At 38.7% G+C, this 288358-nt stretch overlaps 2 protein-coding genes and 3 pseudogenes across 6 annotated transcripts; 1 reads left to right on the top strand and 4 right to left on the bottom strand.

Moving 5' to 3' along the window:
• Positions 1-8332: 8332 nt before the first annotated feature.
• On the bottom strand, positions 8333-10193 carry LOC129488730 (transmembrane protein 183A-like; annotated as a pseudogene).
• Positions 10194-60361: 50168 nt separating this feature from the next.
• PCNX1 (pecanex 1) lies at positions 60362-267618 on the top strand. 5 transcript variants are annotated; one of them, XM_055288932.1, is made up of 36 exons: positions 60362-60906; positions 101438-101646; positions 113458-113563; positions 119251-119296; positions 120075-120164; positions 128727-130433; positions 140669-140801; positions 147997-148181; positions 161885-161975; positions 164044-164101; positions 165534-165751; positions 171680-171833; positions 175880-175912; positions 178892-179063; positions 179547-179657; positions 181482-181573; positions 186183-186292; positions 186693-186798; positions 188695-188787; positions 195326-195476; positions 197176-197317; positions 198017-198194; positions 200734-200842; positions 202266-202395; positions 206180-206238; positions 208239-208454; positions 224270-224523; positions 226893-227123; positions 239157-239257; positions 240025-240175; positions 254234-254464; positions 255641-255915; positions 257473-257678; positions 260860-261302; positions 261709-261849; positions 262052-267618. In XM_055288932.1, exons 1-36 carry the CDS (start codon positions 60754-60756, stop codon positions 262190-262192), a joined length of 7026 nt encoding a protein of 2341 aa, XP_055144907.1. In that variant the 5' UTR covers positions 60362-60753; the 3' UTR covers positions 262193-267618. The 5 variants fall into 5 exon arrangements, with proteins under 5 accessions (XP_055144907.1, XP_055144911.1, XP_055144908.1 ...); XM_055288933.2 differs by having other exon boundaries at positions 60609-60906; positions 140672-140801; XM_055288934.2 differs by having other exon boundaries at positions 60609-60906; positions 165549-165751.
• On the bottom strand, positions 228959-237554 carry LOC129487311 (securin-like; annotated as a pseudogene).
• On the bottom strand, positions 240733-241666 carry LOC129487701 (large ribosomal subunit protein eL6-like; annotated as a pseudogene).
• On the bottom strand, positions 250552-253951 carry LOC129487703 (large ribosomal subunit protein eL33-like). Its single transcript, XM_063644350.1, has one exon. The coding sequence runs from the start codon at positions 250926-250928 to the stop codon at positions 250596-250598; it is 333 nt and encodes a 110-aa protein (XP_063500420.1). The 5' UTR covers positions 250929-253951; the 3' UTR covers positions 250552-250595.
• Positions 267619-288358: the final 20740 nt, after the last annotated feature.

Raw genomic sequence — 288358 nt, 5'->3', positions numbered from 1 at the left:
CTCCCTTCTCAATATGGCAGTTGCTTGGATATGATTTCTGGCAGTGCGTGCCCATTTGGCCCCACAAGTAAGACATTGTCTCCTATGCTCATGCAGGGGTTCCTGGGGCTGAGAAGAGGAGAAAATGGAAAGTTGTTTAATGGGTACAGAGTTTCAGTTCTGCAAGATGGAAAAGTTCTGGAAATCTATTGCAAACAATGTGCAGACACAACACTAATGAACTGTACACTTAAAAATTATAGATATGGTACATTTTATGTGCGCTTTTTTCAACACAGTTGAAAATTTTTTTTAAAGAGGCTGAAGCTTTCTGATTTTCTTTGAGACTTACTGCATCACTCAGTATCAGAAAATCCAAAAACAGGGGGACTGTGCAACTCATGAAACCAAAACCCTCATTATGGTGTGTTTCTGTATTAGACACCATAATCCCAAATTAAGGTCTGCCTTTCCTTAAAGGACATAACTGACTTGACTAAGATGTATAGGAATCCAATTAGAAAAATAAACCAGTACTATTAACTATCTGAAACTCAGGAAAAGAATGTGGCGTATGTATTACAGGGTTTGGATTACTAAAGCACCCAGTAGATAAATGGAAGGGAGGTAAACTCCAAAGGAGAACCCAGAAGGATGAGCTTTGCTTTTTTTTTTTTAATCTGTTTTACATATTAAGCTAACATGATTTCTTTTTTAAAAAAAGTGTTCCTGGTCAGAAAACCACTGCTCTGGAGGTCATCTATAAGGAGTGAGATTCCTGGAGACTTTCCTTCTAGTTTATAAATGTATTAAAAATGTTTCACTTTTACAAGTTGCTATTACTCTTGTAGTCAGATATAATAATAAATTGAAATGATTTTTTTTTTTTTGAGATGGAATTTCACTCTTGTTGCCCAGGCTGGGGTGCAATGGTGTGATCTTGGCTCACTGCAAACTCTGCACCCCAGGTTCAAGTGATTCTCCTTCCTAAGCCTCCCAAGTAGCTGGGATTACAGGCGTCTGCCACCATGCCCAGTGAATTTTTTTGTATTTTTACTAGAGACAGAGTTTCACCACATTGGCCAGGCTGGTCTCGAACTCCTGACCTCAAGTGATTCGCCTGCCTCAGCCTCCCAAAGTGCTGGGATTACAGGCATGAGCCACCACGTCCCACCTGAAATGATTTTTTTTTTTTAATTTCCACTTTTATTTTACATGCAGGGGCTACATGTGCAGATCTGTGAGAGTGGAGCTAATTTCAGAGATCACCGCTGGGGAATAAATAGAGAGGTAAATGGAACATGGGAATATTCCATGATGCTGACTTTTGTAGAATGGATCTTGTTACCCTGGTAGTGGGTATACCCAATAGGTAGTTGTTTAACCCAACCCCACCATCTCCCCACTCTAGTAGTCCACAGTGTCTATTATTCCCATATTTATGATTATGTGTGCTTAATGCTTAGCTCCCACTTATAAGTGAGAACAGATCTATTTGGTTTTCTGTTTTTGCATTAATTTGCTTAGGATTATGGCTTCCAGCTCCATCCATGTTGCTGCAAAGGACATAATTTTATTCTTTTTTATGGCTGTGTAGGATTCCATGGCATATATGTACCACATTTTCTTTATCTAATCTACCATTGATGGGCACCTGGGTTGATTCCATGTCTTTGCAGTGATGAACATGTGTCTTTTTGTTAGGATGATTTATTTTCTTTAGGGTATGTAGCCAGTAATGGGACGGCTGGGTCAAATGGTCAAACGGTAACTCTGTTTTAAGTTACTTGAGAAATCTCCAGTCTGCTTTCCACAGTGACTGGACTAATTTATACTTCACCAACAGTGTATAAGCGTTCCCTTTTCTCCACAGCCTTACCAGCATGCTGTTTTTTGGCTTTTTAATAATAGCTATTCTGACTGGTGTGAGCTAATACCTAACTGTGGTTTTGATTTGCATTTCTTTAATGACTAATGATGCTGAGCATTTTTCATATGCTTGTTGGCCACTTGTACGTCTTCTTTTGAGACACATCCTTTGCCCATTTTTAATGGGGTTATTTGTTTTTTACTTGTTGATTTGTTAGGAGTTTGTCAGACACATGGTTTGTGAATATCTTCTCCCATTCTATAGGTTGTCTGATTTGAAATCATTTTTAAGACAAGAAATCTACTTTCTAGGCAGTGTAATGCTGAGGACATATTGCTTCCTATATTTTTGTGTTTACAGTACTTGGCCTGCATTTTTGCACATTGTAGACCACAATTCCTAAAAAGCCTTGCATTCAGCATGAATACATTTATTTTCAAAGAGGATGAAAAATTAGAAAAACAGTTTTAAATAACCATTATTAGAAGTCAGGTATAAAACACATGTGATTATGAATTTTGAATTAGAAATTGAAGATCTCTCTTCTATATCCAGGATTATTTTCAAGGGGTGCCTTGCTGATATAAGTATGATGGGCTGAATATGTCCCCAGGTCCCCAATTCACATGTTGAAGTCCTAATCCCCAGTACCTCAGAATGTGACTGTACTTGGAGATAGAGTCTTTAAAAAAGTAATGAGGCTAAAATGAGGTCATTAGGGTGAGACCTAATCTGATATGACTGGGGTCATAAGAAAAGGTTAGGATACAGAGGAAAGTCCATGTGAAGACATAGGAAGAAGACAGCCATCTGCAAGCCAAGGAGAGAGACCTTGGAAAAAAAACAATCCTGCTAGCATCTTGATCTAGGACTTCTAGCCTCCACAATTGTAAGAAATACATTTTTGCTGTTTAGGTCATCTAGTCTATGGCAGTTTGTTATGATAGCCCTAGCAAACTAATATGCCAAGTATTTTCAAGTTTTGTTTTGTTTTGTTTTTTGAGATGGAGTCTCACTCTGTCACCCAGGCTGGAGTGCAGTGGCATGATCTCAGCTCACGGCAACCTCCACCTCCCAGGTTCAAGCGATTCTCCTGCCTCAGCCTCCCAAGTACCTGGGATTACAGGTGCCCTCCACCACGCCTGGCTAATTTTTAGTAGAGACAGGGTTTCACCATGTTGGCCGAGCTGGTCTCGAACTCCTGATCTCAAGTGATCCACCCACCTTGGCCTCCCAAAATGCTGGTATTACAGGGGTGAGCCACCACAACTAGCACCAAGTATTTTTTTAAACTGCATAGAATGGGCCTATTTTCATGTCATTTGTGTACAAAGAATTGCAAAATTAGTATTCAAAAGAAAGACTTGTAATATATTGTTGGGTGGCTCTAAAGCCTTAGGTCAAAGTGTGGCTTAAAACAATACACCCCAAAGAGGCTCATCCATAATGTCAGAGAAAACACCTGAACTGCCTTAGGCTTTGTCTCAGTGTCCACCCAAATTCTACCTCCACTGGTGGATGTTTAAAACCCATCCTATATTTTACAAGGCAGCAGAGAATAGTGTGCTAATGACTGGAATGAGATAGACTTGGATTTGAATGCCAGCTCCATGCCTTTACTGGCTACGTGATCTGAGGCAAGTTAATGTAATTGTATAAGCCTCCACTCCCTTATCTATAAAATCAGACTTGGTCAAAGTGTCAGAGGCATTTGAACCAGAGCAACTCCATCTTGAATAGGAGCTGGGTAAAATAAGGCTGAAACCTACTGGTCTGCATTCCCAGATGGCTAGGCATTCTAAGTCACAGGATGAGACAGCAGGTCGGCACAAGATACGGGTCTTTCCCTTGCTGATAAAACAGGTTGCAGTACAGAAGCTGGCTTAAACCCACCAAAACCAAGATGGTCATGAGAGTGACCTCTGGTCGTCCTCACTGCTACACTCCCACGAGCACCATGACGGTTTACAAATGCCGTGGCAACATCAGGAAGTTACCCTATATGGTCTAAAAAGGGGAGGCATGAATAATCCACTGCTTGTTTAGCATATCATCAAGAAATAACCATAAAAACGGGCAGCCAGCAGCCCTTGGGGCTGCTCTGCCTATGGAGTAGTCATTCTTTTCTTCGTTTACTTTCTTAATAAACTTACTTTCACTTTATTGACTCACCCTGAATTATTTCTTGAGTGAGATCCAAGAACCCTGTCTTGGAGTCGGAATCGGGATAACAAAAGGACACAAAATTTCATTTAGACAGAAGGAATAAGTTCACAAGATTTATCGTACAACATGGTGACTACAGTTAATAACAATGTACCGTATTCTCGAAAATCACTAAGAGAGTAGATTTTAAGTGTTCTCACCACAAAAAAGTAGGAAGTATGTGAAGTAATGCATATGCTAATTAGTTCCATTCAGCCAGTCTACATTGTGAAAATATTTCAAAACATCACGTTGAAAATAAATAAATAAATAAAACAGAATGGGAATCATGATAGGACCTAACTTTAGGGCCTTTATGAGGATTGAGAAGGATGACGGTGTAAAGCTTTTAGTACAGTATTTTGTTTAATTTTTTTATTTTTCTAGAATCTGGCTTATTGTTGATAGAACAGTATTTATCATTTAAGTTTTTTTGGATCTCTCACCTCTAGAGATGGAGGAGAAATTGGTAAGGAGTACAAAAATTTAAACATTATTAAATTTAAATAATCCTTTTTAACTTAATGAGACTAGAGGGAAAAGACAGACATAAGCCAATTATAGGGCCAAGTCATTTTAGTGGCCTGATTTATGGGGCACAGAGCTTCATGTGCCTACATTACCCTCAATTTTCTTAAATTGAACTAATCTTTCAGATAGCACCTTTTGTCGAAACTTGGAGTTATGAATGGCCCTCACCATATTGATGCTTTCTTACTGAGCCCCTCTCTACCTTGAAAAAAGAGACCCTAATAATTAGGCAAGAATATTACTGCCCCTATTCAGCCTGAAGAAGTTACGAAAGACGGATCTTCATCCCTTTGCAACCTTCAGGATTAAGGGTTCTCTTATAAAAGGGAGGGAGGAAATGTCAGAAGTGTTTGAACCAGAGCAACTCTATCTTGAATAGGGGCTGGGTAAAATAAGGCTGAGACCTGCTGGGTTGCATCCCCAGACAGCTAAGACATTCCAAGTCATGGGATGAGATAAGAGGTCGGCACAAGATACAGATCATAAAGACCTTGCTGATCAAACAGGTTGCAGTAAAGAAGCCGGCCAAAACCCACCAAAACCGAGATGGAGATGAGAGTGACCTCTGGTGGTCCTCACTGCTACACTCCCTCCAGCGCCATGACAGGTTACAAATGCCATAGAAACATCAGGAAGTTACCCAATATGGTCTAAAAAAGAGAGGCACGAATAACTACGCTAAGGAGAGGCATAGTAACTATGCTAAATACCCCTTGTTTAGCATAGAATCAAGAAATAACTATCAAAACGGGCAACCAGCAGCCCTCAGGGCTGCTCTGCCTATGGAGTAGCCATTTTTTTATTTCTTTATTTTCCTAATAAACTTGCTTTCACTTTACTCTATGGACTTGACCCAAACTCTTTCTTGCACGAGATCCAAGAGCCCTCTCTTGTGGTCTGGATCAGGATACCTTTCCAGTAACAAAAGGAAGCCTAACATGACTAGTTCCATTCTCCCCACACCCATAGTGATATCTTTTGGGTTAACTACTTTTATTTATCTTTGTACAAAGGCTGAGTTAACTGTGGGAGGAATTTAATTTATAGCCTAACATTTTAAAGGGAAGGATGATGATAGTCCCTTCTCAAAACTAATCTTCAAGAAGATAAAGAGGTGTACACACAAGTAACAATGTTATGTTAAAGATGTATAGGAGCATTTTGACCTGACCAAGGGCAAAGAAGCTTCACAACCCCCCAACTCGGACCCTCACTGCGAACCACGTGTCTATGATCATGTCACCTCTTGATCTCAACTGAAGGCCCTCTAATTCTCCTTTCCTCTAAAATGAAAAAGCCTAAAATTCTATTAACTTAAGATGGTTATTTTGGACACTAGTCTGCCATCTTGGCTTGTTGGCTCTCTGAAATAAAGTTACTTTCCTTGCCCCAACACCATGTCTCTTGACTGATGGGCTTCGTGTGGCAAGTGGTATGAGCTTTGGATTCAACTGCAAGAATCCATGCACCTCTTTGGATCTTATATGTTTGGAAACTTTATGGTTAATTATCTTTAACTCCTGGTCTATACCATATATTAATAGCATAGGCTGATTAAGAGCAGACCTGACAGCATGTCCTTGTCGACCCAGGAAGTTTTGTCGTTCTTAAAACTACTGATTTTAGACCAAACTATACAGAAATTCATTCCAGATATATTTAACAGATAATATTAACAAAGTGAGAACAAATTAAGAGAAGTTTACTATCATGGAAAATCACAGTCAATTAAAAGTAAATACCTGAACTTATTTCCATATTTGAAGAGTTAAATTCCAAGATTCCAGTCCTCTTCTTCCTGCTGTGCTGGAGCCACTACACCAGCCCTAAACTTATCAGTGAGAAAGGGAATGTGGTGAAGAATGAGTTTGGGTAAGGATATGGGCGCATGATCCACTTGTCTATGGTTTGTTCCTACAGGCAGTAGAGATGGGTACATAGTGAGTCAGTGACTATTCATTCATTCAACAGGCATATGCAAAAGGCACTGATGATATTAGACCAATAAGACACAACCCTTATTCTCAAATTCATAGTCTATTCCAAGACTCTGCTGTTCAAATGTAGTCCTTAGATGAGCAGCATGGACATTGATTGGAAGCTTTTTAGAAGTGCACAATCTCAGGCCCCACCCCAGACCTACTGAATCAAAATCTACATTTTAGAAATAACTCCAGGTGATTCATATGTGTAGTGAAGTCTCAGACGTACTGTTCCAGGACAGACACATAAACAAGTACAGGTATTTCAGGTGTAACATCTTATATGCATTCCTACAAAACTCACATATTGCAAGATTATGCACTAAAATAACAATGTCTATGGTGGAAATTGGTTAGGGGCAGACTTCTGAAAACTTACAAAATTTTGAATCCAGAGCACTAACAAAAACAACCACAATTCTAATAAAAACAATAGTTAAATCTACTGGTATTTGTATCTAGTATCAGTCAATTCTTTGCTGTCTTCAACCTGGGGGATCCAGACTTCCTCCTTTGAGACATAACGTCAGAGGCATTTGAACCAGAGAAACTCCATCTTGAGTAGGGACTGGGTAAAATGAAGCTAAAACCCTATGGGGCTGCATTCCCAGACTGTTAGGCATTCTAAGTCACAGGAAGAGATAGGAGGTCAGCACAAGATACAGGTCATAAAGACCTTGCTGATAAAACAGGTTGCAGTAAAGAATCAGGCCAAAACCCAACAAAACTAAGATGGCAATGACAGTGGCCTCTGGTTGTCCTTGCTGGTACATTCCCATCAATGCCATGACAGTGTACAAATGCCATCGCACTGTCAGGAAGTTACCTTATATGGTCTAAAAGGGGAGGCATGAATAATCCATCCCTTGTTTAGCATATAATCAAGAAATAACCATAAAAATGGGCAACCAGCAGCCCTCGGGGCTGCTCTAAGGAGTAGCCATTCTTTTATTCCTTTACTTTTTTTATTTGAGATGGAGTTTTGCTCTTTTTGCCCAGGCTGGAGTGCAATGGCATGATCTCGGCTCACCACAACCTCCGCCTCCTAGGTTCAAGTGATTCTCCTGCCTCAGCCTTCTGAGTAGCTGGGATTACAGGCATGTTCCACCATGCCTGGCTAATTTTGTATTTTTAGTAGAGATGGGGTCTCTCCATGTTGGTCAGGCTGGTCTCAAACTCCCGATCTCAGGTGATCTGCCTGCCTGGGCCTCCCAAATTGCTGGGATTACAGGCATGAGCCACCACGCCCAGCCTTATTCCTTTACTTTCTTAATAAACTTGCTTTCATTTTATGCTATGGGCTTGCGCTGAATTATTTCTTATGCAAGATCCAAGAACCCTCTCTTAGGGTCTAAGTGAGGACCCCTTTCCTGTAACAATAAGACCTAGATATTAGTATTTTATTTGTTAAAAGAAAATTTTTAGGGGGAGAACTTAAAGAGTTTAATTTTTTCCTAGAACAAGATCAACAGTTTTCACTGAGATAAAAGAGTAAAGAACAATAAACTCAGTAACACCCAATGGGTTTTTGATACAGAAAACAAAGCCGCTCCATTCAAATGCAAATTTTTACATTAAAATATGTTTATAAACCATAGTTGTTCCTCCTGATTCAACACTTCTCCGTCCTCTAATGGGAGCCCCAGGAACCTGAAGAGCATGTGCACTACCAACCAGATATACAATCCAGCCGCCCCTTCCAAGCTGGAATCTGATTACTACTGGACAAGACTCAGGGCTGCCCCCAAGGGATGGAAAGTAGTAACTATGGTCTCAGGGAGAATGGCTACTGAGGATCCCACCAAAGAGTTTAACGCTGTGCACTGGGTCCAGGATGACTGGCACACCCTGTGCAGTTTCCCACCACCATGAACAGGAGAACCTTGGAATACCAGTCTTGATGATGCTGCCTGTCCTTGCTCACACTGATAGTAAACAGGGTAAATATTATTCTCGTGGCAATCGGAATAAAAATGAAATTGAGGATGGTGACCTGCAGTGGGCAGCAGTCCTGGTCTGGGTTGGTATGAACATGTTCATGCTGAAAAGGAGGCTGCAATCCCCCCATACACTTGCTCTGTAACCTAGGGGACTGTTTTTTGAACTTGAAGTTGAATTCTTACATTGGTTCCTGTCTGTTCCCAACTGGAAGTGTTTTCTGGAATGATTGGATTCTCAGAGACTTGAGCAGCAAATGGCTCATACATTTGCTACAGAGATCAGATCATACAAGCTTGGAAACTGCGTAGTCTCTCCATTGACTCTGGTGGCAGGTGCAAAGGCAGGAAGCATCCAGAGTGGAATGCCTTCGGTACAACCTGGTCCAAAAACCAGCTGTGCAAGTGACAGGAGCTCAGTGCAAAACCATACATTTATTTAACAACTCCCTTCTTTTGCTGGGGTTCTCTCCTAGGTCAGAGTGTGACCAAAATCTAAGGCTTTAGAGCACCATTTTCAATTACTATCATTTGGGTTTCTCGTCTCAGCATGTCATTCATAGGTTATGGTATCCTCATGATCGTGCATTTCTTTGAGCTTTGTCATTCTAGCCAAAGAGTAACAATTTGACATTCTACGAATGGCTGCATGTTAGCAAACATTTAAAACTTTTGAGAGAATACAGCGCACCAAGGAGACCACTGTCATTGGGAGGATAATACCAACAGTTTGCAGTATGCTCCTTAGCTAGGGTCCCCATGAACTAAACAAACAAAAATCAAATGAATCAGAGAATAAGCCAGATGAAGAGTGTACCTATTTTAACCAAGCAGCCTGTTCATTAATCCTCTGCAAATGAGTCTCTATAATACCCAGTATATTCATCCATGTGCAAAACGTGTCAGCAACTGCACGATTTCTCCCTATTCAGCCAGTAGGGTATCTAGAGCAATTCCATTATCTAGTACAACTTTAGCAAGAGAATTTAAAGTCTGTTATGCAACCATAGCCTTTGAAATAGAATCTGCTATAGAGATGATTATAAGGAATTTCTTTCTCTTTCTTTCTTTCTTCTTTCTTTCTTTCTTTCTTTCTTTCTTTCTTTCTTTCTTTCTTTCCTTCCTTCCTTCTTTCTTTCTTCTTTCTTTCTTTCTTTCTTTCTTTCTTTCTTTCTTTCTTTCCTTCCTTCCTTCCTTCCTTCCTTCCTTCCTTCCTTCCTTCTTTCTTTCTTTCTTTCCTTCTTTCTTTCTTTCTTTCTTTCTTTCTTTCTTTCTTTCTTTCTTTCTTTCTTTTTCTTTCTTTCTTTCTAACAGGGTCTTGCTCAACCTCCCAGGCTCAAGCAATCCTCCCTACCTCAGTCTCCCAAGTGGCTGGGAGTACAGACATGCACCACCATGCCCAGCTAAGATTTTAAAATATTTTTGTAGAGACAGGGTCTTGCTAGGCTGGTCTTAAACTCCTAGGCTCAAATGATCCTCCCACCTCGGCCTCCCAAAGTGTTGGGATTACAGACGTGAGCCAACATGCCCAGTCAGAAATACATTTCAAATTATTGCCTCATTTATATTTACTCCAAGCCATGGAAAATAAATCTAACATTGGCCTTTCATGCTCAATCCATCAAAGGCATAAGGTTGCCCATGTGTAAAGTTGGCTGCAAAATCCTCCACAAATAAAAGTATACCCATGGATAGACATAAGGCCCCTTTTCCAGTTCTATTGTTCATGGATACATGACCTGGAATGGTGAAATTAGCAATTTCAAACCAAGGGCCTGAGGCAGAATTATGGGTTGAAAGAGTGCTATAATATCCTGACGCATAAGTCAGTTTGCAAGAAGCTCCATTTGAGCATTGGTGCAAACCTGTCTTGTGATATACTCATTGGTCATTGTTCTTGTATCCCGTTATTGGATTAAATTAAAACAGGGAGTGAGAGCAAGTCGGTTTAGAAGTCTTACTAATAGTACAATTTGAACAACAGTTATGTTAGGAATGTTGCTAACATAATCCACCAGGTTAACTAAAGGATCCCTTCGGTCATGTAAAGATCTGGGTTTGGCATGACAGATTCAACACTTCATGAAGTTACCCATGAAAGCAACTCATTGTGAAATTCTAATTACAGCATTATCCTGCCAAGTTCAAGAGGTAGGCATACGTAAGGAAAGATTAAGAAAAATAAGAGTTTCATGATGGCAGCGAAATTTTGATTTGTGATCTTGGGGAAGCTGCTTATGTCTAGGATACCATCTGCTTCTGGGGAGAAACTTCCCTGGTTAGCTTTACCTTAAAGTTTCTTTTTTTTTTTTTTTTTTTCACATGCACACATATGTTCACTGCGGCACTATTCACAATAGCAGACTTGGAACCAAGCCAAATGTCCAACAACGATAGACTGGACCAAGAAAATGTGGCACATATACACCACGGAACACTATGCAGCCATAAAAAATGATGAGTTCATGTCCTTTGTAGGGACATGGATGAAGCTGGAAACCATCATTTTGAGCAAACTATCGCAAAGACAGAAAACCAGACACCGCATGTTCTCACTCATAGGTGGGAACTGAACAATGACAACACATGGACACAGCAAGGGGAACATCACACACTGGGGCCTGCTGTGGGGTGGGGGGAGGGGGGAGGGACAGCAGTATATGGGTATACAGTTCCAAGAGTCTGGAGGGGCCCTTTTTAAGTTGTGAGATATGGATTCAAATATCAAAGTCCCAAAGTCTGGCTGCAAATTGAGTGGCAAAGGCAGTCTTTTCCGGATACCATTTCCAGAAAACCAAATCTCTGGGTTCTAGATCATGAAGGATTTGAGTGCTCTTGGTCAGTGCATTCTGCAAAGCTTCCTTTACCTAGTGAAAATACACTTTGACATAATGCATCAAAGCCTTGCATCATTTAGTCATATCTGAGTTTAGGATCCTTTTATAAGGGGTTCAAGTTACATTCTCCACTGTAAGTGCATCTGGCTTTTATTAATCTGCAATACCTTTTATCAATCTGCAATCCAGTCAATTCAGTTAGCTTCACCTAAGGCTATTAAATCTGTAATAGTTAAACTGTTTTACAACTTGTCCAGTGAAACAAGTACCTTTATCCCTAGCTCTTCAAGAATCCCCCATGAGGAAAACACATTTTCTAATAACTTTTAGCTACTGTTATAGAATTGGCTTCCTGCATGGGAAAACTTCTAAACAACCAGAAAACATGCACTGAAAATGGCAACTGAGGGCAGGCGCAGTGGCTCACGCCTGTAATCCCAGCACTTTGGGAGGCCGCGGTGGGCAGATCACTTGAGAACAGGAGTTCAAGACCAGCCTGGCCAACATCACAAAACCCCGTCTCTACTAAAAATATCAAAATTATCCAGGTGTGGTGGTACACGCCTATGGTTCCAGCTACCCAGAGGGCTGAGGCATGAAAATAATTTGAACCCAGAAGGCAGAGGTTGCAGTGAGCTGAGACCACTGCACTTCAACCTGGACGACAGAGAGAGACAGATGAAAGAAAGAAAGAAAGAGAGAAAGAAAGAGAGAAAGAGAGAGAGAAAGACAGGGAGGAAGGGAGGAAGGAAGGAGAATAAAGAGAAAGAAGACCACTATAAATGTCCAAATGGCCCATACCTAAAGTTTTGATTGTCTTCCCAGGATTCTAAATTTGATAAACCAAACATTGGTCATAAACCATATTAGCAATTTTAGAAAAGTCACCACACCAATGTATATATTTTTTCATTATTTGGATTATTTTATCTCTTCCATGATGAGCCATGGAATGCAGAGCTTTTAATAATGAAAGCATTAAGGACTCAGAAAGGACCAGGCAGCCACCCAGGCTCTTCATGAGTCCATGCTTAAAATTGAATTTATAGTCTTTTATTTTTATTTTATTTTTTGAGGCAGGGTCTCACTCTGTTGCCCAGGCTGAAGTGCAGTGGCACGATCTCGGCTCACTGCAACCTCTTCCTCCTGGGTTCAAGCGATTCTCCTGCCTCAGCCTCCCAAGTAACTGGGATTACAGGTGTGTGCCACCACACCCAACTAATTTTTGTATTTTTTGGTAGAGACAGGGTTTCACCAAGTTGGCCGGGCTGGTCTCGAACTCCTGACCTCTGGTGATCTGCTGCCTTGGCCTCCCAAAGTGGCTGGGATTACAGGCATGAGCCACTACACCCAGCCATTTATAGCCTTTTAAATACCAATTTTATTTCTTTAATTCAGGTACATAACACTGTTTACTACAGTATGATAGCAATGCACTATCATATGTAATTTGACTTGGATCATGGAGTTCCTTTAAATTGCATACCTTAACAATTTCAGTACTGGCTGACTTGTACTTTCTTGGTATTTAATTAATTCTTGTCCTGCTTAGCAGTTTTATAAGCCAGTAAGTCTCTTCATTAGAGGTCTGGGGGATTCTTACACAGTCCAGTGATATGAATTTAAGGCTATCAGAAGCCTGTACTTACCAGAGTCTTTCCATCCTTCTCAGTCCATTTCGCATTGCTATGAAAGAATACCTGAGGCTGGGTAACATAGGAAGAGGTTTACTTGGCTCAGGGTTCTGGAGGCTGTACAAGAAGCATGGCACTGGCATTTGCCCCAGTAAGAACCCCAAGAAGCTTCCAATCATAGCAGAAGGAGAAGGGTAGCTGGCATGTCACATGGCAAGAGAGGAAGAAAGAGAGAGACATGGGAAGGATGCCATGCTCTTTTAAACAATCAGCTATCATGTGAGCTAATAGATCAATAACTCATTTGTTACCACAGAAATGGCACCAAGCCATTCACGAGGGGTCTGCCCCCTTTACCCAAACACCTCTCATTAGGCCCCATCTCCAAAATTGGTGATCAAATTTCAACATGAGATTTGGAGGGGACAAATATCCAAACTGTAAACACCATCTTTTCCATAAAACTCTTTGAAGATATAACACTTTAGGATTACAATTGCTTTTAAAGAACATTCAGGAAAAAGTATCAGAATTAAACAATTAACTGTGGACAACAAGACTTAAAAGGGTCGTGGTTAAAGACACAATTGACAAGGAAATCTTGTTATTTCTGTCACCTACAATAATTTAACATAATCATAATTATGACTCATAACATACCAGGACATATCAGAATTTTAGGAAGCTCATGCAATTTTGGAAAACATATTAATAACATATCTATACAAATATAACTCAAAAAAAGATTAAACACCACGTCTTATATGACAATACTTCTTATATAATTTAACATATCAAATAAGCCTGTTTATTATTTTCCTTTGGTATGCTTCAAGGGCCCTCTGGAACATCTCAAAGTTAGTTTGAGGTTAAAAAGACTTAATTTTGATTTCGAAATTTGATTTTGAGAAGCCTGTCAAATACACAAAGGTTTAGAAGGCTTGATCAAAAAAGATTATAAGTCACTGTAAAATGACAGTCACTAATTTAGCCAAAGTAATAATAAAAAGATTTTGGCCGGGTGCAGTGGCTCAAACGTGTAATCCCAGCACTTTGGGAGGCTGAGGCAGGTGGGATTGCCTGAGGTCAAGAGTTTGAGACCAGCCTGGCCAATATGGCCAGTACAAAAATTAGCTGGGCGTGGTGGTAGGTGCCTGTAACCTCAGCTACTCAGGAGGCTGAGGCAGGAGAATCGCTTGAACCTGGGAGGCAGAGGTTGCAGTGGGCTGAGATTGTGCCATTGCGTTCCAGCCTGGGAGATGGGAGCAAAACTCCGTCTCAAAAAAAAAAGAAAAAGATTTTCATAAGCAAAAATCTTTTGATTTTGATCTTTGATAGAGAGGAGACTCATATTCCAAAGACCTAACAAAGGCAGCATAAGGCACACAAAATTGGTTTCTCTCTCTCTCTTTTGAACTTTACTCAAAAAGAAGACAAAAATCTTTTACTATATCTCAGTACTACATGAAAATCTTGTTTAAAAGAGAAAACTAAATTATAGTTTTATATTAGATGTACTTTTAATACTAAGTACTAAATTTCGATCCTTATAATAAATTCATTTAATCTAGTTTAACCACAAAAAATTCTTTTACTGTTGTTCTTTCTTTTTTAAAACTTTTAACATTCATTCTACTTTTTGTATACTATTTCTTTCTTCCTTCATTTTGAAACAACCTTTAAATAACCTAACTAGACAAAATTACTTTTTTTAAACAAAAACCACATTTTCATGCCTTTCTTATAAACTTGCTCACCAAAAACATAACTTGCTTTTCTTATACACTTTGCATAGAGAATTATTTATCTTGTTTTTAGTTATGTATATGTAATATGTACAACATATTACACATATGTAGTGATGTAGGATTTTTGCTCCTTAGTTCAAGTAAATCCAGGTTCTTGTCTCACCACCAGGAAAAATTAGGCATGCGAGCACATTGAAGGGTTAGGAGGGAGGAATTTATTAAGTGAAAGGAAAGCTCTCAGCAAAGAGAGGGGTTCTCCAAGCAGGTTTCTCCCTCACAATTGAATACCAGGGTCACAACACATGAGCTTATGAGGCCAGGCTCCTCCCCGAATAAGGCATGAATTCCTGGTGGCCCCACCCTATCCCCCAATGTACATGCGGGCATGCCCGGGCATGCCCAGGCAAGCCATAGGTAGTATTGGAAAAGGCAGCATTTGATTGGTTAAAAGGCATTATTCAGAAAGAATCAATTGGGAAAGCATGGGCCAACAAGGGCAGAAGTTCTCCCTCTGGGTCACAGGTTTCATCTGGGACTAGCAGTCCAGTCTTTCAGCCTTCAGGCTGTTTTAGACTTGAAGGTGAGGTTTTAAGCCAGGGGCCCTTCCCTGTCTGCCTAGATATTTGTCTGCCTTCTGCTTCTATCAGTCATTCCACCCTCTACAGAGGTATAACTAACTGCCCTTAGAACAGGAACAAAGATCGATTTTTTTTTTTTTTGAGATGGAATCACACTCTGTCGCCCAGGCTGAAGTGCAGGCACGATCTTGGCTCACTGCAAGCTCTGCCTCCTGGGTTCACACCATTCTCCTGCCTCAGCCTCCCAAGTAGCTGGGACTACAGATGCTCGCCACCACACCTGGCTAATTTTTTGTATTTTTTTAGTGGAGACACGGTTTCACCGTGTTAGCCAGGATGGTCTTGATCTCTTGACCTTGTGATCCGCCCGCCTCAGCCTCCCAAAGTGCTGGGATTACAGGCATGAGTCACCACGCCCGGCTCGAAGATCGGTCTTAACTGCTTCCTGCTGACAAGGAGTGCTGTTTTGAGAAGATGGCAGTCAGATTTCCCTCAGAAGCTTGTCTAAGGATCTCCAGTAAAAAATGGGCCATCATCTGAGGCTCCAGTTGCATGAACTTTTGGAGTTCGATGGTCTGAAAACGAGAAGAGACAAACTGGGTTATTAGAAGACATGTATCAAAATGAGACAAAAGGTTGGGGGATAAAGGCAGCTGAAAAATCCCAAGGCTCCCAGCATGTCCAGATAACAAGTGGCTATAGTCACCTGCTAAGATTTGGGTGCATAGGGCTTGGCTTTTGTTAGCTCCCTTGGTCTTATTTTCCCAAAAAGGAAACCTCCAGGTTATGGGCACCCTATTTACTCATATCACCTGACAGGATTTACAGGATAATTGCCCAGAACTGGAATATTGATCCAGATTTTTACATTATCCATCTCTTTTCTTCTGAGCTGCAGGAGGAGATCACTAGTTGATGCATAGGAATAAGCAGGGTTAGTGTAAAATGTAGGCAAAAAAACTTTAAAACAACTAATTGGTTTAGAATTTAATGACAGATGTATGATAAGGTTTGGAACATAATTTTTCTCTCTCCAGTCCTCATTTTGTTAAAAACAAATCATGATAGGACTGAGTTGTTTGCAAAATAACCTTTCGTCTTATATTTGGCCTGCTTATTTGCATAAAGTGCAACAAGAATATTTTTACATAGGCTTTTCAAATTGGCTTTGAAGGAACTCTGTTCCACAAGGAATCTCAGATAAGACCTTTTAAAGTCAAGCCCAGCCATGGGTTTTTACCCCAAATACCTATGAGTTGGGTAAATTCCTTTCTTCTTGAGGTCCCAAGAATATGGAGTTCCTGGGCCTGTTAGAAAGTGACATTCTTTACTCTCCGTACAGGGTAGGATCCCTGTACAGTGACTGTGCAGACAAGGTATGAGGCTAGTTTTCCTAAGGGGCTTTTATCAGCTCTGCAAGTTGAGCTTGATTTCTTAAAGGAAAGCATACCCTTCCAGTCAAAGCCTTGGTAAAACAACCAGCTTCTCCAGTTGCATCCTGTGGCAAAAGAAAATGGATTCTTATTGCACTGATGCAAATAACCATATTGCTATAAGTTAAGAATACTCACAGTTTCCAAATTCTACAGGAACCAGGCAGAGAGAAACAAACATGCTCCAAACTTCGTTCACAGGAGTATAACTCAATTATTAAAGATTGTAAATAGCTCAAAATAAAAGTTTCTTTAACTCTGAAAAACAAAACAAGGATCAGCAATGTTTTAAGCAATAGTTAATAAAAGATTACTTCAGCTTTCTATTAGTTCAGTCCATTCCATTAACTCTTGTTCTGCTTGATATTCATGAACATTTTAACTCTTCATGAGTCCTATACGTTTTTCCACCATTTAAATGTCACAATCTCCAAAGTTATCAGTAACCTGCATTTGAGAGCACCTGTCAAAGTTTTACAGCTGATTATAAACCATCTTTTGAAGAGGATCAAAACAAGACAGCAATTGTCTGTGAGTAACTAAATGTCCAGGGTAGTTACAGTTAAAAACACAATTGATAAAGAAATTTAGTTATCTCCGTGGTTTACAATAACTTACTGTAATAATCTTAATTATGATTGATAGCATATAATCAGACATTAGAATTTTAGAAATCCCATACAATTTTGGAACATATATTAATATTATTCACTGAAATATAACCTGACGAAGATGAAGCATCATTTTGGCAATCCCACGTACTTAAATATGTCAAATAGTCCTATTTGCCTCTCTTTTGGATTCAATAGGGGCCCTCTGCAGCATGCAAAAGCTAGGGGTCAGGAAATATAATTTTGAAACTGAAATTTGATTTTGGGAAACCTGTTAAACATGTTAGAGGTTCAGAGCACTTGATATTATGAAACAACTCCAGATTACCATAAATTATTTATTTTGCCAAAATGATGATTCAAAAATTTCAAAACAAGGCAAAAACCTTTACTCATTAAGAGGAAAGACTTAGCTTTCCAGTTTGTCTCCTGCCTTCTCTTTCTTTTCCTTGGCAGTCTATTCATAAGCCAAACAAAAATCTTTCATTTCCTTTTGTTATTACATGAAAATCTTGTACAAGGGAGACAAAGCCAAATTTTACACTTATATTAGTTTACTCTTAATGTCAACCCAAATTTTCTAAGGAAATCTTACAGGCAATTCTATCTAATCTTTTTTTTTTTTTTTTTTTTTTTTGAGACGGAGTCTCGCTCTGTCGCCCAGGCTGAGTGCAGTGGCGTGATCTCAGCTCACTGCAAGCTCCGTCTCCCGGGTTCACGCCATTCTCCTGCCTCAGCCTCTCCGAGTAGCTGGGACTACAGGCGCCCGCCACCACGCCCAGCTAATTTTTTGTATTTTTAGTAGAGACGGGGTTACACCGTGGTCTCGATCTCCTGACCTTGTGATCCGCCCGCCTCGGCCTCCCAAAGTGCTGGGATTACAAGCGTGAGCCACTGCGCCCGGCCTAATTCTATCTAATCTTAACCAGTTTGACCATGAGCTGAGATTCTTATAAACCTTTAAAACCCTTTACAAATTTTGCTAAAGAGCAGATTAGCACCTTTAGGAAACCTTCTTGTTCTTTTATTTCAATGCTCAATTTACATACAAAACATATAATACCATTTTGAATTTATTCTATTCTATGTTCACACACAGCATTTCTTTTGCAAGATTAATTTTTAGAAAACTTCCACAACTTGTTTAAGCCTTTAGCTTTATCTTATCTAATTTAAAACAATTCTTTAACCTCAGGCAAAAATTTACATTCCATGCTTTCTTATAATCTTTTACTAAAAACACATTTTACTGTTCTTACACACCTTGCAGGTTAATCCATTTTCAGTGCTCTCAATTATATGTTATAATGATAACTCTTAGCAATTTTTAACTTTAATGTAAAATCTGGTAAGTTGTTTTAATTATGCACTAGCTGCCAATGAAGTGTGACTCCTTCTAGCATAGTTCATTTAGGGTGTGGTTAATTCCATACATCCCCAGGCCTTACCAACTGTGAAGCAGGTAAGTCACAGTATAGTTCTCAAAAGCCAAAGAAGCATTTTATAACCTTAAAACATTTAGCAAACTTACTATCTAACCTACATAACTTAGACCACCTATTTACATTTTAACTATATTTGCATTTTTGGTCAGGTGCAGTGGCTCATGCCTGTAATCCCAGCACTTTGGGAGGCTGAGGCGGGCAGATCACGAGGTCAGGAGATCGAGACCATCCTGGCCAACATAGTGAAACCTCGTCTCTACTAAAATACAAAAAATTAGCTGGGCATGGTGGCGTGTGCCTATAGTCCCAGCTACTTGGGAGGCTGAGGCAGGGAATCCTTTGAACCTGGGAGGCAGAGGTTTCAGTGAGCCAAGATTGTGCCACTGCATTCCAGCCTGGAGATAATGTGAGACTCCATGTTAAAAAAAACAAAAAACGAACAATATTTGCACTTTTTACCAATAATACTTACTGTTTTTATTTCTCAAAGACTAAAGTCACATGAACTAAAAAATATTATAGCTTTTAATTTTCCTTCAAAAAATATTTGATCTAAGTGCTTATTTTTTCTTTAGTCTAATTAATTAGAGCTTTTTTATATAAACATCACACACATAATGCATATATAACTACACAGACAGACAACAGAAGATCCAGTATTTGTAAGATTTTTCATTTGCCAGTTTCTTAATTGGATTATTGGTCTCAGGGTGGAGCCCTTTAAGAAGCAGGGCCCAATACACAGGTACAGCTGGAAGACAAAAAATAAATTTTGATACAGATTGATCCATTTCTAATTCCTGGGGTTCCAGGAAGGAAAGAGAGGTTTCTCCCAAAATGGAATCTGTGGCACTTTTTCTGTTTTTCTCAGGGAGTCCCAGGTCATCAGAAGTTATCTTAGGGCCTCTCATGCATGCATTAAGAATTGCAAGACACGGGGAGAACAGTAATTCAGTTGACTGAGAAAAAAATCTTTTTCCAGCAAAACAAGATCCAAGAAGAGAGAAACATAAAGGTCTTTTAAATATACCTGTAATTTGGATATCCACTTTTAACTAACTAGAGCGTTCCTTAAGAAAGTCCTTGGCTGGGTGTGGTGGCTCATGCCTGTAATCCCAGCACTTTGGGAGGCCAAGGTGGGTGGATCACGATGTCAGGAGATCGAGACCATCCTGGCTAACACGGTGAAACCCCATCTCTACTAAAAATACAAAAAAAATTAGCCGAAAAAAATTAGCCAGGCACGGTGGCAGGTGCCTGTAGTCCCAGCTACTTGGGAGGCTGAGGCAGAAGAATGATGTGAACCTGGGAGGCAGAGCTTACAGTGAGTGGAGATCACACCACTGCACTCCAGCCTAGGTGACACAGCAAGACTCTGTCTCAGAAACAAAAAAAAATGAAAGTCCTTTTAAATCCCTTGTAACCTGACTTTAGCCATGCCAAGCAGCCAATATTTTTGGCATTTGAACTTTACCAAAAGTAACTCACAGGTGAAACCAACAAGCTTCAATTAAGGTTATGACTTAACCACAAGTGTATGTAGTATTTTCAAAGGGGTAGTAAGCAGTTTTTACAAAATCTAGGAACTTTAAAGGTAACTGAGAAAGAATGATTTAAGAAGGGAAGCTGGAAGTTGTTCATGGAGAGGAAGAGAATCAGCAAATGGCAAAAGTCACACACAGATATCAACCCAAAAGTACTAATTTCTCAAGCCAGGATTGAACCCAGGTTGCTGTTATAAAATGGCGGAGACTAAAAGAAAGTACTGCCACGTAGTTACAGGTCACACTCCCAAGGATGTAAAACAAGATGGAGGCCTGCAGCAAAGTTTGTTACTGACCAGTTTGCCAGGCTGACTTGAACAGCAGGCTTATGGGGTCCTAGGCCTACATCCTATCATATGGTACCCCTCTTCCTGACAGAATCATGCAGAAAGACATGCAAATCACACCAGACTGGCTACAGCTTAAGACTAACCTCACAAATCCTTTTTCATTAATCAAAACTTTACAGAGAATATAAACTGTGATCCTTATCATTCATTTTACCAGTTTGTACAGGGAGAGAGAGGCCAAAATCTGAATGATGAAACTTTTGCCCTTTTTCCAGGATGTCATCCTTCTAGGTTCCCTTTCTCTGAGTTCAGTTCTAAGGAAACCAGTTTAAGGTTTGGGATATTAATTTTTCCCAGTTTGGAGGATGCATCCAAGGGGAGTGTGCTGTAGCACAGGGACACAATTACCCATGTGTGAAGACAGGACAGAGATGGAAAAAGGAAATAAAGAAGGCATTTTTTTTCCAAAGGAGTCCTTGGGCTTCAGGATGTGCTTTTGAAAGTGGTAAACACTGAAGATGAATGGCTACTCATCTAGAAAGAGGCGAGTAAGGCATGCCTAGTTCCCTTCTCTTCCCAGCAAATACCCAGGTTATGTGAGGGAGAGACAAGAGAGCATCCCTTTTCTTTCTTCTTTCCTTGTATCCCGGAGTCCTGAAGACAATGACAGGGTGCTGCCCATGGGTGTCAATGTGACTTTTCACCCATGTTAACAGGGGGGTTAGAGGGTGGGATTATCCACCCTTACCCATACACTGCCTTTCCCCCTGCTGTCAGTAGCTTTCAAGTTCCCTAGACCTCATGTGTGCCACAGATAGTAGCACCACCACTATCCATGAAATGGGAGGCTTGGCTTAATCGGCAGGAATTAGTCATACTCACCTGTGCCGTGTCTCTTAACTTCCATTGTCATCTGCCTTAGATCCAGTTTTCTTTCCTGGAGCTTCAACCCGAAGTTTGGAATTGAGTTTGGGACACGAATGTGTCTCAGTGGGGCCCATGGACTCATTAAGTCATAGGTGAAGCTGTGGAATTGGGTCCTCCTCCAACAAGGGATAGAAAAGAGTGTCTTGTGAATTGGGGTCCTGGCCTATTAAAACACCTTTCAAGAAAAAAAAAAAAAAAAACTCTGGAATGGAGAAGCCCCCTGTATTTGGCTGTGTTATTAGGTTGGTACAAAATCAATTGTGGTTACTGCCATGCTAAGTAATTGCAAAAACTGCGACTACCTTCGCACCAACCCATTAACTCCTGACCTGATGGAGAAAAGGAAAAAGAACAGCTAAAGTGTAGAGCTGCAGAAGATTGTTGAGGAAGAAACCTCTTATTCTGATGCAAATGAGTTTCTCCAACAGGGAAAGAAACTTTTAATTCCTGTTTCTTTCCTCAGGCTCAGACCAAGCTGGACCCCTCAGCTGGGGGAGGGGAAGACTCCATGGACACGTGGTGGGAAACACTGGCCAGCTAGTCATGAAGGGCCTTGGGCCCCCAAGACTGCCCTGGGGCCTGGGAAGTGGCTGTGGCTCAGTCCTGCACTGCATGGCCATTGAACACAGCATGTGTATGCAGCAGACCTGGCCATGTGCCCCAGCTAGTAGGGAAGGCGGTTGTGGGGAGCTGCTGCTCACCTGTCTGTCCCAAGCACATGCCTGTGGCCATTGGAGTGGGGGTGGAACACCTCCAATATTGTAAGAGAAGAGATAGGTGCCATTATAATTCTGAAAAACAAAAGGAAAATGCCATAGAAAAGACTGGATTAGACCAAGGCTGACATTCCCATCCCCTGAGAGCAACAGGGAGGGGGCAGTTTTCCCCGCCTTCAGAAGAAATCTGAGGATGAGAAGGCTCAGAAATGAAAGTGAAAGATATTTTTGGGGCAGCGTTTTACTTACCCTTCTGACAAATCCCCGTATAGGCCATAATGATGCAGGATTTTTGCTCCCTAGTTAAGCTAAATCAGAGTTCTTGTTTCATGACCAGGAAAAATTAGGCACGTGGACACATTGAAGGGTGAGGAGGGAAGAATTTATTAAGTGAAAGGAAAGCTCTTAGCAAAGAGAGGGGTTCTCCAAGCAGGTTTCTCCCTCACAGTTGAAAACCAGGGCCACCACACATGAGCTGATGAGGCCAGGCTCCTCCCCTGAATAAGGCATGAATTCCTGGTGGCCCCCCCATCCCCCAGTGCACATGTGGACATGCCCCAGCAAGCCATAGGTAGTATCGGAAAAGGCAGCATCCAATGGGTTAAAAGGCATTATTCAGAAATAATCAATTGGGAAAGGGTGGGCAAACAGGGGCACAAGTTCTCCTTCTGGGTCACAGGTTTCATCCCAGACCAGCACTCCAGTCTTTTAGCCTTCAGGCTGTTTTAGGGTTGAAGGTGAGATTTTAGCCTAGGGACTCTTCCCTATCTGCCTAGGAATTTGTCTCCTGCCTTTATCGGTAGTACATATTACATATATGTAAGTAAAAACAAAAGAAATAATTCTGTATAGTACATACATGTAATACATATATATGTACTGTACAGAATATATATGTATAGTACATATATTCTGTATAGTACATACTACACTACATACATGCTATATTATATGTATATGGATATATATGGACATTTGTGTCCATGTATGTACTATATATGGACATTTGTGTCCATGTATGTACTATATATGGACATTTGTGTCCATGTATGTACTATATATGGACATTTGTGTCATGTATGTACTATATATGGACATTTGTGTCATGTATGTACTATATATGGACATTTGTGTCCATATATGTACTATAAATGTACCATATATTCTGTATAGTACATACATATAGTACACATATGTACTATATGTATATATTATGTATGTTATATATAAAAATATTGTATATAGGCATATGATATGGGAAGGGGGGCAGGGAAGTGCTGAGCAGAGAAGGGGCGGGGGGGCTCCCTGATGAGGGCTCCATCCTCGAGCCTGTGCCCACGGACCTAAATGAGGACAGATGTTTCTGTTTTCACACCAAAAATGTTGCCTTTTGGTCCACCACACCCCCCCATCCTGTGCCCATAAAAACCTGAGACCCCAGCGGGCACACACACAAGCAGCTGGACATTGAGAGAAGCAGAAGACAGACACCAGCAGACACCAGCAGGCCACTGACAGCAGAACAGTGTGACACCAAGGGGAATTCAGCCAGGGGCGATTGGAGGAAAGTCTAGCTGCTGGATGGCCCAAGTCCAGGGGAAGACCACTTTCCCACTCCATCCTTTTTCTTGCTCCCCATCCATCTCACTGAGAGCTACTTCCACCACTCAATAAAACCTTGCACTCATTATCCAAGTTCACGTGTGATCCGATTTTTCCAGTACACTAGGGCAAGAACCCAGGATACAGAAAGCCCTCTGTCCTTGCGATAGGGCAAAGGGTCTAATTGAGCTGATTAACACAAGCCACCAGCAGATGGCAAAGCTGAAAGAACATACTGTAACACACGCCCGCTGGGGCTTCGGAAGCTGCAAACCCTCAACCCTAGACTCTGCTGTGGGTCGGAGCCCAAAAATGCTCTCCATGACCCACCCATCTGCATGCTCCCCTAGGGTTTGAGAAGTAGGGCCCTGAAGAGGAAAGCCACACCCCTGTCACACACCCTGTGAAGGTGATAAGGGAACTCCTCCCATTTCACATATAGTAAACATATATGTATCATATTTTAATTATATACATTAATCATAATTTTAACTCTTAGTAACATTAATTTCCAGTGAACAATCAAGGAAGTAATCCATTTTAAACTGTTTTATATCAGTATTTGTAGATGAAAGCCATTTCCTAATTTTTAGAAAGAAATGTTTCCTCAATTTTTTATGTTTCTTCTTATTTATTTATACATTTATTTATTTTGAGACAGAGTCTTGCTCTGTCATCCAGGCTGGAGTGCGGTGGCATGATCTCAGCTCACTGCAACATCTGCCTCCTGGGTTCAAGCGATTCTCCTGTCTCCGCCTCCCAAGTAGCTGGAATTACAGGTGCACACCACCATGCCCGGCTAATTTTTTTTTTTTTTTTTTTTTTTTTTTTTGAGACGGAGTCTCGGTCTGCCGCCCAGGCTGGAGTGCAGTGGCGCAATCTCGGCTCACTGCAAGCTTCGCCTCCCGGGTTCACGCCATTCTCCTGCCTCAGCCTCTGCAAGTAGCTGGGACTACAGGCGTCCGCCACCACGCCTGGCTAATTTTTTGTATTTTTTTGGTAGAGACGGGGTTTCACCGTGGTCTCGATCTCCTCACCTCGTGATCCGCCTGCCTCGGCCTCCCAAGTGCTGGGATTACAAGCGTGAGCCACCGCGCCCGGCCAACCCGGCTAATTTTTGTATTTTTAGTAGAGATGGGGTTTTGCCATGTTGGCCAGGTTGGTTTCAAACTCCTGACCTCAGGTGATCTGCCTGCCTTGGCCTCCCAAAGTGTTGGGATTACAGGCATGAGCCACCATGCCTGGCCAGATTCTTATGTTTCTTAATAGATCCAAATATATTTAACTTCTATATACTGTATAAAAATAAGATGTTGAAGTATATAAACTAAAGCTATGCTTAATAATTAATGTTTCAGTATTTTAACTTACTTAGAAGTGATTCAGACATTGAATGATTTTCAATTACTTAATTTAACATGATTTTAAGATTTGAAGTTGCTGAAAAAGATTTTTGAATTTATGATAAATTCATTTATAAATTTTTATGCCATTTACATTCACCTAATTTACCCATTCTTTACAATTATGCTTGAATTGCTTATTAAACAAAGCTAGCCATTGAAGAAGTGTAACTGCTCAACAGGTTCACTTTGCCAGCTGCCTAGACAGAGCCAATTTATCAAGACAGGGGAATTGCAATGGAGAAAGAGTAATTCATGTAGAGCCTGCTGTGCAGGAGATGGAGTTTTATTATTATTCAAATCAGTCTCCTCGAGCATTTGGGAATCAGAGTTTTTAAGAATAATTTGGCAGGTAGGGGCTTGGGAAGTAGGGAGTGCTGATTGGTCAGGTTGGAGATGGAATCATAGAGGGGTCAAGTGAGTTTTCTTGCGTGTTGTCTTCTGTTCCTGGATGGGATCGTAGAATGGGTGGAATCAGATTACCAATCTGGGTGGAGTCGGTTGATCCATGGAGTGCAGGGTCTGCAAAATATCTCAAGCACTGATCTTAGGTTTTCCAATAGTTACATTTTCCCCAGGAGCAATTTGGGGAGGTTAAGAATCTTGCAGCTGGAGGCTGCGTGGCCACTAAACCATAATTTCTAATCTTGTAGCTAATTTGTTAGTCCTATAAAGGCAGACCGGTCCCCAGGCAAGAAGGGTTTTTTTTTGGAAAAGGGCTATTATCAATTTTGTTTCAGAGTTAAACTATAAACTAGGCCGGGCGCAGTGGCTCACGCTTGCAATCCCAGCACTTTGGGAGGCCGAGGTGGGTGGATCACGAGGTCAGGAGATCGAGACCACGGTGAAACCCCGTCTCTACTAAAAATACAAAAAATTAGCCGGGCATGGTGGCGGGCGCCTGTAGTCCCAGCTACTCGGACAGGCTGAGGCAGGAGAATGGCGTGAACCCAGGAGGCGGAGCTTGCAGTGAGCCGAGATTGCGCCACTGCACTCCAACCTGGGCGACAAAGCGAGACTCCGTCTCAAAAAAAAAAAACAAAAAAAAACAAAAAAAAACTATAAACTAAATTCCTTCTGAAGGTTAGTTCGGCCTACGCCCAGGAATGAACAAGGACAGCTTAAAGGTCGGAAGCAAGATGGAGTCAGTTAGGTCTGATCTCTTTCACTGTCGTAATTTCCTCAGGTATAATTTTTGCAAAGGCAGTTTCAGAAGTTCGGAAGATACGACCCCAAAATATGTTGTTTTTGTATACTATTGCTACTAACAGGTACTCAGAGCAAGACTTTAAAAATTCTCCTTGTCTAAAGACAGATTTTCCAAAGGAATCCAAATGCCATCAATCCTGTTGTTACAGGAAAGAGGTCCCGATCCAGACCCCAAAAGACGGTTCTTGGATCTCGTGCAAGAAAGAATTCAGGGCAAGTCAATAAGGTGAAAGCAGTTTATTAGGGAAACAAAGGAACAAAAGAATGGCTACTCCATAGAAATACATGTTTTTATGGTTGTTTCTTGATTATATGCTAAACAAGGGGTGGATTATTCATGCCTCCCCTTTTTAGACCATATAGAGTAACTTCCTGATGTTGCCATGGCATTTTTAAACTGTCATGGCGCTGGAGGGAATGTAGCAGTGAGGACAACCAGAGGTCACTCTTATCACCATCTTGGTTTTGGTGGGTTTCGGCTGGCTTTTTTACTGCAACCTGTTTTATCAGCAAGATCTTTAGGACCTGTATCTTGTGCTGACCTCCTATCTCATCCTGTGACTTAGAATGCCTTAGCTGTCTGGGAATGCAGACCGGTAGGTTTCAGCCTCATTTTACCCAGCCCCTATTCAAGACCTTATTTTACCCAGCCCCTATTGAAGATGGAGTTGCTCTGGTTCAAATGTCTCTGACACTCTCCCCTAGGAAGTTCCAGAAACCAGGGAAGATTAACTATTATCACAGGAGAGGAGGTTTCATCACACCAAGACAGACCTTGTCACAAACCATTATTAATTTTTCTAAGGGCCCATTCATCTTTCCCCCAAACCATTTCCTACTTCAGGCCTAAATACCACCATTTGCCCAAACCAAGGAAGGAGGATATAGGTAAACGTCCAGTTAAGACAAGAGGACCAGGAAAAGCACCTTAAACAAAGTTAAGGCTTGTTATATATATTTAAATTAATGCCTTTTCAATTTAAAGAGTTTCCAGGGGCTTAGCCCTCTGTCTCTTTGTGTAGCACAGAGGTAGACACCCTTACAAATAGAGATTTCTTTCATAGATGTAATTTTCTTTAATAAAAGGGTTTCAAAATAGCCAGCTAAATGCCAGAAAGGTATATTGTAAGACTGACTTAGTTCAATAGGTAGTCTTTTTAACTTAGCTTCTGTTTCTTTTTTCTTTTTTGAGACAGAGTCTTGCTCTGTTGCCAGGCTGGAGTGCAGTGGTGCAATCTCAGCTCACTGCAACCTCTGCCTCCTGGGTTCAAGCAATTTCCCTACCTCAGCCTCCCATGTAGCTGGGACTGCAGGTGCGTGCCACCATGCCCGGCAAATTTTTTTGTATTTTAGTAGAGACGGGGTTTCACCAAGTTGGCCAGAATGGTCTCGATCTCCTGACGTCGTGATTTGCCTGCCTCGGCCTCCTAAAGTGCTGGGATTACAGGCATGAGCCACAGCATCTGGCCTAGCTTCTGTTTCTTAGCTAAATTACTGAGTTTAAAGTGGAGCTCACACCAGTTAGAATGGCAACCATTAAAAAGTCAGGAAACAGGCCGGGCGCGGTGGCTCACGCTTGTAATCCTAGCACTTTGGGAGGCCGAGGCGGGCGGATCACGAGGTCAGGAGATCGAGACCACGGTGAAACCCCGTCTCTACTAAAAACACAAAAAATTAGCCGGGCGTTGTGGCAGGCGCCTGTAGTCCCAGCTACTCGGAGAGGCTGAGGCAGGAGAATGGCGTGAACCAGGGAGGCGGAGCTTGCAGTGAGCCGAGATTGCGCCACTGCACTCCAGCCTGGGCGACAGAGCGAGACTCCGTCTCAAAAAAAAAAAAAAAAAAAAAAAAGTCAGGAAACAACAGGTGCTGGAGAGGATGTGGAGAAACAGGAACACTTTTACACTGTTGGTGGGACTGTAAACTAGTTCAACCATTGTGGAAGACAGTGTGAGGATTCCTCAAGGATCTAGAACTAGAAATACCATTTGACCCAGCCATCCCATTACTGGGTATATACCCAAAGGATTATAAATCGTGCTGCTATAAAGACACATAGACACATATGTTTATTGTGGCACTATTCACAATAGCAAAGACTTGGAACCAACCCAAATGTCCATCATTGATAGACTGGATTAAGAAAATGTGGCACATATACACCGTGGAATACTATGCAGCCATAAAAAAGGATGAGTTCATGTCCTTTGTAGGGATATGGATGAAGCTGGAAACCATCATTCTCAGCAAATTATTGCAAGGACAAAAAAACCAAACACTGCATGTTCTCACTCATAGGTGGGAATTGAATAATGAGAACACTTGGACACAGGAAGGGGAACATCACACACTGGGGCCTGTTGTGGGGTGGGGATAGTGGGGAGGGATAGCATTAGGAGACATACCTAATGTAAATGACGAGTTAATGGGTGCAGCACACCAACATGGCACATGTGTACATATGTAACAAACCTGCAAGTTGTGCACATGCACCCTAGAACTTAAAGTATAATAATAATAAATAAAAATAAAAAGTAAATAAATAATAAAAAAAAAAAGTGGAGCCCATTAATGAAGAGGACAGAGAAAGCATTCTCTATGCCTGGACTCAGCATGGATAGATTTGAAAAAGAGAAACAAGCCTACTTTACCTGAGGGCCTACCTTTTATAAGCACTTTATTCGGCTTACTTTCCACCTTGGGGCAGGATAGTAGCTAAACCAAAATGTTAGCAGATTCTATTTCCCTTATCAATTAGTCACTTAAGATCTTTATTTGTCGGCCGGGCGCCGTGGCTCACGCCTGTATACCCAGCACTTTGGGAGGCCGAGGTGGGCGGATCACGAGGTCAGGAGATCGAGACCACCCTGGCTAACACGGTGAAACCCTGTCTCTACTAAAAATACAAAAAATTAGCCGGGCGCGGTAGTGGGTGCCTGTAGTCCCAGCTACTTGGGGGGCTGAGGCAGGAGAATGGCGTGAACCTGGGAGGCGGAGCTTGCAGTGAGCCGAGATCACGCCACTGCACTCCGGCCTGGGCGAAAGAGCAAGACTCCTTCTCAAAAAAACAAACAAACAAACAAAAAGATCTTTATTTGTCTTTTGTAAAGAGCCTTTAAAAGAGGCAATAAGGCTGGGCGCGGTGGCTCATGCCTATAATCCCAGCACTTTGGGAGGCCGAGGCGGGCGGATCACAAGGTCAGCTGATCGAGACCATTCTGGCTAACACGGTGAAGAAACCCCGTCTCTACTAAAAATACAAAAAATTAGCCGGGCATGGTGGCGGGCGCCTGTAGTCCCAGCTACTCGGGAGGCTGAGGCAGGAGAATGGCGTGAATCCGGTAGGCAGAGCTTGCAGTGAGCCGAGATCGCACCACTGCACTCCAGCCTGGGCAACAGAGCGAGACTCTGTCTCAAAAAAAATAAAAATAAAAAATAAATTTAAAAAAGAGGCAATAAAAATTTTGAAAAAATTTTTAGAAGCTTCTGCACATCAATAGGCATCCCTGGTGAACCTAATTCAGGAGCCCCCATTTTTAAATGCACTTCTTAAAGTACAATGTTGTTCATTTGAATGTTCCACCATAATTTTAAATCATCTTTAGTAAGATTTCTCCATATTTGTAAGCATTTGCTGCTTCCGGTGCCTAATACTTATATACTATACATAAAGGCAGGCATACCGGGAAGGTGGAGGACTCAGTTCTTCAAAAATTAAGGATTTCATTTTTATGTCGATTCCTGGCTTTGGCTCTAAGATCCTCTTGGACAAGTTAGCCAATGATTTTTCCCTACTCAAGTGTGTAAGAAAAAGAATCAAAGGAGATAGAACACAAAATCTCTGCAAATTCCCAAAAGCTGGAGTTCACATCCCCTGCACTAATTGCCATTTACCACCCGTTTCCGGCTGACACAGTGAGACATCTTGAGGCCTCTAACTGGATCCAATCCACTTAATTATTGAATCTGATTCGATCCTGGACCGAGTCCAGTTTTTGTTGTGACTTCTGAACTGAATCCAGATAAAAAATTTGCTCAAACAAACTTAGATAACTCAATACACAAATTTGTGGCACTTCAGAATCTAAGAGAGAATTTGTCCAGGATCCCCAGTTGCTGCAAGAGAGCAGTGGACACAATGGGACCAGCAGGCACCTCACTCGGTCACTCCATCCTCCTGGGGGTCATTAGAAGCTCTACTTTGTGGGCATTTTTTGGGTTTGTTTATTTCTTGTTTTGAGACAGGGTCTCATTCTGTTGTCGAGGCTGGAGTGCAGTGGTGTAATCACAGCTCACTACAGCCTCAAACTCCTGGGCTCAGGTGATCCTCCCACCTCAGCCTCCCTAGTAGCTAGGACTACAGGCACGTGCTACCACACCCAGCTAATTTTCTACTTTGGATCCCACTTCTGATGCCATTGGTTAAAAGAAAAGCTTTAGGCAAATTAAATTTAACACAGTTTAATTGAGTAAAGAAAGATTCTTGAATCCAACAGTCCCCAAAACACAAACGGACTCAGAGTGACTCCAGGGCTGCCATATTTATGCCACATTTATTAGGTAACATTTATGGACAGAAAAAGAAAAGTGACCTGTAGAGAGCATAAGTGAGGTACAGAAACGGCTGGATTGGCTACAGCTGGGCCTTTGCCTTATTTGAACCTGGTTTGAACAGTTGGCTGCCTGTGGTTAACTGAAATTTGGCTGCTGTGATTGGCTGAGACTCAGTTACCAGTCTGTTTATGCATCAAATTAGGTTACAGTTCACTGTGTATGGAGAAACCTTTAGGCCAGACTTAAAATATATACAGAGGCAGTTTTAGGCCAAACTTCATATAACAGCGTCTAGATAATTTTCTTCAAAATTTTTGAATGATCCATGGTGTAGCCTCTTTCTTTTGTTCAATGTGTCTATAGAGGGAAATGTCTTCACAACTCCATCATTATACTCTTAGTTTCCCCGAATAGTTTAACTGGTGGAAAGGGCAGCAATACTCAAAGCCATTAAACCAAGCAGAACTTGCACTATCAATTTCAGTCTGTTCTGAAGGTATTCATATATGGCTAAGGCTTTTTCTGCAAATGTAGAAAAGCTTACCCGGATATTAAGTTGCCAGGAAAATCATGTATGAATCAGTGTGACTTCCATGTTAATGGATATCACTCATATCAAAGGAACATGCATTGCTGCAAAAAGAATTGTAACTGTTATGTACTGAATTGTGTCCCCCCAAATTCATACATTGAAACCCAAGCCCACAATGTGATAGTATTTGGCGATGGGGCCTCCGGGAAGGAATTAGGTTTAGATGAGGTTATGAGGTAGCTTCTTGTACGAGGCCATTCTTGTGTGGCCTTAAAGAAATACATGAAGTTGTGGATAATTTATAAAGAAAAGAGGGAGGCCGGGCGCGGTGGCTCACGCTTGTAATCCCAGCACTTTGGGAGGCCGAGGCGGGCGGATCACGAGGTCAGGAGATCGAGACCACGGTGAAACCTCGTCTCTACTAAAAATACAAAAAAACTAGCCAGGCGTGGTGGCGGGCGCCTGTAGTCCCAGCTACTCGGAGAGGCTGAGGCAGGAGAATGGCGTGAACCCAGGAGGCGGAGCTTGCAGTGAGCCGAGATTGCGCCACCGCACTCCAGCCTGGGCGACAGAGCGAGACTCCGTCTAAAAAAAAAAAAAAAAAAAAAAAAAAAGAAAAGAGGGGTATTTGGCTTATTTGGCTTACCATTCAGCAGGCTGTATAGGAAGCATGGAGCTGGCATTTGCTTCTGGTGAGGACCTCAGGAAGTTAAAATCATGGCAGAAAGGAAGAGGAGCTGGCACATCACATGGTGTGAGTGGGAGCAAGAGAGAGGAGGACAGTGCCATACACTTTCACTTATTATTATTATTATTATTATTATTATTATTATTTTGAGATGGAGTCTTGCTCTGTCACCCAGGCTGGAGTACAGTGGCGTGATCTCAGCTCACTGCAAGCTCTGCCTCCCGGGTTCAAGCGATTCTCCTGTCTCAGCCTACTGAGTAGCTGGGACTACAGGCACCCGCCACCATTCCTGGCTAATTTTTGTATTTTTAGTAGAGACATGGTTTCACCATATTGGCCAGGCTGGTCTTGAATTCCTGACCTTGTGATCTGCCTGCCTCGGCCTCCCAAAGTGCTGGGATTACAGGTGTGAGCCACCGCACCTAGCCTCCATCCACTTTTAAATGACCAGATATCACATGAACTCAGAGCAAGAACTTACTTATCATCAAGGGGATGGTGCTAAGCCATTCATGAGGGATCCACCCCCATGATCCAATCACCTCCCACCAGGCCCCACATCCAACACTGAGAATCACATTTCTTTTTTTTTTGAGACGGAGTCTCGCTCTGTCGCCCAGGCTGGAGTGCGGTGGTGCAATCTCGGCTCACTGCAAGCTCCGCCTCCTGGGTTCATGCCATTCTCCTGCCTCAGCCTCTCCGAGTAGCTGGGACTACAGGCGCCCACCACCACGCCCGGCTAATTTTTTGTATTTTTAGTAGAGATGGGGTTTCACCATGGTCTCGATCTCCTGACCTCATGATCCGCCCGCCTTGGCCTCCCAAAGTGCTGGGATTACAAGCATGAGCCACCGCGCCCGGCCGAGAATCACATTTCAACAAGAGATTGGGATGGGACAAACATCCAAACCATATTAGTCCTCACAATGGGATTAGTACCCTTATGAGAGGAGATAGCAGACAGCTTGCAGTCTGTCTCTCTCGCTCTCTCTCTCTCTCTCTCTCCACCATGTGAGGACGCAGAGGGAAGGCAGCCATCTACAAACCAAGGGGAGAGTCCTTACGGGAACCTGACCATGCTGGGACCTTGATCTCATACTTCCAGCCTCCAGACACATCAGAAAATAAATTTTTGTTGTTTAAGCCACCCAATCCATAACATAGACTGGGTATTATGGCACCCAGTGCCATAACATGTTATGTTATGGCAGCCTAAGCTGACTTAGATAGTAACCATCATAATATGACATAAAAAGAGCATGGTAAAGAGAGCACATAATTCTAGAAGGTGTGGAGGTTGGAGAGAAATTAAGTTGAGAAGAGGAGATGTCAGGAAAGTCTTCCTATATGAGATACTTCCAGCAATTGAGTCTAGTCTAGAGGAACAGGCAGTTATTCTCTAGATGGTCTCTAAGAGGAGCTGGGGGCCTTAAAAACAAGGGACGTAGCAGTAATCTTTTTTATAGGCTGTCAATTGCTGTGGAACCTATAGCTTCAAACCTATTTGTTTTCCATGAACTCTATAATGATGTCATGGTCTATGCCTTCTTCATGTACAAACATCACACAGCTAACCCACCACCATGATAGCATGTACTTTCTGTTGTCGTGTTGTTTCCTAGTAAGGTGATCGATTGGCATTGCTTCAACTGGGCTCCTCTGATTGATCATTTTCTGAACAATGGATGCATTTATAGATGGCTGCCAGGTTCAGCAGAGCAGGCTGTGTAGCCATCAAATAGATAAAGTAGGCTCACCACTTTCTGGAATTGAAACCGTGATCTTGGTTACATCAGAAGGTGCTCTAACCAATTGAACAAACCAGGCCTCGATGAAGCTGGAACTGAGAACTGGGGGATTCTTATGCAGAACAGAACATTCATACTTCTACTTCCATATGTACCACATATGTGTTCCTCTCAACTGGTTTTGTACATTTCCATCTTGGCCTTAAATGTATTCACATAGCACTCTTTAAATACTCGAAGTAAAATGAAGAAAAGAGAAGGAACTGAAATGGTTCCATTCCATTTCTCACTAGGAAGTTGATTCTGTGCACTCTATTTCTGACTGTTTTCTATCAGCCTATCACTCTAGGAGGGAGGAACAGGACACAAAATGTGGCACAATTAAAAAAGGATGAAGAAGAAAATTAAAATCATTAACCATTAGGAATCATTTTTAATGTGCATCATTTTTAAAATTCGAGAATAACCCAAGGAGGTAGGCATAATGTTTAGACATGATTTACCAATGAAAAGAAGCTTAGAGAAATGAAGTAATGGCTGGAACATTACAGCTAGAACTCAAAATGAGAATTCCCACCCAAGAAATCTGACTCCAGATTCTACACTCCTAATCTCTGTTATGTTGCTTTCCTGAAATGGGGAAATAATAAGAAAGGAGAAAATTAGTGACAAGAAAGAGAGAGCCGAATAAGAGGGGACAAAGAAAGGAGGAAGGAAATCAAGCAGTTTCTACACTCTGGAAAATAACTGAGCAGAATTAACAGAAGAGAACTACTTTCCTCAATGCTCATTCTACTGTTAAAAAAAAAATAAGCCAGGCAGTGCAGCACGTGCCTATAATCCCAGTGACTAAGGAGGCTGATGTAGGAGGATTGCTTGAGCCCAGGAGTTTGAAGCTCACCAGGCAACATAGCAAGACCTTGTCTCTAAAAAAATTTTTTTTAAAGTAGCTGCATTGTCTTGTTTTTCTAACTTTGTACAGTGCTTAGAATAACACTATTTAAACAGCATGTGTTCCACAAACCCTGTTGACTAACCACTGGATTTGCACAAGAAACACCAAAAGACTCTTAGGCAAGAGATATATGGTAAGATCCGTGACAATGAGATCTCTTGGATGACATGTTTTCCGTTGTTTACTGCGTGTCTAAAATGAGAAGGTCATAAGAGCCAACCTTTCATTGGAGGGGCCCCCATAAAACTGTCTGCTGTGTAAGGGGTGTTGGAGTGACTCTCCATCACAGGTTCTACTGCAGCTCTAGGGTGAGTCCTGAGTGATGTGAACCCCATCCCCATCCCCGTTGCTAGTGAATGGGTCTGGGGTAGGCAGGCCAAGGCCAATTGCGACCAATGAGTCATAAAGAGTTTTCTAAACACTTCTGGAAAATATGCTTTCTTACCCTTAAGAAAGAGTCACAGGAAGTTAGTAGGAGGTGAAAAGGGAAGCACTTAACCCAGCAACTACTGGAAGCCTTCCAAAACCCAGGGATCTTTCCCCAGAATGAAGTCAGCATTGGGGATAGCACAGCAGAGAGCTGGAAAGAGCCACTGGATCCACCAGTCCTGAATCCTACCCAGCCTTTGACATCCTGTATTGGAGCCAATACATTTCTTTATGATAAAAGATAGTTTGAGGTTGAGTCGGGATTTCTGTCCCATATTTTAAAGTATCCTACTGATGCAGCCTGGTAAACATAAAACATGGTAAACACATGTGGCCTGATTTTATTGGCAGCATGGTTAACTGGTTCAAGCTATGGTTCAAGCTATTCCTTCCCTTCTGTGATTATGACCATACGCTCACCTGAAAGGTGAAGGCTTTCTCCTGTCATGGCTACCTGGCTGAAAAAGCTCATCCAGAGTCTCAATTCCTATAACCTCCTTCCCATCCATCCATCCATCCATCCATCCATCCATCCATCCATCCAGTTGATGGATTAATAAATTTATATCAAGCACTTACTGTGAGCAAGGCATTTTGCTAGGCACTGTAAGGCCATCAAAAAGAAAAAAATAGGCTGGGCGTGGTGGCTCACGCCTATAATCCCACCACTTTGGGAGGCCGAGGTGGGTGGATCACCTGAGGTCAGGAGTTTGAGACAAGCCTGACCAATATGGTGAAACCCCGTCTCTACTAAAAATACAAAAATTAGCTGGGCTTGGTGCCATGCACCTGTAGTCCCAGCTATTCAGGAGGCTGGGGCAGGAGAATTGCTTGAACCCAGGAGGCAGAGGTTGCAGTGAGCTGAGACTGCACCACTGCACTCCAGCCTGGCGACAGAGTGACACTCTGCCTCAAAAAAGAAAAAAGAAAAAATATCAGATGCTCTTTGTTCTCAGAGACCTTATAGTGTAAAAGGGGAGAAAAAATATGTATACAATTAACTATGGCAAAATGTAGAAAATTGTTAGGTGTCACTAGATACAGTGCCACAGTATATCAATGAAAGGAACAGACCATTTCCAGCTGAGAAGGTTAGGGCCATTTTTTGTAAAGAAGATGGATTTTATGCTAGATCTTGGATGATCCTGAACTAGCACAGAGAAAATGAGCATTCCTGGCGGAGAAGAGCAGGAGAAAAGGCCCAGCAGAAAATCACAGAGAAAGGATGGGAAACAATTGGCTGGAAAAGAAGGTTGGAACTTGAAAGGGTCAGTGAGGCCAGATAGTAATAGGATATAATTCCAGGTCAAGATCTTAGTCTGTGGGCAGTAGGTTGGGTTTTGAGTCAGGTATGAGCTGGACAATAGAATGTGGTTTTGAAAGAAAGGAAGAGTATTCAAGACAGAGCACAGCAGGAGCAGACAGAAGAACCCGGGTGGCTGGTTTCTCTGACACAGGCAGGAAACATTCTTCTGCAATGGTGAGCCAGGCTGGATGATAGGGGAGATTCTACTCATGAGGCAGGAGGGTCTAGAATGAGGGACAGTTACCCAGAGTCTGGGAGCATCAAGCCCCTCCTTCATGAGTCAGGCCCAGCAAGCTTGCTTATGAGCAGTGAGATTAGAAAACCCATGGGCAGAACCATGTGGACCGACAAGAAATAGGTGAGCGCCATATGTTTCCAGGGGCCACACAGGTGAGCATCTGAGCAAAGACAGAAGCCAAAGCGGTGCAAAACTGGAAGGACAGGAGCAAGGCAGCTCAGGAGCTGGCTGGGCAGTAGTATCGAAGGCCCAGATATAGTGTCCAGGCAAAGGGCCAAGAGCTCAGTCAAGGATGACAGCTGTATTGCAGAGATAAAGTGAAGAAAGCACAGGTTTCAGAGTCAAACAGAGTCAGGTTTGAATCCAAGACTATCTTATCTGCTGTGTAAACTTGGGCAAGCCACTTAACCTCTCTGAGGCTTCTGTTTCCTTGGCTAGAAAGGAACATAATAATGTCTACCTCAAAGAGTTGTTATAAGGAATATAAATAATATATGAAGAGTGCCTGGTACTTGGAGCACTCAATAAATGAGAGCTATTGTTATTATCAATATCACCCTCATTGTTTATATTGAACTATAGAGATTGCTTTGGCTCAGGCTGAGAAATAAAGCAAGTGAGAGGAGTCTTTGCCAAGAACAGAGAAACCACCAGGAAGGGGAACGGGCCTCTGCAGAATTGATCACAAATGCTCTCTCGCTTATGTATTAGTCATTTGTCACTGTTGATTTATGCATTCATTCTTATACTCAGTAATGCCAACACCATTGTCACCATCGTCATCATTCCCTCCATCAAAAATAAGAAGAACCTTAGATTTCTGTTAAAACAGCTCAACAGGCTGTGTTTTGCCCCTGGCACATCTCTTCATCTTTTCTGTGGATTGAGCTGCCATTGGTATTCAGGGATACCACCTGCCCCGAGTTGCTGACAGCCATCTCCATGGTTTCTGGCCAGATCTCATTAGCTAAGTGAGGTCAAGCCCAGTGAGGTTAAATGCCGACAAGGGAGAGGGTGGGGGGATACACAGATGGTTACAGGCATTGGGATGGGATGGCACGGCTGACCCAGCCTGGTGTTAGGTAGAAAACCAAGGTCACAACCTTTTGCAGTCTCTGAGGAGCTGCTTGACAACATATTTAATCAGAGGATGCCAGCCGCAGTGATCCTGCACGTTTCCAACTGATACAGTTTACCTGCTCCCTCTACATTCAATTGATGCTATTACTGCCCAATCCAATAATAAGCAACAATTTATTAAGCCCTTACTGTTTGCCAGGCTAACGACAGGCCAAAATGCAGGGCTAAAGCACTTTACATTCTGTCCCATTTAATCCTCACCACAACTCTATAAACTCAGTACTATTATCTGCTCCACTTTACCGATTAACAGAAGTTCAGAGAGGTTAAGCAACTTGTCTAAGTCCGCATAGCTAGTAAAACTGTAGAGCCAGGTTGGGAACACGGGTTTTGCTGATTCCAGATCTCCAGCTCTGAATTAAAATGCTAACTGGTGCTTCTCACACTTTAATGTGTATACGAGTCACCAGGCGATTTGTTAAAATGAAGGTTTTGATTCAGTAGATCCAGATGGGACCTGAGATGCTGCATTTCTTAGGCCACATGTATGCTGTCAGGCCGTGGGTTATACTTTGAATCACAAGAGGCTTGTCTGATAGATTTGATTCACAGTGGTTGGCAGGTTTCTCTTTGAAAGAGGTTGGGTTTTGGTCTAGGGTTAGGCTAAGAGGCTTTAAAACCATTCAGGAAGTGTGGATTTTAGTTCTATGCTGCATACTAAATAATCATAAATTTATCCCCTTAAAAAAACTCCCCATTCATTACTTTACAGGTTTTCCCCCAAAACTGGGAAGGGCGTGACTCCACTCATCTCCTCACAGGGCTAAATCAAGATGTCAGCCAGGCAGTGTTCTTATCTGGAGCTCCAGGGCCTTGTCGAAGCTCATTCTGGTTGTCACAGATTCAGTCTCTTGCGGTTGGGGGACTGAGGCCCCTATTTCCTGGCTGGCTGTCAGCCGGGGGCCACTCTCAGTTCCTAGAAACTGCCGCATTTCTTACCATCTGGTCCTTTTATCTTCATAGCCAGCAACAGAGAATCTCCCTTTTGTTGAATTCTTCTCACGCTTCAAACCTCTTTGACTTTTTCTGTCTTTGACCTCCAGACTCAGAGTTAAAGGGCTCGTGGTATTAGATCAAGGCCACCCAGACAATCTCCCTATCTTGGGACCTTAATTACATCTGCAAAATCCCTTCACAGCAGAACCTAGGTTGGCGTTTGATTGAGTAAGTGGGAGAAGGCTCATGGATTCCAGGGGCAGGAAACCTTAGGGGCTTGGAATTCTGCCTACCACAAAGTGTTTTGGTTTTCCTGGATGAGCTGCATTGTTGATTGATCAATGTTTTTAGAGTCATGGAAATTGAGACTATATAAGCTTTCTCACTTCTGCTTTCATTTCTACTTTCTTGCTGTAAGCCTCTCCTTTGGTACGAAATTTACCAACAATGATTTCAAAATAAAAATGGACTGTCAACTTCCAGCAAATTGAGCTTAGCCCCTTTTCTCATTTATTGTATAAACTGAAAGTGTAAAACAGAAATTGATACATAGATCATTTGGGGTTTTTCACTGACTCATTAGCAATGTCCAGGAATAAGTCTCCAGATGCAGAGATGTTTATAGAAGGCAGTACTTCTTACTCAAGGAACTCTAAGTGCTCACGGATGACGTGAGCCAACAGACAGTGCCTGCACTTTGAAGAAGGAGGGTTTGTGATATCTTGACATCAAAGATCTGACTGAAATCATAGGAATCAAGCCCATCTTTTCTGATTTCTAGCCTATTTTCCTTCCAGTGGAACTGTCCTAAGGTTGTACAGCTTAGAAAATGTTAACCCAGTATTGTTTTCCTTACTTGCATGTGAGAGAAGAGAAGTCAAAGTCAAAAGCAAGCAGCTGGAAACCTCCAGGGGAGGGGATTCCCAGGGGTCCTCTATAGAGGGGAGAGTTCCTTTCTCCCCAAGCAAAGCAGAGAGAGAAGCAGCACACATACCCTGTGGATTCTGGGTTTGGAAAGCATGGCCGTGTTGTTCATTTGGGCTGCTATAACAAAATGCTATACAATGAATGGTTCATAAACCACAGAAATGTATTTCTCACAGTTCTGGTGGCTTGGAAGTCCAAAATCAAGGTGCCAGCAGATTTTGTGTCTGGTGAGAGCCTGTTACCTGGTTCATAGATGGCTGTCTTCACGTGGCAGAAGGGACAAAGGACCTCTCTGGGATCTCTTTTAAAAGGGTGCTAATCCCATACATGAAGGCTACATCTCATTGCTTCCCAAAAGTCCCACCTCCAAATACCATCATGTAGAGAATTAGGTTTCAACATATAAAGTTGGGAAGGACAGACATTCAGTCTATTGCAGGGGCCAACAACAGCCCCTCATCAAGAGGTGGAGCTAGGGAGGACAATATAGCTGGCCCTCCATATCCACAGGTTCTGCATCCACAGACTCAATCAACTGAGGATGAAAAACACTCAAAAAAATAACAATAATAATATACAATAAAAAATAAAAATAATATGGTATAACACATATTTACATAGCATTTACATTGTATTAGATATTATAAGTAATCTAAAGATGATTTAAAGTATGGGAGGATGTGCATAGGTTATATACAAGTACTACATCATTTTATATCAGGGACTTAAGCATCCCCCAGATTTTGGTATCCTGGAGTTCTGGAAGCAATCTCTCCCCACCCTCCACAACCAGGGATGAAGGATGACTGTACTAATGATTCTGTTTCTTTGCAATTCTCGTTAGTACCTCCAAAGCTCTAGCAAGATCATCACACAGGAAACATCATTTTCTTAGCCCACTCACAGCATAGAGAACAATGAAGTAATGGCTGTAGACAAATCCAAGTGTCTATTGCAACCTCAGGGTGAGGAGGGAAAATTGGTAGTGGTGTTGCTTCCTTTAGAGCTTAAAAGGCACAGCTGAGGTGACTACCCTTCACTCCATTTTTGCTAGCACATAATAAGCTCTGCTTTGCATTTTTGGTCCCATGGCATCATTTTTGAAATATGAATCATAAAAGCAGTGCATTTCTGCTATGCCTGCTGAGACTTGCTTTATCACCCTCCTATTTCAGCGTCAATAAAATGATGCTGTCATTCCAGCTGGGGGTATTTTGATTGTTCCAGACAGAGAGCTGGCTGATCACATTGTGAGTGTGTGTGTGTGTTCATACTTTTGTGCATGTGCCTCCCTTCTGGGGCTGAGAAGGAAATTGTCTTACCTTAATAATAGAGAAATGTATTTTGGTGGTAGCTGATTACTAAGTTGAGACTTTCTATAAAATCTTCTAGCATCTTGGTAATTACTAACAGACAAAGAAAATCCCTCGATAAAGGCATCATTAGCAAAAATCCTGTGCCACTAGCTTCTAAATAGATGCGTAAAGGTTGGGTAGTAGAGACCAGGAGTAAAATAAGAAGATTGGAGTAAATGATCTCTAAGGGCCACTTTTATTTAAAGAAAATTCCAAGCATAACATTGGAAGACCTAGAGATGATGCTAAATGCCTGAAAAGGGAGAATATAAATTTAGGAAGGTAGTAAAAATTTTCTCAATGATAAAGGAACTTATGAGTATGGGTATTTGCACGTGTATGTCTCTGCTGTGTCTTTAATATTGAGGGGAATTTTTTTCTTAAATCTGAGAATGATGGCTCAGTTGATGGCAAAATGGAAAGGATGCAGAGACCAGCCAGGAGCCCAGGAGCAAGGCAGGCGTTTCCAGAAGATCTTGGCAGAAAGAGTCAGACCAAAGAAGCAGACTGGCCAACCAGTGCCAGATAGGGTGTGAGATTAACTACAGGTGGGTGGAGCACAGCCCACACACTACAGAGGTCTGGGCAGGGATGAAATCCAAGTGGGCTGCTCAGGATAGTGGGTAGAAGGGACTGCACCTTCGAGGGTGAGGTTCAGGGGCAGAATTTGGGTTTTTTTTTTTTTTAAAGGATTAGCAAGAGAAAGCACACAATCTAGAAAAAATGAGATATCAACAAGCATCACTGAAAAGGGACCTACGGACAGGCTGTTAGGGACTTGATCTTCAGGAATAAGACTGGCTACTAGAATCAGAGAAAAGGTTTGTGTAGGTCCAGTAGCAAGGCTGATTTGATGCTATCATGTTGAGAAACTCATACTGTGCTTTGCATTTTTGTGTATTTAGTACCTCCAAAGCTTTTTACATTCTCCCCGACTATAGAGATACTCTAGGGCCTAAGTTGCTCCTAGCTGGGCTAATCACCAAATCACAGAATTTGGCAGGTGATTTCAAGAAGTTTAAAATGAGTCCCGTCCTCAAAGTGTTTATAATCTATTTGGGAAGAAAAGGTCAGCACACATGAGACAGAAATATGTCTTCTGTGTCCATTTACTGTGTTATGTACAAGTCATAGGTATTAAGAAAAATAAAAATTAGTATGTGCTGGAGAGGTCAAGGAAGGCTTCATAGAAGAGGGATGATTTGAGGGTTTTTTTAAGTTTTTTTTGAGACAGGGTTTCACTCCATCGCCCAAGCTGTAATGCAGTGGTGTGATCACAGCTCACTGCAGCCTTGACCTCTCAAGATCAGTTGATCCTCCCACCTCAGCCTCCTGAGTAGCTCCAGCTGGGATTGCAGATGCACACCACCATGCCCAGTTCATTTTTTGTATTTTTTGTAGAGACAGGGTTTGTCATGTTGCCCAGGCTGGTCTCGAACTCCTGGGCCCAAGGGATCTGCCCACCTGAACCTCTCAAATTGTTGGGATTACAGGCATTATCCACTGCACCTGGCCTGGCTTGAAGTTTTTTTAAGTGAAGAAAAGCAGAATTGGGGCCCTGGGGGTGGGAGATGTTCATGGGGGTGGAGAGAAGAGAGTCAGAAATATCCTGAGATATTTTTCTCATCATTTTTACCCCAACAGGAATAGTTGAGCCTCTCATTTCTGCAAGGGAAGCTGGTAGTGGAGCCACTAGTGAGCACTTCGAAAGTAGATGATAAAGAAAGGAAGTGGAGTTTGCTTGATAAGAGAAGAACATGATTAGAATGGTTGTGTTGGTAGCTCCCGGACTCTTTCTCTGCGGCTGTTTCAGTCCCCTAGCTAATCTGGCCCTGACTTATGATAGTGCCAACTTCAAGCCTTCAGGGCATTTTGTACAGCTTCCTGTCTATGCTTCCCACCCTTATCACTCCCTCCCCTTGTTTTCCTTCCGTTTCTTTAAATGACTATTATTGAATCAAATTTTCCTATTAATTAAAACCCTTGGGATCTTAGAACCTTAGTCAACTTTCCCCTTGTATATGACATAATGATGTACATTGTGTTTCAATGGCTCTGGACACCATTGCTGATAGAATAGGTCACCTGTTTAGCATAGTCAGGATGAATGTCACCATCAAGATGACTACTCTATATTGAAGAGTGTGAGTCAACTCAGCATATCCATCTATCTTTGTGACTTTTTTTTTTTAAAGAGTTTTAATGTATTCCTTTAGCACTGGCAGCTGCTTTTCCCAGTCTGCTGCTGCTGAAGAAATTCCTAATGGTTAACGTCAGATCCCAGGATACTGGCCTATAATGCTGAGAAAGGAAATAGTGTCAGATCTTGGTTTTTAGCTGCTGTTTTACTCTGCAGGAGCAGAGAGAAATAGGAGCAGGGGTACTTTCTTTCCTTTAGCAGCTGCTGAAGTAGACCTGATATTTGGGTTGGAAAAGTATATCAACTCACCTCAATTTACAGAAATTATTTTTTAACCTTAAGAAATTAACATATATATTGCATCACTGAGGAGGCTCTTCTGTGGGCTTGTAGCAGGAAAAATCCAGACACTCTATGGGGCTGGGCTACAGACATGGTGGCCCATGCAAGGAACTGGCAGTTGTGGGAGACAATGACAGTGATTGACAATTGCCTGCCAATTTACAGCATACTGTTTCAAACCTGATATAATTCTCTCACTAAACCTGAGATAAAGGGGTCATTTTATGCAAAGGAAATAGACTTGCTTTCTTTTTTTTTTTTTTTTTTTTTTTTTGAGACGGAGTCTCGCTCTCTCACCCAGGCTGGAGTGCAGTGGCGCGATCTCGGCTCACTGCAAGCTCCGCCTCCCGGGTTCACGCCATTCTCCTGCCTCAGCCTCTCCGTAGACTTGCTTTCTTAAGCAACAGGCAGTGAGTTACAATCCAGAAATGAACACAGTCTCTCTGAATCCCAATCCTACATCCTTCCCAGTAAACAGGTTCTATTCCACTGTATGGCATTCAGTTGTGAGATGTTTCACACAAGAATTCGTCATTAACAAAAGAATTATATTTGATGGTGATAATTTGGAATCATAAGTCAAGAGTCTCTCATTTTCTTGTATTGAAGTGCATTTTTTTTTTGAGATGGAGTCTTGCTCTGTTGCTCAGGCTGGAGTGCAGTGGTACGATCTCGGCTCACTGCAACCTCCACCTCCCAGGTTCAAGCGATCCTCCTGCCTCAGCTCCCCCTCAGAACTAGTAGCTGGGATTACAGGCATGCACCACCATGCCTGGCTGATTTTTGTATTTTTAGCAGAGACGGGGATTTGCCATGTTGGCCAGGCTGGTCTTGAACTCCTGATCTCAGGGGATCCACCTGTCTCGGCCTCCCAAAGTGCTTAGATTACAGGTGAGAGCCACTGTGCCCGGCCTGAAGTGCATTTTTTTTCTTTTTTTTTTTTTGAGACGCAGTCTCGCTCTGTCACCCAGGCTGGAGTGCAGTGGCGCAATCTCGGCTCACTGCAAGCTCCGCCTCCCGGGTTCACGCCATTCTCCTGCCTCAGCCTCTCCGAGTAGCTGGGACTACAGGCGCCCGCCATCACGCCCGGCTAGTTTTTTGTATTTTTAGTAGAGACGGGGTTTCACCGTGGTCTCGATCTCCTGACCTCGTGATCCGCCCGCCTCAGCCTCCCAAAGTGCTGGGATTACAAGCGTGAGCCACTGCGCCCGGCCTGAAGTGCATTTTTTGAGCAGAAAGAATGGGTCAAATTGCAGCAAGCTATCTGGGGAATCACACACATCAGTTATATCTGTGCAGTAGCACTAAAAGACCATGGCTGGTGGAGATAATAATAATAGTTGTTGTGATTATAAGTTATTGCCTTGCTTTCCTCCCTGGAAAATACTGGGTTTCACCAAAGTTTGAATCTGAGTTCTCCTATGACAGCGTGCCTGCTTGTGTGAATATCATCCATTTTGAATATCTCCAAAAGACATCAGTGGAGAATGTGGCTCATCGTGCAGCCTTCCCGATAGATCTGACTATGGTAGTGCACATACTACCTTTAAGCCCTGCTGTGTATCAAAGCTGGGTACTCATGCCTAACGCATACCCTTCACTTATAATGAAACTTCTAATGGACTCTTGCTTGTAGGGAAAGCTTGTATAACCAACTCTCAACTCTTATTTGTATGTACGGTCAAAACTACAGTGTTCTGTTAACGGTGATACCACTACAATGTCTGTAGATATAGGCAATAGAAAACTGAAGCACTCTTATGACACAAATACAGTGTAAACATTCTTGAAAAACTGGGAATTTGCTGCAGCATCACTCCTGGCCACTCCCCAGAAATTTAGAGGTTGGACAACCTAGTGTGATAGTAGAAACACTCAAAATGTTTGGGAGTCATTTTCACACAAACTTGTGCTGTTGCTTTTTTTAACATTAAAAAAGACATGTTTTGATGCAAGAACACAGGATATGAGTTCTCACTAAATAAAGATCTACATCTACACAACAGGTTTCAATGGCGGAGGAGAAGAGATTTTTTTCTTCCACGAGATACTCAGCAATATCCAGAGACCTTCTTGATTTTCCCAACTTAGGGCTAGAGTGTTAAAGCTATTGGCATCTAGTGGGTAGAGGCTAGAGATGCTGTTGCTGTTAAACATCCTACAATGCCCAGCTTTTATCCCTGCAGTAAAGAATTATTCACCCCAAAATGTTAACAGGTCTGAGGTTAACGAAGCCCTAATCTACACTGACACTAAAATGCTAAGCACGTTGGTAGAAATTGTTATCTGGTGCAGCTGAGCAAACTGCAACGGGGTTCATTTATAGAAGGGAAGAAAAGAGGGTTACTATAACCAGATATCCCCATGTCCTCAGATTTTGGGAGACAGTTTTGTTGTTGTTGTTGTGGTCGTGGTGGTGATTTTTGAGACGGAGTCTCGCTCTGTTGCTCAGGCTGGAGTGCAGTGGTGTGATCTCAGCTCACTGCAACCTCTGCCTCCCGCGTTCAAGCAATTCTCTTGTCTCTGCCTCCCGAGTAGCTGGAATTACAGGCATGTGCCACTATGCCCGGCTAATTTTTGTATTTTTAGTAGAGATGGGGTTTCACCATGTTGGCCAGCCTGGTCTCAAACTCCTGACCTCAGGTGATCCCACCCACCTTGGCCTCCCAAAGTGCTGAGATCACAGGCATGAGCCACCGCACCCGACCTGGGAGACAGTTTTGTTTAAGTCCCCCAGCCAATGGTAGAAAGTTACTTACAATATTTCCTGTAGGTTTATGGGTGACTTTGTTTTAGTTGTGGGCTGAAAGACTCTGCTTGATTCACTGCTACTGCCTGTTCCAAACTGTTGCTTTCAGCCCCTGCCTCTGCTGCCCTCCCCCCAACTCCCTGGACTATTCTGTTTCACTTTGGATATGATTTTTCTTTCTTTCTCCCTGAAAAATCCCTCTTACATATGCTTATTGTGGGTTGCAAACCATTGCTGATAGGTCAGGGTTGTTTTTGAATTTCTCAAGTCTTCCTCAGCAAAGGAAATTTCCTGCTGCCCTTGAACTTGTGTAGGATTTAGCTGGTCCATGGAGTGGCCAGAGTTCTCTACCCTCTCATATCTCAATCTTCTTTCTCAGATCCTTAGGCTATCTCTCTGAGCAGCCAGCTAAAACCCCACAAATTCCTATTTCTTTCTCATACAAACTAATTTAGCCTTCTTTGTTTCACTCTCTTCTTCCTCTGCCCTGGGTGGAGTGGGAGTGGGATTACTGAAATAGGAACATCAAAGCATTTTTCTAACAAACAACAGCAATCACAAAAACAACTCATATCCCAGGAGATAAATTATGCCACTCTTCTAGAAGTCAAAATGTAAGTACTTGTTTTACATAGAATTTATTTCCTTCCCAACACACTGGGGAGAAACAATGTAGTGTAGCTGTTGTGAGCAGTGGGCACTGGAATTAGACCACTTGGGGTTTGAGTCTTGGTTCCATCACCTGTTATCCCCATGACCATGGGCAAGTTACTTGACCTATCTGTTGTCCCTTAGGTCAAGTTACTTGACCTATCTGTTATCCCCATGACCATTGGCAAGTTACTTGACCTATCTGTAGTCCCTACCTCGGAGAACTATTGTGAGAATTTTTAAAAGGCAGTGATGTGGAGTGCCTTCATTCAGTGGCTGACACATGGTGGCTGCTCGGCAGTGAGTACTAAAGAGTGGGATGTGTAAGCAGACTGCCCACATAGAGAAAGAGCATGCAATAAGCACGTTCCAACACACAGGGGTGAGTATATTAAGCTATAGGGTTCAAAGAAGAAAAAGAGCTTCCGCTCTTAAAAAAATCCCAGGCTCCTGGGAAAGACAGAAAAGTAAACAAATAACTATAATGCAATGTGACAGTGCTACAGCAGAGGTCTGTTTATACTTGTCAAAAGATTTCTACTCAGCAGTGACCATGACATCCTGTTGTTGTGGTGTTAGTTTCTATCCCACTAGAGAATCACAATGCATATTGCATTCTCCTTGCAGTGAAAGGTAGTTAAGTAGAGTGTTTCTGAGTGTTTGGATTTGGCCAGTCCCACTGCCAAAATCCACAGCTTAAGGAACAGAGATGTGTCTCTGTTTGTCTTTGCTGGTGGGCTCCCCTATCCTGTATAGTCTTAAAGGGGGCTTCATTCCCCATGGTGGGCTTCTTCTTGATTAAGACTTTGGGGCTTGCCGGGTAAGGTGGCTCATGCCTGTAATCCCAGCACTTTGGGAGGCCGACATGGGCAGATCACTTGAGGCCAGGAGTTCAAGACCAGCCTGGCTAACATGGTGAAACCCTGCCTCTACTAAAAATACAAAAATTAGCCAGGCATGGTGATGCATGCCTGTAATTCCATCTACTCGGGAGGCTGAGCCAGGAGAATCTCTTGAACCTGGGAGGTGGAGGTTGCAGTGAGCTGAGACTGGGCCACTGCACTCCAGCCTGGGTGAAAGAGCAAGACTCTGCCTCCAACAACAACAAAAGACTTTGGGGCTCAGCAGAGTCTTAGAATGCAACCAAGAACAAACTACCTTCCCCAATCCTATAGGAGAGCAAAAAAGATTCATCATCCCACATCTAAAAAGGGCCTAAGTTGATAAGTAGAACTTTTAATGTGCCAATTTTAAGTAACTTAAATCACTGAACCACATGTTATTGTTTTTAATTATTTGCATAGTGAGTAAAGGACCTGGGTAAGCACATTTCCAAAAAATGCAACAAGCATTATTCTTTGTGTGATTTCAAGACCTTTTTACTCTATCCTCTCCCCAACCTCTAAAATATATCATGGCCTACGGTAACTTACAGAAACTCTGTGAGTTACTGTTTTGCTAATTAAAGTCGATGAATACTTAGATTTTTAAAACAACTGTAGAGAATATTGGCAAAACGTTGAGTGTCACAAAGCAAGAAGCAGCCTTCATCACGGAACAGTATAAAATGAAAGTTAATCAAATGAGAAAAATATCAAAGTTGAATTTATTCCTTACACCTGACGTGGATAAATTCCAAGTGGATATTAATATTTAAATTCATAAAATGATATCATCATGGTATTAGAAGAAACTAAAAGAGAGTTATTCCCTTAAAGTGGAGAAGTCATTTCTAATGATGACATTAAATCCAGAATTATAAAAGAAAAGATTGATATATTCAATTTTTCAACATCAAAATTTTCTGCCTAGAAAAAACCATAAACAGTCAAAAAATGACAAACTGCGAAAATATGCCTAGCTCTATTACAGACCAAAGACTTATTTCCCTAACATATAATGAGCTCCTACAAATAAGAAAGCAAAGACCTACAATGCAATAGAAAAATGGACAAAGACACCAACAGTGACTAGATAAAGAAAATGTGCTATGTATACACCATGGAATACTACACAGCCACAAAAAAGAATGAAATCGTGTTCTTTTAAGCAACATGGATACAGCTGCCAACGAATGCGGAAACAGAACACCAAATACCACCTGTTCTCACTTATAAGTGAGAGCTAAACATTGAGTACGCATGGACATAAAGACAAGAACGATAGACACTGGGGACTACAAGGGGGGAGGGAAGAAAGAGGGGCAAGGGTTGAAAAACTACTGGGTACTATGCTCACTACCTGGGTGACAGGCTTAATCATATACCAAACTGCAGTAACAGGAAATATATTCTTGTAACAAACCTGCACATGTACCCCCTGAATCTAAAATAAGAGTTAAAATTTAAAAAAAGAAAAGAAAAATGGGCAAAGAATATGAACAGGCAGGACCTGAGGAAAAAAAGTACACGTGACTCCTAGGCACACGCAAGTGGCTCAGCCTCACTCACAATAGAGAAATTCAAATTAAAGCTACACGGAGACACCATTTTTCAATTATCAAATTACCAAAGATCCAAAAATCTGACAACATGCCTTGTGGATGACGGTGTTCTGAAACAGGCATTCAACATCTATTCCTCCTCTCTGATTCCTAACGCAATCCAGTTTTATGTAGGCATTTATCCCTCCCAGCGTATCCCCTAGGCCTCAGTTCACATTTGGGACTGACTGGTCTAAGGGTAATTCCATTCCCCTGGGCAGTAATTGGTTCAGGAACCCAGGCCAGAATGAGTCAGTGTACGGCAGTGCCCTGAGGACACGGATTGACTCAAGGGATGTAACCAAAAGTATGTTGGAAGTTCCTGGGAGAGAAATTTCCTTGCTCTTAGGTGAACTTCTAATTGATGGCATCACTACGTGAAACCTGTAATGGCTATAGCCATTTTGCCTCCATGAGAGAAGCCACCCAAGGCCAAAGCCAACACACATATGTCATCACAGGGCATTGCAGAGAGACAGATCCAGAGCCACAAAATTAAACTGCTCCTGAAGCCTGCTTGCCTCCTGGACTTCCAGTTGTACGAAGCAATCATTTTCCTTATTGTCGATGTGAGTTTGTATAGAATTTTCTGTTACTTGAAGCTGCAGGCTAGTAGCCATGTAGCACAGAGAATGTTTCCAAGAATCTAAGTGAAACACATGGGTAAGAAGGAAAAAATGTCTCTGAAGTTTCTCAGACTTAGCAAACTGCCAAAGCACATGGCATGTGTTGATATAAAAACTTTCCAAATCAGGCTCTGAACTCCAATTAGAATATAGTACAGAAGCAGAGGCAGGAAGGGCTGGAGAGACCAGGACAAAAGTTATCACACATTTACACTGGTTGTGATTGGGTAGTGGGCCTATTAACTAAGCTTTCTCTCTCTTTCCTATATTTTCTCAGATAAAAATACCATGAATGTGTTACTTTTAGGATGAAAAACTAAATACAAAAGACCAATTGGATGTAAAATGGTAGAGAGGCTGGCTCGAGCAAACTCTCAATAAGTTGTCAGGTTTTCAAAATACAAGTCCGAAGGAAGAATGGACAGATAAATAAATAAATGCTCATAAAACCTCTGCATAAATTAGAGATAAGGAAATTTAAGAATTCCTAGTAAACTCGAGGCTATTAGGACTGATGGATTTAAAACAAAACCCAAAAAGCAAATTTAGAATACAGCTGTCATGTTTAAAGCAGAACACATTTTTCTGTTCTTCAGACAATGATTTTTCACAATATTTTTGAGGTGTCATATTTCTAATCACCCCTCATAAGGAATTTGTTTTCATTTCCTAGTCATTCCACAGGCTGAGGGTCACTACATAATTCAGGTTGGGAGGCTGTCTCATCATCTTCAGGATCAAAAAGAATCCTGAAGTGGATGATGGGATTTTTTCCCCTTATTTATTTTCTGACAACCCTGAGAAGTAGAGGGAAGATGAGGATTCCATAAAGGAGACTCAAGTCTAGGGTAATTAGAGAGGAGGAAACCAGGAAGAAGGAGCAGTGACCTGGAAGCAAAGAGATTAAATAAGCCGGGGACTGAAAAATGCCTGCTGGATTTGGCAACTAGGAAATCACTGATGACGTGGGCACAAGCAGGGATGACAGTGAAGGTCAAGGCAGGTGAAAGACACTGTTTCACTCTTAAGGAAGTTGGCTGGGAGGGAGAGGAGGAAGTAGCCCTGAGGATAAGAGTGCCTGTTTCTGGGCTGGAGGAAAGTGCCAGCAGAAAGGGAAAGCTGGTGGCACCTGAGGGACCAAGGTTAACAAACCCAGTAGGGTTTAGGTGGTGGGGTGGAGAACACAGGTGAAGCCATTTTCTTAGGCAGAACAACACCTCAAAAGGAAAAAAGAAAATGAAGGATGACTGTATATATGAATAAATTTATAAGTTGGGGGGCAGGAAACTGAGGAATTACAGTCTGATACCCTCTATGTTTTCTGTGGGAGCGAGGGTGGTGTGGGTTGTGTGAAAGACGTTGGTGAGATTTTAAAAGTCATTAATAAAGACACAATAAGTGCTGAGTGAGAACTGGAGAACTGCCAGGAGGACTCCAGGTAACAGGGTTACAACCTGGAAAGTGCTAGCCTGCATGCTGGTGGCAGAGAAAGCAAATCCATCCAGTGCCATGGTTTTGGCTGATGGCAAGATTGGGGAGAAAGGAGTGAAAAATCACTAGCCGTGGAATGATTGAATTGCAAAACTAGGAGATCCACCATGGATGAGGAAATGAGGGAGGAGAAGAGATGGTGGTGATGGTAGGAAGCTCAGAGGAAAAAAAAAGAGGAAAGAAGTGTTTAAAAAGGAAAGGCCAAGGACAGTGCTTCTCAATACCAGTTTGCAGAAGAATAAAGAAGCTTGTTAAAAATGCATGTCTCCAGGCTCCACGTGAGAGATTTCAATTTAGCAAGTCTTGGGTACAAGGTAGGAATCAGCTTTCTCCACCAGGTTATTACTTTTTAAAAATGGGTAACATGGGCCACGAGCAGTGGCTCAGGCCTGTAATCCCAGTACTTTGGGAGGCCAAGGTGGGCAGATCATTTGGGGTCAGGAGTTTGAGACCAGGCTGGCCAACATGGTGAAACCCTGATTCTACTAAAATTAGCTTGGTGTGGTGGTGCCTGCCTGTAACCCCAGCTACTCGAGAGGCTGAGGCACAAGAATGGCTTGAACCCAGGAGGCGGAGTTTGAGGGGGCTGACACTGCACTCCAGCCTGGGTGACAGGGTGAGACTGTGTCTCAAAAAAAAAAAAGAAAAGAAAAGAGAAAAAAGGATAACATGTGCATAATGTAAAATTCATTAAGAAAAAAGATATACAATCAAAAGTAAGGTCTCTCACCCTTGTGACAATTCCTGCTGCCATTTTCTCACATATTCTGCTAGGGACATTCAGTACACAGATAATCACATAAAATATATTCTTTTCTCTTATGACACATGCTGTTATATACTTTTTTTCCACATATATATATATATTTTTTTTGAGACAGGATCTCACTTTGTCACCCAGGCTTGGGTGCAGTGGCATGATCTCAGCTCACTGCAGCCTGGACCTCTTGGGCTCACATGATCCTTGCACCTCAGCCACCCAGGTAGCTGGGACTGCAGGCATGCACCACGACACCCAGCTAATTTTTTGTATTTTTTTTTTTGGTAGGGATGTGGTTTCACCATGTTGTCCAGGCTGGTCTTGAACTCCTGAGCTCAAGCGATCTGCCTACCTCAGCCTCCCAAAGTGCTAGGATTACAGGCGTGAGCCACAGCAGCCAGCCACTTCACCATATATTTTAAAGATCAATCCTTATTAGTTAATTAAAAGATACTTCAGTATTCTATTGGCTGCTTGGAATTCTATCTTTTAATATCAAAAGATAGAAAACAATAGGTGTTTATACTAATTCTTTATTTCAGAGATACCCAACACTGAGGGAGTTTTTCAATACCCTATGTATAAAGCACCATAACTTAGATTATATGTTTGTTTGTTTGTTTGTTTTTGGAGATATGGTCTCACTATGTTGCCTTGGCTGGTCTCAACTTCCTGGGTTCAAGTGATCATGCCGTCTCAACCTCCCAAGTAGCTGGGAACATCAGCGTGCACCATGGCACCTGGCTCTAGGATTCTGCTTTTTTTTTTTTTTTTTTTTTTTTTTGAGATGGAGTCTCACTCTGTCACCCAGGCTGGAGTGCAGTGGCGCAATCTCAGATCACTGCAAGCTCCGCCTCCTGGGTTCATGCCATTCTCCTGCCTCAGCCTCCCGAGTAGCTGGGACTACAGGTGCCCGCCACCACACCCGGCTAAGTTTTTGTATTTTTAGTAGAGATGGGGTTTCACTGTGTTAGCCAGGATGGTCTCCATCTCCTGACCTCGTGATCCGCCTGTCTTGGCCTCCCAAAGTGCTGGGATTACAGGCGTGAGCCACCACACCTGGCCAGGATTCTGTGTTTAATAGAAGATTTTGACTTGGGGTCATTCATGGACTATATACACATTGAGAAACACTTGTCATAGGACCTAAGAATATAATGAGTTTACAGGAACGAAATGTTGAGAGAAACGGAGCAAGAAAACTGGAAGAACAGGGAGGTTTTACTTTGCGTCCTGATCTTTACTGATTTGAGAGATTTTATACTGATATGTATCACCCTCCTATGATGTATATACAAAACATATTATTTGTACATAATTAGAAAATACTTATGTATATTAACAGCTACTGAATCCTGGTGACAGTAGGTGAGGCAAAACAAAACAAAAACCCAGCTAAAAATCAAAAACCCCAAACAAATGGACAAAAAAAAAAAAACTGATAAGAAGTATGTTCCCATGTACTGTCAAGGTTTCCATAAAGAAAGCAGTGAAAAATCTCCAAGAGAAAGATCTTTTTATGACGTCATTGGAATGTTATTTTTGTCATTAGATAAAAGCTCCAGCCATCAAAATGAAATGCAATGAGTCTGCAGCCTTGAATTCCCCAGGACTCTTCAATTCTGCTTGGATTCCTTGACTAGGGGCTAGGACTAAATTAGAAAGTAGCCGAAGGTGGATTAAAACACAGGTTCATCTGATTCCAGCCCCCAGGCCCTTTCCATTATGAACACCACCTTCTCACCAAGGGATGTTCCTGGTGTTCCTTGCCAGAGGAGCCAGACATCTGGCCTCCAAAGGTGACAACTCTCATTTCTACTTAACTACAGAGAGGCGCTCTGGATGACACTGGTAGCTACTAATACAGGGGGTGAACTCTTCAGAGAATCATCCAGCCACATCAGTTGGCCTAGTAGATCCTGTTGGAATTATGCTACCCCAGCTGAAGTAGATAAACAAGGCCGGGAGTGCTGGCTCACGCCTATAATCGCACCACCTTGAGAGGCTGAAGCAGGTAGATCACTTGAGGTCAGGAGTTTGAGGCCAGCCTGGCCAACATGGTGAAACCCCGTCTCCACCAAAAAATACAAAAATTAGCTGGGTGTAGTGGCGCTCTCCTGTAGTCCCAGCTACTCAGGAGGCTGAGACATGAGAATCATTTGAACCCAGGAGGCAGAGTTTGCAGAGTTGAGATCCCGCCACTGCACTCCAGCCTGGGTGATGGAGTGAGAACCTGTCTCAAAAAAAAAAAAAAAAGATAAACAAGCTCTTTCATATGATATAGTGAAGCACATTAGACATCAGACTGACATAGAAGAATCTTTTAATGTCAAAAGATGAAAAACAATTCATATGTATGTTATTTTTAATTTAGGGATTCACAGTATTTGGGGAGTTTTGCAATATCTTGTATGCTTTCCCTTTCCTTTCATTGCTCTGCTCCCAAAGTGTGGTAAGTTTAAGAAAAGTGAATTGGTTTTTTGTGACATGACAGAAGACACTCTCAGGATGACACAAAACCATAACAAGAATTACTAAAGTAGTTGGTGTCACTAAAAACATATTTTAAATTACCCATACGGAGTTGACATTTAAAAAAAGGAGATTGGGTTGAGATTTCCAAGAAGAATCATCTCGTAGTTAGTAAGAAAGTCTTTTATTTTCACTTGTTTAGCTTCATATCCAGATGATGGTATTTTATAATTATATTATGCGAGATTTGGGAAGTTTCCATTTGATATTTATTTTCCTGATGTGATCTAAAGCAGTACACAGCAAATGGCTAAAAGAGATCCACAGAAGAATTCTAGGGCACTTCTTTTTTTTCTTTTCTTTCCTTTTTTTTGTGACAGGGTCTAAGTCTGTCACTTAAGCTGGAGTGTGCAATCACAGCTCACTGCATCCTTGACCTCCCAGGCTCAGGTGATCCTCCTGCTTTAGCATCCTGCGTAGCTGAGACCACAGGCGCACGCCACCATGATCAGCTAATTTTTGTATTTTTTGTAGAGATGGGGTTTTGCCATGTTGCCCAGGCTGGTCTCGAACTCCTGGGCTCAAGTGATCCTCCCAGCTAGGCCCTCCAAAGTGTTGGGATTATAGGTGTGAGCCACCATGCCCAGCCTCTTCCAAATTCTCTTCACCTTCATTTCATATTATTTTTTCCTTCCTTGAACTGCTATTCTAAGCTGGTGAAATGCTTTGAAATGTTGAAGAGTTACCAGATGAATGATGAAACAGATTAGGCCAGGCGCGGTGGCTTATGCCTGTAATCCCAGCACTTTGGGAGGCCGAGGCGGGTGGATCACCTGAGGTCAGAAGTTCAAGATCAGCCTAGTCAACATGGTGAAACCCTGTCTCTACTAAAAATACAAAAATTAGCTGGGCGTGGTGGCGGTCGCCTGTAATCTCAGCTACTCAGGAGGCTGAGGCAGGAGAATCGCTTGAACCCGGGAGGTGGAGGTTACAGTGAGTCGAGATTGTGCCATTGCACTCCAGCCTGGGCAACAAGAGCAAGACTCCATCTCAAAAAAAAGGAAAAAAGAAAAAACAAAAAACAGATTAAAATCTCTAATTGGGGCCGGGCGCGGTGGCTCACGCTTGTAATCCCAGCACTTTGGGAGGCCAAGGCGGGCGGATCACGAGGTCAGGAGATCGAGACTGCGGTGAAACCTCGTCTCTACTAAAAAATACAAAAAAATTAGCCAGGTGTGGTGGCGGGCGCCTGTAGTCCCAGCTACTCGGAGAGGCTGAGGCAGGAGAATGGCGTGAACCCGGGAGGCGGAGCTTGCAGTGAGCCGGGATTGCGCCACTGCACTCCAGCCTGGGCGACAGAGTGAGACTCCGTCTCAAGAAAAAAAAAAATAAATAAAAATAAATACAATCTCTAATTGGAAAGCCATTGGTTTCTGTGCTTTGTTTAATCAATGTATACGAACTGAGTGTTAATTGATGCTAACAGCTTTCTCTGCTAGGCCTTGTGGAACATGCTGAGAAGTGCCTTGCCCTCAAGGAATGTACAGTTTAGATGGAGGGATTTGAAGTAGCACATAATTAAGTGCTAAATGAGTGGAACATGTGAGTGCTCTAGGCTGTTCAAAAAATAGAAGAATGGGTTTGGAGTAGTCGTAGTAGATTTTAGCAGGCAGGTGGAAGGGTAATGTTTTCTAAGTAAGGCAAATTGTATCAGTAAAAGCACAGAGGCAGAAATTAATAAATGAGTGGGCTGATAAACATAAATAGTTATACTGATATTCACCAATAAAAAAGGTTAATGCTGGGGAGTAGCGGCAGTTAAGCTGGAGAAAATAGTGATTCAGGTTGCTGGGGACTTTGCCCGGCTAAGGAGTATCCCTTTAGTCCTGAAGGGAATTAAAGGCTTTTAAGAAAAGTGGATTAGGGAGATTAATTTGTTAGTGGAAGGTAGAATGGTTTAGAAGAGGAGAAATTGGTGGTAATAGGAGACTGCTGGGTATGACTTGAGGGGATTCGCCAGAACGGTTGATCTGGCAACGTAAGGGAAGGGTTGAGCAGGAGAAAGACTGTGGAGACTAGACACTGGGGAAGGATATATGAGGTTCCAAGTCTGAGTGAGCTGGAAAATGTTGGTTTCACTAAGACAAAGAAAAGGGGCGGGCCTGGGGGAAGACATGGATACTTACTGCATCTGGATCATTGGCAGGACATGTGGGCCATAATGTCTCAAGTAGATAATTGCCACACAAAAATGGATCAGAGCTGCAGTTTGCATGACTCTGCTCCAAGGTGGGCTTGGGTGGGGTTATTCGATTTTGTACATTCAGCTTTGTCCTTTTCAGGCGGGAGAGAGCATCTGCTGTCGAGTACTCTCAGTCCCCAGGAGGCCTATGAGCTAGTCAGAAAATATAATTTTAATAGGATTAGCCGAGAGATGAGCAAATGTCAAATGGTGATTTGGTAGTATGTCATGGCTGCTAACTTTGACATGCTAAGTGTAACATTATTAATGGCTTCTATGCATGGCTAAGAGGGTTAACACTTAGCAGAATTAGTTCCCTGGATTTTCGTCCTGCTCTTATATTTTATGGGCATGATAGAATGTGCTACCTTGGGCAAACCATTTAACCTCTCTGTGCCTTAGCTTCTAGTTTATAAAATAGGAAGCTTGTTGTGGCAGCATTCATAAACATTTTGAGAGCCACAGAGAGCACTGTAGGATTGTCTTTCTTCCCCTCACCCCAATGACTGAGTCAGTCATTTGGAAAGATCAGCTTTTTCACTGGATACTTTCAATTGCTACTCCCTAAGTCAGTTAATTAGTATTTTTCTAAAATGCTTCTACCAGTCCAGAGCTGAAAGATGTAGTCTCTAACTGCCTTTTCTACTCTCTGAGCCTGCCAATCCTGCTAACCCCTTTTCACCCAATGGCTATTGCCGTGTGACTCCCACCTCTAGGTTCTGGGATCAATCCCAGTCATTTTGGAGGGCAACTAGAGCTTTATATTAACACTCTGGGACTTCAACGTAAGGAAACCATGCTCAGTGTGAAATTTGGTCCTAGTTCTAGGTATTAGGCTCCTGCTTTGTTTGTAAATCTCACTCTGTCCCCCCAGACCCAGCCTTTGAATATTTGTTACGTCCTGTTGGGTCCTCGAACTTGGGCCTCCAGTGAGTATCTCAGTAGCTCAAGGATCTGAATTCTATTTGTTTTCATCAATTCCCTTAAAAGGCAGACCTAGAAAACCCCAGCACTGAAGCTGGGGCCTTGCTATAAGCAACACACTTTCTCAAGGCTTGCCATGATTTCCCAATTTTTGCCCACTCCTGGATTTTCCAAGGCTATGTGTTCCAGCTGTCCGTTGGCTTACAACACCCACATTCTCTGTTTAACAGGACTGATGCCGGCTGCCTTCCTGGCCTGCTGCCGGTTCCATATCCTCCAGATACCGCATTCTGGCTGAACGTTTATCACGTCAGCTGGGTTGGCCTCCGATTCCATGGATGTATCTGGTTCTAGTTTCCATTTCTCCCCATCCACCTCACCCTCATTATGGTTAATCCTTTTATATTAAACCATAGCGGATCTTTGCTGCGTGGAAACTCATGTGGTATTGGAATTTTATCCTTGTTTACATCTTTCTTTGTGTTGGAAAGGTTGGGATTACTTCCAAAACCTTCCCAGAGAGCTTTCCTGTCTCCGTTAGGGGAAACAAATGAAAACTTGACAATAGCTGGTATCTATGACACTAGCTTCAAGGCCACTATTTTAATTGTAAAATTGCATCATTTAGTCATAATTTTGCTTTTAGATATACAAATATATTTTAAAGTATATTTTGTCCAGTGTTTACTCACAGCTCTCAATTTCAAGGTATCTTACTGGAACTCAGTGGCTTTGTGGTTATAAGGACATAAACAAATCAAGGCTAGGGATGGTGTGGTGTTCTACAGTGGTAAGGTACATTAGAATCCTCCGGACAACTTGTTAAAACAGATTGCTGGGTCCCACCCCACAGAGTTTCTATGGAGTGGTGCCCTGAGAATATGCACTTTGATGAAAACTGGTCATGTATTTAAGCTGGTCATAGATAACCAGAAGGTACTGAGCTGTTCTTAATGAGTTCAAACTTTTACCTGAAATGGATAAGGTGGAGAGCCTCGAGAAATGAACTTCCAAAGTTCAGTGCATGCAGTTAGCATGACTGCTGGTTTTAGAGTTCTCAACCACTTATTGCTTATGAGCAATAATAAGTGGCCATAAGCATTTGGCCAATCACTTAACTTGAGTTTACAGGTTTTCTCATCCATAAAATAACAATAGCTGCTGTGCTGTCCTCAAAGGGTTGTCCTGAGGTCTGAATGAAATGGGTATGATAGTGTTTGAGCAACTATAAAGTGGTATGGCACTGGGAGGTATTGTAACGGTTTTTCATTACTCTTCTTAAAATATCACCAGTTTCCTTTGGCTCGTTTCCCTCATTAATTACAGCAACTTTAATCTGGGAATACACAGTACTTTTATTGCCATAAAAGCCAAACTTCAATAAACTCAAATTTCAAACTCTTTTTTATAAAATTTTATTCAGTGAGATCAGACACGCCTTATAAACATTACACAGAGCCAAGAATGATTCCGTTTTTACAGCTATAAAAAGAGACCTACAAGACCCTATTGTAATTTGGAGTGGAGTCACGGTTAATCTTTTTCAACCCTGTTTAGATTGGCCCATTGATAAAAATGGCTGCTAGTTACAGCACCACAATCACCGCGTACAAATGGTAACCTGTCCACTCCATACTTCCATGTCCTGTGCCGCTTCTATTAACTTGTCTTTGGAAGTAGTAAATTCTCCCAATCTGCACGTGGCTATTTTTTCTCACACACGGGCCAACACAGTTCTTGCTCAACTTGTGTGCGTTTATGACTTTTCAACAGTGTCATCAGCCATACCTAATTCTTCCAGGCCTTCAATATCTCAGGTGTTAGCTTCAGTTGTTCCTAGGTCTCTCACAAATATCATAAATGACAGGCAGAAAGCTTTTCTGGAGTCAAGATCTGTTAGTTTCGGAGTCAGAGAGACCCCGCTTAGAGACTGGCAGGTGAACTTGCAAGGGGGTCTACCAGGGGCAGAATGGGGTCACTTGGACCCATCAGCCGCGTCTCAGCCACCTCCGCAGCCCCCGGGGCCCTGAACCCGGGCCGCGTTGGCGCGCGCTTCTCCCGGACGTCGGCAGGAGGCGCCCGCGGCGGCCCAGGCGCGGCGCGCACCCGCGGGTAGCCGGCCCAGGGGGCGGAGGGAGCGGAGAGGAGGAGCTGGAGGGGGCGCGGCTTCCTCTCTGTAGCTCCCGGGCGCCGGGCCTCTTTCTCTGCCGGGCCCAGGGCTGGTGGCCGGCGGGGGTCGCGGCGGCGGCAGCGGGGGCGCTGGCGGGCCGCGGGTGGCGGGGGCCGCGCCGCAGCTCCGGGTGTTAGGAGACAAAATGGCGGCGGCGCTCAGGAGGCCGGTCTCCTCCTCTCCGCCGTCCTCCGCCCCGCCGCTCGCCGCCTCCTCCTCCCGGGTCTCCTCCTCCTCGTTCGCTGCCTCCTCCTCCTCCTGCAGCAGCACCAGCGACCGCCGAGGCGCCGGCTCGCTCTCCCGGAGCTCCGGAGGGGGATAGACGAGGCAGCTGCAGGCTCCGGCGACCGAGGCCGAGCTGGGGCCGGGGCGGGGACGGCGGCGGCGGCGGCGGCGACGGCGGCGGCGCCGGGTGGGGATGGGGTCGCAGACGCTGCAGATCCTCCGACAGGGGGTGTGGGCCGCGCTCAGCGGGGGCTGGTACTACGACCCGCACCAGGCCACCTTCGTGAACGCGCTGCACCTCTACCTGTGGCTCTTTCTGCTGGGCCTGCCCTTCACCCTCTATATGGTGAGTGTGGGGGCGGGGAGCGGGTGGCTCCTTCCCCGCGAGCCGGTGGGGTGGTGCTGGGGTCGCGCCCTCTTCCTCTTCCACGGGGTCTCGTCCCCCGGGGGCCGCCACCCTCTCGGTGTGAGGCTCCCCGCCCCCACTGCGTGCTCCCACTCCTCTCTTCGGGGCTTTCCCGGTTTCGGCGGTGACACAAGCGATGAGCCCACGGCAGCCCGCGCCGGCCGCCCCCGTCCGCTCACTGGGAAGCGGCAGCGTCCTAGGCCCGTTCTCGGGGTTCCCTCCCGCGGCCACCCGGCTAGGCCATCCCCGCCGGGGCCCCCCGCCCGTGGGGCTGTGAGGCAGGCGCCAAACGCTCTGCGCCTTTAGGGGAAGCCGCATCCATCCTTGGCACGCTGGGTTTCTCGGGCACCCGGCACTGCCCGCCCCCGCCGCGGCCCTCGCCCGGGGCTCCCGGGAGAGGCCGCCTGCCGCCTCGCCGCTATTCCGCGTGCGGAGCCCCAGGAGCGCGGGGGACCGTGCGGCTCTGCTCTGAGTGTGTGTGTGGGTCGTCCGGGCTCGTCCTCCAGGGATCCTGGGTGGTGGCTGAAAACCCGGTTCGGAACCTTCCTGCCTCTAAAAAACCGTTGTTGTGCTTCGCAGCGGTTCTTCTCTGTTCTGCCCCGTGGCCGGTGGCCGTGGTGCTTCCTGGCCTCCCTGGGGGAGGGAGCGGGGAGATACGGGGAATCTGGCTGGCATTTCAGCGGATTTGTTTGGGTTGGTTCAAGGCCTTTGGCGGATAGGAGTAGGGAGAGTACTGCCTGTTGCTGAATTCGGTGCGATCAGCTTCTCTGAATCATCTGTGTTTTTAAAGCGACACTGAAAGTTGTTAAGCGCAGTTTTTAAAGCACTTTAGGTTAGGGTGGGGCATTAGGGAAACTCGTGTGGACAGAGATGATACTTAAAGCTTCATTTACAATTTCAAAGTAGTCAGAGGGGAGGAAAGGATCTGAACTTTTTGTTTTAGGAGAATTCCTTTGAATATATTTCTGCTAACTTTGAGGTTCTTCGTGGAGCTAGAGACATGGTGCTGAGTTAGAAAATCCCGGAGTACCACTATGAGAAGTGCAAAAGGTGAGGACACACAATTCTTCCCTAAGTGAAGTTCGGTTTCACTAATGGGCAGGAAAAGTGTCTGCTTGGGGGAAGATGTGCTAAATTTCACATTCTCAAGCAGATTCACATTTTTCGTTGAAATTGTTTTGAAGGGACTTATTGTTTGAAGTTAAAAAAAAAAAAAGCCATTAAGAAATGCTGATGGCTTGTGGCTTATTTTATTAGGGGGACTTGTTCAGTCTTGTTGCATTCTGAAAATTTATCGTGAAGTGTTATAATTTTCAATTAATTCTGGCCTAGGGAGTTCTATTTGCACTGCTATACCTTCCAGGAATATGACATCATTAATGAACAGGTTAATTACTTTGGGTTTAAGAATCCTCAGGTTGTCACAAAATTTTCAAAGCAGATTTCTTTTATGTCCAGAAGAATTGTAGATTTAAAACAAAATGATTTTTGAGAGGTAAGGATTAGTTGCTGGGTCCAGTGTAAGATTTCTTTTTTAACACTTGTAGTAAACTGTGTGGTCATGGTTAAGTCTCTTTGTGTAATTAGCAAATGTTACGGAAAGAATATTAGAGCAAATGGAAACCAATCCATTGAGTTTACTTCCTTCATTTTGGGAGTTAAGTTAAACTGAATTCTCACATATTTGAGTGTCTACCATGTACTAGACACTTTCTGAGATTGCTTCTGACTTCCATATGTCAATTAATGGCAGTCCCACTCTTCCCAAGCCAGAAGGTGCTGAGCTGTTCTTAATCAGTTCAAACTTTTACCTGAAATGGATAATAAGGTGGAGAGCCTTGAGAAATGAACTTCCAAAGTTCAGTACACGCAGTTAGCATGACTGCTGGTTTTAGAGTTCTCAGCCACTTATTGCTTATGAGCAATAAGGGCTGTATCTTCAAAACCTGACTAGACTGACGACGACGACTCCTCCCTCCTCCTGCTCCTCCTCTCACCACCACCATCATCATCACGGCCATCATCATTCCCTTGGTTCGTCACCATTCTCTCTCCTGGATTATTGCAGTGCTTTAATGAGGTTCAGTGCTTTTGTTCTTTATTCTCCACACAGACGCCTCTGTGATTCTTTCAGATCATGTCATTCTTCTGCTGTCAGAGCCTGCCCTCTCTTTCGTGTGTCTCTGTTCTCTCAACCACACACACATTTGCCGCCTTACTCTTCTTGCCAAGAAGTATGTTCCCGCTTCAGCGCCTTTGCGCTTGCTTTTCTCTCTGTCTGGATGACTCCTCTTTTCCAGATACCTGTGTGGCTGCTCCACTTTTTGCAGGTTCTCGTATACGTGAGGCTTTCTCTGATAGCCTGTGTAAAATAGCAACTTCCCCAGCTCTCACAACACTCCGTAGCCCACCTTTTAAAATAGTATGGTATTTATTCCTAACTGATATCTATTTATTTGTTTTTATGTCTTTATCTTATTAGAATATAAGCTCTGAGAGGGCAGGAACTTAGTTTCGTTCACTGCTGTGTTTTTAGGACCTAGATTAGTGTAAAGCACATGGTAGTACTCCGATGAATGATTGAGAAGTGCACAAGACACAGCTTCTGCTTTCAAAGAACTTAAAATCTAGCCTGGGGGTAATGAGTTGTTACTGTTAGAACCACTGTTAGAACTGCTAGGAAAGGATAAGTAAAGAGGGACCCTGATCTTATACTCAGGGGATGAATCCTAGACCAGGGGTGGTCAGGACAGAGGATTTGTAAACATTTTAGGAAACGTACTAGTAAAAGATAGATAGTTTGAAGTATACACCAAAAATAAAGCAAAATCCAACATTTTGTGTTAAAATCTCAGACAGCCATAGGTTATTTGCATGCTCTTACGATAATAACTGTAAGTGATAATGACTATTTTTAAAGTACATGTATAGGTTCTTTAACCCTGTGACCTCATGAGGTTTTGCTGTTAGTAGGCAAGTTGTGAGCTGGGATTTACACAGAGCTTTCTGAAGGCAAAGTCACTGTACAGGCTGCCTTTTATTTATTCCCCCCAAAAAGTGCCTAAATCTGTGGAGAGATCGTACATTAAGTTAGGAAACAGTCTTAGGACTTTATAGGATTCAAACACTTTTGGTGTCTATTTAGGAGCGTTTGTGGATACTTTGAAAGGTGAACTATATATATATCAACTAGTTAAAAATCTTTTAAGTAGTGAAAATGAAGAAACAATTTTTGCTTCTTAATTCTGGTTGTCCTGTCTGTTTCCCTTAAGGTACTCATTCTTTTTTATCTAGTTACAGTGATTTTTGTACATGTCACAGATGATGAGATTTTTGGGGGTGGGTGGCATTTTTGTATGGTGGAAAGCAGATTGGAATTAGTGTCTTGGTTTTTGAATCTTGGCTTTGTTATTGATTGTGTGTCCCGGGGGCAAGACTCCACTTTTCTGAACCTTGATTTACTCATTTGTGAGATATTTCATGGGTGTTTTTCAAGAAAATATTTATGAAATAGAAGAAATTATTTACCTTCAGAATGGCTTCAGTAAATGTCATTTGAAAAAATGGCTAATTGGAAGTGTTTCCTCTACAACGCTGTATGACTGGAGGAGACTAAATAGCTCTGGATTATTAAGTCAAATCATTTTCATAACATATTGCTCAATATATTGTTTTCCTCTATAAAGCAGTATATCCCTAGGTGATGAAATAGAACATTAAAATTTATGGCCAGGCGCAGTGGCTCACGCACTTTGGGAGGCCGAGGCGGGCAGATCATGAGGTCAGGAGATCGAGACCATCCTGGCTAACATGGTGAAACCCCGTCTGTACTAAAAAAATTAGCTGGGCATGGTGGCGGGCACCTGTAGTCCCAGCTACTTGGGAGGCTGAGGAATGAGAATGGCATGAACCTGGGAGGTGGAGCTTGCAGTGAGCCAAGATTGCGCCACTGCACTACAGCCTGGGCGACAGCGCGAGACTGTCTCAAAAAAAAAAGAAAAAAAAGAAAAAAAAATTAAAATTTATTACGTAAGTGGTTCCCAGACTCCAGTTGACATCAGAATCACTTGACAATGTTAATGTTGTGCAAGCCCTTTCTTATTCAGTAGATCTGGAGTGTGGCCTATTGATTTGTATTTTATAAACATTCTAGGTAAGTTTAAATAACTTGATCAATATTCCTAACTCCCAGCCCTTGACTGACATCCAGCTGCTACTCAGCATGCCTCTTGGCTGTGTCACAGGCATCCCAAAAGTATCATGCCCAAAAGCTTCTGAATTCCCCCCTAAACAACACTACCACAAAACGTTTTTCCTCACTCTGTCATGTTAGTTAATGGCACTGCCTTGTATCTAGTTGCTTAGCCCCCACCCCTTGCTTTTGAGCAAATCTTACCACTTTCTGCTCAGAGGAAAAGACATAAATCTGTGTCATTCTTTCAAATATTCTTTAAAGATTTTCTTTGGCACTTAGAAAAAAATCCAGAATCTTTATCAAGCCACCAGAGCTTATTCTGCCTTTGTTTACAGTTTGTGCAGTTTTCCTACTGTGCTGTAGTCACACTGGCCTTTCTGTTACTTTAGCCCACTGAGCCTTTTCCTCCTGTGAGACCTTTGCACGTGTTGTGCCTTCTGAAAGGATACTCTTCCCTCTTGCTCTTTGCAATGCTGGCTGCTACTTAATCTTTAGGGCTGGACTTCAGTATTATCCCCTCACAGAGGCCGAGCCTGATAACCATAAATAGGTTCCCTCTCTTTTTTTTCATCATTCCATCCCATAACTTTCTTCCATAGCACTTACCACAAACATGTGTTTTTTGTTCGTTTACTTGTTTGCCCTCTCTAACATCCTCCACTCCCATACCTTATAAGTTCCATGAGGGCAGGGGCCAGGTGTGATTTACTCATCAGTGTTTATCAAGTGTCTGCATGACTGCTTGGCTCATATTAGGATCTGAAGAAGTACTTGTTGAGTGAATTTTTTTATTATACATGTGAAGCTTTTTTAGACTTGTTAACTGATGTAGAATAGTTGGAGGTGGAGGGAGGATTGTGGTAGTCTGTATTATATGGTGGAGCTGCTTACTTAGGGGTTAGGTTCGGTGTCAGTCTCTAAGACAAAAATCAAATATAAAATTACTGAAAAATCAAATACAAAATGACCCTTGAAAAACACTTAAATCATTGAAAGTGCAGCACGTATGGCTTTTTGTGCATATAGCTGTGCAGTTATACATACATACATGATATGTTCAGTAATATATACCACGTAAATCTGTGGAGAGATTATATTCAGACTAAATCATTAACAAAATTTATAAAGGTTTCAACATTTTCTTCCTAGTTGTCTTCATTGTTTTCTGTAACTGATCTTTGTCGTCTTTAGAATGATACATCTTTTATTAGTGAGGATTACTCTAAAGCTGTCAGGTCATTTTCTTTCCCCCAATTTAAAAGTATTTAAAGATCATTTTAAACAAGATTTAGTTAAGATGAATAAAACAGGGATTTTCATATTTTAAAATTTATATTTGTCTAAAAGTTTAGATCAAGCTAGAAAAGTTACTGTGCTATAAATTAGCAATTTATATTGCTATTGCATATTGTACATATGATTTTTAAGTATTATTTTCTGCATCCTTCAGGGAAAGGTTAATGACTAGTGGATGGCCTATTTAGATCTATAGCCTGTGCCTTTTGCCAGTATTTTCAAGATTTAGGATCAAAGTGAATAATTATTTCCATAACTGGTCATGGCACAGATATAACTCTTATCTATTATATTACCTATAATAAATTAAGGGTACACTATCCAAAGATGGTTTACACAGAAAACCATCTACCACATGTTCTCACTTATAAGTGGGAGTTAAACATTTGGATACCCACAGATACAAAGAAGGGAACAATAAATACTGGGGATTCCAAAAGCGGGTAGGGGGCGAGGGTTGAAAAACTATCCATTGGCTACTGTGTTTACTACTTGGGTGACAGGATCATTAGAAGCCAAACCTCAGCATCACTTAATATGCCTATGTGACAAACCTGCACATGTACCTTGCTGAATCTAAAAGAAAAAAGAAAATTAGGTCTCCAAGAAAGCAGCCATATTTATCAATTTGTAGAAAAGTGTATTAATTTACCAAAAAAGCAGTTGATTTATAAAATGTTCTGTCTTTTGTTACATAAAGGTGGAGTGTTTTCTCCCACTTGAAAATTACTCCAAATCATAAAATCATTTGGTAATTGGAAAACTAGGAAAGATTCTATTTTTTTTCCAGCCTTTGCATACACAGTCAGGTAATTTGCTTTCTCTAGCTGACTTTACTGAGAGTTAAATTTTTCAACATTTTATTAAAGAATTTTCCTTTTTTTTTTTTTTGAGATGGAGTCTCGCTCTGTCGCCCAGGCTGGAGTGCAGTGGTGCAATCTCGGCTCACTGCAAGCTCCGCCTCCCAGGTTCACGCCATTCTCCTGCCTCAGCCTCTCCGAGTAGCTGGGACTACAGGCGCCTGCCACCATGCCCGGCTAATTTTTTGTATTTTTAGTAGAGACGGGGTTTCACCGTGGTCTCGATCTCCTGACCTCGTGATTCACCCGCCTCAGCCTCCCAAAGTGCTGGGATTACAAGCGTGAGCCACCGCGCCCAGCCAAGAATTTTCAAACGTGTGAAAGTTGAGAAAATTGTACCCACCACCTGGATTCTGTGTTTTTAAATATTGTGTCTCTGTTTTATTCCTCTATCCATCCTTTTTTAGGGAGATGCATGTAAAGTAAGTTACACTTCTATACAAATCACCCCTAAACTCTTCAGCAGGTGCATTGTCAGGTAGGGTTCTAAAGGCACAATCTTCAGGGAACCGTTCGATGAGTTTTGATAAATGCACACATTTGCGTAGTGTAGACTTGGCATGTTGTAGAATATCAGCATCACTCCAGATAGTTTCTGCTTGACCTTCTAAGTCAGTCCTCTCATCCTTGTTCTGACTTTTTTTCATTATAATTTAGTTTATCCTGTTCTAGAGTTTCATATAAATGGAATCATGTAGCACATGCTTTGTGTAAGCCACCTTCACTCACCGTAACGTGGTTGAGATTAATCCATGGTGTTGTATTAGTAGTTTTTTTCCTTTTTATTGCTGAGTAATATTCCTTTGTATGACTGTGCTACAGTTTGCTCACTTTTATCCATTCCCGTGTAGATAAGCAGCTAGGCTCTTCCCAGTTTTTGGCTACTATATGTAAAGATGTCAACATGAGGATAGGTTTTATCAGAACTCAAAGACATTGGAAAACTTTACGGAATCTCAAAACCCTTTTCTCTTTCCAAGTAAGACCATTTTTTAATTTAAAAATCTTTTTGTTCAATTGTTCTGATTTATTTGTCTACATCAGAAATTATAGAATAAGTAAAAAGAAGATACAGCCATTGGTAATTCCATCACCCCTCTCTGTAGAACATTTTAGTAACCAAACATATTTGGAGTTTTAAATACTTCTTTGCTTATAAAAATGGGCTCATAGAATTCATACCGTTTTCAAGTCTCCTATTTTCACTTTAAATTATGAGTGTTTCCATGGGTGGGGGTAAGTGGCTTTTTAATAGCTCTGTAGCAGATCATATGTGTTACAGTTTAATCATTTCCCTCTTACTGGTTATGTAAGTCATTTCCAGGTTTTAGCTATTTAGAAAACAGTAGAGTGAATACTCTTGTAGTTAAATATTTGTACTAGTATTTTGTATAAATTCCTAAAAATAGACTTGTTGGATTATATTCTTTGATAGATACTCAGTTTACAAATATTGAGTGAATCTTTATATTGAGAGAGAATATAAATATGAGAATGAGAAATGGGTAGATAATGCAGGGTTCCTGGAATACAAAATAGGATTGTGGTCCATAAAGCACATGTGTTAAAGGATTATCCTCAGAGCAGGAAGGAAGGAGGCAATGATGAATGCTCATGGAGGAAGGGATAAACAGTTCATGGGAAAAGTTGAGGTTCATCTTTTATCATTTATGTAATCTCCTTAAAGGACAAAGTGAGTGTGTTCTGTTGAGAGTGAAAGAGGAGGTGAGGAGGATATTTAAGGTTTGAGGAAGATCCCCCAAATGTGACCTGCTAGTCTTACTTTTGGTGAGTGGAAAAGTGAACTATCAAGGGATGGTAGGATTGTTGAACAATTTTGAAGGTATCTTTGAGATTGGAGAACATGAATTCAGAGTGTCGAAGAGGATTGTTCAGGAGAGAAATTTGTGGTAAAATTTACTTGCAAGTTATCAGCATGTAGATCTTCTGGGAAGAAAGTTTATCTCATTAAAAAGAAAATGGCCTTGGACAGAATTCCAAGGTCTAAACAGCATTCAGAAATCAGCAAAGGAAGACAGAGTCGTAAAATGAAGACGAAAAAAGAGCCAGGGAAAGAGAGTACAGGCGTACCTTGGAGCTATTGCAAGTTTGGTTCCAGATCACTGCGATAAAGCGAATATTGCAATAAAATGAGTCACAAATTTTGTGGTTTTCCAGTGCATATAAAAGTTATATTTACATTATGCTGTAGTCTATTAAGTGTGCGGTACCATTATGTCTAAAAATACAATATATATACCTTAATTAAAAAATACATTATTGCTTAAAAATATGCCAAAGATTATCTGAAGGTTCGGTGAGTTGTCATTTTTTTGCCGGTGAAGGGTCTTGCCTAAGTGTTGCTGACAGACCAGGGGGTGACTGTTGAAGGTTGAGGTGGCTGTGGCAATTTCTTAAAATAAGACAACAGTGAAGTTTGCAACATCAATGGACTCTTCTTTTCATGAAAGATTTATCTGTACATGTAATGCTGCTTGATAGCGTTTTACCCAGAGTAAAACTTCTTTCAAAATTGGAGTCAGCTGTCTCAAATCCTGTTACTGCTTTGTCAGCTAAGTTGATGTAATATTCTAGATCTTTTATTGTCATTTCAACAGTGTTCACAGCATCTTCACCAGGAGCAAATTGGATCTCAGGAAATCACTCTCTCTGCTCACCCGTAAGAAGCAACTCCTCATCTTTTCAAGTTGTATCATGAGATTACAGCAATACAGTCACATCTTCAGGCTCTACTTCCAATTCTAGTTCTCTTTCTATTTTCACCACATCTGTGGGACTTCCTCCACTGAAGTCTTAAACCCCTCAAAGTCATCCACGAGGGGTGGAATAAACTTCTTCCAAACACCTTGTCAATGTTAATATTTCGACCTCCCATGAATCATGAGTGTTCTTAATGGCATCTAGAATGGTGAGACCTTTCCAGAAGGTTCTCAGTTTACTTCATCCAGATGCATCAGAGGAATCACTGTCTGACAGCCTTATGAAATGTATTTCTTAAATACTAAGACTTGATAGTCAAAATTACTCCTTGATCCATGGGGCTGGAGAATAGATGTTGTGTTAGCAGGCATGAAAACAACATTAATTTCCTTTTATGTCTCCATCAGAGCTCTTGGATAACTAGGTACCTTGTCAAGGAGCAGTGTATTTTGAAAGGAATCTTTTTTTCAGACCAGTAGGTCTCAAAGTTGGGGTTAACATATTTAGTAAACCATGCTGTAAACAGATGTGATGTCTTCTGGGCTTTATTGTTCCGTTTATAGAACACAGGCAGAGTAAATTTGGAATAATTCTTAAGGGCGCTTGGATTTTTGGAATGGCCAATGAGCATTGACTTTAACTTACAGTCACCAGTTGCGTTAGACACTAACGAAAGAGTCAGCCTGTCTTTTGAAGCTTTAAAGCCAGATATTGACTTACCTTCTCTGGCTATGAAAGTCCTAGATGGCGTATCCTTCCAGAAGGTTGTTTTATCTACACCAAAAATCTGTTGTTTGGTGTAGCCACCATCAATTATCTTAGATCTTCTGGATAACTTGCTGCAGCTTCTACATCGGCACTTGCTGCCTCATGTAAACTTTTATGTTATGGCAACAGCTGTAACCTCATGAACCAACTTCTGCTAGAGTCAAACTTTTCTTCTTCAGCTTCCTCACCTCTTAGCCTTCATAGAATTGAAGAGAATTGGGGCCTTGCTGTGGATTAGGCTTTTGGCTTAATTAAGGGAATGTTGTGGCTGGTTTGATCTTCTATTCAGACCACTCAAACTTTCTCCATAGCAACAATAAGGCTGTTTTGCTTTATTTATTTGTGTGTTCACTGGAGTAGCACTTGTAATATTCTTCAAGAACTTTTCCTTTGCATTCAGAACTTGACTTTTGGTGCATGAGGCTTAGCTTTCTACCTGTCTTGGCTTTTGATGTGCCTTTCTCACTAAATTTAATCATTTCCAGCTTTTTGTTTAAAGTGAGAGACATGTGACTCTTCCTTTCACTTGAACACTCTTTACCATCGTCTGTGGGCAAGGTTGATGGTACTCCCATCAACAAATCTTTGATTTTACTATTTTATTTTAGAATTTACACTATTTTAATTCTAAAATAGTAAAATCAAAGATTACTGATTACAGATCACTATAGCAGATATAATAATGAAAAAGTATGAAATATTGAGAGAGTTACCAAAATGTGACACAGAGACAAAGTGAGCACATGCTGTTGGAAAAATGGTGCTGATAGAGACGTGCTCCACAGAGGTGTCACAGCTTTTCAGTTTATACAAAATGCAGTATCTGTGAAGCACCATAAAGCTAAGCACAACATAAGATCTGCCTGCATTTTGCAGAGGAGAATGGTTAAAAATGCCAAGTTGCCTTCTAGGACTAGGTAGTGCTAATTTAAATCTCTGTCAACAGTATTGAGAGTACTTCTTTTCCCACTCTCACACAACACTTTTCCAAAACAGGGTGTTATTGTTATCAATTTCTTATTCAATGGAGTGTTTGTTGGTGGTTTTTTTTTTTTTTAAGACAAAATCTTGTTCATCGCCCAGGCTGGAGTACAGTGGTGTGATAATAACTCCCTTCAGCTTCAAACTCACAGGCTCAATGGATCCTCCTGTCTCAGCTTTCTGAGTAGCTGGGACTGCAGGCCTGTGCCACCACACCTGGCTACTTTTTTTTATTTTTTATTTTTGAGGCGGGGGTCTTGGTATGTTGCCCAGGCTGGTCTCAAACTCCTGGCCTCAAATAATCATTCTGCCTCAGCCTCCAGAGTCACTGGGATTACAGGCATGAGCCACTGCACCCAACTCAATGGACTATTTGATAAAACATTCAGTAATAAGTATCAGTAATATTTTGTCCTTGACAGTAGAATTTTTCTTAAAGCATTTTTTAAATTTCAACTTTTTTAGTCCAAATTAAGGATGTGTACTGCACTAACATATATTGCATAAGAAATTTGATCTGATTTTTCCTATTCTTTGTAATTAATTTTCAAAGCAAGCAACTGACAAGCAGAAATGTTTCTTTGAGAGAGACTGAGTGCCTTCTTCTGTTACTTATCTGAGTTAAATCAAGTGATTTTCCTGTGTCTCTTAGGAAAGATGGAGGGGGTAAGAATTTTTTGGCAGGTGAATTGAGACACCTGAGAGTAATAACGCTAGACTAGCACAGACTAATAATTATGGAGAAGAGAAGATTACAACAAACATTCTATAGAGTTGATTGCTGTTGACTTCTTTAGCATATAGATGAACTTTACTAAATCCATACAGATGAACTTTATTAAATACTATAGACGAAATAAGTAGCTACTGATTCTGGTTCCTCTGGTTTCTCTGCTTGTCCCCCCCAAATAGGAAATGCTTTATTTGGTAGAATTGTAAAACAGTTCAGAGTTCTTCTTTTATCCCTGGAACCTGAGCAGTTGCATCTTTTATAACTTGCACTGTCAGTGCTAGTTGCTTTGTGTTACAAGAAAGAAAAGAAAACCTAGGGAAAAGAAAGTCATTTCCTTTGAGGTTTTAAGGGGAAAAAAAGTTGTATTCTGTAGAGCTTTGAACAAGCCAAATAGAACCCTGAGCACCAGCTGCACTGAGAACAGGCAGGAAGATTAGTCACAACTCTGAGAAGCTTGAATCACGTGTCTGGCTGTTTTCCTTTTCCTACCCCTCCTCACTCGTTGTTTGAGTGTTGTCTGGACATATACTCAACAGATCCAATTATCGCAGTTGTCATCTTTAAAACTTTACATTTTGTTATAATTTTAGATTTACAGACAAGTTGCAAAGATAGAGTTCCTATATACCCTTCACCCAGTGTCCTCTAATATTAAAATGTTACATAACCATGGTTTCAAAAAATAAGAAATTAACATTAGTGCAATACTATTAATGGACTATAGACTTTATTTGGATTTCATCACTTGTCTTTTTCTGTTTCAAGATCCTTCAGTCCAGGACACTGTGTTGCACTTCGTATCATCTTTAGTATGGTTTTCTTCTTTTCCCCTAACAGGCTAGAATTCTGTTCTTTGAGGATGTATACAATGTATAACAATTTGTCAAATGTATCTTATGAGAAAAATTAGCAAAAGGTTTTACATCTATGATAGATACATTTTAGATGGACAAAAGAGAGGGAGAGTATTCTGAATATTTTTGAATAACCTAATACAGGCTAACCATTAACCTGTATTAGGCTATTTTAAAACTGAGGTATTTTACATATGACAAATTTCATAAAATGAAATAATTGTAAGATGAAAAAGACTAGACCTCATTTATGACAGTTTGGACACCTGTCTCTTGGCTCCCTGTATAATGCTGTTTTTCCTAATTTATAAATTGAGGCTGTGAGACAAGTACACAGCCATATTATAAGGTAGAATATGACTAATGCCTTATGTGTCATAAAGTGCTCAGGAATTGGAAGGAGGATGTAATTATTTCCTAGAATGCTTTATTCAGAGGATATTCGTGCATTCAGAACCTTTACTGTGTGCTGGGCACTGTGGTAGGCCTTATGGTGGGACCTTTATGAGGTTATTTGTGCTGGAATAGCGTTTCCATGATCTTCCCACTGGGCAAATGAATCTTTGTTCTGGGGAAAAGATTGTTAGTTAAAAGAATGTATGTTCTTGGATGTAGTGTTTTGCTCTGCTTAAGTATTCTAATTTATCTAACACATTAAGGGTTTCTCAGTGAGTTCTTTTTTAACTTCTGAGAATATTATTTATAACATTCCTGGTATGTATCTGGAATGGTTAAAAGAAATGATGTAAAAACAAACAATTCGGAAAACCTAAATAAACCAATTTCATTTTCACTCAGCAGTATTTATGCCACAAATATACATTACACATAATTTCCACAAGCCTCACAGACCCTCATGACCCTCATGACAAAACTGAAATGAACTTGGATGGGGAATAAAGAGGAATTTTGGGTTGTTTTTGGCATTTTACTGATGAAATCCTCAATTTCATATATATTTGATTTATATATCAAGCAGTCCTCCTATCTGAGCCTCCTGAGTAGCTAGGACTACAGGTGTGAACCAACATGTGTGGCTAATTTTTGAATTTTTGTAGAGATAAGATCTCCCTATGTTGCCCAGGCTGGTAAAGATATTTTCAAAGTGAGAATAAAGATAGCTAATATTAACAAAAATATGCTTTGTTATCAAAAATCTTACTTTACTCCCTTAATGTCACAGGAATATTGAAGAATACCAGGATGTGTTATTGAAAAATACACTTAAAATACTTTAAATACACTTGAAGTGATATTTTTTCAATTTCTGAATATGAAGATTTTCAAATGTACAAGAAAATTGAAAGAATGCTTCATCTAGATTCCACTATTATGAACCTTTTTGAAAAATCACATTTGTTTCAACTATATAAAGACCCACGGTATTTATCTGTACATACTCTCTCTCTCTCACACACATATCTGACTCAATTGACAGTATGTTGCAAACATTATGACACATCACCCCCTAAATGCTTCAGCAATATTTTAAGTTTGTCTGTTGGCACATTTGGAGGGGGAGTTGTTTTTCAAAATATACGTCAGGATAGGTGATTCTGATGGTACATCAGGATAGGTGATTCTGATGGCCATTCCAAGTTAACAGTCACTGTGCTGGGACGTCTGTTATTTGTGAATGCCTGAAAACACCTTATTATTTCCTACTTAGGTTCTAGTTTAACTCGTCTCCCTTTTTCAGCACTGAAGAAATTGCTGAGTAACTGATTCTGGCAATAATGTATACTTTTATGGTATGGATAATAGTACAACTTATATAGTGCTTTTTACCCAGTATAGTGTATTTCTGGAGCATTTCACCCTTAAGTTTAAAATCCTTTGTTAAGTTTTTGTCATGAAAATAATACTAGTTGTAGAAATTATTCCAGACAGTAGTTAAGTATATATAGAAAACATGAATTTTTAAAAAAAATCTTTAATAGGTATTAGACAAAAACCTGAATTTTTTTCTTATAAGCCTTTAATAGGTATTAGATGAAAACATGAATTTTTTTTACAAACTTTTAATAGGGGAGAATTTTATAGCATGGAGAAAACTGGTAAATGTGAATACTATATATTTTAAGGTTATATAATAAAAATAGGGGAAATCTTATAAATAAAATAAGAAGTCTTCTGTTCTCTATCATCCACCCTACCAGTTCACATGCCTCAGAGATAACGGTTGTTACCTCTTGGTAGTGTATATATACAAACATATATTCATATATGTATGTACTTGAAATAGCCAGTGGAATTATATTGTGTTGCAGGATTCACTGAAATACATATAACTCTTCTTCATTTTTTGAACCATTTGTAGAGTAACCCATTGTATAAATTATTAGTTCCTTAGTGGGGGACATTTGGGTCGTTACCTTTTTTGTTTTTTTTTTTGCTAGTGCAAACAATGCTGGGCAATACATTAGTGAAGACTTACATATATAAGACTTGTGGGATTTGTAGCATTAGTTTATAAAAATTACTGGGTCAAATGGTATGCACATTTTTTTTTTTTTTTTTGAGACGGAGTCTCGCTCTGTCGCCCAGGCTGGAGTGCAATGGCGCAATCTCGGCTCACTGCAAGCTCCGCCTCCTGGGTTCACACCATTCTCCTGCCTCAGCCTCTCCGAGTAGCTGGGACTACAGGCGCCCGCCACCACGCCCGGCTAATTTTTTGTATTTTTAGTAGAGACGGGGTTTCACTGTGGTCTCGATCTCCTGACCTCGTGATCCGCCCACCTCGGCCTCCCAAAGTGCTGGGATTACAAACGTGAGCCACCGCGCCCGGCCTGGTATGCACATTTAAAATCAAACTAGATGTTGCCAAATAATACCTCAAACAAATCCATCAATTTATATTCTCTCCAGGATGTGAAAGGATCTGTTTCCTTTTGTTTGTACCAACATTGGTTATTATGAATCTTTCTCAATGTGATAGTGTAAAATGGCATCTTGTTTTAATCTGTTTCCTTAATCATGAATTCTTTGAGTATCTTTTCATATGCTTAGTAGACAAACACACATATATATCTTATTTCTTTTAACTGCCCTTTGTATATTTTGTCCTTTTTTGAAACGTTGTTTTTCTAAGTTATTTGTGAGAGTTCTTTGTATATATAAAAATTAGTTATTGTGGTTTATTAAAGATTTCCCCTATTTTCATTATATAACCTTAAAATATATAGTATTCACATTTACCAGTTTTCTCCATGCTGTAAAATTCTCCTCTATCAAAGGTTTGTAAAAAAATTCATGTTTTCATCTAATACCTATTAAAGATTTGGAAGAAAAAAATTCATGTTTTTGTCTAATATCTATTAAAGATTTTTTTAAAAAATTTATGTTTTCTTCCAATACTTTTAAAATATGGCAATAAATTTGCATGATTAAAAACCAACAAAACTCCAAAAGATGATGAAAGGTTGCCGTTCTCTACCTGCACATGATCCTCCTGTTGTCCACTCGTGTACCACCTCCCACGAGAAACCACTATGAACAGTTTCTTGTGAATCCCACTGTAGCATAAAGATGAAAATTCAAATATTTGTCTGCCTCTCCCCTACCATACTAGTGTATATACGGGCTCCCCAACCCCCTACTTAATATATCTTAAACATCTATCCATCGGTAGCTAAGGGCTTCTTGAGTTGTTTTAATAGTGAATAGTATTCCATTGCCTAGATGTATTATTTAACCTGTTGCCAGCTGACAGATTTTTTTTTTAACAGCCTTTGCTAACACAAAACATGCTGCAGTAAATAATTTGCACAGTCATTTCACATGTGTCCAGGTACATTATTAAGATAAATTCCTATAAATAGGATTGCTTTGTCAAAGGGCTAATACTTCTGCAGTTTTGAAAGATACTGCCTAGGCTGGGCACTGTGGCTCACACCTGTAATCCCAGCACTTGGGAGGCCGAGGCAGGCAGATTGCTTGAGTCTAGGAGTTCGAGACTAGCCTGGGCACTATGGGGAAACCCTGTCTCTACAAAAAGTACAAAAAATTACCTGGGCATGTTAGTATGTGCCTGTAGTCCCAGCTACTTGGGAGGCTGAGGTGGGAGGACTGACTGAGCCTGGGAGGTCAAGACTACAGTGAGCCGAGATTGTGCCACTGCACTCCAGCCTGGGTGACACAGAGTGAGACTGTCTCAAAAAAAAAAAAAAAAAAACAACAACAAAAAAAACAAAAGAAAAAAGCTATCTAATTGCCCTCTAGATATTTTAAAAGAAACCTGGTTTTAGAATGCATAGAAAAGTCTCGAAGATAGTGCAGAGAGATCCCATATACACTGCATCCGGTTTCTCTTCTTGTTAACTTCTTAGATTACTGTGGTGCATTTGTCACAACCAGTGAGCCAGTACTGATACATCATTATTAACTTAAAGTTAATACTTTATTCAGATTTCTTTAGTTTTCACTTAATGTCCTTTTTCTGTCAGATTCCATTCAAAACTTTTGATTTTAGTTTATTAATTTTGAACTAGTCACCTTACATAACTAGCTTATTCCTTTATTTTATTTTATTTTATTTTATTTTTGACACTGGGTCTAATTCTCTCACCCAGGCTGGAGTACCTGGCGTGATCATAGTTCACCACACCCTCTACTTCTCTGGGCTCAGGTGACCCTCCCACCTCAGCATCCTGAGTAGCTGGGCTACTCACCCCACCACGCCTGGGTAATTTTTGTATTTTTTGTAAAGACAGGGTTTTGCTATGTTGCCCAGGCTGGTCTTGAGCTCCTGGGCTCAAGCAATCCACCCACATCAGCCTCCCAAACTGCTTGTTGGGATTACAGGCATGAGCCACTGCACCTGGCCTGAACTAGTTTATTCTTACATTGTTCTGTTGATTTTAAAGACATTTTCAGATATGCAGTTATATTTGTAAATAACAGTTTTCACTTTTGTTTTTTTATTTTTTATTTTTTTATTGAGACAGAATCTCACTCTGTTGCCCAGACAGGAGTGCAGTGGTGCAATCTCAGCTCACTGCAACCTCTGCCTCCTGGCTTCAAGTGATTCTCCTGCCTCAGACTCCCGAGTAGCTGGGATTACAGGCGTGCGCCATAACGTCTGGCTAATTTTTGTATTTTTAGTAGAGATGAGGTTTTGCCATGTTGGCCAGGCTGGTCTTGGACTCCTGACCTCAAGTGATTTGCCTGCTTCAGCCTCCCAAAGTGCTGGGATTACAAGCATGAGCCACGAAGCCCAGCTTGCGTTTTTATCTTATGTGATTGTTTTGCATGGTACTTTTACATCTTTATGTCTGTGTTAAATAATGTTGAAAATGAAGACAGCCTTGTCTAGTTCCTTACTTTAATGGGAATTCTAGTGTTTTACTGTCAAGCGTACTGTTTTTGTTTGAAAAATAGATTCTTTTTTCCCCCATTTTACAGAAATACTTCTCTATTCATTTTCCAGTGACTTCTGATCATTCACTATCAGACGAATATTTACCTCTGTATTCTGAGGGCTCATAAATCTCACTTACCTCATCTTTTTCTTTTTTTCTTTTTTTAATGTAGCTCATCTTTGCTTGCCCTGAACTGTATCTACTCAGGTCTTTTTATTTGCTTGTCTTAATTTTGTCACTACACTGCTTAAACATTATTAAAAATATCAAATATTTATTGTGCTGTTATATACTCATGCACCATATGCTTTCAGATGTTCTCATTTAATCCTCATCATAGCTTTGTGAGATGAAGATACTGTAAATCCCCCTTTACAGATGAGGAAACAGAGGCTCCTAGGGATTAAATCACTGGCTCATGTTTACATTGATTGCCCCTGCCGTTTTTTCCTTTTGACCTCAGGACCACTGCCATAGCCACCTTCCATCACCCTTCACCATCATACAAGATGCTTCTTTCTGATTAGTCTGTGTTTGAAAGCCTACTTGTGATTGATTTGACATGAACTGAGCATCTCCTGATCATTTTCAGTGTGTTCCGGATCCAGAACTCAGAGCTGTCCTTCCCATCTCCATCTAGTTATATCCTTAATCTTGGCTCTCCTTCTTGACCAACGTATTATGTGACTACGGTGGAAGCCCATTTAGTACAGTGTTCTCCCAGGGATTTAGTTATGGTTCTTGCATATACTTAAAGTGAGATAATTTGTCTCACTGGTCATTTGGGGCCAGGGTTAGCCTTGTTCTGTGGCACACATTATAAATGGATTTCATTAAACTTTTATGTGCTTTCACTTACTGGTCTAATGTGGGGTTCTTTCCTTCCTGTGCTTATATCAGATACTCTCTTGCCATTGCCCCTGCCATCACACCTGCTCCTTCACTCTCGCTGCAGAGATGCAGCATTTACAGTCTGTGTATATCTTGCCCATTCCAGTTCATTATGAACAAAATTTGTACTATAGTCCTTATGAATATGTAAATAGCAGCAAGAGAAGCACTTGCCGCCACTTAGCTGCATGTTTCAAGGAATCTAAACCTCTTTTGGGAGATTTTAACCTAACCTTGAAATAGCAGTGCTGTAGGCCTCTAGTGGGTAGAAACCAAGGGGATTTTAAACCTCCTATAATGCACACGACAGCTCCCCACACCAAAGGATTGTCTGGCTTAAAGTGTCAAGCGTGCCCACAGCGAGGAACATTGCCCCAGAGTTTATGTTCTCAGTGGGAGTGGTGTTACCCTCAAGGGGGCAGAAATTAGCTCTTGAGGGATGCATATGTGAAAAAAAATCTTATTCTTTTTACATATAAAGTACAGATGTACATGCAGCACAAACAAGTGTGCAGTGTATCTGGTATTAAAATTTCACAGGGAACATGATGAGGAAAAGAATGAAAAGGCTACTTAGGAGGACAATAATGAAAATGGGTGAGAAACACTGCATTGGAGGGAGACAGTATAGTTTAGTGCTTAAAAACACAGGCTGTGGAGTCAGACTGGGTATCGCTTCACTTCCTGCCGCTTACCAGCTGTGAGCATATGATTTCATAGCCTCAGTTTTCTCCTTTAAAATGAAGATGATAACGGTACTTTCTTCAAAGGATTGTGGCAATATAATGCAGTGTGTGTAGTACTTGGTAAAACACTAAATTTGTCATTCTCCTTAAGCTCAAAGAGAGAAAGGATCATGTTTATTTCTGTATTATCATTGCTTAGTAAAATATCTGAGACTTAATAGGTGTTCAGTAAATTGTTGCGTGAATGGATCAAGCTCCTGTTCTTTAAGTGTGTCTTAGTTGCCTTTATGGTGGTAGTAGGATATGCTCGTCTACATTTTTTATTTTTTTTCTGTTAGGCATCTTTCACATTTACTTCACCTTAAATATAGTATGTTAAACGTGCGTAATTGTAGTACTTTTGTTTAAAGGTAGAAATGGATTATACAGCATGCAATACCATCATTCAAGCAAACTGAGCTAAGGGCAAGTGTGATGGAAATGATATTTGGGTTCTGGTAATACTCTTATGAGAGCTAATATGCATTTTACAGTTTATATATCTTATTGATTTTCGTTCTCTCTTTTTTTTTTTTCTTTTCATGGGGGACAGTGTCTCACTCTGTTGCCCAGACTGGAGTGCAGTGGTGTGATCATGGCTCACTGCAACCTTTGCCTCCCCGGTTCAAGCAATTCTCCTGCCTCAGCCTCCCGAGTAGTTGAGATTAGAGGCGTGCACCACCAAGTCTCACTAATTTTTGTATTTTTAGTAGAGACGATTTCACCATGTTGGCCAGACTGGTCTCAAACTCATGATCTCAAGTGATCCTCCCACCTTGGCCTCCCAAAGTGCTGGCATTACAGGCACGAGCCACTGCACCCGGCCTGATTTTCATTCTTGTGTTAGGAATTCAACTTGTGATTTCTTCTACTAAATGTTAGTGAAACAGAAAAGAATATAAGCAAAATAATTTTTGATCTAATTTCTGTATGTATTAATATTTCATTTTAAAATATTTATTTTTACTTAATTCTCATAGTTTGACTCTTCCTTTGGCCTAATACTTTCGTTATTGATTTATTTTGATTCTTAAAAGCTTTAAATTTGAGCTATTGTGTTATTACTTATTTTGTGCTTGCTTATTATACTACGTCTATAAGAGTATAGTTATACTTTTATATAGGAGCAAGGAAAATCTCATTGTTTTTAATGTATTTGCTCATGAGGTAATCCCATTAAATGTATCCTGAACTGGCATTTTGTGAGGTATGTTAAAACAATAACCTAGCTGCTATTCTTCAGAATTGCAGTGTCATGTTGACAGAATTTGTTAATGAATGCTTACTTTTACTTAATTGTGAATCCTGAAAAAATGTTGCAATAGAATATATCAGAAACAAATGGGAGAAACAGGATAGGTAAAGCTATTTAAGTTGGACTTGCTATGAGACAGCTTTGGTCCTCATATTTACCATTTAGAAATTCAATGTTTATCAATTTACTTAAGGATTTACTTAGACTGATAGAGTGATTTATACAGTAAAATATTGTTACTAATTTACAAAAGGAAATATTAATTAAGATAGTTCCTTGTGTAGGGCACGTTTTCCTCTTTCCAGAATGGTTAGGTTTACTAAGAAAATCACATATAAATCAAAACATTGTTAGTGCCTCTCAAGTTATATTCTTATATAGCCATTCTTTCAGTTTTTACTTTGGGAATTTTGGGGTAAAGAATGGCATGCAGTCTCCAGATGATACCATCTGGATAATGCTGGGAGACAAATCTGTACCAGACCATTTCTTTAATATGCATACATACCTCTACCTTTCTGCTTTATTTTAATAACCAGTTATAATTCTCAGACATAGCAGTTTTTTAAAAAATTACACTTTTGGCTTGCTGCTACTTGATGGTTTGGGAATAGGTACCTTAATCTCATCAGAAAACCATTTCATCACGTAGGATAGGATGAGTTAGTTTTATAAAAGGTTTTTGTGAATCACCATTTCTGTCTATAAAGTTTAGATTGTTGGGTATGTTGTATTCTGCGGCCTATCTCTTTGTTACCTTCATTTTTGAAAAATTTCAAAGTGTGCTATCTTTAACAAATTATTCTAGATAGGAATTGTTTGGATACCCTTTTGGGATTACATGAGAATTATTACTACTTTTCTCTACAGTAAAGATGCTTTTGGAAACTGGGGGAAAGCTCTGCTGTACATTCAGTGTTTTTTTTCCCCCCTCTTACCATCTTGCTCTTGTTTTGAAGCATTCTATCTCTAGTCTACCACATGACTATATATATTTGATTATTAGGCTAGGTGCCCCCTGACCCAAAAGTATCCCTCAGCCAAGAAAGAATTATATTATCTGACTTATTACAAAACCTTTCATATTACTTGCCACTTGCCCAGTTACTGTTTTTCATCCAGTTGTTTTTTTTGTGTGTGTTTGTAGCAACATGACTTGATTTTTAAACAGTTTTTTAAAATTTAGCATAGCTAATCGTAACTGTTACTAGGGTTATAACTTAGTAATTTGCAAGTGTTGGATGTCATAATAAATTGTTAAAGTTTAAGTTAAAAAGTAGCTTATGGAGATAAGAATATGAACTTATGTGATGAGTGAAAAAAAGAAAAGTTGTCCTAATTAAGTACAAATGGACATTTGGATACACAGAATTCCTAGGAACAGCATCATACATACATTCAGAAAGTGTGAGAACTCAAACTTATACTGAAATGATGATGTAGATGTGCTATGTAAACCTCTGTTAGATAACTCATAATGACTTCTGTGATGAAGAAACTTCTGTTGCTAAAAATATGTGAATAAATTGGACAAAATCATTTCATGAAATAGAGTAGAAAAGATATATGTAACATTTTAATTATGAGGACATTGACTTTCACCAGAATTTATAGATTCAAATTGTATAAATGATTTTCTTTCTTTAAGTAAAAGTACAGGAAAAATTCTATAATGTACATAAGATTATTTTAGTCCATCAGTATACATCCTCACATTTATTTGTTGGGTTTTTTTCTTCATCCCTTATTTTTCATGTCTGTGCTCTTTCTTCTCATGCGTGTGTGCGTGCCTGTGCATATGTTGTGTGTGTATGTGTGTATGTGTTTGTGTGTTTTTAAGGGACAGGGTCTCCCTATGTTGCCTGGGCTGGAGTGCAGTGGCTGCTCACAGGTACAGTCATAGGACACTGCAGCCTTGAACTTTTGGGCTCAAGCAATCCTCCCACATCAGCCTTCCAAAGAGCTGGGGCTACAGGCGAATGTCACTGTACCTGGCTTCATATGGATCAAGCTGCTCATCTCTAGCTCCTGGCATAGTGACTTCTGCCCGGAGTAATAGATTCAATACCTGTTGCCGATGAGTTGCATGTGCTACATTATTTTAGTCTCTTTTCAGCTGGGTGATGCGGCATAAATTTAGACTGTTACCTCCCAAGAAGAGCATTCTATTGTAGCTAAAAATTATAAATATTAATACAAATGTAGGTTATGGAGTGACATAAACAGATTTTTTAAAGATATATACAGATTTTTAAAAAAGATATATATTATTTTTAATTATTCTATTTATATGAAAATATTTATGTAGCAGACATTTGCAGAAATACAGGTAGGCTCAAGTTCCAATAGCTCACTTGTAAACCAGTTGCCTTTGGGGAAAATGCACTGTGAGTTTGTTACACAGGTTCCCAGCTGGCCCTCTGAAATTAGTTTGGCCCTGTGTAGTTAGCTCAATAGAATATTATTATTATTTTTTTTTCCTGTGGGAAAGTATGCCTGAATCTCAACATTAAGATTACTTTTCTCCTTTTCCTCTGCAGCTCTGTCCTCTGAAAGGAGACTTTTAACTGGAATGCTTTACCTCAATCCGCAAGGGGAGACTGTGGCAAGAGGGCTAAATCCCTGGAGCCATGGCCGTTGATATGAGGGCCTTTTCTGAGTCCTTTGGGGGCAGCTTGTATATGGAAAACTGTAAGCCTTATTAAAAACATTCATATTCTTTCTGATCCCTCTTAATTAACATTTTCTTTTTTTTTTGAGACAGAGTCTCGCTCTGTCGCCCAGGCTGGAGTTCAGTGGCGCAATCTCGGCTCACTGTAAGCTCCGCCTCCCGGGTTCACGCCATTCTCCTGCCTCAGCCTCTCCGAGTAGCTGGGACTACAGGCGCCCGCCACCACGCCCGGCTAATTTTTTATATTTTTAGTAGAGACGGGATTTCACCGTCGTCTCGATCTCCTGACCTCGTGATCCGCCCGCCTCGGCCTCCGAAAGTGCTGGGATTACAAGCGTAAGCCACCGCGCCCGGCCTAATTAACATTTTCTAAATTTATAGGCAATATTTGAATACTAAGCCCCCTTCTTTCTCCCTTCTCACCAACATTCTCTCCATCCACCAAAAATGAAAGGTGGGAGAGCTGTGGAACTGAATTGCAAACACTGCAGGAATTAACTTGCCCATTTTCTCTGGGAAAAAGCCAAAGGGGGTTTTTCTATCATTGTGAGTAAGTAGAGGTGTTCCCAACTCCCCACCCCTTCGGGCGTACCAGTAGAAAAGCTAAAACTTGAGGCCAATTGGCCATCTTAGAGCTTTACAAAAAAATGGTTAATTCTTTTTCCCATTAGTAAATTGCCCGCAATGTAAACAGCCATAGGACGGACTGATTTTTAGGCAGACAGTAGAAAGAAGGCAGCACTCCTATTGTTATAAATGTTTAGTTTTCATCTCCTGAAAGAGTGTTAAGAAAAGTTAGTCCAGATATATTGATGGATGGAACTTACAATTTACGATAGGATTAGTGTGCGTGTGTGTGTTTTCCCCATGTCTAGGGCATAAGGCATACTGCTTTCAAATTCTGCTAATTTTTGTTTTCATCTGCCAGATTTTTTTGGTATTATTTAATTTTTAGTTATTTTTCTACAAGATGCTATTAGCAGAACAGACAAAACTTTAAAGCCAAAAAATTAAGTTCAGTTTTTCTTAATAAATATGCTAGTGATTGTTTCTGCCATAGCTCACTAGGAGCACCGTTTTCTTAACTTGGTAGTTGGGAACATTCAGAGATCTTAAACCACACAAAGAGAAACATGGATTTAAGAATTATCTAGGGCCAGGCACGGTGGCTCATGCCTGTAATCCCAGCACTTTCGGAGGCCAAGGCGGGCGGATCACCTGAGGTCGGGAGTTCCAGACCAGCCTGACCAACGTGGATAAACCCTGTATCTACTCAAAATACAAAATTAGCTGGGCGTGGTGGCACATGCCTGTTATCTATCGCAGCTACTCGGGAGGCTGAGGCAGGAGAATCGCTTGAACCTGGGAGGCAGAGGTTGCAGTGAGCCAAGATTGCACCATTGCACTCCAGCCTGGGCAACAAGAGCGAAACTCCATCTCAAAAACAAAAAAACAAAAAGAATAATCGAATAATCTAAATAAATTTAGTGTTTTAAATTTGGAAACGAAACTTTTTCAACTTTTTCTAATAGCTGGATATGAAACTATAGCATATTATAAGGCAGCAAAGTAACAGCTTCCGGGGAGAGACAATTGTATTTATTTGTTATACATTTATAGCTAAACATTTTGAGGAAAAACATCTAGTACAAGGAGATGTGAAGAAATGTAAACTTTGGAGTATCTTTGTGTTTTGAAAGGGTAATCTAGATTGTTTTATTTTTACTTTCTATAATTTTTCTTACAATTAATCTACCTTTTTAGAGAGACAGTAAGACACAGCCTTCATGTTTGTATCTGTTTTTAAATTTTTCCTTTATTGTGCTAACAGACTCTGTTCCTAGTCCCTAGTCAGTTATCTTTTATGTCAAATAGTGACATGTCTATTGAAGTTTTTATTTTTATTTACTTAATTTTATTTATTTAATTTTATTTATTTATTTATTTTTTGAGATGGAATTTCGCTCTTGTTGCCCAGGCTGGAGTGCAGTGGTGCAGTCTCAGCTCACTGCAACCTCTGTCTCCTGGGTTCAAGCGATTCTCCTGCCTCAGCCTCCCGAGTAGCTGGGATTACAGGCATGCGCCACCATGCCCGGCTAATTTTGTATTTTTAGTAGAGACGGGGTTTCACCATGTTGGTCAGGCTGGTCTCGAACTCCCGACCTCAGGTGATCCGCCTGCCTTGGCCTCCCAAAGTGCTGGGATTACAGGCTTGAGCCACCGCACCCGGCCAAGAAGTTTTTATTATTTTTCTAGGGATTTTTATGGAACCAATTGCATTTTTTACAATAATCCTAAACCATTGTTTTCTAGTGTAAACTGATACATTTTCTCACTGAGGGGAAGACACCAAAAAACATAAAGGTATAATCCAAAATTGTAAAACTACTTTAAAAAATTAATTATAATTATTTTGCTTGGAGAACAAGCTAGAGGAGCTGTTTTCAGAATTTTGTTACTAAATGCCACTGTTGAATGTGCCTTAATTTCATACATTATGAAAGAGCAATTACTGGCCTATGTTTACTAGCAGCTACTTGCTTTATTGTTGGAAGAAACTGGTGGTGTTGGCGGTGATAGATTTGTAATTGGCATGCATGAAGGAGAAGAGCTTGATGACCTTTTGTTTGGGTTATTGGTTAGAGAAGAAAACAATTTTTCGTTTAGAGTCGAGATCAGCAAACTACGGCCCATGGAGGTTTTTGTATGCCCCATGAGCTAAGAATTGTTTTTACATTTTTAATGCTTGAAAAAAAATTCAAAAGAAGTAATATTTTGTGATGTGTGAGAATTATATGAAATTTGGATTTGTGTTTATAAATAAGGTTTTATTGGAACAGCATGTTTGTTTATATATCTATGGCTTCTTTTATGCTGTAACTGTAGAGTTGAGTAGTTACAACAGATCATCTACAAACTGAAGTATATGTTGTTTTGGCCCTAAGAAAAAAGTTTGCTGATCCTGACTGTGTAGCCAAACTGCTGTCTAATATCTAGTTTTGTGCCTTAGTTTCCCTATCTTGAAAATGAGAAGAATAATAGAGCCATGAGGTGATTGTGAGGGCTAAATTAGTTAGTATACTTAAAGCACTTAAAAATGTACCTTGCACATCATAATCACTAAGTATTAGAAGTTAGTTGACATTAAGTGTTAGATTTAATTGATAATCACTTTGTAACTTAGACTGGAAAAGATGCATTGAAATCCATTCTGATGGAGAACAGCTACAAGCATATTAAGGAAGAAATCTTTCACTACAGTGTACTTTCAGATCTTGAGCCAGTGGTGAAGGAGATAGTGAAAGTTATCAATCCAAAACAAAACCTTTACATTGCTGCACAAGGAAAGGAGTATTGTGTAAAAGATTGCATTTTTACCTTGCAAACTGCTAGCCAAATTATTCACTTGAGTTTTTAAATGAAATAATAAGGTTACCTCATGATGTGTTAATTCTGGTATGACCATTTCTGTGATGCCAAGTGGTGTTTTCGAGTCCTATTAGAAATGTATTTGGTGTCTTGAATAGCTTGAACCTATCACTCATGGATGAAATTGTGCAATATTTATTTATTTATTTATTTATTTATTTGTTTATTTGAGACAGAGTCTTGCTCTGTCGCCCGGGCTGGAGTGCAGTGGCACGATCTCGGCTCACTGCAAGCTCTGCCTCCTGGGTTCACGCCATTCTCCTGGCTCAGCCTCTCCGAGTAGCTGGGACTACAGGCGCCCGCCACCACGCCCGGCTAATTTTTTGTATTTTTAGTAGAGACGGGTTTCACCGTGGTCTCGATCTCCTGACCTCATGATCCGCCCACCTCGGCCTCCCAAAGTGCTGGGATTACAAGCGTGAGCCACCGCGCCCGGCCGAAATTGCGCAATTTTTAGTGTTAAGGATAAGCTGTCAGAATTTAAGAAGACTAAACTGTGGGGTAAATGGCTCGGTTTCCCAGCTTGTTTCTCAACATTTGGTTTTCTTCCCTTACTGGAGAGAAAACAAAGTGACATATTTATCCATCTAGCTTAAAAAAATTGTAAAAAACACATAATATAAAATATATTATCTTAACCATTAAAAAAAATTTTTTTTTTTTCAGAGACAGGGTCTCACTATGTTGCCTAGGCTGGACTTGAACTCCTGGGCTCACTTGATCCTCCCCCCTCAGCCTCCTGTGAGTAGCTGGGATTACAGTCATAACCACTGAGTACAGACATTTTAACCATTTTTAAGTGTACTCTTCAGTAGTGTCAGTGTTAAAATATTCACATTGAAATTACACAAGTCTCTAGGAAGTTCCAAACTTTCCCAGATCTTCTTGCTCACCTTGGACTTGAAAAAATAAAACATTAAAGTAGTCAAATTTATAGAAACACGAAGTAGGTGGTGGTTGCCGGGGGATAGGGGAAAGGAAGTTGTTGTTTAATAGATAGAGGGTTTCAATTTTGTAAAATGAAAAAGTTCTGCAGATAAGTTGCATGACAATGTGAATCACAATTACAGGAAGGGTTTATGATCTATTATGATCTGCTGGTAATATTGTCAGCTGCTCTGGAATCAGCTGAGAGTCCAGTGACGTAATCCAAGTAGAGTAGAGAATAAGTTTAAACTAAGTCACCAGACAGACCGGTGTGTGTCTATGCACTTTTACCCCCTTTGGGAAAAGTTAAACTGTTAGAGCACAGCTGTCCTTTGTCACCCAGAAACCTCAAGAGTAATCACTGGCAGGGCTTATGCATTTAAATCAGATAGTGGAAAATAAATGGGTAACTTTTGTAATTTGAATAGAAAATACAAGTATTGTTCATCAGGTACTGGTTTCCAGTATTTAATGGTCACCTAAATTTTTATTTTGTTCTAAGTCTTTTCACTGTTCAGTGCTCTTAAAAAAGAAATCCTGAGCTGGGCACAGTGTCTCATGCCTCTAATCTCAGCACTTTGCAAGGCTGAGGTGGGAGAATCACGTGAGGCCAAGAGTTTGAGAACAGCTAGGGCAACATAGCAAGACACTGTCCCTATTTTTAAAAGGAAGTTCTACACTTAATATGTACATCTTGCACATTTCAGTGTGGTTTTGGCACCCAGTTGGCCACTGCTCTTAGCAATATAATAGTAGGGGGAGAGAGTTTATTTAGGTGTGTTTTAAGCATTCATAATCTTTGACTCTTTTTGTAGAGGCAGATCCTGTAGACCATTCAGTGTTAAGTACTCTGTTTTATCTTTTCCCATTTGGCAGGGCCATTAATATTTTCAATGAATTTGTCTAACACTGAGTAATAATGTTGGGGTTGTTGCCTTTCTGTCCACTTAATTAATATCAGTCATTTTTATCTTAATATGGACTACAGTGAATTACAATGGAACTCTTACTTTTCTACATTTTACATTTGAAAATGGAATTGGCAATGTGGTATATAGCAAAATGGGCACTGAAATAGGCATAAGAAGCCTCCCTTAATATTGGTATTAAGATGGGTGATATTGGCTAAGTCATTAAAATTCCTGTCTGGAAATCAAGGTATTGAACTAAATAATTTCCAGGAATTCTGGTTTTTATGACAAATATTTCAGATGGAAACCAGTGTCACACAATTTTTGTAAATTCTCTGAGATGTATATGTTTTTATATGTATCAAAGCAGTTTGTGTTGTGTGTTTGAGAGTGGCCATTTTGCTCAGAAAAGGCTATTCAGAGTACTTTTGTTTTTCATAATGAATATTAGATTTATTAAAGCTATAAATTAAACAACTAGGAATTTTATTTTTATTTTTTATTTTTTATTATACTTTAAGTTCTAGGTTACATGTGCACAACGTACAGGTTAGTCACATATGTATACATGTGCCATGTTGGTGTGCTGCACCCATTAACTCCTCATTTACATTAGGTATATCTCCTATTGCTATCGCTCCTCCCTCCCCCCACCCCACGACAGGCCCTGGTGTGTGATGTTCCCCACCCTGTGTCCACATGTTCTCATTGTTCTGTTCCCAACTATGAGTGAGAACATGTGGTGTTTGGTTTTCTGTCCTTGCAAGTTTGCTCAGAATAATGGTTTCCGGCTTCATCCATGTCCCTACAAAGGACATTAACTCCTCCCTTTTTTATGGCTGCATAGTATTCCATGGTGTATATGTGCCATATTTTCTTAATCCAGTCTATCATTGGTGGACATTTGGGTTGGTTCCAAGTCTTTGCTATTGTGAATAGTGCCGCATTAAACATACGTGTGCGTGTATCTTTATAGCAGCATGATTTATGATCATTTGGGTATGTACCCAGTAATGGGGTGGCTGGGTCAAATGGTATCTCTAGTTCTAGATCCTTGAGGAATTGCCACACTGTCTTCCACAATGGTTGAACTAGTTTACACTCCCACCAACAGTGTAAAAGTGTTCCTATTTCTCCACATCCTCTCCAGCACCTGTTGTTTCCTGACTTTTTAATGATCGCCATTCTAACTGGCGTGAGATGGTATTTCATTGTGGTTTTGATTTGCATTTCTCTGATGGCCAGTGATAATGAGCATTTTTTCATGTGTCTGTTGGCTGCATAAATGTCTTCTTTTGAGAAATGTCTGTTTATATCCTTTGTCCACTTTTGGATGGGGTTGTTTGCTTTTTTTCTTGTATAAATTTGTTTAAGTTCTTTGTAGATTCTAGATATTAGCCCTTTGTCAGATGGATAGACTGTAAAAATTTTCTCCCATTCTGTAGGTTGCCTGTTCTCTCTGATGGTAGTTTCTTTTGCTGTGCAGAAGCTCTTTAGTTTAATTAGATCCCATTTGTCAATTTTGGCTTTTGTTGCCATTGCTTTTGGTGTTTTAGTCATGAAGTGCTTACCCAAGCCTATGTTCTGAATGGTATTGCCTAGGTTTTCTTCTAGGGTTTTTATGGTTTTAGGTCTAACATTTAAATCTTTAATCCATCTTGAATTAATTTTTGTATAAGGTGTAAGAAAGGGATCCAGTTTCAGCTTCCTACATATGGCTAGCCAGTTTTCCCAGCACCATTTATTAAATAGGGAATCCTTTCCCCATTTCTTGTTTTTGTCAGGTTTGTCAAAGATCAGATAGCTGTAGATGTGTGGTATTACTTCTGAGGGCTCTCTTCTGTTCCATTGGTCTATATCTCTGTTTTGGTACCAGTACCATGCTGTTTTGGTTACTGTAGCCTTGTAGTATAGTTTGAAGTCAGGTAGTGTGATGCCTCCGGCTTTGTTCTTTTTGCTTAGGATTGTCTTGGCAGTGCGGGCTCTTTTTTGGTTCCATATGAACTTTAAAGTAGTTTTTTTCCAATTCTGTGAAGAAAGTCATTGGGAGCTTAATGGGAATGGCATTGAATCTATAAATTACCTTGGGCAGTATGGCCATTTTCACGATATTGATTCTTCCTATTCATGAGCATGGAATGTTCTTCCATTTGTTTGTGTCCGTTTTTATTTCGCTGAGCAGTGGTTTGTAGTTCTCCTTGAAGAGGTCCTTCACATCCCTTGTAAGTTGGATTCCAAGGTATTTTATTCTCTTTGAAGCAATTGTGAATGGGAGTTCATTCATGATTTGGCCCTCTGTCTGTTATTGGTATATAGGAAATCTTGTGATTTTTGCACATTGATTTTGTATCCTGAGACTTTGCTGAAGTTGCTTCAGCTTAAGGAGATTTTGGGCTGAGATGATGGGGTTTTCTAAATATACAATCATGTCATCTGCAAACAGGGACAATTTGACTTCCTCTCTTCCTAATTGAATACCCTTTGTTTCCTTCTCCTGCCTGATTGCCCTGGCTAGAACTTCCAACACTATATTGAATAGGAGTGGTGAGAGAGGGCATCCCTGTTTTGTGCCAGTTTTCAAAGGGAGTGCTTCCAGTTTTTGCCCATTTAGTATGATATTGGCTGTGGGTTTGTCATAAATAGCTCTTATTGTTTTGAGATACATCCCATCAATACCTAGTTTATTGAGAGTGTTTAGCATGAAGTGCTGTTGAATTTTGTCGGAGGTCTTTTCTGCATCTATTGAGATAATCATGTGGTTTTTGTCTTTGGTTCTGTTTATATGCTGGATTAGGTTTATTGATTTGTGTATGTTGAACCAGCCTTGCATCCCAGGGATGAAGCCAACTTGATCATGGTGAATAATCTTTTTGATGTGCTGCTAGATTTGGTTTGCCCATATTTTATTGAGGATTTTTGCATCAATGTTCATCAGGGATATTGGTCTGAAATTCTCTTTTTTTGTTGTGTCTGCCAGGCTTTGGTATTAGGATGATGCTGGCCCATAAAATGAGTTAGGGAGGATTCCCTCTTTTTCTGTTGATTGGAATAGTTTCAGAAGGAGTGGTACCAGCTCCTCTTTGTCCTTCTGGTAGAATTTGGTGTGCATCCGTTTGGTCCTGGACTTTTTTTGGTTGGTAGGCTATTAATTATTGCCCGAATTTCAGAGCCTGTTATTGGTCTATTCAGGGATTCAACTTCTTCCTAGTTTAGTCTTGGGAGGGTGTATGTGTCGAGGAATTTATCCATTTCTTCTAGATTCTCCAGCTTATTTGTGTAGAGGTGTTTATGGTATTCTCTGATGGTAGTTTGTATTTCTGTGGGATCGGCAGTGACGTCCCCTTTATCATTTTTTATTGCGTCTATTTGATTCTTCTCTCTTTTCTTCTTTATTAATCTTGCAAGCAGTCTATCAATTTTGTTGATCTTTTCAAAAAACCAGCTCCTGGAGTCATTGATTTTTTGAAGGGTTTTTTGTGTCTCTATCTCCTTCATTTCTGCTCTGATCTTAGTTATTTCTTGCCTTCTGCTAGCTTTTGAATGTGTTTGCTCTTGCTTCTCTAGTTCTTTTAATTGTGATGTTAGGGTGTCAGTTTTAGATCTTTCCTGCTTTCTCTTGTGGGCATTTAGTGCTGTAAATTTCCCTCTACACACTGCTTTAAATGTGTCCCAGAGATTCTGGTATGTTGTGTCTTTGTTCTCACTGGTTTCAAAGAACATCTTTATTTCTGCTTTCATTTCGTTATGTACTCAATAGTCATTCAGGAGCAGGTTGTTCAGTTTCCATGTAGTTGAGCGGTTTTGAGTGAGTTTCTTAATCCTGAGTTCTAGTTTGATTGCACTGTGGTCTGAGAGACAGTTTGTTATAACTTCTGTTCTTTTACATTTGCTGAGGTGTGCTTTACTTCCAACTGTGTGGTCAGTTTTGAAATAAATGCAGCATGTTGCTGAGAAGAATATATATTCTGTTGATTTGGGGTGGAGAGTTCTGTAGGTGTCTGTTAGGTCCACTTGGTGCACAGTTGAGTTCAATTCCTGGATATCCTTGATAACTTTCTGTCTGGTTGATCTGTCTAATGTTGATAGTGGGGTGTTAAAGTCTCCCATTATTGTGTGGGAGTCTAAGTCTCTTTGTAGCTCTCTAAGGACTTGCTTTGTGAATCTGGGTGCTCCTATATTGGGTGCATATATATTTAGGATAGTTAGCTCTTCTTGTTGAATTGATACCTTTACCATTATGTAAAAGACAACCTTCTTTGTCTCTTGATCTTTGTTGGTTTAAAGTCTGTCTTATCAGAGACTAGGATTGCAACCCTGCTTTTTATTGTTTTCCATTTGCTTGGTAATCTTCCTTCATCCCTTTATTTTGAGCCTTTGTGTGTCTCTGCACATGAGATGGGTCTCCTGAATGCAGCGCACACTGATGGGTCTTGACTCTTTATCCAATTTGCCAGTCTGTGTCTTTTAATTGGAGCATTTAGCCCATTTACATTTAAGGTTAATATTGTTATGTGTGATTTTGATCCTGTCATTATGATGCTAGCTGGTTATTTTGCCCGTTAGTTGAGGCAGTTTCTTGCTAGCATCGATGGTCTTTACAATTTGGCATGTTTTTGCAGTGGTTGCTACTGGTTGTTCCTTTCCACGTTTAGTGCTTCCTTCAGGAGCTCTTGTCACCAGGCCTGGTGACAAAATCTCTCAGCATTTGCTTGTCTGTAAAGGATTTTATTTCTCCTTCAAATATGAAGCTTAGTTTGGCTGGATATGAAATTCTGGGTTGAAAATTCTTTTCTTTAAGAATGTTGAATATTGGCCCCCACTGTCTTATGGATTGTAGAGTTTCTGCCGAGAGATCAGCTGTTAGTCTGATGGGCTTCCCTTTGTGGGTAACCTGACCTTTCTCTCTGGCTGCCCTTAATATTTTTTTCTTCATTTCAACTTTGGTGAATCTGACAATTGTGTGTCTTGGAGTTGCTCTTCTCGAGGAGTATCTTTGTGGCGTTCTCTGTATTTCCTGAATTTGAATGTTGGCCTGCTTTGCTAGGTTGGGGAAATTCTCCTGGATAATATCCTGAAGAGTGTCTTCCAACTTGGTTCCATTCTTCCTGTCACTTTCAGGTACACCAGTCAGACATAGATTTGGTCTTTTCACATAGTTCCATATTTCTTGGAGGCTTTGTTCGTTTCTTTTTACTTTTTTCTCTAAACTTCTCTTCTCACTTCATTTCATTCATTTGATCTTCAATCACTGATACCCTTTCTTCCACTTGATCAAATCGGCTACTGAAGGTTGTGCATGCGTCACGTAGTTCTCATGCCGTGGTTTTCATCTCCATCAGGTTATTTAAGGTCTTCTCTACATTGTTTATTCTAGTTAGCCATTCATCTAATCTTTTTTCAAGGTTTTTAGCTTCTTTGCGATGGGTTCGAACATCCTCCTTTAGCTTGGAGAAGTTTGTTATTACTGATCTTTTGAAGCCTACTTCTGTGAACTCGTCAAAGTCATTCTCTGTCCTTTTGTTCCGTTGCTGGTGAGGAGCTGCATTCCTTTGGAGGAGAAGAGGCACTCTGATTTTTAGAATTTTCAGCTTTTCTGCTCTGGTTCCTCCCCATCTTTGTGGTTTTATCTACCTTTGGTCTTTGATGATGGTGATGTACAGATGGGGTTTTGGTGTGGATGTCCTTTCTGTTTGTTAGTTTTCCTTCTAACAGTCAGGACTCTCGGCTGCAGGTCTATTGGAGTTTGCTGGAAGTCCACTCCAGACCCTGTTTGCCTGGGTATCACCAGCGGAGCCTGCAGAACAGCAAATATTGCTGAATGGCGATTGTTGCTGCTTGATCCTTCCTCTGGAAGCTTTGTCTCAGAGGGGCATCCGGCTGTATGAGGTGTCAGTTGGCCTGTACTGGGAGGTGTCTCCCAGTTAGGCTACTTGGGGGTCAGGGACCCACTTGAGGAGGCAGTTTGTCCATTCTCAGATCTCAAACTCCATGCTGGGAGAACCACTACTCTCTTCAAAGCTGTCAGACAGGGATGTTTAAGTCTGCAGAAGTTTCTGCTGCCTTTTATTCAGCTATGCCTTGCCCCCAGAGGTGGAGTCTACAGAGGCAGGCAGGCCTCCTTGAGCTGCGGTGGGCTCCACCCAGTTCAAGCTTCCTGGTGGCTTTGTTTACCTACTCAAGCCTCAGCAATGGCAGATGCCCCTCCCCCAGCCTTGCTGCCGCCTTGCAGTTCAATCTCAGACTGCTCTGTTAGGAGTGAGTGAGGCTCTGTGGGCGTGGGACCGTCCGAACCAGGCGAGGGATATAATCTCCTGGTGTGCTGTTTGCTAAGACCATTGGAAAAGCGCAGTATTAGGGTGGGAGTGTCCCGATTTTCCAGGTACCATCTGGCACAGCTTCCCTTGGCTAGGAAAGGGAATTCTCCGACCCCTTGCACTTCCCGGGTGAGGCGATGCCCCGTCCTGCTTCAGCTCACACTCTGTGGGCTGTACCCACTGCCTGACAGGCCCCAGTGAGGTGAACCCGGTACCTGAGTTGGAAATGCAGAAGTCACCCGTCTTCTGCATCGCTCACACTGGGAGCTGTAGACTGGAGCTGTTCCTGTTCGGCCATCTTACAACTAAGAATTTTAAACTCAACTCTTTACAGGTCTAACATATTTTAACAATAATTTAAAAAGGTTTTTTTAAATAACTTAAGACCTTATCAAATTGCATTTGTAAATTTAGTATTCATTTTTAAGGATTTAAATTATCTGACAAATGTTTGCAAGTTGAGAGGCTATAGAAAAAACAAACTCTATTCTCCTACTTTGCTATCACAGCACAGAACACTTCTGACAGCAGATGTGTGGGGGTGTCCCCACACACCAAGCAGTCAACCAATTTCTGCAGCAGGTGCTTCAGCAGACACCAGCTGGGTATCCTCCAATTCAATTCAATTCTGACACTGTCTACCTGGAGATATTATTAATACAAAGGATACAAATGAAAAGTTGAATGAGGCAAGGCATGTGGGAAGGGCCCTGGAGCTTCCATGCTGTCTCTGGGCATGGAAGTTCCAGAAACCTTCATGTGTTAGGTATCATGAAGCTCTTGAATCCAAGCCTTTTGGGTTTTTATAGAAGCTTCATTATGTAGTCGTGATTGATTACATCATTTGGTGATTGATATGGTTTGATTTTGTGTCCCCACCCAAATCTCACCTTGAATTGTGATAATCCCCACATATCAACTGCAGGACCACGTGGAGATAACTGAATCATGGGGGTGGTTTCCCTCATGCTGTTCTTGAGATAGTGAGTTCTCACCAGATCTGATGGTTTTATAAGGGGCTTCCCCCTTCACTGGGTACTCACTTCTTTCTCCTGCTGCCCTGTGAAGAGGTGCCTTTTGCCATGATTGTAAGTTTCCTGAGGCCTTCCCAGCCATGCAGAACTGTGAGTCAGTTAAACCTCTTTTCCTTATAAATTACCCAGTCTTTGGTATTTCTTCATAGCAGCATGAGAACGGACTAATACAGTAAATTGGTACCAGATAGTGGGGCACTGCTGAAAAGATACCCAAAAATATGGAAGTGACTTTGGAACTGGGTAACAGGCAGAGGTTGGAACAGTTTGGAGGGCTCAGAAGAAGACAGGAAGATGTGGGAAAGTTTGGAACTTCCTAGAGAGTTGTTGAATGGCTTTGACCAAAATGCCGATAGTGATAGGGACAATGAAGTCTAGGCTGAGATGGTCTTAGATGGACATGAAGAACTTATTAGGGACTGGAATAAAGGTGACTCTTGCTATGCTTTATTAGCAAAGAGACTGGCGGCATTTTGCTCCTGCCCTAGAGATCTGTGGAACTTTGAACTTGAGAGAAATGATGTAGGGTATCTGGTGGAAGAAATTTCTAAGCAGCGAAGTGTTCAAGAGGTGACAGAGCATAAAAGTTTGGAAAATTTACAGCCTGATGATGCAATAGAAAACACAACCCCATTTTCTGTGGAGGAATTCAAGAAAGCTGCATAAATTTGCATAAGTAACGAAGAGCCAAATATTAATCACCAAGACAATGGTGAAAATGTCTCCAGTGCATATCGGAGGTCTTCACGGCAGCCCCTCCCATCACGAGCCCAGAGGCCTAGGAGGAAAAAAATGGTTTCTTGGGCGAGGCCCAGGGCCTTGCTACTTTGTGCAGTCTCTGGACTTGGTACCCTGCATCCCAGCTGTGGTTAAAAGGGACCAATGTGCAGCTCAGCCTGTTGCTTCAGAGGGTGCAAGCATCAAGCATTGGTGCCTTACATGTGGTGTTGGTCCTGTGGATGCACAGAAGCCAAGAATTGAGGTTTGGGAACCTTTGCCTAGATTTCAGAGGATGTATGGAAGTACCTGGATGTCCAGGCAGAAGTCTGCTGCAGTGGTGGAGCCCTTATGGAAAACCTCTGCTAGGGCACTGTGGAAGGGAAGTGTGGAGTTGGACCCCCCCGATACAGAGTCCCCATTGGGCATGGCCTAACAGAGCTGTGAGAAGAGGGCTGCTGTTCTCCAGTCCCCAGAATGGTAGATCCAACAGCTTGCACCATGTGCGTAGAAAAGCCACACTCAGTGCAAGCCCATGAGCCAGCCAGGAGGGGAGCTGTACCCTGCAAAGCCACAGGGATGGAGCTGTCCAAGGCCATGGGAGCCCACGTCTTGCATCAGTGACCTGGATGTGAGACATGGAGTCAAAGGAGATCATTTCAGAGCTTTAAAATTTGATTGCCCTGCTGGATTTTGGACTTGCCTGGGGCCTGTAGTCCCTTTGTTTAGGCCGATTTCTCCCATTTGGAATGAGTGTATTTACCCAATGCCTGTATCCCCATTGTATCTAGGAAGTAGCTGACTTGCTTTTGATTTTACAGGCTCATAGGTGGAAGTTACTTGCCTTGTCTCTGATAAAACTTTGGACTTGGACTTTTGAGTTAATGCTGGAATGAGTTAAGAGTTTGGGGGACAGTTGGAAGCACGTGATTGTGTTTTGAAATGTGAGGATGTGAGATTTGGGAGGGGCCAGGGTGAAATGATGTGGCTTGGCTGTGTGTCCCTACCCAAATCTCACCTTGAATTGTGATAATCCCCATGTGTCTAGAGTAGGACCAAATGGAGATAATTGAATCATGGGGGCATTTCTCCCCTTCAGTTCTCGTGATAATTAGTGAGTTCTCATGAGAACTGATGGTTTTGTAAGGGGCTTCCCCTTCACTTGGTATTCATTTCTCTCTCCTGCTGCCCTGTGAAGAGGTGCCTTCTGCCATGATTGTTAAGTTTCCTGAGGCCTTCTCAGCCATGTGGAACTGTGAGTTAAACCTCTTTTCTTTATAAATTGCCCATTCTTGGGTATTTCTTCATAGTAGCATGAGAGTGGACTAATACAGTGATCAACTCATCCTACAGCCCCTCTTCCCTCCCTTTAGGTTGAGAGTTGGGACTTCAGTCCAACCCTCTAATCAGGAGGTTGGTTCCCCTGGAAACCAGCCCTGGCTCCTGAGGCTATCCAGGAGCCCTCAGGCACCAGTCAAGCTAATAGTGAACAAAAAGACACTTAACCAGTTTGGAGATTCCAAGGATTTTAAGAGTTTATGCCAGAAAATGGGGATGAAGACCAAATACATATTTCACAATATCATACAAGTACTCAACTCTTGCAAATCTGGTATTAATGTATTTTGTAAACTTCTAAATATATTTCCCAACTTAAAATTATAAGCCCAAACAAGTTATTCAGTAACATTTTAAGTTGGAATCACAAGTTTAATTTTTTTAGATACATTAATATGCAGGACTTCTTAATCCAAGTATTTAAAAATAACAAATATTTAATACATACCTATTATGCCCACACTCAACACAAAAGTATTAATTTGTGGACTTTATGTTTTTCCATCCTAATTTCAACCCACACTCTTTCCCTCTCAAAAACTTTTTTTTTCTTTTTAAAGAAACTTTGAAGCTAGGCGCGGTGGCTCACGCCTGTAATCCCAGCACTTTGGGAGGCCGAGGCGGGCGGATCATGAGGTCAGGAGATTGAGACCATCCTGGCTAACACAGTGAAACCCTGTCTCTACTAAAAATACAAAAAATTAGCCGGGCGAGGTGGCAGGCGCCTGTAGTCCCAGCTGCTCAGGAGGCTGAGGCAGGAGAATGGTGTGAACCCCTGGGGGTGGAGGCTGCAGTGAGCCAAGATCGCGCCACTGCACTCCAGCCTGGGCGACAGCGAGACTCCATCTCAAAAAAAAAAAAAAAGAAACTTTGATCTTATCTGTATTCTAAACCTGCCTGGCTCATCAAGACCTTTTTATTTTTGTCTCAAGTGATTTGAGGTTCACTTTTTTTTTTTTTTTAAATGGAATCTCATTGTGTCACCCAGGCTGGAGTGCAGTGGCATGATCTTGGCTCACTAGAACCTCACCTCCTAGGTTCAAGTGATTCTCCTGCCTCGACCTCCCAAGTAGCTGGGATTACAAGTGCCCACCACTACATCTGGCTAGAGGTTACTCTTTTAAAGCCAATTTGGGGTCATGTTCTCAGATAACTGAGATTGAATCTTGTGAAAACATGTGGGGTCTAGAGCTATAGATGTCTGGGTGATTTTTCTCATGAAATTGGGATAAGTTGAGCCTCGTTGTATTACCTCTGCCAGTAGTGACTCTAGGCCTTGCCTTCCCAGTGAGCTGGTCTCCAAGCCTGCCACCTGTGGACTCAAGTTCCCCATCACTGAATCCTCCTGTGTGATGGGCCTTCAGCCCTACACCCGGGATGTTTGGCTGACTTATTTTATTTAATCTGTTACTTGATTCTGTTCTGTGTTCTTTTATTCTTTTTGTTTCGCAGGCTACAATTTTTAAGTATTTTAAATGTTTAACTATTTTAAAATAAAACCCACCTGGATTTTGCATGTCTTCCATATCTTACCTAGTTTTACAGTCACAGTTCTAAGGTCATTCTCGTGACAGTTTTAACTTCCAATTTTCGGGAATACAAAGAATGTATCCTAAAAAATGGTTGCACAGAGCCCATAAACAGACGTTATATTTGGATCACAACCTTGATTTCTTCACATATACTGTAATGTGATACCTTTGTTCTCCAATTGTATAATAAGGCTTTTGGCATGGACCATATACCTGTGCTGTCCAGTGAGAATGTAATGCAGGAAAGCCATATATGTAATTTAACATTTTCTAGTAGCCACATTAAGTAAAAAGAAACACATGAAATTAATTTTAATAATGTTTTATTTTACCAGTATAATCTAAGTATTATTTCAACATGTAATCAACATAAAAATGGAGATATTTGGCCGGGCGCGGTGGCTCACGCTTGTAGTCCCAGCACTTTGGGAGGCCGAGGCGGGCGGATCACGAGGTCAGGAGATCGAGACCACGGTGAAACCCCGTCTCTACTAAAAATACAAAAAAATTAGCCGGGCGTAGTGGCGGGCGCCTGTAGTCCCAGCTACTCGGAGAGGCTGAGGCAGGAGAATGGCATGAACCCGGGAGGCGGAGCTTGCAGTGAGCCAAGAGGGCGCCACTGCACTCCAGCCTGGGCGACAGAGCGAGACTCCATCTCAAAAAAAAAAAAAAAAAAAAAGAGCTATTTTACATTTTTTTATATTGAATCTTTAAAATGCGGTGTTTATTCTCACTTTACATCTCAGTTCAAACTAGCCATATTTCAATTACTCAGTAGCCACATGTAGCTAGTGTCTTTTGCATTGGACATTGAAGCTGCTAAGTTTTGCAGCTTAGCGCTGGTAACATACTTGTTGCTTTGTGTGTAAATGTGTTTATTATTTTAGATACAGATTTATCTAACTGAATACAGTAGAAAATATTTTAAAATGTATTTCCTTAACTTCTTTCTCTTAAAGGCCCTTCCTTCTACCATGATTATAGTAGCAGTTTATTGTCCTGTGATAGCTGCTGTTTTCATTGTTCTGAAGATGGTCAACTATCGACTACACAGAGCACTTGATGCTGGAGAAGTTGTAGATAGGACTGCAAATGAGTTCACGGATCAGCGAACCAAAGCTGAACAAGGCAACTGTTCAACCAGGAGAAAAGACAGCAATGGACCGAGGTAAGGAAACCTATATCATTGATTGATTGTAATGATTTAGATCATGTTATCTGTATAATGATGTGATTATTATGTTGTACTTGTTTTCTTTATATGGTTTTAAGGCAGTGTTAGATCTTACCACTGTAGATACAATGATGGGTATGTATTTTAATATTAGAGCTAAGCTAACTGGCATGTTTGGGGGATTAAATCAATATTCTTGGCCTCATTGCTAGACAGGTTAGAACAGTACTGTTGCGGGAAGACAGGGACCCCGAACAGAGGGACCAGCTGAAGCCATGGCAGAAGAACATAAATTGTGAAGATTTCATGGACATTTGTTAGTTCCCCAAATTAATACTTTTATAATTTCTTATGCCTGTCTTTACTACAATCTCTGAACATAAATTGTGAAGATTTCATGGACGTTTATCACTTCCTCAATCAATACTCTTATAATTTCCTATGCCTGTCCTTACTTTAATCTCTTAATCCCGTCTTCTTCATAAGCTGAGGATGTATGTCGCCTCAGAATCCTGTGATGATTGCATTATCTGTACAGATTGTTTGTAGAGCATGTGTGTTTGACCAATATGAAATCCGGGCACCTAGAAAAGGAACAGGATAACAGCGATTTTCAGGGAAAAAGGGAGATAACCATAAAGTCTGACTGCCTGCAGGCCGGGCAGAACAGAGTCATATTTCTCTTCTTGCAAAAGCAAATAAGAGAAATATCGCTGAATTCTTTTTCTTAGCAAGGAACAGCCCTGGAAAAAGAATGCATTCCCAGGGGGAGGCCTCTAAAATGGCTACTCTGGGAGTGTCTGTCTTATGCAGTTGTGGATAAGGCATGAAATATGCCCTGGTCTCCAGCAGCGCCCCCAGGCTTGTTAGGATTGGGAAATTCCAGCCTGGCGAAATTCTAGTCAGACTGGTTCTCTGCTCTTGAACCCTGTTTCCTGTTGAGATGTTGATCAGTGACAATGCATGCACAGCGGGACAGTGAACCTCATCAGTAATTCTAATTTCGCCCTGGCCTTGTGACCTTGCCCTGCCCATTTGCCTTGTGATGTTTTATTGCCCTTGAAGCATGTGATCTCTGTGACCCACACCCTATTCATACACCCCTCCCCGTTTGAAATCCATAATAAAAACTTGCTGGTTTTGCGGCTCAGGGGGCATCACGGAACTTGCCGACATGTGATGTCTGCCCCGGACAGCCAGCTTTAAAATTTCTCTCTTTTGTACTCTTTCCCTTTATTTCTCAGACCGGCCGACACTTAGGGAAAATAGAAAAGAACCTATGTTGAAATATTGGGGGCTGGTTCCCCTGATAAATACACTACCGTATGATAGTTACTTACACTAAAGACCAAAACCAGCAGCCTAAAGAAATTATTGAGCATGGCTTATAAATCTCAGCATTTATTTTTATTTACTCGTATAAATAAAATGTGTGTGTGTGTGTACACATGTATATATAGACATGTATATATGTATATGTGTGTGTATATATGTATATGTACACATATGTATATATACACACATATGTATATATATATACACACATACACACACACATCTTAAGCAAATTGTGATATTTTACTTGACATTTATAGGTAATATACTTAACCTATTATAAATTTCTTTCAATTGTATATTCTTACCTTAGAAACTTAGCTGTTTCTTTCCTACATCTTTGCAAGACTGACTTCTTAGGATTCAACTGTGATTTGATGTCAGCTCCTCCTGGAGGCTTTCCTTTCCCATCCCAGCTGAAGTGATCCCCCTGTTGCTCAGTCACATTCTGTAGCATGACCTTGGCCTTGCCCACTTTCCACTTTACCTATTTGACAGAAGTAGGTACTTTATTCATAGTCAAAAGTTTGTGACCTTACAGAAAATAATAGGTACCCCTAATATAACTCTTGGAAAAGTTTTTTTGTGAACACTTGACATATCTCAAAACAATTCTAGCAGGTAGATGCTGTTATTATCCCTGATTTACAGATGTGGAAACCAAGTTGAGAAAGATCAAATAATCTAAGCAGTTGTTTCCACTGAGCATAATATGAAATATTTCAGACATCAAGACATAAATAATATAACAAAAAGTGGGCACTCCTCTGTTAAGACTGGTGATATTTCTATATATTTTCCAGGGCATTGAAAGCCTTTGTTTATTCCTTTTCAATTCCATTTTTTTCCTTATTCTTAACATGAGTACCCTGTTTGTTAATTAAACACATATTTTACCCTCGTAATTTTTGTTTATTGCCTTAATCACTGTCTGAAATTATCTTAACATTTATTTGCATTGATGAACTTCTTGAAGGTAATGGCCCTATTTTTCTTATAAACTATTGTAGTCCCAGTTCCAAAATCAGTGTCTGGCAATGATAGGTACTCAGCAAATATTTGAAGTAGTGAAAACAATTATTCTGTGGTGTTATGTTTAATGATGCACAGTATCTCATTATGTCGATGCATTTTATCCTATTTTAAATTATATCAATTATTTTGAAATTTAAATATTAGATAACTGTGATGTTTAAATTTTAAATGATAAAATGTTTTACTATAGTTTTTCAGAGGTGGAATTGCTAGAAATGCTGTGCACATTTTTAAGTTTTCCAATATGTATTGCCAAATTCCCAAGATTTTACCATTTAATGACTATGACCAGAAATTCAGCTGCCTCTTTTTTTTGCACTTTTGACAACTCTGAGTATTTAGTATTTTGAAAAACTGTGATATCTCATTGTTTAATATTGTTTAATATGTAAGTAATTAAATTATTGTTTAATATTCCTGTTTTTGAATTACTAGTGAAATGGAGGTATTTTTCTTATTGTCATTTATATTATTCTATGAATTGTATATTTTTCTGTTGGTGGATTTTTTTTTGCTATTGATTTTGGGACTTTTTTTAAACAAAAGATACTAGCTCTTCTGTGTCAAATACTCTTCCTCAGTTTATAGCATTTTATTTGTCACTGTCTTTATATCCTGTAATTTATTTTTCTGTGGTCCAATTTTGTATGTTTGTTATTTCTGCTTTTGATAAACATGTTTTCTAAGATTTTCCTTCCCTCAAATTATATAAATATATAATAAATTAAGATCTTTGTATCTACTTTCAGTATTTTTATCATTTTACTTTTTACTCTTAAATTGTTGTCAGTCTGAAAACATTTTAACTTAATTTGTTTAGGTTTGTGTATCACAACACTGTTCATTAAGTAACAGATTTTTTCCCTGTAAATTTAAATGCTTTCTTTTTCATGTAGTATACTGTATATACTTATGTTAGTTTCCGAACTTAGTTTTCTGCTTCATCTTTCTGCCTTTTTTCATTTATACCATACTGTTTTTATCATAGTGGCTTTATGTTTAATACTTAGCATTGTGAGTGACTCCAGTATTTTTCTTTTTTGATGTTATTATTTTTTGGGGGGGGGGTTTTGTTTTTTGTTTGTTTTGAGATGGAGTCTTGCTCTGTCGCCCAGACTGGAGTGCAGTGGTGCGATCTTGGCTCACTGCAACCTCCACCTCCCAGGTTCAAACGGTTCTCCTACCTCAGCCTCCCAAGTAGCTGGGATTACAGGCATGCACCATCACGCCCAGCTAATTTTTGTATTTTTAGTAGAGACGGGGTTTCATCATGTTGGCCAGGCTGGTGCTGGACTCCTGACCTCAGGTAATCTGCCTGCCTCGGTCTCCCAAAGTGCTAGGATTACAGGCATGAGCCACCACACCTGACCTTTTTTGATATTATTTTGATTATTCTCATGCATATACTTACTTTTGTGAGATATCTTCATGTATGCTTATCCTCCAAAATATTTCATTAGAATTTTGATGACAATTCTATTAAATTTGTAGAAACTCAACTTTTAAAATAGGGATATAGATGAGAGATTTCCATTTATTTTCTTATGTTTTTATTTATCATCTCTTTATGCACTTATCTTTTATGTCTTATAACCTTTCACATTTTTTAAATGGTTTCTCTACATTTCCTAGGCCTATTCTATTTCTGTTAAGAAATGCATGCTCGTACATTGTGGATAAGCAAACAGAATGTAGACTTCACACTCAGTCAGCCAAGGCTTCTTAATTGTATGACATTGGAGAAGCTACTTAAGCTTTTATGAGTTGGCTTTCTTGTCTGAATGATGAGGAAAATAATGGAACTTTCTCATAGGATTATTACAATGAATAAATGAAATAATATATAGAGAGCTCTTAGAATAATTCCTGACACATGGTAACACTTGATAATTGTTCTAATTATTTCTGGATATTATATATATTTGTCATTGCTTCTGAATTGTTTTTTCCATTTTCTTTTACTTTTAAAATTTTTTATTGTGAAATATGTATTCCAAACACTGTGTTAGCAATAATCAAGTGACTACTTCATTACCTACCACACAGCCTAAGAAATAAAACATTATAAAAATACCATGACATTCCTCTCCCATTTCATTCCACTTTTCCCTTCAGGAGTAACCATAATCTTGAATTTTTTGTGAATAACTCCCTTGCTTTTCTTTATTGTTAAACACTCTTCATAGATATTCCTGAATATATTTATTTATTTTTGTCTGCTTTAGGACATCCTAAGAGAATCATACTGTATGCATTTCTCTATGAGAGATTTTTTTTTTGCACAGTATATTATACTTTATTGACTCATGCATGGTGATGTTTGTAGCTAGAGTTTATTCATATTGACCTACATGTAGTCTGCCACTGTAAGAATAGACCACAGTCTATTTATTCATTCTTCTATTTATAGCCATTCAGATTATTTCTAGTGTTTTTTGTCTTGTGGTACATGTGTATATCTAGTTTATGTAAGCTGGTTTATAGGACATTTTCATGTTCAATTTTATCAGGCGATTCCAAGCTGTGTGCCAAAATGATTTTACCAGTTTATACTCTCACCGGTAGTGTATGAAAGTCCTTATTGTTCCACATCTTCATCAACATTTGATATTGGTAAACTTTAAAAATTTGCCATTCACTTAGCTATTGATTTGGGATTTAAAAAAAGAAAATTGGCTGGGCAATGTGGCTCCTGCCTGTAATCCCAGCACTTTGGGAGGGAGAGATGGGAGGACAGCTCGAAGCCAGGAGTTCTAGATCAGTTTGGGCAACATAGCGAGACCTTGTCTTTACAAAAAATAAAAAATAAAAAAACATTTTAGCTAGGTATGGTGGTGCGCACCTGTAGTGCCAGATACCTGGGAGGCTGAGGCAGGAGGATCACTTGAGACCAGGAGTTCAAGAGTTCAGTGGGCTTTGATCACACCACTGCACTCCAGCCTGGGTGGCAGAGCAAGACCCTGTCTTGAAAAAATTTGCCATTCATGAAGTGTAAAAGATGTCTCATTGTGACTTTCAGTTAACCTTTCTGATTACTACTGAGGTTAAGCATTTTATTTTTTTATATATGGTCCATTTAGGTTTTTTCTTTTTTGCAATGCTCATTTATGTTTTGTTTCATTTTTCTTTGGAGCTTTTTCTTAATGATTAATAGGAATTTTTTATTTTTTTATATATTCATGCTATTCCTTTATGAGTTATGTATATATTACAGTCGTCTCCCACTTGTGGCTTGTCATTTTGCTTTCCTTAATGTTTCTTATGATTATCATATACTTTTAAATTTAGAACAATGAAATTTACCACTTTTTAGTAATCAGGTTTTTTGTTTTCTGTTTTTTTTTTTTTTGTTTTTTTTTTTAATGAGACGGAGTTTCACTTTTGTTGCCCAAGCTGGAGTGCAGTGGCACAATCTCAGCTCACTGCAACCTCTGCCTCCTGGATTCAAGCAAGTCTTTTGCCTTGCCTCTTGAGTAGCTGGGATTACAGGCGTGTGCCACCACACCTGGCTAATTTTGTATTTTTAGTAGAGTCGGGGTCTCACCACATTGGCCAGGCTGGTCTCAAACTCCTGACCTCCTGGTGATCCACCTGCCTCAGCTTCCCAAAGTGCTGGGATTACAGGCGTGATACACGCGCCCGGCTAGCATTTTTGTGTCTGAATTATTTTCTACACGGAGATCAGAAAGGTATTCTGTATTGTCTTTTTGAAGTTTCAAGTGTCTTTTGTTTTCACATTTCAATTCTACCCAAAGTTATTTAAGTCTGTAGTATCAGGTAGGTTCTTAAGGCTTATTTTTTTCTTTATGAATCTCTGATTTACCCAGTATTTGTTAAGTGGACTATCTTTACTTAGTAATTTGCAGCACTCTCTATGGCATAAGCTAAATTTTCGTTTCTGGTGGCTTGTTTCTGGGCTCTCTGTTCTGTTCTGTTGATCTGCTTGCCTGTGCCAGGTTACCATACCATCCTTATCAGCTTTAAAACATGACTCTTGATAGCCAGTGGGGTAAACCTCCCACCATATTCTTTTTTAGGAGAGACTTTGCTATTCTTGACTCTTTGATTTTTGATGTAAACTTTAGAGTCTGCTAGAGAAAGTCTGCAGGAACTTGGTATTTTTATTGGAGTTACACTAAATTTGTAGATCCCTCTGCTGAGAATTTGCATCTTTACAATATTGAATCTCTCCATTTATTTAGTCTTTTTAAATACCTTTCAGTAATGATTTTTCATTTTCCCCATTAAAAGGAAATTTATGATTTTATAGTATTTATGCTACTATAAAATATAATTTTGTTTTTCCCCCTAAAATGTCGCATTTTATTTTGTGTCTAGCAATCTTATTAAACCCCCTTATTAATGATGTTCCCTTGTCTATATGATCACAATTATTTCTTACTTTCTAGTCCTTATACTTCTTGTTTAATTTTTTTCACTGGCTATGGTATCTAGCACATGGTTAAATTGAAATATTATTGGTGTACATCCTTGTCTTTTTTCTAATCTTTAATATTTTTAAGTTTCACTGTTAAGATCTTTGTTGTAGGTTTTTGTTTTTGGCATCTCCTTTCCTCACCCTCACACTTGTGAATCTCATGTTCTGTTCTGAGGAAAAGAAGTGAATAGGAAAATAAATACTTGTATATCTAGAGCCTATCACTGTGCGTGGTACATTGTGGCTCTTAGTTTGTTGTATGAATGAATAAATATAGCAGAACTACTTGAGCTTTAAAGTTTTCATTGGTCTCTCTTTTATGTGGTACAGCAGGTAAAAAATGGTTCAATCTTTTAGAGAAAGAATCAGTCACTAATTTTTTTTTACATTTCTAATGCTTCAGGAAGTAACATTGAATTTTAGGATTTGAATACAAACATTTGAAGAAAGACCGTGGTTTCTGTATGTTTCTCATGGCAGTAATGCTTATGATATTGTAAACTATGGATCAATTTAAACTGTATGAAGCTAGATTTTAGGTTGTTTTCTGAGAGAGATTGTTCTGTTTAGGAACTTTGTTCCTGTGAATTTAGGAACTTTGTTCCTGTGAATATAGGAACTTTGTTTTTATCTATTCTTATTTTTATGAGCATCATTTTACTCCAGATTTACAAAATTGGTACTGTAATGGTGTTGCAAAGTTTCTGATCAAAGCCTGAGCATGAGCAATAAATATGATACTAATAATTAACAAATTAGTTTCTGAAGACTTCTCTGTAATTCAGATTAGATCCCTTCTGCTTTTCTGCCTTTCCCTGTACCTGGTTTGTTTTTTTTCTTAACAGATGGGGAAGTTAAGGCATAAAGGTAGATATTACCTGAATTTGGTGTATTGCTTACTGCAGTAGACCACTTTGCTACTTTGAGAATTATAAACTACTATGCTTTCCAGGTATGTGCTGAAATCTCCATTGCTGCAAACCTGCAAGTCTTGCCAATAAAGAAAACTCTTACTCAGCTATTTTATATGTTTAGCTATATTTAGAACATCTACAGCTTGGCTAAGAGTTTTACTTCTGAATTTATAGAGAAGAAAAAATTGCAGAAATTTTACTAGAGGATTTTTTTTTAATGAAAACATCTGTTCATTTTTTCTCTTCATCATTTTTGTTCCTTTGCTATCTCCTTTCTTCCCACGCATTGTTGTTTGTTGACCATTCGTTCTAAATCATTATTTCTCAACTGGGGGTAATTTTGTCCCCCAGGGCACATTTAGCAATGTCTGGAGCTTTTTTTGGTTGTCACACTGAGGGGCTGCTGCTGGCATCTAGTGGATAAAGGCCAGAGATGCTGCTAGCCATCCTACAATGCAGTCCATAATTATTTGCCCCCAAAATGTCAATAGTACTGAGTTTAAAAATCCCTGCTCTAAATAATGGTGTTTACTTTTGGTTTTGACCTGGAAAGAGACTAGTGCCTATTGGGGTAAGGCAGTATGTTTTCTTAGAAAGAATGAGGGCCAAGCGCAGTGGCTCACACCTGTATTTCCCGCACTTTGGGAGGCCAAGGTGGGAGGATCCCTTGAGGCCAGGATTTTGAGACCAGCCCCGATAATACAGTGCGACTCTGTTTCTACAAAAAATTAAAAAAAAAAAAACAACAAAATTAGCCAGGTGTGGTGGCATGGGCATGTAGCCCCAGCTACTCAGGAGGCTGAGGTGGGAGGATCACTTGAGCCTAGGAGTTTGAGGCTGCAGTGAGCTATGATTGCACCAGTGCACCCCGGCCTGGGTGACAGGGCAAGACCCTGTCTCTTAAAAAAACAAAAAAAGCAAGAATGTGGGCCTTAGAGTTTCACAGACCTGGTTTTTGAGCCTTATCTTAGGCCATGCTGGTTATGAGTACCTGTATTCAAGTGTGTGGGAAATAAAGAAAGAACAGATATGATAACTTATTTGCAGAGTGCTGAGGAGGTATTATTTCTGTCCTAGTTATTATTCTCTCTGTCCAGGAGAATAATAACTGTAAGAGGAGAATCGTATCATAAATATTAGGGAAGGTTTCATCAGAAAATGCAAATAAAGCACATACTGCTATGACTGGATATAATAAGTACTTAGTAAATATTTTATTATTATTATTATTATTATTTTGAGACAGGGTCTTGCTCTGTTGCCCAGGCTGGAGTGCAATGGTGCAATCATAGCTCACTGCAGCCTTTACCTCCCGGGCTAAATCTGTCTGCTCACCTCAGCCTCTTGAGTTGCTGGGAGTACAGGCACATGCCACCACGCTTGGGTAATGTTTTTGTAGAGATGGGGTTTTGTCATGTTGCCCAATCTGGTCTCGAACTCCTGGGCTCAAGTGATCTGCCCGTCTTGGCCTCCCAAGTGCTAGGATTACAGGCATGAACCACACACCCAGCCTGTTTTTATGTATTACTAATAATAACTGTATGTTCAGATTGTAATAATTTGGACTTGCTATCAGAAGTGATGTATAAAACTAGGCAAGATTGTCCATCAGTTGATGACTGGGTAAACAAATGTGTTTTATCTGTAGAGTGGAATATTATTTGGCTATAAAAAGGAATGAAATACTGATGCATGCTACGACAGGGATGAACCCTGGAAACATTATGCTAAGTGAAAGAAGCCAGACACAAAACATCACATATAATTCCATTTATATAGAATGTCCAGAACAGGGAAATCTGTAAAGACAGAATGTAAATTAATGGTTGTCTAGGGCTAAGGAGGATGGAAAGGGACGGATAGTAATGGTTAAAGGGGTTTGTTTTAGAGGTGATAAAAATGGTCTAAAATTGGCTTTGGTGGTGGTTTCATAATTTAATGAATATGCCAAAAACCATTGAATTATACAGCTTAAAAGGGTGAACTGTATGATATGTGAATCATATTTCAATAAAGTTGATATATGTGTGTGTGTGTGTGTGTCTGTGTGTGTATAGACTAGGCAAGATGAGGGCTCTCTCTCCTTTCTGTGTTGTTATTTCTTAATCTGTACCTTGCTCTCCATCTTCTGATTTCTTTGGATCTCACTTAGAGTATGCATTCTAGTGGAGAAACCGTAATATTGCTGAATATTCATTACGAATTCAGTGTGGTGATAGTGCCTCTATATACACACTGAAAGTTTTTCCAATTTAGAAAAATTTCTCCTCTGGCCTACATAGCTTGTATGAGTTAACAACAGACAGCTTATAAACATGAACATGTTCTACATTTCTCACACCTGAGTATTTGTATACTGAATTGGCCATATGTTTACCTGAGTTCCAATATATTTTATTTTTATAAATGGATAGTAAGTTAGAAAGCTAGTTTTCTTTGTTGAACCTTAGTTAGCTGACTGTAGTCAATGGCTTAGAGTTAGGAACCTGTGAAGCAAACAGGGACATTATAATTATGAGATCATTGATAATAAAAACACACTACAGTTCAAACTGCTATAATGTTAACTACTTAAATGGAAAATTATATATGCTTATATCTTTTGATGGCAGCTGTCAGAATACTCTACCCAAAAAAGTTGAAGGGAATTTACTACTCACATTACTAAAAAGTCTGCATGTGAGGGATGTCTTCAGATGTGTCAGGATGCAACGTTTCAAACTGTCACTTCATGTCCCTGCTTCTCTTCTTCTAGCCAGGCTCTGTTCTTTATAGAATTTTGGCTTCTTAGAACAGGCTCCCCCTTAATGGTTATAAGATGGCTGCAGCACCTCCAGGCCTTAAGTCTCAACATTAAGAGTAGCAGATATAGAGAAATTTCCTCTCACCAATAAGACACTCCTGGCCTGATTCATACTAGCCTGGGTTGGGTCCTGTGCTTATTCTAGAGCTAATCTCAATGACCAGAACAATGGGATATGTTGATGACTTTGGACAGTAGAGCCCACCCCTAAACCTGAGGGTGGGGTCAACATTACCCAAAAACCTATGAGAGTTTGGGATGAGGTGGTTCACCTGAAGAATTTGGGGTTGCTTTTTTTTTTTTTTTAAATAGGAGGTTGAATTGGATGCCAGATAGCAAGATATATCCTCTGTAATGTCCAATACATATATTGTAACTTTTATCCAGATAATAGCAAAAAAATATATATATATTGACTACTTACTCTGTTTATACCAGGTAGAATGAGTAAAAAACTCTGGGCAAAAAGTAGGATTATGACTTATTCTAAGAGTTGTCTTCCTGAGGAACTTTATGTAGCATTTTCTAAGTTTTGTGAAATTTGGTGTGTGGTTTTTTCCCCGTAAATATGGGTTCCTGTTATCTTTAAGTACTGTGCTTGGGCTTCTCCAGTGCTTTGAACCTAGTACTTTTCTCTCTTTTGTCTTTCTGTGTCGTTACTACATAACATCACTTTCCTTTTTTAACCTTGGCCTTCTAAACATGTACAGATCTAAAATCTTAGGTTTCCAGTTCTGTAAAACAAGTTAGTATTCTAGTTAAATTCTGTTTACTTAAAGAATACAGATACAAATAGCTTGACCAGGACGACTGTTCTCTTCCGTGTTCATCACTGTATCATGCGGCTCATTCGGACTGATCTTGCGGGGATTCGTTAATGTAATATCTGATTACATTCTGTGTTTACAATTGAACAATTTCTCTTTGCTCTAGGGAAGCGAAAGGCAATCATTTCTTTGTGAGAGTGGTTTGATGGCATATATCATATTTAGTATGCTATAATTGTAATTAATGCCAGTTTCTAATGTTGGATTGGATGTAGATAGTTTGGCATAAGAGAGTTTTACATATTTTCAAGAAGTGTTGTGGTTATAAAATAGTTCCAAGTATCAGACTTGTAAATGAAGAATGATCATTGTTTACCTTTTTTGCTATTTGCTTGATTAAAAATCAGAACCTCTTAGTTTTGTAGAAAAAAATATAACTTAAAAAATTAACAAAGGAAAAGCATTGGAGTCAGAATAATGACAGTTACTCTTTTTCTCATTTTTTCTCCGCAGTGATCCTGGTGGAGGGATTGAAATGTCTGAGTTCATCCGAGAGGCCACACCCCCAGTTGGTTGCAGTTCCAGAAATTCTTATGCCGGTCTAGATCCAAGCAATCAGGTAGGAACCTGTGCTGTTTTATTTTGCCTTTTTCCCTCCTTCTGATGGTGGTCTCTGTTATTCTCATGTCTTTAAGTCAGCTGATGTTTTGTCATGTCTTTCTGATTATTATTTTTAATTGCTTATTAATAACATCTTTTATTAATATTCTTTTTAAGTTACTTTTCACACTGATTAATTACATATTTGTTGAGCATTACCACAGACTCATCTTTGGGTGTATAGTTTTGATTATGACAGTTGTGAATACCCTTAGGAAATTTAGCTTCTAGCTTGCACTATCTTATTTACCTTCACATCATCTGTATTGGAGAGGTGTAGATGTCTGTGGTTACCTCCAGTTTAAACGTGGCCAAAAAATAAAAATAAATGCTGAAAATCTCTCAGTGTTCAAGATGTTTAATGGTAAGGCTAAAAGTAAAATACAAATTTGCTTTTACCAATTTTAATGTCTTTCTACTATGTAACTTTTAACTTAAAATGGTAACTCTTGAAGTATTATTTCAAAACTTGGCTGGACCTTTGCTGCTCTAGTTCTCTTATTCATCCTAAATACCTGTACACTAATCAAAGTCCCAGTTACTCCTGCTGTCCTTCTCAGCAGATGATTTCATTGGGTAGAGTAAAATTCTATGAACTTTGTTGGAAACGTTCACAGTCTTCTCTTAGCAGACCTTTACGTAACTATAGGTTTTAGTAGTTGCTATGTCAGTCTTTTCATTATATAGAAGAAGAAATAGCTGATTTATATCAGGGTCTGGACTAGACCTCACTTCTCACTCCAGTCTTCTTGTTATCAATACGACACAGCTTGTGGATTGAAACCATTCTTCTCTTTTCTCCCTCCTTTCTGTTCTCGAGACAGACTTAGTCATCTTTATTTTCTGGTCTAACTAACTCTTCTTGTAACTATCCTACATTTCTCAAGATTTTCAAACACCTTATGGTGTTGACCCTTTCTTTTGCAGATGAGTACTTATTTATATGGCACTTTATAAGGCTCTACAGAGTAGATTTTCCTCTTTTTTTCTTCTGTCTTATATACTGCCTTGTGTACAGTTGACCTTAAATTAATGATTGCTAATTATCTTTATGTGTCTAGGCAATAAAATATTAGAGGTAGATCAGACCTAGCTTCTCATTTAACAAATGAGTAAATAGCAGATATAATTCTGCCAACTCTGTCCTGTAGTATTCTATTCTTCTGCAGTGGTAGCCCTAAGAACAATGTTATGAAAAACACTCTATGAATCAAAATCTTGAACAGCGTCTTGTTTTCTAATATATTTTGATAGAAGATTTGACTCTATTTGATTAGCATGTTCATGATTTAAAGTTAAAGTGAATGACTAAACTATTAAAGGTAACAGTTTTGGTTGTGATCGATTATAATACAGAACATGTAGGTTCTTAAATTTGTCTTCCTTCCATAACAAGCTCATGGAATGGGAGATGTCAGAGTTTTTTGTTGTTGTTGTTTGTTTGTTTGTTTAAAGAATGTGAAAAGAGCTATGACATATTAATTAGATTGATACTTTTTTTTTCTGAGATAGAATATTGCTCTGTCATCCAGGCTGGAGTGCAGTGGCACAATCTTGGCTCACTGCAACCTCCATCTCCCAGGTTCAAGCCGTTCTCGTGCCTCAGCCTCCCAAGTAGCTGGGATTACAGGTGTCTGCCACCGCACCTGGCTAATTTTTCTGCATTTTTAGTAGAGACGGGGTTCACCATGTTGTCCAGACTGCCTCGAACTCCTGATCTCAGGTGGTGTGCCCACCTCAGTCTGCCAAAGTGCTGGGATTACAGATGTGAGCCACCATGCCCAGCCTTAGATTGATACTTTTTGTTTCAAATTTTACAATGCCTGTTTGAAGACAAGGGTTACTATCCTCGATCCTGTTTTTTTTTTTTTTTTTTGGCCTTGTGTTTCTCTGTCTCTTTTTATAGAATGAAATAATTCAATTCTTGAATATGGCTGCATGTCTTGTATTCTTAATTAACCATGGGCTTTCTTCTTATTGACAGATGTAGGTAGTATCAGACCCCCAGAGAGTAAGCCTACATTTCTCCAGTCATCTTTTGGAGACCTTTTTTCCTTTTTACAAAAAGGAAAGATGAAAGGGCCAGCAGTGGCCAGGCGCTTTTGGATCCTGTGACCTTGGCATCGTATCTGTTGGAACTTGCCTGTTTGTTTTAGGGAGGGAGTCCCTTTTTGACTGATTAAAGCATGTGTGCATGTTGTTAAACACAGCATACCTTTTACTTAAAATAACAACTTTTTAATAAAAATGGGCAAATATTGGAGGCTATTGTGCTACTTGGATTTTAGTGTTTTCGTTTTATACTGTTTATGACAAAATAAATGGTTGACATAATTATTCTTGCCCTTTAGAAAAGCTGAAGCGAGGAGGAAGAGTCTGGCTTTTTGCATATTGCTGGAGATATTACCATTATAGACATACTGTTGTTGCTTGTGTGTATTTTATTATATAATGTGTAAGATACTGCTACACATTATCATATTGTATGTAAATTTCTTGGGTACTGAACAGTGAACCTGCTGACCATAGTACCTACATCGTGGTCATTGTTACTGTTCTTTCCTTCACGTCTGCCTATCTCCCTTTCATCTTCTACCCACCATTTCCATTCTTTCTTTTCCCTACCTTTATTCCTCTCCTTACCTCCTTCTGTTTCCTTTTGTCACTTTTCTACCTTCAAATATTTTAGTGCCCAATAGTATTCAAGGCATTCTACTTAGTATGGGTTGGGGAGTGGGTCTTATACTGAAAGAGATTGTGATCTCATAGTAGATGTGATATAAGTAACCAAAGATAAAGATGTGATATATGTTACCAAGGGGCCAGGCGCGGTGGCTCACGCCTGTAATTCCAGCACTTTGGGAGGCCGAGGTAGGCAGTTCACGAGGTCGGGAGATCGAGACCAGCCTGGCTAGTGCGGTGAAACTCCGTCTCTACTAAAAATACAAAAAATTAGCTGGGTGTGGTGGCATGCACCTGTAGTCTCAGCTACCCGGGAGGCCGAGGCAGGAGAATCGCTTGAACCCAGGAGGTGGAGGTTGCAGTGAGCCGAGATGGCACCACTGCACTCCAGCCTGGGCGACAGAGCGAGACTCCGTCTCAAAAAAAAAAAAAAGATAATGAAGTGAAAATTGCCATAGGAATGGTACAGAAGAAGAGCTAATGATTTCATAGGATAAAATAATTGTTTCCAGCTGGAGAGACAGTCATGGCTTCCTGCGGGGGAGGTGGCCTTGCCTGATATGCTCTCTAGTTAGAGGTAACCTTTCTTCCCTGGTATCCATAATCCTTCCTTTGGCACTTGCCATAGAGAAGAAACAGTGGAATATTTTAGTTTATGCAAAGCACTTAAATAAAAAACTGCACCCTCAAGTGTAAAAAGATACTATTTTTTCTTAATTTTTACATTTTCATTTTTAGGAAATTTGATGAGTGAGGGTAAACAGGAAAATTAAAATAATCCATAATGTCATAATTGATTGTATCATGAGCATTAATATCATTAAGTGTTTTCCTACAGTGACACTTTGGGGAATGCATTGCATTTGGATGTACTATAGTTTATATTCTGGATGCCGTGTTGTTTCACATGTAAATAGTCATGATTCTTAGATATTTTGAGGGGAAGCATAATGCAGAAAAGTATGAAGAATAAAATATAACCACTCTATTATACCTGTTAAGAATGTTTTTGTCAGCAAGTAATAGAATACTCAACTAATAGTGACTTAAAGAAATAGTTGTTTTTCATCTAAATCTGGAGGTGATTGTGTGGCATTTGTGTTCAGCAGCCTAATGTTAGGCCTCTGGATTGGCATCTCTGCAGTTCTCTAGGCTTTTTTCTCAGGGTTGCAGGATGAGCACAGCAGCTTCAATCAAGACCCTGTTTGAAAAGTTAGGAAGCAAGCAGTAGTGTGGGACAGAGATTTTCCTTGATCACTTTCTTCTCAGACACACAAAGACGTTTTCCTGAAGCTCTCCAGCAGATTCTCCCACACGTTCATTCACCAGAACTAGTTCATATACCTACCTCTAGACCGGGGACTGGGCCTACTTCTCATATATCAGAAGGTGTATGACCAATTTTGGAACAAAATAGGGAGATTGTTAAAGAAGGAGAAAGGGAATACTTTGAACTTCTGAGCAAATGACTACCATATCCGTATTTAAAAATTTTTTTTTAAGTTTAAATTCCCAGATGGGTATGCATAAAATGGTGTTTTTGTTTTCTTGTTTGTTTTTAAATTTCTGTCTAGGAAGTTATGTTTAATTCTAGCAGAAAAATAGCATATGTTAATTCTGTAACTTATGTAGCAGGTGTCGTGAGAATGAAACTTTCTTTTGCAATAAAATGCTTTTTGGTTTTTTTCTTGCTGGCAAATTGCAACGTCTTTTATGGCTAATTGAAAGCAGAAAATAGGAAAAACTAGAAGAACCAAGCTTAATAAAATAGTTCAAAATTATTACAAAGCTTATTTTTTATTGGCTACCTCAAGAGTTTATTTGTAGTTTGGACCTGTATATATATATGCATATTTTTATTTACTTTTTTACTGGCATGTAACTTACACAGCATAGTACACACCTTCAGTGTACTGCTAAGTGAATTCTTACATCTGTGTGCACCCATTCAATTGCCATCCAGATCAAGAAGGGCCCTCATGTCCCTTCAAAGTCAACATTAACTTATATTTTGAGTGTATTTCTTGTGATATACACCTACTAAATCAAACCAATGAAGAGGAAGACTTGGTAAAGTATAAAGTATTATATGAATGTTCTTAATTTTATTTTACAATGCTAACTTTGCTTGAGTGTTTTCTTCTTTGAATCCATGAAAACGAGTTACAGGAAGAGTTGCTAAGACTTGTTGATTTAGTAACTGTTATGTTATCTTTGGTTTCCTTAATGTGTTTGTGGAATTTGTGGTATTTATTTATATGATTTTCATGGTAGTATAATAAATAATGGCTGTGAAATTTTAGGGAAGTGTTAAACTATCTTGAATATAAGCACTAAAAGCTCAACAATCAGGTTTTAATTTTCTCCTTATAGTTTGTGCTAAAAATTCATTTTTCATGGATGCCTTAGACTTTTATTGACTTATTTTTTAATGTTCTGTCTATAAGGAAGTACTTACTTTTGTCTCCAACTAAAGAAGGTGCATAATGATACACTAGCAATTCGATGGTTAGACTTATGTTGCACTTTGTAGCATATGTTAATGTTTGTCTGCCAAACCTTCCTTTTATACCCTAAGAAGTCTAAATTTATTTCAGGTAGACATAAAGCCTAGTTTTGCTTTTGTTTATAACATGAACATGTCATGATGTAGTATAAAAATAATTGTATGACATGAGTTGCTTGAGATTGGAGGATCTGGCTCTAGGGGGGCTCCATCAGTCCTGAGCATGAAGAGGGATTGGGTAGCTCCGCACATCAGTAAGACACACGCAGCCTGTGCCACAGCCAACAGGTTGCGTGGCTCCAATAGAGCTTGTCCAACAGGTATCTTTTAATATTGATAAAAGTGATCGATAACATGTTTTGATCGTATAATTTTGTTTGATAATCTTGCTAGTCTGTATTGATAATGACATAGCTAGCATTTTAATTAGTTTTATTTACTTCATGTCGTGTTTTCAGATTGGATCTGGTTCCTCGCGTCTTGGAACAGCAGCAACTATTAAAGGTAGGTGTGATCTAACTTAAAAGTTGTCCCTGCCTTTCCCTTTCATTTTGGTTGTAATGAAGATAACAGTACTGTACATTCAAATGTAATGAAAAAAATCATTCTTGAAATTCTTTTATAGATAAAATTATTTATCTTATTAAAGGTTTCTTGACTTAAATTGTGTTCTCTTTCATCATCCAAATTTCACAAAAGTGTTTGACCACTTACATTACATTGTGTGAATTACATAAGTTTTGATCTATAAGAAACTTCCTTGCCTTTGAGGGAAAACACTTTTGTGGGTTTTAGTGGGGTTCATGGAAAACTAAGTAATTTGATGTGAAACCTTTTAATGTGGGCACAAATGAAACAACAAAAAAGAGCAAGTTATTTTCTGCTATTTGATCTATTCAGATAAATTCATATTGTTTTTACCCTACAATTTTTTAGGTTACTAATTTTCTCTGGGAAGGAAATTCATGTTGGGTCAAGTTATGTAATTTGCATTCCTTTTTAAAATCCACTTGTTTTTAAAGAAATAGTTTTATTAGTTTACATTTTGAAGCTTTCCGTATTGTTTGGTTTGTAGTTCTGTGAGAATAATTAAGTGCTCTGATAGTCCATGATACTTCCTGCTAGTTCAGTGCATCTTCCATTATTCTAACCTTTGATACACAAAAACTACTTTAGTTGATGGACATCAGTACTCCTTGATGTATTAATACTTCCTTGGTTATGCCACCCGACAGCCTTACTGTTAATATAAGGTCCTCACATGTTTCTCTTAACTTTGTAGGAGATACAGACACTGCTAAGACTTCTGATGATATCAGTTTAAGTCTGGGCCAAAGTTCTAGTCTTTGTAAAGAAGGAAGTGAAGAACAAGGTAAGAACATTATACTTTACCATGATGTCATATACTGTGGTGACCAGAGTTAATTTGTAGAATATGCTGCATACAATTTGGCAGAAGTTTATAACAATTTAATATGGTATTTAAGGAAACATTAACATAAAATGTTACTGGGATAGTAGTAATACAGAGTTATACATGCGTTTAGCTTACTTGAACTCAGTTATACATGTTCTGTCAGATAAACACGGAGAAAGAAATTCTATGAGCATATGCCCCAGAGTGAATATGAGATGGGAGATGAGAATCTGCTATTCTTTTAGGTGGTCTGACCAACTAGCCCAGCTTAGGGATAACCTAGTATGTAAAACTGTTACTTTCCATTCAGTACGATCTCTAAATGCCAGCTGCTTCATCTCTTGCCAACTGCAAAAACAGCAATAAGTTTTGACACAGTGTCTTAGTCCATGTGCAGTGCTATAAAGAAATACCTGAGATTGAGTGACTTGTAAAGAAAAGAGGTATATTTGGCTTACGGTTCTGCAGGCTGTACAAGAAGCATGGTGCCAGCATCTGCTTCTGGTGAGAACCTCAGGAAGCTTCCAATCATGATGGAAGGGGAAGGGGAGCTGGCGTGTCACGTGATGAGAGAAGGGAGGGGTGCCATGCATGCTCTCTTAAACAATCAGCTCTTGTGTGAACTAATAAACTGAGAATTCACTCATTACTGCAGAGGTGGCAACAAGCCATTCATGAAGGATCCACCCTCATGACTCAAAGACCTCCCACCAGGCCCCATGTCTAACATTGGGGATCAACATGAAATTTGGAGGGGGACAAATAGCCAAAACCATATCACAGAGAAATAAGTTGCTGTTGGACCTACTGGGAAACCGTGCATCTGTTACCAACATGGTACCTTCCTGTAGCAGATTGTTAATAGAAATTTTGGCTATTTGTGATTTTTTTTTTCTTCAACTCAATTGTAAATGAATATTTTGAATTTTATTGAGTCTTTTTTAACTACCACATTTTCATGTTTGATTTCTGATTTTCAAACATAAAACAACAGATATGTCATCCCCATTTTCTAATGGAGATTGTCCAAGGTTCTATAATCAATGAGCCAGAACTAGGTTAGAAACGTTTCTCACTATTGCCACCCTATTATAACCCTGTTATTTTTATTAACCTATGGGTGATGTTTGGTGGGCAGACAGGCTGACAAATTTTTTATTTTTAATTATGAAACTTGTTTATGAAGCTACAAACATAACTAAATTATGACATTTGCCCATTAATTTAATATTTTACCCAGGTTCATTTCTTACAAGCATATTTTGTTACTGTTAGTTGGAATTTTATTGTAACTCTCTGCTTTTTTGGAATTATAGTACCCTATCATTGTTTCTTTGCTTCTGTGGACTGCCCTATCTAACACTATAGCCCATTCCTAAAACTGAAAAGACCTTTACATGTACTGTGTGGGCCGGGTGCAGTGGCTCATGCCTGTAATCCCAGCACTTTGGGAGGCTGAGGTGGGCTGAGTTCGAGACCAGCCTGGGCAACATGGTGAAACCCTGTCTCTACTAAAAATACAAAAATTATCCAGGGTAGTGGTACACGCCTGTAATCCTAGCTACTCAGGAGGCTGAGGCACGAGAATTGCTTGAACCTGGGAGGCGGAGGTTGTAGTGAGCTGAGATCGTGCGACTGCACTCCAGCCTGGGTGACAGAGCGAGACTCTGTCTCAAATAAATAAACAAACACACACACATAGGTACGTATGTATGTATGTATGTACTGTGTGGTATGGAAACTTTTTTAAAAAAATTAAAGGTGAATCAACTGGCTGTGGTGGCTGATGCCTGTAACCCCAGCATTTTGGGAGGCCAAGGCAGGAGGATCGCTTGAGTCCAGGAGTTTGAATCCAGCCTGGGTAACATAGTGAGATGCCTGTCTCTACAAAAAATAATAAAAAAAATTTAGCCAGGCATGCTGGTGTGCGCCTATAGTCTCAGCTACTTGGGAGGCTGAGGTGGGAGGATCGCTTGATCCCAGGAGGTTGAGGCAGCAGTAAGTTATGATAGTGCCCCCGCACTCCAGCCTGAGCAACAGAGGGAGACCCTTTCTCTCTCTCTCAGTCAATCAACCAATCAATCAGTAAATATCAATTTCTTTGAGAATTATAATATCCTTTTCTATAATATGAGACCATCACGGTGTCTCAACAACTAGATAATAATCTTAGAGGGGTTGGCGCCCTTGTGTTTAGGGATTATATATCTTATTTTATATCTGGAAAGTACCATATGCAAACAATATTTTTATAGTCTGGCAGGTTGGGAATTATATACACACAAATCTACCCTTGCAACTATACATTAACGTAGACAGTGATGTCTAACGTGCACTGGGTGCATATTATTGGCCAAGTTTGGGGTCGACATACTTTTCTCTAAAGGACCAAATAGCTTTGTAGGCCATGTGGTCTCTCTTGCTACTCAGCTACTCAACTCTGCCATTGTAGAGTGAAAGGAGTCATAAACAATACATAAATAGTGGGCATGGCTGTGCCATCCTAAAATTTGGTTTACAAAAACAAGTTTGAGGGCTGGATTTGGCTTCATGGGACTTAGTTTGTCAACCCCTGGTTTAAGTCCTCTTCTAAGCATTTTATATGCATTTACCCAGTTAATCTTCACTATAAACGTTTGAAGTTGGCACTGTTACCATTCTCACTTTACAGATGAGCATGTTATTGCTTAGAAGTTATAAGAAACTTGCTCAAAGTCCCACAGCTACAAAGTGACAGTCCTATAATTCAAATCTAGTTTTGAATTATGCTTTTTAAAATCTATGCTATACTACTTTCATATAATTTTAAAACTTGCTTTTATCATGCAACATTTTTCCATGTTTAACATTTAACAAATATTGTCGAGTATTCTTGGCACTGTTTTAAGTACTGGAAATAAATCAGTGAACAAAAAGACAAAAAGTTCCACCCTCATGTGGCTTCCATACTATTAATATGGAATCATACTGGTAGCAATCAACATATACTGTAGTAAGTAGAGACAGAAGATAGGGATTGGTGGGGACTAGGGAAATTTTAATTTTAAATAGAGTAGTTGAGGGCAAGCCTCTCTGAGAGCAAAGACCTGAAGAAGGAGGAGTGAGCTCTCAGGATATCTGAGGGGAGGGGTCCCAACCACGCAGAGGGAACAGCAAGGGCAAAGCCCTAAAGCAAGAGCATGCCTGTCAGGTTTGAGAAATATTGTGGCTGGCTCAGAGTAAGTGAAGGGCCAGACAGTATGGAGTTTTGCAAGCCATCTTAAAGGTGCTAATTTTAATTCTGAGTGAGATGAGGAACTGCTAAAGGGTTGTATTTCATTTCTGTGGAATCACTCCGGCTCCTGTTTTGAGGAATATATTAAAAGGGGCAAAAGTTGAAACAGGAAGCTCACTCAGCAGATTATTGCAACAATCCAGAGCACAGATCAGAGTAGTGAGAAGTAGTCTGACTGTGTGTGTAGAAGATACTAAGAAGATAGGTTATGGATTTGGATATACTGTTTGAGAGAAGTAGTGGTCATAGATGACTCGAAGGCTTTTGAGTTGTGCATCAGGGAGGATGGGGGCCCGCCAACTGAAAGGGGGAAGACTGAGGAGGAGCAGATTCAGGGTGGGGAGAGCAAGGGGGGTGAGTTAGAGGGTTCAGTTCAGGGCCTATCAGGTGCTGTTAGACCTGTAAGCAGCAATGAGTAGATAGAGAGGTCCAGATTTCAGGTAAGAGGTCTAGGTTGGGTGTTTTAGATTCAGGAGTTGTGAGTGGATAAATAAAAACAACAACAAAAATCAGTCATGTCAGTTAAGGGGTTGGGTATTATGAAGTTGATGAAGTATCAGGGCAAGAATACTTGTTAGCTGCTTGGGGTTTATGTGGCCTGACTTCTTGATCCAAATCCCTTTTCCTGGCTGTGGTTTGGCGCCACCTAGTGGCAAATGTTCATGCTGGCTTAAATATCATTTGTTACTCTTAACTCCTCTGGTTTGGATTTACAGGACAATAGCCTTTAGTTGGTTAACAGTTAGTTGATTAGTTGGCACTCATTTTGTCACATGATTCAGGATGACGGGGGGAAAACAGGATATTGGGGTGTATCTTCAACTTTTTCACTTCTAAGATAATCTACAGTTTCCCTACCTCTCGCTCATGCCTTCCCTATCCAAGATCAGAACTTCAGACCGTCCCCATGTGAATATGAGGGCTGGGTAGAAGATAGAGGAACTAGTTACAGGTATTTCTGAATTTTAGTTTGTCATGGGGATAGAAAACCGGATGAGATTTACAAAGAGGGAGTATAGGTAGGAAAGCGAAAAGTTCTAGCTGGGTGCGGTGGCTCACACCTGTAATCCCAGCATTTTGAGAGGCCAAGGTGGGAGGATCGCTTGAGGCCAGGAGTTCAATACCAGCCTGGGTAACATGGTGAAACCCTGCCTCTAAGAAAAAGTACAAAAAATTACCTGGGTGTGGTGCCAAGCACCTGTAGCCCAGCTACCCGAGAGGCTGAGGCAGGAGGATTGCTTGAGCCTAGGAGATCAAGACTGCAGTGAACCATGATTGCAGCACTACACTGCAGCCTGAGCGACAGAGTAAGACTCTGTCTCAAAAAAAAAAAAAAAAAAAAAACAATGAAAAAGTGAAAAGTTTTAAGATCTGAACCCTGAGCCTCTTTAGTTTAAGAAGTCCAGGAGACTGAGTAGGAACAACTAGTGAGATCAAAGGAAAACCAAGACTGTTACCCCCTGTGTTCAAGGAGAATGGATTGACCAGCTTTGTCAAGTGCTGCCAATAGGTCAGGTGACATGAAGACTGAGACTTGACCATTGGATTGAACAATGTAGGGGGTGTTGGTGACCTTGATAAGCACAGTCTTAGGGGAGTTGAATTGGAATACAAAGAATTGGAGGAGAACAATCAGACAGTGAATACAGACAACTCTTTCAGTGAATTTTTGTAAAGGTGATAGCAAGCAGGAGAAGTAAAGATAAGGGAGGGATTTCGATTTTGTAAGATGTTGTAAGAGAAATAACAACATGTTTTTATGATTGATGATTATCCATAATCGATAGGGATGATCAGAGAGAGAAAGAAGGTATGATTTTTGTTTATAAAAGTAATATATATGTTAACTTTAGAAAATATAGTTAAGTATGAAGAAAAAATCTATACCTCTGCCACTGATAAACTTTTTTTTGCTTATCACTTTTTCATATTTTTTTGCTTTGATATAATTCAGTGGTTTTTAGAATATTATGCATCCATCACCACTATCTAAATCCAGAACATTTTCATTACCCCAGTAAGAAACCTGCACCCATTACACTCCCCATTTCCCCTTCAAGCAGCCCCTGACAACCTCTAGTTTACTTTCTGTTTCTTTGAATTTGCCTATTCTGGACATTTCATATAAACACAATTATATGTGTTTTTTTTTTTTTTTTTTTTTAATGTGTCTGGCTTCTTTCACTTACCTTATTCTGGCATGTATCAGGATGTTATTTCTTTTTGTGGCTAACTGTGGTATATCACTTTTCACGTTTATAAAAATATACACACATATACCATTAGCATTCATTTAAACTTACAGAACTGGAATTTTTTTTTTTTTTTTTTTGAGACGGAGTCTCGCTCTGTTGCCCAGGATGGAGTGTGTAGTGGTGTATTTTTAGTAGAGATGGGGCTTCACCATGTTGGCCAGGCTGATCTCGAACTCCTGACCTCGTGATCCACCTGCCTCGGCCTCCCAAAGTGCTGGGATTACAGGCGTGAGCCACTGCACCCAGCCAGTGCCGCCTTTTTCACTTAATTATTTTCTCATGTTATTACATAATCTTTGAAAATGTTTTTAGTGCCTGTATGAAATTATTAGTGGACCACATATTCAATCATTATTTAAAGGACATTGTTATACTTTTTGTGCTTTAAGAACTTTTATAGTAACATGACATGGACAACTTTGTGCTTAAAAACCTTGTACGCATATTTGACTCTATCCTTTAGCAACAATTTCTTACCTTCAAGGTAAGACTACCTTTTCAAGTTTCTTGGCCATATTGCCAGATTGCTTTAAGAAGGTTATACCAGTTGGTACCACCGTGAGCAGTATGCCTTTCTTATTCTAAATCCCACTGATAACAATTATTAAAAAAAAGTTTGATTCGATGAAAAATGTTTTTGTGTTGATTTTAGCCTCTTAACTTTATATCTTTTTTTTTTTCTTTTTTTTTGAGACGGAGTCTCGCTCTGTCACCCAGGCTGGAGTGCGGTGGCGCAATCTCGGCTCACTGCAAGCTCCGCCTCCTGGGTTCACGCCATTCTCCTCCTCAGCCTCTCCGAGTAGCTGGGACTACAGGCGCCCGCCACCACGCCCAGCTAATTTTTTTTGTATTTTTAGTAGAGACGGGGTTTCACCGCCTCGGCCTCCCAAAGTGCTGGGATTACAAGTGTGAGCCACCGTGCCCGGCCGATATAATCTTTTTCATATGGGTAACAGTAAGAAAAAATATATTTACTTGAAAATTTCCTGAAACCACCTAAATTCTTTCTGACAAAATTAAACCTTTTGTGGTATGTTTGTTTAGCAGTATTGAAAAAAGTGTATGTATTAAAGTAAGTTTGGCTGTGTCTTTTAAAATGAAATACTTACATTTCTGTTTTATTAATTTATCAGAAGGAAGTTGGTTTTGATCATTAGCATTAAAAAAAATCTTTTGTTATCTTAGATTTAGTGATTTTCAACTACTTGCTCAGAGTCGATAAGTTTTCTGTAAAGTTCATATCCTTGAAATGTGAATATCACACCAACCAATAATTGTTTATTAGAGATAAAGAGTTTTTAGAAATAACACTATAATTTAATACTACAAAACATACAATGCTAGCTTTTAAATTTTGATATTTAGAAGATATAAGAACGCAACTACAGTAGCAGCTGTGTTGGGAAAATAAGAACATGGGTTTTACTTATCTTGAAAACTTTAAAACGTAAGATAAAGTATAATTGGACATTTATAAACTACAATTTTTATGGTACGCTCCAGAGGCTGTCCGTGAATTTTTAATTAACTAATCATAGCTAAAGCTACATTTAGATTTTTAAAAAGTACATAAACATTTTTAATAACTCATTCCTTTCTTTTAATCTTAGGGGGAAATGTCTGCTTTGGTCATTGGGATTCTACTGGGAAGACTCAGATTTACTATAGAATTATGCTTTATCTATCCAGCTATGACAAGACAATAATTTTTCTTTTTATTGAACTAACAGCGGGTTCAAATATCCTTGTCTGTCAAAACATATATTTAAAAATCAGCTATTTTGCGGTTTGGTTGTCAAGCTATATTCCAAGATAAATTACAATGTAGGTAGGTAGGTAGGTAGATACATTGATTTATATCCATATTTACATTTATATATATAGTATGTATGATAAGTCACTAATCACTGGTCTGGATGGAGGGATAAAGCAGTGGTCTTACAGATACAAGAAGATAAGTATTTTTTTCATGAAGTATTTTTTAATTGCTATACCAATAATGAAAGATAAAATGCAGTATTTTGCTCTGTAATTATTGCTGTGTTTACCATTCTGAACAGCAAGAGGATGTCTTACATCATTATATCTTGTTTGGGCATTGGTCAGCCTATTTTTGTTTGTTTGTTTCTGATTACTCTAGGTTTTCTTGATTTGTAAAATAATCGTATTAGCTTTTTGAAAGGATTTTAATATTGTGTTAGTAAGGTAGAATAATGATAGCCACCTTTAATTGTGATGGCATTGTGTCAAGCAATATATGTCATTAACTCAGTTATTCCTTGCCTATGACTCAGTGAAGTTGATGTCCCATTTTACAGATGAGGAAACTGATTTACAGGGGGTAAGCCAAAGTTACCAAGTTAGTAAGCTGGAGGTAGAGCTTGCATAGAAATCCAGGCCTATTTTAAGTATAATCCTTTGTTGCCTCTTTTTTTTTTTTGAGACAGAGTCCTGCTCTTTTGCCCAGGCTGGAGCGCAGTGGTGTGATCTCGGCTCACTGCACGCTCCGCCTCCTGGGTTCACACCATTCTCCTGCCTCAGCCTCCCGAGAAGCTGGGACTACAGGCGTCTTCCACCACGCTCGGCTAATTTTTTGTATTTTTAGTAGAGACGGAGTTTCACAGTGTTAGCCAGGATGGTCTCGATCTCCTGACCTCGTGATCCGTCCACCTCGGCCTCCCAAAGTGCTGGGATTACAAGCGTGAGCCACTGTGCCCGGCCCCTTTGTTTCCTCTTATTTTATTGTTGATAGTCCATAGAACTCTTTCTGAGGCCAGTTGAAGAACTCAAAGATTTGGAAGTTCAGTTCATTTCATGAGTAGAATGCTTTCTTTGTGCAGCTGTGAAACAGAAAGCAGCTCTTGGAGAACTACTTGAGAAATTGTTTATACTTGATTTACTGTATGCAGTGAATTCTTTCCTTTGTTAAACAGTAGAAAAGCAGATCATACATTTATTTTAACATTTCAAAATATGTGTTTGAAACAGATTTGGCAACTGATCGGAAGCTCTTTCGTCTTGTCTCCAATGACTCATTCATCTCTATTCAGCCTTCCTTATCCTCTTGTGGACAGGACTTGCCAAGGGACTTCAGTGACAAAGTGAGCCTGCCAAGTCATAACCACCACCACCATATTGATCAGTCTCTGTCCAGCGCCTGTGACACAGAAGTAGCTTCTCTTGTACCTTTACACTCACACTCTTATAGAAAAGACCACCGGCCGCGAGGTGTACCACGGACTTCTAGCTCTGCTGTGGCTTTTCCAGACACTTCACTGAATGATTTTCCTCTTTATCAGCAAAGACGTGGGTTAGATCCAGTTAGTGAGTTAGAATCTTCCAAGCCTCTTTCTGGATCCAAAGAATCCTTGGTGGAAAATTCTGGTTTATCTGGGGAATTTCAGCTTGCTGGTGACTTGAAAATCAATACTTCTCAGCCACCCACAAAAAGTGGGAAGAGCAAATCTTTGAAAGCAGACAAAAGCATGGACAGCTTGAGAAGTCTGAGCACACGGAGTAGTGGGTCAACAGAAAGCTACTGCAGTGGAATGGACCGGGACACTAACAGTACTGTCAGCAGCTATAAAAGCGAGCAGACCAGCTCAACTCACATAGAGAGCATCCTGTCAGAGCATGAGGAGTCTCCTAAAGCAGGAACAAAAAGTGGGAGGAAAAAAGAGTGCTGTGCAGGCCCAGAGGAGAAGAATAGCTGTGCCAGTGACAAAAGGACTAGCAGTGAAAAGATTGCTATGGAAGCGAGTACCAACAGTGGGGTTCATGAGGCCAAGGACCCTACCCCCTCCGATGAGATGCACAACCAGAGAGGTCTCAGCACCTCTGCATCTGAAGAAGCCAATAAAAATCCCCATGCAAACGAATTTACTTCCCAAGGGGACAGACCACCTGGGAACACTGCAGAAAACAAAGAAGAGAAGAGTGATAAGTCAGCTGTTTCTGTGGATTCCAAAGTGCGTAAAGATGTTGGTGGAAAGCAAAAGGAAGGGGATGTTCGACCTAAATCTTCTAGCGTAATCCATCGGACAGCTTCTGTCCACAAGACAGGCAGGAGACGGACAGGAAAAAAACGGGCTAGCAGTTTTGATTCAAGCCGGCATAGGGACTATGTTTGCTTTCGAGGTGTTTCTGGTACCAAGCCACACAGTGCTATATTTTGTCATGACGAAGACTCTAGTGATCAAAGTGACTTGAGTAGAGCATCAAGTGTTCAGTCTGCTCACCAGTTCAGCAGTGATAGCTCTTCTAGCACCACTTCTCATTCCTGTCAGTCTCCTGAGGGCAGATACAGTGCTCTAAAGACCAAACACACTCATAAAGAAAGGGGCACAGACTCTGAACACACACACAAAGCTCATTTGGTTCCTGAAGGAACCAGCAAAAAGCGTGCAACACGACGGACTTCTAGCACAAATAGTGCCAAGACTCGTGCCCGAGTGTTGAGCCTGGACAGTGGCACAGTAGCATGTTTGAATGACTCAAACAGGTTAATGGCACCTGAAAGTATAAAGCCCTTAACCACTTCAAAATCAGATCTTGAGGCCAAAGAGGGAGAGGTGCTAGATGAGCTATCTTTATTAGGACGGGCTTCCCAGTTAGAGACAGTCACTCGATCTAGGAATAGCTTGCCAAACCAGGTTGCATTTCCTGAAGGGGAAGAGCAAGATGCAGTCGGTGGAGGTAAGTAAACTGTAAGGAGAGATTTCTCTAAGACTCACTGCTTTTTTGTACTGTTAGAGTAGTATTTACTAAAATATGCTTCTGTTAATATTCCCCCTTCCACTGTGTTATTAAAATAAGCTTTCTTGAATGAAGAAGTAGGTAGTTATCTTAGAAAAGGTTTTGGTGTGAACACCAAGAACATATTTTTTTGGTTGCAATACTTGAATACATCAATTTGTTCTTGATGGTGTCAAGAACACCAGTTTCTAAGCCAGTTGCCACCTGTTAATGTTTTGCTGGGAATAACAAAAATTAGCCCCCTTCCTTTTTATAGCAATAGCAACAATAAAATATATAATTATTTAAGGGCACCAAACCAGTTTTAATCAACTCTTATACAGTGTATGACACTGAACTTTCAAAATTAGATCACTCAGCCTATTATATAAGAGTTTTACAAATATTATTTTAGATCTGATTATGTACATTGAGAATTGTGGCTCTTTTTTTAAGTCTGTATCTTTGGTTTTATTTCTTGCTTACTCAAGTTTTAGGCGTTACGAAAATACTATTTTTTTCTATAATTTCACACGTTATTCTTTTTTTTTTTTTTTTTTTTTTCTGGGACGGAGTCTCGCTGTCGTCCAGGCTGGAGTGCAGCGGCGCGATTTCCGCTCACTGCAGGCTCCGCCCCCTGGGGTTCGCGCCATTCTCCTGCCTCAGCCTCCCGGGTAGCTGGGACTACAGGCGCCCGCCACCTCGCCCGGCTAATTTTTTGTATTTTTAGTAGAGACGGGGTTTCACCGTGTTAGCCAGGATGGTCTCGATCTCCTGACCTCGTGATCCGCCCGCCTCGGCCTCCGAAAGTGCTGGGATTACAGGCGTGAGCCACTGCGCCTGGCCTACGTTATTCTTCAAGTTTATTAAATTCAGATTTGTAGTTTATATTGACATTTGGTATCCATTAATTGATGTAAGATGCCCCCATAATAACAGTGATGGTGTTCTGGTTAATGTAATAGCTTATTTATTTCAGGTTTTTGGAGAATTGTGCAAATTTGGATAGGTGATTTTATATTCTGTCAGTGTGTGTTGGCCTCTTTATTTCAGAGTTGTTATTTCTTGCTGTTTTCTTCTGCCCAAGATAGTTTGTTTATTTGGTTCTGGTTTTTATGGAATCTGCTTCTTGAATAGACTCAGAAAAATGAGGTCTTTTGTTGTTAGTACCTTAGCATTTTTAGCCTCTACCCCTATTCCCTTTATTTTTGCTCGTATCATTAGTTTTAAAGTTTAGTCTGTTTGATATAGTAATGTTCAGTCACTTATTAAAAGTTAAGCTGCATTTTGTTTGTACAAACATTATGAAACATATGAATATATGCTTTTTCTCAAAGACGTTAATTTCAGCCAAAGTATTTTAAAAGTCCATATTGCGGTAAACATTTTCTTAGATTTTTTTGGGGGTGAAGTTTCTAGCCAGATTAATTTCTAATGGGAACGTAAAGAAATTGTCTAGTACCTAAAGAAGAATATAGTTTATCAAACCTAAATATTGAGAACTAATTATATCTGAAGTGGTTATAACCATTTGGTGACAGTAGAGCAATTAAATTCCCTCGAGTCTTTGACCTGGATATAGTTCTCTTTTTTTTTTTTGTAAACAACCTGAAATGCTTGTAGTGATTTCTCACACAAATCATATCAGATATGTTCACAGTATGCAAGAAACCACTGGATTTTAAAATATAGCTTAATTTTTAAAGTTATCAAAATGAATTTTAAGTGAACATGCTATGATAGAAAAGTATTGCTGTTCTGAATACTGTTGAAATGTAAATACTGAAAAAATATGTACAAAAGTATGTAGTAAGTTCATGCCTTTATATTTAAAATGTCATTTCCTTTTCATGGGGACTGTGAGGTGTTCAGTTTTTTAGGAAAAGTTACCTGAAAGGTGTTATTTGCTTCTCAGTGCTGTTCTTTAAGCTATATTAGCCCTCGTTTTTCCAGGCTGTAGCTTTTGTTTTCTTTTGTTTGTACTCCTTTTTTTTTTTTTAATTTAAATAACTCAAATGTTAATAAGAAATAATGAAATAATATCTGCTTTGGTGGAAGAAATGTAATAGTCTGTGGGCTGTTTAAAAACATTTTTTTGCCTAGGGCAGGCATTGCACGGGCTTTTTTTATTTGAGCTTCATTGGGTTTAGAATACAAATAAGAGCAAAACTAAAGCACTTACATGTGTTAGGGGTTTTTTAATTGGTTTTTATCATAACTAAATATAGGGGTTTTGTTGGGAGTTTACTTGGGCTTTTTGAAAGGCTGGAAGTGGTAGAAGGGGATTTGTTTTGGTTCTTATTATTTAAAAATTACAGAGACTCTCAAATACCGTTCAAAGATATTTGTTTATGTTAACATTACCTGTTACAGTCCTGTCTGACAATTTAGAAGAAATGTTTCTGGGCTATCCTCCCTTACATACTGTACTACTGAAACCTGTCAACCATCATGTTACTGCTTGGCCATTCATATACCTATGCATAAACCATAGGTAGGTTTTATCCTAAAGAATATGAAGGTGTTGATAAGTTCTCCAACGATTTCTTTTCGTTTTATTTTAAGGTAGGTGGTGGTGGTAGTGTGGAGAGATGGAATTTAGGAAATAGACTTTAAAGTACTAAAGTAAAGTACTCTAAAATAGGAGGTAATCTAGTTAAGTGACATGGAGTCGGATACCTTTGTTAGTATATGGGCTCCACTGTTGTGACTCTAGGAAAGCTACTTATAAACCTCAGCTTCCTCATCTTAAAACGAGATGATTATAATATCTATCTCATAGGGTTGTTGTCAGGACTAAGGAGTTAAGTTCCACAGTAAATGCTTACTAGTGCTGGTGTGACTATTCAAGGCCAGTTAGTTATGCTGCACAATGTAGCCTGTCCCTTAACCTTACTAATTCAGTGGTATAAAATTAAAGTAGAAGTGATTAAATGTAGAAATAAACTAGAGATGGTCTAAGTGTGCCATTGTGAAACTCAATAGTAAAAATAAAAAATATCTGATTCCCTAGTTTCTTAAGTAATGCCAATAGGAAAAACATTTTTTATTAACATCAATTTAGTGACACAGACCTTATTTTGGCAGTAATATGTCATATAACTTATCTTTTTTAGTCACATAACAAGTGATTGTTTTCATACGTCCCGTAGTCATTAATCAAGTTCTTTGGTTAAAACTGAATTTCATCAATAATGGTTTGTGATTACTGAGACAGGAAATATGTTTTAAGTTCAAACTAAGTCATTTTCTGTTGATCTCTTGTTTTGTACTTAATTTTTCTTTTTAAATTATAAGGCATATCTTTATGACTAATATTTTAAGAAATGAAAACGACATAGAAGCTATATGGTAGAAAAATGCCCTGTGTTTTCTAGCCTGTGTTACTTTTAAGGAAGTCCTTTTCTTTGGACCATTTAAACTTACTTCCTGTGTGATTCAATACTGTTATTATAGCATATTTTCTGTGTCACTTAATGGATTACAAAGAATAGCCCGAGTGGAGAGGTTTGTCTTTACTTATTATTCCTTGTGCTTTTTTGTGAATTGTTTAACTTCTATTTCTCTGTGAAATTTAGTTTAAATATAATGTTTGAGTCACTATTCTGTAAGCATGAAATAGGATTCCAATATAATATGGTGTTGGGAACTAAAAATAATCTTTAAAGAAACAGTTATTTAAAGAAAAGTCAGATCTTTTCAATAAACAATTTATGAGGGTTTGTGCTATACACATAAATTGAAGGTGTGTTATTTTGTACCCAAATATCATTGAGCATTAGACAGAAGATAAAGACCCGAAAACAGACAAGAAAATACAAATTATAGCTTTCGTAGTTTACTAAATAGAAGGACTCTCAAGTCTAATAAACTTAATTTTCTGATTTCCCAGTCCACATGGAAAGTTAGAAGCAGCAAATTAGTAGAAGGGATGGGTACTTATAGAAGCTGAAGTAATGACAGCAGAAGAAATACACAGCTAACCCTAAAAGAGGAGCTGTAATAACTGTACAAGCCAAAGCAGGAAACCCAGCGGTGTGTGGTCATTAAATGCAGGGGCAGACTATTGTTTTAATTTTAATAGTGTTCAGAGACATCATAATAGCATAACTTAATACTGTATTAAAGTATAATGCTATACTCATTGTATATGTGGCTGACCTTGATTTCATTAAGGAAGGATGTTCTTTACTGTAAAAAAAAAGCTTAGACATATATAAAACTGCACAGAAGAATGCTCATTAAATACAGCAAAATAGGTTTGGCGAAATTATCTTCCTTTATAACAATATCAAGAAAAGAGGTGTTTATTGGTGAAGCAAATAAATGTTTGTATATAGAATTCCCAAAACCAGCCCATGCCTGATTTTGTCAAGTAGGAACAAACATTACAGTGTTTTTCTTTCTCTCAGCAGTGAAGTTCTGGGAATCAAACAGTTACATTTTCATACCACCTCTAATTACTGTCTTAATATTCTGGCAGGCCATTAAATCTGTGCCTCAATTTCCTCAACTGTAAAACAGGAATAATAACCATCTAGACCTGTTAACCATCTAGTCACAGTTAACTATCAGACTCCAATGAGCTTAAACCTAATGACTGTAGAAATGTGAAAATGCTTTATGTATTGTAGGTTCATTATATAAACAAAGACAGTGATGTCTTGCATTTGTAAGGATGTGTCCCCTCTCAAAAATGTCACTTCAAATACATGTGTTCATCACTACTGACCCTTTATTAAGGGACTCTCCTGAAAGTGGATGCAAAATTATATCTAATGGATTGATATCTTTCATCCCATTCACAAAGGACTAAAAAGGATTAGAAATCACCTATAAAAGTAAGTAATACTTAAGCTATATTTCTTTGGCTGGTGGACTTGTGGAAAATATCAGTAAGAATATGCAAATTATCTTTAACGCAAAACTCAGCTAATAATTTTTCTTTTTTTCTTGAGATGGAGTCTCACTCTGTTGTCCAGGCTGGAGTGCAGTGGTGTGATCTCGGCTCACTGCAACCTCTGCCTCCCGGGTTCAAGTGATTCTCCTGCCTCAGCTCCCGAGTAGCTGGGACTGCAGGTGCCCGCCACCACACCCAGTTAATTTTTGTATTTTTAGTAGAGATGGGGTTTCACCATATTGGCCAGGCTGGTCTTGAACTTCTGACCTTGTGATCCGCCTACCTCAGCCTCCCAAACTGCTGGGATTACAGGCATGAGCCACCGCGCCCAAGCATAGCTAATAATTTTGTTACTGTTTGCTCTGGTTCCTTGGCTTGTCAAAAAGTAGGCCAGTCCTTTAAAATGTTTTCACAGATGGAAATTATTTTAATTCAGAATTGATGCTTAGAAACTGGGCAGTGTTCTTTGGCTTCCCAGAAAATGACACTTAAAAACATTTATTTATTTACTTATTTATTTTTTGTTATTTCCAACAAGAATGAGCTTGAAAAGCATTTGTTTTTTTCATTGGAACAAAATCTTTGCATGTTGATGGTAGCATTATTCTTGGCTGACAGAGAAACTAAGAAAGGGAAAAACGGTTTAGATAAAGTAGATTTCATGCCTAGACTAAAACATTCCTTGAATGTTTATGTCTTTATATAGTAATTTTGTTGTTAGGTAAAATTCTTTTTATCCTAAACATTACAATGTATTTCAGAATGTTTGAAGATGCCTTTTATTTTTCTGAGATATATATATACTTATTTGTTTCATACTTTTGTCATCTTTCTTAAGAATTTAATTTCCTAATAGCATTTTTCCTGATCTTTTTGAAGTACTAAATGCCTATTTTTATTTTCATGATCTTTCCAGATTTACACCTTTTCCCCCCACAATAAACATTTCTCACTGAAAAGAACACTTGAGCAATTTCCTCTGTCTAAATTTTTATTAATTTAATTGAAATTGAGCTGTTGCAAGATGCCAACCATAGCAGTACATGACAACTAGAAAGTAATTTATTACATATTATTTCTTTCATAAATTAATCAGGTATATGATTGACATCATTTTTTTTTTTGAGACGTAGTCTTACTCTATTGCCCAGGCTGGAGTGCAGTGGCACGATCTCGGCTCACTGCAAGCTCCACCTTCTGGGTTCACGCCATTCTCCTGCCTCAGCCTCCCGAGTAGCTGGGACTACAGGCGCCCGCCACCACACCTGGCTAATTTTTTGTATTTTTAGTAGAGACGGGGTTTCACCGTGTTAGCCAGGATGGTCTCGGTCTCCTGACCTCGTGATCCACTTGCCTCGGCCTCCCAAAGTGCTGGGATTACAGGCGTGAGCCACTGCGCCCTGCCAACATCATTTTTAAATAGCATCTTTATCTGTGTGTATTTATACTCACAGCTTCCAATTTTCGAGATAGAGTTTGGATAGCCATTACCTCCTACCTCATCAAATTTTGCTCTTTGGGCATCCCAGCTATTTTAGAAGTATATTAGTGCCTTTAATGCTTTCTATGCTTTCATTCACAGAGTAAAAGCAACTGATAGTCTGTAATTGTAATACTACCATAAAAAATAAATAGTTGCACTAAAATAATTCATTTTAGAACGTGTAGAATTTTCCTTATCTCATTGAGATAAATGTGAAGTAACTCCTGAGGTGGGAGGTATGTATTATGGATTAAACTTTCTTTGTTATCTCCAGGAATGGACCAGATCACAGCTGTCTAAAATGTCAGAGGATATTTTTGGTTTGTCCATGAATTGAACTTAGGCATTTAGTAAATGCTTAAACTTAATTGAGTGATTGTGTCAGTATAACAAAAGTAAAAAGCTAAATTATCTGAAGGGTCCTCTTATTTTTATTTTATTTATTTTTAATTTAATTTAATTTAATTTTAGATGGAGTTTCACTCTCGTCGCCCAGGCTGGAGTGCAGTGGCATGATCTTGGCTCACTGCAACCTCCGCCTCTTGGGTTCAAGTGATTCTCCTGCCTCAGCCTCCCAAGTAGCTGGGATTACAGGCGCCTGCCACCACACCCGCTAATTTTTGTATTTTTAGTAGAGACAGGGTTTCATCATGTTGGTCAGGCTGATCTCGAACTCCTGACCTCAGGTGATCCACCCGCCTCGGCCTCCCAGAGTGTTGGGATTATAGGCGTGAGCCACTGCGTCCGGCCTGAAGGTTCCTCTTAAACTTATTATGATTGTGAAGTCAGTCTTTTTAACACAAATAAATGATTAGAAAGTCGAGACTTGTATGTTTGAAAAAATACATTTAAAAATATACAACTCTCTGGATATATACCCTTGGAAGTATTTTATATACTTCCTGTCATTCACGGTTTTTGAATTGCTTGCATGTTTTTTCTTTTTTACTTACGTATGCATAAAGTTTAGTTGTACTGGAGTGCTAATTTTTCACTATCTGCATTTTATGCTCTTACTATCGAATTAGTTAATTTCATTCTTCTTTGCCAGAGATACTGGGTTTTAAGCAATATCAAAATGTCAACTCCAAAAACAGTTTTTAAAGTATTTTCTCCCTTCTCTCTGATTCCTTAGTTAAAAGATTAGACTTTTTTTTTGGTTTACTGTTTTTCTTCTATAAAGTTAAATGATTCAAAAAGAGTTTATTACAATTGGATTCTGGAAGTGAATTTTTATCAAGTATGGCTATAACATGTGACTGTATGTGCTTACAGCAAATTATGTTAAGCTTTAAAGACACATTTTCCTCCTTTGGCTGGAATAGAACTGGACCCCTACTCGACTATTCCAAATAGAGATGTTCTGTAAGTAGCACATTCCCAGGGGCATGGCTTAATCTTACATACTGTGACCATAAATTGTAGTATAGCATTTTCACTTGAATGTGTGATACTGTTAAAGCAGTTGCCATCGTCAACATTTTGAAAATTCTTGTAACAGTAGGTATTTACCCCCCTGAATATTATGAGACAGCATAGACAGTAATCATAATTCCACTTTAACATTGTTCACTGGATGCCTAAACTTTCATCTTGATGTGTTTCCAAGACTGTTCAGAAAGTAAGTGATATAATATGCAGCTATTTTGCAGATAACAAAATATAGTGTATTACTAGCAAAAAAAATTGTTTTCTGAAGAAACCAAGAAACATTTTGACTAAAAGTGGACACTGTAGTTTGTCTTTTCACCCCAGTACTATGGAATAATTAGCTTTTACTTAAGATTAACACCGTTAAGTCTTCAGTAGAAGGAATATAGTAAAGAAAACCGTCTCCTATTTCTCTTCATCCTATTCTCAATATTCAGTGATTACATACTGCTTTTTTCCCAAATCCTTCTGAATAATTTTGGTACATTTTATGGATTAAATTATCTTCTATAAATTATGTCTGAGTAAATTTTACTCTGCTATTTTGGTTGAAACAGTATCTACAACTAGAAAAAATGTTTGAAAGTTTCTTGATGTAGTTGGATTGACTTGTAAATTGAGCATAGTAGTTTGTTACAAATAATGCTTTATAAATAATAGCATAATAGTTTGCAACAACTGTAGAATAGAAATCTTTAATATAATATTTCGCAAAATAATTCTTGAATTGAGTTTTTAAATAGTGATTTAAATTCCATAACCTGAGTTAAACCTTATTGGTGTCTAAGAACTGTTAGCAGGTATGCCAGTTGTTCATCTAATTTTTCATCTCTTCCCTCAATTGGCTTGTTTTCTTCTTGCTTTGTTTCATCCTTCGTCCATTGAGTGCCCTGCCCTAATACATGTTTTCTCCTTTGTGGCAATGCTGATTGCATTTTCATTTCATTGAAGTCATGGTTGTCAGGAATTGGCAAAGTATGAAATGTGCCTTGTAGCTGTGGTCACAAAAAGGCAACCTTAATCTTTCTAGATAAGCACTGTTCAATACAACTTTGTGTGATGATGGAAATGTTCTATATCTGCACTGTCCAGTAATGGTAACCACTAGCTACATGTAGCAACTGAGCACTTGAAGTATGATTCATGAATCTCAGGAACTAAATTTTTATTTTTATTTAATTTTAAGTTTAAATAGCCACATATGGCTAATGGCTACTGCATTGGACAACAGTTGTAGATGACCGATTTAATCAGCATCTTTTGCTCTCATAGGCCATATATAATTTTTATATACATGGACTTTTACCCCACAAGTAAAGGAATTTAAAGGAAATTTCATGTTTGGAAAGAATGTTTCTGTGCTAACTTGTGTTTTTATTCATATTTAGCATCAAAATGCCCTTTCTCAAGAGCAAAATGATTCGCAAATTATTTAGATCACACAGTTGTTTTGTTTTATATTTAAATAGATGAAAATCATTTTACATTTTGCTTTAGAAACCCAAATTGGTCAATTTTTGTGGTTTTGTAAGATCTATGTAGTTCTACTAAGCCATTGTTGTGATGTTCTCATGTTGTATGCTTGGCTTTAGTACAAACTAAAAAAAGTACAAATAATAAAGTACAAACAAGTTTGTACTTTATTGTTGTTTGTACTTTATTGTTTGTAGATTAAGCTGTGAGTTCGTATGCTTGCCAATTTGCCAGTATTTGCTTCCTAAAGTTGAGAGGACCAGAGCCAGGGGCATGGAGTTGAATAAAGTTTGATGGTAATGAAGTACCTTTGCAGTAAAATATATTCATGCTGTGTTGAAGTAACATACAGGTTTTGCAGCTTCACAACCAGAGGTTTCATTTAATGCTGCCAAAATTATGGCACAGGGTACTGCGAGATAAACTTAACTGCCTTACTACTTGTCATCAACAGTGAAATGTACTGTCTTTGCTCCTTTTGCAATACTCATGAATGTAAGAAACTAATGTCCTATTCCCATTAGTGGAAAGTAATCAATACTGTGCTTTTAAGGTTGACTTAATTAACGGGGCAATAGAGGAATATGGTACCAAAATAAATGAACTTTCAGGAAAAGATTTAAAACAACAGAGATCTTAAAAATAGGAAATTGAGGTTGAAGAGAAGATGGCGAGGCTAGATAATAAGTCAAAAACATTATTTTTAAAGAAACAATTATCTTTAAATAAATGACACATACTTTTTGTGTATTGCCTGATATGATAGATTGACAGTATACATGTGAAAACAGTTTGGATTAGTAAGTTCACTTTACCCATGAGGGTGGGAAGTCAAGGGAAAGCCAGGCTCAGCTGCTATTTACATCTCTGACCTAGGCTCTTGTTTGACCTAAGTCTGTCTTGATGCAGCAGCACAAGCCAGCGAGGAGGCAGTGTCATTTCGCCGTGAACGCAGCACATTTAGGCGCCAGGCAGTACGGCGCCGGCACAATGCAGGGAGTAACCCTATCCCTCCTACATTGCTCATCGGATCACCCCTAAGGTATGGTATTTTCAATTCCACCAAGTTTAGCATGCATGTAACAGCTCTTCTAATCTGTTCCGCCCGTCCCAAGAAAGCATTTGAAGAGCTTTGTTTTTCTTTTCCTTTCTATTTCTTTCCTATACATTTAAGCCCTTTTTGGCTTTTTCTGCATGTGACCATGAGCCTGTTGCATTATGCATGCTTTATGTTGCACTGTTTAAGCAAAATGATCAGATTGGTTTAGTCAATTTTAAGTTGCAGAATCACTTGAGGGCAGTTATAGGATGTATATAGTAGGCCTTAGTCAGCTTTCCTTTTTTTTTTCTCCCACTCCAAATTAATAATCATGCTACATTTTCCCCAATATTTTGACAATATTTACTATAATATGAACAAATACAAACTGAGTGGTGAGCTTGTTGAGGAATAACAAATAATTCAGTTAAACTTGGTAAGCCAGTTTGATTTTTTTATTTCACTAAAATATATGATTTATTTTATATTGCCTAAAACTTGGTGCCCTTTATAATCACTAGGATCTGGTAAATGACAGAACTAACATATATAATTTATGTGAAGTGTGGTCAGTTGGAGAGAGATACATATTTACATGTATATCTTTATTAAATTTTTCAAGCTCTGTTTTGTAGTAAACATCATTACTTTTTCCAGTAGTTCTAAGTAAGAAAGCATCCATTCATAAAATTGTGGATAATTTTTCATTAAAATTCCAGTAACTACTTTATTCTTAATTACATCAAATCTGATGAATCCATGCCCTGAATTAGAAATATAAAAATCTATCCAAAAGACTTGGGCTTTAATTTATTTTAAAAATACAAAAACGGATATAAATACTTTTTTTTTTTTTTTTTTGAGACACTCTATTGCCCAGGCAGGAGTGCAGTCGCGTGATCTTGGCTCACTGCAACCTCCGCCTCCCAAGTTCAAGTGATTCTACTGGCTCAGCCTTCCGAGGAGCTGGGATTACAGGTGCATACCACCCTGCCTGGCTAATTTTTGTATTATTGTAGAGACAGGGTTTCGCCACGTTGGCCAGACTGGTCTTGAACTCCTGACCTCAAGTAATCTGCCTGCCTTGGCCTCACAAAGCGCTGGAATTGCAGGCGTGAGCCACTGTGTTCTGCCCCAAAAATGGATATAAATACTTTACATATGCTTGCTTAAGCAGTGCATATATTATACAAAATACTTTTATTAGCCTCTGTGTCCCAAAAGTACCATTTTACAAATTATTTTCTAGCTACATTTTAATTTCAAATTCAAAAGGAAGAACATTTGATGAATTGCTGTTAAGTGCATGGTAGGTTGGAACAGATAAACTCCTTCTCTTGTTAAAACCATGTTCTCAAAACAAGCAAAATCCTTGTTTCTTTAAAATATTTTATTTCATACTCCCCTGAGATTTAAGACTTGCTTGTTTTCCTAGATTTTACATTACAGTCAAGAACTTTGTCTTTAATGAGGCACCCCTGGAATATCTCTGAATGTGCTGTGATTCTGGGGGCTGCCCAGTTCACAAATTGTTCTTGCTCAATTAAAACTCCTCCTTTAAATTAAAAAAAAATAATAATAAAAAGGCTGGGCGCTGTGGCTCATGCGTGTAATCCCAGCACTTTGGGAGGCTGAGGTGGGCAGATCACCTGAGGTCAAGAGTTTGAGACCAGCCAACATGGTGAAACCTCGTCTCTACTAAAAATAAAAAAAAATTAGTTGGGCGTGGTGGTGCGCACCTGTGGTCCCAGCTACTCAGGGAGGCTGAGGCAGGAGAACTGCCTGAACCCAGGAGGTGGAGGTTGCAGTGAGCCAAGATCATGCCACTGCACTCCAGCCTAGGTGACAGAGGGAGACTCCATCTCAAAAAAAAAAGAACTTCATCTTTCATAGATCATGTTCCTAATTAATTCTTCAGTAAGTCAAAATTCTATAAAAAGTAATATGGATTAATTAAACCAATATTTAAAATATAAAAATGAGAAGACAATCAATTTAACAAAAACACTTGTTCTAGAAACCTTTTCTGAGCCCTTTGCTTTTTGTGAGCCTTCCTGTTCTTTTTCCTTTCTACCTTTCCTTTTCCTGCCTGAAGTAACTTTTCTTTCTGCTGATGGATTTGGGACATAGTCTCAACATGTAGAAAGAGCTCAGCGTTTTATTTTACTTTTTCTATTTTGTTTCTAACCTCTTCTTTTTGCCCCTTGAATAATACTTGCCAAAGGCAACTTTTTTGCTTTCTTACTCCATGTTTATATAAAACTTTTTTTTAACTTTCGCTTTTCAGTTTTTAAAAATTATTTAATTCTTTGCCACTAATGAGCCTGCTGGATACCACTTAGCAAACATACGCAGACAAATTAGTTTTTTGTCCTCTACTAGGTGGAATATTAAAGAGCTGTGTTCTAACTCCAGCCAATCACATACAATTTTCCCATGTTTTTCTAGGGTTTGAAATACATTACCATTCAAATGAGGATGTTGTGTACTACCTTTTTTTCTTTTTTTTTTTTTTTGAGATGGAGTCTCGCTCTGTCACCTAGGCTGGAGTGCAGTGGCGCGATCTCGGCTCACTGCAACCTCTGTCTCCTGGGTTCAAGCCATTCTCCTGGCTCAGCCTCCTGAGTAGCTGGGATTACAGGCGCCCACCACCATGCCCAGCTAATTTTTTGGATTTTTAGCAGAGATGGGATTTCACCATGCTGGCTGAGCTGGTCTTGAACTCCTGACCTCGTGATCCACCCGCCTTGGCCTTTCAAAGTGCTGGGATTACAGGCATGAGCCACTGCGCCCAGCCCCTACTACTTATTTTTAAAGGGTTCACACAGTTTTTGAAAAGTCTAATAATCAGCTTGTAGTTTTTGTTGAGGTTCCAAGTTATTCCTAGTACAAAGATCGCATATATCTTAAATAAGCTGACTTCATCATGCGTAAAGTAAAATAAAATTTATCTATGGGGAATTAGGGAGAAACACCAATTTATTCATCTTTTGTAACTGTAAAAAAATTCAGGTAAAGTATATTGGTGTTATTCCTCAGTGTGAGTTACAGAATAGTAGTCTCGTCTTTAAATTAATATAGAATGATATGGTCATTTAAAATTTGGAAAAATTGGAAAAATTTGGAAAAATCAAAAAGGAATGGTAGATGTGGCAACACTTTCATTACAAGTGCTATATAAATACTAGTAAATATACTAATTTATTTTAAACTTTAATGAATATGTAAGTGACCATCCAAAAGGCAACTTGGTAAAATATACGTCCCCAAGGATTGGGAGTGAATTATCAATTTTCTTACAAAGAGAATTTGCATTTATTTTATAATGCTTATAAGAATATACTGTTTCAGAATTATTTTTTAAAGTTTTATTTAAAAAATTGTTCGCTTTATAGGTAGGTTTTGTTGGCCTTTGCTAATTTTTCCCAGTTAGTAGGCCTAAAAAAGATAAATATTTAAAATATTTATAATACAAATATTAAGAGTTCTGCATTTATCATCCTAAATGTGATATCTGTTTAATTCTAGTTAATTCCGTGGAATGGAATGAAATCATCAATGCATTTCAGGAAAGGGGAAAAACGCTTTAGTGTATTCTTAAAATTTATTTTTTAAAATACAAGATTAAAAAATCTGTAATACAATAAGGTCATAGTAATAACTGAGAATTCATGATTAGGAATTCGTAGGGGTCCGTTTGTGGTGCTCAGAAATGAATCCACCAACTGGTTTTTTTTGGTACTTTATTCAAAATACTCTTCTGGGTTTTTCTAGAATATAGAGATATATAAGAATAATATAATCATACTCTTAGACTTTACATTTTAGTTGGAGAGACACATAGAAAGGTAACTAACAGTATAAGCAGAATGTGTCTAGTGCCAATTAAGTGATACAGAAGAAGGAAAGGCGAAGACCAACTATTTTTCAGTCATTCATAGTAGAACAATTAAGATTACATGTCAGTGGTGCTAGTGATAGCTGATAGTTTTAGACCTAAATTTCTACCTTTTCTTTTGCAGTGTTTAAAATAGTTACTACCCTTACTCAAACTGGTAGTTTTGACATAGAAGTGTAAAAAAGGATTTATTTGTGCCATTATTAGTTTAGGATAAAGTGCAGCCCTCCAGGAATATGTTTTCTAACAAGTTATATGAAAATAATGGACTTTTTTATTTTTGTTAAAGGCTTGTGACGATGGGAATTCAAGAGACATCAACATTTATTTGTTATTTCCTCTTCCAAACCACATTCCAGTCTCATTTACATGGATCCATCATTTTAGAAAATCTTCAAAATAATTGGGAAACTAGTAATTTCTCAAAAGATATTAGGCCTAAGTTTGATAAAATTTTTAAATACTTGGTATTTTGAGATTAAAATTTATTTATTAGAAATTTTAATAAAAATTATCTAAATTAATTTTTTTTTGAGACAGAGTCTTGCTCTGTTGCCCAGGCTGGAGTGCAGTGGCACGATCTCGGCTCACTGCAAGCTCCGCCTCCTGGGTTCATGCCATTCTCCTGCCTCAGCCTCCCTGGTAGCTGGGACTACAGGCACCTGCCACCATGCCCGGCTAATTTTTTTTTTTTTTTTGTATATTTAGTAGAGACAGGGTTTCACCGTGTTAGCCAGGATGGTCTCGATCTCCTGACCTTGTGATCCACCTGCCTCGGCCTCCCAAAGTGCTGGAATCACAGATGTGAGCCACCATGCCTGGCCAAATTATCTAAATTAATTTAATAAAAATTAAATTGATAGTCAAAACCCTGATGTTTATAATCACATGGATTCTGTCTAATTTTATTTATTTATTTTTAATTCTGGAGTTGATTTTTATGCATTGTCTAATATCTTAAAAACCTTTTTGTATATTAGATATACATTGTGCATCTCTGTGTTGAAGATGAGCATATACTCAAATGCGTTCATGCCAAAATACGTCTAGCTACCATATGGCAACTTGGCTTATGATGTCAAGTGAAAAAATCGATAGAAAAATTTGTTGAGTACATATTTTGTAAAATTCTGTGTCTTCTGAATCTGAAGGGACACAGGGACATGGTACCTGAACTACTTAAACGTTTTTTTCTCAGTATTTTCTTCCTTGTGAAATTTGTCCTTTTTGGTAAGGTTTGTGGATAAGTCTAGATAGATTCTGAGGAAGAGTAACAAATTATGTGTGTATGGAAGATAAAAGCCTTATCTGATTATATTAGTTCCCAAGATTATCTGTTGATTTATGTCTATTCTACAAATATTCCAGTCTGAAGAAATTATTAAATAAATACTTTTATCATTATGGCTTAAAAAATAATGCCAGTTAAGGACTGACAAGTCCACATTTGTAGACTTAGTTTTTTCATATGTTGTGTGCATTCCTATCCTCTGCCTAGAATGTGTACTTTTCATTGGTGAAATGAAGTAGTGCAGGTTAATAGGACTTCCTGGGATGATGGAAATATTCTATAATCTGCCCTGTTCTATATGGTAGACACTAACTACTCACTACTGCCTGCTTTGGTAGCTATTAGCTCTAGTAGCACTAGGTATGTTATGTAGTTACTGAGCATTTGAAATATTAGCAGGACCAAGGAACTAAAGTTTTCGTTAATTTGGATAGTCACAGGCTACTGTATCAGACAGTGTAGTTCCAGAATATATTCTTTTATCATAACCACAGGCTTAAGATACATGTATGTATGTGTACACATACATATATATATATATATATATATATACGTGTGTATATATATATATATATACGTGTATATATATATATACATATACGTGTATATATATATATACACGTATATATGTATATACACATATATACATATATATGTATATATACACACACACACACACACACACATACATATATATATATATAAGTTTCAACATAGCCTTTTATTTCGTGGTCATTCTGTAGTACATGAGTTTGTTTTATGTGTACCAGAGAAACAATTACATTGAATTCAAAGGATTAGAGAGATGTTGATACTCATGAAAAATGATAAAGTAACTGAATAAGGCCATCTTAAGTAGGATTCTCTTATTCATTCTAGAGGTCTAATAATTTTAGTTGCAGACTCTGGGATTGTTAAAGGTAAACTTCAATCAACAGATTGCAGAGTTGCATTGAACATCATGTAGAGAATAATAATTATACTCCAAACATTTTTTCATGAGTTTTGTCAGTTTAAATTTGACTAAATATTATACTAAGAACGTTAAAATTCATAGTATCATAAAAATATGAAAGTATAAAATGAGTTAATATAGTCTCTTAATTTGGATAATTTTTATTAAAATTTCTAATAAATAAATTTTAATCTCAAAATACCAAGTATTTAAAAATTTTATCAAACTTAGGCCTACTATCCTTTGAGAAATTACTAGTTTCCCAATTATTTTAAAGATTTTCTAAAATGATGGATCCATGTAAATGAGACTGGAATATGGTTTGGAAGAAGAAATAGCAAAATTTGTTATGGGAACATAACTAATACCTTGTATATAAAGCACGTGGCCTTATTTCAGAAAGATGTAAGCTTTTTATAGATAACACTTTATATTAATTCTATATCTGACTATATTCCATGGCAATTTGTATTTCATTGGTTGAGTCAGTTATTCTGGTTTTCTTGCACTAGTTTCTGATTTTTTTTTGATTCAAGATTGTTATTTTGGTTGCATTTGATAAAGATTATTTGGTTTTCAAGTACCTATAAACTTGTTTTATTGTGAGTTTGAGATCTCAGAATATTTGAAAGAACAATTCTGGAGTTATTACAAGGCTATAAATGAAAGTGCATATTTAACTGAAACATAGGGCTTATCCGTTGGGGACCAGCTGCAGCACACATGTATTGAATGTACTTATGATTCTTTTTTGCTGCTTTCTTTTTCCTTACACTAGAATTTAGTTGGCTTGAGGTGAAAAAAAGTCGCAGATTGACCAATTTACATGTACCTTTAATGCTGACTGCATTTGTCTCTTCAAATCAAATTTGTAAGGACCAGAAGATTTAAGTTGGCAATGTAATCTGTATATTTCATAAAGTTTGTTGGCTCTTTCTTAGGTTATGTTGAAAAAAAGTGCCTTTTTGAAATCAGTTTCTGTATTGACTTCATTCTAGGTATTGTTTTCTCTTTTCTTCCCTGTAATGTCTCCCCAATCCATGTTTTTTCCTAGCCTTCAAGATGGTCAGCAAGGCCAGCAGTCCACAGCCCAGGTCAAAGTCCAGTCCCGCCCCCCTTCCCAGGCTGCAGTGCTCAGTGCTAGTGCCTCCTTGCTGGTGAGAAATGGGAGTGTCCACTTAGAAGCATCACATGACAATGCATCTGCTGTAGGCGGTAGCAGTTTGCACGATGAACTTGGTATGCAGGCCTTATATAATCTTGATGATACAAAAACTTGAATGCAGCAGATGATGGGTAATGATTGCAGTTCTTTTTTGAGATAGCTTCATTTTGGAACTATGCATAGGAGCACTTTTTATATAGGATTTACCCTATGTGTTAGGAAAATGTGACTTTTTGCTTTTTCCTTTTCTGTTTCTCTCTACTCTTATTCTGCATTTTCTTTTGGTCATGTCCATTTTTAATAGGTAGTTAAAGTGTTAATATATGTTCACACTCAATTCTGTTTTTCCCAGGCATTTGTACCATGTAGGAGAAAACGCTGACTTTTTTTAAAAAAAGTTTCTTACTGAACTTTAATTTCTTTGAATATTTTGAATGTGCTTTAGGAATGGGAAAAGTGCTTTCTAATTGTCTGCCACTATAGAATCTTTCTTTAAGATAGTCTATATTTCACACTATGTTCGTTATCTGTAGTAGGATCTATTTTATTTCAAAAGACTGTACTCTAAGGACATCATGGCTCCGTACTAATGTCACATAATAACTTTATAAAGTTTATTTCTTGTTCTTGTCAATATATCTGTAAACATATAAATTATTGAATAATTCTCAGAAGTGTGGTATCATTAAACATCAGTGATACATACCTACTTAGATAACTGTCTTATGCATTATTTAAGGGTGATACTTTATATTACTTTGGTTTCTGTGTCTCTGTATAATCTAGCTGTCTTGTTCTCAGAATACAGGTTAGTAATGGTTTAAGTAAATATAATGAAGAAAATCTAGTTATTCAGAAATAATTCACTTGAAAGCATTTACTCATTGTGATTTTGTTTATTCATGTTATAATTGCTTTTTACTTATAAAGATGATAATCCAGTTACTGTTTTAACTGGAAGGATATGAGGTATAAGTTGCCCAAATTAGGATTTAATAAAATTTTGTATGTTGACTCCTTTTTGTATTTTGTAAAAATGCTGAGTTGTAGAGAGGTATTAAGTATGTATGCATATCGATGAAAAGTGTCATCTTCAGATCTCACAGACACTTGAAAATGGTAATCTGAGATATTTATAACATTAGAATGTATGGTGATTCTAAATAAAATGAGAAAGCAATAAAACATTTTAAATGTGGAATGCTTTTGCTTTTGAGTTTGTAATTTGTAGAGGCAAGAAAGTTTATAAGGAGGCTGCTGCTTGACGGAGAATGAGGTAGACTCCAATTTAGCTACTTGTTTTAGTTGTAAGCAATACTTCTTTAGTTGCAAATACATTCAGTTATGTAATAACTTTATATGGCTATTTCTCTTTGCTTAACCCAAAGGATTTTTGTGAATCTGCGAATATAAAATTACAGTCACCATCTCATTGTTCATTGGCTTTATAGTAGTAGATCAGCTAAAATAAAAGGCTTCATTTTAATCCCTTTCAGAGTTTTAGACTTTTATCAGATCAAGCATAAAATGAAACAGTAGATGATTTTCCTCCATAAGAATTCTTAGTTCACTAAAAAAATTTGCTAAGCAAGCTTTAATGATGAAGTCTCATTCTAAATCCACATGTCAATTATTGAAAATACTTATATATGAACTACCTTTCCGGTTCTGAAGATTGGAAAAACCTCTTCTGATTGGAGACGACTTTAGCATCTGTTGGTGGATATTCAGGATATTCTCTTGAAATGTGGATTTTATCTTTTCTGTTAACTACCACCTTAAACTAGGTCTTGCTCTATCGTATTTGAATGGTGCCAAATTGAATAGTTAGTAATAATTAGCACAAAACAATCAATGGAGTGTATACCTGTTCCAAAGCCTGTAAAGTTGGCCAAAAAAGATTCTGAAAATGAACTGCAACTGAACTTAAAGGAATTGGTAGAGAAGCTAGAATATTTTTGTTGTGTGGTTTAATTTTCTACTTGATTTTAATTAGCAGTGAATTATGTGAATGAAAATTTGTGAGTGAATTTGGGTACTTTATACTCAAATATGTTAAAGTTAGCTATGATATTCCCTAAAAGTGGAGTATTTACACAGGATTGCTTCCTTCCAAATTTACCTTCTTCTATTAAAAATTTTTAACCAGTTTTTACATGTGAAGGTATATGCATATGCATAATTTATGTAAAGCATGCATATATATGCACTCATACATGTTTGCATATGTTTGTGTATGTACATATACGTATGCTGTTTTGCATTAAAAAAAAGTCTGAATCAGACATTGTTTAATTCTAAGCCTAGATAGTTTTCCTAAACTGTGTTTTCTACATCTTTATTTTGTGGTGTCACAATAGGTAACCATATCCATTTCCTGTACTAAACCCCGAGAATCTTTATTTCTCTGGCATTTTAAGGTTACCAGAGAACATTAGACATCATGGAAAAATTCACTAAAAATAGTATTATGAGGATTTTTTTAGTAGCTTATTAAGAAGAGGAAAAAGTACTTGTATCATCTGTATTCAGCAAGCAAAATTGTTAAACATGATTAATTTTACAATTTGAATTATAAGTGGCATAATTTAAAAGGAAAAACTTAGGCTGGGCTCGGTGTCTCACGCCTGTACTCCCAATATTTTGGGAGGCCAAGACGGGCAGATCACTTGAGGTCAGTAGTTCTAGAGCAGCCTGGCCAACATGGTGAATCCCCAGCTCTACTAAAAATACAAAAAGCCGGGTGTGCCGGCGCGTTCCTGTAATCCCAGTTACTCAAAAGGCTAAGTCACGAGAATTGCTTGAATCTGGGAGGCGGAGGTTGCAGTGAACCAAGATTGCGCCACTGCACTCCAGCCTGGGTGACAGAGTGAGACCCTATCTCAAAAAAAAAAAAAAAAAAAAAAGGGAAAACTTACGTAGTTTTCTTTCTTATTTATAGCTTTTGTTTCCATGTGTACCTAATTAAAAAGAAATTGGGTTCAAATGACTTAAGTGTTGGATGAGTTTTGGAAGTTAACATCTTTGGAAATGATATTTCTATCAGAATTTCTCAAATTCTTCAATGTAGTATGTTGCTCTTTATTTTGAAGACCCCATATTAAGGGTTAATTTTCTTCTGATTGGTCTTTTATTGGAATTGCTATTTGTTGTTGATTTTATACTGTTTTCTGAATTAAACTACAAAAATTCTAAATAAAACAAGCTGCGACTTAGTAATGCCCAGATTAAGTCACACAAGAGACTCTAAATCAGGTAGCCTTAAAGTTACGTTTTGTATCTGCTAATCTTTTCTATAGAATTTGGCAATTACTTCTCAGTTACTAATCCTAGTTTTCTCTTATAAATTAAGACTAATAAGTTGATGCAATGATGAAACTTGCCATTATAGCTGGTAGTTATGCTTTTAATTTGTAACACAGCACCTTGAACAAAATGTTCTAGATGAGATCAGATAGAACAGGAAACATTGCCTGTGGTTTTTTCTGTGTATGAAATTAGTGGTTGGGGTGAGGAAATGCTTTGAAAGTGTATATGAAGCTATTATTTTGTCTTTATGTGAAAAATTTAAAAATTACTGTTACAATGTTGATAAGAAATGACAAGAGTTCTATATTTATCAAGACGTAATTACAAAGCACGTATATATCATGAGTAGTATTTCTCTGATTAAGACTTTCTTAATGTATCTGATTTTTAAAAAGTGATGCTTGAATTGATTTTCCTTAGGCTTTCATTTGTTTTATTACTGTATAAGGATTGACAAAAGAGGTATTCTTTGAGGTAATCTGCTTTATTCTAGAGCTTGTTAACTTGAAAATGTAGTTGGCTGTAGGAGAATTATTGAAGGAAACCTGGCAACATTGCTCTTCCTATTAAGCAGTTCATAGCAGAAATATAATTTGGAAGCTTTTAAATTTTCTACTTTAAAAAGCAGAGACTCAGGTGATCTACAGTACTTTTAGTGACTTTTATTAGAGTTAGTCTTTGTGTTTTAAAAAAGATTATATATACTACTCTGTAGCATTTTGGGCTATTAGTACTTTTCCTTGTTACTATTAATACAGAGTCAGAGGACTGTAAGGGATCTTAGAGTTAATACATCAGTTCCTTATGTTATGGTAGATTATTTTCATTCATCTGAACAAAAAAGTTACATCCTTTTGCAGCAACCTTGGTTTTGTCCTTTATTATTGTTTTGAATACAAAAAAATAATAAATTCTATTCCTTGATCCTTTTTGGGGGGTGAGGGGCAACAAAGTATATATAAATGAAAGTAAAATGTTTATTTTTATCAAAACAATAAAAATACTTCATTATATTTCAAAGGAAGAAGTATTAAGAGGTTTAAGGGCTATATTCTACTTCGTTTTGGTAAAATTAGAATGTGCTTTTCTCATCCTTACAACAGAAATACAAGTTGACAAATACTGGAAAATACCATGAAGAAAATTAAGTCATCTACAATCTCATCACTAAGAGATAGCCACTATTAGTATTTTGTAATTTATTCCTTCCAGTCTTAAAATGTACATGTGTATATACACTTAAGAAAATAGAGTTAGGATCATGTTATGTGACTTTTGTGATACTGTTTGAGTTTTGTATCTTGCTTTTTTCACTTAACAGTCTGAACATTTACTCATTAGCTGTTCCTTGATTTTTTTTTTTTTTTTTTTTTTCTCTGACAGAGTCTCACTTTGTCGCCCAGGCTAGAGTGCAGTGGTGCAATCTTGGCTCACTGCAACCTCCGCCTCCTGGGTTCAAGCGATTCTGCTGCCTTAGCCTCCCGAGTAGCCGGGATTATAGGCATGCGCCACCATGCCTGTCTAATTTTGTATTTTTAGTAGAGATGGGGTTTTACCATGTTGGCCAGGCTGGTCTGGAACTCCTGACCTCAAGTGATCCACCCACCTCGGCCTCCCAAAGTGCTGGGATTACAGGCATGAGCCACCACACCCGGCCTCTTTGATTTGTTTTTAAGTGGCTGCATAATGTTTTGTCACTTAGATGTATGTGAAACTCAGTACAATATAGTGGACTCTGGAGCCAGACTTCTTGGCTTCAAATCTTTGCTCTACCAGTTATTAACTATGCGATCTTGGGAAAGTTATTGTCTTGTCTTATGCCTCAGTTTCCTCATTTATCAAAGGATGGCAAAAATAATGCCTACTTCATAGGTTTATTGTCAGGATTATATTTATTAAGCATACAATTAGAACAGTGCTTGACAATTGTAAACTTGTTGTATAATCATCTTTGTCATTATTGATAAAATATTATATCATTATTTAATCAGTTAACTAACCCCATTGTTAGTCTTCACACTGTTTCCTGATATTTCCTATTGTAGTGAACACTGTGCTGAATGTCCATTACATAAGTTTTTGTGTACAGCAGCTGTGATTATTTTCTTAGGATAAATAATGTTGAAATGGAATTATCAGTCAAGGGGAATATACATTTTTGGGGCTTTGATATATACTGTTAATGGCTTTATGGAAAGCTCTAGTTTATACTTTATCTGGTAGAGTTTGGGAGGATTGCCACAAATGTTACAAGTTAAAAGTAAATCTAGATGAATTTTATCTACTCTTATCTTCATCCCCTGGATAATGCTCAGAAGTTTATCACTGTTATTGTGAGAAGACTACTAGAATATTATTTCAAATAGTTTTGGGTACCTGAACAGCTCTAGGAATTTTACAGAAACTTACAGGGACAGGTTGAGATATTTAATTTGTCTCTTGCTAGTATGTTGTAAAGAATTCATTGAATCACTAGACTAGATTATCTGCTTTCTAACATTAATCATTCTTACGATTCTAAATTAAAGCTGGTTAGTATATGCATTAGTTGGAATATATGTTAGATTCTTTCAAGGAGAGACCCTCCTAAAATCATTGAAATGAAAGAGAAGTTTCTATTTCTCTCATGAAAACCATTGGGAGTCTAATGGGATCTATTTCTGTCATGATGGATGAATGATGTTACCTTTCACATGTGGCTTTCTTGCCTTGTCCAAAGTGCCTGCTGTAGTTGTTGACATTTTCCAGCAAACAGGAATGAGGAGAAAAGGTCAAGGACATCTAGCCTTTATCTTCCTGATTCAGATTTGGAAAACATGCCTTTCATTTTCTCCCACCTTTCATTGGCCATACATAATCATGTGACAACTTCTCGCCGTGGGAGAGGCTGAAAAATGTCTCTAACTAGGTGGACAAAAGCCCAGCAGAAATTCAGTGAGGGGAAGATTCTGTTCAGAGGAACACAGAAAATACTCTTGGCAGTGGCTATCTTTGGGTAGTGAGGAACTTTCTTTTTATATACTACTTTTTAATTTTCCGATGAGTAATAATTTTTAAATGAAACCATGAAACAGAATGGCAAATACCAATGTAATTCCCCCAAACCTTAGTATCTGGTAGGAATTTCACTGACTGTTTGCTGTTACATGCTCATCAGACTCTTACCTGGTCAGTCTTTATTTTCTTGTTTCTTCATCAATTTTATGGATATATAATTTAGGTACAATAAATGGCATCTGTTAAATGTATACAATTCAAGGAGTTTTAACAGATGTGTATACCCGTCAGATACCTTAATCAAGATGCGAGTGTTTCTGTCACCTTCAAAAAATTGTCTGTGCCCTGTTGGAGTCCATCGCTCTGCTGCCTCTGGTCGTAGACAACCACTAATCTGCTTTCTATCATTATGATTTCCCTCTTCTAGCAGTTGATATAAATGGAGTCATATAGTATACAGCCTTTTGTATGTACTTTTCCTGTAGTGTAATGCTTTTTGAGATTCATCGTACTGCTTGCATGTGTGAGTAGTTTGTTCTTTCTTACTGCTGAGAATTCCATTGTATGAGCAGGCTGTATATTGCTTATCTGTTCACCTGGCGATGGTTGTGTTGTTTCCCGTTTTGGTGTCGTGAATAAAATTTCTAAACTGTCTTTTTGAAAAGAGTTCTACATCCCCACCACCAAGTTCCAGTAGTTCCCTTTCTTGCCAACATTTGCTTTTGTTGGCCTTTAGAATTGTAGACATAATGGGTATAGAATGGTAATTCATTGTGGTTTAAATTTAAATTTCTCTTATGACTAAAGATAATAAGCATCTTTTGGTGTGCTTATTGGCCACATACATATATATCTTCTTTTGTGAAGTGTGTCCAGAAATTTATTCATTTTAAAAATTGGGTTGTTGGTCATCTTCATCTTCTTTTTTTTTTTTTTTTTTTGTTTTTTTGAGACAGAGTCTCACTCTTGTTGTCCAGCCTGGAGTGCAGTGGTGCAACCTTGGCTCACTGCAACCTCCACCTCCTGGGTTCAAGTGATTCTCCTACCTCAGCCTCCCAAGTAGCTGGGATTACAGGCGCATGCCACCGCGCCCAGCTATTTTTTTATTTTTTTATTTTTAGTAGAGACGAGGCTTTGCCATGTTGGTCAGACTGGTCTCGAACTCCTGACCTCAGGTGATCTGCCGGCCTCGGCCCCCCAAAGCGCTGGGATTACGGGCATGAGCCACGGCGCCCAGCCTGGGTTGTTGGTCTTCTAACTGTTGAGGTATGAGTTCTTTTGATATTTTAAATACAACTTGTCAGATACAAATTACAAATATTTTCTCCCATTCTGTGGCTTGTCTTTTTGTTTACCTGAGCAGCCTTAATGTCATCAATATCGTTATTATAGATTATTTTACCCAAGTAAGAAGAACTTGTCTTTTTGAAATAAAATGTGAGTGGATAATGAAATCACAGCAAAATATGAACTTGTACATTCACTTTTGGAAAGTTCAGCCGATTTGGGGATTAGCAAGCAGGAGTGGAGTTTTTAGCAATTAATTAAGGCATGTTTTATTAACTCAGAACTAGATAATTAGATAGCCATGTCAGTAAAATATATCAGTATGTAAATCTCTCTTATAGTTGCCAAGCAATAGCGATATCTGTCTTTCCTTACCAGTCCCCAAAGCTGTGTTCTAAACCAGGCTTTCTTCTTATACCTACCCTTTTCCTTATTCTTCTGATTTAAAAAGCTAGACCAGCATTGCACATACTAAGAAAAAAGACGTGTTCTAAATATTGAAACTTGAAGTTACAAGGACATAGTGACCTGATTTCCATTGTATCACGAGGATTAAAGAAGTTTTTGGAGCCTAAGATTCTTGGTCTAGGACAGGTGTTGGTAAACCACCGCCTGTGGGCTAAGTCCAGCTCTATACCTACCTGTTTTTGTAAATAAATAAAATTTGTGTTTATGTTCTGTGTTGTCTATGCCTGCTTTCATGTTACAGTTGTAGACTTGAATTGTTGCAACAGAGGTTATCTGGCCCATGAAGCCTAAAGTATGTATTATCTGGCCCTTCACAGGAAAAGTTTTGTGACCCCTTTATTTCTCCCCTAATCTAGGGAGAAACAAGTCCATTAACCTAGGGGTTCCCAACCCCCAGGCCATGGACTGGCATGGATCTGTGGCCTGTTAGGAACTGGGCTGCACAGCAGGAGTTGAGCAGGGTATGGGGAGCGAGCATTTCTGCCTGAGCTCTGCTTCCTGTCAGGTCAGTGGCAGCATTCAATTTTCATAGGAGCATGAACCCTATTGTAAGCTGCACATGCGAGGGATCTAGGTTGCCCACTCCTTATGAGAATCCATTGCCTTATGATCTGAGGTGGAACAGTTTCATCCTGAAACCGTCCTCGAATCCCCTGGATCCATAGGAAAATTATCTTCCATGAAACTGGTCCCTTATGCCAGAAAGGTTGGGGACCGCTGCATTAACCAGTAAGCAGCAATATAGTGAGTAATTTCTGTGTGGGTGAAAACTGAGTCACCACTTATGATTATAAGTGGGGTGCTATCCAAGAAATTAGAATTGATCTTAAAGTCCTTCTCTTTAAAAGTATAATATATTCATTGAGATTGCATTATGAACACAATGCTATCTCCATCAGGTTATTTCTTAAATAACATTTCTATTATTGAGTACTTCAGTCATATAGAATGTATGTGGTCCCCCAAATGTCTTTTAAAAACTCGCTTTATACATTTACTGCCCATACATCTCTCTTTGTTCTTATAGCCTCTCTCTGCCCTATGAGTAATACTAAAAAAAAGAGAAGTCAGTGTAGACAGTGCACCAGGCTTGGAGGACACAGAATGAAGGGAATGTTGGGGAGGTAGGTGGTTAAAGAAGAAAATTATCCAAGAAATTTAAGAAACCTCTTTTGTTGTTGATACTTGGAAGATTAGAAAAACTGTATGGATGATTTGTTGTTCTAGTAACTACCTCCTTCCAAGATACATATAGGTATCTTTAGAAAAATGAGTGATGTCAAGAATGCAACAGGCTGGGCGCGGTGGCTAACACCTGTGATTCCAGCACGTTGGGAGGCTGAGGCAGGAGGTATCACTTAAGCCCAGGAATTCGAGACCAGCCTGGGCAGCATAGCGAGACCCCCATCTCTACAAAAAAGTTTTAAAAAGTAAGCCAGGCACTGTGGCGTGTGCCTGCAGCGCCAGCTACTCAGGAAGCTGAGGCGGGAGGATTGCTGGAACCTAGGAGTTGGAGATTGCAGTGAGCTATGATTGTGCCATTGCACTCCAGCCTGGGTGACAGAGTGAGTCTCTGCCTCAAAAAAAAAGAAAAAAAAAGGGAATGCATTGGAGTTTCTTAGGTGAGTACTATTCTTAAAATTCTTGATGTGCTCAACTTCGTTTTGTATGGTGAGGATTTTTACTGATAGGACAAGTTAGAGAATCCCATTAATTTCCCATGTCTTTTATCAGTATCTTGTGAATGTTTATCAGAATTTGCCTGCTGTACCATTCATGGCTCTAGGCAAATGCTTCAAGTATTCTTGGTGTTAAGACAGTATCCAGTTTTACTCATCTTCCTGTTGCTCATCACTTATTTATTGACCTGTAGTTGTTACTTTGAAATATTACTTCAAAAGAATGGTTGTGTGTAATTAACAAATTTTATGAACAATAACAGTCACGATTGAGTATTCAATAAGACTGCTAAGAAATACTAGGTATCTTAACTTTTTTTTTTTTTTTTTTGAGACAGGGTCTCACTCTCTTGCCCAGGCTGGAGGGCAGTGGCATGAACACAGTTCACTGCAGCCTCAACGTGCTAGGCTTAAGTGATCCTCTCACCTCAACCTCCCAAGTAGCTAGGCCCATGGGCACATGCCACCACACCCAGCTAGTACGTGTGTGTGTCTGTGTGTGTGTGTGTGTCTGTGTGTAGAGATGAGGTCTCACTATGTTGCCTGGTGTGTGTGTGTGTGTGTGTGTGTGTGTGTGTGTGTGTGTAGAGATGAGGTCTCACTATGTTGCCTGGGCTTGTCTTGAACTCCTGGGCTCAAGCAATCCTCCCACTTTGCCTCTCAAAATGCCGGGATTACTGGCATGAGCTACTGCGCCTGGCATATCAGCTTTTTGTGTATGTGTCTTTAGAGATGCAATCCCTTGGCCAGTATAATTTTTACAAGTCTGAAGTTCCAGTTTCTAATCTTGTTTATTTTGTTAGAAAGTGATTTTTTTTTTCTCCTTAAGTCATGACAGAGGCATTCTATCAGGTATAATTAATTGGTCACAGTTGAATCATGATGAGATGGCTTAGTTTATAATCCAAATTCATGTGAGAAGGACATATTTCTTTGCTCTGCTTTCTACTCTGTTTATTAGAAAAAATTAGTATTGAAGTATTTTTCTTAATGCAGAATAATATTAAAATAGGGGTATTGTAACGGCATATTTTACTTTGGATCTAAAGTTTAAATATGATGGTTTTAATCTCAAAAGAAATAGTAAAATTGCTGTGTATGCCAAGAAAACTTGTACAAATTTAACATAATCTTTATAAACCAATAGTAATATATGTTTATTTCTCGTTGGTTATTTTTTAAGCTGCCTTCAGTAGGTTACATTAGCACATTAAATTACATTTAGCAATTTTTTTTTTCTGATGTGTTTATCTTCAGAGTAAAATTTGGTACTTCTAAAGTACATAGACTTGTTCTTTTGGAGTGAAGTTGGGACTACACCATGAGGCCTTATTACAATGTTAGTTTGTTCTGACAAGTGCCATGTGTATTTTTAAGAACCTAAACATGCTTCTGAAGCTTAATAGACAAAAGCTTCTTGAGGAAAAAAAGAAAAGCACTGTTGAAGTCATGTACTTCTGTTAAAATCATAGCCTCCCTTTTAGACATCTTTATGCTTCTGCTTACATTTTTAGATTTTATTACTTGTTAGTAATTTGCATAGAATCATTCAGAGTTGTAAATTTAGATAGTAATAGAACTACTCAATTTTTCCAAATGTCTGTCTAGAAAAGCTTTTTTTGCATTCTTTATGTTTATTTAAAATGCAACTATTTCTATATAAATTTAATATTAGATATTTATACATAAAAGACAACATGGTAGTATAATGACATCATATTCTTTTACTGTTTCATTTGAAAATTACAAAGATAATATCTTTAGTTGATTTTGTTACAGATACATATTATTTTTAATATACCAAGAACAGAACTTATATATTAATAGAAATCATTTGTAAAGCTTAAATGCTGAGAAATACTGCAACAATTTAAGTTCTATTGAATACAGAATTAACTTATTTCTAAAATATGTATAAATTATGTTATGACAATACATTTATGCATTCTGTTCTTACTGAGTTTCACATGCAGTAACCAAGCCCTCTTTGCTCTTTGTTAATCTATGATTTTAGTCATTTTATGTAGTTAATAATAATTCTGCATTTATGTAATCCATTATTTTGAGCAGATATTTTTTTCTGTTAATGTAAGTTTAATTATGATAGCACCGCTAATCATTGATTATCCAATAAATGAATACAGAACAGAGCATTAAAAACTAAAATTAAAACTTTTTTAATTTTAAGTGAGCCAGTATTTTTAATTTTTTTTTCAGTAGCAACTTCTGTAATTCACCCTACCACTTTAAAAAAACTTTCAGTGATACATCTGTGAAGTAGCCAAGTTGACGGCTTGTATCATTTCATTTTAGCTCATTAATCCAGTTTCTATTAGAGGTGCTAAGGATGAATGACGTATGACTAAAAGATGGGGGTGGGGAGCGTCTTAAATAATTCACATGCTGAATACCTTGAAAAAAGACAGCAAATGAAGTGAGCACTTCACAGAAAACCTTTTTTTCCCTAACTTACCTCAGGAGTATATTATTCGACAAAAAAAAATGTGGCTACAGAAAACACCATAACTTTTATGATCCATAGAATGTACTCAAATAATTCAAATTGTTATTTTTTTCCTGGTTCTAGTCATTTTAAAGAATGAAGTAATGCTTGAGATGTTCTGTAAACTCTTAGTCATATTAGTATATTATGGAGTCCTTTTATTAGCATTTTTTCAAGTATTTCACTTAAATAAAAAACCCTTATTGCACACTCTGCATTGTAGGCATGGGAATATCTGACTTTTAGCCTTACCATCAAGTCAACATTGACCTTTAAGATTCCTGTTTTGGCTGGGCGTGGTGGTTCACGCCTGTAATCCTAGTACTTTGGGAGGCTGAGGCAGGTGGATCACGAGGTCAAGAGATCAAGACCATCCTGGCTAACACGGTAAAACCCTGTCTCTAAAATTAGCCGGGCGTGGTGGCGGGCGCCTGTAGTCCCAGCTACTCTCGGGAGGCTGAGGCAGGAGAATGGTGTGAACCCAGGAGGCGGAGCTTGCAGTGAGCAGAGATTGTGCCACTGCACTCCAGCCTGGGTGACAGCGCGAGACTCTGTCTCAAAAAAAAAAAAAAAAAAGATTCCTGTTTTTAACCTCTTTAATTCCAGCTAATAAAATAAAAACCTCATAAATGCTTAGAAAACACCCTGGACTAGACCAAATGGTTGCAGAGTTGTATACCTCATTTCATTGCCTTCGTGGAAATGTATATTAATTAATTTATGCTCCCTTTTCATCACCGATATGGCTACCATAGATCCTCAAAGGGGAAGAATACATCTCAGGCAGTATGTAGAGTTTTAACATTTCATTATCAGAAATCATTTTATATTATAAAGTTCATCTTAAGAGAATTCAGAAAATCTATATTCATTTGCGACATTTGCAACCAATATGATTTCTAAACCTTTTATCAGTTTCATAGTGATATTTGGCTGTAGCAATTGCTGTTTCTAAATTTTTCATAGCACTCTTGTGGTAGAAACATACAACAAATAAAATTCATTAAATAATATAATTTAATTATCACCAACAGTACTAGCTCTTTCAATTCACTGACCTTTCTTAGATACACTTGGACACTTTTCTTCTTAAGAAACACAGCTCAGAATGCAGTCACACAATTTTGTGGGCTTGTAGTTTGAGCTGTCTCAAACTTAAGAAGCTTTGCAAATGGCTACTCACCCCCCGCAAGTAGTTGTCAGGTGGTTTTTAAACATTAAATTCATTCATATGATCACCTGAATAGAGAATGTGCTGTGGGAAGAAGAAAAAAAGAGATTGGTATTGCAAAGCTGACTTAAGTCCCTTCCTTTTAATACCTGATTATGTATGTTGATGTTCTACCCTACTGTCCAACGTTCCTTTTCAACTCACGTCATGCTGAATTACATGCAGATCATTGTTTTAAAAATATTTTTTAAAAAGGTTATGGTGTATTTTCTTAAGATGTAAAAACTTATGAAATTTAGTATATCATGAAGGAAAAATTTTGAGTATTCTAATGGCTTTTTAAAATAATCATTTATTTGCTAGGTAAGTTCTCTTCTACGCTGTATGAGACTGGTGGCTGTGATATGTCACTTGTGAATTTTGAACCAGCAGCAAGAAGAGCATCCAATATCTGGTATGTGTGAAGTCGTATTAGAAGTGTGTGTACTTTCATATGTTTGTCATGTTTAATGTTTTTAAGCCTAGAACTATAAAAGTTAATTTTTTTGTTTTTTATAATTTGTTTAATGTTGTTAATTGACAAATAAAAATTATAAGTATTTATGGCATACAACCTGATGTTTTGAAATATCGTATACATTGGCTAAATTGAGCTAAAATTAACATGTATTACCTCACATACTTATAATCTTGTTTGTGGTGAGGACACTTAAATCTACTCTCTTAGTGATTTTCAAGTATACAGCACATTGTTAACTGTAGTCACTAGGTCAGATATAAAAGTTATTTTGAAAACATCTTTATATTTACTCTAATAATTTGTCATAGTGCATTTGTTTCTAAAAACTTAAGGTAGAATTTTTTTTGCTCTGGAAAAAAAAAGTATTGTTTTTAAAAAAAAAGCTATTCTGTGTTTTAAAAACTAAAATCCCTAAGATCTTACAGTAGCACAGTGTTTTCCCACAGTGTCAAATTTAATTGTAAATTTCATGTTCTTGATGTATAATGTATAAAAGCTAATCAGGACTTACTCTTCATGTAAGTTCTTACATAACTAAGTTCAAACCTATCAGTTCTCTTTATGTAATTTTAAAATTTTATTTCCTTCAAAGTGTTTGGTCAAGTACCTTTTTAAATAATCGACTTTCATTTTGTTTAAAATTTCTTTTACTGGCTTTAAGGAAGAATTTCTTAAACTATGTCTCATATGTTACCTTTGGCTTCTTTTTTTCCCCCCATCTGAAGGAATTTGTAAGATAATGAAGTCAGGAGAAGAGCAAATAAATTAGAAATCTTGATCATATAACATCAATTATATTTTTAGAAGGTGTTAACATTTTTGTTTTCTAAAATTTTGATCGTATTGCTTATTTATTCAAATTGCACTTTGAAGCCTATTCTTGATTAATTAGCTTTCTTTCCCCTCAAGAGTTACTGAATCTTTTTTTTTTGAGACGGAGTCTTGCTCTGTCACCCAGGCTGGAGTACAGTGGCGCGATCTTGGCTCACTGCAAGCCCTGCCTCCCAGGTTGGCGCCATTCTCCTGCCTCAGCCTCCTGAGTAGCTGGGACTACAGGCGCCCGCCACCACGCCTGGCTAATTTTTTGTATTTTTAGTAGAGATGGGGTTTCACCATGTTAGCCAGGATGGTCTCGATTTCCTGACCTCATGATCTGCCTGTCTCAGCCTCCCAAAGTGCTGGGATTACAGGCGTGAGCCACCACACCCAGCCTAAGAGTTACCGATTCTTATTTTAGGACTTCTGTTTAATGATAGATCACATCTATTTAAATGTTAGACATCTGTGGGCTGTTTACTTATTTTTTTGTTTTGAGGGACCGTTTAAAGCAATAAAATATTGCAGTCATTTAGCTCCACATGCTGAAAAAATAGAACATATAGATAACTATGCTCCTCAAGCTCCTTTGGTCTAGTTTCAGAATTCACCCTCTCAAAAAATTATTAAATTGGACTGTTACCCTGACTGTGTAACAACGGAAACAGTAGGAGGAGGGAGGGATAGAAATGCTGTTACCATGTTTAATGTAGTTCAAGAGAACAATTCCTTACACCATAAATGTGGTAAAGCCTCAAGTTTTGAAATCCAAACATGACTGAACTGTGGAAACTGAATTATGTTGTAGGTTATTACATTATAGCTTAAGTTTATTGTGTCTTTACTGGTTCCTGGCAATATGTTTATTGCTTTCTTTGCATTATCTCATTTAAACACTTTCACAAGAACCTTGTGATACAGATACTATTGTCATATATTATTGAAGAGGAAACGGAAATATGAAGAGGGTAGGTAACTTGTCCAAGATCTCATTCAGTGGAAGAGATTTGAATGTAGTCACTGACCCAGAGTCTATGCTCTTATCACAACTCTAGGAAAATGCTATTTTTCATTTTGAAGTTAACATGGAAAAGTGAAGATATGTGAATCTCATCTGAATGTTAAAGGATATATTTTTCTTTCTGTTTGACAAACTGTTTGTTCCCTATTTTTTATTTTATTTTAGTGACACAGATTCTCACGTATCCAGTTCTACCTCAGTTCGATTTTATCCACATGATGTGGTAGGTTTTTCTTTATTTTTACAACATGATAAATTTTCAGATTAAATCTGAAATATGTATTTATATAGATAGCTATAAAAGCCATAAAAATTGATGAAGTTACACAAAAATTTTTCGAAAACTATGGCAAAATCACTTTGCTGTCCTCCAGTGGCTCTCTTTTTCTAAGTCCTTTGATAAGAAACAAAAGTACAAGGTTAAGAAACCCTGGGATAGAGTATTTTAAAAAGTATTTTGGAAAGTATTCGTCAATGCTTAGAGATAGAAATGGCTGTTAAATATAGGAAGTAAATTTTCTCAACTATACCCAGATATGTGTTTGAAAAGTAAAAACCCTCCCTACTTTTTGGCTATAGTGTATTCCTGGAAACTGCATAGGAAAGCAAACATGGGAAGATGATTGTTTTATTGTTTTCTACTTTTAAATGGTATGGGAACCTTGAGATAGCAAAATGCTGCCTAGTACTGTGCCAAATAGTCAACTTTTGATGCTTTCTGAGGAAAAGAAAACTGGTAAACTGATGCGTGGATGAGTTGAAGTTAAATGTAGTGTAGTAATTTGTATAGCCTCAGGTGAGCAGCTTGCCAAAACAAACAAACAAACAAACAAACAGGCGAGGGATTTGGAAATATAGTTACAACAATGATGAGACTATGGGAAGAAATGAGAGTTGCTGCCATCAGATCCAATGCAGTGGAGCTGCATTATCAGATTTAACACTGATAATGAGGTTCAAAGCTTAAGGAGAAAAGAGTATAAATGTGACAGGGAGAAGAGAAGCCACTAACGATTCACATTAAGTGGTTTTAATAGATTCGCTAGCTATACAGTTATAAAATCTTAGGATTTTTTCTTAAGCATTCCCTGAGAAAAATCTTAAGATTTTAAACACTTTTCTAGTCAATTATTTACAAAAGGTTTATTGATTAATTAACTTTGTTGTAGTTCATTTCCTATTGTCACCTTCTATAGTTTCTGGTGATCATAACATATTCATAAAGAGTAGGCTGGGCGCAGTGGCTCACACCTGTAATCCTAGCACTTTGAGAGGCAGAGGCGAGTGGATCACGTGGTCAGGAGTTCAAGACCAGCCTGGCCAAGATGGTAAAATCCCGTCTGTACAAAAAATAGAAAAAGAATTAGGTGGGCATGGTGGCAAGTGCCTGTAACCCCAGCTGCTTGGGAGGCTGAGGCAGAGAATTGCTTGAACCGGGGAGGCGGAGGTTGCAGTGAGCTGAGATTGCACCACTACACTTCAGACAAGACTCCGTCTCAAAAAAAAAAAAAGTATTAGAGAAGAAAATTAAAGGGCTTAGATAACTGATAAGCTAATTGAGTAACTGTTGAATTATGAAGATATTTTATTTTGAATAAACATATTAAATAAGTATTGAAGATATTTTAAGCCTTTCAATGCTGACTTTCTTTTAGCTCTCTCTCCCACAGATTCGATTGAATAGACTATTGACCATTGATACAGATTTGTTGGAGCAACAGGACATTGATCTAAGCCCTGACTTGGCAGCTACTTACGGCCCAACAGAAGAAGCTGCCCAAAAGGTTAAACACTATTATCGTTTTTGGATCCTACCCCAGCTGTGGATCGGCATTAACTTTGACAGACTCACACTTTTGGCCCTGTTTGATAGGTGAGATTATAGTGTGATATTAATGATTCGTGCAGATTTTATTTTTAAGATGAAGAGTCTTTAATTACCCACTGAGGTTTTTACCTGGTTATCATGTTGGGAAATGTTTTCTGGTTTTGTCCTCTTGAGATAAAACTTAAGGTAATGGGTTTCTAAACATTGACTATCTTAAGTCCGTTAAAAGTGTTTTGGTTGCAATTTCAGTATCTTTTACAAAGAAATTATTTTTGTTAATCAATGAGACTCATACAACTGCTACTCAAAAGCCAAAGAATATGAGTTGTTGATGATTTTTAAGTTATAGGTAATATGATGCAAAGTTCTGTATAACAGTTATAAGAGGAAACTTGTGTTTCCCTGTTTCTTAACACTACTATCTTAATGGCAAACACAAACTTGGTGACCAATAGCTGCTTCCAGTCAACATGGAGTAACAGGATTGGATTTATCATCCCATGTGAAACAACCAAAAATAGACAAAGTACATGAAACAGTGGTTTTCAAGACACTGGAGATGAGAAAAAAAGGACAGTGATTCCTGAGAGATGACAACAAATAACATGAGCCCTACAGTTGCCCCAGCTTAATGCTTTGAGAGAGTTTCTAGGCCGCAAGGCAGGGAGGGAGAACTGAAGTAGAGTCCAGCCAACTTCCTGAGTTAAGGAGATAGAACTGGGATTCCAGGGAGGCTATGGCAGTTAGAGCCCATAGGACAGACTGTCAGAGAGGAGAGAGCTGCTTCAAGAGAGAACCTTAGAGATCTGCACTGAGTCACCTTGACTGTTTGGCAGAGTATGGATATGTTCCTGTATGTGAGGAAACTATTGGAGCCAGGGAAAGAACCATGTGAAAAGGAACAGAGGAACAGTTCCTGGCAATCACACAGCACTGGGAATAGAAGATGTCCCTACCAGCCAGATTGGAGATGTTTATGGTTCATATTTTGTGGTGCCTTGTGTAGAATACTCAGGAAGATCTTTAAAAGTGGGGAATAATTAGCCCTAGCAGGAGCACTACTTCACACCCACCTAACAAGTCATAAAACCAAGACCCAAAGGGATCAAACTGTTTCCAAGTAACATAAAATCTAAGAAGATTTATGGAAATCCAGAAATACCCAGCACCCAACAAGTTAAGATTCACAATGTCTAGCATTCAGTCAAAGATAACCAAGTGTGCAAAGAAGTGAGAAAACAACCTATAACAAGAATAATCAATTGAGACCAAACTGTAGCTTGCATAGATATTAGAATTAGCAGACAAGGACATTAAAACAGTTATAACTGCTTTCCATATGTTTAAAAAGTTAACTACGGACATAGAAGATACTTTTAAAAGTCCCAAATCAAACTTACATAGTTGAAAACTATAATCCCTGAGATGAAAAATATACTGGATGGGATTAATGGTAGATTGCACCTTGTAGAAGAAAAGATTATTGAACTCACTCGAAGTCATAATAATGGAAACTATCCAGAATGAAACAGAAGAGTCCACTGTCCCCAGTGAAAAGAGTATAAAAACAAAATGAGAAAAAGCTGTGGGACAATTACAAGAGGAAACAAGGAGACAAAAGATTTTGAAGAAATAAGGGTGGAGAACTTTCCAAATTTGATGAAAACTATGAATATACATTCAGGAAGCCCACTGAACCTCAAGCATAAAATACTTGAATAAAACTACACCAAGGCACACAACTGCTCAAAACCAGTGATAAAATTGTTAAAATTGCAAAAGAAAAAAAGAGGAGCAAGGATAAGGAAGACATCCTTTTTATTGTTGGAAATAACAAAGTGAAAAGACAATAGAGGAACATCTTTAAAGTACTGAAAAGAAAAAAACCCTGTTAACCTACAATTCTATACATAGCAAAAATACCTTTTAAAAATCAAAGTGAAATAAAGACATCTTCAGATTGGAAAAAAAAATGGAAAGAATTCTTTATGAGCAGACCCACACTACAAAAAATGTTGGAGGATGTCTTTCAGGCAGAAAGAAAGTGATCTCAGATGGAAATATAAGTCTACCCAAAGGAACAAAGATAAATGGAAATGGTAAGTCACTATATGGATAAATGTAAAATATTTCTTATTATTAATTAAATCTCTTTAAGAGATAACTTTAAATGAAAATAACAATGCTTGGGCAACCCGCTCGGGTCCCCTTCCACACTGTGGAAGCTTTGTTCTTTCGCTCTTTGCAATAAATCTTGCTACTGTAAAAAAAGAAAAAAAAAGAAAATAACAATGCTTTTTGTGGTTTATAACATGTAAAAGTAAAATTTATGATAATAGCATAAAGGCAGAGAGGGGAGAAAAGCATACTATTGTAAGTTTCTTATATGTGAAGTGATACATCATCACTTGAAGGTAGACTGTCATAAACGTATATTGTAAACCCTAGGCTGGATGCAGTGGCTTACACCTGTAATCCCAGCACTTTGGGAGGCAGAGGCAGGAGGATCACTTGAGCCCAGGAGTTTGAGGCCAGCCTTGGCAACCCAGTGAGACCCTGTCTCTACAAACATATTTTTAAAAATTCTTACCAAAACCTACTGTAAGGCAATCACTAAAATAACAAAAGAGTTGTAGCTAATATGTCAAAAAGGAGATAAGATGGATTATAAAAATTACTGTTAATCAATAAGGTGGAAAAAGATCAAAGAATAGATGAGACAAATAGGAAACACATGACAAGATGACAGAGTCAGAAAAAGTCAGAAATTGGCCGATTAGATAAAAAAGAACAACACTCAACTCCAAGCTGCCTACAAGGAAGGTACTTTAAATATAAAAACAGAGGACAGTGTGGTGGCTCATGCCCATGATCCCAGCACTTTGGGAGTCTGAGGTGGGAGGATCTTTTGAGGCCCAGTTTTCGAAAGCAGCCTGGGCAACATAGACCCAGTTTCTACCAAAATAAAATAAAAACAAATAGGTTAAAAGATGGAAAAAGATATACCATGCTAACATTAACAAAAGGCTTATTATACTGGCTGTATTAAAGTCAGATAAAGTAGACTTCAGAACAAAGAATATTACCAAGGATAAAGAAGCCCATTTCTTAGTGATAAGGAGTTAATTAATCCACAGGATTTAACAGTCCTAAATGTTTGTACACCTGAAACAGAGCTTCAGAATTCATAAAGCAGAAGCTAATAGAAGTGGAGAAATAGACAAATCACAGTTATAGGTGATTTCAGTACTTCTCTTTAAATAATTGATAGAATAATTATTTAGAAAATCAGTGAGGATATACTGAACTTGAACAGTGTTATCAACCAACCTAAATTGGTTGCATTTATGGAACACTGCATCCATAACAAGAGAATATACATTTTTCTAAGTGCTCACAGAACATTTACTAAGATAGATCACATTTTGAGCCATAATACAAGAGTTAGTAAATTTTAAAAGGTCCACTATCCAATCATACATAGTGAATTAAATGGTACATTAATAACAAATAGAACCTTGGAAAATCCCCAAATATTTGGAAACTAAACACTTCTAAATAACCCATGGATTAGAGAAGATGTCAAGGGAGAAATTAGTATTTTGGGCTAAATGAAAGTGAAAACACACCATATCTGAATTTTGGGAATGCCACTAACTTGCAGTACTTAGGAAAATTTATAGCACTAAACACCTAGATTAGAAAAGAAAGGTCTCAAATCAGTGACTTCACCTTCCACTTACTAGAAGGACAAGAGCACATAAGCCCAAGTAAACAAAAGAAAGGTAGTAGTAAGGAACAAAACAATTCAATGAGGAAACAGAGAAATAAGAAAATCAAGGAAATGAAAAGTTTTAGAACATCAATTGTATCAAGTGATACAAATAGCTAAAGGCTAAACCTTTAACCAGCCTGATCAGAAAAAAACAAAAGAAGAGGAAAGATGTAGATTACCAATATCAAGAATGTGAGTTATGATACCACTACAGACTCTCCAGGTATTAAAAGGATAATTAGAGAATGATATGAGCAGCTATATGCAAATAAGTTCAACATTGGACAAATGGACAAATTTCTTGAAAGACAAATTATGAAATTCCATTCTCAAAGAAGTGCATGACCTTAATTGTCTTACATCTATTAAATAAGTGGAAATTATAGTTTAGAAACTTTCCCACAAAGAAAACTCTAGGCCCAGATGGCATCAAAGTAATATTCAAATGAATGAAATGGAGAAAGGATAGCCTTTTCAACAAATGGTGGTGGAACGATTGGATTTCCATATGCAAAAAAGTAGAGATGGACGCAGAGGTGTGTGCTCAGGAGGCTGAGGTGAGAGGATTGAGGCCAGCCTGGGCAACATAGCAAGACCCCATTTCAAAAACAAAAATAAAGAACTTGTAGCTTTACCTTGTTCCATATTATGAAAATGTATCATAGGCTTAAATGTGAAACCTAAAACAAAACTTCTAGAAAAAAAAGAAAACAGGAGAAAACTTTTATGAACTTGGATTAGGCAAAATTACTTAGCTCTGATGCCAAAAACAAGATCATTAAAAAAACATTTGATACATTGGACTCATCAAAATTGAAAATCCTTAAAAATCCAAAGACAAGACATGTTCAACGACAAGGGAGGCACTATTCAGGCAGGCCCAGGATTGAAAAGAGGTCATTGGATTTAGCAAATCTGAAATTGCATAACTACCACCTAAAATCAAATGGAAATGCCAGTAATTTATTGATTTGGAAATACTATTGAACTTTTTTATCTGGTAGAACCATTAAATGAAATAGTACAAAGATGTTTATGAATTTTATTTGTATGCCCAGTTGATTGTGATAAATATGGAATTGGGTTAATATATTTGTTAAGTTTTTTTATGATTATAAAAGTAATTCCTTACCTATTGTAGAAAATTTAAATATGTACAAAGTTTTGAAGACAGAGGCAAAGCATAATTCTTCCATGGAGGGAAGCATTATTAGTAATATCATTTTTGGTATATTGTCTTTTTTAACCTATATGTTTAATTTTTTAATAGCAGAACTTATATCCTCCTATGCCCATGGTTTTGTGTCCTGCTTTCTGTATGTATGAGATGTGCTGAGCATTTTTTCATTTTTAATAGTCTTTAAAAATATGATTTAAAAGTATTTTAGGGAAATACTAAAGGATGTATTTATATAAGATTTTGTGAATAAAATTTTCCCAAGAATTAATGAGATAGATTCTTGTGTGTGTATGACATAAAAATAATCTTCATTGATTTTATATATATATATATATTATATATATATATATATATATATCTGTATCTCGAGCATCATATTGTTTCTCTTACAATGTCAGTTTAATAAATATAGAATTGTCTTAGCAACTTTGATAGAAGCAGATAGAGGTCTTTGTCACTACCTTCATTTTCAAGATATGTAAGAGCCCATATTTAAGTAATTCTAGTAAGTGAGTTTTCTAATTCTTTCAGATGACTGTGAGATGGGGGAAGCAAAATCACTTAGTGCCAGAATTTTGTTACAATTTTGCCATATAACAAATGTTTTAAATTTAATTTTCTAGAAACTATTTTGAGGTTTTGTTTTTTGAACATAATGTGATTCTTTGTATACGTATTTTATTTGCCATCCAAGTTGGTTAACTATTTTGCAACAAATAGAATAGAAAAGCAGATATTAAGGAGAGTAACATTTTTAAAATAGAAATTTAAAACTATATTATGTAATTGAAACTCCACAATTCACTGTAGCATGTTTTATCTGTATATAAGAATTCATGTTGTGTCCACATGAAACTAGTTTGTTTTCAGTATGATCTAAAACCTTGTTCAAACTCAGTACCAAAAAGACATCTTGGCATACTATGAACTTCATATTTATGTCTTCCCTTCCCTTTTTTCCATTTGGTTAATTTCTTATACTTACGATATACTTACTCATAAGTTTTTCTATCTGTAGAAATCGTGAGATCCTGGAAAATGTGTTAGCTGTCATCCTGGCTATTCTCGTGGCCTTTTTGGGATCTATTCTTCTCATACAAGGATTCTTCAGAGATATCTGGGTCTTCCAGTTCTGCCTTGTCATAGCCAGCTGTCAATACTCACTGCTTAAGGTACTAGCATCTCTTCTTTTCATGCTACGGAATTATATTTGTGTTAAAAGGCAGAGGATTTTGTAGCAATTTCTGAATTATAGTAAGATAATTATTTTTCGGCTTACTTTTCTTGGATGTTTACATAAGATTGTGTAGAGAGCAAAAGGGGGATATAAACCTTAAAAATAATTGTATGTAAATTAGCACTTCCTAAAAACAAGTTTTTTGTATTAAAAGAAAACTGTATTTGTTTTGTTTTGTTTTGTTTTGTTTTGTTTTGGAGATGGAGTCTTGCTCTGTTGCCCAGGCTGCAGTGCAATGATGCTATCTGGCTCACTGCAACCTTCGCCTCCTAGGTTCAAGTGATTCTCCTGCCTCAGCCTCCTGAGTAGCTGGGATTACAGGTGCATGCCACCATGCCTGGCTAATTTTTGTATTTTTAGTAGAGACGGGGTTTCACCATGTTGGTCAGGCTACTCTCAAACTCCTGACCTCATGATCCGCCTGCCTTGGCTTCCCAAAGTACTGGGATTACAGGCTTGAGCCACTGCACCTGGCCTAAAAGAAAACTGTATTTGTTAAAATAAGAACTTGCATTCTTTTTTTTTTAATAGTAGTATTTTTTTATTATTATTATACTTTAAGTTCTGGGATACATGTGCAGAATGTGCAGATTTATTACATAGGTATACACATGCCACGGTGGTTAACTGCACCCATCAACCTGTCATCTACATTAGCTATTTCTCCTAATGCTATCCCTCCCCTACCCATCTCCCCCTGACAGGCCCCAGTGTGTGATGTTCCCCTGCTTGTGTCCATGTGTTCTCATTGTTCAACTCGCACTTATGAATGAGAACATGCAGTGTTTGGTTTTCTGTTGTTGTGTTAGTTTTCTGAGAATGATGGTTTCCAGCTTCATCCATGTCCCTGCAAAGGACGTGAACTCATCCTTTTTATGGCTGCATAGTATTCCATGTTGTATATGTGCCACATTTTCTTTATCCAGTCTATCATTGATGGGCATTTGGGTTAGTTCCAAGTCTTTGCTATTGTGAACAGTGCTGCAATAAACATACATGTGCATGTGTCTTTATAGTAGAATGATTTGTAATCCTTTGTGTATATACCCAGTAATGGGATTGCTAGGTCAAATGGTATTTCTGGTTCTAGATCTTTGAGGAATCGCCACACTGTCTTCCACAATGGTTGAACTAGTTTACATTCCCACCAACAGTGTAAAAGCGTTCCTGTTTCTCCACATCCTCTCCAGCATCTGTTGTTTCCTGACTTTAATGATTGCCGTTCTAACTGGCTTGAGATGGTATCTCATTGTGGTTTTGATTTGCATTTCTCTAATGACCATTGATGATGAGCTTTTTTTCATATGTTTGTCGGCCACATAAATGTCTTTTGAGAAGTGTCTGTTCATATCCTTTGCCCACTTTTGGATGGGGTTGTTTTTTTCTTGTAAATTTAAGTTCCTTGTAGATTCTGGATATTAGCCGTATGTCAGATGGATAGATTGCAAAAATTTTCTCCCATTCTGTAGGTTGCCTGTTCACTCTGAAAATAGTTTCTTTTGCTGTACAGAAGCTCTTTAGTTTAATTAGATCCCATTTGTCAATTTTGGCTTTTGTTGCCATTGCTCTTGGTGTTTTAGTCGTGAAGTCTTTGCCCATGCCTATGTCCTGAATGGTATTGCCTAGGTTTTCTTCTAGGGTTTTTATGGTTTTAGGTCTTACATTTAAGTCTTTAATCTGTCTTGAGTTAATTTTTGTATAAGGTGTAAGGAAGAGGTCCAGTTTCAGTGTTCTGCATATGGCTAGCCAGTTTTCCCAACACCATTTATTAAATAGGGAATCCTTTCCCCATTGCTTGTTTTTGTCGGATTTGTCAAAGATCAGATGGTTGTAGATGTGTGGTGTTATTTCTGAGGCCTCTGTTCTGTTCCGTTGGTCTGTATATCTTTTTTGGTACCAGTACCATGCTGTTTTGGTTACTGTAGTCTTGTAGTAGAGTTTGAAGTCAGGTAGCGTGATGCCTCCAGCTTTGCTCTTTTTGCTTAGGATTGTCTTGGCTATGTGGGCTCTTTTTTGTTTCCATATGAAATTTAAAGTAATTTTTTCTACTTCTGTAAGAAAGTCATTGGTAGCTTGATGGGGATTGCATTGAATCTGTGAATTACTTTGGGCAGTATGGCCATTTTCACAATATTGATTTCTTCCTGTCCATGAGCATGGCATGTTTTTCCATTTGTTTGTGTCCTCTCTTATTTCCTTAGCAGTGGTTTGTAGTTCTCCTTGAAGAGCAGCCCCCCCACAGCTGGAAAACCATTCACATAGTTCTGTTTTTACTAACAGCTGTCCATCCTTTTTTTTCTCTCTCCATTTATAGCTAGACATGTGGAGTAAGCCACCTAGGTCATCTGCTTTATTTCTTTAAGACCCATCCATACTTCCCTCATTGCAGTACTGAAATTATAGTCTTTGTGGTTGCTAATGATCATTCTAATTGCTAAATTGCTTTTCTTAAGTCTCCCTGCTTTGTGAATGCTACATCATTTAATACCTATGTATACTCTTCCATTTTGATATTCTCCTCATTTTTGATCTGTGACTTTATACCACCCTCATGTTTCTTTCACTTTTCAGATGACTCTCTTTTCCTTTGTTGATCCCTCTTTGTTCTTTCAACTGCTTAATTTATGAGAATTCTCTAGGATTTTATGTGGTTATCTTCTCGGTTTACGGTTCCTTTCCAGTGAAGTCATCCTTTTTTATTACTTTATTTGTTGCCTTTGTATATGAGTTATGTCCAGATTTATATCTCAGAGTCTTCACCTCTTTTGCAAGCTTTAGTCCTATATATCTAACAGACATTTTAAAAATAGCAAATTAATCATCTCCTGGTTAATTTTTCTTTCCCAATATCTTTGCTTTTGGCAGTGATATACCTGCTAAAAATCTTTGAGTCTCTGCTCCTTCCTCCTTGATCCCTAATAACAAGTAACCCAGTCCCTTTGATGACATTTAATGATTCTATATTAAAATTACTGGTTGTCATTCTTGCACTATACCTTTAGTGCCTTAAATCATTTAAATTCATTTTCTGGCTCTAGTGTCTCCATGGTCCAATTAATTTTGTCCACTGCTTTCAGGTTAATGTGGTTAAATATGGAAAAGGTAAAAGGTGACGGATTTTTGCAACTAGTTGACTAGAAGAATAATAATGTCATAAACAGGGATAAGAAAGACAAGAACAGAAGCATTTAGAAGATAGTTGTTGTGGTTAAAAGAGTTTAAAGATTATCTGGAGTCAAATCTAGCCAAGGGCCAAATGCCAAACTCAGTGAGCTCGGCCCAGTGTCGAATGGTAGGGTGGTGATAGACAATCCCAGTGAAATTGTGTGGTATGCCATTGGAAATGAACTGAAACTTGGGAGAAAAGTCATGAGTAGGGAAGTAGCTGCATAATACCTTCTGAACATTTTTATGGGAAGTTAATAAAGTCTCTTAAAAGGATACAGCTTAACTTATTTGATTATTTTGATATGAAAATGCAGATAATATCTTTATTACAAATACCATTGTATTGTTTAGTAAGCTTGGAATTTATGGGCAGAACTAGAATTGTTGGTATAAGTGAACCCCTATTATTGTATATTTCTTGAATGAATGATGTCCTGTGAGAAATACTATACTTGTATTTAGTGTACCTTAACTGCACTTGTATATAGCAATAAGCCAAACAGTAAGATGGCTCTGTCTATCATATGCTATTGCAGAAACTTGAAGATAGATACAAATAAATACATATTATTTGTATTATATGTATTCATATAATTATTTCCTGACTCTTATCAGGAAAGATTTGATATGTTTTTAATATCACAGTGACACTGGTATCTGGAGCTGATGTTTCATCTGTGGAACAGAATTATTAATATAGGTCATTTTGTGGTTGTGGAATATTTACTTAAAATCATTTCAGGCATTTTGAAAGTTGGTTGTAAAATTAGCAAGACTTCAGGAGTGTAACTTGTCTTTCTGTTTCATTTTTAGAGTGTTCAACCAGATTCTTCTTCTCCCAGACATGTAAGTCACTCTTAATATGGCTGCACATTATAGGTCCTTAACATTTATCATAACATTTGTGGTTTGTTTTTTGTTTTTTTGTTTTGTTTGGAATGCATCAGACTGAACTAAAATTTATGTTATTATTTTCCTCATCTATGTTTTGACACACTACTAGAAATATAGGTGTTTTGTTAGCTTGAAATAAAATGACATTGTACTTGTGGACTCTAAATCTTGGTTGAAAATGAGCATAATAATTCACTGTTTGATAGTCTGTTTCAGGGAGTAGACATGGTTCTTATAAACTCATGATTATTTGTGTTTAATACATTTTGAATAATAGGTATTGAAAATAGAATTTTGAAGTAGGAAAAACTTTATATTATTTCACTTGAGTAACCATTAGGAGCAAGAATAAAGAAGTAATACATGAGTCTGGTGTTAAGACCATTGAATAAAAACTTCGTTATTCACTTCGTGACTTTAGATAAAAATATTATCTGCCTAGCACTATTTATTGTGAAGTGGGATCCAATTTTAGATGTAAATTGAGGTTTTAATAGAACAGAGGATATTCTATTTAAAGTAGTTCAAAAATAGACTTCAAGAATAGTTTATGATTTTTTTCCTTGAATATAATCTTTTTAATCCTTTCACTGGAATAATGAATAATGGGAATGGATGAGCAAAATAAAACAAAGAGGCAGGAGAATGGCGTGAACCCGGGAGGCGGAGCTTGCAGTGAGCTGAGATTGCGCCGCTGCACTCCAGCCTGGGCGACAGAGCAAGACTCCGTCTCAAAAAAAAAAAACAAAGAGGCAAATGTGTTTTTATTTTGACTGATTATGTTTACTGTTTTGTAAGAATAAATATTTTTGAAGTGTAATGATATACGGAAACGTTGCTTTTTAACTTTTTATTTTGATGTAATTTCAAACTTAAAGTTGCAAGGGTAGTACAAAGAATTTCAGATACCGTTCGTCCAGATCCCCATGTTAACATTTACGATATTTGCTTAATCCCTTTCTAGCACATGATCATTTTTCCTTCTTTCTCTCTGCTGGCTGACATGATGCCCCTTTACCTCTAAATATCTCAGTGTGTGTTTCTTAGAAACAAAGATATTCTTTTATGTTAGTTAATTCAAGATAAGTATCAAAATTAGAACATTAACATTGATACAATGCTGTCTTCTAATATATAGATCTTATTCAAATAGGTTTTGCCCATTGTCTTCACTGGCAATAGAAAGTCCTTGATTATGTTTGGTCTCTTAAATCTCCTTTAATCTGGAGCAATTCTTCGGAAGCTTTCTTTCATGATATTGAAATTTTTGATAGATATAGGCCAGTTATTTTATAGACCATCCCTCAATTTGTGTTTGTGTGATGTTTTTTTCTTTAAAAAAATTTTTTTTTTTATTTTTTTATTTTTTCACCCTGTCTTATGGTGCTGATGATGTTTCTGATTTGATAAGGCCATGCTTTTTAAAGTAGGAATACTGCAAAAGTGCATCATATTAGGAAGCACATACTGATTTATCCTGTTACTAGTGATGTTAATTTTGATCTTCTGGTTAAGGGTATTGTCTGCAGGGTGTCTGAAATTTCTGCAATATTAACATTTTGGCCAGCTAATTCTTTTTTTGAGGGTGCGGAGTGCTGTCCAATGCATTGTAGGATGTTTGGCATCCTCTACCTACAAGATGCTGGTAGCACCACTTCCCCAACTGTGACAACAGAAATGTGTCCAGATATTCACATATGTGCACTGGGGAGCAAAACCCCCTCCCACTTCCTTTTTCTCTTACAGATAATAAATACTTAAAATAAATAAAATAAATACCTCATAGAGAGATACCTTGAGACTGTATATGGGTCCTTCTCCATAAATTTCTATCCAGTTTTTTTAGTATCTCCTGATGTTTCTTGCCTGATTCAGTTATCATTTATTGGTTGCCAAATGGTGATTTTTCTCATCCCATCATTCCTTCTACATTTATTAGTTGACCATTTATTAATACTGTAAGGAAGAGCTTTCCCTTCTGTCTTATATATGTAGGTATGTATTGGTGTGGATAAATGGATGATTTTATTCAATGGACTATAATGTTACTAGTAGTATTTATTTTGATGCTCAAATTGTCCCTGATTTAGCCTTTGGGAGTCCATCACGCAGCTTTCTGTGTCCTTTTGACATATCTCTGTCATTCTTTAAGTACTTTCTACCTTTTTGTCACAACAATATGTTCCAGGGTCATCTTATACTTTCCCTGTTGTAGCCAGAAACCAGTCTTTTCTCTATGGAGCCCCCCCGCCTTTTTTGGTAGGTAATGGTATTTATAAAGTAAGATCTGGTTGCTAGTAATCATTATTGCTAGAATCTCATTGCATCTAGGTCCTCTTAGTGGATAAAGCTAGGAAGTGTATGTATGTATGTACATATATACACACATATATACATATATATTACCTATTCCTATATCTATTTATATGCATATTAAAAATAATGAGACTGTGGGAGCCCAATGTGGGCAGATCAGTTGAGACCAGGAGTTTGAGACCAGCCTGGGCAACATGGTGAAACTCCATCTCTAAAAAAATTAAACAGGCACAGTGATGTGTGCCTATGGTCCCAGCTACTTGGAAGGCTGAGGCGGGAGGATCACTTGAGCTCAGGAGGTTGAGGCTACAGTGAGCTGTGAGCGCTCTACTGCATTCCATTCTGGGCGACAGAGTGAGACCCTGTCTCAAAAAAACAAACAAACAAACAATAAAAAACACAAAACTTCACACTGATACTTCTGTTTCAGTCCAGTATCTCAGAGTTCATTCTGTTATTTTTCCTCCTTTCTGTATTTGTTAATCCTTTCTGTGATTGTCAGAAATCTGGCTTCCATGTGGAAAAATTTTGAATCCTTAGAATAAAGCCATCAGTGATCTCAGTAGTTGTGACTTAAAATTAACTAAACTGACTTTTAAAAAATATCATTTTCAGGGTCATAATCGTATCATTGCCTACAGTAGACCAGTTTATTTCTGCATATGTTGTGGTCTTATTTGGCTCTTGGATTACGGTAGCAGAAACCTGACTGCAACCAAGTTCAAATTATATGGAATAACTTTCACCAATCCACTGGTGTTTATATCAGCCAGGGATTTAGTTATAGGTGAGTCATCTTAAAATATCTCTAATCTTAAAATTAATTTATTTGTATATCAGCATTTTACTGATAAATATATCAGTTATACAGCTTTAAATAGTTTTTAATAAGCTTATTTTACTGTTATCTGCTCTGAGGAACAAAATGATAGGACTATTACGAGTGAATAAAGCTAATGATGGACAAATATTATAGTAATTCTTTTGTTCTTAGAGTAGATATAATGGAGAAGTTTTTTTGATTTTGTTATCTTTGGTTTCTATTATGTGAAAATGGTTGAAATAACTTTAAAAAGTATTGTTTATGATTGAAAAGATGTTATTTACTACCCAAGCAATTATGTTGAGAGGTATCATTTAAAATACTGTCTTTTAAAAATTGCTTAGTAGTTTATGTTAATTTGGGATTTTTAAAAATTATGACCTCTCAGTGGACACAAGAATGGATACAGTATAATATTTTAAAATATACTTTTCTTTCTTTTTATAGTGTTTACACTCTGTTTCCCAATAGTATTTTTCATTGGTCTCCTGCCTCAGGTGAATACATTTGTAATGTACCTTTGTGAACAATTGGATATTCATATTTTTGGTGGTAATGGTGAGTACTTCTTTATAAAAATTATAGATTACAGTATTACCTTTATAGATCATGAAGTAATAAACTGACCATTAAAATGCTTTTCCAGTTTTCACTTCATGCTTGAAATTAGAAAAAAAAAAAAGACATTAAGTAATTGAAGACTGAGAAACAATTTGTGGATAGGAAAAAATAGTCAAGTCTGCTACTTTAGAGAAAGAGCCAGATATAATGAAGCAGATGTGTAAGAAGTTATAAAATAATGTCTGCAACTAAAAGTTATAGTGAATTTACATGGAACCTATATATACTTAAGAGGTATTTGTAAAAGATCATCTATCCTGAGTAGATTGAGGTTTGATACTTAGCATTATATTTGGATTTTAAGCCATTATGTGCATTTAGTAGGTCTTCATATTTGGTTTCAGAGCCTTGTTTTATCCTTAGAATGGTAACACCAAAACCAGAATCTAAAACCATTTTACTAATAAATAAGTTTTTAAGAACTGTCTCTGTTCATTGAGTAGAATATGTGGCTATGAATTGATATACTTAGAAAATCTATTTCCATATTACCCCAGAATAGATAATGGTTTGTAGAACTTGAAAATAATCATATCAGCATACACCATGGTTAAAATATACCATTATTTAGTTTAACCATTTAAAATTTTACTGAAAGATGAGTTTGCAACTAGAGAAAATGAAAGGGAAAGAAATTACTGTAACTTTATAGTTCATTTCTCTACACGTTTCACATTTTCGGGCCTCATTTATTTTCCAAGCATATGCATTGAAATCCTCTCTGCTGATAAACTGTCGATATTACGGCTTTAATTTTAAATAGAAACTGAGTTTTTTCTATGTTGCCGTATATCATACTAGAGAATTTTTAATGTTTTGAAAATTTTTTGAAGGGGTGTGAATTAAGACAGAACTGGTTTCATTAATCAGCATGGCTTAATGGGTAGAAAACAGTTTGAATATTTAGGGACTATTACTCGTGTTATATTACCCTAAATACTATGGGGAGGGCTTAGTGTAGGTAATTTATGATAATGAGCTTTTGTCATACTATAATTTACAAACTTAACTCAAGGTATTAGGTTTCTGATATCTCATAAGGAATTATTTCTGTAGATTTCTTTTATGATTATTATTATGAAATTACTACTAAAGAAAATCTGTTACCCATGTTTTAAAAATAAAGTCTAGATATCTTAGCCATCCCGTATTCCTTATTACTAATAACTCCCATTGGAATATTAGTAATTATCTATTTCATTGTTGTTGCTATTGTTAGCAATTAGATCTACGGTGTCTAAAGTATCTATTATTAGATCTAAATTATCTATTTTGTTGTTGTTACTGTTAGCAATTAGATATACACTTTTTTTCTGAAAATTAACACGTGGGAATACAGATTTACTTCTGTGGGTAACACAGGTTCTGTTTACATAGATAAATATTTTTCAGTGAACACTTAATACATCTCCATTTCCTGTTCAGGCCTCTGAAAACTTCATTTTTCCACATTTTTTGTTAATATAAGATATATTCTTGAAGCATAATATAGGTAAAATTTTTTCTTAACTACATATAAATGTTTATTACTTCCAAGATGAATATATTTTATCTCATAACAAAGATTCAGGATAGCAAGTCTCTGTCATGTCAAAATCTTTTTGAAAGAAACTGAATGAAGTAACTGAATTTTTGAAATTCAGATTAGTAGATATTTAATGATAATTGACATTATAATATTTTAAATGCTTTTCAGTGACTTTTTAATTTTTTTCATATATTTTTATAAAATATTTCTTACCTTTTTCTTTTTCTGTCTAGCCACTACAAGCCTGCTTGCAGCACTTTACAGTTTTATCTGTAGCATTGTTGCAGTAGCCTTATTGTATGGATTATGTTATGGAGCTTTAAAGGTGAGCAATAAATTATAGTATGTTTTGTCTTTAAGGCTAGATTTCTATATGAAGGTTGTTTTAAAATCAACTAATAATGATTTCTTCCGCTGGTGCCACTTAGCATTAATTTTCATAGTCTTCATATGTTAAACATTATTCTCATTCTCAACGACTTTGAATTTGAAAGCAGTTTAATAGTTAACCATTACTAAAAGAAAATTATTTTTCCTGCAGTAGTCATAGGTTAATATTAGAAACAGATTATTGAAAACTAGGCTCATCTGGTATAAGAGTAGGCATAATAATTACAGAATATGAAATCAATTTTAAAATTCTAGTTAAGAACTTAACTACTTTTCATGTTAGTTTTTTTAAACTTATAAAAACAAGTTCAAGGACTGCAATTTAAGATACATGCTAATAAAAAGTAATATACTGAAATTTAACATCATTATCAGGTTAGAAGATCTGGATGAGCCTTATGAACTTTCCTTTAAAAGATTGTCGACAAGTTGTAAACATAAAAATTTAAAAATTTTTATAGACAGCTTTCAGCTCCTCATGCATACTTGTGGTTTATTTTTGTTTTTTGTTTGGCGACTAGTGCAAGACAATCAGAGAATGGTAGGGTTGAAAGGACTATGACAAGTGACTCACAGATCCTTCCTTGCCTCATTTAAGTAGCATTTATAGAGCATTTATGTGTACCAGGTACTATGCTAAACCATTTTCTGCTTTGAAGGAGCTTGTAGGTTAGCTACGATTAACAAGTCAGCCAGCATGTTCAATACAGCGTAACGAAGGTTATGAAAACAGTTCTGTGGGTATACAAATTAAGACTACTTTATTCTGCCAAAAGGGATTAAAGACAATTTTCTAGGAAGGTGATATAACCAGATTTTGAAGATCAAATAGGCATTAGCTAATTGAAACAAGAAATGAAGACCCATGGACTTGTAAAGAAAATGTGTTGTGTAGAGGAAATGGCAAATGATTTGGAATTTCTGGAGGTTTGGGTACATGAGGAAACATGACATTTAAGTTCATTCCTCTAAGGCTAGAAAGGTAAGCAAAGGCTGGATCATTTAGTTTTAATTTCTTCTTACCCACATTGTATGACTATATCACAGTTTACCTGCTGTGTTAGAGATGCTCATTTGAGTTGTTTCTAGTTGAGGAATATTATGAATAAGCCTGCTGTGAACATCATCTTGCAAGTCTTTTTGTGGACATGTGTATTCATTTCTCTTGGGTAAATACCTAGAAATGGAATTAACAGTTTTCCAAAGTGGTTGTGCTGGATATTTTAGTTTTTTGTTTGTTTGTTTTAGTTTTAATTTTTATCAAAGTTGTACATTCATATATCACAGCGTCAAATAGTTTTACAAGACTTATAGCAAGAACAGCAATCTCCTAACCTGTTTTACCTTCCTCAGACTTACTATTTTTAACTGATTCTTTTTGGCATTTACCTCCATAGATCTACCTTTCATTTCTGCTTCTTGTATTTTCTGACATCTTCAGCAGAACCCGGGGACTGCCCTTTATGAAAGTTGGAGGCTTGACTTTCTTTCTTTTTTTTTAGAAGCTAGTTTAGAATGCATGTGGTCCATTTATTCCTCAGAGTATTCTAGTTTACGTCCCTAGATTAGGTTAAACTGTCCGAGAGCTGCATGTTTGGACCAGGCTGTCTGGCCACCTCTAGGGTTTCCTTGCCCACGTTTCCCTTCAGCATTATGCCTGCCATTTGCACAGAGGCGCCTTCCAAGAGTGTGTGTAAGAAAACGGCGGTCCCTTTATCATGGGGCTGTCATGTTGATGTCCTTCAGTGCTTTGTTTAGTGTCCCTTCTGTAAAGACTCAATCAAGATGTTTCTTTTAAATCTTGATGACAGCCAGTTCTTGTTTGTTTTCCTAAGAAATCTGGAATGCATTTTGGTTTTGGCTTTTTGTTTTTTCCCCGTATAACCAGTGTTATTTTTAAAATTTCCCTTGGCCATTAAGCAGCTCAAAGCCAAATTCCCTGCTTATGTCCAGGAATTTATGGCTTTTGTCTCCCATATTCCTTCCCTCATCATTATAAATGAGGTCCTGAGCAGGGTGATGGTTATAAGGATATTTTGCCTTATACTAATTCAAATTCATTAAGTTATCCATTTGTTTCTGAGATTTTTTTTTTACATTTGTGTTATATTTAACATTATTAAAGAATAGTAACAGTTCAGAAAAAGGTTGTTAATTTAAACTTCCTGCAAACATCACTGAAAACTTCACCAAGTATACAAGACTTTTTTCTTAGCCAGAAGCCCCTCCACCAAAACTCTAAGCACACCCAAAATCACTGCGCCCAAGAGCCCTGGGTGTCTGGTGAGCTGCTACACTGCACATGTACATATCTGCGAATTAAAATGTGCAAATGGAGAAGGGGCATTTCCTGACCAGTCAAGGGAAGCTCCCTGGAAGTGTCTGACCCTGACTCGTCTACATTGTTATACCTCAAATCCAACATCCCTTCCTAGCACTTGGCATGGGGGACCCCAGGCCAAGTGCTGGGACAGGTACAGGTGCAAGGCTGAGTGAGCAAATCATCCCTCAAAGCCCAGCAAGGTGCCCAGTGCACCAACAGCATAATGCACCTGAAAACAAGGTCCAGAAGCCCTGGCACAGGACCTTCCTTCCTGCCCTCCCATTCTCCCATCAGACCAAACAAAGAGGACAGCAGCACCTAGGGCCCCACAGGACAGCACACAGAATGCCCCAGCTTCAACCTCCTGAGACAGAAGGGAACTGTTGTAATCCTGCAGTATAGACTTAGGCAGCCCAGCTCTGCAGCTCAGCAGCTCTGTGGGTGGGACGTCTCTCACCGTCAGTAGGTCCTGCTCACGTCTGTACATGAGCCCCAGAGCTAAGTGGCCTTTGGCCTTGAACTCTGATGTTTTCTCTCTCACATCAACGACATTTTTGGGAAACTTCTCAGCCTCTTCCAACCAGTGCGGGGAGCCCATGCATAGCTTGGCAGCAAGGAGAGGGATGGTGGCATCATCTGGCTTCAGGTAGATACACTGTTTCAGCACCTTCATAGCACAAGCAGATTTTCCGGCAGCCATCAGGGACAGAGCAAACTGGTACCACAGGCGGAACTCCTCAAAGGCAAACTTCATGGCTCTTTCTAGGCACTGTGGTTCATTGTCTCTTGCCAAGAAAGAATTCAAGACACGGACACACACAAGGAGTGGGTTTAGGAGTGGAAAGATTAATAGACAAGAAGAGAGAGAGAGAGAGAGAAAGTTTCCTCATGCTGAGAAAGCGGGTCGCTCAAGAGAGGGTCTCCCAGAGGCTTGACTTACTTTCTCTCACCCCAGCCTGCACTACACATGTAGCCTCTCTTGTCTCCCTCATATACCTGATGTGTTTGCTTTATTATCACTGTGTAAATGCTCTTCCTTCATATCTTTTGTTTTCTCCTATACTTTGCTTTCGTGTATATTTATCTCCCTTTCATTCTCAAGCTCTTAAGATATTAACTTTCTTTTCAGTACATTCAGACATATCAAGAGTTCACTTTCTGGCTGTGCCGCTTAACTGGACAAATTACTTAAACCCTCTTCTGTGCCTTAGTTTTCTCATCTATAAATTAGGGGGTAATAGTACATATTTTCAAGGTTATTGTAAAAATTATTTGGGAAATACAAAGATCTAAGGATGCAGCTCTACACGGTGTTCAATATGATGATAAGGTTTTGATGTAGCTATTAAAAAAATAAAATGTCTGTGTTATGATGTGAAACAATTCCCAAGTCTACTTTTAAGTGGGAAAAAGGCAAGTTGTATTAAAAACTGCCATTTGGGTTACCATGTTTCCTTTCTGAATCTCCAGAGAACAATGAAGGATTAGAGTAGTGTCTACCTCACAGGACATACTTAAGAACTGTTACCTGTTCCAGTTAGCGTCTTGCCCACTCTCTTCCAGGTATCATGCTGATAGGCTCCAGAGATGCTACAATGAGCAGAGCTCACATGGAATGACCACATGTGTGGTTGGCTTTGGAAGATAGCCTTTGTAGTATTTCCTTCTGGGTATATGCAGTCATTCATTCAGAAAACAGTTACTGAATGCCTGCTCAGTGCTGTGGAGGACATAGTAGTTTATTACATGGGCAAAGGCATCAAGAAAGTAACACACCAAATGTCAGACTTTTCTTTTGCCTAATGTATCATGTGTTGTCTTTTCCTACTCTATTATTGTACCTAAAATTTACTATACCAAGACACCTTATTCTTCCAAAAGGAACACAGTTTACTACAAACTTAATAGCACTTAAAATGTGAAAGAATTGATAGCCTCATGCATCAAAAGCAAATTATTCCTCATGTATGAGTAGAGCTTTAGTGCCCTCCCCCCAAAAACATCTGTAGCTTTAGTACCAAAGGCATCTAGTGGCCAGATTCTAGCTCATCAGAAAGTAATAAACCTAAATTTTTCTGTAATAAAATGCAATTAATAACGTGGCTAAAAACTTTTGATGAATTTAAGTTCATTGTCTTTTTCCAAAATACTGACATAAAAGGATTATGTGATGTATTATAAATTAGAAGCATATTATTCTGTTAAATTCATTTTTCCACAGGATTCTTGGGATGGCCAGCATATTCCAGTACTTTTCTCCATTTTTTGTGGTTTATTAGTGGCAGTGTCTTACCATCTCAGCCGACAAAGCAGTGATCCATCTGTACTTTTGTAAGTGAACTCAATTGTTATTGAATTAAAAGAAATTTAAGTAAGTTGGTGTTTTCTCCAAATAACTTTAAAGATCTCTTTTTCCCAATGCCTTTCCAAAGTGCTTTGGCCTAATCTATATTAAGTTTCAAAATATATTAATTTTGGGTTATTCTAATCAGGTTGGCTGAGAATATTAGTGTTTTCCTTCCCAGTTATTGGAACTATGTTTTAATAAAAATATTTTCACTGTGTGCTTATTTATAGTATCCTAAACATTTTAGAATTTCTCATTTGGTAATGATTAAATGTACTCGAATCATTTGGTTTTCTATCACAAACTTCATTGCCCGTTTGAATTACTGGTTTTCAGATTATCTGTGTATTTTCTGTTTTTTTTCTTTTTTTTCTTCACATAAAGCTCTTTAGTGCAATCCAAGATTTTTCCAAAAACAGAAGAGAAAAATCCAGAAGACCCTCTATCTGAAGTAAAAGATCCACTGCCTGAAAAACTTAGAAATTCTGTTGTAAGTTTTAACATTTAGAATCACTTAAAAGACTTAAATCTTAGACAGTTGATCATGTTATATGAGGAACCCTTTTTGAAAGTCATTAGTAACTGGAGAAAAATGTATAGTTATAATTTATAGGATTAGTTGTACATTGTTGATTGTCTTTATTCCAAATATTAACATGTAAGAAATGCGCATTCCTCAGACTTGGTTTGTGTGTAGAACAGAATACTAAACATTTATTTTTAGGTCAGGTGAAATAAAGTCATTTCGTTGGGCGTAGAATTTTTACTCCTATTTGATTTAGACTAGGATCTGAAAGATTAGCATTAACACAAATTAGATTCATTTTTTTGTGGTTGTTCATCTTGTTGTTGAAAAAAATATTTCTTTTTAAGTCATTTATTAGTCTTTTAGGTTGTTTTATTTCTCAAGGCCAATCTGAAAACTGTGTGTGTATTCTAGGCTGAAGGAGAGAACAATAACCTGTATTAATGTACTTAAGTAAATGCAGTAATTTTTAAAATTTTCTAATTTGGTGAATTATAATGTTGCTTTTATTCTTTTAGTAATTATTTGAAAAATGAATTCTGTAAATTTGTGTCTGTGGAATAAAACAAAATCTTTTTTCTCAGTTTTAGGTCATTTTCCTTTGCAAAAGACTGAATTTATATAGATGTTGAATTAGACACATTTACTTTCAGTGCACTTGACCTGTTCACGTATTTTTTTCAGAAACTTTAGAAATACAAAACTATATCAAGATATTAGAATGACTTTTTTCTAACTTTAGTTTCCATGTTGGCAGAGGATGTTTCATGTTACGTATAGTAGGATATTCTGAATCTGGCTTATAAGCATAAATCTAAGAGGTCAGTTGATGACCAAAGATATCAGGAGGTTTCTGGTTTTTCTATAACCACTGATAGAACCAAAATCTAGTAAGTAAAATAGCACTTAAGCACACAGTTTTCACATGTCTAAAGACCAATGAAAATATAAAATATCCAAAGAGATACACTCCTATAAATGACACTGTGGTCAGGAGTGGTGCTGTGTGCCTGTAGTTCAGCTACTTGGGAGACTAAGGCTGGAGGATCCCCTGAGCCCAAGAGTTCTGAGCTCTAGTGTGCAATGACTATACCTGTGAATAGACACTCCTGGGCAACATAGTGAGACCCTGTCTCAAAAACAAACAAACAAAAAATTACAGTAACTTAAGGTACCTTATTTCCTTTCCCCGTATGTGAAAGTAAAACTTACCAATGGGGGAATAAAATCTTCATTCTAAAAGACTTTATTGCAATATGTTATATGGCATGCAGAACTAGATACGTTGTTGAATTTCCTTGGTATTACAGTGTCAAAGCCAAAATATGAGGAAACTGAGGAAGAAAATAAGATTTTTTGTGGTTAATTATTATGTGTAAGAAATCTAGAAGTGTGGCCAGGTGTGGTGGCTCACACCTGTAATCCCAGCACTTTGGGAGGCCAAGATGGGCGTATCACTTGAGATCAGGAGTTCGAGATCAGCCTGGCCAACATGGTGAAACCCTGTCTCTACTAAAAATACAAAATATTAGCCGGGTATAGTGGGGTGTGTTGGCACGTCCAGCTACTTGGGAGGCTGAGGCAGGAGAATCGCTTGAACCCAGGAGGTGGAGGTTGCAGTGAGCCGAAATTGTCCCACTGCACTCCTTCTTAGAGAGAGAGAGAGAGAGAGAGAGAATCTAGAAGTGTTAAAGTATCAGTGATACTTTAACTTTAACTTTAACTTTAATACTTAACTTTATTACTGACTGAGCTAGCCAGGCAAAAAATTAATTCTTAAACTTTGCCAATTGGGAATAAAGGAAAAAGATTTTTAAAAATTTTATGTAATTGTTTCATAATTCTTTTTTTTCCCCACAGAGTGAGCGATTACAGTCTGACCTGGTAGTATGCATTGTAATTGGTGTGCTGTATTTTGCTATTCATGTAAGCACAGTCTTCACAGTATTGCAGGTAAGGAATCATTTTCTCCTTTTATTTATTTGTTTGTTTGAGACAGGGTCTCACTCTGTCACCCAGGCTGGAGTGCAGTGTTGTGATCACAGTTCATTGTAACCTTAAACCCCTGGGCTCAAGTGATCCTCCCACGTAGCTAGGACTACAGATGTACGCCACCACACCAGGCTAATTTAAAGATTTTTTTTTCTTTTTTTGTAGAAACTGAGTCTTGTTGTGTTGCCCAAGCTGTTCTCAAACTCCTGGGCTCAAGCAGTTCTCCTGCCCCAGTCTCCCAAAGTGCTGGAATTACAGATGTGAGCTACTTCACCCAGCCTGTATATGTTTAGATACACAAATATTTGCCATTGTGTTACAGTTGCCTACAGTATTCAGTACAGTAACGTGCTATACATTTTTGTAGCTTAAGAGCAATAGGCTCTACCACATAGCCTCAGTGATAGTAGGCTATACTATCTTGTCTATCTATGTAAGTACACTGTGATGTTTGCACGATGATGACATTGCCTAACCACACATTTCTCATAACGTATCCTGTTGTTAAGCAGCACGTGACTATAACTTTGTTTGGACTTATTTCTGATTCGATTTTAATGTTTGTCCATAGTGCTGAAATACATGACTTTTTATTTGTTTTTTTATCAACAAATATTTATTTTCTCATGATTTCTCTGGGTTATGAATCTGGGAGTGGCTTTGCTGGATGCTTCTAGCTCAGGATCTTTCATGATGCTAAAATCATCTGAGGTTCACTGTTTACATGCCTCAGTTCCTTCTGACTATTAGCTGGAGACCTCAGTTCCCCTCCATATGGTCCTCACCATAGGCTGCCTAACTGTACTCACAGAATGGCTGCTGGTTTCCCCCGGAGCAAGTGGTCCTTGAGAGAGAAAGCCCAAGACAGGAGCTGTACTCTTTTATAATCTGGTATTGGAAATGACATGCCACCATTTCTTCCATATTCTGTTGTGCATAGACTAACCCTGGTACGTTGTGAGAAGAGAATATACTCAAGTATAAAAAGCAAGAGGCAAGGATCATGGGAACCATTTCAGAAGCTGACTACCACAGTCCATCAGTAGACCTCCATGATCGACATCCCTTCTATATGCAAAGTGCACATACCCTCTCCTAAAACCCCCAAAAGTCTCTTTCCAGTACAGTTGGAAGTCTAGAATGTTATTATCTAAATCAGGTTCAGGTAATGGGTAAGGCTTCTTAGGTGTTGTTCCTTAAGTACAGCTCATCAAGGACTATTTCTTTCATCTGTAGGGCATGTAATTACCATGTTTAGTGCCCTACATTATTTTGTGCGTATCCATGTTTCCATTTGGTGTCATTTTTCCTCCTGCTTGAAAGATTTCCTAGGACATTTCTTTTTTATTTAGGGATGAAGTCTCACTATGTTGCCCAGGCTGGTCTAGAACTTCTGAGCTCAAGTGATCCTCCCGCCTTGGCCTCCCAAAGTGCTAGGATTACAGGTGTGAGCCACTGCACCCTGCCTCCTCTCCAGTTTAAAATCCCCTTTTCTTGCTGTCCTAGGACATTTCTTGTAGTGAAAATCTGCAACTTTCCTTGGCTTTTGTAGCTCTGAATAAGTCCTTATTTCACCATTGGTATTGAAAGATACTTCATTGGGTATAAAATTCTAAGATGACAGGTTTTTTCTCTTTTAGTACGTGAAGATGTTGCTCCACTGTCTTCTCCCTTTTATTGCTTCTGACTGAATTTATTCCTATGTAGATAACTTTTTTTCTGTACTGCTTGAAGATTATCTTTTTATCACTAGTTTTTAGAAATTTGATTGTGATGTACCTTCACATAGTTTTCTTCATGTCTTTGTTCTTGGGGTTTATTGAATCTGTGTTTTACAGTTTTCATTAAATTTGGAAAATTTTAGCCATTATTCTAGACATTCTTCATTTTTTTCATAATGCGTGTGTATTTTTATGGGGTACACGAGATACTTTGATACAGGCATGCAGTGTGTTATAATCACATGGTAAATGGGGTGTAATAATCACATAGTAAATGGGGTATTCATTCCCTCAAGCATTTGTTCTTTGTGTTATGATCCAGTTATACTCTTAGTTATTTTTAATGTACAATTAAATGAGCATTGACTATAGTTACCCTGTTGTGCTATCAAATACTAGATCTTATTCATTCTTTCTACTACTTTTTGTACCCATTAATCATTGCTACCTCCCCCCACCACCCCTACTACCCTTCCCAGTCTCTGATAACCATCCTTCCTTCCACTTTGTATTTCCATGAGTTCATTTGTTTTAATTTTTAGCTCCCACAAATAAGTGAGAACATGTGAAGTTTGTCTTTCTATACCAGGCTTATTTCACTTAACATAATGACCTCCAGTTCCATCCATGGTATAGCAAATGACAAAATCTCATTCTTTTTTATGGCTGAATAGTACTCCATTGTGTATATGTACCACATTTTCTTTACCCATTCATTCATCTGTTGATGGACACTTAGGTTGCCTCCAAATCTTGGCTAATATGAACAGTGCTGCAACAAACATTGAGTACAGATATCCCTTCAATAAAATTGATTTCTTTTGAGTGCATATCCAGCATTGGGATTGCTGGATAATATGTTAACTCTATGTTTAGTTTTCTCAGGAACTTCCAAACTGTTCTCCATAGTGGTTGTACTAATTTATATTCCCAGCAACAGAGGAAGAATTCAGCAGTGAAGGCATCTGGTCCTGGGCTTTTCTATACTGGGTGACTTTTTATTATGGCTTTGATCTTTTTACTTGTTATTGGTCTGTTCAACTTTTGTATTTCTTCGTTGTTCAATCTTGTTAGGTCGTATGTGTCTATGAATTAATCCATTTTCTCTAGATTTTCCAATTTATTTGCATATAGTTGCTCATAGTAGCCACTAATGATACTCTGAATTTTTGCGCTATTAGTTGTTATATCTCCTTTTTCATCTCTGATTTTATTTATTTGGGTCTGTCTTTCTTTTTCTGGCTAAAGGTATGTCAATTTTATTTATCTTTTCAAAATGCCAACTTTTTGGTTCCTTGATCTTCTGTATTGTTTCTTCATTTTAATTTCATTTATTTCTGCTCTTACCTTTCTTACTAGTTCCTTGAGGTACATCATGAGGTTGTTTGAATTCTTTCTACCTTTTTGAAGGAGGCATTTATTGCTACTATACTATACTATACTATACTATACTATACTATACTATACTATACACTTCCCTTTAGCATTGCTTTTGCTGTATTCCATAGGTTTTAGTATGTTGTATTTTCATTTGTATTGGAAATTTTTAAATTTTATTTTCAGTTTCTTCATTGACCCAGTGTTCGTTCAGGAGCACATTGTTTAATGTCCATTTAATTGTACAGTTTCCAAAGTTCCTCTTGTTATTTATTTTTAGTTTTATTTCATCATGGTCTGAGAAGATAACTTTATATGATTTCAATTTTTAAAAATTTGTTGAGACTTGTTTCGTTGCATAACATATAGTCTGTCTTGGAGAATGTCCCATGTGTTAATGAGGACAGTGTATATTCTGCAGCTATTGGATGACATAAATGTCTGCTAGGTCCATTTGTTCTATAGTGAAGACTAAGTCTGATATTTCTTTGTCGATTTTCTGTCTAGGTGATCTGTACAATGTTGAAATTGAGGTGTTGATGTTCCCAACTATTATTCTATTGGGGTCTATTGCATTAGCTTTAATAATATTTGCCTTATGTATCTGGGTGCTGTGGTGTAGGGTGCATATATGTTTATAGTTGTTATACCCTTTTCTGAATTGATCCCTTTATTATTATATAACAACCTTCTTTGTCTCTTTTCATGTCTTTTGACTTGCAGTTTATTTTGTCTGATACAAGTATAGCTCCACCAGCATGCTTTTGGTTTCTATATGCCTAGAATATATTTTAAAATTTCTTCCCTTTCAATCTATGTGTGTGTTTACAGGTGAAGTTAGTTTCTGGTAGTCAGCATATAATTGGCTGTTTTTTAAAAAAAAAAAAATTTAATCAGAGTGTATTTGTATTTATTTATTTTTGTTGACATCAGGATGCACATCTGGACAGTCTATATCTTTTAACTGGGGGATTTAAGCCATTTACATTCAGGGTTTTTTTGCTAGGTGAAGGCATACTCCCATCATTTTGTTCATTGTTTTCTGAATGTTTTATATATCCTTTGTTCCTTTCTTCCTCTTTTATTGTTAACTCTTCAATTTGATTGTTTTTTTTTTTTGTAGTAATAACATTTGACTTTAAAAAAAACATTTGTTTGTCTTCTTTACCAGTGTTTTTATCCTTCCATGTGTTTTCATGATGGTAGATATCATCCTTCTGCTTCTAATTATAGGACTCAATAATTTCTTGTAGAGCCAGTCTAGTGGTAATAAATTCTCTTAGTCTTTGCTTTTTGGTAAAGATGTTATTTCTCCTTCATTTTTGAAGGATAAAGCTTTTCTTGATATAGTATTTTTAGCTTAAGAGTTTTTTTCTTTCAGCATTTCGAATGTGTCACCTCATTGTCTTCTGGCTTGTGAGGTTTCTACTGAGAAATTAGATGTTATTCTAATGGGGGTTTCCTTGTATGTAACTTAACCCTTTTCTCTTGATGTTTTCAGAATTCTCTTTTTGTCTTTGACTTTTGACTATAATGTGCCTTGGAAAAGACTTTACTGGGTGAATTGTATTTGGAAACTTTGTGCTTCCTGTATCTAGATGTCTGTATTTCCTCTAAGACTTGGGAAATTTTCAGCTATTATTTCCTTAAATAGGCTTTCTATGCCTTTGCCATTTCTTCTAGAAACTCCAAAATTTAAATATTTGGTCATTTTTGCGGTGTCACATATATCATGTGAGCTTTTCCCTTCCTCCCTCCCTCCCTTCTTCCCTTCCTTCCTTCCTTCCTTCCTTGCTGGGGTTGGTTGGTTGGTTGGTTTTTTTAAGATCCATCTTAAAGTTGAGAAATTCTTTCTCCTGCTAGATCTAATCTATTGTTGAAGTTGTTGCTTATATTTTTTATTTTATTTGTTGAATTCTTCAGTTCCAGAATTTCTGTTTGGTTCCCTTTTATGATGTATCGCTTTGTTGAGTTTCTCATTTAGGTCATGAATTGTTTTCCTGATTTCTTTGTATTATTCATATGTGTTCTCTTGTATCTCACTGAGTTTCCTTCATATCATTATTTTGAATTCTTTTTCAGACATTTCATAGATTTCCTTTTCTTTGGTATCTGTTACTGGAAAATTATTATGTTTCTTTGGAGGTGTTACATTTTCTTGCTTTTTCATGTTTCTTGTGTCCTTACATTGGTATCTGCACATCTGATACAACAGTTTTTCCAATTGTATGGATTGTTGTTTGGAAAGAAAGACTGTTTCCTTTAGATATATCTATAGTGTTGATTGGACAGGATGCTTTGGCTTTGATTCTGGTTGTGCATGGTAGTGTACTCTCCATATGATTTCTTTGGCTGTAATCAGTGATAGTGATGTCTGTGAATTCCTTAGTGACTTAGGCTGCATTTGTTAATAGAGGCTGTGGTGAGGCATTGCTAGGGATACAGATGCTAGGCAGGCTAGTCCTCAGGTACCAGTAATGGCTGCAGTGGCTTGGGTGTGCTAGTCCTTGGCCTATGGGTTGGCATACATGGGTGCCTGTGATGTTGGGTCTGGGCAGGCTGGTCCTTTGGTCTCCAGTCGGCATACTTGGCTATTGGTGGTAGCAGGGAAGAAAAGTTTTAAGATGCATAGATCTTTCTAACAAATGAGTTTTCTCCAGTATGAATCAGGATATGGCAGCTCAGATGGCAATCCCTGTTGAAGGTCTTGCCACAACCTTCATAGTCACAAATGGTCTCTGTCCTGTGCACTTGCACAGGTATGCATCAAGCTTTTAGGCCTTGTTGTAATTGGTGATGCAATCCAGGAAGGAACAGATGACCCTCCTACGAAGCTTGAAGGGTAGCAGTGGAGATACTGGGCTCTTGCTGACTGTGATGAACAGGTCAGTGATGGTTATAGATGACACCACCACAGTGACCAAAGCCAGAGGCTGCAGGGCACTGGGGCCTCCATGCTGTGGGACAGGCACACAGCCGTGTGCTAAGCCGTGTACTGTGAACCAGTGCATGCAGCCAACTGCTGTGGGTGGACCCCACCTTACCCCATTATCTCTGCTACTGAAAACAATTTAATACATTGCCCTGAACATCTCATAGAACATTCATGTAATAGGCAATACACCTTAGGCCACTCTCTCATTATACAATAGTGTAAGACACCAGAGAAAGTAGTTAACCCATTTCAAAATATCTGTGATACATGAATAGTCACTAACTTTCAAGGCTGATTAGACCAAACTACATAATTTAGAAATGTTAACTGTAGAAAAATGTTTAGTTCTTATATTCTAAAATGGACGTTGTCCATTATCAGATGGAAAATTGAACTGACAAATTAGAATTTCTACAATGAGTCTCAAAATCACTCCTAATTTTATCACTTTTATTATTTTTTTTAGCCTGCCCTTAAGTATGTGTTGTATACATTGGTTGGCTTTGTGGGTTTTATAACCCATTATGTGCTGCCTCAAGTTAGAAAACAGCTACCATGGCACTGTTTCTCTCATCCTCTGCTAAAGACACTAGAGTATAATCAATATGAAGTTCGAAGTAAGTATTTCGTTGGCACTTTTCTTTTTAATACTATGAGTTTTTCCCTTTGCTGTATTGATAGATGACTGAGTTAAATGAGTATCATCACAGAACATTTGGCTTATGTTTCTTTTGCTTAAGTTTGAAGCTGTTAATGAATCTAATCTCTTGCAGGATGCTTTAATTTAGCTGAAATATGAGTGTCAGTGCTACAGTGCCAATTTTCCACAGAAGAAACTTACTTCTCCCCTCTCTAAATTGTTCTTCACAGACTTCTCATTGATGAATCCTCCTTTGTGTGTCCATTACTTCTCTTTCCTGACCTTACTCTTCCCCCTAATTAGTTTTCAGTGCCATATACAGGCAATCCAGTCCTCTTTAAGGCCTGTCTATTTGAAATAGTTTTAATTTAATACGTAGGGAGGAAGAAAGGTCTTTGTTCCTGTTTCTGCCAGAGACACTGTGTCCTACCAGAGAAAAGTGTAAAAGAGTTGACAAAGTAAAAAGAAATTAAAAACATTTTTAATAGTTGTTATTAGTTCAGATTTGCAATAAAGTATAAAATGATGGAAAAGAGATAGGCTAGTTCACTTGCCAAGCTTCTTCCTTACCACTGTAAACCCTGACATTTCTTTCCTGTTGTAAGTATTCAGTTCTTGTTCATTGGCCCCATTATCTGTAATATATTGTACTTCCTCATTTTAGAGAAATAATAAATGTTCATACCTATGTCATAATTTATTATATACCAATGATTAAATAAGCCAACTTTTTTCTCACACTTTTTTTTTTCAGTTAGCAGATTACTACAGAGTAAATCATTCAATTGCTTGAAGATAACTTTTTTAGAGAACTCTGAAGCCTTTGAAAGCTTCCTAATAAATAAAAATGACATGAAACTGCATAAGAATCTTTATTGGCCCATTTATACCATCAGGAAAATAACTCAGAATGAGATATGTTTTTAATGGTGAACTATTACTGCTTTCTATATATAAATGATGACACACATCTAGTTTGTTTTAAAGACCAACACTTTTCATTAAAATAAATTATTGATCTTATTTTTTAAATCTTAGAACATTTAGTCTACAAGTTTTGAATCAGCATATCATTTTGACATTTATAGTACTAACAGCAAAGTTTTTTTTTTTTTTTTCTGGTACTGATTTTAGCAACTGAAAGAAAAAAATATTATTTCTTAGAGAACTTCCTAAAGCCAGGTGATACTATTTTCAGATAGCCAAAGAACCATGTTTTAAATCTTTTAGTTTATCCTAGACACTTTCCCCAATGAAATAATATTGTAGCATTGGAAAAAAATATTATTGGCAATGAAAATTGGTCCTAAGTATGTGAATTCAAATCATACCATATTTTTTATTTATTTTGGGTGGAAGGAGCAATCTAATGATCTTCAGTAATCTTTTTTTTGATAAGTTGTAAGCATAAATGAGAAAAGTTATGGTTAAAAACTGAGGTTTCAAGAATTAAAGTTTGAAACTCATCTAAACGTTAAATCATGTCTAAGTTGCAAATTTGTAAGTATCTCAGAGCTCGTGGAAGTTGACAGTTGATTAAAGTACTGGCTTTTTAAAAACATTTTATTTGTAGTTTGGTACTAAATTTGAGTTGTAAAATTTTTCTTTCTCATCACATTGACAAACTACTTTATACATTTGATGACATGTAGTCTTGATTTATACTGCCTTGTTAGATGCAGCCACTATGATGTGGTTTGAGAAACTTCATGTGTGGCTTCTTTTTGTGGAGAAGAATGTAATCTATCCATTGATTGTTCTTAATGAACTGAGCAGCAGTGCAGAGACAATTGCTAGTCCAAAGAAACTGGATACAGAGTAAGTATAGTAGTCTTCTAATATTGTCTGACTACTGGGGGCTGTTATAAACAGTCTTAAGTTGTTGATCAAATATTAAATAATTGTTTCCTTCATGCAAGGCACTGTGAGATTAAAAATTTAGGTAACATTTTGTCCTTGACTTACCTTTTTTAAACATTTGTTTCTGCTGTTGGCATATTTTCTACTCCAGACATCTCATTGTCAATTGATATTTTATGAGAGGACATTTTAAATTAAGGTTAATTTTTAATATTATATGGCTATTTTGATGCACTATGTAACTTACACCATATAGATGGTTCGTTGCCTCCATAGTCATCTGATGAGCCTGCTCAATAGAGTAGGTACCTATTGTTGAGTCAAGCATTAGTATGTTTTTCATTTGCTAAATGCAGTTGGTGTTAAAGTAATAGAAATATTGAGAAACTAGAGAATCAGATGTCAGAATTACAATACTATTGTTTTTAAAACATAGTCCTTCATATAAAGGATAAGAATCATAATGAATAGTATTAAAAGGGAATAGTCAGATACTTTCAGGATGTGATTTACCTAGCTATATACATCATTTTTGGAAGCTTACATTTAATGTATATATTATAAGCTTAGTAAAGTAAATGGTGAATTTTATTTTAAGTTACTGTCTCTTCTAATGTTTTCAGTCATGAACTGATTTGTGTTTTCTTTGTGTCACAGATTAGGTGCTTTAATGATCACCATTGCTGGTTTGAAGTTGCTACGATCCTCTTTTAGCAGCCCTACATATCAGTATGTCACAGTCATCTTTACTGTGCTCTTTTTCAAATTTGACTATGAAGCTTTTTCAGAGACCATGCTGTTGGATCTCTTCTTTATGTCCATACTCTTCAACAAGGTAATTTATCACTGAAAGGAATATCCTTATCTATAAAAACTATCTCCCTGAGTTATATGCTAGTCAGAATTTTTCTTATATTTCGTTTGATTTATTATTGTTTAAGTAATATCTCTCTTCAACCAGTTATTTAGGAGCACATTAGAATCCCTAAACAAAGATAGTCACTGTGATTTATAAAAGATATATTTCTTGCTATAGCTAAGAAGATAAGATTAAGTTATATAAAACAGTTAGAGAAACATTAATAAGTATATATTTTAAAATATATAGAATCTCTCAAAAGGTATATAGTTTTGAATAATTTTAGAAACAAGTGGTAATAATTGAATTGGGCTCTGGCATAGCCCAATGAAGCAGGTAGAGGCTGGGGAGACTGAGGCTAGGTGGGAGCAGTCAGAAATTAGCTTGATGTGACATTTGCAGAATACTCTGAACTTTATAGGCTTCTGCTAAAATTCATTATCCACCCATAAGATAGATGTTCTAGGCCTTTTACAAATAAGATGGTAAAACCTTGGTCCTCTGCCTCCTAACCCAAGAATCTTTTTGCTGAATCACACTACCTTTCTCGGTGAAATAGGCTGTACAGTCAGATTATTTGTCAGTGAAATAGTGATTAAATTTCATGTTAACACTGACCACATACAAAGGACTTTGGCATATATTATCCCATTTGATAGGTAACAGAGAGCTGAAGCAAATGAACAGCTACAAAACATAATGAAATTCCAATTTTAGGAAAGTTAGCCTGGTCAGCCACATTTGGCTTCATTTGGGGAAGAGAGAACCTAAAGGTACGGAGAACAGCTTAAGCGATAATGACAGTAATTCAGATGTGATAGTAGTCTGATCTAGGATGGGGAACAGTAAAAATGGAAAGCCATTAATTTGAACAAAGTTTCATTGATAGTCAATTTCAGTATTGTGATAAATAGCTTCTAAAATATTTCAATATTATATCTGTTCAGTCACTAATTTGCATTTTTATCATTTATTTCCTCTTCTAGTGAGTATGGTTATTAACCAAAGGAGGAAGCCAGAAAGTTAATCAGAGAATTGTATAAAGAAGCATGTGGTTTCCCACAAACTCAAATATTTAGATTGAAAATTGTATTTCATCTTATACTGGTTGGAAAAAAAGTGAAAGTTGCAGTAAAATAGAAAGTAAATAATCTTTGGAATGTAGTTGCTACACTTAACTCTGCATTAGTTTGGATTTTCCTAATACTTTTTATGTGATAAATATATTTTTTAAAACAAAAAACTGTTTTAGAACTGTTCTAGATGCTTAGGCTACACCAATGAACAAAACAGAGAAAGCTTTCCCCTTGAGTTTGTATTTAAATTGGTCAGTAGATAGACTTTAACAATGATAATCAGTAATATTCAAGCGATTTCTTCAGATATATTTTTTACATTAAGATATCATTGTAAGGTACATCATGGATTTAATAACCTTTTAAGAAAAATTAAATGTATACAAAAATCCCTTTGCCTACCATCCTTTACATATTGTTACATATTGCTCTTTTCTTTAATATTATAGTCAAAATTGTAATACAGTTTGTTTCACACTTAGATTCTGAAGAGGTTTCTGAGTCATTGCTTTTAAGTCATTATAATGGCATCGTGATGATATACATGCTGCTTTTACTTACCGTGATCCTGATTACATTAGTGCCGAGGATTGCATAATTTTCAGTCATGGCAAAAATAATTTTGAGTCATGGCAAAAATGCTGCAGTTCATCTACATTCTTTAATTGGTTGGAGTTGTGATTTCTTTTTTAAATTGGAAGTTAAGTTCATTTGTAAATCAGTTAAAGTATTTTAAAGGATGAGGTGATTGTTGCTTAATCATGCAGAGGCAATCTTGGACAAGTACAGCAACTCTGTTTCAGCATTGAAGAACTGTTCAACTGAAGCATATCCAACCTTAAATAAAATTAAAATGTGTATCCTGTTTCCACTGACAACAATTAAGGTTATGAACAGACGCCTGGTATACACAACTAAATTTCTATGGAAACTGGCAGTGACAACTGTATTACAACTGCTGTTTTTCACATGCCTTTTGACATTACATTTAAAACATAGTTTCCAAAGCACTAAAATTTGGGGAAAATGTGTCTTAGAATAAAATAAATATATATATTACTTAAGCTTTGCAGACATCTTGATTTTTTTTTTTCAAGAACAATTATTTGGCTGCTTTCTACCTTACTTTGTTTTGCTTGTAGTAGCATAATATGGCCAGTAGAGGGCATAGAATTTTTTAAACAGATGAAACATAAATCCGTATATAGCTACCTACCTTTACTTAGAAAGTATCTTTACTCAGAAATAAGTGCAGTTTTTAGGCAGTTGATATATCTTTTCTTGTTATGCAAATGGCAAATAATTTCAATCCCATTTCCCTATTAGGAGAACACAGGGAACACAGTTCTCTTAATACATTTTATAGGTTTTTCATTTTCTAATTCAAATATCTGATAAGTTTTTTTTTTTTACTGACAGCTATTCTTTTCCTCCTGCAGCTTTGGGAACTCCTTTATAAATTGCAGTTTGTATATACCTATATTGCCCCGTGGCAGATCACATGGGGTTCTGCTTTCCATGCTTTTGCTCAGCCTTTTGCAGTGCCTCGTATCCTTCTAATTAAAGTTTAATAAGAATGGACAGTCATATCCTTGATAAGAATGTTGGTTTGTAGGCATGATCTTTCACAGGCATAAGTTTACTGTGTAATGAATTATCAAAAGTTCATAATCTTGGCCGGGCGCAGTGGCTCACGCCTGTAATCCCAGCACTCTGGGAGGCAGAGGCGGGTGGATCACCTGAGGTTGGGAGTTTGAGACCAGCCTGAGCAACATGGGCAAACCCCATCTCCACTGAAAATGCTAAATGAGCCGGGTGTGGTGGCACATGCCTGTAATCCCAGCTACCCAGGAGGCTGAGGCAGGAGAATCTCTTGAACTCAGGAGGTAGATGTTGCAGTGAGCCGAGATTGCGCCATTGCACTCCAGCCTGGGCAGCAAGAGTGAAACTCTGTCTCAAAAAAAAAAAAAAAAAAAAAAATCATAACCTTTTATATCCACACCTATATTGTTGATTGTTTAACTTGTATTAACTTAAATCTGTGGCCCACAGATCATCTGAACATAAGAAAACTATTCACGTTTTGTAAGAGTAATGCTGATTTAAAATCTTATATTTGCATATGTGAATATTAAAGTCCAGGAATCTTTAATACAAGAAATGTTTAGCATTATTTTTTAATAAATGAAGGTACAAAACTTTTTCATAATGTGATTATGAAATTTATAGAATTAAACTTCTGTAAAAAATTTTCTACTCCCACCATTTCTTTTTTTTTTTTTTTTTTTTGAGACGGAGTCTCGCTCTGTCACCCAGGCTGGAGTGCAGTGGCGCGATCTCGGCTCACTGCAAGCTCCGCCTCCTGGGTTCTCGCCATTCTCCTGCCTCAGCCTCTCCGAGTAGCTGGGACTACAGGCGCCCGCCACCACGCCCGGCTAATTTTTTTTTTTTTTATATTTTTAGTAGAGACGGGGTTTCACCGTGGTCTCGATCTCCTGACCTCGTGATCCGCCCGCCTCGGCCTCCCAAAGTGCTGGGATTACAAGCGTGAGCCACCGCGCCCGGCCAACTCCCACCATTTCTTAGAAGTATTTTCTAAATAATAGTAAGGGTTAGTAACCACATTGATATGGAAAGACAGACTTATGGTATCTGCAAGTTTTAGTTTTACCCTTGTGGAAAATCGAACTCTAACATCTCTTCCCAAGATTAATATATGAATTTTACCAAATACATATTAGCAAATACTGATTTGGCTCCTTTGAAAGCAGCATACCAGGTTGTACTTTCTGTATGTCTTTCTGTTGGTAACCCCTTAATGACTGCCCAGTGATACCTTCTTTTGTTTTCTTCTGGTGAACCTCAGTTCTCTAATTGAGGTAATCTAAATGTGTCTGCTAGGTTTTTGCGAGGGTTTTTTTGGCATCTGTGCTCAGATGAACGTCAGTGTCCTTAACTAGTTTTCCCATAGATTCAGCCATGCTGTTTATTCAGGCTGCTGTCTCGGCCTTCTTCTCTACTCCACTGAACCCCTTTCTGGGAAGTGCAATATTCATCACTTCATATGTCCGACCTGTGAAATTCTGGGAGAGAGACTATAAGTGAGTAAAGTAAAACACTTGGAAAACAATTTTTATCTTTCCTACTGGGAAAAACTATTGACAGCATTATTATTAGAATTTATGGTTCATAATTTATTGTGTTGAAATATTTATTTTTGCTAGAACTTTATAAATAGTCTTAAAATTTGAAAAGTGTATAAAAGAAGAGGCCAGAGGAAATTACTTTTTATTTTTCTTTCTTTTCTTTTTTTTTTTTTTAAACAGGGTCTCATTCTGTTGCCCAGGCTGGAGTGCAGTGGTGCATCTCTGCTCACTGCAACCTCCACCTCCTGGGGCTCAAGTGATCCTTCTGCCTCAGCCTCCTGAATAGCAAGGACTACAGGCTTGAGCCACCACGTCGGCTAATTTTGGTATTTTTTGTAGAGACGGAGTTTGACCGTGTTGCCTATACTGCTCTCAAACTCCTGAACTCAAGTGACCCACCCGCCTCAGCCTCCCAAAGTGTTAGGATTACAGGCGTGAGCCACCGTGCTCAGCCATTTTTTCCTACTTAAAAGATCTTTTTAAACATTGTTCTGATTCAATATGTTCATGTTTGTATTTTTTCTTTCAGTAATATTAGAATTATTTCACATTAATAACACTCTGCAACTTTATGCTATATAATATCATAACAGTCATAATGAGTTTACAGTTTTCTTAGAAATACCTGGCTATTTCTAAAGCTAAATTTTTATAGGTTATTTCTGCTATTTTGAGAAGATAAGTTTTTAATGACCATCTTTGTGCATGAAGTATTTTCTCCATTTAGGCTTAGTTCCTTGGGCTAGCTACTTAATCTAAAGCTTAGTAACTATCCTTGTATGTAATCTCTCCAAATTTCATTTTATTTCAGAAAGCATTCCTAAAAGGGAACGCTTTTAGGAGTTATGAGTTATGGAGCATAAACATTTTTAAGGCTTTTAATATAAACACATTGGTTTAGAAAGAGCTTGTACTAATTTATAATTCTACTGACCATCTCCATGACTGCCTTTCTCTCTATACTTTCACAAATTGGCATATTTAATAGGTGAAAATTGTAATCTCACCTTTTAAACAGTGGGCTAGTTTGTACGTTTGAAACTTTTACTCTGGTCCTTTATCTAAAACCACACATGGTATTTCCCATTTTGGTGAATTTTGGTGTTATTTATTATTATTCCTCTGGACCAGTTAGCCCAAAGTAATGTTCAGTGGCTGCAGTTCTTAACTTTTTGAATTTAGAACCCCTTTATACTCTTTTTTTTTCTTTTCTTTTTCTTTTTTTGAGACAGAGTTTTGCCCTTGTCATCCAGGCTGGAGTGCAATGGCACAATCTCGACTCACTGCAGCCTCCGCCTCCCGGAGTGCAATGGCGCCATCTTGACTCACTGCAACCTCCACCTCCCAGGTTCAAGCAATTCTCCTGCCTCAGCCTCCTGAGTAGCTGGGATTATAGACGCCCACCAGCACGTCTGGCTATTTTTTGTATTTTTAGTAGAGATGGGGTTTCACCATGTTGACCAGGCTGGTCTTGAACTTCTGAGCTCAGGTGATCCACCCGCTTCGGCCTCCCAAAGTGCTGGGGTTACAGGCGTGAGCCACTGTGCCTGGCCTTATGGTCTTAAAAATTATTGGAAACACCGGAGTTTTAAAAATACGGATTTTATCTACTAATATTTACTAGAGTGGAAAGAAAAACTCAAAAATTTCAAATGTTTACTTATTAACTAACTTAAAAATAACAATGTCGTATCTATTGTATATTAGCATAAATAACATTTTAAAGTTAAGAATAACTATATTTCCACTCCCCCAAAAAATTAGAAGAGTGGCATTGTTATATCATTTTGCAAATCTGTTAATGTCTGGCTTATTAAAAGACAGCTGGATTCTTGTATCTACCTATACATTCAATCAGCTGCAGTATATTGTTTTGATTGAAGTATCTGGAAAAAAAAAAATTCACCTTCACTCACCATGTTGGCCAGGCTGGTCTCGAACTCCTGATCTGAAGTGATTCGCCTGCCTTGGCCTCCCAAAGTGCTGGGATTACAGGCATGAGACACCTTGCCCAGGCAAAAAAGAAATATTCTAATAGCTTTTTAAGACAATCATGGATATTTTTCATTGATCTTTCACTGAAACCCAAGAAATGGGAGCTTCTTAAAAGCTACTTGGAATATGGAATCTAAAACCATATCTGTGAACTTGTGGAACTATATTACATCAAAATCCACTCATCTGTCTTATACCCTGAATGGATCTTTTACCCATGCATAATTTTGTAACATTTTGTGTTGGTCATTTGGAAAATACTGCTTCACTGAATAATGTAGATTTTCTAAATGTTGATACATCTTATTATTGTAGTGATTTTTAAAATATGTTCATTGGTATCACCACCAATTGGAAAGAAATTTTAATTATTGGGAAGCTGTCAAGCTTATGGTGGTAGATAGGAGTTTCCCAAATTTTAATTTTTGTTTGAAAATTTGGATTTTTTTTTTTTTTTTTTTTTTTTTGAGATGGAGTCTTGCTCCGTCGCCCAGGCTGGAGTGCAGTGGCGCAATCTCCGCTCACTGCAAGCTCCGCCTCCTGGGTTCACGCCATTCTCCTGCCTCAGCCTCTCCAAGTTGCTGGGACTACAGGCGCCCGCCACCACGCCCGGCTAATTTTTTTGTATTTTTAGTAGAGACGGGGTTTCACCGTGGTCTCGATCTCCTGACCTCGTGATCCGCCCGCCTCGGCCTTCCAAAGTGCTGGGATTACAAGCGTGAGCCACCGCGCCCGGTCCGGATTTTTATTATTGTCAACAAGTATTGCTGGTTGTTTTCCTTGAAATAACAGGCTCACTTTCTTTATTTTGGGGAAATATCTGTTAAATGACCACATCTAAATAATCTCATAATTTTTCCATCAGTGTTAAGTAGAAATGGTGTTCCAAGAAAAAAACGCAGCTAGTTCAGCTCGGAGTTCAAGCAGTTGCACAAATACTTTCCCTCATGACAGCCATTGTACTTCAGAAGGCAGCAGAAGTGCTTCATATGTATTTTCTCATTTTGCCATACAGAGTATTAAAAAGGCCTTTGCTGTGAGTTGAGATTTAATAAGATTAATACTTTTTACTGCTTCATTAGGGACATTTTTTTGTGAAACTTGGATTTTTTGTTTGCTTTATTGTGCAAATGTGGCAGCGAAGGGTAGAACAATTTGGTGCTGCTGCCTTGATTCATGCCCAGGCACCGCAGTCTTACCCAGCATTGCTTTAGTACCACCAGTGCGGTTGTCAACACAATGTAAAAAGCAAATAACAGCTCAATGTTACTTTGAAAATAGCTTTGATCTGGAAAACTGCCTGAAAGAGCCTTAGGTTCTATGGACCACATTTTAGGAACTACTGTTCCAAATAACATTGCATCACTGAGCCTTAATAGATACACCTTCCTTTGGCAAAGAATGTTCTAACCTCTTTGAATTTTTAAGAACCATATACAGTATGTATTTTTTTCATCCTGGTCAGCTTTTTTCTCACAGTGCATGCCTAGATGTCTTTCCATACACTGTACAATAAAAGAAAATCTGCTATGTTCATGTGTGGTGAAGGGGGGAGAATTTTTTTTTAATTCCCAAAAGTGTGCTAACAAGGCATTTTATCGTTATATTAATCAGATTTTTTCCAGAGATTTTCATAAAGTGGTAACCTTTATTTTATACGTTTCCTATAGTTTCTCCGTCACTCTAAATTGTTAAATATTTTTTAATGTAAAGAAAGTTACTAAAAATGTTTTATTTTCTTCAGCACAAAACGAGTGGATCATTCAAATACCAGATTGGCTTCCCAGCTTGATAGAAATCCAGGTAATAGCTCTGTTTGTGAATATGGAGGCAAGTCTAAGGATTTGTTTTATATATATATATATATATATATATATATATATACACACACACACACACATATATATATATATATGTTTATATTCACTCCTAACTTGTTGGGAATCCTCTATGAATCCCAAATATTCACTTTTAAAAACTAAATATTATTTGTTTTACTTGAGCAAAATATATATAAGTTACAGTAACTACAGTTTATGTACCCATCTTTTTATAAAATGCATCTTAAGAATGCTTATAAGAATGAAAAATTCCATTCAAAGATTGTTCTTACATAGGTTAAAATGTAGAAAAACGGTTAAAGTAAAACTGGTCAGATGTTTTGAAGGGTCTGCAGTCAGACTGACACATATTTTATTAGTATGTTTTCTTCCACCCTTCCCTCAATGTTTAGGTCAATATTAATTTAATTTGATTCAGTTTGTTGTTTACAGAGATGTCATCAAATGGGGACATATAGCCAGTCAGGATAGAGCTTCAGTGGGTGACACCTTGCTGGTGTTACCATTATCTAAAGTCTGGTTCTTAGTTTTGTCATTTGGGAAACATCATTTTATTGGCCCACCCAATAGTAATCTGTCACAGAGAATCAGAGATTAGCATATCAACCAGAATCTCAGTGTATTAATTTACTAAAATAAATATTACTCCCAAATACACTGGAATATTTGTATCCATTTGACTCATAAATTCCCTCAAATCTGATTAATTCTCAGTGATAAAATTGGACTAAGGAGAACTAGTTATTTGATACTAATGACCATCATCATCATGTTCTGGTAGAGAAAATAAGCATTTCAGCTCTAGTATGTGCTTGTAAAGGGCTAGATTTCTCATGCTGATGATGCCATCCTGCATAACCAAAGGCCATGCCCTGAATCAGTATATACATTTTTGTGTTGTGCTGACATACAATTGATAAAGTCATTTTGTTGACATTAGAATTTGGAGTTTCCCTTTCATTATTTTATTCAATTAGACTGGGTTTAAAATAATTATTAAGCTCTGAATATGTTACCATTCTCCAATACTATACTTGGGGCATGCATTTACAGATTATTGCTTTGCATGAGTTACTTCTAGAGATGGTCATATAATTTATTAAGTGATGTTTATTTTAATGTTTTTCTCTCTTTTTCTTTTTTCTTTGTTTTTGGAGACAGAGTCTCTCTCTGTCACCCAGGCTGGAGTACAGTGGCACAGTCACGGCTCACTGCAACCTCCACCTCCCAAGTTCAAGTGATTCTGCCTTCTCAGCCTCCCAAGTAGCTGGGATTACAGGCGTGCACCATGATGCCCAGCTAATTTTTGTATTTTTAGTAGTGACAGGGTTTCGCCATGTTGGCCAGGTTAGTCTCCTGGCCTGAAGTGATCTGCCCACCTCAGCCTTCCAAAGTGCTGAGATTCCAGGCATGAGCCACCACGCCCAGCCTATCTTAATGTTTTTTTTTAAGGTTCTCTGTTGCTATATACAGTTTATTTCTGCTTAATATTAGCCATCTCAATATGGCTAATATTGACTAACCAACTTCTCTTTGATTGTCTTATTTGTTCAAATCTTGTATTATTTTATCTACTTCCTTTACTAAATAGTCTTTTTGTTCTTCTTCTGAATTATTTTTCTCATTTCTCTTACATGGTTTTAATTATAAACCATATTTTATTGAATAATTACGAACTGTTGAAGAGGTCAAAAAGTCCTTAGATTGCTTCAAATCAAATTCTCACATTTTGTGAATGAGAACCATAGATTCCAGGAGGTTATGTGACTTCTAAATCTAAATTCAGAAACCTTTTCCGTTTTCCTGTTTTACTTTTATATAGAAACTGTTAAGGGTATGAATGTTATTTTCCTTGTCAAATGAATATAACTCTGTACTAGAAGTTTTTAATATTTTTAACAATCTTGTTTGTCAAGAGGACTTAAGGTTAAATCTAACTTTTTTTTAAATCCCTTTTTATAGGATCAGATGACAACAATCTGAATTCCATCTTTTATGAGCATTTAACTAGATCCCTACAACACAGCCTCTGTGGTGATTTGCTCCTAGGACGGTGGGGAAACTACAGTACAGGGGACTGTTTCATCCTTGCCTCTGACTATCTCAATGCATTAGTACACCTTATAGAGATAGGCAATGGTCTGGTCACTTTTCAGCTGCGGGGACTTGAATTCAGAGGTAAGACATTCATTCACCTTTTATTTCTGTAGCATACTCCTGTGGCACCTTAGTTTTACATGTTTCTATCTCAAACCAGAAGTTGTCATAGAATTAGATATTTGGGATTGTGGAATGAGAAAAGTTGTTAAAGACTAAGTATTAGATTTTTTCACCCCACATTCCATATTCCAAGAAGAATCATGTTTGCAGTATGGCTTTATATGTAAAGGTAGTAGCATTAGTGTATAATTGATTTGTTTTCCTAGATATGTTGAATTTCTGTTGTTCTGTGCTTGGTCTCTTGCTGGTCCCTTTTGTGACCAGTTGCATAAATTTATTAGGTAGCTAGCAGCATGGAATGCTGAATTTTTGTGTGAAGCAGAATAGTTAATTGAGTTACATTCATATAAACACCATGCCTTTGTCTTCCAACAATTTTTTTTAATTGAGGTGAAATTCACATAAAATAAAATTAATATTTAGAGCGAAGAAATCACAGGAGCATTTAGTACATTCACAGTGTTGGGCAGCCACCACCTCTGTCTCATTCCAAAGCATTTTCATCACTCCAAAATAAAACGCTGTACCCATTAAGTAGTTACTGGCCATTCTCCTTTCCATCAGCCCTCTACAATTTTATGTACTGATAAAGTTATTTCTTTACAGAAAATCATGCATTTAGAAACATCAACTTTATGTTATCAATTCCTGTAAAACTGAATAACATGTAAGCACAAGTAGAAACTGATTTCGTAGGATGCTTCAAGTCCTGTTACTGAATATCTTTCCAGTCTGGGAAACATTTTAACTTGAGTTTTCAGAGAGTTTTTCATCTATTCTAAGTGCTTTGGAGTAGTTTTAGTCTGGAATAGAAATAAGAAAGCATTTGACTAGAAAGAGAAGGAAGCCAGATCTATAACCCCATTAGCTTTGTTTTCATCCTGGTGTCGCGTAAGAAGGCTTGCACCTTAGCTATGGAGTGTCTATGTCAGTGGAGCAAGTATCAGTCTAGAAGTTACGTTGTTCGCTAGAAATAAATCTTTAGCTATGCAGCACTCAAATTGATGGAGTAAATGTTGATGTTTACTTGTGATCTGTTTATAATCCATTCATATTCTCTTGTCCTTCAAAATATTTTATTCTTGTCTTATGAATATTTGTTTCTGCCTCTCCATCAGGAGCCTAGGACGTTAACTCCATCTCTTCCAGAATCTTAACCCCAGGCTGTTCAATCCTAATCCAACTAGGCTCATCCAAAAGTTAGCATACCCTTGCCACCATTCCTACTACTGCTGTGACTTTTAGCTTCCTTTTTAAGTTTTGGCACCTGAAGACTTCATCCTTGTTTTTTAATTTTAATTTAATTTTTTAAAATAAATGTGCATGGCAGGCTGTTTTATCCAACATTTCTACATATGTGAAATGAAAGGGGGCGGTCTTCTTACCATCTGCTCACTCCATCATATTGATCAGTAGTTCTCCAAATCAGAAAAGTTATCCAGATTTTCATTCTCTGGTATTGAGTAGACTCAGATAAACTTTTGGATAAATCTTCTGCTATCTAAATGCTAAGTATTTGCCAATCAAAGCTCAAATTTGAAAATACAGCAACCCTTACTCTTTGAACTCCTATAGATTTGAGTAACAAGGGATACCTATAATTCTTAACTCAGACATTAGCATTTTCTTTTTTTTTAAGAGACAGGGGTCTCGCTCTGTCACCCAGGCTGGAGTACAGTGGTGTGATCACAGCTCACTACATCCTCAAACTTCTGGGCTCAAGGGATCCTCTTGCCTCAGCCTCCTGAGTAGTTGGGACTACAGGTGCACACCACCACTCCTGGCTAATTTTTTTAAAATTTTTACTTTTGTATAGATGGGAGCCTCACCGTCTTGCCAAGGCTGGTCTTGAACTCCTAAGCTCAAGCGACCCTCCAGCCTTGACCTCCCAAAGTGCTGAGATTGTAGGTGCGAGCCATCACACCCTGCTGGGATTTTTTTAAAGACACATTTGATCATGGCATTCCCATGCTTACAATTTTTCAGTGACTTTTCATTGCATTTAACATAGAATTCACATGCCCGAACACATCCTATAGTACTCTGTGATCTGGCCTCTGCCAGTTTCCCCATCCTCACTTTACAGCACTGTCCGTGCTCATTGTAGCCACACTGGCCTTCTTGCAGTTTCTTAGATGTGCTAAATTCTTTACTAAGGACTCCTTATTGCCCTTCATTTTGCCAGAAAGTACCAGCCATCTCTCTTCCTCCCCTAATCCTCCATCTGGCTAATTCCTTTGCCTAAATGTCCCTTTCTCAGAGAAGCCTTCCCTAGCCACCTATCCCACATGATTATCTCACTTTACCATGTTTTTGTTGTTAGATTCTTACACAGTCATGGACTGCAGCAATGGACTGCACATATCACAGTGGTCCCATAAGATTATAATGGAACTGAAAAATTCCTGTTAGTGACATCGTAGCCATTCTGTCCTATCACAAAGCATTACTTGTGTTTATGGTGATGCTGGTATAAACAAAACTATGCTACTGGTCATATAAAAATCTAGCATATACAATTATGTACAGTACATCGTACTAGATAATAATAATAAACAACTGTGTTTATTATACTATACTTTTTGTGGTTAGAATGTACTCCTTGTACTTACAAAAAAAAGTTTACTTTGGAACGGCATGTCTTGTTATGCTAGTGGCAGACTCATACATCTCACATTTACTGTGTCTCTTGATGGCATCATTTTCTCTGTGTTTGATTTGATCTTGTGTCATTTTGTTTTATGGCCCCTACATGTGCAAAATTCACAGCTATTGTTGCCACGAAGAGGCCGCATCAAGTAGATTGACCAGGAAGTTAAATTAAAAGTGGTTAAGGACTATGAAGGTGGCAAATCAGCAATGGTTGTTGTCAGGTAATTATATCCCATTCCACCATAGCTGTGATCTTGAACGAGAACAAAGTGACAGAAGCCATTAAAGGATCTGCTTCATTGAACACAAAAAGATGAACAAAAATTTGAAAAGGGCCTAAATCATATATGGAGAAACTACTGAAGACCAGACACAGAAGCATATTATACCTCTCAGCATCACGACAATCACAGACAAAACAAAAAGTTTGTTTGCGATATTGAAAGAAAAGATTGAACACAACTACAGTGTTGAATTTTCTGCTAGCTCTGCGTGATTTTATTCAAGAATTGTTATTTATTGCATAATGTGAAAGCTGGTGAGTGGTGAGTCTGTAAATGCTGATGTGAAAGCAGCTGAAGAATTTTTGGAACTCTAGATAAGCTGATTGTGAGGAAAATTACTTCACAGGGCAAATCTTCAGTATAGATGAAAGCTTGCTATTCTGAAAACAGATACTAGAAAGGACTTTCATCCATAAAGAGGCCAAGTCAATGCCAGGTTTCAAGTCATTAAGGACAGGATAACAGTCTTGCATGGGAGAAATGTTGCAGGTTACAAATGGAAGCCCTTCGTAATCTGGCCCAGTGAGAACCCCAGGGCCTTCAAGCTTATCACTAAGCACACACTGCTAGTGTATTGCAGGAGCAATCAGAAGTCTTGAATGACCCAGCTTTTCTTCCAAGATGCCCTCCTGAATTGCTCTGCCAACACAATGGAGAAGTACTGTTTGGAGAATAACATACCATTCAAGATTGTGCTTATTGTTGATAATGCTCCACACATCCTCCTTTTATTGGTGATCTTTATCCCGGTATCAAAGTGGTATTTCTGCCTCCAAACACCACCTCTCTGATCCAACCAATGGATCAAGAAGTTATCGCAGCTTTTCAGACCTACTACCTGAGAAGGACATATACCCAGGCTATTTCTGCAACTGAGAAAGACACTGAAAAGACACTGATGCAATTCTGGAAGGATTACGTCTATGACTGCATCAAGAACCTTGCTTAGGGTGATGTCACCAATGCGGGTATGAATGGCATCTGGAAGAAGACACTCAAGAGGTTCATCTGTGACTTCAAAGGATTTGCCAAGGATGAAGAGATTGCAAAAATCAACATGGCTGTGGTTGGAGATGGCAAACAACTTTAACCATGGTGTGGACAAGGATGACATTGATGAGCGCCTAGAGGTGGTTCCTGAGGAACTGACTAATGAGGGGTTGTTGGAACTGGAAAAGGAACGCAGAGCTGAAGAACAGGCGAGAGAGGGAAACAGCTAGAAAAGAAAAAGAAGAAACCCCAAGAAAATTCACAGTGAAGGGTTTTAGCAGAAGCTTTTGCAGACCTCAACAAGCTCCTTAAAAATTTGAAAACATGGTCCATAACACCAAAAGGTTTTCATTAATAGAGAGGAATGTTCTTGCTGCATTATCTGCATACAAGCAAATCTGTGATGAATGAAAGAAACAAACCAAGCAAACTATTGTGGACATAATTTTTGAAAGAGTGATACCTCCTGAAGAAGAGTTCCGGCAGGTCCTTCAGGAGGTATCCAGAGGAAGTCATTGTTGTCACAGGAGATGGCAGCTCCATGTGTGTCATTGCTTCTGAAGGCCTTCCAGTGGGACAAGATGTGGAGGTGGAAGCCAGTGATATTGATGACCCTGAGCCTGTGTAGGCCTTGGCTAATATGTGTGTTTGTGTCTTAGTTTTCAACAAAAAAGTTTAAAAAGTAAAAAAATTTTAAATTTTAAAAATATTAAAAAAAATTTTTAAACAAATTTTTAAAATTTTTAAAACATTTTAAAATGTTTAAAAAATTTTTTAAACAAAAAAGTTTAAAAATTAAAACAATTTTGAAAAAGCTTACAGAATAAGGATATAAGGAAAAAATATTTTTATGCAGCTATGCAATATGTATTTTAAGCTAAGTGTTATTACAAGAGTCAAAAAGTTTTAAAAAATTAAAAGTTTATAAAGTAAAGTTACAGTAAGCTTAGGTAAATTTATTATTGGAGAAAATAATTTAATTAATTTCATGTAGCCTAAGGTATAGTGTTTATAAAGTCTACAGTAGTGTATAGTAACACCCTAAGCCTTCACACTCACTCACTACTGACTCTGACTCACCCAGAGCAACTTCCAGTCCTGCAAACTCCACTTGTGGCAAGTGCCCTGTATAGATATACCATTTTTTATCTTTTTGCCATATTTTTACTGTACCATTTCTATGTTTAGATGTGTTCAGATACACAGATACCTACCATTGTATTACTGTTAGCGATGTTATTCAGTACTATAACATGCTGTACAGGTCTGTTTAACCTAGGAGCAATAGGCTATATTATATAGCCAAAATGTGTAGTAAGCTGTACCATCTAGGTTTGTCTAAGTACATTCTATGATGTTTGCACAATGAAATTGCTTAATAGCACATGTCACAGAATGTATCCCCATAGTTATGCAACATGTGACTGTGTTTATTGTTTAAAGTTTATTTTTCTCTAGCCAAAGGGTTGGCATACTTTTTCTTTTGGAAACCAGACAGTAAATATTTTAGGGTTTGAGAGCCATACACATTCTCTGTTGTATATTCTTTGTTGTTTTTTCTTTCTTTTAAATGACCGCTTAAAAATATCAAAACCATTCTAAGCTTGGATTTGGCCCAGGGCTGAAGTTGATCAATCTTTGTTTTAGAATATAGGCAGATTCTCAAGGGCAGAAATCACATGTGCTTCATTTATCATTATGTACCCAGTACCTATCACACATAGCAATTAGTATATAATACATATTTTGTTAGTTTTGTAGACTGATTAAATAATGTAAATGTATAGCCTTTTCTTCTTTCTGTTCATTCCAGAGCTCTCATGAGGGATGAGTATACTCTTGCTCACATGTTGATGTGATCCTTGGTTACTTCCTTTTCTTTATAGTGTGATCCCCTGTCTCACCTACCCCTCCGCCAAATATTAATCAAAAGTGTTATTATTTTGCCAGGCAGATATTTGGATCTGCTGAGCATTTTATCTACTTTCCAAGACAGATTCCATTCAGCCAATTTATTATTTTTAAATTTTGTCTATCCTGGATGCTTACTTTTAAGTAATATTGAAACAAGTTTCTTGATCAGTTTTTATAGCTCTTAGTTAAACCCATTCATATTTCTCATTTCCATTTTTATTTTACAGATACTCTAGATTCTTTTCATGTAAACTTTATGTGAAAAATTTGGGTTATCAGTCATTTTTTGTCTGTATCAGAATTTTCGGATTATACCTTCTTTCATGTTAATTTTTTACTGATAAGTGTAAACTACCAGGTACAGTTTTACAAGTCAAACTTTACACATCAATAGTGTGTTTGGCTGACTGGATTCCTTTCCATTTTTACTCAAGTTAGTTTAAACAAGTCTTATTTTCATGATTGTTTGTTTTATTTAGTTTTATCAGTAATATTCACTGTGAAGTGGCTGGAAGACTTAGGTAATCCAGGGAACAATTGGTAATAGTTCCTCATAGAATCCCTATTAATTAATATTAATAATTGAAAATAGAATATTTCCTAGTAATATATTTTGCTCAGAAAAAATTCTTTTTTCAATTATTAATATTCCTATACTTATTGACTTCATTTTCTGAGCAAAATATATTAGTAGGGCATATTGGGTGGAAATAGTCATGGGATTAGAATGGTAGAGTAAAAACATTCTGCTTTAATTCAGGTATCCCATTCTCCTTATTCTGCTGCTACGAACAAGGACCTCAGTTGGGTAAATGTCCAAACTTTTACATTTCCTCTTGCCACGTATGATTTCTGTCCACCACTAACAGTGATCTGCACAAAATACAGCTCTTACATTATTTCCTCATTTAAAAATCTTTGATAAACTTCCCGGAAAGAAAGAAAAATGAAGTAATAACACATAAAACCTAAGAAATAGTCTCAACTTCATGTCACAATTTTCTTTTAATATACTTTAAGTTCTGGAGTCCATGCGCAAAACATGCAGGTTTGTTACATAGGTATACACATGCCATGGAGGCTTGCTGCACCCATTAACTAGTGATCGACATTAGGTATTTCTCCTAATGCTATCCCTCCCCTGGCCCCCATCCCCCGACAGACCTGGGTATGTGATGTTCCCGTCCCTGTGTCCATGTGTTCTCACTGTTCAGCTCCCACTTATGAGTGAGAACATGTGGTGTTTGGTCTTCTGTTCTTCTGTTGGTTTGCTGAGAATGATGGTTTCCAGCTCCATCCATGTCCCTGCAAAGGCCATGAACTCATCCTTTTTTATGGCTGCATAGTATTCCATGGTGTATATATGCCACATTTTCTTTATCCAGTCTATCATTGATGAGCATTTGTGTTGGCTCCAAGTCTTTGCTATTGTTAACAGTGCCACAATAAACATACATGTGCATGTGTCTTTATAGTAGAATGACTTATAATCCTTTGGCTATATATCCATTAATGGGATTGCTGGGTCAAATGGTTTTTCTAGTTCTGGATTCTTGAGGAATCGCCACATTGTCTTCCACAATGATTGAACTAATTTACACTCCCACCAACCGTGTAAAAGCATTCCGATTTCTTCACATCCTCTCCAGCATCTGTTGTTTCCTGATTTTTTAATGATCGCCATTCTAACTGGCTTGAGATGGTATTCTCATTGTGGTTTTGATTTGCGTTTCTCTAATGACCACTGATGATGAGCTTTTCTTCATATGTTTTTTGGCCGCATAAATGTCTTCTTTTGAGAAGTGTCTGTTCATATCCTTTGCCCATTGTTTGATGGAGTTGTTTGGTTTTTTCTTGTAGATTTGTTTAAGTTATTTGTAGATTCTGGATATTAGTTCTTTGTCAAATGGATAGATTGCAAAAATTTTGTCTCATTCTGTAGGTTGCCTGTTCACTCTGATGATAGTTTCTTTTGCTGTACAGAAGCTCTTTAGTTTAATTAGATCCCATTTGTCAATTTTGGCTTTTGTTGCCATTGCTTTTGGCATTTTAGTTGTGAAGTCTGCCCATGCCTATGTCCTGAATGGTATTGTCTAGGTTTTCTTCTAGAATTTTTATGGTTTTAGGTCTTATGTTTACATCTTTAATCCATCTTGAGTTAATTTTTGTATAAGGTGTAAGGAAGGGGTCCAGTTTCAGTTTTCTGCATGTGGCTAGCCAGTTTTCCCAACACCATTTATTAAATAGGGAATCCTTTCCCCATTGTCTTGTTTTTGTCAGGTTTGTCAAAGATCAGATGGTTGTAGATGAGTGGCATTATTTCTGAGGCCTCTGTTCTGTTCCATTGATCTATGTATCTGTTTTGGTACCAGTACCATGCTGTTTTGGTTACTGTAGCCTTGTAGTAGAGTTTGAAGTTAGGTAACGTGATGCCTCCAGCTTTATTCTTTTTGCTTAGGATTGTCTTGGCTATGTGGGCTCTTCTTTGGCTCCATATGAAATTTAAAGTAGTTTTTTCTAATTCTGTGAAGAAAGTCAGTGGTAGCTTGATGGAGATAGCATTGAATCTGTAAATTACTTTGGGCAGTATGGCCATTTTCACAATATTGATTCTTCCTGTCCATGAGCATGGAATGTTTTTCCATTTGTTTATGTCCTCTCTTATTTCCTTGAGCAGTGGTTTGTAGTTCTCCTTGACGAGTTCCTTCATATCCCTTGTAAGTTGTATTCCTAGGTATTTTATTCTCTTTGTAGCAATTGTGAATGGGAGTTCACTCATGATTTGACTCTCTGTTTGTTATTGGTATATAGGAATGCTTGTGATTTTTGCACACTGATTCGTATCCTGAGACTTTGCTGAAGTTGCTTATCAGCTTAAGGAGATTTTGGGCTGAGACAGTGGGGTTTTCTAAATATACAGTCATGTCATCTGCAAACAGAGACAAATTGACTTCCTCTCTTCCTATTTGAATACCCTTTATTTCTTTCTCTTGGCTGATTGCCCTGTCCAGAACGTCCAATACTGTGTTGAATATGAGTGGTGAGAGAGGGCATCCTTGTCTTGTGCCGGTTTTCAAAGGGAATGCTTCCAGTTTTTGCCCATTCAGTATGATATTAGCTGTGGGTTTGTCATAAATAGCTCTTATTATTTTGAGATAGTTTCCATCAATACCTAGTTTATGGAGTTCTTAGCATGAAGGGCTGTTGAATTTTGTCAAAGGCCTTTTCTGCATCTATTGAGATAATCATGTGGTTTTTGTCATTGGTTCTGTTTATGTGATGGATTACGTTTATTGATTTGCATATGTTGAACCAGCCTTGCATCCCAGTGATGAAGCCAACTTGATCGTGGTGAATAAGCTTTTTGATGTGCTGCTGGATTCGGTTTGCCAGTATTTTATTGAGGATTTTCTCATCAATGTTCATCAGGTATATTGGCCTGAAATTTTCTTTTTTTTGTTACGTCTCTGCCAGGTTTTGGTATCAGGATGATGCTGGCCTCATAAAATGAGTTAGTGAGGAGTCCCTCTTTTTTTATTGTTTGGAATAGTTTCAGAAGGAATGGTACCAACTCCTCTTTATACCTCTGGTAGAATTCGGCTGTGAATCTGTCCGGTCCTGGACTCTTTTTGGTTGGTAGGCTATTAATTACTGCCTTAATTTCAGAACTCGTTATTGGTCTATTCAGGGATTCAACTTCTACCTGGTTTATATGTGGGAGGGTGTATGTGTCCAGAAATTTATCCATTTTTTTCTAGACTTTCTAGTTTATTTGCATGGAGGTGTTTATAGTATTCTCTGATGGTACTTTGTATTTCTGCAGGATCAGTGGTGATATCCCCTTTATCATTTTTTGTGTCCATTTGATTCTTCTCTCTTTTCTTCATTTGTCTGACTATTGTTCTATCTATTTTGTTGAGCTTTTCAAAAAACCAGCTCCTGGCTTCATTGATTTTTTTGAAGGGTTTTTTGTGTCTCTGTCTCCTTCAGTTCTGCTCTGTTCTTAGTTATTTCTTGTCTTCTGCTACTTTTTGAATTTGTTTGCTCTTGCTTCTCTAGTTCTTTTAATTGCGATGTTAGGGTGTTGATTTTAGATCTTCGCTGCTTTCTCTTGTGGGCACTTAGTGCTATAAATTTCTGTCTAAACACTGCTTTAGCTGTGTCCCAGAGATTCTGGTATGTTGTGTCTTTGTTCTTACTGGTTTCAAAGCACTTATTTATTTCTGCCTTCATTTCGTTATATATATCCAGTAGTCATTATAGTAGTCATTCAGGAGCTGGTTGTTCAGTTTCACAATTTAAAAAAAAAAAAAGGCTCTGGAAGTTTCTTCTAGAAATTTCTAATTCATTGTAGCACATGGAGAAAAAAGCTAAATTTCTCCAAGCTTTTAAAAAACTAATGTAATACTGATATCAAAATGCAACTAAGTGGGTCAGGCACAGTGGCTCACGCCTATAATCCCAACACTTTGGGAGGCCAAGGCAGGTGGATCACCTGAGGTTTGGAGTTCGAGACCAGCCTGACCAACATGGCGAAACCCCGTCTCTACTAAAAGTACCAAAAAAATTAGCCAGGCATGGTGGTGGGCACCTGTAATCCCAACTACTCAGGAGGCTGAGGCAGGAGAATCACTTGAACCCAGGAGGTGGAGGGTGCGGTGAGCAAAGATTGCGCCACCGCACTCCAGCTTGGGTGACAGAGCGAGACTCCATCTCAAAATATATATATGTGTGTATATATACATATACATACATATACATGTATGTATTTATATGTATATGTGTATTTGTATGTATACGTATATATGTATGTATATACACATGTGCGTATATATATATATATACACACACATACACATATATATACTTACATATACACACACACATATATATGTATATAAATGTATACATACATATACTGTGTGAATCCGTCCAGTCCTGGACTCTTTTTGGTTGGTAGGCTTTTTAGGTTTGTATGTACGTGTGTGTGTGTGTATATATAAATATATATGTACATATATTTTTGCATCTATAGTCACAAGCAAAATTAAACTATAGTTATTTTTTATGTGAACATATATATGCATATATGTATGTATATATACATATATAAATAATATATTATGTTTATATACATTATATATTATATACTTATATACATACATATATGTATATATACACATACATACATACATATATGTGTATATACATTTTGTATACATGTATATAAGTTCACATAAAAAAGTAACTATTGTTTAATTTTTCTTGTGACTATAGATGCAAAAATCCTGCAATTGCAAAGTAAGCAGAAATTAGCAGTCCTTTTTTATAAATGCCTATATTAGTTTGTTCTCACACTGCTGATAAACACATACTCGAGACTAGGTAATTTATAAAGAAAAAGAGATTTAATGGACTTACAGTTCCACGTGGCTGGGGAGGCCTCCCAGTCATGGCAGAAGGTGAAAGGCATATCTTACATGGCAGCAGGCAAGACAGAATAAGAGCCAAGCAAAAAGGGAAATACCTTATAAAACCATCAGATCTCTTGAGACTTACTACCACGAGAACAGTATGTGGGAACTGCCCCCATGATTCAGCTATCTCCTACCAGGTCCCTCTCACAATTATGGAATTATGGGAGCTACAATTCAAGATGAGATTTGGGTGGGGACACAGCCAAACCATATCAGTATCTCTAAAAAAATTGAACCATGTTTCATTTTTAAAGTCAATTTAAATATTAGCAAATTAATAGAATTCTATTTTAAAAGGTCACTGTAGTAAAACATGATCCTCTCAAAAGATGTCCGAAAACGTTTGATTAAATTTCATTTCTATTATTGGTTTAAAAGACACTTTATAATATTGCGTATGTTCTTATTATGTTGAAAAACACGTGTATGTATTACTGGCATACCTTGGAGATATTACATTTTGGGTTCAGACCACTGCAATAAAGTAAATATCGCAGTAAAGCAAGTCACATAAATTGCTTGGTTTTCCGCTGCATATAAAAGTTATGTTTACATTATATGATAGTGTATTAAATGTGCAATAGCATTATGGCTAAAGAAAGAATATACTACGTATCTTAATTTTAAAAATTTACTGCTAAAAAATGCTAAGGATGATCTGAGCCTTCAGTGAGTTGTAATCTTTTTGCTGATGGAGGGTCTTGCCTCGATGTTGATGGCTACTAACTGGTCAGGTTGGTGATTGCTGAAGGTTGGGGCAGCTTTGGCAACATCTTAAAATCAGACGACAGTGAAGTTTGCTACATTTATTGACTCTTTGTTTCATGAAGGATTCCTCTGTAGCATGCAATGCTGTTTAATAGCGTTTACCCATAGTATGATTTCTTTCAAAATTGGAGTCAGTGCTCTCAAACTTTGCTATTGCTTTATTAATCAAGTTTATGTAATACTATAAATCCTTTGTTGTCATTTTAACCAAGACTCACAACATCTTCACTTAGGAGTCAATTTCTTCTCAAGAAACTGCTTTCTTCTCAACCATAAGAAACAACGCTTCATCTGTTTACGTTTTATCAGGATATTATAGCAATTCTGCCACATCCTTCAGATTTCACTTCTAATTCAGCTTCTCTTGCTGTTCCTGCCATATCTGCAATTACTTCCACCACTGAAGTCTTGAAACCCCACAAAGTCATCCATGAATCAACTTATTTCAAATTCCTATTAGTGTTGACATTTTGACCGCCTCCCATGAATCATGAATGTCCTTACTGGCATCTAAAATGGTGAATCCTTTCGAGGAAATTGTCAGTTTACTTTGCCCAGAGTCATCAGAGGAATCCCTCTGTGGCAGCTATAGCCTTACAAAATTTATTTCTTAAGTAATAAGACTTAACAGTTGCAATTATTTCTTGATGTACAGACTGCAGAACGGATGTTGTGTTAGCAGGCAACACTAATGTCCTTGTACATTTCCATCAGAGTTCTTGGGTGATCAGATGCATTGTCAATGAGTAGTAATATTTGGAAAGGAATCCTTTTTTCGGAGCAGAAGGTCTCAACAGTAGGCTTAAAATATCCAGTAAACCATGCTATAAACAGATATGCTGTCATCCAGTCTTTGTTATTCCATTTATAGTGCACAGTTAGAGGAAATTTAGCATAGTTCTTAAAGGTTCTAGCATTTTTGGAATGGTAAATGAGCATTTCAGCTTAAACTTAGCAGCTGCATTAGACCCTATCAAAGAGAGTCAGCCTGTCCTTTGAAGATTTGAAGCCAGGCATTGACTCCTCTCTAGCTGTGAAAGTCCTAGATGGCATCTTCTTTCTGTGTAAGGATGTTTAGTCTATTTTGAAAATCTGTTGTTGTAGTGTAGCCACCTTCATCAATGATCTTAGCTAGGTCTTCTGGATACCTTGCTGCAGCTTTAAGTCAGCACTTGCAGCTTCACCTTGCAGTTTTATGTTATAAAGACAGCTTCTTTCCTTAAACCTCATGACCAATCTCTACTAGCTTCCAACTTTTCTTCTGCAGCTTGCTTGCTTCTCAGCCTTCATAGAATTGTAGAGAGTTAGAGCTTTGTTCTGGATTAGGCTTTGGCTTAAGGGAATGTTATAGTTGATTTGATCTTCTCTCCAGACCACTCAGACGTTCTCCATATCAGCAATAAGGCTTTTTTGCTTTCTTATCTTTTGTTTGTTCACTGGAGTAGCACTTTTAATTTTCTTCAAGAATGTTTCCTTTGCATTCACAACTTGGCTATTTGGTGCATGAGGCCTAACTTTTGGCCCATCTGGTGATATGGTTTGGATTTGTGTCCCTGCCCAAATCTCATGTTGAATTGTAATACCCAGTGTTGGAGGAGGGGTTTGGTGGGGCATGATTAGATCATGGGAGTGGATTTTCCCCCTTGCTGTTCTCGTGATAGTGAGTCCTCATGTGATCTGGTTGTTTAAAAGTGTGTAGCACCTCCCCCTTAACCCTATTCCTTCTGCTCCAGCATGTAAAACGTGCCTGCTTCCCCTTCACCTTAACACCGTGATTATGTTTCCTGAGGCCTACCCAGCCACACTTCCTGTACAGTCTGCAGAACTGTGAGCCAATTAAACCTCTTTTCTTTACAAATTACCCTGTCTCAGGTAGTTCTTTATAGCAACGTGAGAATGGACTAATGCATTTGGCTTTTGACATGCCTTCCTCACTAGAAATAAGCTTCCTTATTTCTAGCATTTGATTTGAAGTGAGACATGCAACTGTTTCTTTCACTTAAACACTTAGAAGCCATTATAGTATTATAAATTGCCCAAATTTCAATATTGCTATGTCTTAGGGAATAGGAAAGCCTGAAAAGAGGGAGAGATGGGGGAATGGCTGGTCAGTGGAGCAGTCAGAGTTCATACACCATTTGTCAATTTAAGTTTGCCATCTTATATGGGCATAAATTGTGGTACTCCAAAGTACTTAGAACACTAACATTAAAGATCACTGATCACAAATCACCATTATAGATACAACAGTAATAAAATGTTTGAAATATTGAGAGAATTACCAAAATGTGATCCAGAGACAGGAAGTGAGCACATGCTCTTGGAAAAATGGTACCAATAGATTTGCTTGACACAAGGTTGTCAAAAACCTTCAATTTGTAGATATCACAGTGCCTTCAAAGAGCAATAAAGCAAAGCACAATAAAACAAGGTATGCCTGTATATTTTTAGGGAGTATCATATAAAATGGTCACCCACAGCATGTATTCCTATCAGCGTCAGGTTCAAGTCAAGGGTTTTTCTTGTCAACACTATGTAACATTATTATGGAAGTGTTGGTGACAGTTATTAAACAAGAAAATGAAATAATGGAATTATTGAGGGCTATAGAGTGCTAAACAGCACAGCTCCTTAGCTTGGCTATAAAAACCTTTTTAGCCTTATCTTTCATTGTACCACCACCACCATCAGCTGGGACTAGGTGTCATGGTATCAGTTTCTCTCAAAGCAGTGGTTTTCAGACCTGGATGGTGTATGTATTAATATTACTTTTAAAGAAAGAAAATTATTGTGCAGCCTGATTTCTGTACAGTTAAGTCTGATTACTTTATAGTCTTTACATAATATAAAGAATTTACAAATTGAGTTGAAACAAGACCAGAGAACCAGATAAAAATTAACATTAGTGTAACAGATGATATTTTGCTGGCACTAGATTGCTATGGGTCTCATTCTATATTTAATCTGTTTTTGTATTTTTACTTCAATAACATTCCACTGGTTTTTGTATTTTTAAAATTAACTCAGACCTTCAGGAGATGTGCCTTTGCTCTTTGGTCCTTCATTTGATACAAACACAATTGTAAACCCATTTGAAACATTTAGAAATCAGTAAGTCAAAATTAAAGTTACTTTACCACACGAATTATCAGACCCGTAGTGTGAGTGCAGTGGCTCACGCCTGTAATCCCAGCACTTTGGAAGGCCGAGGCAGGCAGATCACAAGGTCTGGAGTTCAAGACCAACATGGTGAAACGCTGTCTCTACTAAAAATGCAAAAATTAGCTGGGCCTCATGGCGCATGCCTGTAATACCAGCTCCTCTGGAGGCTAAGGCAGGAAATTACTTGAACCGGGACCTGGGAGGCAGAGGTTGCAGTGGGCTGAGATCACACCACTGCACTCCAGCCTGGGCTATAGAGGGAGACTCTGTCTCAAAACAAACAAAAAAACCGTAGTGTGCTAATGCTAGTGCACATTGTGTTTTTGCAGGATATGAATATAGAATATGCGTGATTTCTGGAGTTTGCTACAATTCGTTAATGGATATTCTAAGGCAAATCCATCACATACTTTCAATTGCAATAAAATATGTATTTTTTTGTAAATCTCATGTGTCCTTGCATTCATTTTTCCCACTTTCTGGTTTTTCCCCTTTGTAAAGGTCTCTCTCTCTCTCTCTCTCTAAGGTACCTACTGTCAACAGCGGGAAGTGGAGGCCATTACTGAAGGTGTAGAGGAAGATGAAGGATTTTGCTGTTGTGAACCTGGCCATATTCCTCACATGCTTTCATTTAATGCTGCATTTAGCCAGCGATGGCTAGCTTGGGAAGTGATAGTCACAAAGTATATTCTGGAGGGTTATAGCATCACTGATAATAGTGCTGCTTCTATGCTTCAAGTCTTTGATCTTCGGAAAGTACTCACCACTTACTATGTCAAGGTAAGAGTATGTGCCTACTTAGATCTTCAGATAATCAGAGTTTCTTCTTGGGAATGAAATATATATAAGGATATATATATGTATATACTTTTTTTTAACTTATGCTTTGCTTCCAAGTACTTATTTAAATTCTCTAGGATCCAGAAAACTCCATAAAAATAAACCTACTAACGTCTTGCTTTCTCTTTGTTTACTGGAATTCATTCCGTTCATTCATTAATAATAATAGCTAGACATTTGTAGCTTGTGTTTTAGGCATTGTGCTAAGGAATATGTACACACAAATATGCATATACACATGTGTATCTTACTTAATACTGTAAAGAAGTATTTCCCTATTTTACAAATAAGCAGCTTAAGGATCAGATGTTAACTTGCCCAAGATCCTCTAACAAGTAGAATTTGGGGCTTAAAACCCAGGCTTGTCTGACTCTTGAGCCCTTGCTCTTGACCACTGCTTTCATTCAACAAACTGAATAAAAGTATTGCAAAATTCAAGAGGTCCCCAAGACCACCCTCACTTCTGACATCAGCTGTAATTTTGGTGTCCCCAAGACCACTCATAGGGTCAGTAAGTTGCTAGAAACACCTACGGAACTCAGCAAAGTTGTCATACTCACATTACACTCATGTTACTACAGTAGAAGGACACAGATTAAAATCAGCCAAAGGAAGAGGTACATAAGATATTGTCCAGAGACACTGAGTCAAGGAGCTTCCAGTTGTCCTCTCACAGTACAGTTGTACAGATGCCTGTTTCTCCCAGCATTGAAGCATGGCCGTACTCACAGGGTGTTGTCCACCAAGGAAGCTTGCTCGAGCTTGGTGTCCTGTCACGTAGGCATGGTTGACCATCCACATGGCCAACATAAGTCTCCAGGATGTCCAGAGGTCATGCTAATACTGTGTGGCTCTAGGTCCCCAGCTGAACAAAGACTCTTTAACGGGAAGGGCATCCCAAGGCTTAGAGGTTACCCCCTAGAACCCAAGGGTAAAGGCCAAACCCCTCGTTGGGCAAGGTTAATCCTTTACTGCACAGGATACTCTTATTTTTGCTAAAGAGTTTACAGAAATACAGTATGGTTGTCACTTAGGGGCTTCCAGGTGAAGCCAGTATTTTTAAGAAGGAAACATGTGCTAAGCTTTAATAACCAACATCTGAATTTTTCTTTTTCTTTTCTTTTTTTTTTTTTTTTTTTTGCGACGGGGTTTCATTCTGTTGCCCAGGCTGGAGTACAGTGGCATAATTGCAGCTCACTGCAGCCTTGACCTCCAGGGCTCAAGCAATATACCCACCTTAACCTCCTAACTGGGACTACAGGTGCATGCCACCACACCCAGCTAATTTTTTATTTTTTTTGTAGAGATGAGGTTTCACTGTGTTGCCCAGGCTCTCAAACTCTGGGCTCAAGCAGTTCTCCCACCTTGGCCTGCCAAAGTGCTGGGGTTAAAGGCGTGAGCCACCATCCCCAGCCTGAAATTTTCATATCTTATGTTGTTACCTCTCCTCACCACCTTATTTGCTGATTGGGATGAACATTGAGCCTTCCATTTTATGTTTGGCTTAACCTAACCTCAAGAAGCTAGAGATTGATTTCACAATATTTTTTACTTGTATGTGCGTGTGGCATTTTCTATCTCTAGTTGTAAATATATATCTCTATAACTTGGCCTAGGACCACCAGATGGCCTTAATAACTCTCTATGAGAAATTATTCAAAATAAATGCAGCACAGTAAAGTTTTTTTACCTCTTTTGAAATATCCTAAGTTCAAAAGATGTAAAATCCATAGATTAGGGCCAGGCACAGTGGCTGATACCTGTAATCCCAGCACTTGGGAGGCCGAGGCAGATGGACAACTTGAGGTCAGGAGTTCAAGACCAGCCTGGCCAACATGGTGAAAACCCATATCTACTAAAAATACAAAAACTATCTGGGTGTGGTGGCAGGTGCCTGTAATTCCAGCTGAGGCATGAGAGTTGCTTGAACCCAGGAGATAGAGGTTGCAGTGAGCCCAGATTATGCCACCACACTCCAGGATGGGCGACAGAGTAAGACTCTGTCTCTAAATAAATAAATAATAAAATAAAATAAATAGAATTGTTTTGGAGTTGCTTTGTTGAATTTATGGTTGTGATTTTAAAGTATTAGATGTTTTTTCATCCAGTAAGGCCTGAGGTATATTATTATAGTATTCTTAAAATATATATGTAGAATATTGAGGGGGAATAAAATACTTTTTAGTCAGACTAAAAAGTATTTTACTATTTATCATTATAAATAATTGGAATTTATTTCATTGAGGAATCTGAGTTAATTGAAATTGTAATTTAATCTGAATTCTTTTTTTTTGTCTTGTCCATGTCAGGGTATCATTTATTATGTTACGACCTCTTCTAAACTAGAGGAGTGGCTAGCTAATGAGACAATGCAGGAAGGACTTCGTCTATGTGCTGATCGCAATTATGTCGATGTGGACCCAACCTTTAATCCAAACATTGATGAAGACTATGACCACCGACTGGCAGGCATATCTAGGGAGAGTTTCTGTGTGATTTACCTCAACTGGATAGAGTACTGCTCTTCCCGAAGAGCAAAGGTAGAGTTTATTTCATTTACAACTCTTTGAATCCAGGTTTTTCCAAAGATGCAAAGAAGTCCCTGTTCTTATGAGGTCAGTTTTTCAAGACCTTCCTCTTTCTGATCTTCTGGTTAAGATAACCTAACTGGTTCATTATGGTTGGGCCAAACCAGCTCTACCAAAACAGGTTAAAGGAAGTGGCCTCCCTCTTTCTTTCATTTTCATCGTCCCAGTCTCACTGTCCAGGTAGCACCTCCTCCACCCTGGGCATGCACAGGCATCCACACACATTCACATTCCATGCATTACCCTCCAAAATCTAGTCCTTAAGAAATTCTACCTCTGTCTGCCACACTTAAGGATAATTAAATGTCTTTGTCCCAAATACAAAGTCTAGACCAGTGCTGGCTGATAGACTTTCTGCAGTGTTGGAAATGTGCTGTCACTGCCACATGTGGCTGTGAAACACATGAAATGTGGCTAGTACAACTAAAAAGCTGAATTGTAAATTTTATTTAATTTTAACTGATTTAAATTTAAGAGCCCATATAGCTAGTGACTACCATATTGGACGGTGTGCATCTAGACCATTGATTTTCAGATGTTAATGTGAGTAAAAAAGACATAGGAACTTGTAAAAATGCAGATTCCTGGGCCCCACCTGCAAGACTCTGATCTAGGTCTAGGCTGAGGATCACCCTAGGTGATTTTAATTCTGGTGGTTCCCAATCCACACATTAGGATAACATGTCTTATCCTAAAAGTAAGATGAGTTAGGGACTTCAGCAACTACGGCTTCCTTCTAGGTCTCATGATTTTTGTGGTAGTATCACACCCCTGGTCAGACTCCATGTAACATAATTGCAATGCCAAGGCCTGTGATTACAAAGCTAATTCCTACCACCACTGCCGCTTTTTAAGCAAAAGCCTTGTGTAGTTGAACCACTAGTGTCGTATGTACAGATGTACCTGCTGTCATGGAGCAGTGTGAGCTGCCTTGACAACTGGTGCCTTCGTCATGGTCTAGGAGGTGCATACCGACCGTCTTCACATTTAGCACTTGGTTTAGTCCTTCCTTTGCCACCACTTAGAGTGAGACAGCCATCATATCAGCCTCTTTTTACTCCATCAATAAGAACAGGAGCATCTTGTACTTCCTTTCTGAGCAGTGGCCTTTGAGCTTTTTTACTAGACGTGCAGTATATACTGAACAGAGTAGTATATCTTAAAAGAAGGGATAGTGAGTTGGATAAAATAACCTCACAAAAGGCTCAGAAGACCAGCAGACAGTGGCTAGAAATAGAGGACCTCAAAGCTAAACTTCTTTCTTCCAAACATATAATAAATAGTTTTATTTTTTCATAAATATACTTAAAATGCTTTGCATACTGTTCTCAAATCCTTGAACTGACTTTTGTTGGAGGGAGTAATGGGAACAGTCATATTATTCTGTAGCTCTTCTTTGGCTTAGATGATATTGGCTATTTTGTTGTGATTTAATCATGATGTTTTGGGCTAGGAGTTCACAGTCTACCCACTCAGGAACAGGGTTCCATCCTACCTTAAGGACCTTTCTCTTAGAGATTATTGCTGAAGTCATGAACATGGCTCCTGATTGGTAATAAATCATATATTCAAAAGGTTTACCTCTAAACTTGGGTATCCCCAGTCTCATCAGGTAGCTTATTTCACTAATCCTGGTCTGTTTTGTTTCCTACTCTTACAATCTGTTTAGAAGAAAATTATCAGTTGTATTTTTCCAGCTATATAGTCTTCCCATCTGCTCTAGTTTTTCTTTTAAGTTGAACAAGATTATCTTCATCTCCTTAAGATCTTGCATGCTATTCCCTGAATCAACATTCCCAGAATAACCTTTTCCTGGGGACATTAATCAGGCCAGACTTGCTGACTCTAAGCTGTAGTGCCCTCATCTGAATGTTTAAAAGCTGCCTCAGACCCTTCTTCCATAGTTTCCTTTCAAGATAGTGTAAGATTGATCCTGAACTAACTGCATTAAAATTACCTTCAATGGGAAAATGAAAAGATTCATCTCAGTTTCTTTCTCCTACTTTTCAAACGATAAGTATTTCTTTCACTTTGTTGTTAGTATTAGCAAGAATTCTTGGTGAGAATATCTAATGCAATTTAGGGAGTAGGGCACACGCCTTCTCCAACAGTAACAAAATAGTGCTACCAGGCTTGAACTAATTTTTTTCTTTCAGCAAATTAAAGATGTTGCTATACTGTCTTCTGGCTTGCATTGTTTCTGATGAGAAGTCTGCTGTCATTCTTTTCTTTGTTCCTCTGAAAAAAATGGTAGGTACAATATAATATCTTTTTTCACTGGCTGCTTTGAAGATTTTCTCTATTACTGGTTTTAAGCAATTTAAATATGATGTGCCTTAGTGTAGTTTTCTCATGTTTCTTTTTTTATTATTATTATACTTTAAGTTCTGGGATACATGTGCAGAACATGCAGGTTTGTGGCATGGGTATACACATGCCATGGTGGCTTGCTGCACCCATCAACCTGTCATCTACATTAGGTATTTCTCCTAAGCTATCCGTCCCATAGCCCCCAACACCCTGACAGGCCCCAGCGTGTGATGTTCCCCTCCCTGTGTCCATGTGTTCTCATTGTTCAACTCCCACTTATGAGTGAGAACATGCAGTGTTTGGTTTTCTGTCCCTGTGTTAGTTTGCTGAGAATGATGGTTTCCAGCTTCATCCATGTCCCTGCAAAGGACATGAACTCATCCTTTTTTATGGCTGCATAGTATTCCATGTTGTATATGTGCCACATTTTCTTCGTCTAGTCTATCATTGATGGGCATTTGGGTTGGTTCCAAGTCTTTGCTGTTGTGAACAGTGCTGCAATAAACATACGTGTGCATGTGTCTTTATAGTAGAATGATTTATAATCCTTTGTGTATATACCCAAAATGGGATTACTCGGTCAAATGGCATTTCTGGTTCTAGATCCTTGGGGAATCGCCACTCTATCTTCCACAATGGTTGAACTAATTTACACTCCCATCAACAGTGTAAAAGCGTTCCTGTTTCTTCACATCCTCTCCAGCACCTGTCGTTTGCTGACTTTTTAATGATTGCCATTCTAACTGGAGTGAGATGGTATCTCATTGTGGTTTTGATTTGCATTTCTCTAATGACCATTGATGATGAACTTTTTTTCATATGTTTGTTAGCCACATAAATGTCTTCTTTTGAGAAGTGTCTGTTCGTATCCTTCACCCACTTTTGGATGGGTTTTTTTTTTTTCTTATAAATTTGAGTTCCTTGTAGATTCTGGATATTAGTCCTTTGTCAGATGGGTAGATTGCAAAAATTTTCTCCCATTCTGTAGGTTGCCTGTTCACTCTGATGATAGTTTCTTTTGCTGTACAGAAGCTTTTTAGTTTAATTAGATCCCATTTGTCAATTTTGGCTTTTGTTGCCATTGCTTTTGGTGTTTTAGTCATGAAGTCTTTGCCCATGCCTATGTCCTGAATGGTATTGCCTAGTTTTTCTTCTAGGGTTTTTATGGTTTTAGGTCTTACATTTAAGTCTTTAATCCGTCTTGAGTTAATTTTTGTATAAGGTGTAAGGAAGGGGTCCAGTTTCAGTTTTCTGCATATGGCTAGCCAGTTTTCCCAACACCATTTATTAAATAGGGAATCCTTTCCCCATTGTCTTGTTTTTGTCAGGTTTGTCAAAGATCAGATGGTTGTAGATGAGTGGCATTGTTTCTGAGGCCTCTGTTCTGTTCCATTGATCTATGTATCTGTTTTGGTACCAGTACCATGCTGTTTTGGTTACTGTAGCCTTGTAGTAGAGTTTGAAGTTAGGTAACGTGATGCCTCCAGCTTTATTCTTTTTGCTTAGGATTGTCTTGGCTATGCAGGCTCTTTTTTTGATTCTGTAGGAAATTTAAAGTAGTTTTTTCTAATTCTTAGAAGCAAGTCTGTGGTAGCTTGATGGGGATAGCACTGAATCTATAAATTACTTTGGGCAGTATGGCCATTTTCACAATATTGATTCTTCCTATCCATGAGCATGGAATGTTTTTCCATTTGTTTGTGTCCTCTCTTATTTCCTTGAGCAGTGGTTTGTAGTTCTCCTTGAAGAGGTCCTTCACATCCTTGTAAGCTGTATTCCTAGGTATTTTATTCTCTTTGTAGCAATTGTGAATGGGAGTTCACTCATGATTTGGCTGTTATTGCTGTATAGGAATGCTTGTGATTTTTGCACACTGATTTGTATCCTGAGACTTTGCTGAAGTTGCTTATCAGCTTAAGGAGATTTTGGGCTGAGACAATGGGGTTTTCTAAATATACAGTCATGTCATCTGCAAACAGAGACAATTTGACTTCCTCTCTTCCTATTTAAATACCCTTTATTTCTTTCTCTTGGCTGATTGCCCTGTCTAGAACTTCTAATACTGTGTTGAATAGGAGTGGTGAGAGAGGGCATCCTTGTCTTGTGCTGGTTTTCAAAGGGAATGCTTCCAATTTTTGCCCATTCAGTATGATATTAGCTGTGGGTTTGTCATAAATAGCTCTTATTATTTTGAGATAGGTTCCATCAATAACTAGTTTATGGAGAGTTTTTAGCATGAAGGGCTGTTGAATTTTATTGAAGGCCTTTTCTGCATCTATTGAGATAATCATGTGGTTTTTGTCATTGGTTTTGTTTATGTGATGGATTACGTTTATTGATTTGCGTATGTTGAACCAGCCTTGCATCCCAGGGATGAAGCCAACTTGATTATGGTGGATAAGCTTTTTGATGTGCTGCTGGATTCAGTTTGCCAGTATCTTATTGAGGATTTTCTCATTGATATTCATCAGATATATTGGCCTGAAATTTTCTTTTTTTGTTGTGTCTCTGCCAGGTTTTGGTATCAAGATGATGCTGGTCTCATAAAATGATTAGGGAGGAGTCCCTCTTTTTCTGTTGTTTGGAATAGTTTCAGAAGGAATGGTACCAGCTCTTCTTTGTACCTCTGGTAGAATTCAGCTGTCAGTCTGTCTGGTCCTGGGCTTTTTTTGGTTGGTAGGCTATTAATTACTGCCTCAATTTCAGAACTTGTTATTGATCTATTCAGGGATTTGACTACTTCTTGGTTTATATTTGGGAGGGTATGTGTGTCCAGAAATCTATCCATTTCTTCTAGATCTTCTAGTTTATTTGCATAGAGGTGTTTATAGTATTCTCTGATGGTACTTTGTATTTCTGCAGGATCAGTGGTGATATCCCCTTTATCATTTTTATTGTGTCTATTTGATTCTTCTCTCTTTTCTTCCTTATTAATCTAACTAGCAGTCTATCTATTTGTTGATCTTTTCAAAAAACCAGCTCCTGGATTCATTTTTTGAAGGGTTTTGTTGTGTCTCTGCCTCTTTCAGTTCTGCTCTGATCTTAGTTATTTCTTGTCTTCTGCTACCTTTTGAATTTGTTTGCTCTTGCTTTTCTAATTATTTTAATTGCGATGTTAGGGTGTTGATTTTAGATCTTTCCCACTTTTTTCTGTGGGCATTTAGTGCTATAAATTTCTCTCTAAACACTGTTTTAGCTGTGTCTTAGAGATTCTGGTATGTTGTGTCTTTGTTCTCATTGGTTTCAAAGCACTTATTTACTTCTGCCTTGATTTCGTTATTTACCCAGTAGTCATTCAGGGGCAGATTTTTCAGTTTCCATGTAGTTGTGTGGTTTTGAGTGATTTTCTTAATCCTGAGTTCTAATTTGATTGCACTGTGGTCTGAGAGACCGTTTGTTTTGATTTCTGTTCTTTTGCATTTGCTGAGGAGTGTTTTACTTCCAGTTATGTGGTCAATTTTAGAATAAGTACAATGTGGTACTGAGAAGAATGTATATTCTGTTAATTTGGGGTGGAGAGTTCTGTAGATGTCTATTAGGTCTGCTTGGTCCAGAGTGGAGTTCAAGTCCTGAATATCCTTGTTAATTTTCTATCTCGTTGATCTAATATTGACAGTGGAGTGTTAAAATCTCCCACTATTATTGTGTGGGAGTCTAAGTCTCTTTGTAGGTCTCTAAGGACTTGCTTCATGAATCTGGGTGCTCCTGTATTGGGTGCATATATATTTAGGATAGTTGGCTCTTCTCGCTACATTGATCCCTTTACCGTAGCTTTTCTTTGTCTTTTTTGATCTTTGTTGGTTTAAAGTCTGTTTTATCAGAGACTAGGATCGCAACCCCTGCTTTTTTTTTGCTTTCCATTCACTTGGTAAATATTCCTCCATCCCTTTATTTTGAGCCTGTGTGTGTCTTTGCACATGAGATGGGTCTCCTGAATACAGCACACCGATGAGTCTTGACTCTATCCAATTTGCCAATGTGTGTTTTTTAATTGGAGCATTTAGCCCGCTTACATTTGAGGTTAATATTGTTATATGTGAATTTGATCCTATCATTATGATGTTAGCTGGTTATTTTGCCCATTAGTTGTTGCAGTTTCTTCATAGTGTCAATTGTCTTTACAATTTGGTAAATTTACAGTACCAGTGGCTGGTACTGGTTTTTCCTTTCCATATTTAGTGCTTCCTTCAGGAGCTCTTGTAAGGGAGGCCTGGTGGTGACAAAAATCTCTCAGCATTTGCTTGTCTGTAAAGGATTTTATTACTCCTTAGCTTATGAAGCTTAGTTTGGCTGGATATGCAATTCTGGGTTGAAAATTCTTTAAGAATGTTGAATACTGGCCCCCACTCTCTTCTGGCTTGTGCGGTTTCTGCAGAGAGATCCGCTGTTATTCTGATGAGCTTCCCGTTGTGGGTAATCCGACCTTTCTCTCTGGCTACCCTTAACATTTTTTCCTTCATTTCAACCTTGGTGAATCCGACGATTATGTGTCTTGGGGATGCTCTTCTCGAGGAGTATCTTTGTGGTGTTCTCTGTATTTCCTGAATTTGAATGTTGGCCTATCTTGCTAGGCTGGGGACGTTCTAGATAATAATCCTGAAGAATGTTTCCAAGTTGATTCCATTCTCCACATCACTTTCAGGTACACCAATCAAATGTAGGTTTGGTCTTTTCACATAGTCCCATATTTCTTAGAGGCTTTGTTCGTTCCTTTTCATTCTTTTTTCTCTCATCTTGTCTTCATGCTTTATTTCATTAAGTTGATCTTCAATCTCTGGTATCCTTTCTTCCGCTTGATCGATTTGGCTATTGATACTTTTGTATGCCTCACAAAGTTCTCATGCTGTTTTTCAGCTCCATCAGGTCATTTATGTTCTTCTCTAAACTGGTTATTCTAGTTAGCAATTCCTCTGACCTTTTTTCAAGGTTCTTAGCTTCCTTGCATTGGGTTAGAACACACTCCTTTAGCTTGGAGGAGTTTGTTATTACCCATGTTCTGAAGCCTACTTCTGTCAATTTGTCAAACTCATTCTCCATCCAGTTTTGTTCCCTTGCTGGTGAGTTGTGATCCTTTGGAGGAGAAAAGGCATTCTGGTTTTTGGAATTTTCAGCCTTTTTGCACTCGTTTCTCCTCATCTTCGTGGATTTATCTACCTTTGGTCTTTGATGCTGGTGACCTTCGGATGGGGTTTCTGTGTGGACATTCCTTTGGTTGATGATGATGCTATTCCTTTCTGTTTGTTAGTTTTCCTTCTAACAGGCCCCTCTGCTGCAGGTCTGCTGGAATTTGCTGGAGGTCCACTTCAGACCTTGTTTGCCTGGGTATCACCAGTGGAGGCTGCAGAACAGCAAAGATTGCTGCCTGTTCCTTCCTCTGGAAGCTTCATCCCAGAGGCCAGCAGGTGCCAGTCAGAGCTCTCCGGTATGAGGTGTCTGTCGACCCCTGCCGGGAGGTGTCTCCCAGTCAGGATGCACGGGGGTCAGGGACCCCCTTAAGGAGGCAGTCTGTCCCTTAGCAGAGCTCGAGTGCTGTGCTGGGAGATCCGCTGCTCTCTTCAGAGCCAGCAGGTAGCAACATTTAAGTCTGCTGAAGCTGTGCCCACAGCCACCCCTTCCCCCAGGTGCTCTGTCCCAGGGAGATGGGAGTTTTATCTATAAGCCCCTGACTGGGGCTGCTGCCTTTCAGAGATGCCCTGCCCAGAGAGGAGGAATCTAGAGAGGCAGTCTGGCTACAGTGGTTTTGCTGAGCTGTGGTAGGCTCTGCCCGGTTCGAACTTCCTGGCAGCTTTGCTTACACTGTGAGGGGAAAACCGCCTACAGAAGCCTCAGTAATGGCAGATGCCCCTTCCCCCACCAAGCTTGAGCATCCCAGGTCAACTTCAGACTGCTGTGCTGGCAGCAAGAATTTCAAGCCAGTAGATCTTAGCTTGCTGGGCTCCGTAGTGGTGGGATCCACTGAGCTAGACCACTTGGCTCCCTGGCTTCAGCCCGCTTTCCAAGGGAGTGAACGGTTTTGTCTCGCTGGCGTTCCAGGCGCCACTGGGGTATGAAAACTCTGGCAGCTAGCTCGGTGTCTGCCCAAATGGCTGCCCATTGTTGTGCTTGAAACCCAGGGCCCTGGTGATGTAGGCACACGAGGGAATCTCTTGGTCTGTGGGTTGTGAAGACCATGGGAAAAGCATAGTATCTGGGCCAGATTGCACTGTTCCTCATGGCATGGTCCATCACAGCTTCCCTTGACTAGGGGAGCAAGTTCCCTGACCTCTTGCGCTTCCCAGGTGAGGCAACACCCCACCCTGCTTCGGCTTGCCCTCTGTGGGCTGCACCTACTGTCTAACCAGTCCCCATGGGATGAGCCGGGTACCTCAGTTGGAAATGCAGAAATCACCTGCTTTCTGCCTTGATGTTGCTGGGAGCTGCAGACTGGAGCTGTTCATGTTCGGCCATCTTGCCAGCCACCTGTTTCTTGTTCTTGAAGTTCATTGAGATTCTTGAAATCTGTAAGTACATAATTTTTTTCAGATTTGGAAACTTTTCATGATTTAAAAAATCTATTAAAGACATGCTTTATTAATACAAACACACACAAACTATAAAGGAGTAAGAAATATAAATATCTGTGTCGTGAGCAAACATTCAGGATCGACAGAATGATCAAAAGAGACTGCAACAAATTGGATTCCTATGGTGGAGAGGGCATCTTCACTGGTAAGGGGGGACCCCAGCTGTAACAGCTTTTCTAGTTCTCTCTCCCATCCAGAACCATGAGAGGCATGCCATTCGAGGGGAGGTGTGCAATCTGATGCTCCTCAGGCAGGTCAAAATTCTCAAAGTCTATAGGATTAAAAGGGGAGCATTTTTCTACTTCTGGATAGGTGTCATCAAGGCAGGAATAGACGTAGTTTTAGCTTTAACAGTCTTCTCAGTCATAAGGCCCAGACCCCAGCTTCAGCCCAGCTTTAGGAGCCACACAGGTGCCTGGTTCTCTGTTTTCCTTATCAACAAGGATCAGAGTAGTTATTCTGGATTACTCCAAGACTCTCCCTCTACCATTATTAAGAATAGTTTTTTCTGTTTTCCTCTACCCCTTTTGCAGGAACTCCAATTATATTTATATTAGGCTGCTTGATTGTCCTACAGCTCCCTGACGCCCTGTTCATTTATTTTCAGTCGTTTTTCTCTCTGTATTTCATTTTGCATAGTTTCTATTGCTATGTTTTTGAGATCATTTATCTTTTCTTTTGAATTAATATACCAGTAATCCCATTCAGTATATTTTTTTATCTCAGACATTGCTTCATTTTTATCTCTAGAAGTTTGATTTGGGTCTTTTCTACAAATCTTCCATGTCTCATTCAACATGCTCAGTCATTCCTCTGCCTTCTTGAGCTTATGGAATATAGTTAAAATAGTTGTTTTAATATCCTTGTGGGTTAAGCCTAACATCAGTGTCAGTTGTGGGTCAGTTTTGATTGAGTGGTTAATTGATTGTTATTATGGGTCCTATTTTCCTGCTACTTGCATGCCTGTCGATTTTTTATTAGATGCCAGTCTTTATGAATTTTACCCTCAAGGGTGCTGGATATTTCTGTATTCCTGTAAATAATTTTTGAACTTTGTTTTGTGAGACAGTTAAATTCTTTGGGGACAGTTTGATCCTTTCAGGGCTTGCTTTGGAGGGACCAGAGCAGCTGTTAGTCTGGGGCTAATTCTTCCCCATGACCAAGACAGTGCCATCCTGAGTGTTCTAGCCAGTCCCAAGATTTTCCGCTGCTCCTTTGTATTCCGTTTGGATGATTCTTTTCTCAGCCTAGGGTCCTCTTTGCGTGTGCTGATCAGCACTGTGCTGCAGATCTCCAAGTTCCCTCGCCTCCCTCTCTCAGTAGCTCTCTCTAGCACTCTGCCCTGTGAGCTTCAGCTGACTCAGAGGCCTCTGGCTCAATTTGTGCTTGCCTTTCTTGTGCTTTGGTCTGCAAACTCTCTAGGTAATAAGCTCAGTCAGTTGTAGGGCTACCTCATTTGTTTCCTGTCTCTCAGGGACCAGTGTCCAGTGTCTGAAAACTGTTGTGTCATGTATTCTGCCCAGTCTTTGGCTGTTTCAGCTGGGGGGTAAATATGGTCTCTATTGAATCATCTTGGCTGAGGTAAATCTGAATTAAAAAACAATTTCTCATCACAGAAACAATACATTTTGAGTCTAGAAAGTTGACAGGGGAAGGGAGGTAGAGAAGAAGAAAAAAAGAATGAAGATCACCCGTCATTTTATCACCCATTGTAACTACCTTTAGTATTTTTTCTTTATACAACTTCAAGTCTGCACCCACTCTCCTTTATTTTTCTTTTGTATTTCTTTAAACTAGTGCTCTCATACTCTTTATTTACTGTTTTGTAACCTGGACCCAAATTTTTTTTCAAAATGCCTACTTGATGAAACTAGAGGATGTGCTGTAAGAGGTAATATGTCTTTAGAAACAATCTAATTGGCAAGCAACTAGGATATCTCTAACACAGTCGCCATTAACTAAATTATCAAGTTAATGGTAATTAACCTATCAACAGTAAGTTAATATCTTAGACTGTTCCCCTATTGTATTTATAAGTTAATGGTTTATAAAGCCAAAAATACCATTGGCAAAGTTAGAATAATTAAGCTAATTATTAGCCTGTATCATTGATTCTTCACCTTTAGCATGTATTAGAATCACCTGGAGAGTGATTGCTTGACCCCACCTCCAGAATTTTATTTCAGAGATCTGGAGTGGCCAGAGATTTGCATTTCTAACAGGTTTCCAGGTGATGTTGATACTGCTGGTCTTAGGACTATACTTTGAGAAGCACTGCCCTGGATCATTTTTTGGTAACTGAGATACTACCAAGATTTTCTTTAGTATTATGTAAGGTAATCAGTGATTATTATTTAGGCTTTCTTAGAGGGAGAAACAGAGGAGAGTTACCAGCTTCTTTCAATTGTAAGGTATGTAATTGTTAAAAAATAAAAAGGTTGAGGGGAAACAATATTTTATGAATATCAACTTGATTTTCTTTACTATGTTTATAGTCACTAATAGGCTAACTCACCTGCCACTAATAGCCTGCTTGTCAAATTATGGTCAAAAATAAGTAGTTAATACAAAAAATTAGCCGGGCGTGGTGGCAGGCGCCTGTAGTCCCAGCTACTCGGAGAGGCTGAGGCAGGAGAATGGCGTGAACCCGGGAGGCAGAGCTTACAGTGAGCCGAGATTGCGCCACTGCACTCCAGCCTGGGCGACAGGGCAAGACTCCATCTCAAAAAAAAAAAAAAAAAGTAGTTAAGAAAAAAAGAAAAGAAATAAGTAGCTGATAGAACTATTGTATTTTCAGGAGAGGGTAATATCAATAATCCCAATTAGTACTTTGAAATCTTTAGCTAAAATCCTAATATTTTATAATAGAGTCAGTTTTATTTGTTTTATTATGTTCCATTATTATGAAATTTTAGATTTTATTTAAGGATTCCAAAGAAACTCCCCATACACATTCATGCTTCATTTCATACAGTTTTATTAAGTTTATTTTGAGGAGATAGAAATTATGTACTCTTTGAATTCTTTATCATTTTGCTATATTATTTAGATTTATGATTTGTTAAATACTCACATACCTTTCTGATAACTAATGTTTTTTGTTTTTTTAAAGCCTGTGGATGTGGACAAAGATTCATCCCTAGTGACGCTCTGTTATGGACTCTGTGTTCTGGGACGGAGAGCTTTGGGGACTGCATCCCATCATATGTCCAGGTAAAGAAGGCGTTTCTGTTCTGAGGAAGAGAGTATGGGAAGCTCTATAACCTAAATCTAAAATCATTTTTCATGGACGCATGTATTCTATGCTAAGTTATTGTAAAGTCTTTTTAGGTTTTATATTTCTATATATCATCTTCTTGAACATAGGTGAGCTGTCCTAACTGGTTAACAGAACTGGTTTTTAAAATTCACACATGTGTGGGTAGCCACTGATAATGAGAATATAATGAATTTAAGACATTTTAAAATATAACCACCCCATGAATTTTGATTGGCCTCCTGTTTACATCTATTTCTCTAATAAATTCATTCATTTCTGTTTTTCCATATTTCCTTGCAGTCTTTGTCCAGGGTATTTGTACTTCTAATATAGTAATATATTAGATTTGGAGACTCTAAATCTAAACTGAATTTCCTAACATATACATCCAAATGAATCAGAATTAAGAAATACCACATATTTTGAATTTTTTTCTGTGATAACTACATGTTTTCCATTAAGCTTTTCTTAATTTATTTTAACTTACAGGCTCTTTGCCTGTTATTTTCATGGACTCACTATTACAGTGGTTTATAAATAAGGGTCCCAGGTTGGACAGGCCCTATCTCTTGTGATTCTGGTTCAGGGTTCTGACATTAGTTCCTGGAATCTGTATTTTCAAAACACTCCCAGGTGATTCTGATGCACATGCAGATGTAAGAATCAGTGTCATGGAAGACCTTTGTCAAAACATGTGAACTTTTATCTCCAATCTTAACAGTAATTTAGAGTCATTCCTCTATGGATTGCATGCCCTATTTAAAGGAGATTTCCGTATTTCTTCAATTCGAGATGAATGGATCTTTGCTGACATGGAATTGCTAAGAAAAGTAGTAGTCCCTGGGATCCGTATGTCCATTAAACTTCATCAGGTAAGAAGATGAGATTTTTCTAATTCATTACTGGTGTTTACTGATCCTTCTTCACATGATTTCAGTATTAGTCCATTCTCATGCTGCTGTAAGGAATACCCGAGACTGGGTAATTTATAAAGGAAAGAGGTTTAATTAACTCACAGTTCCACAGGGGTGGGGAGGCCTCAGGAAACTTATAGTCATGGCGGAAGGGGAGGCAAACACATCCTTCTTCATATGGTGGCAACAAGGAGAAGGGCCAAGCAAAAGGGGGAGAACCACTTATAAAACCATCAGATCTCATGAGAACTCACTCGCTATCATGAGAACAGCAGCATAGGGGTAACTGCTCCCATGATTCAGTTACCTCCCACTGGTTCCCTTCCAGGACACGTGGGGATTATGGGAACTACAATTCAAGATGAAATTTGGGTGAGGACACAACCACACCATATCAGCTTCCAAGTTATGTTTCTTAGGAACCTTTTGAGAAATATTCTGATCTGAATAAGAGAAAAATGTGATTTCATGACAAGATATATTAAATGTTTAAAACCTGAACCTATATATTTTTTTTTTTTTTTTTTGTAGTCAGCTATTTAATTAGGTTCTTAAGATATTTAGAACACCAATTTGTGAGGATAAATTCCATTTGTCAGGGCAAACACAGATCGCAGGTAGGCCTGGAGCTGAGGAATAGCTTTGATTTTTGGTAAAATTTGTGAGTCCACAGCTTTCTGATCAATCTTGCGCTGCTCCGTAATCTCGTATTTCTCTTTTTCTGTGTCAAAGATCTCACCTTCCTGGTGTCTGGGTTTCCGCAGCTGCTTCTTCTTGAAGTAAGCATCAGTAAGATGTTTTGGGATTTTTACATTGCTGATATTGATTTTGGTTGAGGTGGCAATGACAAATTTCTGGTGTGTTCTTCGTAGAGGAACTCGATTGAGGACCAGAGGTCCAGTTACAAGTAACAAGCCACTAGCCAGCTGCTTCAGGAAAACCACCCTCTTGCCCCTGTGGCGTCCAGTAAGGATGATCAGAATGGTGCCAGGGGTAATGCTGGCTCGCAGTTTTCTCACGTGCTGACTGAAGGGTTTTTTGCCGTGGCTCAACAGCTTTCGAGGCACATCTTCAGTAGGATAATATCTAGGCATTTTGCGAAGTTTAACCACCCGGGTACCACCGTTCTTGTCACCACCAACTGGTTTTGTAACAGTTGCAAGAACCTTCTCCTTCTTTTTCTTTTCAACCTTGGATTTAGCGGCTGAGTACTTCCTCTTGTACATGGCCTTTCTGGAATACATGGCAGATCGGGAATACCTGCCAATTCCTCTGACAAGGACAGGGTTGCGGCTGCAATGGGGCTTCCCCTTCTTGGGCTTTTTAGCCTTGAGGTTACCCTTTTTCACCTTGCCACCAGCATCAGCCTTCTTGGCTTCGGGTTTCTTCTCTTTAGTATCTGGCTTCTCAACTTTTTCACCCGCCATCTTGCAAGATGGGAAAGAGCAACCTGAACCTGTATTTCTAATAGTAAGTTCGAATATTAACATTAGAGAGTGACTGATACAGGCATGAAATGTAAAGAAAAAAATTATTTACAAGCTGTAAGTAAAGGTCCTTGGCCCCTATAATACTTATTTTGACTTCATATTATTGTAATGCCTGCCTATTCCCTGTATGAATGTTAGCCAACTCTAAATGTAGTGTAGTAACACTTCAGGAATGTTACACGTGCTGCTGTTACTGAATGATGAATTTCGTTCCATGTGTTATATAGAATAATAGGTGGTTAGGACAGACTTAGGCTTAGCTAAATATCTTAGTAGGGTAATAACATTAAAGTGAGGCCCCGCAATGCATTTCTAAAGCCCTAGATGATTGCAAGAATATATTGTGAAATTAAGTACTGGCACTTGTTCCTCCATTCCACTGGACAGTAGTTATCAGATCTAATGATAGAGACCCCGTGATAAGACTCATTAAAGTGTATCTGCAGTGCTCAAATCTAATTGAATCTTTTGCCCCCAAATAAAATGTGACTTACTCTTCAAGGCATTATAATATAATCTAAAGTGTGGGAATTAAGTTAAAAACCTCACATTCTTTAGGAACATTGCTAATAAGGGACACACTATTTGAAAATCTCTGTGAAAAATGGAATACTATTTGAGGATGATGCCCTGGGGAAATATTAATTTGGGATCAAATAGAATTGTCCATCTTCAGACTAGTTTTAGAGTTTTGAGACAAAATTCAGTGCATTTCACAAAAGGGTAATTACTTCAGATTAAAATGTTTTTAAAACTTAGACATTTCTGGAAAGGTACCAAGTATGTATCTGCTTTATAAGAAATACTTTCTTTCATATAGTATAATTTTCTAATAGCTTCTGACAAACTTCTTCAATTAATTCTAAATGTTATCACAGATATTTTATCTCAACTTGTCTGAGACGAAACTGAGCACAGAATTAAAGCCTCTGATGCCTTGGGTGCCTACCCCTAGTCTCTCCTTACAGGACTCTCTTGCCTGTTGCTGCCAGGTCTCTTTCCTTAAATATTGCTTTGGCTGTGGCATTATTGCCGATATCAGTGATTCTTTACTTTATATTCTGGCCCAACACACTTGGATATAGCACACTCCCATCATTAGCCTGGACTGACAATATTTATAAACAGGGAGGTGAGAATGTAGAATTGGAACCAAGAAGCCATGGAGGGCTGAGGGGAGGAGAGGAAGTGGAGAATGTAATGCAACCTGGAGAAGTTCCTTAATTCTGATACACCTTCTAGGAGGGTGGAGATTGACCTATAAAGTCACAAACAACAGCCATATATTGATCATCACTTTAAGCGAGACATTAGGTTGTCTGTGAGGATCTCTCAAGCAGGAAAATCTAGATGCGTAAATTAGTACTGATCATTGCCAAAGTTCATGTGCTCATGAAAATCCATAAAAGTGAACAATAGGCTTATATACTAAAAGAAAGGATATATGCATCTACCTTACAACCCAACAATTCTACTTCTAGATCTTTACACAAGAGAATTAAAGTACAATTGATTCTTGAACAACACAGGTTTGAACTGCATAGCTACATTTATACACAGATTTTTTTCAGTAAATGTATTGGAAACTTTTTTGGAAATTTGCAACAATTTGAAAAAGATGAACTACAAAGCCTAGAAATATCAGTAAAATAAGACAAACTTAGGTATGTCATGAATGCATAAAATATACATAGATACTAGTTTATTTTATTGTTTGCTACCATAAAACACACAGAAATCTATTATAAAAAGTTAAAATTTATCAAAACTTACAAAAACACAGACTATACATGGCACCATCTGCATTTGAAAGAAATGTAAACAAAGATGCAGTATTAAATCGTAACTACATAAAGTCAACTGTGGTACATATTAATATTATATACTACAGTAATTTCGTAATCACCTTCTGTTGCTATTGCAATGAGCTCAAATGTTGGGAGTATGCTTAAAATGCCGTGTGGCACTAATCATCTCTGTGTGAGTAGTTCGCCTTTCCAGTAAATTGTGTATTTCAGTAAAAAGTGATCTCGCAGTTCTTGTGTATTTCTCATTGTGTTTAGTGCAGTACCATAAGCCTTAAATAACACCATGGGACCCATACAAAGTGCCACTAGTGATGCTGAAAGGGCCCCCACAAAACAGAGAAAAGTCATGACATTAAAAGGAAAGGTTGAGTTGCTTGATATGTACCATAGATTGAGGTCTGCAACTGTGGTTGCCCACCATTCCAAGATAAGTGAATCCATCTTAAGGACCAGTGTGGAAAAAAAGAAAATTCGTGAAGCTTCCAGTGTTACTACACCAGCAGGTGGAAAACCTTGCACATTTTACAAAATACCTTTTCATCTCATGTTGAAAATAATAGCTTTTATGTTGGATGCAGGGTTGCTATAAGAAAGACATACCTATAAACACTAATGTGATTCAAGAAAAAGCGAAGTCATTATATGGCAGCTTAAAGCATAAGGAAGGTGAAGGACCTAAAGCTGGAGAATGTAATGCCAGCAAAGGATGGCTTGATAATTTTAGAAAGAGCTTTGGCTTTAAAAATGTCAAGATAACAGGAGAGGCAGCTTCTGCCAACCAAAAGGCAGCAGACGAGTTCCCAGATGCCATTAAGAAAATCATTGAGGAAAGAGGATATCTGCCTGAACAGATCTTTAATGCAGGTGAAAGTGCCCTATTCTGCAGCGGGGGTTGGGGTGGGGAAGCCACAAAGGACATTTTTTAGTAAGGAAGAGCACCAAGCACCAAAATTTAAGGCAGAATGGGTAAGCTAAGTTTACTGTTTTGTGCAAATGCAGAGAGGGGTTTATGATCAGGACTGTCTTTACCTATAAAGCCTCTGACCCCTAAGCCTTGAGGGGAAAAGATAAACACCAACTGCTATTTTGATTGTACAACAAGAAGGCCTAGACAAAGAGAACTCTTCCTGGTTTGGCTCCACCAATGCTTTGTCCCTGAAGTCAGGAAGTACCTTGCCAGTAAAGGACCTTCTTTTAAAGTTCTTTTGATATTGGACAATGCCCGTGGCCACCCAGAACCTCATGAGTTCAACACTGAAGGTGTGGAGGTGGTCTGCTTGCCTCCAGACAACATCTCTAATTCAGCCTCCAGATCAGGGTACGATGAAGACCTTTAAGGCTCATTACACATGGTACTCAATGGAAAGGATTGTCAGTGCTATGGAAGAGAACCCTGATAGAACATCATGAAAGTCTAGAAAGATTACACCATTGAAAATGCCATTGTTGTATAGAAAAAGCCATGAAAGCCATCAAATACAAAATAATAAATTTCTGCTGGAGAAAACTGTGTCCAGATGTTGTACATGACTTCACAGGATTTATGACAGAGCCAACCAAGGAAATCATGAGATTGTGGATATGGCAAAAAAAAAAAAAAAGGAGGGGGGGTGATGAAGGATTACAAGGTGTGGCTCTTGGACAAATTCAAGAGGTATTAAGCACCACACTAGAAGTATTAACAGAAGATAACTTGATGGAGATGAGTGCTTCCAAACCAGCGCCAGATGATGAGGAAGACAAGGAAGCAGTGCCAGAAAACAAGTTGACTTTACACAGTCTGGCAGAGTGGTTTGGATTATTCAAGACTGATTTTGACTTCTTTTACAGTATGGACCCTTCTGTGATATGGGCACTAAAACTAAAGCATAAGATAGAAGAAGAATTGGTACTATATGGAAACATTTTTAAAGAAACGAAAAAGGAAAAATGTCAGAAAAGTACAATGTTTTTTGGTAAAGTTACACCAAGTTTGCCTGCTTCTCTTCCCTCTCCTTCCGCCTCCTCCACCTCTGCCACCTCTGAGACTGCAAGACCAACCCCTCCTCTTCCTCCTTCTCAGCCTGTTCCAAATGTGAGATGACAAAGATGAAGACCTTTATGATGATCCACTTCTACTTAATGAACAGTAAATATATTTTCTCTTCCTCATGATTTTCTGAATAACATTTTCTTTAGCTTACATTATTATAAGAATACAGTATATAATATATATAAAATACAAAGTATGTGTTAATTGACTATGTTATTGGTAGAGCTTCCGGTCAACAGTAAGGTATTTGTAGTTAACATTTTTGGGGGAGTCAAAGGTTATGGTTATACATGGATTTTAGAGTGCATAGGGATAGGCACCCCAACCCCTGCATTGTTCCAGGGTCAACTGTATATGTCTACACAAAGACTTAAACACAAATGTTTACAGTGTTTTTATTCATAACAACCTCCAACTGGAAACTACTCAAATGTCCATTAGCAGACAGGCATACAAATTATGGTATATCTACACAACAGAATATTATTCAGCAATAAAAAGAAACTAATAACAAACAGTAGATGAGTGGTTACTTGAAGTTTAGAGAGTGAATGCCAGAGGCAGGAAGGAACTTTTTGAGGTGATGGAAATGCTGTATATCTAGATTGCAGCAGTGGTTACCTGGGTAGGCACATTTGTCAAGATGCGTCTAACTGTACACTTAAAATGGGTGCATTTTGTTGTAAATCATATTTCAAACTTGACTTTTAAGAAGATTCTGTTTCCAGAGAGCTGAAAATATAAAATTTCTATTAACCTTTGCCTTCCAGACATAGTCTTTGATGATGTACTTTTAGTACTTCATTGGTGTTTTTGAACTTTTTTCTTTATAGTTCTTTCCCCACCCCCTCCAACTTTATGTATTACATGTGCTTACTTTTTGGTAATTAAAACTGTTAAGTTGGATGTGGTGCCTCACGCCTGTAATCCCAGCACCGTTGGGAGGCCAAGATGGGAGGATCTCTAGAGTCCAGGAGTTTGAGACCAGCCTGGTCAACATAGTGGGACTGCGTCTCTGCGAAAAAGAAACAGAAATATTAGCCAGGCAAGGTATCGCGTGCCTTTAGTCCCAGTTACTTGGGAAGCTGAGATGGGAGATCACTTGAGTCCAAGAGTTTGAGGTTACAGTGAGCTGTGATTGTGTCACTGCACTCCAGCCTGAGCGACAGACCAAGACCTTGTCTCTAAAAAAATCCCAATAAGAAACTGTTATGATCTGTGCGGTATTTACTATTGCATATTGTCCTACATGTACACAGTACTTTCATATGCATTAGATCACCACAACCCAGAAAGTTATTTTAATCCCAATTTTGTAGAAGAAGATTAACCAAAACTCAGATGAAGCAAATTGCTTTTTTCATCTGTTCTCTTTCTTGTCCTCTATTTAATTGCTTTTGTAAAATATCTTTCCTCCTTATTTATTTTCCTTTATTAGTACTCTTTGAGGATTACATAGTTATTAGAACTAAAATAAACCAATCAAAATCCAGATGAGTTTACATATGATATATGCTGAAAATTTTACAGTCTGTGATATCCTTGAGGAAGGAATAATTTCGTATTAATTTTTATGTTCTCCTTGCTTGGTGCAGTGGACTTTAAATGTTTGTTTAATGAATGAGTTTCATTGCTCTAAAAAAATAGTGTATCCTGTGCATCTGCTTATAACATCTCAAGTATATTTCTAAAATTCTTTTGAAAACTTTTGCCAGTAAAACTGATAACATCTCTTGAATATTCTTAAAAAGTAAACATTGCTCAATAATAAACATCTTTCCATCACTCCATATTATTGTACAGTATCCCCAAAAAGCAATCACTGCCAGTAATTTGATATATCTTTTATGATTTCTTCTAAGCACATACGTTTTCACCTATGTGTGTGATATGCTCCTTTTTAAAAATGTAATTTTGCTATATGAATTAATTGTAACATGCTATTTTTTTTTCATTTAATATGACATGGACATCTTTCCAAATCACCACATACAGAGGCACCTCACAGTTTTCAATGTATGTAGAACTTTACATATTTATTCAACCATTTTAATGCCAGTGAAAAGAGATATTTAAACAAGATGAAACATTTTCCACTTTGGGCATGCCTGATAATTTCCAGCTTTTTGTTCATTTTCATGAGAATATGATTATTGGCCAGGCGTAGTAGCTTATGCCTGTAATCCCAGCACTTTGGGAGGCCGAGGCAGGAGGATCGCTTGAGCTCAGGTCTTTGAGATCACCCTGGGCAACATAGCAAGACCCTGTCTCTGCAAAAAAGTTTTTGAAAAATTAGCTGGGCCAGGTGTGGTGGCTCATGCCTATAATCCCAACACTTTGGGAGGCTGAGACGGGCAGATCATGAGGTCGGGAGAGCGATACCATCCTGGCCAACAAGGTGAAATCTGATCTCTACTAAAAATACAATAATTAGCTGGGCGTGGCGGTGTGTGCCTGTAATCCCAGCTACTTGGGAGGCTGAGGCAGGAGAATCGCTTGAACCTGGGAGGCAGAGGTTGCAGTGAGCTGAGATTGCCCCACTGCACTCCAGCCCGGAGACAGAGCTAGACTCCGTCTCAAAAGAAAAAAAAAATGAGCTGGGCATGGGGGCGTGTGTCTGTACTTAGGGGGCTAAGGCGAGAGGATTGCTTGAGCAAAGGAGGTCAAGGTTGCAGTGAGCTATGATCACACCACTGCACTCCAGCCTGGGTGACAAAGTGAGATCCTGTCTCAAATTAAAAGGTAGGAAAATAAATTATTATTGCCTGTGTCTGGACTTTTAGTTTTCATTCAAGGAATTGTAAAAATACTACTCTACAAAGATGGCATCCCTTTCCTAATATAACTATTTGCTAAAAGGTAGCACATCATATGACATCTGGCTGTCTGCTTGTATAGGAAAATGTGAACTGGGTATTTAAAAGAAAAATTAGGAGAGTTGGTGTATGATATACAGAAGTTAAGAACTGCTTATCAGTATATTATGAATGCTATCTTAGATCAAGTGGTCTAGAAACAGGTTAGAGTCCAAGATTCTTGTGCAAGAGATTAATTGGGTGCACTCAAGAATTATGTTGTAAAGAAGTGTTAGAAGGGGGATGGAAAAAGGGAAGCAGCTCAGTAAAGTGTGTTTTAGCTGAATTCTAGCCTTAGCTGGATTCTAGAAGAAGCTGTGGAGTTAGCAATATCTCCAAAAGTTATGCTATGTACTTCCTTACTTCTCACCCCATACAGAGAAGGATGTACCTCCCCCCTCTTCCCCACCCCGCACCATCATCTCCTACCCAGGCAGCTCCATTAGCTAAAGGCAATTCCTAGAAGAGAGGAACCTTCTAAGAATTATCCTAATTTGCTTAGGATAATGGCCTCTATCCACATCCATATTGCTGCAAAAGGAAGTGACTTATTTCTTTTTTATGGCTGCATAGTATTCCATGGTGTATATGTACCTCATTTCCTTTATCCAATTTACCGTTGATGGGCACCTAGGTTGATTTTGCATCTTTGCTATTGTGGATAGTGTTGCAATGAACGTTAAGAGTGTATGTGTATTTTCGGTAGAACAATTTATTTTCTTTTGGATTTATACCTAGTAATGGGATTGCTAGGTCAAATGGTAGTTCTGTTTCTTTGAGAAATCTCCAACTGCTTTCCACAGTGACTGAACTAACTTGCATTTCAACAGTGGGTAAGCATTCCCTTTTCTCCTCAGCTTTGCCAGCATCTCTTGTTTTTTGACTTTTTAATAATAGGCATTCTGACTGGTGTGAGATGGTGGTTTTGACTTGGATTTCTTTGATGATTCATGTTGAGCATTTTTTCATACTTGTTTGCTGCTTGTATGTCTTATTTTGAGGAGTATCTGTTCTTATCTTTTGCCCACTTTTTAGTGGGGTTGTTTTTTGCTTATTGAATTAAGTTATAGATTCTGGGTACTAGACCTTTGTTGGATGCATAGTTTGTGAATAGTTTCTCCCATCCTTAAGGTTGTTGGTTTACTCTGTTGACAACTTCTTTTCCTGTGCAGAAGCTCTTCAGTTTAATTAGGTCTCACTTGTCAGTTTTCGGTTTTGTTGCAATTGCTTTTAGGACTTAGTCATGAATTATTTCCCAAGGCTGATGTCCAACATGGTGTTTCCTAGATTTTCTTCTAGGATTCTTATATTTTAAGGTCTTACATTTAAATCTTTAATCCATTCCTTCTTGAGTTAATATTTGTATATGGTGAAAGATAGGAGTCTGGTTTCATTCTTCTGCATATGGCTAGCCAGCTACCCTAGCACCATTTATTGAATAGGGAGTCCTTTCTCCATTGTGTATTTTTTGACAACTTTGTTGAAGCTCAGATGGCTATAGGTGTACAGCTTTATTTCTGGGTTCTTCATTCTGTTCCATTGGTCTGTGTGTCTGTCTTTTACCAGTACCGTGCTGTTTTGGTCGCTGTAGCCTTATAATTTGAAGTCAAGTAATGTGATACCTCTGGCTTTGTTCTTTTTACTTATAATTGTTTTGGCTGTTCAGGCTCTTTTTTTGCTTCTATATAATTTTAGAAGTTTTTTCTAATTCTGTGAAAAATTACAGTGGTAGCTTGATAGGAATGGCATTGAAGCTGTAGATTGCCTTGGGCAGTATGGCTGTTTTAACAGTATTGATTCATCCAGTCCATAAGCATGGAATGTTTTTCCATTTGTGTCATGTCTGATTTCCTTCAGCAGTGTTTTGTAGTTCTCTTTGTAGAGATCTTTCGCCTCCTTGGTTAGATGTATTAGTGTGTATGTGTGTGTGTGTGTGTGTGTGAGAGAGAGAGAGAGAGAGAGCATTGTAGATGGGATTGCGTTATTGATTTGGTTTTCGGCTTGAATATTATTGGTTAATAGAAATGCTACTGATTTTAGTACGCTGATTTTGTATGCCGAAACTTGAAGTCATTTATCAGTTCCAGGAGCTTTTTGGCAGTCTTTTTTTTTTTTTTTAAGGTATTAAGTTTTTTAATCCACTTAAAAATACAAGAGCACAAATCCACGTTTATTTATTGATTTTTCGTTAGTTTAAATCCTTGAGGGGTACAGCATCACTCGGATTCTCTGTCCAATGGCCTTTGCAGGAAGATTGCTTCGGAATTTGGCACGAACCACGCCACTGTTTCCATGGGCCCGAGTTACCTTTCCCCAGATGACTCTGGTTTTGTTCGGTTTGCCACCAGGAGTCACTGTGTTGTTCTTTGCTTTGTATACATAAGCGCATCTCTTGCCCAAATAGAATTCTGTTTCATCTCGGGCGTAAACACCTTCAATCTTAAGAAGAGCTGTGTGCTCCCTTTGGTTCCGGAGACCCCGCTTATAGCCAGCAAAAATGGCCTTGGACCACAGCCTTCCAGACATAGTTCCTTTTAGAAATCCTGTCCCCAGCAGGCCTCCACAGGAGCCAAGATGACGGGAAGAGAGTTTGGCAGTCTTCTGGGTTCTCTAGGTATAGAATCATAGCAGCAGCAGAGAGAGATACTTTGACTTCTTTTCCGATTTGGATGCCTTTTTTTGCCCCCTGCCTGATTGCTGTGGCTAGGATTTCTGGTACTGTGTTGAATAGGAGTGGTGAGAGTGGACATCTTGTTTTGTTCTGGTTCTCAAGGGGGATGCGTCCATCTTTTCCCCATTCAGTATGATGGCTGTGGGTTTGTCATAGATGCTGCATCCTGGAGATTTTGGCATGTTGTATCTCTGTTTTCATTTATTTCAAATAATTTTTTTATTTCTGCTTTAACTTCATTTCTTTACGCAAAAGTCATTCACAATAAAGTTGTTTAATTCCCATGTAATTGTATGGTTTTGAGAGATCTTCTTGGTATTGATTTCCATTTTTATTCCACTGTGGTCCAAGAGTATGGTTACTATTTTTTTTTTTTTTTTGAGACAGAGTCTCACTTTGTTGCCCAGGCTGAAGTGCAGTGGCGCGATCTTGGCTCACTGCAAGCTTGGCCTCCTGGATTCACGCCATTCTCCTGCCTCAGCCTCCCAATTAGCTGGGACTACAGGCGCCCACCACCACGTCTGGCTAATTTTTTTGTATTTTTAGTAGAGATGGGGTTTCACCGTGTTAGCCAGGATGGTCTTGATCTCCTGACCTCGTGATCCGCCTGCCTTGGCCTCCCAAAGTCCTGGGATTGCAGGCGTGAACCACCACACCCGGCCTATTTTGATTTTTTAATTTATTGAAACCTGCTTTATGGCCAGGCATGTGGTCGATCCTAGGGTATGTTCTGTGTGCAGATAAAAATAATGTATAGTCTATGGTTGATGGGTGGAGTATTCTGTAGATGTCTATTAGATCCAATTGGCCAAGTGTCAAACTTAAGTCCAGAGTTTGTTAGTTTTTTGCCTCAGTGATCTAACACTGTCAGTGGGGTATTGAAGTCCCCTACTATTACTATGTGGCTAAGTCTTTTTGTAGGCCAGTAAAACCTTGTTTTATGAATCTGGGTGCTCCAATGTTGGGTGCATATATATGTAGGATAGTTATGTCTTCTTGTTAAATTGAACCCTCTATCATTAGGTAATGACCTTTTGTTTCCATTTTTACTGTTGTTAAAGTCTGTTTTATCTGATACAGTAATAGTGACCCCTGTTCTTTTTTGTTTGTTTTCATGATAAATCTTTCTCCAGCCCTTTACTTTGCACCTGAGTGTCATTGCATGTGAGATGGGTCTCTTGAAGAGACCAGACAAATGAGTCTTTTTTTTTTTAATCTACCTTGCAACTCTGTGTCTTTTAAGTGGGGTGTTTAGACCATTTACATTCAAGGTTAATATTGATATGTGAGGTTTTGGTCCTATCATGAAGTTGTTGGTCCTATCATGAAGGTCCTATCATGTATCATGAACGGTTGCTTCGTAGTTCTACTGTATGGTTGCTTTATAGGTTCTGTGGGCTATGTTAAGTGTGTTTTTGTGGTAGCAGGTATTATTTTTTTGTTTCCATGTTTAGAACTCCCTTAAGAATCTCTCCTAAGGCTGGTCAAGTGGTAACAAATTTCCTTAGCACTTGCTTGTCTGGAAAAAGATTTTATTTCTCTTTCACTTATGAAGCTTAGTTTGGCAGGATATGAAATTCTTGGTTGGAATTTCTTTAAGAATGCTGAAAACAGGCCCCAATCCCTTCTGGCTTATAGAGTTTCTTCTGAGAAGTTTACTTTATAATGGGGTTCCCTTATGTGATCTGACCTTTTTCTCTAGCTGCCTTTAAGAATTTTTTAGTGTTGACCTTGGACACCCTGGTGACTGTATGCCTGGTGATGTTCGTTTTGTATAGTATCTCACAGCTGTTCTCAGATTTCTTGTATCTGGATGTCCACCTTTCTAGCAAGATTAGGGAAATGCTCTTGAGTTATTCCCTCAAATATGTTTTTCAGGTTGTTTACTTTTCCACCTCCTCAGGAATGTCATTAATTGGTAAGTTTAGTTGCTTTACATAATCCCATATTCCTCAGAGACTCTGTTCATTTCTTTTATTCTTTTTTCTTTATTTTGTCTGACTGAGTTATTCCAGAATACCAGTCTTCGAGGTCCAAAATCTTCTGCCTGGCATGTACTAACTTCCTAAACTTAGGAAGCAATTAAGCCTCTTTAAGCTTCAGTTTTTAAACATGGAAAATGCAGGTATTATCAACTCAACCTACTTGACAAGATTGTTGTAAGATTCCAGTGAAATAATGTAGAACATATGAAGCATTATTTATGTGTACAGTATTATCTCACATATCTCAACCCTCCAGCTAACAGGCTCTATCCTTAAGGATATTCCTTCTTACTCTCCCTCTTCTCCTTTCACATAGCACAAATTCTGGTCAGTTGACTTGAGTGCAAATGGATTACTTTACCGGGATAGAAATTTGTCAATCTCCCAACTATAAATATGAAAGCAGCCTATCATATTTACATTTCTTTAATATACCATTTGAAAACTGCAGATTTGTGTTACAGTTATTTCAGTATATGTCCTGTCCCTGTTAATGTGTAGGTTTATAATAGGGAGATACATTTCATATCTTCTTTGTTTCATCCATGCTGCCTGCCAGACAGTCTTGTACATGGTAGATACTGAATAACTATCAAATGAATAAGTAGTTATTAAGACCAAGATACTTTTCAGAGAAAACTTTACCAACTTCTCTAGGACTAGGACCCCAAATCTGTGCTCAAAGCTTCTAGCTTTGAGCTGTATCTTAACTAGGTGAGAGGCAGGATAAAGTGGTATATTAGAACCCATTTTAGAGATACGACTTTATGTGAAAAGTATCTAGTTAAAAAGAAACACAACATAGAGATCTTTTATATAGTTTTAGCCTTCCTTACCTAATAGTGACATAATCCTTCAACAGAAAAAAAACATGAATAAAGATATGAAAAACCAACTTGAAAGAGAAAAACAAAACACATAAAAACCAGAAACAGTATTTATTCATGTACAACTTAGAGGAGAGGGTTGGATTGAGGAATTTACAAAAATAGTATAGCAGTAATGAGCTAATTCCTAACCCGGTTATGATTGAGAATCTATAATTTATCTCTAATAATATTAACGTGTTGAAGTATTCATAATAAACCAGTTTTTAAGAACGTTCACTTTGTAACTGTAGAAGTTATCAGTTCTCTTATTTTCCTTAAAAATTTATATATTATTTTTATATTTAGGATCATTTTACATCTCCAGATGAATATGATGACCCTACTGTGCTCTATGAAGCCATAGTATCTCATGAGAAAAACCTCGTAATAGCCCATGAAGGGGACCCTGCATGGCGGAGTGCAGTACTTGCCAACTCTCCCTCCTTGCTTGCTCTGCGGCATGTCATGGATGATGGCACCAATGAATATAAAATCATCATGCTCAACAGACGCTACCTGAGCTTCAGGGTCATTAAAGTAAGTGTTTGAGGTGTTTATTTGTGTCCAAAACATAGAAGTTGAATAACTTGATCTAAACTTTTTTTTTTTTTTTTGAGACAGAGTCTCACTTTGGGCCCAGGCTGGAATACAGTGGCATGATCATGGGCTTACTGCAGGCTCTCGACCTCCCTTTGCTCCACCTCAGCCTATCGAGAAGCTGGGACTACAGACATGCACCACCACGTCCGGCTAATTTTTGTGTTTTTTGTAGAGACGGGGTTTTGCCATGTTGCCCAGGCTGGTCTCACACTCCTGGCCTCAAGTGATCCACCCGACTCAGCCTCCCAAAGCTGTACAACTACAGATGTGAGCCACCACGCCCAGCCTTGATGTAAACTTTTAAAAAGTGATTGATTGAAAGTTTTTTCACAGAAAAAAAAATGTGATGACCATATTACATTAGTCTTTCTTGTTTATGAGCACTTAATTTTACTTTTTTTTTTTTAGTACTTTATTCTGTCCTCTGAAAGTTTCTCATGTGCCATAAAGCCTTAAAATGTTTGGTTATTTCAGTCTTGACAGTCTTTTATCCATTAAATGGCAGGTCTTATATCTTTTATATATGCAATTTGTTCAGCATCTCTTTTTAAAAAGTCAGCACCATATTGCTAATATAATACGATTCCTAGGTTGCAAAATGATAGCATACCATATACTTAATAGAGATCAGAAGTTATATAGTTCATTCTAACTTTTGCTTGTTTGTTTTTTTAAACATCTCAGGGCTTTAAGAGGCTTAATTTCTGAAATTTTATTCTGATAGTTTATAGTTATTTCTTAAATTCACATTAATCAACCCACAAATGTCATAAACATTCAACCGTATTTATCTCTCATTTCTGTAAAAGATGTCTATTGTCTTATTTATCTGTGCTTTGCCAAGTTAAAAAACTAAATTGACTTCATTTTACTTGATACTTTAAATACAGAGCATGAAGAAAGAGCTCTGTAGATACTTATTATTTAGCAACCTGCTAATGACAAAGGGAAATTGGTTACCTCCTATTTAAATGTGACCTACTTATATTTGTTCCCTGCTTTTCACAACTGGTTATCATAATATCTTTTGTATTCCTCCCATTTCTGCTCTTCTGTTTCTGTGAATTTTATTCTTGGCCCCTTAACCTAATTCCCTTGTGTTCTGGTTTTCAGGTGAATAAGGAATGTGTCCGAGGTCTTTGGGCAGGGCAACAGCAGGAGCTTGTTTTTCTACGTAACCGTAACCCAGAGAGAGGTAGCATCCAAAATGCAAAGCAAGCCCTGAGAAACATGATAAACTCATCTTGTGATCAACCTATTGGCTACCCAATCTTTGTCTCACCCCTGACAACTTCTTACTCTGACAGCCACGAACAGCTTAAAGACATTCTTGGGGGTCCTATAAGCTTGGGAAATATCAGGAACTTCATAGTGTCAACCTGGCACAGGTGAGCCAAGGGGTTGCATTATTCAGTGCTGGTGTATTCCTGACACTCTTAATCTAGGCAGTGTGCATCACCTGGGAAGCTTGTAGAAAAAATTACAGGTGCCATGGTACAATATGAACCCATTATTTCTGAACTTCAAGAAGTAGAATCTGAGCATTCTTATCTTCAAAATCTTATTAGATAAATCTGATGTATAACTGTGGTTAAGAACCATTGCTCTATTACTTGGTAGAATCTTGGAAAATTCCCTTTAATTTTTTTTAACTTTCTATTGTATATTACCACTATTAGAATATTTGGATATTTGTTGTGTACAAATGGGAAGTTAAGAGAAAAACATAACATGAAAGTTGATTACTTTTTCTAGTTTACCATTCTGTTCCAACACTAGGGGGAGCACTCTGTACACATTGAGACTTGATGGCAATGCAGAGATACTACTGCCTTTTTAACAATACGTTCTCAGATCTGAAATCCACAGTGTTTTCAAATATTCACATGATTTTTTTTCTCTGTCTTTTGTCTAGTAAATTGTGTCTGGTGTAGGAACATCATAGTTTGGATGATGAAATATTGCAGAACATAAGGGTTGTTCAGATTCTTAAATATAGCTTAAGAAAACCAAATCTGGCAATTAAAGCAGCAAACTCTCAAATGTTCAATCTCTGCCCAAACAGAAGGCACAATATAAGTCAGGGGAGTGCTCAAAGAAATTTTCTTTCCAAAAAAGATCTAATACGCTGGAATTACCGTAAACAGATTCTTTCCCCCTAAGAAAAATGGCATGTAGAGTGCCCAATTGTCCTTCTTTGCTTAGTCACTCTCCATTTTTTAAAAATAGGAAAAATGATTTCAGCACCTCTCTTCAAGTACACTATATTAACAGTATAAATAAATTAGGTTTTCAGGGGTTACATACTTCAGAGTCACTGAACAGACATTGGCACTGGTAAGAATTCTGTTTCCAGGCGTGGTGCGGTGGCTCACGCTGGGTAATCCCAGCACTTTGGGAGGCTGAGGCGGGCAGATCACAAGGTCAAGAGATTGAGACCATCCTGGCTAACATGATGAAACCCCGTCTCTACTAAAAATACAACATTAGCTGGACATGGTAGCGGGCACCTGTAGTCCCAGCTACTCAGGAGGCTGAGGCAGGAGAATCGTTTTTACTTGGAGGTGGAGGTTGCAGTGAGCCAAGATTGTGCCACTGCACTCCAGCCTGGTGACAGTGAGACTCCGTCTCAAAAACAAAAAAAATTCCATTTCCAGCTGTGATCTTAATGGTACAACTGAGTTATATACAGTTCTTTATTATGGTGCAGGAGAGATAATAGAGTATATGAAAGATTTGAGGCAGTGAATATGACGGGTATAGTTCTTAAGCCATTCTTTGAAAACGTAATGAGTTTTTTTGTTCCTAATATTGATTTGCACCATAAAGACTTTAAAAGGTGAACATTAGTAGCATTTGCAGTTCAGAATAGCTGGAAAAAGAATAAAATACCCATTTTGAAGTGATCTTGGAATAATCCTTCCTACTCTGATATTTGTTCCTAGGCTTAGGAAAGGTTGCGGAGCTGGATGTAACAGTGGTGGCAATATTGAAGATTCTGATACTGGAGGTGGGACTTCCTGCACTGGTAACAATGCAACAACTGCCAGCAATCCCCACAGCAATGTGACCCAGGGAAGCACTGGAAATCCTGGGCAGGGATCAGGAACTGGACTCCACCCACCTGTCACATCTTATCCTCCAACACTAGGTAATGTGAAACAAAGTTGTATGTCTAATGTTAGCTTCTTAGCCATAGAGGCTGATTAGTATATGTGTATAAAGAGGATTACATGTGATCCACTTGGAAATTCAGAAATAGAATTTTTTTTTTTTTTTGAGATAGAGTCTTGCTCTGGCTGGAGTGCAGTGGCACAGTCTCGGCTCACTGCAAGCTCTGCCTCCCGGGTTCATGCCATTCTCCTGCCTCAGCCTCCCGAGTAGCTGGGACTACAGGCCCCCGCCACCATGCCCAGCTAATTTTTTGTATTTTTAGTAGAGACAGGGTTTCACCATGTTGGCCAGGATGTTCTCAATCTCCTGACCTCGTGATCTGCCCGTCTCGGCCTCCCAAAGTGCTGGGATTACAGGCGTAAGCCACCACACCCAGCCCAGAAATATAATTTTTTTTATTCCAAGTTGTACATTATTCCATTTGTTCATATTATTTTATATATACAAATATATATATACAAATATTTGTATATATTTTATATATTTGTATATATAATTTTTAAACTTGATAATTCAACATAAACATTTTAATATATTAAGGATTCTTTGAAAATATAATCTTTATTATTTTTTTATTTTTTGAGACAGAGTCTCACTCTTGCTCAGACTGGAGTGCAGTGGTGCCATCTCGGCTCACTGCAAACTCCACCTCCTGGGTTCACACCATTCTTCTGCCTCAGCCTCCTGAGTAGCTGGGACTACAGGTGCATGCCACTAAGCCCAGCTAATTTTTTTTTTGTATTTTTAGTAGAGACGAGGTTTCAACCGTGTTAGCCCAAATGGTCTCGATCTCCTGACCTCGTGATCTGCCCACCTTGGCCTCCCAAAGTGCTGAGATTACAGGCGTGAGCCACCACGCCCGGCTGAAAATATAATTTTTAAAGGCTAACAATATTTAACTGTTATAATTAACTTCTCCCCTGTTGGACAAGGACTTGGTTTTTCTTCTAACATAATGTTGTAATAATCTTTGTATATAAGTCTTTGTAATCATTTATTATTTTCATAGGTTAGAGACTTTAAAAATGAAATCACTAGGCCAAAGCTTATGAGAATAAGACTCTTGATATATAATGCCAAAAATCTTTCCAGAAAGGTTTTTTTTTTTTTTTTTTTTCCTTTAAAGCAGTTGGTACTCTCACCAGTCCTATCAACCTTCCCAGCTTTGAAGGTTGTCAGTTCCTGCCTCTGCTCCTTGCTTGCTCCAGGAGGGGCAGGAGAAGGGTGGTCTTTAATTTTATTCTTTTAATTTGCATTACTCTGATACCTAAGAATGGAAGTTTTTAATGAATTTATCAGCAGCTCCTCTTTCTAAAGTGCCTAGTTACATCATTTGCCTATTTTTCTATTTGGTTATCTTTTTCTCACTGATTTGTGTTTTATATTCTGGATTTGAGCTCTTTCAGTTTTCTGTACCACAAATATCTTTTCCCATTCTGTCCCTTGTCTTTTCATTCTCTTACTGTGAAGAGTTACTTGCCTTTTTCCGATGAGAAGTCCTTAATTTTAGTGAGAACAACTTACTATTCATTTATCATTAGTACTTTTTATGTCCTAATTCAAATTTTCCCTGTCCCTAGGCCCTCAAAGTATGCTTTTATTAATTTCCCTTTGACAGATCTACAATCCACCTGGTATGCAGAAGGAATCAGGTCTCAACTGTCTCCGTATGGCTGGGCAGTTGATCCAGCCATATGGAGACGTTGATCCTCTCCCCAACTGCCCCCCTGACTGCTTCACATGAATCAGATAAAGTTCTAAGACATTTACTTAAATTTAAAGACATTTATTAAATTTAAATATATATATATTTCCAATGGGATTCAAGTGAAGAGACCTGATAGATCAACATTTTGGATGTTCAGAAATACATATCTGAGATGTTTTCTTTTGTGGTTTTTGTAATATATTTTTTATTTGCTAAAGTTTTTTAAAGTTCAAATTCTGTGGCATATGAAAGACATAATTAATAATTAAATATTTTTTATTTAGGTGAAAACCTAAAACTTTCAGTGTTCTTTAAATGTACTTTTTGTTCTTACCTTGATTAGTTCTTTTTATTTTTAGGTAAAAAGTACATGTAGCTATGTTTTCAATGTAATTAATTTTACATTACTCTTACGAGTCAAGAAAAAGACAAGTCTGAAGAATCGTATCAAGCCACTTGAAAAAGGATGCAGAAGAACCTGCTTTTCAGTGCCACTGATCATTCCTATTTAGTAGTGATCCCCAAATGTATATGAAAATTACAGCGTGGTATTCACTGTCTTCTCTATAGGCAGTGTAGCTTTTCCTTGGTAGAAGTTGAAAGAGCAGTAATACTATACTTTGAGAAATAGTAGTTATAGAGCTTGCCACATAGTAGGGCCTTAATAAATATTTCTTTTTTTTAACTGGCAAAAATTATATATATTTATGGTATACAACATCATGTTTTGATATATGAATATATTGTGAAATGATTAAATTAAGCTAGTTAGCCTATCCATCACCTCATATACTTATTTCTTTGTGGTAAGAACGTTTTAGAGCTACTCAACGATTTTTAAGCATACAACACATTATTATTAACTCCAGTCCCCAGTCTGTACAGTAGATCTCCAGAGCTTGTTCCTCTTGACTCAGTGGAACTTCGTACCCTTTGACCAACATCTCCTCTTCCCCAGCCCCTGGCAACCACCATTCTACTCTCCGCTTCTGTGAGTTCGGGCTTTTCAGATTCCACAAGTGATATCATGCAGTGTTTCTTAGTAAATCCTTCTGACTGTCTCATTTCCGTGAGATATTTCATTTCTGATATATTATGGAAGTATTCTCGTTATTTTAAAATATTTCTGTGAAACATATTTTAGGATTTATCCCAACCTTAAGTCTTGATATTTGCTGTAAAATATTTAATTATTAAGTCTTTCATATGCCACAGAATTTGAACTTTAAAAAACTTTAGCAAATAAAAAAGACATTACAAAAACCACAAAAGAAAACAGATCTCAGATACGTATTTCTTTTTCTTAACTTTAAAAGTTTTAGGCATAAACATTAAGTTGTATCAGTTCACCAATTAATTGCTTAGGGGAAAAAGTCTTAGAAACTGTGAAACAGAAGTATTGTGTCTGAGTCATTCTACTTTGAGTGAGTGCTGCTGTTTCTCCTCCTAGGCACTAGCCACAGCTCTCACTCTGTGCAGTCGGGCCTGGTCAGACAGTCTCCTGCCCGGGCCTCAGTAGCCAGCCAGTCTTCCTACTGCTATAGCAGCCGGCATTCATCCCTCCGAATGTCCACCACTGGGTTTGTGCCTTGCCGGCGCTCTTCTACCAGTCAGATATCGCTTCGAAACTTGCCATCATCCATCCAATCCCGACTGTCGATGGTGAACCAAATGGAACCCTCAGGTCAGAGCGGTCTGGCCTGTGTGCAGCACGGCCTCCCTTCCTCCAGCAGCTCCAGCCAAAGCATCCCAGCCTGCAAACATCACACTCTCGTGGGCTTTCTTGCGACAGAGGGAGGTCAGAGCAGTGCCACTGATGCGCAGCCAGGCAACACCTTAAGTCCTGCCAACAATTCACACGCCAGAAAGGGAGAAGTGATTTACAGAGTCCAAGTAAGCCCAGAGGTGGTCTTGTGCTGTTTTTGTTACTTATTTGTTTTTATTTCTTATTTGTTGAATGAAGGACTGTTGTGAAAACACACCTTATCTTACTTAGTCTCAAGACTAGAATATTTTTGAATGTTGGGGAAAAATTTCTTCAAACTTAAAAACTGAAAGCAAACAGTTTTTGTGATGGTGATATATGTTCCTTGTTCAGCCATTGTCTCATGGACATTGCAGTGAGGTCTACCAGAGGGCTGAAAAGAATTCAAGAGGTAGCTCTTAAGATTTTTTTTTATTCCATTATAGGAATTTAAAAAGTAATCTCCCTCTCTGTGAAAAGCATTTTGTTTGAGATTACATAATTTTTCATCATCAAGAAAAAAATGAATTGGAAATGTTTTTATTTACCATGTAGATTGTGGATCCCAGTCAAATTCTGGAAGGGATCAACCTGTCTAAAAGGAAAGAGCTACAGTGGCCTGATGAAGGAATTCGGTTAAAAGCTGGGAGAAATAGCTGGAAAGACTGGAGTCCGCAGGAGGGCATGGAAGGCCATGTAAGTTCTTTTACAAGCTAGCGGTCTGGGGCTCTGCCTTTTTTGAAGTCCGCCTCACTTGGATGCATGGTTTTAGCTGATTTATACTTAAACGTATAATTTTCAGACAAAATTGCTACTACTAATCCTAGGTAGGGGTAAGAGTTTGTGAGTATATTCCAGGTCTCCAGTACTAACTTCTTGTTTTATTCTGAATCATTAGGTGATTCACCGATGGGTGCCTTGCAGCAGAGATCCAGGTACTAGATCCCACATCGACAAGGCCGTGCTTCTGGTCCAGATTGATGATAAATATGTGACTGTAGTTGAAACTGGGGTACTAGAACTTGGGGCTGAAGTGTGAGCCAGTGTTTTGTAAAGACATTTCTTTTTCCCTCTCAATTCCAAAGCATTGGAAAAAGAGAGGAGCGAGCAGAAGATGCCTGCAGGTATCACTTTGATCCTATGTGGGAGAGACTGAAAATAGAATGAGCTTGGTTAAGCGCCTCTCCTTTGCCCTTCACCCTGACTCCTGTCACTGTCTCCATCCCCAAATAAAGCTGAAATATTTTTTTAAGTTAGCTGCCAAGAAAACATTTTGCATGAAGGATAAAGTTCTGTTAAAATTCATCCTTAAAAAAAAGTTTTTCCTACACATTGCCTATGCTTTAAATCAACAAACTCTTCATTTCTAAACTATGATCTCATATTTTTCTAATTTCTTTGCCAAAAATAATTGCCATGTTTTGTCATAGAACATGAAATTCATTTACCTTGATTTTTAAGAACAGACCAGTGTAGAAGTGTTCCGTTTGACTTATAGCAGTATAAAAGTTTAATGTACAGTGAAAGAGACTATGAACAGACATAGATTTATCTTATTCCTTGAGCGCTAAAAACTTTAATGAAAAAAACTGCACTAATTTTTTACAGCAATGCACTAAAGTCTGAGATTTCTCAGAACATTTATTTATATATAAAAATAAAATACCATTATTTAAATTGCCTTTGGGATTAGCCCCTTCCCTTTCCTTATAAACATAGGTAGCAGGAACTGTGCTGCTCATTTTTTCTGTTAGTAGTGTGTACTTCATGCCAGGACATTGGATATTTTCTTTAAAGTGAATATGGAATCTCAAGATACACATAGCTTCATCATTGACATTTCCCAGAGCCAATAGTCAGCGGATCGGTCATGTGAACACCACTGCCAGCTCCTGTGTCTACATCTCAGAGGAGCCCATGTGCTCTGCTTCTCTCCACCAGAGCAAGCTCTGCTGGGCGTGCTTCTGGGAAGAAAACACTTTTCTTTAAGAAGATGAATGTCCAGGAATTTAAAGAAAGGATCGATTGCCTTTTATTTATGAGTTTCTAGCTCTTGAAGTTATTCACATGCAGTTCAGTTAATCAAGTAAAATTTTTTTCAAATAAAAGTATCCAAGTGGTGCAGTTATTATTATATCCCTCTTTAATAATTTTGCTTTATATTTTTCCCCTCTTTCTGTTACTTGAATTTTATTTCCTGTAATTTATAGTGTGTAGCTGTAAATTGAAATATTTATAACTGTGAAATTGACTTAATTCATATGTTGTCTCATAACTTAAATTTTATTTTTTTTTAAAAATGCATATTCAGGGAAATATATTACTCATATTTACAATTGGGCAATATGGGAACTTCAATTTAGATTTAATTTGCAACTTTTAGCATTTTTTAAATCCTTGATAAAATTTTCCGTTTTGGTGTGAAACTCCAAAGAAAATTGTGCATCTCCTCTGAGCATTTAGGAGCAGCCATCTTTCTACCCCTTGTGAATAGATCATTGAAAGAAACAGGTAAAATTAATTTTAATGATACATTTTGTTTAATCCAGTATAGTCAAAAGTATTACTATTTCATCATGTGTCACTAGCCATATTTCAAGTACTCAATAGCTACATGTACTTAGTGGCTACTGTATTAGACAGTACAGATTTAAAGTATCTTTTGTTGAGGTGACAGAAGAGAGAAGCTGTTTTTCCTACTAATTCTGATGTAGATCTCACATTATAGCATAACATTACAGTACAAGGAATGAAAACTAAGAAAGTAAATAGTGAACATACAGATCTTACTGCATTTCCACTTTAAAACCTATTTATTTTCCTTTTTTCTAATTTTAAACTTCTGTGGTCATTCAGAACCTAATGTGCCTTGTGTTGACATTTCCATAGACTTCACACTTTACAAAATTTACTGTTTAAAAATACTTGTCAAATGATTTACTGAACCTTTATACAAAAGTACCCTTTCTAAATTGACCATTTAAAAATGTATTTTTGTGATACTGTCATCATATTCTGCGTTTGCCTCATTTTGGCAGATCTACAGTATGCCATTAAAGTTTAGTGTTGTTTTTGGTTTGGAGGGTTTTTTTCCTGAAACTGAATTTATAATCTATTTCTCTGTATACATATATTTTTAAAATCTTTTGAAAGGAACTATGTTCCCTGCTGCTTGTTCCCGTTCTGAAGTGAATATGATCTTTTCATGGTCATTGCCTAGATAAAAGTAGAGCCTTTTCAATCTTAGATGGAAGATAATTCATTTTCCCACACAGAAAAAAATCTGACCTTTACATGATTTAATCTGAAGGGCTACAATTTTTTAATTTCTAGCCCCTCCTCCAATAAAAATTTTAAACACATCACATACTCTGAAACGTCAGATTTCAAATGCAAGACTAGATTTTATATGGAACATATATGTTGGGTTTTGATTTTGTGTAGCAATTGATATATATTTTTCTCAAAACAAGTTGAATTTTGTTAACAAATATAATTCTTTAGTGAGTTTATAAATTAAGAACCCTGAGAGAAGCCCTGTTGTTTTTCTTAAGAGTCTAAAACTGACAATCTTTTAAAAATCGTAATACTTTTCTAGTAATTGCATCGGGGAATTGGTGATAATTGAAGAAAGATCCATTTCTTAAGAATAATTTGATCTAAATTATTATATGGAAATAAACATACTTGCGTTAACTAAATTGATCATAAATTCTTGTTCCTGCCTCACCCCTCACCCCCCAGAGAATAGTGAGTGACTCGTTTAGATTCTCTGCTCAACTTTTTTCAGTTATGTACAAGACTTCAGCATACATTAATGTCTTTAGTTTATAAATTTGCCAATGCTTTGATTTCCATAATATGAAAGTTAAAAGATGTAACTAAAATACTAGCTTTTTTATTCATTTCCTTTTAGTGGAGTTGTATGATTGAAATCTTTGTTTTTTCTTCTTTAATTCTTCCCCCACCCCCTCTTTTGAGAGAAAGGTAATCGTGGAATGAGTTATAAATTGTTGCCTTTTTTTCCCTTTATTTCTTTCATTCAGTGGCAAAAAAACATTTTATAACTCTCTAAGCTTTTGGTTAATCTTCCAACTTATACCTTGGTGTGAACTCTCTTTTTACACCATTTTCAACACTGGATAAAACTTTAATGTTGACTTTTTGCTAAAGAACTTTAATTTTTCCAAGAATCTAGATTAACATAAGATGTTGATATTTAAGGAACTTGGAAGAGTAAGTGGTGAGGCTGTATGTATATTTTTTAAGAGATTACCTTTTAGGAAATTAGTGAACAAACTTAACCAGTGTTCTGCCTTCTTTGACTTTGTTACTGGAGGATGATAATCTATTTCTATTAGATTCGAAGTATTTTGGAAAATATTTCAAGTATATCTGAAATACTTCTAATTCTTAAAACAGAAGTAGTCAGACAATATTTGTATCCTAAGTGAGATATGGAAAATTACTCTGTATACTAAATGTCAGGCAATGAAAATGTAAGTTTTTGTGTAGGAAACCCATTAAGAAGATGTGTTTTTCTTTCTGAATTATTTTTCCATCACATACCAAAATATAAAAATCAGCCTCACATTTTTCAGCAAGATTAGCTTAGCCTTGGTAAATTCCTCTGTGCTTCTGAGCAGCATCCTTCTGCCTGTGCTAGCAGCTCTGCATTTGGTGGATTGCTGTTGTGAGTCATTCATCCAGCACTGGGCCTTTTAAGCTGAAGATTCACTCAGTGTCTAAAATTGTCCTTTTCTTATAGCTAGCTTTCAAGCATCTTTCCTCCTAAATAAATATATGACTTGAGAAAAAGGTAATAATGATTTTGTTTGTTAGAATCTTTGAATTTATATTTACTAGCTACTTAACCATAAACTGCTGTCCAGATTGTTAATTTCATTTATATTTATTTTAATTAATTTTTCATGAATATGGACAAAGCCTTTTCTGGGGGAGGAGTGTGTTTTTTTTTTAAGTCGTCATTATTCATTCGTATTCTTTTTCTGTGTAATGTAATCATATAAAGTTACTTTGGACACAGACCCAGTTAATTTTCTCTTTTGATAGGATACATGGTTTAGACAAGGTATAAAATGTCCCTTTTTATTCTAGAGGCTTTTCCTTAAATTCAGAGATTAGTGGAGATAATAAGGTCAGTCAAGGCTAATGTGGTACATGGAACTTGCTAATAGAGGTTGGACATTCTGTTTCAGTCTTACATGGATATTGTTTCATTGGTGTTGAGGAAGAAGAAAATTAGATACTACCATGCATTGGGACAGCATAATTCTAATATTACATTGAATATGGCTTTTTAAAAATAAGTATTAAAAAGCCAATTGTTTTCTCCATTTATCTTTTTTGTTTTTAATTTGGTTGATATGCACCCAGGCCGTCTTATTTTTACTTGTTAAATGTCTAGGAAGAACTGTGATTGGAAAGGAATTAATTATTATACAAGTAAATCTGGTAGGATATGAGTGGAGTAAGTTTGCTTGAAACAGAAGTATATTTTCTACTTTGAATCACCTCACCAGAGTCATCTGTCAAGAATTATGTATAACAATTTATCTGTATTGCCTACATACCACATACTCTTTCTGAATTAAGATAAATAACTTTTATTTGTGAGTTGAACTTCATTATGTGCCATTTTGTGGAATCAACCTTACATTCTTTGGTGGAACTAGAGCTGATTGTCACCACAAGGTTATATGACAACTCTGTTCTAAGACTTATACCTATTATATAGGGTTATACCTTTTTTCTTATGCCTCAGCTCTGTACCTGACAATTTATGATTCAGTGGAGCCAAGCTAGAAGGAACGAAGGTCATCTAACACTGTGATGGGGATGAATTCCTGAGTTTTACCTGCACAATGAGGTGGTGCCCTGGAATTCACAACAGAGTAGTGATAGAGCATAAGATGGCTGCTCCAGATGACTCTTGGGTTTAGTGTACTTGTGATTGAACAAGATTTTTTATCTATGAAGCTTGATTCTACAACCAAAATAATAGAAATGGGTGGGGGGGATCATGTCTGCTTATGCTTTTTAAAAGGTTATAGTTTAAGTAAAAGTAAAATGTAAAAACTGATTAACCCTATACAAGTCTGGCAGTGAGCTCTGCATGAGGAAATGGAAGGAGGAATATTGAAAATGATTCTAGGAAAGTGAACGTGAGGAAGGAAAATGGGTTTTCCTTTTCTGATCATGGGCTCTGGAAAGTATTCATGGCCTTTACCAGCATTCAGTATAAACCAGAGATAAGGACATATGTACTTACGTGTGTCTCTGAGTGTGTGTGTGTGTCTGAGTGTTATTCTGAACAGCTTGTAAATATTGTAGTTGTTTAAAATGGAAAATAAAAGCTGAGTTTTTTTGGCAAATATATTGCATCAAAAATACAGTATTGACAGTGGATAAAACACTGAGGAAATAAATTTTTTTTCATTTTGCCTTCTGTCCATTTTTTGTCAAATTGAGAAAAATTAGAGTACACTCTATTAAGTTCTATATGGCATGTTCGCACTTCGTTCTGAAATCATTTTAAACAAGCTTTGGCCTGTAAACATGTGCTTCAACTTGCAATAGATCAAAAGCATACATCATACTTCACCTTAAAAGATGGTCTGTTTCACAGAAGCAACTGGCCCATATAAAAATACTCCACATCTCTGGCCTCATCTTAAAGCAAATATTCTTGACCTGTCTTTATCTCATAAAGTCAACATTCCAGGATAGCACTGAACTTAACCAGGTACCCAGTAGTGCCTCTGTGTGTTTGTAATACAGTTGACCCTTGAACAACGCAGGGATTAGGGGTGCCAACGCCCGGCACAGTTGAAAATCTGCATATAACTTTTGATTCCTCTGAGTCAACTCCTGTGAACAAAGGTTATCTTGAATTTGGAGGAAAGAGACTTTATTTCAGTGAACAGTTTGCAAACTAGGGAGATGCAGCGTTTGGTGTAAAATGGAGATACGTTCCAGAGAAAAAAGGGAAGGCTGGGGCTTTATTTATTTATTTTTTATTTTTTGAGATGGAGTTTTGCTCTTGTTGCCCAGGCTGGAGTGCAATGGCATGATCTCGGCTCACCACAACCTCTGTCTTCCGGATTCAAGCGATTCTCCTACCTCAGCCTCCTAAGTAGCTGGGATTACAGGCTTGCACTACCACGCCTGGCTAATTTTTGTATTTTTACTAGAGACGGGGTTTCTCCATGTTGGTCAGGCTGATCTCAAACTCCTGACCTCAGGTGATCTGCCCGCCTCGGCCTCACAGAGTGCTGGAATTACAAGCGTGAGCCACCGCGCCCAGCCCAAGACTGAGGTTTTATAGCAAAAGTTCCTCCCTAAGGTTCCCAATCAGGTCTTTCTATGTGAATGAAGAATTGAAACTTGCTTAGTTCTGATTGGTCAATACAGTGGACCCTTGATTGGTTGGCTCAGGTGAGCTCCGATAGTTCCAAAGATAAAAAGGTATGGGTTTGGCCTGGCTTGGTGGCTCACGCCTGTAAATCCCAGCACTTTGGGAGGCCAAGGAGAGCAGATCACCTGAGGTCGGGAGTTCGAGACCAGCCTGACCAACCCCATCTGTACTAAAAATACAAAATTAACCGGGCGTGGTGGCACATGCCTGTAATCCCAGCTACTAGGGAGGGTGAGGCAGGAGAATCGCTTGAACCTGGGAGGCGGAGTTTGCGGTGAGCCGAGATCACGCCACTGCACTCCAGCCTGGGCAACAAGAGCAAAACTCCGTCTCAAAAAAAAAAAAAAAAAAAAAAAAAAAAGTATGGGTTTTCAGGGAACTCAGAGTTTCTGACTGCTTAGCTCCATTTTAAATCCAGGGCCAATTAGCCACTTGGGATTCATCTTGAAGAACTGGCTCTTTCAGGTTCATATTTTTCATACTACTAATAGCCTACTGTTGATTGGAACTCTTACCAATAAACAGTTGATTAATTGTATACGTATTATATACTGTGTTCTTACAATAATGTGAGCTAGAGAAAAGAAAATGTTAATATGAAAATCATATTTACTATTCAGGAAGTGGATCATTATAAAAGTCTTCATCCTCATTGCCTTCACATTGAATAGGCTGAGGAGGAAGAGGAAGAGTTGGACTTACTGTCAACTATCGCAGAGACAGAAGAAAATTCACATATAAGTTGACCCATGCAGTTCAAACCTGTGTATTTTAAAGGGTCGGCTGTACAGTTAATGAGTTTACTCATTAATAATGCACCACACACCACTTCTCAGTTGTATACCAATTAATAATACAGAATTCCACAAATGTCGCAGTGGTAACTCTACAGTGTAGTACAAATGTCTAAAGTGCACCTCTGTTTAGAGAAAGATTTGCCTAGCTTGTAAATTTGAGATACTCCTTTTCTACATTTGCACTATGAAACAGCATTTATTTAAGTAGTGAATTCTATAATGTTAATTTAATTGGGTTGTTTACAGTTTCAAGAAAGCAAAAACTTGAAGTTGCTGGAACAGAAAATTCGCTCACTACAAAATGAAACTGAGCTTTCAGGATTGGGTTTATTCATGTTACTTCAGCTCTGTGTATCTGTAATTTTCTCAGCTCCACCTTCCTTTGTGTGCCCGCTTCCTTTTCAGGTAAGAGACAGTTGCCTGTAGTTCTGGGCTGCATTCCACGCGCATCATCATCCAGAAAGGAAAAAACCACTTCCAGTTACCTTTCTTGAAAGGAAAAATTTCTCCGAAGCCACAGGGTGTTTCTTCTTGCATCTCATTAATGTAACATTTGACATATACAAGATCCTTAATTTGTTCCTGTGCCCTGGTTTTCTAAACCAATCACTGGCAGGAGAAATAGACTTGCCATGATTGGCTCTGACAAATTATGCAGTTTTACCGCTGCTTTTGCACAATTATTACAAATGTTAATACAGTTAATAAAAGGGAAGATAATATGTTAGTAGTATGATGAAAATAATTTTGACCTCCTTGATTAAGACAGTCTTGAATACTCCCAGAGGGCTGTAAACTATGCTGTGAGAGTCACTGTTACAAGAATATGTCCATCTCATTTTCATTTTCAAATTTATTGAAATAAAGTAACTCAGTATTTCTGTAACAGCTATAGATACGTCCCCTTTTTCATTCCTGATACTGCTTATTTTTGTCTTCTCTTGCCTTTTCAAAGAACCAATTTTTGGTTATGTTGATCATTTTTGGTTTTGTTTACTTTATTCATTTTTGCACTTATATTTATTCCTTCTGTTTTCTTATATAGTTATTTTTCTAGCTTCTTGAGATGGACACTCAGTTCTTTGGTATTCAGCCTTTTTTCTTCTTTTTTTTTTTTTTTTTTTTTGAGACGGAGTCTCGCTGTTGCCCAGGCTGGAGTGCAGCGGCGCGATTTCCCCTCACTGCAGGCTCCGCCTCCCGGGTTCACGCCATTCTCCTGCCTCAGCCCCCCCCCCGAGTAGCTGGGACTACAGGCGCCCGCCACTGCGCCCGGCTAATTTTTTGTATTTGTAGTAGAGATGGGGTTTCACCGTGTTAACCAGGATGGTCTCGATCTCCTGACCTCGTGATCCGCCCGCCTGGGCCTCCCAAAGTGCTGGGATTACAGGCGTGAGCCACCGCGCCCGACCGCCTTTGTTCTTTTCTACAGTATACATTTTAAGGTTACAAATTTCTGTTTAAGCATTGGCCTTAGCTGCATTAGACAAGTTTTGATATGTCTTTTTTAAACCAATCAGTTTGGCCGGGCGCGGTGGCTCAAGCCTGTAATCCCAGCACCTTGGGAGGCCGAGGCGGGCAGATCACGAGGTCAGGAGATCGAGACCATCCTGACTAACACGGTGAAACCCCGCCTCTACTAAATACAAAAAATTAGCCGGGCGTGTTGGCGGGCGCCTGTAGTCCCAGCTACTCGGGAGGCTGAGGCAGGAGAATGGCGTGAACCGGGGAGGCGGAGCTTGCAGTGAGCCGAGATCGCACCACTGCACTCCAGCCTGGGGGACAGAAAAAGATTCCGTCTCAAAAAAAAAATAAAATAAACCAATCAGTTCAACTATTATTTAATTTCCATTATGAATTCTTCTTTGACCCATGGGTTAATTAGACCCATATTAGTTAGTTGCCAAATATTGGATGATTTTCTAGATATTGTTTTCTAGTTATTACTTAACTGTAGTCAGATAAACTGTTAGTAATTCTTTGGAACTTGTTAGCCTTGCTTTTTGGCTCAGTATGTTGTCAATTTTAGTAAATGTTGCAATTGGCAATTGAGGAAAAAATGCATATTCTGCAATGATAGCCTTCTATATTTTATATATATATGTATATCAATTCAGTTTTGTTATGTTATTCAGATTCTGTATATTATAGACTTTTTGGGAAAAGTCTATAGTTCTACATTTTTTACTCATCAATTTATGATTTATATATTTGAGGCTATGTTATTAGATACATATAAATTTGGAGGATTTTTTTATAGAGCGTCCCCTTTAATATGAAATGCCCTCTTCTTCTCTAGTAATACTTCTTGCCCTAAAGTTACTTTGTGTGATGTTAGTATAGCTATATCAGGTTTATATAGGATAGCTTTGTCATTTTACTTTCAACTTTTGTATGCTTTATATGTAAGGTATACTTTTTTTTTTTTGGAGATGGAGTCTCGCTCTGTCACCCAGGCTGGAGTTCAGTGGCAAAATCTCAGCTCACTGCAAACTCTGCTTCCCGGGTTCATGCCATTCTCCTGCCTCAGCCTCCCAAGTAGCTGGGATTACAAGCACACCGCCACACCTGGGTAATTTTTGTATTTTTAGTAGATGGGGTTTCACCATGTTGGCCAGGCTGGTCTCGAACTCCTGACCTCAGGTGCTCTGCCCATCTTGGCCTCCCAAAGTGCTGAGATTACAGGCATGAGCTACTGCCCCAGGCCTATTCTTTCCATTGGTATTTAACCCTTTCTGTATCTTTGTGGTTTCTTTGGAATTATATTTCTTCTACCTGATGAACTCCCTTTAACATTTCTTGGTCTGCTGGTGACAAATTCCTTGTGTTTTTCTTTTTCTCACTGTGAAAATGTCTTTGTTTTCATTTTTGAAGGTTTTTGTGAGATACAGAGATTTGGCTTGACAGTTATTTTCTTTCTGAAGTTCAAAGGAATCATTCCATTGTCTTCTACCTTTCATGATTTTTTTAGTCTTGTTGCTCTTTTAAGGGCAATGTATTTTTAATCCTCCAATTATTTTTTGTCTTTGATTTTTAATAGCTTCCATATAGTGCCTGTGTGTAGTTTGCTTTGTATTTATCTTGCCAAAGTGTTTTTTATTATCACTTGAATCTTGGCCATTATCTCTTCAAATATTCCTTCTGCCATATTATTTTTCTCTCTTCCTCTCACACCACAATTATACCATATATTACACCTTTTTACCATGTCCTTTATCTCATGTTCTTTTCTGAATTTCCTATCTTTAGTCTCTCCATATTTAGTTTAAATATTTTATTCTACATATCCTCCAGTTTTTTCTTTCATCATCTATATCTAATATTCTGCTAAACTGATCTATTGAGTTATTAATTTTAATTTGTGTATATTTCAGTTCCAGAATTTGCATTTGATTCTCTAATATATTTCCAGTTACCTGCTGATGTTCTTGCGCACTATTTAATTTATTAAACATATTAACTACAGTTAAAGCTCATATATGATAATTCCAACATCTGGGTCTCCTGTGATTCTGTTTGTTGTCTGGTTTTTTTTTTTTTTTTCTCCCTCTTGGTTCTCTGTTTTGTCTTTTGTTTGCCTGTGTATTTCTGATTGAATGCCAGACACTGTATATGAAAATCTGTACATAATTGAGGCTGTAGATGTTATAATCTTCCTCAAGATTATCTACTTTTACTTTTGGCAAACAAGGTAGGAAATAAGGGAATGAGCTGTTTGGAAGATGATCTTCAGCCTTCTGAGAACTGATCTGTTTCTCTTTTACTCCTAGGGTGTGTAGCCCTTTAGATACACAAACTTAAAGACTGGGTTTCATCTTTGGCAGGCCCTGAATTGTAATTACAAACACCCCAGCCTTGTGAAAGTCCAAAATCACTGCTCAGTTTCTCAGCCACTGCTTTCAAATTGGCAGATGTGGCACTGAAACCATCCCCAAGAAAACTTTATAAAAATTAAGGGAGAAAATAAAATTCAACTAGGTTTGCAGTACAATCAGCAGTAATCATTAAGCCAGCTTGCCCTTTGGCCTACTTCCCTGTAGCTGGCCACTGCTTACTACCCCAAGAAAATGTAGGCCTTGTCACAAGACTTTGTTCTATAGCTAAAATCTAAGAGTTTCTCCTTTAGGTTTTGCGTACCAACAAAATTACCGACACCAGCTGGTCTGAAGGGCCCCATAAGAAGCTGACTCATGGAAGAATAGTTTCCATATCCTATGATTTCATCTCTTTACCAGGACCAATCAACAACCCCAATTTTCCAGCCTGTTGTCCTCCACCATCCCCTTGAAAGACACTTGCCCAGAACCCCTCGAGGGAACAGATTCACGGCTTGAGAATGCCCCTCCATTTTCTCATCCAGCAGCCTTGGATTATTAAATTCCGATGTTGCTGCAGTTCCTGTTGTCAGTGTAGTATTAATCTGTTGTCGCCCCGTGGGCATACAAACCTGGCAGTCCTGTTACAACACCAAATACCAATCTTCTCTCCCTGGGCTTCCTTCTCTCTGGGGTCTTGGCCCCTAAAGTCTTAGTTATTGTGTTAGCACTCCAACACCTTCAAGTATATTTTTATGCTTTGTACAGCTTTCCTCATTATTTTTGATTGAAGTGTTGATCTGAAACAAGCTAACCTCTTGTCAAGTCTTTTCTTGATGTCAGTTGGCATCTTCACCCATCTATTACAACATCTAATTACTTAAGCTTTGACTTGCCTTTGCCTTGACTTTACTTGCTATATTCTTTCATTTCAGATTCAGCCATGCCTTAGTTGCTAGCTAGCCTACTGATTGTACCCAGCCACTATTGGAGGGTTAGAGTAGTGAGAGGAGTGCACAGGGTTTTGTGGTACAAACCAATCCACTTGAATAATAGGAGCTGAGGGAAAACAAGATCAGTGGCCTCAGAAGTGGGTGTGGGTGTGGCAGCTATCTGAAATCTGTGTCACATCTAGTCCAAAATGTATCATAGAGGTAGGCCAGACACCTCAGGTAAAGCAGATGTCTAGACCAGTGACACATACACAGGATCTGACCAACATTTTGTACTCTTGCAGGCTCTGGTTAGATGACAGAGTCACATTACTTGTGATTTCAAGATCAGTGTTTTTTGTTACAGCACAGTGAGTTTTTTCCTGTTTACTTTTCTAGGCAGTGACTTTCCTGGCCTAAGGTTTTTTTTTTTTTTTTTTTTTTGAGATGGAGTCTTGCTTTGTCGCCCAGGCTGGAGTGCAGTGCACAATCTTGGCTCACTGCAACCTCTGCCCCCCAGGCTCAAGCAATTCTCCTGCCTCAGCCTCCTGAGTAGCTGGGATTACAGGCACGTGCCACTACGCCTGGCAAATTTTTTTGTATTTTTAATAGAGAGGGGTTTCACCGTGTTAGCCAGGATTGTCTCGATCTCCTGACCTCGTGATCCGCCCGCCTCGGCCTCCCAAAGTGCTAGGATTACAGGCGTGAGCCACCGCGCCCGGCCTGGCCTAAGGTCTTATTGACTCTCCTTCATTTCAGACATGACCCCCTGTGGAGTTATAGCTGCAACAATAGCAGAGACAGGATTTAGCCAATGCAGGGTGCTTTTCCAGCCCTAGCTTAACCTTTCCATTCATTCTAAATGAAATAAAATCTCCACAGGTAACCCAAGGACTGAAATAGGCTTCAGGTAAGAAGTGAGTGGGCCGGGCGCGGTGGCTCAGGCTTGTAATCCCAGCACTTTGGGAGGCTGAGGCGGGCGGATCACGAGGTCAGGAGATCGAGACCATGGTGAAACCCCGTCTCTCCTAAAAAATACAAAAAATTAGCCGGGCGTGGTGGCGGGCGCCTGTAGTCCCAGCTACTCGGAGAGGCTGAGGCAGGAGAATGGCGTGAACCCGGGAGGCGGAGCTTACAGTGAGCCGAGATTGCGGCACTGCACTCCAGCCTGGGCAACAGAGCAAGACGCAAGACTCCGTCTCAAAAAAAAAAAAAAGAAGTGAGTGAACTATGTATTTTTCCTGAGCTTGGTGGGATGAGTGTTTGGAAAAGTTAAATGGTTTAACTACTGAAAACCACCCAGTTCACAGGCATATGATTCATTTTGTGTGACCTTAGACTTTTTCTTGGAAGATTTGGGGCCAGAAAATAGGAAGCCAAAAATAGCTTCACTGGGATCAAATAGTTTCCTTTCTGGAAACCAGAAAACTATTCAGTTCTATAAGTTCCAACAAGTTCCTCATTAACATCACTGTTTCTCTACCTATATTAAGTCACCCCCTTGAAATTCGGGTCACAAAGGCAACCTACAGGTAATGTGGGTCATGGATAACAGGGCCAATGAAAAAAGTGATGGCAGCTGGGCACGGTGGCTCATGTCTGTAATCCCAGCACTTTGGGAGGTCAAGGCGGGAGGATCACTAGAGGTCGGGAGTTCGACACCAGCCTGACCAACATGGTGAAACCCAATCTCTACTAAAAATACAAAAATTAGCGAGGCGTGGTGGCACAGGCCTGTAATCCCAGCTACTTGGAAGGCTGAGACAGGAAAATCGCTTGAACCTGGGAGGCAGAGGTTGCAGTGAGCTGAGATTGTGCCATTGCACTCCAGCCTGGGTGACAAAAGCAAAACTCCATCTCACAAAAAAAAAAAAAAAGAAAAAAAATGATGGCTAGTGAAACATAGGGGAAGCACTGGCGTCTCCGGTAATTAGATGGCTTGGCGTAACACCAAGGCTCACCTTTTCTCCTGGCCACACAGCAAGCCTCATGGAAACTGGACATGAAGCCTTTAAAAATCCAAGATCCTCAGTCTCTTCTCTTCTAGATAACATGGAAAATAAAATCAAATTTGGGATGTATTTTTTTCATAAGGAAATTTTTATTAACATTACCTCCTCAAAAGTACAAGGTGTGTTTTAGATAAAGGAGAAAGCTGACATAAGAGCTGGAATTAATGTGGATGGAGAGGGACAGATTGACTATCCAAATATGGTTGTTTTTAGGGTTTGTTAGGAGTTAGTACTTAAACTTGATTTTTTCAGAACCTAAAGGTTTTATAAACTTAATTTTTTTGAGAACCCAAATTAGCCTCACAAGCAACTAATGATAAGGAAAGTAGTAGATCAATATGTTGATCAAAATGCCAGTTTATTAATTTACAGTTCTAGAGATTTAGGGCACTCCCAGCTTTCTGTCAGAAGATCACTGAGAGGCCACATTGGCATCAGAAGTTAATGAACACAGAGCACAAGGAAGTGTATTTTTTCTTCCTGTGTTGGGAAACACATGCTTTACTATTTTAATACTGTTCTAGTGATAGAGGCGAGAGACAGAGAAATTTTAGGCAGTTGGGTAGGTCCTGAAGAAACCTCACCTTCAAGTCAAATTAGCCTGAAACTCACAGCCCAAAGTGAGAACTAATATTCCTGTTTGCCTATCATCTCCTGATTGGTTCTGAGTAATGTCTTTTTACCAATCAAATGTTGCGTTTTCCAAAACTACGTACGGCCTGCCCCACCCCCATCCTGTGCCGATAAAGACCCCAGACTCAATTGGTAGGGAGGAGAGACACTGGACTTTGGAGTAGAGAGATGGCTTAACTTCAGGGAAGATGTGGCCGGACTTCAGGAAAGACTAACTGCCCTTTCCGTCCCCTCTCCAGCTCCCCTCTCGACTGAGAACCATTTCCATCACTCAATAAAATTATCTGCCTTCACCATCCTTCAAGTATCTGTGCAACTGCATTCTTCTTGGACAAGAGCTTGGGAGCCACCAAGTGCAAGCACCCAAAAAGGCTGTCACACTGGCCCTTTGCCCTTGCTGGCAGAGGGCAGTCGCCCCCCGAGACAAGGCAGGGAACCAACTGAGCTGTTAACACACAGCCGTCTGCAGATTGCGTAGCTAAGAGAACACTGTAACATTCCTTCTGGGGCTTTGGGGTCACAGGCACCCCCACACGGAGACTGCTCCTGCTGGCACCCAGAGTGGTCGGCATAACACCTTTTCTCCTGGCTCATCTGCCCATGGCCACACAGCAAGTCTCACGGAAACCATGAGCCACACTCACTCACATGCTCCCTCCCACAAGGGGTTGAGCGCAGCAGGCCGAGTAAATGGGGAACCCCCGTTACAAGTATGATGAAGGGGCTGAGAAACATACTGAATCACTAGTAGTAGAATAATTATTTTAATCTTTTTCCTTACTCCAGCAAACACAAAAATTTTGGTTGACTTCCTTTTCCACCTGCCTCGGCCTCTCAAAGTGCCAGGATTATAGGCATGAGCCGCTGCGCCCAGCCTGACTTCCTTTTGCAAGACTCCAGGCAGAACAACCCCATTTCTTCCATTATCAAATTCTTGCTTTGGTTATGCTCATATATCTCAGTTATGTTCCAGCTTTCATATTCAACTCCTACCTCCGCCTAGCCACCTTAATTAGGTTACTGCAGCCCTTGTCCTGCCTGCTTTGTCTGGGGAGAATAGATCTTAACCTTAGGTGTCAAATTTACTAGTTTTAAGCCTTGGAAATTCCCTTCATCTTACAGTTCAAAGGATACCACTTTACGAGACCTCCTACTTTATTACATTTCTAACTAAGAATAATTTAATTATTTTTCCCAAATACACCATCAATTTGGGGCAGGAGGAGAATTATATCAAATAATTTTTTCTTATAACTTTTAAACTATGAGCAAACAAATACTTAAAAGACATTAAAAGTAAAGTCTAATTTTTAAAAGAAAGTTTAGGCCAGATGCAGTGGCTCACACATACAATCCCAGTACTTCGGGAGGCCAAGGTGGGAAGATTGCTTGGGCTCAGGAGTTTGACACCAGCCTGGGAAACATTGCAAGACCTCATCTCTACAAAAAATTTTAAAAATTAGGTGAGCATGGTGGCATATGCCTGTAGTCCCAGCTACTGAGGTGGCTGAGTTAGGAGGATCACTGGAGCCCAGGAGTTCAAGGCCAGGCTTGAGCAAGATAGGAAGACCCTGTCTCTAAAAAAAAAAAAAAAAAAAAAAAGTTTTAAATTAGTTAGGTGTGGTAGCTTGTGCCTGTAGTACCAGCTTCTCAGGAAGCTGAGGTGGGAGGATCGCTTGGGCCGGGATGGTCAAGGCTGCAGTGAGCTATGACTGTGCCACTGCACTCCAGCCTGGGTGACAGAGCAAGACCATGTCTAAAAAAAAAAAGTGTTTGAAGAAGAAAAAGGGAGTTAAAGAATAGATTATGCAACATTGATCTCATCTGTCTTTGTTCTGCACCTGGGAAGATAAGCTTATAATTGACATTATCAGTGCTAAATTGAACAGAATTTTTAGTTTTAGGAGCTAGACTGCAGACCTAAAGGGCATTTGCATTGAAAGGGAGACCCTAAGGAAGTCATTAAAGGCTATTACAGTAATTCAGCTGCCAGGCAGTGTTGGCCTGAACTAAGATGTTGACTGCAGTAGGTCAGGTTCTGTGGAAACAGACTGAGCCTGACAGTTTTGCAGAGGAAGTTTATTGGGGTAGAGTGCTTTTAGGAACAATGTGTGTGAAGGAGTAAAAGAAGCAAACAGGGCAGAGAAAGAAATTGCACTGCAATGCAGTTACAACAAAGGCTTTAGTCAACATCTATGGGGAGGCCTGGAGCTAGATGGCCCTTCTAAGATGTCCTGGATTTTAAAAAGAGAGCTGAGGGTGATACCTGGGAAGGGATCACTTCTGGCATCTAGGGGAACGATGACCTCCCTCTTGAAGTGGAATCTGGGCAGAACACCACCACATCCCCTTTAGTTCTTGCACTGCTCATCTCTGCATATCTCCCTCCCCTACTACCCTTTTGAGAGTTCCCCTTAGCCAGCACCTCTGCTAGTCAAGGTGGCTTACCTCCTGGTGTGACCCAAGCTGCCTCATCCTTGAGAGTTCTGGACCTCTAGTCCCCAGCCCTGATTCTCAGGCAGTGTCTGCTCTACATGGCTGACTGTCTTCCATTTAAATTGGGCAGGGGATTGCCATGAGACACCCTAGTGGATCACTTGGGTGCCAGATGTGTGCCCTCCTGCCCCCACTGTGTGACAGCCCCGCCTCCTCCTGGTGATCCTGGTGGGTCACCCCTGCCATGGTGGTAGCTTCTTTCCTTGCCTGCTTGTCTCCGCACAAGTGACTAGGTGACAGCGAAAACGGACCCGGGTTCAGCTGCTCACCATGCAAAAGCCAGACAGAGGGTTGGTGGGAGGAAAAGCAGGTTTAAATGGAGAGCCAGCAAACCAAGTGTCAGGCCTCTGAGCCTAAGCTAAGCCATCATATCCCCTGTGACCTGCACCTACACATCCAGATGGCCGGTTCCCGCCTTAACTGATGACATTCCGCCACAAAAGAAGTGAAAATGGCCTGTTCCTGCCTTAACTGATGACATTGTCTTGTGAAATTTCTTCTCCTGGCTCATCCTGGCTCAAAAGCTCCCCTACTGAGCACCTTGTGACCCCCCACTCCGCCCTCCAGAGAACAATCCCCTTTGATTGTAATTTTCCTTTATCTACCCAAATGCTATAAAACGGCCCCACCCTTATCTCCCTTGCTGACTCTCTTTCCGGACTCAGCCTGCCTGCACCCAGGTGATTAAAAGCTTTATTGCTCACACAAAGCCTGTTTGGTGGTCTCTTCACAAGGATGCGCATGAAATTTAGTGCCCTGACTCCGATCAGGGGACCTCCCTTGGGAAATCAATCCCCTGTCCTCCTGCTCTTTGCTCTGTGAGAAAGGTCCACCTACGACCTCAAGTCCTCAGACTGACCAGCCCAAGAAACATCTCACCAATTTCAAATCCGGTAAGCGGCCTCTTTTTATTCTCTTCTCCAACCTCCCTCACTATCCCTCAACCTCTTTCTCCTTTCAATCTTGGCGCCACACTTCAATCTCTCCCTTCTCTTAATTTCAATTCCTTTCATTTTCTGTTAGAGACAAAGGAGACACGTTTTATCTGTGGACCCAAAACTCCGTCGCCGGTCACAGACTAGGGAAGGCAGCCTTCCCTTGGTGTTTAATCATTGCAGGGACGCCTCTCTGATTATTCACTCAGGTTTCAGAGGTGTCCGACCACGCAAGGACGCCTGCCTTAGTCTTTCACCCTTAGCAGCAAGTCTCGCTTTTCTAGGAGAGGGGCAAGTACCGCAACCCCTTCTCTCCGTGTCTCTACCCCTGCTCCGCCTTTCTGGGGGGCAAGAAACCCCCAACCCCTTCTCCTTCACCCTTAGCAGCAAATCCCACTTTTCTGGGGGAGAGGCAAGTACCCCAACTTTGTATCTCTGTGCCCCGATCTCTTATTTCCGCGCTCTGACCTCTTATATCTCTGCACCCTGATCCCTTATTTCCACGCCCCGACCTCGTATCTCTGCGCCCCAACCCCTTTCCCACTTTTCTGGAAGGTAAGAACCCCTGAACCACTTCCCTCCATGTCTCTACTCTCCCTTTTCTTTAAACTTGCCTCCTTCACTATAGGCAAACTTCCACCCTCCATTCCTCCTTCTTCTCCCTTAGCCTGTGTTCTTAAGAACGTAAAACCTCTTCAACTCTTGCCTGACCTAAAACCTAAATGCCTTATTTTCTTCTACAATGCCGCTTGACCCCAATACAAACTCGACAGTAGTTCTAAATGGCCAGAAAATGGCACTTTCAATTTCTCCATCCTACAAGACCTAAATAATTTTTGTCGAAAAATAGGCAAATGGTCTGAAGTGCCTGACATCCAGGCATTCTTTTACACATCAATCCCTTCCTAGTCTGTGTGCCCAGTGCAACTCATCTCAAATTTTCCTTCTTTCCCTCCCACCTGTCCCCTCAGTCCCAACCCCAAGTGTCGCTGAGTCTTTCTAATCTTCCTTTTCTACAGACCCATCTGACCTCTCCCCTCCTCCCCAGGCTGCTCCTCACCAGGTCCCAATTCTTCCTCAGCCTCCACTCCTCCACCCTATAATCTTTTTATCACCTCCCCTCCTCACACCTCGTCCCGTTTATATAGTTCCATTCTGTGAGTAGCCCTCCCCCACCTGCCCAGCAATTTCCTCTTAAAAAGGTGGCTGAAGCTAAAGGCATAGTCAAAGTTAATGCTCCTTTTTCTTTACCAGACCTCTCCCAAATCAGTGAGCATTTAAGCTCTTTCATCAAATATGAAAAACCCAGCCCAGTTCATGGCTCGTTTGGCAGCAACCATGAGATGCTTTACAGCCAGTCTGCTCCCGACATTAAACTCCAAAAATTAAATTACGGCCCTCAAACCCCACAACAGGACTTACTGTACACCCTGAAGGTGTACAATAATGGAGTAGAGGCAGCCAAGTAGCAATGTTATTTCTGAGTTGCAATTCCTTGCCTCCACTGTGAGACAAACCCCAGCCACATCTCCAGCACACAAGAACTCCAAACGCCTCAACCACAGCTGCCAGGGGTTCCTCCAGAACCTCCTCCCCCAGGAGCTTGCTACAAGTGCCAGAAATCTGGCCACTAGGCCAAAGAATGCCCACAGCCCAGGATTCCTCCTAAGCCATGTCCCATCTGCGCAGGACCCCACTGAAAATTGGACTGTTCAACTCACCTGGCAGCCACTTCCAGAGCCCCTAGAACTCTGGCCCAAGGCTCTCTGACTCCTTCCCAGATCTTCTCAGCTTCACAGCTGAAGACAGACACTGCCCGATCGCCTCAGAAACCTACAAAAACAAGACCATCACAGATGCTCTAGATAACTCTCACAGTGGAAAGTAAGTCCATCCCCTTCGTCATCAATACGGAGGCTACTCACTCCACATTACCTTATTTTCAAAGGCCTGTTTCCCTTGCTTCCGTAACTGTTGTGCATATTGACGGCCAGGCTTCTGAACCTCTTAAAACTCCCCAACTCTGGTGCCAACTTAGACAATACTCTTTTAAGCACTCCTTTTTAGTTATCCCCACCTGCCCAGTTCCCTTATTAGGCCGAGACACTTTAACTAAATTATCTGCTTCCCTGACTATTCCTGGGCTACAGCCACACCTCATTGCCACCTTTTCCCCCAGTTCAAAGCGTCCTTCACATCTTCCCCTTGTATCTCCCCACCTTAACCCACAAGTATGATATCTCTACTCCCTCCTTACCAATCATGCACCCCTTACCACCCCATTAAAACCTAATCACTCTTACCCGGCTCGATGCCAATATCCCATCCCACAGCATGCTTTGAAAGGATTAAAGCCTGTTATCACTTGCCTGTTACAGCATAGCCTTTTAAAGCCTATAAACTCTTCTTACAATTCCCGCATTTTACCTGTCCTAAAACCAGACAAGCCTTACAAGTTAGTTCAGAATCTGCGCCTTATCAACCAAATTGTTTTGCCTATCCACCCCGTAGTGCCAAACCCATATACTCTCCTATCCTCAATACCTCTCTCTACAACCCATTATTCTGTTCTGGATCTCAAACATGCTTTCTTTACTATTCCTTTGCACCCTTCATCCCAGCCTCTCTTCGCTTTGACTTAGACTGGCCCTGACACCCATTAGGCTCAGCAAATTACCTGGGCTGTACTGCCGCAAGGCTTCACACACAGCCCCCATTACTTCAGTCAAGCCCGAATTTCATCCTCATTTGTTACCTATCTCGGCATAATTCTCATAAAAACACATGTGCTTTCCCTGCTGATCGTGTCTGATTAATCTCCCAAACCTCAATCCCTTACAAAACAACAACTCCTTTCCTTCCTAGGCATGGTTACGGCGGTCAGAATTCTTACACAAAATCCAGGACTGCACCCTGTAGCCTTTCTGTCCAAACAACTTGACCTTACTGTTTTTTAGCCTAGCCATCATGTCTGCCTGCAGCGGCTGCCGCTACTTTAATACTTTTAGAGGCCCTAAAAATCACAAACTATGCTCAACTCACTCTCTACAGTTCTCATAACTTCCAAAATCTATTTTCTTCCTCGTATCTGACGCATATACTTTATGGCCCCCGGTTCCTTCAGCTATACTCACTCTTTGTTAAGTCCCACAATTACCATTGTTTCTGGCCTGGACTTCAATCCAGCCTCCCACATTATTCTGGATACCACACCTGACCCTTATGACTGTATGTCTCTGATCCACCTGACATTCACTCTGTCAGGGTTCCGAGCCCAAGCCAAGCCATTGCATCCCCTGTGACTTGCACATATACGCCCAGATGGCCTGAAGTAACTGAAGAATCACAAAAGAAGCAAATATGCCCTGCCCCGCCTTAACTGATGACATTCCACCACAAAAGAAGTGTAAATGGCCGCTCCTTGCCTTAAGTGATGGCATTACTTTGTGAAATTCCTTCTCCTGGCTCATCCTGGCTCAAAAGCTCTCCCACTGAGTACCCTGTGACCCCCACTCCTGCCCGCCAGAGAACCCCCTTTTTTCCTTTATCTACCCAAATCCTATAAAACAGCCCCACCCCATCTCCCTTCACTCTCTTTTCGGACTCAGCCCGCCTGCACCCAGGTGTTTAAAAGCTTTATTGCTCACACAAAGCCTGTTTGGTGGTCTCTTCACACTGACGCGCATGACGTTTGGTGCCATGACTCGGATTTCCTTGCCCCGACCTCTTATATCTCTGCACCCTATCCCTTATTTCCATGCCCCGACCCCTTTCCCTCTTTTCTGGAAGGTAAAAACCCCCGAACCACTTCCCTCCATGTCTCTACTCTCTCTTTTCTTTAAACTTGCCTCCTCCACTATAGGCAACCTTCCACCCTCCATCCCTCCTTCGCCCTTAGCCTGTGTTCTCAAAAACTTAAAACCTCTTCAACTCACACCTGACCTAAAACCTAAATGCCTTATTTTCTTCTGCAATGCCACCTGACCCCAATACAAACTCGACAGTACTTCCAAATAGCCAGAAAATGGCACTTTCAATTTTTCCATCCTGCAAGATCTAAATAATTCTTGTTGTAAAATAGGCAAATGGTCTGAGGTTCCTGACATCCAGGCATTCTTTTACACATCGGTCCCTTCCTGGTCTCTGTGCCCAATGCAACTCATCCCAAATCTTCCTTCTTTCCCTCCCACCTGTCCCCTCAGTCCCAACCCCAAGCGTCGCTGAGTCTTTCTAATCTTCCTTTTCTACAGACCCATCTGACCTCTCCCCTCCTTGCCAGGCTGAGCTAGGTCCCAATTCTTCCTCAGCCTCCGCTCCTCCACCCTATAATCCTTTTATCACCTCCCCTCCTCACACCTGGTCTGGCTTACAGTTTTGTTCCACGACTAGCCCTCCCCGACCTACCCAGGAATTTACTCTTAAAAAGGTGGCTGGAGCTAAAGGCATAGTCAAGGTTAATGCTCCTTTTTCCTTATCCCGAATCAGTTAGCGTTTAGACTCTTTTTCATAAAATATAAAAAACCCAGCCCAGTTCATGGCTCGTTCGGCAGCAACCCTGAGACGATTTACAGCCCTAGACCCTAAAAAGTCAAAAGGCCATCTTATTCTCAATATACATTTTATTACCCAATCTGCTCCCGACATTAAATAAAACTCCAAAAATTAAATTCCAGCCCTCAAACTCCACAACAGGACTAACCTCGCCTTCAAGGTGTACAATAATAGAAAAAAGTTGCAATTCCTTGCCTCCACTGTGAGACAAACCCCAGCCATATCTCCAGCACACAAGAACTTCCAAACGCCTGAACTGCAGTGGCCAGGCATTCCTCCAGGCCTGCCTCCCCCAGGAGCTTGCTACAAGTGCCAGAAATCTGGCCACCAGGCCAAGGAATGCCCGCAGCCCAGGGTTCCTCCTAAGCTGCGTCCCATCTGTGTAGGACCCCAATGAAAATCGGACTGTTCAACTCACCTGGCAGCCACTTCCAGAGCCCCTGGGACTCTGGCCCAAGGCTCTCTGACTGACTCCTTCTCAGATCTTCTCGGCTTAGCAGCTGAAGACTGACACCGCCCAATCACCTCGAAAGCCTACAGGACCATCACAGGTGCTCTGGGTAACTCTCACAGTGGAAGGTAAGTCCGTCCCCTTCTTAATCAATACGGAGGCTAAACCATTCCGCATTACCTTCTTTTCAAGGGCCTGTTTCCTTTGCCTCCATAACTGTTGTGGGTATTGCCAGCCAGGCTTCTGAACCTCTTAAAACTCCCCAACTCTGGTGCCAACTTAGACAATACTTTTTTAAGCACTCCTTTTTAGTTATCCCCACCTGCCCAGTTCCCTTATTAGGCCGAGACACTTTAACTAAATTATCTGCTTCCCTGACTATTCCTGGGCTACAGCCACACCTCATTGCCACCTTTTCCCCCAGTTCAAAGCCTCCTTCACATCCTCCTCTTGTATCTCCCCACCTTAATCCACAAGTATAAGATACCTCTACTCCCTCCTTGGCGACCGATCATGCACCCCTTACCATCTCATTAAAACCTAATCACCCTTACCCCACTCAACGCCAATATCCCATCCTGCAGCACGCTTTAAAAAGATTGAAGCATGTTATCACTCGCCTGCTACAGCATGGCCTTTTAAAGCCTATAAACTCTCCTTACAATTCACCCATTTTACCTGTCCTAAAACCAGACAAGCCTTACAAGTTAGTTCAGGATCTGCGCCTTATCGACCAAATTGTTCTGCCTATTCACCCCATGGTGCCAAACCCATATACTCTCCTATCCTCAATACCTGCCTCTACAACCCATTATTCTGTTCTAGATCTCAAACATGCTTTCTTTACTATTCCTTTGCACCCTTAATCCCAGCCTCTCTTCGCTTTCACTTGGACTGACCCTGACACCCATCAAGCTCAGCAAATTACCTAGGCTGTATTGCCTCAAAGCTTCACAGACAGCCCCCATTACTTCAGTCAAGCCCAAATTTCTTCCTCGTCTGTTAACCTATCTCAGCATAATTCTCATAAAACACACGTGCTCTCCCTTCCAATCGTATCCGACTGATCTCTCAAACCCCAGCACCTTCTACAAAACAACTCCTCCTTTCCTTCCTAGGCATGGTTAGCGTGGTCAGAATTCTTACACAAGAGCCAGGACCACACTCTGTAGCCTTTCTGTCCAAACAACTTGACCTTACTGTTTTAGCCTAGCCCTCATGTCTGTGTGCAGCAGCTGCTGCTGCTTTAATACTTTTAGAGGCCCTAAAAATCACAAACTATGCTCAACTCACTCTACAGTTCTCATAACTTCCAAAATCTATTTTCTTCCTCATACCTGACGCATATACTTTCTGCTTCCCAGCTCCTCCAGCTATACTCACTCTTTGTTGAGTCTCCCACAATTACCGTTGTTCCTGGCGCGGACTTCAATCCGGCCTCCCACATTATTCCGGATACCACACCTGACCCTCATGACTGCATCTCTCTGATCTACCTGACGTTCACCCCATTTCCCCACATTTCCTTCTTCCCTGCTTCTCACCTTGATCACACTTGGTTTATTGATGGCAGTTCCACCAAGACTAATTGCCACACACCAGCAAAGGCAGGCTATGCTATAGTATCTTCCACATCTATCATTGAGGCTACCGTTCTGCCCCCCTCCACTACCTCTCAGCAAGCCGAACTAGCTGCCTTAACTCAAGCCCTCACTCTTGCAAAAACACTACGCGTCAATATCTATACTGACTCTAAATATGCCTTCCATATTCTACACCACCATGCGGTCATATGGGCTGAAAAAGGTTTTCTCACTACACAAGGGTCCTCCATCATTAATGCCTCTTTAATAAAAACTCTACTCAAGTCCGCTTTACTTCCAAAGGAAGCTGGGGTCATTCACTGCAAGGGGCATCAAAAGGCAGCAGATCCCATTGCTCTAGGCAACGCTTACGCTGATAAGGTGGCTAGACAAGCAGCTAGCTCTCCAGCTTCTGTCCCTCACGGCCAGTTTTTCTCCTTCACATCGGTCACTCTCACCTACTCCCCTGCTGAAACTTCCACCTATCAATCTCTTCCCACACAAGGCAAATGGTTCTTAGACCAAGGAAAATATCTCATTCCAGCCTCACAGGCCCATTCTATTCTGTTGTCATTTCATAACCTCTTCCATGTAGGTTACAAGCTGCTAGCCTGTCTCTTAGAACCTCTCCTTTCCTTTCCATCATGGAAATCTATCCTCAAGGAGATCACTTCTCAGTGTTCCATCTGCTATTCTACTACCCCTCATGGATTGTTCAGGCCCCCTCCCTTTCCTACACATCAAGCTCGGGGATTTGCCCCTGCCCAGGACTGGCAAATTGACTTTACTCACATGCCTCGAGTCAGAAAACTAAAATATCTCTTAGTCTGGGTAGCCACTTTCACTGGATGGGTAGAGGCCTTTCCTACAGGGTCTGAGAAGGCCACCGCAGCCATTTCTTTCCTTCTGCCAGACATAATTCCTCAGTTTAGCCTTCCCACCTCTATACAGTCTGATAACAGAGCAGCCTTTATTAGTCAAATTAGCCAAGCAGTTTTTCAGGCTCTTAGTATTCAGTGAATGTGGGCGACAAGCCACCCAGGCGCCGAGGCAAGAGACCGAGGACACGAGCTGTTCCAGTATAATAAAATATAAAACAAGAATAGTCATACCAGATATAGATCTTAGATATGATTATATATGAATATCATTAATCATTAGTTGGTAGCAATTATCCTCTATCCCAATATTATAATAATCCCTGCTCTATAATCATAACCTAGGAAAAACCAGGCCATACAGAGATAGGAGCTGAGGGGACATAGTGAGGTGTGACCAGAAGACGGGAGTGTGAGCCTTCTGTTATGCCTGGACAGGCCACCAGAGGGCTCCTTGGTCTAGCGGTGATGCCAGCATCTGGGAAGATGCCCTTTGCCAGGCAGACCGTGGTCTAGTGGTAGCAAGAGGTGTCAAGAAACAACACCCGCTACTTAGCAGACCGGGAAAGGGAGTCACCTTATCCCTGGGGGAGTTTAGAGAAGACTCTGCTCCTCCACCTTTTGTGGAGGGCCTGACACCAGTCAGGCTTTCCCGCAGTTATCCGGAGGCCTAACCGTCTCTCTGTG

Source organism: Symphalangus syndactylus, chromosome 8 (genome assembly GCF_028878055.3).
Source record: "Symphalangus syndactylus isolate Jambi chromosome 8, NHGRI_mSymSyn1-v2.1_pri, whole genome shotgun sequence".
NCBI classification, from domain to species: domain Eukaryota; kingdom Metazoa; phylum Chordata; class Mammalia; order Primates; family Hylobatidae; genus Symphalangus; species Symphalangus syndactylus.
The sequence above is the reverse complement of the archived record's forward strand: the minus strand, read 5'-3'. Positions and strand labels throughout refer to the sequence as shown.

Coding starts and splice junctions, on each gene's coding strand:
- LOC129487703 (XM_063644350.1), bottom strand. CDS start 250,928: ATGTCTGGAAGGCTGTGGTCCAAGGCCATTTTTGCTGGCTATAAGCGG.
- PCNX1 (XM_055288932.1), top strand. CDS start 60,754: ATGGGGTCGCAGACGCTGCAGATCCTCCGACAGGGGGTGTGGGCCGCG. Junction 148,182..161,884: donor CAGTTTGCACGATGAACTTG/GTATGCAGGCCT, acceptor TTTATTTGCTAG/GTAAGTTCTCTTCTACGCTG. Junction 175,913..178,891: donor ATTCTTCTTCTCCCAGACAT/GTAAGTCACTCT, acceptor TATCATTTTCAG/GGTCATAATCGTATCATTGC.